Here is a 288358-nt window from a genome sequence, read left to right on the forward strand (position 1 = left end):
ATATCGCAGACTGCCAGTCTTCATCGTATAGTTCAATACCCTCCGGCATCCACTTATTCCGTAAATCTGTCAAGGGGTCAATTCTATGATTTATAATTTTTTTATAAATGAGTGAGATGGTCCTATCTGGTAAGTACCAATCTAATATTCGATCTTCTAATGGGGATGACTCAGGTATAACCTCCCCCTCAGGGGATATTGACTTCAGTGCATGGCGCACCTGCGCATAGCGGAAATATTCAGTACCATTCAAAGCATACTCGGCTTGTAGCTCCACAAATGACTTCATTTTACCCTTCGCCCAAACATCGCTCACAGTCGAGATCCCTATCAAGTCCCATTTGTCAAACCCTTTCGTGTTCCACAACCGACCTAGCATTTCCGAACCAAATAACGGAGTAGCCAACGTCAAACGATTCCTCCATCCCCAAGAGCAGGTAACATCATGCCATATACGTACTGCTACTCTAGTTGGGCCCGTTAATCTTTTCTCCACAGATCTAGTATAAAGCACTCTGTTGTAATCATCACCAGGGAGTAGCCATTTATCCATTGCGTAGCCTGGATCCGTAGTGGACCCATAAGTGCCATGATTTATAGCTCCCAATTGCGACACCCAATAGTATGTTTTGATGTCAGGGAGAGCAATTCCCCCATCGTACCATGGGAGAGTCAACTTAGCCAGCGCTATACGTGATCGACTGTCCCAAAGCAGACTATGTTGCAATCCCTCCACCTCCCGAAAGTAGCTAGCCGGTACCACATCCATAGTATTTTGAAGGGCATAAAGGAACCATGGCAAAGACATCATTTTAAATAGGGCTGCACGTCCTAATAGCGAAAGTGGGAGTTTCTTCCAGCTCGTAACATCACTTTTCAAGCGAGTCAGTGGAGGAATAAGGTTCTTAGCATGTCGAACCTTGGGATCAAGAGTAATATAGATTCCAAGATATTTAAATCTGTCTCTAGCTCTCTGTATAGGACAATTATGCGGCAGGTCGAGAACTTCGCCGTATAACAAGTAGAGATAGGATTTAGTCCAATTTATTATCAATCCAGAGTTTCTACCATAGGAGGCTAAAACATCACAGACAACGTTAAGGGATTTCCTAGGGGAAGTCAAATGAAGTAGTATGTCGTCGGCATATAAAGTAATTCGATCCTCAAATTGCGGGGACCAACGGATACCCTTTATCGAGGAATCCCAGCGGATCCAAGCCGCCAGGGGCTCTAATGCCAACAAGAACAGAAGGGGAGATAGCGGACATCCCTGTCTAGTGCCCCGCCCAAGACAAAATGGCGCAGAGACCCGATTGTTTACGACAACATGGGCAAGAGGATCTGTATGCAGGAGTTTCACCCAGCCAACAAACTCAGGACCAAAGCCAAACTTCACCAAAACAGCCCACAAATATGGCCACTCCACCGTGTCAAAAGCCATTGTAGCGTCAAGTGACGCTAGTACTGCTGGCTCTCGTAAGATGTGTGCCCTAGCAAGAACTCCGTGCAATCTATGCAGATTTAATGCCGTATTTCTATGAGGAATAAAGCCAGACTGATCGGGATGTACCAGTTCACTAATAACCTTGATCAACCTATTGGACAACACTTTAGCCAATATCTTAGGCTCTGCATTTAGTAACGAAATCGGCCTGTATTACGCACAACAAGATCTAGGCTTCCCGTCCTTGGGCATAACCACTATCGAGACCACTCTCTGGTCTAGGGGCAGGACCCCGCGTTCTCGAGCTTCCAAAAACATATCTTTCAGAAACGGGGCAATCCTGTCTGGTCGCAGCCTATATAACTCGATCGGAAGACCATTGGGACCCAGAGTTCAAAGAGCGGACCGCCAAAGCTATCTCATCCACTGTAAGCTTGCTATCCATAAAATCACGATCCTCTTCAGCCAGACAGGGAAGTTGAATATCCCTAAGCAACTGGCTCAAATCTGCTTCTGACCTATCTGAGACGGAAATATACACATCACGGAAATAATCCGCAAAGCCATCCACTATCCCTTTTGGATCAACTATACGATCACCCCCTGCATTTTTAATCTCAGGAACCACCCGATCTGCGCCGTCTCCCTTATCTAGCCAAGCAATCAGCTTACCCGCTTTATCACCTACATCATATAGACGTCCCTGTTGTTCTCGGCTTAGGGTCTTAGCACTATCAGTAACCAACGCTCTGTACTCTAGCTGTTTAAGTTGCAGAGCATGTAGTGTAGCGCGAGTGACCTCCTGTTCCAGTTCCAATTCGATATTTGCTATGTCTGATTCAATCCCCACTACTTCTTCCTCCTTCTGCTTTTTAACTCCCGAAATCAGGGACAAGGCTTGTCCTCGGATCACTGTTTTAAAGGCCTCCCACAACGAGACCGACGAAGAGACAGAAGCCACATTTTCTTGGAAGTAGTGTTCCATCGCCTTCAAGAACTCCCTGTGGACCTTCGGATTACGTAATTACCAGGGATTTATAGGGGTGATCCTCCCACTAGTGCCCGTGGTCATTTTAAATCTGATCCAAAGCGGCGAGTGATCTGAAATTCCTCTAGCAAGATGTCTCACCTCAGCAACATACGATGCCTGAGCAGCCGGTATCAAACCATAGTCAATACGTGAGAGACTACCATGAGCGCCGGAGTGAAAAGTAAACTGTCGCTGATTTGGGTGGAACAATCTCCAGCTATCAATCAAGCCGAAAGCCTCTAGAAAATCAGGGAGCCATCTGTGTGTCCGTCCCGTATCACAGGGTGGGGATCTATCCATGATGCCAGAGACAAAAGCATTAAAGTCCCCACCCAAAATTAGTAAGCCTCTAGGGAGATCTAAAACAAGTTTCCCCAGCTCAGCATAGGTAATGTTTTGTAAACCCGGGGGGACATAAATAGAAACGAGGGAGAGAGTGTATCCCTACCAACTTCCTGATACTGCTACATATCGACCCCGATCATCTGTTATAACGGAGTCAACCACAAACGGAAATGATTTCCTGAGAAGGATCCCAACACCCCTAGATCCCGAGGTAAATCTGGCATGCGCCACCAAACGGTAGCCTTTTCTATGCATAGCATCACAAGTATTCCCCACCAAATGAGTTTCCTGAAGTAGAACTACATCCGGCGAGTGTCTCTTAAGGAACTGTAGAACAACACTGCGCTTGATTTTATCCCCCAGTCCATTGACGTTCCAACTCAATGCTCTCAGCCCTCTACCCCCCATCATAAAGCTCGAAAGAGACCCAAACCCCCTCCAGTTCCAGCACCATCATGCAACAATTCTGGTTTAAAATGCCTTGGAAGAACACAAAAAACACAAATACTGAACCAAAAAACAACATTGCCCCCATCCCCTAAACAAACTAACAGTTACTCCACCCCCCACCCTGCACCTCTGTTCATGACTTTCCAGCCACCCCAACTCGCATTGTGCCTTTCGCCCCAACATCTAAACTACACTACACAAAAGCTAAATATGAGGAGGAATATGACCCACGGACAGCCCGGTAAGCCCCCCAATTACTGTGGCAAAGCATAGTATTGTAAAAAGTAGAACCATAGTCCGTTCCCCAAATTTCGGAGTACTAATGACAAAAGTACTTATTCTTGATCCTGTGCGCCCTCTTCTTCATCTCCACTCTGTCTGTGAGGATCTTCATGAGTAACTAGCGTGTCCAGCCAGTCTGCCGCAACTTTGGGCTTATCAAAAAAATAGACCTTCTCGCCATGTTCGACTCTCAGCTTGGCAGGGTACATCATCGCGTATTTGAGTCCCTTTTCACGAAGCTTTCGTTTGACCCCCATGAAACTCATTCTCTGCTTTTGGACTGCTTGTGTGAAGTCCGGAAAGAAACTAATGGATGAGTTTTCATATTGCAAAGGGCCTTTCGATCTAGAGACCTGGAGGATCGCATCTCTGTCCCTAAAATTGAAGATTCTAGCTATCAAGGGTCGAGGCCGTACACCAACACGAGGCCTACCGCCGGGAATCCTATGTGCTCTTTCAACTGTAAAAAAGTTCCCAAGACCCTTGGGTAGGAGATGCTTTAGTACCAAATCTTCAACAAAAAGGTCTGCGGACTGCCCTTCTGCTTTTTCTGGTAACCCAATAATACGCACGTTGTTCCTCCGAGCTCGCCCTTCAAACTCCTCCAGTCTACGGAGCGCCAGGTCATTTGAAGCCGACAGGTTCCAGACTTCTGTTTGCAAGTCTGTGACATCCGTTGTAAGACTGGCAGTTTTTATGTCCAAAGACTTCACCCTTTCACTAGTTTTCGTAAGGTCAGTCCGAATCAAATTCACTTCAATGGAAACAGTGTCCAATTTATGCGCAAGAGTCTCCATCTTTGATCCGAGAGTGGACTTGATCCCATCAATGGCGGCCATAATATCCTGCAGTGTCAGCTCCGGTTCCAGGACAGAAGTGTCCTTAAGTCCCTCCTGAGATTTACCCTGTCCACTCGGCGACCCCTTCGATTGGGCATACCGGTCCATATTGTTAGGTTGGGTATACCTTCCTCCTCTGACGGTTTTCGATTGTCGTTTCTCTCCCTCCGGTTTGGTTTCCATTGTAAGACAACTCAGTGCTCACCGTCTAGCTCAAGGGGAATAGTGACCAAAACTCTCAATCTCCAGAGCTGCAATGCATCCTTGCTATGTCAGGGCGCTGTACAGTTGTCACCAGGAAGGGTTTGGAGCAATTGGAAGCGGACTCAGAAGCGTCTCAGGAGAAATCGAAAGTGAAACTCAGACGTGACATGGAGCCGGGCCAGTCATTTCCAGTGCCAGTGGCCGATGTTGTTGCATTACCCTTGGGTACAGTGCCAACGAAATCACCGATCTTCCGAGGGGAGCAGGCCTCAAACTTCGTGGTCTTGTAACTCCAGTTTCCGGGAAATGTTTGAGACGCGGTTTGCAGCTTCCGAGTCTTCTTCGGTTCCTCTGCAGAATACAATCCACAGTAGTCAGAATAAAGGACAGGATATACTCAAAGGGCTATGGGGCTCTCGGAAGCCCCAAGCTCACGCGGCCATATTGGATGCGCGCGAAGCTCCTCCTCCGAGATCAGCTTTTGATTGGTAATGAAGTTAGACATGGGTGCTGCCCTGCTGGAACTCAGGGGCGGGGATTTGATTGTATCCAGATCCTTCCAGTTGAAATCCCCCGCTAGAATTAACTGGTGAGATTTGTATTTGCACAAGAGGTCTTTTAGTTTCCCCAGAAGTCCCTCCAGCTTCTCTTTCACGGTGAGCTGCACCGGATTGATATAGCAGTTAATTATTAAAAGAGGCGTTTGATGTGACTTAAGTTTCATGCCTCTGATATGTATGGCTTGCAGTCCGGATGAGTTTAAGTTGATAGCTGGTTGGCCAAATAGATTCTTTTTTATAGCTGGGATAAAGTATTCATTGAATCCTGCCAATGGGGTGCTGGACAAGGCCCAAGTCTGTTGGAGGCAGAGGATATCGCCAGTCTCCAGAAACTGCTTCAGATTTTCATTGCCACTGATTTTACTTGTCCCTGCTATACTCCAGGAGATTATGGTTAGTTGCTGTTTGTGGGGTGCTCTTTGCCTTATTGCTCCCCTAGCTAACTGGAATTCTCTATGGTTAGGGATACTGGTGCCCCCTCATTTGTGATTCCTGGTGGCGTTGAGGAAGAGAGGCCTTCAAAAATTACCCAATGATTATTTTGGCATGAGATCCTGATGTCCATTGGGACCCTGGAGGCTGTCCGAGTTTTGCCCGGAGTGACCAAACAATTTTTTCCATGCAGGATTGACCAAGAGGTCTTTCCCCTGTTGTCTGGTGCCAGGAAATGAGGGTATTTTGAATGCGGCACCGTCTGAACATTGATGCCCCACTCGGCAAGTTGTCTGGATTCGTTCGCGATGGCTTGTTGAATTTGTGTGGTTTAAACCCACCACTGTGGAGTCACCATGTGAGTCCCCCTTCGTGCTCAGAAATTTCACACATACTATATCACCTGTTTGTATTTGTCCTAGGGTGGGCAGGTGTTTGAAGAGGCGGAGTATATTGCTCCTGTTCAAGATGTCGTGCTGACCTGTGCTGTGATACCTTGGGGTGAGAATTACCTCTTGAACCACTATTGATGAGTCCGGGGTTGGGGCTGCTTTGCCCCTGTGTGGGGAAGGCTCCACTGGCATTAGTCTTGAGTTTTGGTTTCCTTGTTTTATCATTCAGTGTCCTGCTTGGGACCGCTTATTGTGGCCGGATCGCCCCCTGTGCCATACTCTTGCCCAAATTCTACTTGAGATGGGGACAGAGCCGGCAGTTGTGGTGCAGTTATGGCAGTCGCTGTTTGGGTACTTGCCTCCCTTGGTGCCAAGCCCAATCTGACTGTTGAGACATGACCAATGGGCTGGTCTGGCCTTGCTGAAGGTTTTTGGTCCATCTTGATTGGGGTCCTCGAGGAACTTGATCATGTTTGCTCTTCTGCCTGGGACTGGACAGCCTGGGAAAAGTTTTTGCCCCAGTGTTTGGCAATAAACCTTGGGTAGGGCTGGGGTGGGTTGGTGTTCCCTTGTTGGGGGGGGAGGGGATGCTCAGCGTCAACTGTTGTTGCCTCCCTCTTGTCTTTGTTTTTTACTGTTGTTTCCCCAACTTTTTGTTTTTGCTCACCTAAATAGAGTAGAGTCTTGTGCTTCCTTTATGATGAGTGTGTGCTCCTGTGGGTCTGAAGCCAGGGCGTCACGCCCCCACAGTGCCCCAGGATTACGCTAGGTGTGCCCTTTGCCCTTTTAGAGCTTCCCTGGTCATCTGGAGTCTTTAGATCCAGACCCGCTTGAGTTCCTACTTGTTCCCTTGGCTCCTGGTGGTTGCAGCTTGTCAACGCCATGTCATCTGTGGCGGTTGTATTTGATGTCTCCTGGCATCTTTTAGCTATTTCCACTATGTCTGTTAGGATCTCAGGGAGGGAAGCCCATTTCTCCATGAGGGTTGAACAGCAACAGGTGCAGTCCCCTGGGTTGGAGGTCAAGTACTGATAGGGCCTGTTGTCTAATTCATCCACCCTGGAGCTTATGTTGACTAGACGGGCTGCGGTGGCTCGTAAGAGGTCTTTTTGCACTTCTATTTTGGATGGCTGCCACAGAAGAGCTTTGTTGATGATACAGTTGAACTCTGTCGGGGGAGATTTCTCCAAGTCTGCGTCTGTGCTAACGTTGTGAGGTTTATGATAATCTTTTGACTTGATGCCTCATGGGGGTGTTCTTGGAAGCAAAAGATTTGTGGTTAGTTCGAGGGTTCTTTTGATTTTCTGGCCCAGATTGTGGAGGAATGAAGCTGTTAGGTCCCCTCCCTCAGGGGAATCTAGTCCCTCAGTAACTGAGTGAGACCATGGGCTTGTGCAGTTTACATCAGACTCTGTGTTCTAGGAGTCTAGCCCGTGGTTTTTAGCTTGATGAATTTGCGCTTTTGTCACTCTTGTTGGTGCATCCTTGGTTGAACTGATTCGTGTGGCTTGGAGAGTGTGGCGCCTCACCCCATGTCTGAGGTTTGAAAAGGAGTTAGACACGTGATCGGACCTTTAAGCTGTGTTGGGTCGAGTTGCCCACTGGCTACACCCTCCTTTTCCTTCTGTCCCTTGGGTTCCTTACCCGGGAGTAGACCCTCCCCGCATATTTGGGTATGCTCCACGGTTGATCTGCCCAGCCCGTTGGGATTGTTGTCTTGGGCCGGCCTTGAGCCATGAGATAGAGCGCCGAGGATTGTCCCATGGTCAGTGTTGGGGAGTCCGTTTTCCTAAGGAAGTACCTTATTGAACCCTTTTTTGCAGAGCATTGCAGTGTTTTCTTTCTGTTATCTGTTAGAGATTTACTCCTTGTAATCCTTGAGATCCTCTTTTTTGGGGAGTGAGTTTTGAGAGTTTCCTCTGGTATCGCGTGCACTCGCCCTTTTATTTTGGGGGACATTGTTAGGTGGAGCACTAAAGGAGCTCCTCCTACTAGTTGCTCCAAGTGGATAGGTAAGTCATTCGCTTGCAGCTCTTTGCCAACCTAAGCACCTTTGGGCACTATGGGGCGGGTGGGTGCTCCTTTTGCTTGTGCTGAAGAATTATGAAAGTGCTGTACCATGTGTGGGGGGAGAGTCTTTGAAGGCCCTTGACATGTCTATGATTCTCCACTGTGGTCCCCCAAGTGATGTTGTCTGCTCCTATGTGGTATTTGCGAGGGCTAAGCAGCGTTGCAAGTGGGCGAGGCAGATAGGGAGCAGGTGCAGCGGAGCAATGGAGCTGGGGTTTATGGTGGGAGGCTGTACTTGCAGGTTTAATTGAGGTTAAGTCTAGTTGCACCGTGGCCCTACCCAGGGAGGCCCCCTCAGCAAAGCCTTATGTTGCCCTCACTGGTTTATATTGCCCTCGCTCACCTGTCCCTTTATGCTCTGAATATGCTCCGAATACTGGAGAAGTAGAAAATCTTGGCAGGACCGCTATCCAGGTAACCGCTGCACCTCTGCTGCGCTCAATTTGCTGCTTCAGGCAATGGTGCAAGCCCCTCTTAGCCGGGGCTCTGTGCTGGGCCTGGGCTGGTCGTCCCACTTCCTAGTGTGCCTTAGAGTCCCTTGGCTACACCTGGCCTTGGGAAGCATGCAGGGGCTGCGGAAGAGATGCAAGATGCAGCGGTCGGCAGACTGGGAGTCTGTGCACGGCATCCTCCTCGGGTTGTAAAGTTTGCAAGATCCATGGTGCCTTAGGGTGTGTAGGATGCCTTGGGCGCCTTGGGTGCAGGAGGCATAGAGACATAGAGGTTCGGCCGGCCACGGGCCGGAAAATCGGCATGAAAATCAGCGTGTCAGCAAACAGCCTCCTCACGCTGGGTCTGGCGTTTGGCACTTGCGGTTTGACGGACTGATGTGAAAACCCGGACTGGAATCAGAGCACCACACTAGAATCAGAGCACCTCAATACGCCGGAGGATGTGATCAAGCCCCTCTCCCATCGGATAGCATCAGGACGAAATGCAAAAGACACTAATGCAGGAAACTTTTTTTTTTTTTTTAAATGCTTGTCTACCCTAATATTTTTATTTTTTCACTCATATCAGGTAATTTACCCTTGATATTACAAGGAGCGGTAGGTCCTTGCCTTTACATTGTGACATAAACTAGTATAGGGATCCTATGATAAGCCCTGATGAAAGCCCGAGACCTAGTTAAGCTAACTAGGGGAAGAAAGAGTTTGGCACTACAGAGCTATGTAAGGGACATGGTACCCAAAAACGTCCTTTCAGTATACTTCTTTACTATTTTTACATATATCTTGTGTGCCTCCTAATAAAATACTCTTTGTGTATTTACCCTAAGGTACTTTTAGCACCCACTTGAAGTTGAGACTGCCCTGGCAGTACCATCTTACCAGGGTCCGAAAAGGTGGCCTCTGATGAAGCATGTCACATTATGTGAGTAAGCCAACCTCATTCAATTCATGGAATTGCCAAGATCAGGAGTTGAAAAGTAGGAAATGTAGAGAGAAGCATGGAAAGGCACAAAGAAGCACAGGAGTGCCTAACCAACAGCCCACTGTGTCAATGCGTGATGTGGTGAACTTCGAGTGGCAGACACTGAGTCTATTTCATTCAGCCTCTTTTAATTCTTGGTGATTAGGACCATTTGTTACCAGCCATGTTACTTGTTGAAAAACATGCTTCTGGTCTTGTCAACATTTTAGTGGACAAATTATAGTGTAAATATGGTAATACCTGCAAGACCAGGTTGACTGGTCAGTGTACGGAGTCTATTACTGAGCGATCTCATAATGCTAACTTAGCAGTTGGTTGTGGCCTAGGTAAGTGATATGCAGTTTGTTTAGTGCAATTTCAGAGAGAGCATGGACAATTATTATGTAATCCTGTTACATAAGTGTTGAACATAAATAGGATGATGTCGCAGTAGGCGAATGACTGTTGCATTTGAGAAGACATATGTAATTATTAGGAGACTAGTGTTTGCAGCTCACTCTAATTTGACTAAAAGACATTATCCTAAATATGTCTCATACAATTTCAGCAAACGTTGGTCTTTTACTATGTGTTAATACATTAGTTTCTGCATTGCTTCCAGTGATTTTATCTACATGGTACACCCTTAGGAATACTATTCCAAAATAGCAACTCCCATACCTGTGATCAGGCAACTCAAAATAGGCCTTGTTCCTGCAAATATAATAAATTCCAGGAAATACAGTTTCAGTTCCATTTTGAAACCCCAACCCCCGATTACTTTGAAATTATGTTCAATATATTATTATAATATTCTGTTTTCTACCTATGGAGACAGTGTTTCCCTTTCTTTTCAAAATCCAACAACATAGCAGCTTGAGTCTTGCCATTAGAGGTAAATTCTTTATTTTCATCCCATTTAGGAATTTTTCGTTTCTGATCAGAGGCTTTTCTATGGAAATCCTGTCTCCTTTTCTCTTTTAAATCTAAAAACATATTTTCTTTCTCATGTAATGTGCATGTTAGATTATCTTAGTGAGCCATAGCTATATCGATTGATCCTACTGTTAGAAAATAATCACCCATGAAGTGTGTAGAATCTCTAGTACTAGAAATACGATTTAAATTTCTACGTAAAGGGACTTCAGAAAAGGTTACATTAAAGTTAGAATAATAATATTGCAATTTTCCAGTTCGATAAAACAGACTAGCTAAAATGCTACATGAAATACCATAGGTAAGGGGTAAGTGATGGTATGTGACCCCCTTCAGCTCCTGATGTGGGCAACTTCATGCACACATAACAATCACTGATTTACATAGCTTCTATATAATGTACTAACAAATTAGCAAATACATTCAAATTAGTTCTATTTCTAGCTCTTTTATAATGTAAATCTACCTCAACTGGTGCTTCTAAATCTATTCCAGGTTGCTTGAGACTAACTGCTTTCTCATGTATATGTGTGTTTAACTTCTCAGATGCATCTACTTGTTCAGGTAAATTAGTGTTATTCTGCATATCTTTTCTCCTCAAATAAGGTATAGCTAATGTCAATCTGAACCATACTATAAATACTATTAATATGCTACATGTGGAGCTCTACAACATGTCCTTAGACAATTTCTTTTTGATTTTCCATTAACATTATATTCAGCCATTTCTGACTAAGGAGACTTTATTCCCTCTTTGTAACTTTTCCACAGACTTTAACCTGTGAATCTTTTCTCAAGTTGGTCTTACTTCTTTGTCATTCTGATTAATAATCAGTTCGTCATCACTTAGTTTTAGATTTTTGAAATCTTCAAGTATGACGTAGGTCCACTCAGGTCCTTTGAACTTGTTATTGAGTCTTTTCTAACGTGGACTTCTTCTTCTTGGTTGCTTTGTGGACGGTCCTGCTTGACTTGATACTTCAAGGCGTAATTTCAGTCTTTTGACAAAACCAGGCTACTTATCTCCCTTTCTGAGTCTCTTAGCTGGCACTGTGCTTTGACTTTCTGCAGGTGCTCTTTTTTTATTTTCATTCAGTTGTGGCACATCTGGTTCAATGTCGTCCGCTGTATCCCTCTCTATCTGACTTGGTCCAGGTCTTATTTTTGTTTCTTATGCCTGGATACTAATCTGGACTTGGTCAGGAGTTTGCTGTATTTGACTTTGACTTTAAGTTTGACTTTTACTTTGTCCGCCTTCTTTTTCATGAACACGTTTTTCTACACCTATCTGGTCCTGCTCAGGTCTTTGGATTTCGTGATTGTCTTCCATCTGAGCTTTCACCCTAATACCTATCTGTCCCTCCTCAGACTCAGGAGTTCTGGCTGGAGTTTCAAATGTCTGAGTACATCGATCTTTTCTTATCTGGTCCTACTCAGAAATACTATTGGCTTGGATTTCTGTAATTTGAGCGCATTCTTTTATTCCTGACTCATCCTCGCTATCATTCTATCTTGATAGGTTTGACTTCTGGTTCTCACAAATTTTGCAGGTATGTCGACTACTGGAATTCATTCATCCTGACTGGTGCTCGGTTGCTCTTCATCAACTACTTTGGGATCAACTTCTCGAGACTCCTCAGCTGCACAACCTTCAGCTTCTACTTCATCAGGTTCTGTCACCCTCTTGGTGTGACTGGCATGGATCCAATTCGGAATATCCCTGCACTTCACTGCTCTGGTGGTAACCAATATCACTTGATGTGGCTCTCCCCTCCTTGGTGCTAGGCAAGATTCTCGAGTATGTTCTTTTATCACTACCCAGTCACCTGGATTCAGATCATGTGCTGGAGTTGATTGTCTGGCGACAGCGTCTTCCCCAACCTGGTGAGAGATAGAACGCACGTGGTCAGCCAGTTCTTTGCAGTACTCGAGTACTAAATCATCAGATATATTTATCAGTTTCTGTCCTGGTGCCCATGCTTGACTCATTGCTCTTCCCATGAGTATCTCATGGGGACTCAAGCCTATTTTTTGTCTGGGATGCTTCCTAGTCCCATCAGAACAAAAGGTAAAGCATCAGGCCATTCCAATCAGGTAGATTCATACATCTTTCCCAATCATGACTTGATTGTGCCATTCAGTTGTTCTACCACTCCAGAAGCCTCTGGGCGGTATGCACAGTGCAACCTTTGCTCAATTTGGAATGCCTCACAGATCAGACAAATTATTTCATTACTAAAATGAGACCCTCGGTCTGATTCAATTGTTACTGGAAAAAGTTCAAGTTCAAGTTCAAGTTTGGTCATTTGTATAGCGCACTACTCACCCAGAGGGTCTCAAGGCGCTTGGGGAATGGGGTACATTATTTGTCGAACAGCCATGTTTTAAGTTCTTTTCTGAAGGAGGTGTGGTTTTGAGTAAGGCGGAGGAAAGTGGGGAGTGAGTTCCAGGTCTTGGCAGCCAGGAAGGAGAAGGATCTGCCACCCATGGTGGATTTTCGGATGCGCGGTACTGCGGAGAGGGCTTGATTGGACGATCTTAGTTGGCGGGTGGGTGTGTAGAAGGACAGTCGAGTGTTGAGGCATTCGGGTCCTATATTGTAGAGGGCTTTGTGTGCGTGGGTGAGAAGACGGAACGTAATTCGGGAATCCAGTGGAGGTCTTTTAGGTGTCCGGTGATGTGGTCTTGGCGAGGGATGTCCAATATGAGTCTCGCTGATGCGTTTTGGATACGTTGGAGTTTTTTTTGTAATTTTGCTGTGATTCCGGCATATAGTGTGTTACCATAATCCAGTTGACTCGTGACCAGTGCGTGGGTGACAGTCTTTCTTGTCTCGAGGGGGATCCTGCGGAAGATCTTTTTGAGAATGCGAAGTACGTTGAAGCAGGAGGATGAGACAGCGTTGACTTGTCTGGACATCGAGAGAGAGGAGTCTAGGATGAAGCCAAGGTTGCGTGCGTGGTCTGTGGGTGTGGGTGCTGTGCCCAGAGCGGAAGGCCATCAAGTGTCGTACCAGGCAGAGGGGGAAGATCCTAGGATGAACACCTCCGTTTTGTCTGAGTTGAGTTTTAGGCGGCTCTGTTTCATCCATTCTGCTATTTCTTTCATGCCTTCGTGAAGATTGGTTTTGGCGGTGTTAGGGTCTTTGGTGAGGGAAAGGATTAACTGGGTGTCGTCGGCGTAAGAGATGATGTTGAGGTTGTGTTGGCGCGCGATGGATGCAAGTGGGATCATGTAAACGTTGAAGAGTGTGGGACTGAGTGACGATCCTTGTGGTACGCCACAGATGACTTCAGTGGCTTCTGAGGTGAATGGGGGAAGTCAGACTCTTTGAGTTCTCCCGGCGAGGAATGAGATGATCCAGTCCAAGGCTTTTCCTTGTATGCCGATGTTGCTGAGGTGTTGTATAAGGGTGCTGTGACAGACTGTGTCGAAAGCGGCGGAGAGGTCGAGTAGAATGAGGGCCGCTGTTTCTCCGTTGTCCAGTAGTGTTCGGATATCGTCTGTTGCTGCAATGAGGGCGGTTTTGGTGCTGTGTTTGGCTCGAAATCCTGATTGAGAGGGATCTAGGGAGTTGTTGGATTCAAGGAAGGCGGCGAGCTGGCTGTTGACGGTTTTCTCAATGACTTTGGCGGGGAAAGGGAGGAGGGATATGGGGCGGTAGTTTTTAAGTTCGGAGGGGTCTGCTGTGGGTTTCTTCAAAAGGCGCTGAGTTCGGCGTGTTTCCAGCTTTCTGGGAAGGTGGCCGAGTTGAACGAGCAGTTGATGACATCACGGAGATGGGGTGCGATGATGGAGTCAGCTTTGTTGAAGATGTGGTGGGAGCAGGGGTCGGTTGGCGAGCCAGAGTGGATTGAGTTCATTAGGCGGATGGTGTCTTCAGTGGTGATTGGGTTCCAGGAGCTAAGGTTGTTAGTCGGCGGTGTAGGATCTGAGGGGGGTGGGGAGGGTTGATCGCTGGGAGTGTTCTTGAAGCTGTTGTGAATGTCGGCAATTTTGTTGTAGAAGAAGGAGGATAACGCATCACAGAGGTCTTGGGAGGGAGTGATGTTGTTAGATGCTGCGGTGGGGTTGGTGAATTCTTTGACAATGTTGAAAAGTTCCTTGCTGTTGTGGGAGTTGTTGTCGAGACGATCCTTGAATGCTGATTTCTTGGTGAATCGAATCAGTTGGTGGTGTTTGCGGGTGGCTGCCTTGAGGGTGGTCATGTTGTCGGTGGTTGGGTTTTTTCTCCATGTTTTCTCCAGGGTGCGGCATAGCTTCTTGGATTTTTTAAGGTCATCATTGAACCAGGGAGCCTTTTTGCTGCCTGGTTTGGTCTGGTGTTTTTTCAGGGGTGCTAATTCGTCAGCGCTGTGGGTGATCCATTGCTTGAGATTGGTGGCTGCTTGGTTTGGGTCCAATGACAGGGTGGGAGGGTTTTGGTTGAGTGATGTGAGGAGTTGGTCGGAGGTGATTTTGTTCCAGTTTCTCCGAGGGATAGGTTGTGGGCGATTGTGGGTCCGAGTGGTATTGTAGCTGAAGTGAACACAACTATGGTCCGTCCAATGGAGAGTTGTGGTGCGATCGAAGGAGATGTGCTTGCTGGGGGTGAAGATAGGGTCGAGCGTGTGTCCGGCTACGTGGGTGGGGGTGTCAACAAGTTGTTTGAGTCCGAGATTGGCCAGGTTGTCCAGGAGGGTGGAGGTGTTGCTGTCGTGTTTGTTTTCGAGGTGGTAGTTGAGGTCTCCTAAAAGAATGTAGTTCTTGGAGGCGAGGGCATGTGGGCTGACGAAGTCAGTGATGTCATCGCTGAATTGAGTGCGGGTTCCTGGAGGTCTGTAGATGAGGGTGCCTCTAAGTGTGGTCCTAGGATCATTCCTGCAGGTAGGGTAGGCTGCCACCCATTTTGAAAACAGGCAGATAATGACAAGGACGTACTTCAGTCCTCGGCAAGGGGGTAACTGGATGAAATCAATCTGGAGTCGTATGAAGGGACCTTCTGCCTTTCCAATCTTTCCTGGCAACACTACAGTTCTCTTACCAGAATTTATTCTTTAGCAGGTTATGTACCTCTGGCAAAGACTCTCTGCTACTTTCCTGAATCTCACATTGAACCAACTCTGTCTAAACAATCAAATCATCGCATCCCTACCGATGTGTGAATCTCCATGATACATCCTAGCCATAGGAGCAAGCATACAATCTGGTAACACAGATCTCCCATCAAGGTAAATAATGACACCATCCTCAACCCTTCTTCAACACCCTATTTTCTCCCACTCTTCCTTTTCCTTCATTTCTGCTCTCATTTTGTAAATCTCTCACTTCCTCCCATGTTTTTACTCTTTCAAGCAACATAAGTTGGCAGCTGTTTCCACATGCATCGATTTTATTATAATTGCCACAATGCTGGGGTAGCTGGTCAGCATATTGGTTACCTGCTGTGACACTTTGTCATTCCCCGATTTGTGAGCAGCACACTTGAGCACAGCCACTTCTTTTGACAATTGAATTGCTTCCAGCAAGTCTTTTACATAATGTCCATTCTTAATAGGAGTACCCGAAGAAGTCAGAAACTCACTTTGCATCCAGAGTTGGCCAAAGTCATGCACAACCCCGTAACCATACTGACTGTCAGTGTATATGGTTACTCTCCAATTTTTCCCAAATGTGCAGGCTCTTGTCAATGCAACTAATTTGGCTCTTTGTGCAGACTTGACTTCAGGTAAATAGGATGCTTCAAGTGGACCCCACAACGTACACATAGCATAAGCAGCACTCAATCCTCCTTCCTCGTGTCTCATGCATGAGCCATCTACAAATATCTCATATTCTGATTTTAACAATGGCTCTTATCTTATGTCTTGACGTGGCTTAATACTTTATTCTGTGAGGTCGATGCAATCATGCTCGACTTCCTCTTTCACTTCTTCAAAGTGTGAATTAGGTAATAACGTAGGTGGATTCAGAACAGTGCATCTGTCACATTCCCTGCGCCGAGAAGGATTCGCTCATACTTAGTCAGCTGACTAGGAGTTAAGTACTGAGTTTGGATTCTTGTTAATAAAATCACCACTGCATGTGGGACATACACAGTCACAGGGTGTCCCATAATGATGGATTCACTTTGCTCAAGACTCCTGCAGGTTGCAGCTACTGCTTTCAGACATCCCGGCAATGCAGATGCCACAGGATCCAGTGTAGTAGAAAAATATGCCCCAGGACGTTTCATTAAACCATGAGTTTGGGTCAAAACGGATAATGCACAATTGTCACGTGCATCACAGAACAGTGCAAATCCCTTTGAATAATCAGGCATCCCTAAGGCTGGAGCTGAGCACAGACAGTCTTGCAACTTCAGGAAGGCAGTCATGCTTTCGTCATCTCATTCTACTGGGTCTTTCGCTCTCTTCGTTGTCATCTGTATCAAAGGTTTAGCTAGGACTGCAAATCCCACAATCCACTGCCTGCAGTAACCTACAACTCCAAGAAACATTCTGATTTCTTTCTGTGTTTGAGGTAGATTCCTGTTTCTGATTATTTTGATCCTTTTAGAGGTAACTCTTCTGATGCCTCTCTCTGTCTGGTGCCCCAGATATTTTACTGATGTGGTACAGAATTGTAACTTTTCAGGTGACACTTTATGCCCTCCTTCAGCCAAATGATTCAGCATTTTGAGTTTTAGACGCCACCAACAGGTCGTCTATATACTGCACCAGGACAGACTGTCCAGGCAGAACCAGTGATTTTTTCAATATCTGATTGAAAATCAATGGACTCTCTGTGTACCCCTGAGGGACACAACTCCAGACAAAAACATGGTCATTGAATTTGAACAAGAAAATATATTTGCTATCTGGATGTAATGGTATGGAGAAAAATGCATGGAACAAATCAATTACCGTGAACCATCCGGCTCCCCACGGTATCTGATACAAAATCGCTGCAGGATTTGGCACAACTGGACAAAATGGAATGACAATTTTATTAACCTTGCGAAGGTCTTGTATGACCCTATATTTCCTGCTCGGTTTCTTTATGCCACCCTATAGGTGAATTACATGGACGGTTCATAATGTCTTGTAAAATGCCTTGCTCAACCAAACGCTTTATTTGTGCTGCAACACCTGCTTTTATTTCTGGGCTCATTTTGTATTGTCGAATGTTGGGGTAAATTGCACCTTCTTTCACTGACACTTTTAGCGGGTCAACATTTGCCATTAGTCCTACATCTTTCCCAGTGAAATCCCACACTTCAGGATTCACCATATGCTGCAATTCTTTTGGGAGATCTTTCACTAGCATCTTTTTATTTTCAATCTCTTGTTTGGGTAACATTAGTTTATAAACTTCATCTTCAGCTGGGGTTTGAATTTCAACACCACTTGGGGCGCAAAAGATTGTGCAATTCATCTTACACAGTAAGTCCCTACCTAATAAGTTCACTGGACTGGAGTCGCACACTTCAAATTTGTGCAATTCTTTAAAATTCCCTATTCTGATTTCCATAGGTTCTGTAACAGGGTTACTAATCTGTTTATTAGAAACGCCCACTACTTGGATCGCTTCTGCCGGAAGGGGTATGTTTGGAACGCCTGCTGTTCTCACAGTAGAATGGGTAGTGCCAGTATCCAACAAAAAGGTAAGATCATTTCCCTCAACCTTTCCCTCAATGTATGGACCTGACTGATCTACCGGCAAGGATGCACCAAGTATGCACTCCTCATCCTCCCCTCTCAGGCACCGTCAGTAACTTTCCTCCTCGAAAAATGCGTCACTCAAAAGAAATTGTGATGTCACTGCTTCTCTCCTTCCAATTCCCTCTCAATTTGTGGTATCTACACTGTATTTAGCTTGGCTTCCAGAATCTTGCATAGGTGCAAGTGGAAACTGGTTCTGTATTACCTGTTGCTTCCTTGACACCCCATTCTGCGTCTGTGGATTCAGTTTGGACATTATTATTAAACACAGCCTCACACTTGTTCCTCCAATGCCCCATTTTTCTGCACCCATGACAAGCAAACTTTTTCTTTGCCTCCTCTCTGTTCATTCTTCCCTGTAAATAATGCTCATAATATGCATATACAGATTCATCTTTATTTTGGGTAGTCCTGTCTATCCTTGTCCAATCTGTTTTTTTTGGGGGTGTACTTTACCTTTTAAGAAGGTTATGACTTGATGGTATTTTTACATTACATCATTTGATGGTGCTCCTGTTTTTGGGTCTCCAGGGTACTCGTCACTGGGCCAAGCAATTGTAATTTTACATTCTGTCCATAAATCTGCGGGTATTGCAATATCAAACAACCTATCTAAATCTTTCAAAAATACTTTTGAGACCTTAATAAATCTTTCGACTTGTCTGTACCATTCTACAGGTTTTTCTCTGAGTTTCAGGAAATCATTTGTAAATGATAAAATATCCTGTCGGGACCATGGGACATGTACATAACCTCCTCCTGACACTTCTCTCATTGGGCACCACTTTTCTACTTTTTCTGGTTCTTTTAATAAATATTAATTTGCAGTATTTTTCGCTTGGGCTTCCTCCTTTTTCTTTGTCCATCTAGCTTTCCACTTATCTAAATCACCCCACTTTTGCAATAATGACAGTAACTCCTTTATTTGCAATTTTCGTCCTGACACATTCATGTTTTCTAAATCTTTGTCAGGAAATTTATCTCGATAAGGTTCCTGCAACACTTTAGATTTTCCAATATCAAGTCCCATTTCCAAAGTCAAATTAATTAATTTTTCATGGAATTGTTTTGTATTTCGAGTAATACTTTGACATGTAAACAACAATAAATCTTCACTGAATGTATTTAATCAATGTAACCCCACATTTCCAGCAAGTAATTCTTCAAATTTTACCCTTAATTTGAAAATGTCTAATGCTTTTGTCTGTGATTTTGGCTTTTCTATTCCTCGAGACCACCTTTATATGTCTTCTGGGGTTACTACAGTAGCACTTCTCGTACCTGAGGATGTTTCCATTCTTACTTCTCTATTGCTTCCGGGAGTATTTTTCCTGTTTGAACTACTTCCAGGTTCTCTTATAGGTAAATCCATTAGGGATACTACTGACTCACACTCACTTGCTTGGTCATAAATAAACAAAGTTTATTTTCAAGTTGTACTACAGGTGTGGTCAGAACAGGAGTTTTAGGACAGATTTGTTTATCTCCATACAAGGGAACAACAGAACCTATAGTTACCGGTATAGTCAAGGCTTCAGGACTTGTATTTAGCTGGGAAGTTTTCTGAATTAATTAATTTCTCTGTTTATTTATTGCTTCTCTTTCCCTTTCCTGTAGGACTTTTTCAAGTGATGGTTCATGTACAACTTGTGGAACCAAAGGTGGCGTTAAGAACGGGGCACTAGGGTTAGCTCTATTTGCTTCCTCATGGCAAGGTGGCGTATTTTTCATTAACAAATCCTCCAGATAATCATCATCAGAGTCACAACTAGTAATTAAATTCTTCCTTTTCTCTGTGCACTTGCTTCCTGAAGATTCTTGTAGAGTGAGTACAGGATATAATCCTTCCACTAACATAGACTGTCTCCACTTCTTCATTTGCTTATCTCTTGTCTCTTTTGGAAATCTGGGATAAAATGTACTCCAATTTCTGTCACTTCTGGTTTCATCTCGCTCAAAGCCTCGGTTTCCCATTCTTCTAGTGCTTCATACTGGGTCAATCTAGGTCTAGAATCTAATTCATTCATGCGTGTTCTTAAATTATACAAAATTCTACCATTAAAGGTACCATGCTCTGGAAATGCCAAAACACCATCATCTTTAGTGTACTCCATACTATTTTCTAACCACACACAAGTGTGATAGCCCCTTTCTACCATCATGTATGATGCGGGTGTATTTGGTGGTGGAATAAGAATCCCTTCTCTTGTTGTAATCATTTTATCTTTCTTAAAAAAATTCTTAATTTTCTTAAATAGCGACATTTTTCACTCCCCTCCGTACATGATATAAGGTCTCCCTCTTATGTATTACTCTTGCGCAAAACCTAAGTACCTCCTATCGGGTCGATTTCCTATAATTTGTGGATCTAAATACCACATATAATTTTCACTGACATATTTAATAAGCAGCTACACTCAATTGTTTGCTAAATGCTTCACCAATACCAGTGCGCTTCTTATTTTCAATAACCAATCAGTGTTTTAGAATTCAAATACATTTTGACCAATAATTGCGCTGCTTTTCTCGTGAGACAAGTTCTCACGCTCCTGCACTCACCCCTCCTTTACAATTATTACCTCAGCTACGCACCCGCTGTCTCAACCAATTCCAGCGTTGCTCTACGTGACGTCAGCGCAGCACCGCACCTGACTCCCTCCTTTGCAAGGTAATATGAAAACTTATCTCTCTTCACTTTTAAATGCAGTATTCATTAATTGACAACTAAGTGACTAATTCAAAGGAAAGATAATTTATTTTACTGCGAGTAAAGCCCTTCTGCTTACACTTCATACACAGCGAGTAAATCCCTTCAGTTTACTCTTCACAAAAGCATAAGAGAACCTGTTACTTCCTCAGGCTTACCCTTTCTAGGTGATATAAGGCCAAAGTTTCACAAGCGAACTCTTTTGCTATCATTCATTCACACATTTATACAGAAAATCCCTAACCAGTGCTTCAAGTTCTACGTAACTTTATTCACACTTAATTCCTTAGGCAAGTGACTTCACTGCAGTGTGGCTTCCATTTACCACCCGCTATCCACCCCCGGGGATTCCAAACAAACATAGAACAATAGAAACGAGTTTTGGTTAATACATAAAATTAATGCAAATCAAATAATCAATAAGCGATTAACTACCTATCTTAACTAAACCGTAACCACTACTCTACTACCAAAGGAATACTGATAGAGCGCGGGCTCACCTGCTCATTTACCATATTCACATGGGTCCATAAAACATACACATTTTGAACAGGTAAACCTACCCTTAATCAGGATTTAATTAACCATTTAGGACATATACCTTTGAATTACCAATCCTAGTCACCAGTACCTAGAGTCCTAAGGGATCAAGGGTGTTAGAATAATAGGCAGTAATAAACATTTACATTTATAAAATAAGCACAGAGTCTGGAAAGGTTTAAACACTTTATCTATGTAAATTCTTAAATGTCAGAGTCCTTAACAATTCAATTAAAGCTTGTTCAATTAGGAAGAAAATATTCAAAGCAAGATGATGTGAAAATATTACGAGACCTTCTTTAAGCATTGAAACATAGCAAGGGTAAGAAAGGGAAACAATACAATGTCATACCCAAGCAACTTTATATTTACCTAGAACGGTGTAAAGACCAACCCTGGCCACGAGCTGTGTCAATAGGACAGGACCCCAATAGTTCAGGTGCCAACCGGACAGGACAGGTGCAGACCAGAATCAGGACAAGTATGGACCAAATTGGATCAGGAGAGGACCACCGCAGGTCAGGACCGGCACCCACAGCTAAAGTGCAATGCCAGCGTTACACCCTCTCTGCAACTAACAGTCGGACCCCGATTGGGTTATCAAACTCTTTCCCAGAACCCCGATTGGGTTATTAAATCTTCTGACAGAGTGCTCCACCAACACCTCTGCTCTCGATCGCCTATTGGGTACGTTGGGTCAGTGACAGGTCAGCTATTCGGACAAGTCGGACAATCTAACTAGCTAAGCCTACCTTAGTTATACTATTTACTAGGGCAGTGTACCACCCCCCAATGTAGAAAGTTTGTATATTCCCTCAATTTGATTGGTCAAAGACAAGGAGACGTCATCACACCATACCAGTTATAAGGTTACTTCATAACTATATTCAAATTAATGTTCCCTCCCATGATTGTATTTTCTCATGCACTTTTACTCCACCCAACAATGGATGTTTCAATAACAAATACAATGTATACGAAGATTGGTAAGTTGTCTTCCCTTCCGTGGGTCAATAGCTCATTTTCCCAGGTGCATTGCCTGCAAGACTGTCACTGGCACAGATTCAATGCCATGGCTTGTGGACTTAAGGGAATTCAGGACATGCACGTTGAGAGTCTCAAAATGGAGTTCAGCAATGACACATCAGGCCTAAATATGAGCTAATAACAAAGTCAAAGAGAATCAGGTTTAGAACAAAGAATAAATGAATGCACTGTATACAACTTATCTCTACTCTGTTCCCCTTACTTTATTTTAACTATAGTGGTAAGGATTTAGGCAAAACAAACAGGGTTTAATACGAGCAGCAGTGCAAGCGTCAGCATGTGAAACATAGAGCAGCCATCTTTAGTTCTAGTGCGAAAAAGCAAAGATTTCCCACCAAGCAGAGAATACGTCATGTCAAGTGAGTGTGACATACGCATGCGCAGTAAAGAACCCACAATGCGACAGCCATTTTAGATCACTCGAGTTACTGTTAGTAAAAAGCACATAGGAAAGCTTCCACTAGATCCTAGAAATATCGTGTGGTGCATTTATTAGTAAAATGAAACATGTTTATTAGTGCAATATGAGTTATTTTGAGAAGGTTGAATCCGTGCGAAACCTTGCTCCATCAAGTGACATGGGCTGGGGATGTGCATTCACTGTAGAGAGCCACTGGGGGGATAGGGGGTTGAGATGTGCCTAGCCCTTCCTGAATGACTCAGAGCTGAGCCACATTTAGAGTACTCGGAGGAGATTTCCTTGTACCTGAATAGGGCCTGTCTCCCTTGCACAATGCTATCCCCACCCCCTGTGGTCATATTGCACTAGTTTGAACACAACTGAGTTATACTGGGCTCAGAGACACTTGCACAAAGACAACAAAGAGAAAATGTGTAAGTAGTAGACTTTAAACCCCAGAATTTTAGATAACTTCTTGACTCAAGAGGAACCTTTGCCAAAAAGAAGACCCGGAGGAGTACTGCCACTTTGCTGTGTGCAATATCAGGTTGGCCTACAGTTCCTGTTTCTTCCAAGGAAAGGACAAAGACTTGTGAACTTGCTTGAAGAAGACTCTCCAAGGGCCTGTGTGTGCTGGCCTCTTGTTCTGAAGTCTCAGGGATACAAATACTTCACCCCCAGCTCCCTGAACTCTGTTGCTGAGACTTCTGACCTTTCAGGAGATGCCTATTCCAGTTTCAGGCCTTTGGAGGTTCTTCCTGCTGTCAGGAGCTAGAAGAAACCTGAAGAACTAAGAAAATCAAATCATTGCTTTTCTTGCAGCTGCTTTTACCGAGGCAGCACCTCTGTGTGAGAAAAATATCCATGCACCGCTGCTGCTGAGATGATGGGGAGGCTGTTGAGGCTGCAAGAACGAATGCATCATGGGAATGCGGCAGTAGAAACTGACGTAGCGCAGCTCGCTGATGCCGCATCGATCACCTACGCATCCCGGATCTGCATGCATCGCACCTGTGCAGCAAGTATTCCGGACGCTTCATCCACAGAGCAGAACCGTCTTGGAGTCGAAGCATAATTTCCCACACAGTCAGGATTCAACACATCACTTCCCCTGCATGCAGCAGAACTGTAGTATCACCTCCCCAATGACTCAGGTACTGATGCATCTCTTTGTTTCTCGACGCTTCCCATCTCTGTGTATAGTCACGCATCAACAGTTTTTTATGAACCCAGTTGCTTGAAGCCTTTGAAAAGTCATATTCTTATTTCATGTATTTAGGATTTTTGTCATTTTGGTCTTGTTGAGTTTAGATAAAGATACTTTCTTTTCTAAACAGGTGTGGTGTCCATTTATGGTGTTATCACTGTATTACTGTGTGTTTGTGTACAAATACTTTACACATTGCCTTTGGGATAAGCCTGTCAGCTCATGCCAAGCTACTCAGGGGGCAAGCAGGGGTTATCTAAAGTGTATATCCCTCTTACACTGACTAGAAGCAAGGGTCCCTATTTGGACAAATGTACCTTCCTCTGCCAACTAGAGACCTCCATTTCCAACACTCCCCTTTTATTACATATAAGTCACCCGTAAAATAGTCCGTAGGTAGCCCATAGGGCAGTGTGCTGTATAATTAAATGGGTGGACATATACTTTTAAGATTTACATGTCCTGGTAGTAAAAAACTCCTTAATTCATTTAGAGTATTTACAGCTTCAGAGGTGTACCAAATAGTTGGTGTCTGGGGTCTTCTTTTTATGCCCTGGTGCACCCTCTTGCAACACTCTTCCTGTTCTCTGTGGCCCTCTCCAACTGCAACAGGACATTTGGCACGAACTTTAGGAAAGTAATCTTCAGCGGGCCTAACCTGGTGACTGTAGCTGACCTGCACTCTACCTTGGTCAGCTTGAAAGTGTGATTTTGACCTAGTTCACCACAATCAGATATCCCCGGTTGGTGCATTATGCGTTGTCAAGCTATTTCACACTTTAATCTTGAAAAATTCATAACTCCCGTTCTACTAATTGGATTTTTTGTTATTTTGGTCCTGTTTAATTTATTAAATCTTGCTCTATTTTTCTAACTTGGTATGGGATTCTATTTATGAGGTGTTTTCACGTTATTACTGTTTGTAGTGTTGCACAAATACTTTAAACAAAACCCCTAAGTTAAGCCTAACTGCTCTGTGAGGGTTGAGCACAGGTTAATTTATGGTGGGCTTGTGCCTCACCCTGACAAGGATTGTGATTGTTGCTTGACCAGGGGTCTGACCCCAGTTAACCAGTAACCCAATTTCTCACACCTACCCTTCTTGGTATGTGTGCAAAGAGCACCTGATTTGATTGTGCTTAGCCTGCTGAATGAAGGACTCGTGTGTGAAAGTAGTGTGCAAAGAGAAGTAACGCTGAATAAAATCCAATCTAATTTACATCAATGGCTCTGATTCTGTGTTCGCAGAACAAAAGGTCTGCACTGAATTTTGCTGAACCTGTGGCTAGGTTTTTCTACTCCTGGGGGCATATTATCAAGGGGGTTTATCTCCGCTTTTTGGGCTTTAAAAGCCAAGAAAGCGGAGATAAAATTATCTCCCTATTACCTAGCTGTCGCTAACACCAGTTAGCGACAGCTAGTAGGAGATGGCGACCATCTTGGGCCCCACTTTGCATGTCAGTGATATTTATCACTAATGACATGCAAAGTGGGCGTGACAAGATGTTAGCGACTGGAAACAGTCGCTAACATCGCTATCTCCTATTACCAACTTTTGTAGATATTCGCTCTAAGCGCGAATATCTCCAAAAGCTAACACCTGCCCTGAGCAGTTCTTAGCCATGTTATACAATGGGAGGTGGATAACATGGCTAAGAGCATTAGCTCGGTAATGCATGAATATCGCTGACTTTTCAGCGATATTCATGCATTTCGGCCGATTTTTATCACTTAGGAGATAAACCTTGATAATAGCAAGGCTCCTAAGCGATAAAAATCGCCGCAGCACAGCGATAAAAATATTGCCGCTAAGCCAACATAGCGATAATTATCGCTAGTTGTTGGTAATATGCCCCCTGGTTTTTACAGGTGTGGAAGAACCATGCATACATTTTCTAGGCAGCAATTCCGGACCAAAAAATCGTAAAAGGATTTGGATTCAGAAGTTGTCAAGCCTAATTTATTTTGTTTTTGAGGGTGACATATAATGCTCTTTTTCTTATATGCATGCATGTGGTATAAAACCTGCAAGAAAAAACCTACCCTATCCCTCCTCTACTCCCTTAGCCCACCACCCTCACCTTCCACTTCACCCATAGGACCCCCACATAAATGTACTACCTGGTCAAAGCAAGTGGGAAATATATGCATTAAAACACCATGAAAATTGTATTTCTGTATGGTCATAAAAGCAGAAAAATCGGTCCCAGTGATCTTTCTTGATTCTTTTAAGTTTTACTTATAATTGCACTGGTGGTGCAGATTCACAGCAAAGTAGCAGTAACATTGTATGCAATTTTACCTTTACCCAGAAAGTGCAGCTTAAAATCAGGCTCTATGCAGAGTTTTACAAAGTTTTCTATTTCGTTTTGAAGAAGGGAACGTGCCTGTGTATATTATTCTGGCGCGTCTGAATAAGAGGAGATTAAGTTAGTAAAGACTGGTTTGGAAATGCATAGTATAGTATAATACATCAAAGTCCTTGCAAATGATGATAATCAATCAGTGTTTAATCTCTGATCAGCAAAATGAGCAAATGTTGTTACAGAAAAAGCAAATGAATAGCAGTAGTCACTGAGTAAGATAAATTCAGAGGATGCAAGGATATAGATGTTTGGCAGGTACATTTGATAAAAGGACAGGGGAAAACTAAAATAAAAGCATAAAGCTTTTAAGAACAACATTTTACTTTTATTTTGCAGTGTAGCATTTTAGACCACATCATAAACCTGAAAAGACTCCAGAGTGCTTTTGAGCGGATTATTAAGAGATATCTCCATTCGTTGTGTGTTGTTGGTTGAGTGTTGGTTTATAAAATACTGATGTCAGAGGGTTTGGGTGTCACCACATTTGGACGGCTTTTCCAAATATGCTGCAACACACATATAACTGTGCTTAAGCGTGAACAGAAGTATATAAGAATAAAAGAGATATTGTTTCAGTTTGCATAGACTTACCCACCTTAGAGTAAGGGCTACTCCCTTTGATGTGAGAGGATCTGAATCTTAGTGTGAGCTGTTTGGGAAAACATCTGGCCATGTGTGAGGTATCCTCTGAAGCCCACACCACTAACAACTTCCTATTTAGCAGCATCCAGTAAGCCTAAGGTATCTCACATTATGTTTTCCCACTATGGCCCTGATACTGTGGCATAATGAAACGTGATAGGGCTCCCCTGTAAGGTACATGGAGGGCCCCCCCTCCGGTCTTAATCAGGAACTCTCCAGTCTGGGTACTGTGCTGCTGAGTACCCCTAAAGCTTAGGGCCCCCCCTACCCCGGAGGGGCTGCAGGTGCCTTCATTACGCCACTGCCCTGATAAAGAAAACAGGTGCTATTTAGCGCTCCTGATAATTAATGATACCTAGGGGTACGGTTTTTATCAGGTACGACAAATAGCACCTAATACGAGTTTATGGGGATTAACATGCGGATTTTGATGTTTAAAGCACCAGAATCCTCAAGATACCATCAATACAGTGTACTTTTAACCAGTTAATGTTTCGCAGGTTTGACCTGCCAAAATTAAATAACCCTTGAGGTATTTCAACGTATCAGAAAATTATCGGATGTGTTAAATATCCTTTAATTTATAAATCCAACCAGTGGATAAACAGGAGTGTACACACAGGTGGAATACACAGACCACATCGTAATCAGGCCATTAGTCTCCCTGATGTCTACCGTGGTTGTTTCTCTTGCATGCCAGCTGGCCCTGTGCCGCTGGTGCACCGGTCTCCCAGTTCCTTCCGGGTTTCTAGGCGCGTCTTCCTGTGGCTTGGCCGAGTGGAAGAAGTGCCATGATTGCAGGCTCCCCTGCCTTCCTGCACAGCGCTGATCGTGTCTGGCGGGAGCCTTGGGCTGGCTGGGGGTAGAGGGGGGGGCTTGTTTATGTCTCCCGGACCACCCCGGTGAGTACAGCATTGCAGCGTCTTTGTGTTTCTGGGCGTTTGGGGATCCTACTCTGGCATTGCAGGATGTCGGGCTCCTTGGGTTTGCTGGTGGTGGGATGGCCTTGTTCCTGTCTCCCGCCCCCCCAGGTGGATGTCACGCAGCAGTCTCTTTGTTCTTCCTTCCTATTTGGGGCTCATTGCAGTGCTTTTACCTCATGCCGGTGGAGCTGCTTCCTCCTGCCTGGGCGTGGTTCCTGATGGTAGGCCTTTGACTGGGTGGGAGGCCTTGTTTTGGCTCCTGCCCCCCCCCCAGCAAGGTGGTGTCTGCTTCCTCCGGTCCTGTGCACCTCCCAACTTTTTGGTCGCTTGGGCGGGCGGTGGTGCTTTCTGGGGATCCTTTTCATCTCGCTCTGTTTTTCCCTCTGTTTGCTGCTTGTTGGACTCCCTCTGCCACTGGTTGTCTCTTCATGGATGTTTGGGTGCTTTGGCCGCTGTGCTGTCCTCCCTTCCCTGCCATGGGTCCTGGTAGAGCACCTTGGGATGCCCGGGTGATCCTTGTTCCTGTTTCCAACCCCCAGGGTGTGTTCCACCCGACGGGGGCTGTTTCACCTTTGCCTGGCTTCCTCTGTGCGCTGTTGCTGGCTGCTACACTGCTCTGTTATGCCTCTCATGGTGCCTCTGTGCTCCTTCTGAATGCTGTTCATCTCTTCGTGGCACTGGGGGGGGGGGGGGGGGGGGCTTTGTTCTGTGTCTGCCTGTCCGCCTCCCCCAGGTGCATGCTGTGTGGTGGTTTTGGCTATTTTTCTCTGGTGCTGGTTGGGATTGTCCTCCTGTGCTTCGATGGTGGGAGTTCCTTTTCCTCGCTGTGTCTGTTCTGGTTGGGAGACCTCCTGTGCTAGCCAGTTGCTGAAGCGGTTGGCATCTTCTGTCTTGCCTTTGGGGCTGGAGATATGGGTTCCTGGCTTCTCCTGTTGTGTGTCTGGGTTCCTCACCAGTTTGTATCCCTTGCCGCTCCTGTGCTACGCTTCCTCTTGTGGTGGTGCTTGGTTATCCCTCCCTTGTTGCTTTTGTGGTTTTTGCTGGCACCCTGGGACCTGGCTCCAGTCTTTTTTCCTTGGGTGCTTCTGCCCTCCACTTGTTCTGGCCGATAGCTGCCTAGCCTGGGTGACTACCTGTGGTTCTGGGAACTGTCGGGTTGTGCCCCTGTGCCATGTTGCAGGCTCGGGTCTGCAGGGCTGCTGGTCTGTTCTGGGGGTCTCTAGCCCCTCTTTTTGCCTGGTTTTGGGCTGCGTCTTTTATTCCTTGTCCGCTCCCAGTTCTTGCCTGGTTTTGGGTGTTGTGCTGGCTAGGGGCTGGTCCTTCCCCGTTTCCATGTCTGCCTCGGTTGCCGCTGGCTGCGGTGTTTGTTCCTCCTGCGCTCATGCCGTTGGGTGAGTTTTTCTTCGTTGCACCCTCCGTGCCTTTGGCTCGTTTTCCCTGTTGGGCCCTGGTCTGCTCTGGTCTCTGCCCTTTTTGGTGGGTCAGAGCTGATTGGTGGCCTGCTTGTGCTGGCCTGGGCGGTCCGGGAGCTCTGGGCCTCCACTGCCGGCGGTGCTCCTCTGCTTTATGGTGTTCGGCAGGGTCGGGCCTGGTGGTTTCCGGGTTTCCGGGATGGGAGTATCCCGAGCCTCCGTCCATGCCGTCTTGTCTCCTTACTCTCCTCTACTCTTTTTGGTATTCTGGCCCGACTGTGGTCTCTGGCTGATGTGGGCTCCCCCTGTGGGTGGCTGTTCCCTCAGCAGTTGTGTCCTGGTCCTTGCGGGGGTGGTTTGGTCCTGCCCCCTTTGGCCTCAGCTAGTGTGTCCAGCTGTGACTGTCTTTGCCTGGGCAGCTGCTCCTGCCTTCCCTGCGTGCCCCCCCCTTTTGGGTCTGCCATAGTTGGCTATGTCTGTCATTCTGGGCCCCCTTCCTCTGACAGGGGTGCGGTCACAGGGTGTTTGTTGTGGTTTGGGAGAGGCGGGGGTCTTGTGCCTCTGGCTGCTATAGCCTTCCCTGGCTTTGCTTAGCCTGTGTCCTGCTGGGGCCTTCCCCGTTTTTAATCTTCTCCAGGTGTGGGTTGGGCTACAGAGTCCTTCTCTTCAGCGGGTTGCTCGGCTTTGGCCCTGCAATCCAGTCTGCTTGGCACTCGGTTGCCTTGGTTCTGCATTGGGGGTTTTCCCCTGCTCCGGCCTTCCCTTGGTGTGTTTTGGGCCATGGAGTTTGTGGGCCTGGGCGGTCTGCTTGACTTCCACCCTGGCTTCTGTTGCCTCTCTGGCTTGGCTGGTTTTGGGGGTTTGTTGCCTCCTTCAGGGTATGGGGGTTTCAGAGTTGGGGCAGTTGGCCCTGTCCCCCCCCCTTCCAAGCCTGTGCGTGTTTCGGATTGTTAGTCCCCAGTCTTTTGCTGGCCTGTCTGTTTGAATGGCTGTCTGCCTGGTCTCTTTGGGGACGTCTCTGGCTGACTTGTTATTCTGCTGTTTCTGTTTGATCTGGTCTTGTGGCTTTGGGGGTTGCCCTCACCTGCCCTTGCTGCTCTGGCATTTCTTGTCTGACTCTGGGGGGTCCTTTTTCCATCCTGGGTTTCTGGTCTCTGGCTCTTGCCCTGCCCTTTTCGGTTTGGTTGGGGTTGGGGTCTGGCTGTCGGGTCCTCCTAGTTGGTCTTTCGATCTTTCGGTGGCTGGTTTTCTGTAGGGTGCTCTAGCCTGCTCCCTTCTGGCTCTGTAGGCCTTGTGGGGAGGTATTTCGGATGCTTGGTTGTTGTCGGTTGGTGGCTCTGGTGGTTGGTGCTGGCCTTTCTTTCCTGGGGCCTCATCCTCCTCTATGGGGTTTCAGGGGCTTTGTCCTCTGGGGTCTCTGGTGGCTGGTTTGTTCAGTTTGGGTGGAGACTGGTGCCAGGCCAATGCTTCCCTCCTTCCTGGTTTGGTCTTGGTGGTCCTGCCCTTGGGTGGTCCTGGGGGTTGGACCTTTGCCCTGTTGCATGGCCGTGACCTTGCTCATTTTTGTCTTCTCCGGTGACTGTCCAGTGGTGCTGGGGTTTGTCCTCTGGTTGGCTTTGTCGCCCTTCATGCCCGGTTGCGTTGGAGCTGTGGGGCCTTCTTCTATTCTCCTCGTCTTTTTGGGGTTGCTTGTGTGTCCATTAGGCTGTCTGCACTTCCCTTCTGTTCTTGTTGGGGTCACTCTTTGTCTATGCTGTTGCTGGGTCCTGTGTGCCTGCCGGGTGGTGCTGGGATTGTCAGCTCATTTTGTCTGAGGGGTGTCCCTGGTCGTGTCCTGTTGAGGCTTCGTCTTCTCTGGTCCACTGGGTTCCTGTGTGATGGTTGCTTTGCAGCCTGTTTAAGTTCAGGAGCTTTGCCTTTGGGGTCACTTTGGGGTGCCTCCTTATCTATTCCTTTTTTGCCTGGTCGCCTTTTGCATGCTCCCCTCCACTTGGTGGGTTGGAGTTTCCCTTGGTTTGGCCTGGGTGCTCTTTTCAGTTTTTCTGGTTGGCTGCCTCTTTGCTGTCTATGTCACCTTCTGCTTTTCCTTGGTTCCGGTTTCCGGTCCTTGGTTTTGTCCCTGCTGGCCTGTTCTGGCTTGGTGGCTGTTTCAGCCACTGGGGGTCTTCTTCTTTGTGTGGCCTCCTAGCTGTCCTTTTGTTATGGACAGCCTCAGTTGGATTTTTTTGGTTGGCGTGGCTGGTTCTCCCTCTTCCTTGTTCACTCGGGGGGCTCCTGGTGTGTGCTTGTTGTCCTGTTTGGGTGTCCTCTCCCTCGGCTTGGTCGTCTCCCGTTGGTTGTGGGGGGAGCGTCCCAACTTTGATAGGGTGCTTTCCTGTCTGGGTGCTCTGTCTGTTGTTTCCCGTGGTTCTCACTTTGCTCCCTTGGGTTGCTGCCCTTGGTGTGGTTTCCGAAGTATGCTTTGGATTTTGGAAGGCCAGGTTTTATGCTTTGATATTCTCCACTTTGTAATGAATGGGACGAGGTCAGGAGGGAGCTGGGGATAATGCTCTATTACTTACCAGTAATCTTCATTACTTCGGTCCCATTGTTCTTGTCCCATTCATTACTCCCGCCCGGATGGCGGGCCTTCCTGTTGGGGGCTTGGTATTTCAGGCAGAAAGCTAGGTAGGTCCTGCTTAAGTACTTCCAGTGGGAGGGGCTGGGGTTAGGGTCCCATCATTCCTCTGTTCTTTTTTTCTGTCAATAGATGATTATCTCCACTTTGTAATGAATGGGACGAGGACAACGGTACCTGGAGTAATGAAGATTACCGGTAAGAAACAGAGAATTGATGAACAGATCAATAATGAGGCTTGGGTGATCACATCAATTTTGGGGGCGAGTAGCAAATAGATAAAGAGACTTTGAGTTAAAGAAATAGAACACAGTGTCATTGTGAAATTGTGAGGCAGGTATCTGGTGTGTTACTTTGTCAGGAGAACTTATTGTTAGTCAAATTGGAAGGGGTTTGGATTTCTGGCCTACCATGAAAGCTTACAGGTAGGTATCGGCCTGGAGATCAGTTGGGGGGCCAGTTTTTGCAGAGGGATGAGTAGAAGCAAATATTCAAATGGCAAAGAGTAATTGTTCACGTACGTACATAATGGGGTTCAGGTTAGCACAGCACAGTTTTTAAGACAGAGAATAGTGAGATTTGGGGGGCCGAGTCACCAAGCATTTTGTGATCAGAGTTAGTACATATGCTTGGTAGGAACTAAGGCAGTGCTTGGAGAAAACACATTTTACTACCACATTATTAAATTACCTTTCTGCATATGGCATTGTGCAACAGGAATGTTTGCGCTTTTTAGGTCTCGCCTGGCGTTGGAGCGCGCATGGGCTCCTCGTCTGCGAGAGATATTGTCAACAAGTCAGTTTTGAGAAGGGGACTTGAGCTCCGCCCCTCATTTTCATTGGGTAGCGTCAACTTTTATGTCAAACACTGGCTTCCCATTGAAAAGGAGGGTTTTCGGTTGCCTCCCTTTGGCATTTTTGGACGGCCCCAAGGACTCGGTCGCCTGCATTACAGCTGTTGTGATGAAGTTTCTTATCAGAAGCTTCGTCACACTGCCTTGCACGTGCCGGTCTGGCTCTCTGATTGGGCTAGACAAAAAAGACATGGTGCTGCGTGTTTATTTTTGCATCGCGCTTTCACTTTAGAGTGAAAGCGCGATGCAAAAACAACCAGTGGGAATGGCGAGCGCTTGTTTATGTACTGTTTGTTTCTCCTAAATGGTCTTATCACCAATATTGAAGTATGACTTATTTAGATACAGGAAACAGAATCTTCTGGTTTATCTTATATTTCATCTACTTCTGGAATATTTTCTACGTCAGATGGAGCGCTGTGGGTAGAATCTAATGAGTAACTACTGACTTGCTGAGGTAGGACCCGCAGCTTAATAAACCATTTAATGTACAGCACAGTGTTTTGTCTGACTTTGTGTCCCAATGACGAAGTACACTGTAACGAGGGTTGATTGTCAAATATGGAATTTACTTTCACACTGCCTAGAGATCAGCTGAGAGATATAAAAGTAATATTTTTTAAGGCACAAGAGCAATATTAAGAAACCTAAAAGGACCCTATCTATTAAGGTGGCCACCCGTTCTCTTTGGTTGCCCAAAAAGACTATCACGGCAGCTGCAGCGATGCTACAGTAAACAAACATTCGAAATGCAATAGGTCTGAGTTGGAGTTATTGGATTTGTAAATAGCGATGTATTTTTTTTACCCTTGTGTTATGGAGTGACAGCTTCCCGATATGGGCCATCAGAATTCCGGAGAGGTACGTTTTTAGGGCAGGAGTTTCTTGTTTAAAGCACCATAGAAGGGCATAGGAGGAGTGGCAAGCAGTTTGCATGCGTACATTCATATTAGTAGTTTCATCAATAAAAGAACGTAAAACTGGCTTTTGCATGAAATAGGTGCTCTCAGACACAGGCTCTTTGGATGATGATCCCTTAAAAAACCTTTGAGACTTGTGTTTGTGCTGCGCTGCCCCCTTTATGTTTTGGTAATTTTTTGCGACTGCAGCACCCTCTGGAGCTGCAATGAAAATTAAAGAAGTGCCCTATAGATACCTAAGTGCCACAATGTATAATGAACACCGAGGGGAGAGTCTGCGCTGTACGACTAGAGTACAAAAGAACCTCGAAGGTGAACATCAGAGAAAGGGGGTGCAAGTCACCGAGGGAAGTGTTTAGACTGCACGAGGGTGCCACCCCCCCCCCCCCCCCCATTACACATGAAAATAATGACTGCAGAAAGTTTTCTGGAGACGGAGCGTTCAAGACGAGGTGGTTGGAGTAAATGATCATTATAGCCAGCCACAAATGGAGAGTTAAAAATCCAGATGTCATCGCTTTCCCTGTGCCGCCTGGCCCAGCATTCTTTGCAGTTACCTGGAGTGAGGCGCCGCTCCCCTCCAATAGGCAGAAGTGATGGAGTTCCCTGGGGCTGCTCCTCTCAGTAGCAGGAGAGATGTGAACGACGCAGCCATGCCCCTCCCCCGCAGTGCTGGTGAGGAAAGACTACAGTGATCAGAAGCGCAGCCTCCCTGAAGCCGGAGCCATGCTATTAAAATAAAAGCTGCAAGGCGCCCAAAAATATATAAATTAACACATTTTTTGCAATTTAAACAGCTGCACACACATCCTTTTTTTTAAGACATTTTAAAAACGGGTTGGAAACATACGATCACATTAAAACTGCCTTTACTGTAGTTGAGGTCAAGTGGTGTTGGTGTGATGTCTGGGAGTCAACCAAGAAATGTGATTTGTGGGGATAGCTTTAAAAGAAAAAAAAAGATTGAAAATGCAATAGGTTTCGCCTTTGATTAAGTTAAAGCCATTTGCTTTGCTAATGGTATTGTATAGCAAATCAAATGGCTTTAACTTAATGAAAGGCGAGACCTATTGCATTTTTTATGCTTTTTTGTGTTGCAGTTTGTTGTGGTGAAGATGTGTTACTTTGTTTTGATGGTTGGGGTTTTAATACACTGGGTATTTCTGAAGCTCATTTTATGTGATATGGTCCAGTGACTGCGAGGGTGGGCCATGGATCACATTGAAAACAAAAGTTATGAGCTTGTTTTGTGTGCTGTCAGAAACCAATCTTGCCTATCACTGGTAACTAATTAATCTTAACTCCTGGCACAAAAGGCCATAACGTATGGTGAAGCACACGTTCATTTTGTCAAGTGGAGAAAAATGGCACTAGGAGACCAATGAGCAGGGTATTTTAATAGTGCAAGTTACGGATGACAAGTAAGTTACTTCGCATTTGCAGACATAGGTTTAAGGTCAGAAGAATTTGAAAAATAGGGGATCGTGAGGCCCACAGTTCATGATTCTGTGAATTGTAATGAATAGCACTTTTTTATTCATGTAAGTGGCATATAGAAATGGAAAAAAAATATTTTAAACAGGCTGGTAAATGATGTGTTTTAGCAGGTGATGTTGAACGCATTCCATCAGAAGAGTAACAGTGAAGATATTACGTTAATACCAATATATGTCCATGACAACGAACGACAAACTGTCTTTACATTGCACTAGTTTATGGACAAGGAAGTTTGTATTAGGTAAACATGGTAGATTTGTCTGACAGATATTGATAAGATAAAAAATGTTTTTTTAGGGAAATCTTTACTCCTCCAATTTCCACCAAGATCAGTTAGGTTAGGGCTTTAATTCGTGATATGCAACAGATAACATGCCACTAACTACAACAAGAACCAGCCAGACCCAGGCCTGTCACATTGATGGACGGGAGGGTCCCTGGGAAAGGAAGTAAAGGGGCTTTATGCCCCGGGCACAGTCTTTCCAAAATGAGGCACCTTACTGTGGCTATTCCTCAAGACAGAGCCTTATGAATACTAAGAAAAAGGTATTTGCTACACCACCAAAAAAAGGAAAAGAAAGATTCCATCATTTCTTTAGTCCCACGCTTTGCTGTAACCTCTGACAGGCCTGGTAACATCTTCTCTGAAGCTGAAGCCTGCCAGACGTCTTCTGGAAGTCTGGAATCTGAAAGCATCTGCAAAGGCAAATTAATTGGATGCAACCACTTCTTACTATTTCCTGACATCAGACCTCAGTTGTACTCCCAGCAAAGGTGATTGTTGAACATCGTGTGCGCATGAGTCCATTAACATGGAGGTGGTCCTGATCTTCACTGTTTCAGCTAAAAAACAGCTGCAATAACCTGCCCACTCTGCCCCACTCCCGCAGTGATCCTAAGTAACTTTCCTTATCTCCCCGTCCCTCCAATAATGCCAATACACCTTCTCACTGTGGTGGTCATTTATTGGCCGCAGTTTATTAGGGTTTAAAAGGAAAAACAGGTATCTTATCACTTGCATCAGGTATCACTTGCATTTGCATATTATGTCATTATACATTCCTTGCCATTGTCTCTTGCCCCTTCTGGGGCGGTTTTTCTGTTGGTTGGATTTCTTTGCGCTTCCTCTGCGCGGGAAGGGGATATTCATTGTCCCAGAGTTAGGCTGCCTCGCTACCTTTCCGACCTGTTGTGCCCTGCCATCCGGCGGGGGCTGGGCTGCGAGCGCCGTCTCTGCATATTCCCCCTTCCCTTCGTCGCCATGTTGCCCAGCCGTGAGGCATCCCAGAGCCGTTGTCCTTAGGCCATCTCACCCAGCCGTGCGGCATCAGAAGGTGAGTGGACCTATTCTGGCGCACCGCCCTCCGGTGTGCCTCTGTACCAACCGTTCTCAGCGTAGCCCTTCGCCACGCCACAGGGAGGCTGCCGTCTTCCTGCGGCTCCCCCCAACGCCCCTTCTGTCATTGGCAACCGGCTAGCACCATGGCGCCCCACAGGTTGTTCCAAAAGATCTCCATCCCCTCATCGGATAGGTGCACCCCATCGGCCGCGTAATATTCCGGCCGCCCTGTGTGTATTAGCCCATGTCTAATTGAGCCCAGGCCGTTCGCCCTGCAGAACTTGCTTACTGTGAGGTTCAGCTTCTTCCTTGAGTTCTCTACCCCCTTGTAAGACTTCGCGCCTCTCCATTCTTGTCTGCTAACGACTTCGGACCAAATTATCGTCGCCTGCCCGCATGTCCTGGCTGTCTCCACCAGATCATTTTGTATTCCGATTAGTAGGGCCCTCCGCCCCAAGCTGGCCAGGTCGTTCCCCCCGAGATGGATGATCAGAACGTCCGGGAGGCGCCCCGCCTCCTCCCTCAGTTCCTTGAGGGCCGCTGACAGCTGCCCCCAGCGCATGCCCGACTGGCCAAACCAGCGGATGCACGTGTGTTTCGGCCTGGCCTTGAGTTCGCGTCCCCTGTTCCTCCACCATGCCCCCATCCGCTTGACGAAGGAGTGGCCCACTACCCATACCAGGTGGGGTCTGTTCCCTGTTGGTGGAATCAGAAAGGGGGGGGACGGTCACCTTCAAGTAAATCCTGCGCTGTCTTACTTCACGTCACAATAGCTGTGGCCTCACATAAGTCTTGTATGCGCGCGAGCGCCACCTCCCTAGTGCTTGTATGCCCGCCGCCGGCATCCCGTGTTGGGCAGCGGTTGTGGCCGCCCCTATCCGGAATGAGTGTGACCCAAAGGCCCCTGGGGGCAAGCCCGCTTTGCTGAGGGCCATCCGCATGACCGCTACAAATTGAAATTTACTCAAGTGTGCCCCGTCCCCGTGTATGAACAGGGGGCCATCGCCTGCTGGGCGAATTGCCATGAAGGCTAGGAGGCGGCAGACTGCGCAGAGGTCATGGTTCTGGATGCAGTGTAGAGTAACTGTGGCCCCTCTGCCTGCCTGGTCCGTCTTGGATTTGCGCAGCACCAGCTCTACCCTGCCTGCTCCCGGGGATACGTCGCTGGCCTGCAGGCACCGCTCGGCTAGGCCCCCTCTTGCTGGGGCTACGAGTTCGCTGATGCGGAATGCCCCGAAGAAGGCTGTGGTGAATGCCGCCTTGAAGAGCACCTGTTCGTATTCGCCTGCCGCCACGTGAACTACTGCCCCTAGCAGCGCCCCTAGTCTGTTGAAGTCTATTGGTGGCCTTGTGTCTGCCTTCTTCCCCTCCTTCCTCCTCCAGCCCTTCATGGCGGTCTTGATGTAATGTGATGCCAATGGGTTGTGACCCGTCTCTAACTTTGCATAGTGTATCACTGCCGCCAAGTGGGCTTGTGTCCATGACCTTGACCTGCCGTTTTTGTATGCCCAGCTTATAAAAAGCTCGGCTGCCCTGTGTGTCTCGGTCGGGCAGGCCAATGATTGGATGCCTCCAATTCTTAACACTGTTGCTAAGTATTTCGTGTATCGCCTTGCTGCGCCGGGAGCCAGAGCCTGGGTGATCAGCTCTGAGAGGTCCGCCCTGCCAGATTCCATAGCTGGTGTGGGAAGGGGGTCATGTTTGTGTCTGCCCTGGGAGCCAGTTCCCTGAATCTGCTCATCTTGCCGCGGGATAGTGCGTCGGCTATCTCGTTCTCCACCCCTGGCACGTGCCTTGCTCGCAGGTCTATGTTGCCTTCCAACTGTAATGTAACCAGACGGCGCATTAGTCTCAGTGTGTCTGGGCACCTGGCCGACCCCCTGTTGATCGCTTGCACTACTCCCTTGCTCCCCCGCTCCTGGACATAGGAGTATCCCTGGGGGAGCAGCGCTTATATGCCCCCCCACGGCCTATCTTGCTCCTAAGGCACCCCCTCATTGGGGGTTTCAAACAACGCCTGCCCCCCCCATTGGCCGCGCGGTGCGTCCGGAAACCAGGTGAGGGGGGGGGGGCGGGCTGCGCGCCAAATGGGGGCTCCCTTGCGTCTCTGGGGAGACCCCGTATTCCCGCCGTCTTCTCCTTGGCTTGGCTCGCCGCTTCCGGCCCCCATTTTGTTTACTTTGGTGGGGGCTCGCTGCCGGTTATGGCGCCGGCTCCTGAGCCCCTACGGGGCCCGCCTCTGCAAGAGCCATTGTGGTCTCCCTCTGTTCGATTTCTCTAAAAGTGAAGAAATCTCGCACATATAGTAAAAGATTTAAAATACATGCACTTAAACAAATGCTTTTAGGGGGTTGAAAACGGCTATTTTCGGAGTGTGGAAGCTTCAGAGTACGACTAAAACTTGTATTGCTGGCAGGAACTTCCCACTAATTTGCCTTCCCCTGCCTTGATGCCTCTCTCATTTTCAGACTGAATTTGGTCGAGGTGGGGGGAGTGGAAGAGAAGGAAGGGGGTGCGATACAATCCATCAGAACATTTTTGCAAAGTGCATGACATGTTTGTTTCATATATAATTGTGAAAGATTTTTCTCTAACGCTTAAAAAAAAGAATTCCTTCGTGGATGTAAACTCATCTAATCCCCAAATTGGAGAAAAATCAACCCAGAAAACACAACAGAATTGTGCCGTTATGCCGTACCTTAATCTGTCGGCATGTTTGTAAACATTTTGTTTTAAAGTTTGATTTTAAATGCCAAATGTTCTAGTGGCTGTTTATCATTGAGGTTTGTCTATTCAAAAATTCACCTTGTGCCTTGATTTAGACAAGCAACATTTGATTAAGTAGTTCAAAAAATATCTCGACGTTTTCAGTTGATTTCATTTGTATTTACTGTGCCTGCAGTTTCACCAAAGCTCTGCACATAACGAAATGGAAAGCACAAAAACCATATCGTGAGAGTGTAGAGCAGGTAACACTGAAGGGAAGAGATCTAGGGTGGGAGGCACTCAGCCAAAAGTGGGTAGCACATTCCCTGTGTAAAACACCTGGTGAGTCTAGTGGTTGCTTGCTCTAAAAATGTATTTATTATTAAGAATGTAAATACCTTCATATGATCAGTTATTGCATTTCTTTGATGCATATGGTCACGTCTAAGGACCAATTTCAAAAAAATAAATCAGGAATACGTCACACCTGAAAACGTTTGTTTATCGTACCCTAACATATTACCTTTAGCTTAAAAAGTAATTAATCAGTACAAACCTGTAGTATCTGTGGAAAAATCTAAGTTTCATCTTTTTGTCTCACTGCATCTGTATGGATCCTGTCGATATATTGAGTTCACAGGTTCTTATTATTATCTGCGCATTCTCAAAGGGAAGCTCCCAGCATGCAGGAGTATCCCCACAGCACACATAACGCCATTCTGAAGAAAATGGTGAATCATCATGGCTCAATTTGCCTTCGTGTCAGCCTGCCCCTACTTGTCCATGCCACCACAGCAAATTCCAACTGTTAGTCAATCAATATTTTTGGCTTGCTCAGGGAGCATGGAGTATCCTGCAGTGCATGAAGTTATTAATCCCGCATAGTTTTTAAACTAAATGCATAAGATATCACTGGAAGCTTTCTGAGCTTGAGAAGCATTGCAACAGGAAATTAGCAAGCTAGTGCGAAGGTAATTCAAAACACATATATTGCAAACTTTTGCCGCAAAAATAAAACGGAAAATAGAAAATGTGGTCCTCTTATGCTTAGAATAAAATTATTTGCAAACTTCTTCCTAACAATGTTTAAAAAAAGAAAAAAAACACCAAGCCTTTAAGCTGTGACATTCTTTATTATTATTAGTTGTGACTGAGACTAGAATATGTAACCACTGTTAGTAATGGGTCTCTCTTGTTGGCATAGGTAGGTACCTTTTTCCAAATAGGGACCTTTGCTTCTAGTCAAGGTAAGGGGGATACACTCCTAAAATAACCCCTGCTCACCCCCTTGGTAGCTTGGCATGAGCAGACAGGCTTATCTCAGAGGCAGGGTGTAAAGCATTTGTGAACACATACAGTAATACAGTGAAAACACTACAAATGGACACCACACCAGTTTAAAAAACATAAGTAATCTTTATCTAAACCAAATAAGCCCAAAGGACAAACATCCACAATACAGTAATACAAATGTGACTTTCAAATGGTAGAAATAGTTCAGTTCAAAGCAAATTGCAGATGCAACACTTTTAACGCAAAGTACCTTGGATGTTGTCCGCACACAAACAAAAAGGGCCACAGGGAATGTGATACGTTTGTTCCTTACACTCAGGGAAGGTGATATGTCGGTTCGTTGCTCCGGGGAGATGATGCGTCGATTCCTTACTGCTGCACAGGGGAGGTGATGCGCCAGTTCCTTTCTGGAGAGGAGGTGATGCGTCTGTTTCTTACTGCGTGGGGAGGGGATGCTTTGCTTTCTTACTGCGTCCCCTAGCGATGCGACAGACCTGGCTCTTCAATGCAATGTCATGATCTGGGACAATGCAATGCGACGATTCAGGACGGTGCGTAGGTACTTGCAGCAAGACAGCAGGGCCTGCATCAAAATCGGTGTGGTGATCTCAGACTTCGGAGATCGGTGCACTCGATGCAGCATGCATTGATTTCTCGAGCCGTGGGCAGACGCTAGGCCGATTTCTTCAGTGATGCATCGGAAACAGGTGCAGATGCATCACTCTTCTTGTTGTTGCGTGGCTTTTCCAGCTCTCAACAGCCAGAACAACCTCTAGAGATTCAGACCAGCAACAGGCACCGCTTGGCAGGTCAGAACTCCCAACATGGAAGTTCAGGGGAGCTGGGGGTAAAGTCTATATGTCCCTGAGACTTCTGAACAGGAGGCAAGCTCTTCTTCAAGCCCTTGGGGATCTTCCTCAAGCAGGGGACACAGCAAACAGCAAAATCCTTTTTCCCTTTCCTTGGCAGAAAGTAGCCACTGCCGGCTAACCCCAGACAGCAAACAGCACAGCAGCTGTATCCCTCCTCAGTTTCTCCAGCTCTTCTCTTTGGCAAAGGTTCCTCTTGTTTTCCCAGACGTGATCTAAAAGTCTGGGGTCTGGGTTCCTCTTTTTATACAGCAAATCTCTATCTTCTTTCTTGGCCTAGGGCTCTGAGCCCAGTCCAAACCATTTCTGGGGGCACTTTGCTAGTGCACAACAGCCTCCATTGTTAGTGTGAGCCCTGGTTCCAGACCCACCACAGGTGGGGCGGAGCCATCATTATGGAAGGCAGGCACAGCCCAATTCAGGTGCAGGTGCTGCTCCTCCCACCACTCCAAATGCAGACAATGCCCATTCAGCCTAGCACTGACTCATCCAGTCTCCCTGGAGCCACTGCACATCCCCAAACCCTGGCACTCCAAAGCCAGACAGCCAATATACATCCTCGCAGTGGCACAGTGGATGGCTAAGCACGAAGATTCCTACTTTCTAAAAGTGGTATTTTCAAACACAGAATGTAAAAATCACCCTCACTAAAAGATGAATTTTAACATTCCGAGTTCTGGCATACTAAACATTATTTTCCTACCTTGTTCCCAGGGGTAGTTAGGCTTATAAGATGTAATGAGCAAACTCCCAATTCTATTCTATGGAAACATTTAGCCTTGTAATAATGAAAAACGAAATTGGGTGTATTTCACTATCAGGACATGCCGCACACACCAGGGTATGTCCTACCTTTCAGATACACTGCACCCTGCCTACAGGAGTACCTTGGGCCTTCCTTAGGGGAGACTAACATGTAAGAAAAGGGAAGGTTAGGGCCTGGTAAGTGGGTGCACTTGTCAAGTCGACATTACAGTATTAGACTGCACACAGGCTCTGCAATGGCAGGCCTGAATTACATTTACAGGCTGCCTATGTGGGTGGCACAACCAGTGCTGCAGTCCCACTAGTGGCATTTGATTTAGAGGCACTGGCACAAAGTGCACTGTACTAGGGAGTGACTAGTACATCAGATCAGCCAATTATGGAAACATCAAACCATACAGGGAAAGCATATGCACTTTCGCACTGATCAGCAGTGGTAAAGTGCCCAGAGTCATAACACCAACAAAAACAGGTCAAAAACAGAAGACCATAGAGCAAAACATCTGGGGATAAACCTGCTGGAAAAGCCAGTTCTAACAACCACCTAACCAATTACTCAGATCAAAGGAAATGAATAATATGAAGAAGGAGTTATGGAATTTAAAAAGAAAGAGCAGAAGAAGAAATGATAGAAATAAGGAATGTATAGAGAAAAGAAAGCTGGAAATAAGGAAAATCTGAAGGAGGTAATGAAGACATGAAAAGTAGGAAGGAAGAATGAAATAATAAGGGCAAGAAGTCAAGAATGAATAATAAATACAAGGAAAGATAGAAGATGGAAAGTAGACAAGAATGAATGAAGGAAAGAACATTGGAGACAAGTATGGATAAAGGAAGTTCTGAGAAACACATGTTTGATGGCTAAATACCATTATGATAGTTCTGCAAACATACAATTTACACCATTGTTCTATCCCACTCACTGCCAAATGGTTGAAAGGGCAGAGTATTTCCTTGACTCCTGTTGGCAAGTATCAAGAATGGTGGGTAAAATCCCTCTCTTTGAAAACAAATAAATACTGTTTTAGGATTTTGTTGAAAACATGTTTTTTTGTTTAAGTTTAGCTAGTGCCCGCCATGTTTGATGGAGCCGTCAGTCAAACTTTGCAATATTGCCAAAAACCGCCATGACAGGCATGGCTGGCACAGGTATGAACAGAGGGGCAGCTGGGGGAAAGGTTATGACATAGGTTAAATTAACTAAAAAATAAATAAACCCACTTACCTTTTGCTCCCTGCATTGCCAACTTGGCATCTGTCGACTTTTCCCCCCACCCCAACTCACCTCGTCCTTGCCCCACCCTACTACTCTTACATGTGCAGGCTGCGCCTGTGCTATGTTGATGGTTCGGTTCCTGCCAATGTTCAGAGCTGTCTCCAGGTGCAGTGGACTACTCTAAGTTTTGCAGACGGAGGACCCTTGGTGTGCCTGGGGAAAAGTTCTCCATCATACCGATGGACTTACCTTATCCCGTAAACTTTAAACCAGGCCACATGTCTTTATTCAAACCCCATTTGTAGACATTATAGTTTTCATTACCAGGTGGCACATGGCAGGTATATGGAGAAAACATTATACACCATAGCTCGATTGCTGATTTTGGATTTGATGGGCATTTAAACAAACAACAAACACGCAATGTATTTATGACTGGAGAAGTCTAACAGGTGTAATGGTATACTATTTTGCAGATCCGATATCTGAACAACGATTTATAGGAGAAATGCTTGTTAGTCACATTTTACCACATTGAGGGCCACTTGTATGACCATTCCTTTTTGCGAGTCACAAATTTCATTTTTTTGTGGCTCGCGATTTGTGACTCGCAAAATGGTATGCAAAACAGTGTCTGAGACACTGTTTGCGATTACCAAATAGGTCGTAAGGGACCTGCCTCAGTATTATTCATGGTCGCAATTTACAACCCATTGAAAGTGGCCAGACTACAGAGATGGTGGCCTTTTGGGGTCAGCAGACCACCATGACTATGAATGCTTTTTCAATAAAACTTTTTTTTTTTTTAATGCAGCCTGTTTTCTTAAAGGAAAACGGGATGTGTTTCAAAAACAAAAATGAAATGTTTCAGTTTCAGTTTTTTAAGAGCAGGCAGTTGTTGGTGGAACCACTACTTGTTCTTAAAAAAAGTATTTTCGCCCACATTGATAAAGGAGAAGAGGTCTCTTAAGGACTCCTTCCCATTTGAGACTGGTCCACCACCAACTGTCCTTGGGCGATAAAATGCAAATGTTTTGCAACCACAGTTCAGTCGCACAACATGCATACATGGCACTGCAAGTTGCTATTAGAAATGGACGTCCTTGGCATGCCACTTCATAATAGTGAGTCGCAAACCCTGTTTTGTGAGATGGTAATAGGTTACCGATTTTCAAAATAGAGCTTGTACATGCCACAGACCTATTTAGCTAATGCAAACAGCCCGATTGGCCATTTGTGACCACTAAAAATGGTCATACATTTAGCTCCAAGTCACAACTTTTAGTTTCTTTGAGAAATGCTTGAGCAAACAGCACAAATGAAACATTGCTGAATTTAGGAATATTATATACTTTTCAACAATGTGTAGTTTTCTGGGATCTCACATGGGTTTCAGACATGTTTTTCGTAGCTATAGAGCACAAGCATAGGAAATTATAGTTTTTTTGGGTTACAAAAATAATGTCTGGCTCCTTGCTGGATCACAGACTCATAATACTTTTTTCTCATTTCACATTATGCGAAGACGAAGCTGTGTACCTCTGACGAGCGAAGAATCATACACGGATTGTCTATGCTCCAGAAAGGAGCCAAGCATTGTTTAAATTGTTTTTAACTAAGAAAAACCCCAAACAATTTCTAGTTTCTTGATGGAGCAAAGGGCTGTGTAAGTACCCCAGAAAGAATCCAGTGTCCTTTGGGCTTTTTCGAAGGCGTAGGAAAAATCCAAACAGTGTCTGGATTCTTGCTGCAGCACAGACATGTATGCATTTGTTAGACTAGTCTGTTGGGTTGTTGTAGGTTTTCTTGGTGTGAAGGTTTGTGAATGGAGTGATGTAATGAGGACGCTTCAGTATTAGGTATGGAAAATGATGAGGGCTATTTCAGGTAGGCAGTGCAACCAAAAGAATCAGAGCCAATTGGTCCTTTTTAATCAGACAATTGTTACTCTGGCAGGAACATTTTCCATGTTGTCAAGTCTGTCTATCCAGGATTCTGGCAGACCACTAAACCACTATAGAGTGCATTTGTGAGGCTCAACTGGAAGTGACCACTACACCGACTACTACACTGTGGTGCTTGTGTTATGTGTTAGGGAATCAGCTTCAAGTGTCTTTATTGTTAAAAAGCTTCTCACAATGGAATTACTTGGCAAAGACAAACTTAAATTGTTATCAGGCAGAAATTCACTGATCATTGTTCTTTACTTTGACAGCAGGGACCTCATGGCGAATCAAGAAGAGGAGTGACAAAGGAGCATTTAAAAGAAAGCCTCTGAACGTCAGGCAGCATTTGCCCATTCACGTGTATGGCCTCTGACAAATCTAAAGGGCACTGACACACATGTAGGTGACCAGCAATGAGTCGGATGCTGATTGTATTTTTCTCATGCTATGAAAAAGTAATCTAAGAATCTTAGTACTTGTTGGAACAAAGACCAATGACGGTGAACAGATAAATACACCGCTCCTTCCTCTCCCAGAGTGGAGCGAAGCATTATGAGAGGAAGGATCTGTGTTTGTGCCCCAACAAGGAAAAGAGCCAAAAAACCCTTTAAAGTTTTTATTCAGGAAGAATAAATCCAAAAAAACACCAACTCCTTGCCGGGGCTGAAAATTGTGTGTCAATGCACCATAAATAAGTTATGCACAGTTTGTGTTTTTCCATGTTAAGCAAATTAAAAATCAAAAAGCATCTCTCCTTGGTGGGGCATAAACACACACTGCCAGATTTACCGAAAGTGTCTACAATGCAGCGCCGCAGACAAAAATGCTACACTGCATTCCAAGACAGGGAGGGAGCAAAAGAGCACCATATCGACAGAGATATGGCACTCTCCTCCCCTCTCCTAAGTGCCAGCGCAGAATCTTTCTGCCGAGAACCGCGCACACACCTTTGTGACATAGTGCAATGATGTGTGCATGAGTCTAGTATGTGTTTAGTATTGGAAGGGTTCCCTTCTTGTAAAAAATACTATGCCTACCCAACCTTTAAAACTTTTCCTACTTTGTATGTGTGCTGTACAGTGGAGCAAATATGCAAAGTCAGAAGAGGAGAAATAAAAATATTTCTGCTTTTAGTGCCTGCTTTTCTGTGGTGTTCATTTTGGACTTACATATCTGTCTACTATTGTTAGCAAAGGGGGGATTGTGCCAAAAAGCATGGTTGCTTGCAGGGGAATGTGTTATACCATAACGCCCATGAACCACCCACGTAACAAATCCTTTATGCTAAGTAACACAAACCAGTGCTTGGCCCTGCTTTGTAATACTTGTAGGCAACTTTCCAGCACAAAATCTTTTTTGCACTTCAAAGTAAATATCAAAAAAACATTTTGTGCTGGTTTGTTTCACTTTTGTGATGCAGACACAAAGCTAAATCTTTGTAAATCAGGTCCCCTAGTTTCATTCTCATATAATGCTTCTCATGGACAGTGGGACATCGTTTGATAAAGGACCTGTGTGAAGTGAATCAAGAAATGGAGGATGAAATGGAAGTGGTTAGGGACCATATGTTCACATTTTAAGGATTGTGATTTCCTAATTGCAATTCTTTGAGCATTCCTAATGTGTTAAAACCATTTAATTTTCCTGGGGCCAGATGTACGACCATGTCAATGACCAACTCACAAATTGCGCTCAATTGCGAGTCGCAATTTGCGAGTCGCTAAATGCTATGTACAACAGTTTCTGAGACACTGTTAGCAATTCCTCATTAATATGCATGCCTCATGCATATTAATGAGGCAGTCACAATTTGCAACCCCATTAGGAATGACTGGCCCTCCCAGGTATGATGCCATGCTGGGCTCAGCAGACATCCATGTCCGGGACAGCTTTTAAATAAAGCAGTTTTAAAAAAAATAAATGCAGCCCATTTTCCTTGAAGGAAAATGGGATGCATTTAAAAAAAGAAAAATGAAACATTTTCATTTCATTTTTTAAGGGCAGGTAGTGGTCCCTGGGACCACTGCCTGCCCTTAAAAAATATTTTCCCCTATATTGAAACATTCTTACATAGGCCTCTGACTCGCTATTAGGAAGGGATGCCCTTGGAACTTCCCTTCCTAATTGCGACTCACAATTCTTATTTAGCGAGTCACAAAAAATTGCAACTCACTAAATAGAGGTTGTACATGGCCCTGTTAGATTTTGCATGCACGAACTGGTCGCAAACTCGTTTACGCGTGCAAAATAGGGTCGTACATCTGGCCCCAAATGTGTTAAAACCAATTAAGTTTCCTTTTGCAATTCCTGATGGGATTGTAATTGACCTACTTCATGAATATTAATGAGGTAGGGCGCGTTATGTGCTCCATTAGGAAGCACAGCCAACGCATGGATGGTGGCCCGCTGCGGTCAGCAGACCATTATGTCTGTGATTTATTTTCAATAAAGCAACTTTTTTTTAAATGCAGCCTGTTTACCTTAAAGGAAACCGGGTGTTGTTTAAAAAGTAAAAAGTACCATGGCCTGCTCTGAAATAATATTAGTTTCAACATTCGCAAAGAGGTAAGGGTTCCTCTGGGAACCCCTTTCAATTTGTGATTGGTTACCACCACCCTTGAGGTGTCTGTAAAGTATGAATGTTTTGCAACTTTATTTCAGTTGCAAAACTTTCATACATACCACTGCAATTCGGTATCAGGAAGGGTCACCCTATACCGGTCTCTTCCAAATACTGGGTCACAAATCCAAATTGCGATTCAGTAAGAGATTACTATATCACTATTTGCCTGTTGTACATTTTTAAAACCTTTTTCTGCAGTCACAAACGACGCGATTCTGCGAATCAGTCCATTTGCAACCTCAAAATGGATTTTGTACATATGACCATATGATTGACCATAGTAACCCCTCTTCCAAACCCATTTCCTGCTGCATTTATTCTTTTGGTGAGGTCAGATGGGCAGTCAGAGGAAGGGTGAAAAGCTGGACTGCTCCCCCTGTCCCCTCTATCTCTGTTACCCAATTATGGGGCGACCTCTGATTATATAAAAGCACGTTCATAATTTTCCAGATGTGGAGCAAGCAAAAAATGTAGGACCAGCTACAAAGGAGAAGGGTGGCTGTTGGTGTAACACAATCCTAATCAGAGCAGAAGAATCATCAGCAAGCAAGATAGCAATCTCTAGCTCTAATAATGAATAACAACAATTACTATGCATTTTATGATACACTGAATGCAATCGTGAATGTGAAACAATTCTCATAAGATTTTATAATGGAATAGACTAACTATGGGGCATATTACCAAGCAATAGCGATAATTATCGCTATTGCTTGGTTAGAGACAAAAATTTACCGCAGCGCTGCGGCGATGTTTACCGCAAATAAACCTTGGTATTACCAAGGTTTAACGCAAATGCGGTAAAAATCGCTGCAAAGCATGAATATCGCTGAAAAGTCAGCGATATTCATGCATTAGCGAGCTAATGCTCTTAGCCATGTTATCCACCTCCCATTGTATAACATGGCTAAGAACTGCTCAGGGCAGGTGTTAGCTTTTGGAGATATTCCCGCTTAGCGCGAATATCTCCAAAAGTTGGTAATAGGAGATAGCGATGTTAGCGACTGTTTTCAGTCGCTAACATCTTGGCACGCCCACTTTGGATGTCATTAGTGATAAATATCACTGACATGCAAAGTGGGGCCCAAGATGGTCGCTATCTCCTACTAGCTGTCGCTAACTGGTGTTAGCGGCAGCTAGGTAATAGGGAGATCATTTTATCTCCGCTTTCTTGGCTTTTAAAGCCAAAAAAGCGGAGATAAACCCCCTTGATAATATGCCCCTATATCCTCAAAAATTAGTTTAACGTCAGCTGAGGATGGCAAATAGATTCTGCAATGAAATGCCAGGAATTACGAGCAGCACGTGGGAAAAAGTAAAAGTAACAGCACATCGGCCTCTGAAACCCAGTTGGTTGCTCCTATATGCTATCATTGTCCAATTTGTCAGACATTTTGCTGCAGTCCATCTCAATGCCAGCTGCTTACAAGGTCACCACAGTCTAATAAATGTTCAGTGTGAAGTATGCATGTTTTGGGACGTAGAACAGCAAATGTGCATATGCGGGATCTGGTGGAAAACCCTGTCCTGAAATCCTTCCACACAGCTTTTTTGGTGCTTGTGGATGGCAGCACAGTGTGACATGCTACACAATAAGGATTCATGGAGGGAGGACCATGTGTAAAATGGGCTCTTCAACTGCTGTGGATTGAACCTTATGACGCAATCTACAGACTAATGCATATATTTAACAACATTAGTATAAAATGCTTTTACAATATCATATTCCAAGAACCCTTTGTATGCAGTAGCAATGAGAAGTACAACACAAGATTAACTGGTGGCAAAAAAAAACTGTAATGTGCGAGCACCATCTTAACAACATCGATTGACCCTATGCAACAAAACATTTGGCCTGATTCATAAATTTAAACTTACAGTTTTATCTAAGTTTACTATTTGTTGGGTATTCACAAACTGCAGGCCTGATTCATAAAGGTAAACGTACGCGTTTTGTGTAAGTTTGCTATATTTCTGATACTTAAACACACATCCTATTTTCTAAACACTATTAGCCTGATTCATCAACCTGAATTGCGCTTGCAAAGGGCCAGATTCTGAGAATCTGGCCCTTTGTGAGTGCGATTATCCCTAATGCAAAAATCGGTAATAGCGATTTCGCAAATTTGCGAGGAATTACATTTAAGGAATCTCTATTTGAGATTCCTTAAATGCAATTCATCATCCATTTTTAAATAGCGAATTCGCAATTTCGGCACGCTATTTACCGCAAGGTCAAACCTCGTGGTAAATAGCGAAAACTTAGAAAAATGCTTTTAAAAGCATTTTTCTAAGTTGCATATTGCACACACACATGTCCTTTGGACATGTGTGTGCGCAAAACCTGTCTAAATTTGCATTGAAGGGGTGCTACTGGGTGTCCTTTGGACACCCCTGGCACCCTTTAAATCGCTGTCTTATTTGCGATTAGCAAATTGCTAATCGCGAATAAGGAATACTCCCCATTCATTCCTATGGGCCTTTTGGCCCATAGGAATGAATGGGAAGTTATTCCTTATTTGCGATTAGCAATTTGCTTATCGCAAATAAGGAATATGTAGGAATCACATTTTTTTTGCGATTCCTACATGAATCCCGTTTTGCGAGCCTGTAATAGCGATTCCATATGAATCGCTATTATAGACTCGCAAAACGGGTCGTTCATGAATCAGGCTGTATGCACCTTGTCCTATGGTATTTTAGGGCCTACCTTACGAGTGACTTACAAGTATCAGGCCAAAAGGGTTGTTTTTCCATATTGAAATGGTAGTTTAGAACTGCAGTACAGGCTGAAGTGGCAGACTTGAGACAGGTTAAAGGGCTACTTAAGTGGATGGCACAATACCTTCTGCAACCCACTAGTAGCATTTATTTTACAGGCCCTGGGTATAGGTAGTACCATTTGCTATGGGCTTAAAAGTACATTAAATGTGTCACTTAGGTGCAGCCCAATTTTACCCTGTTTTAAGATAAGACCACAACCACTTTATCACTGGTTCAAAGGGATAAAGTATGCAGTGTCTTAATGCCAACAAAACAGGTTCAGCAAAAATCTGCAGAAAGGTCCAGGTCCCATATGTATGATACAACTTTACAAACAGCCATTTGGCAGTGTCCAAACTGGGAGAGTTTTCAATCGGGATGTGCAATTCAGAGGTGTACTCTGCATGAGCTCTGCTTTCTACATTGGGTTTTTTGTCTAGCTCTTGAGCCAGTAGCCCGGAAGTTGCAGATCACTGACAGAATATCAAGGGCAAAAGTATTGTGTGGACAGAATATCATGTCAAATGTATTGAGGATCAAAATATTAAGAAGGTAAGTACAATTGCGTAAGGATAGATTTAGTATTCTTTTTTTTAACTTTATTTTTCATTTTACAGAAAAGAAAAACAAAACAAAATTATGAGCATACAAATAGAAACAGATGGAGCGTTATGTCCTTGGTCCGTCATTGCCTACAGAATCATATGGTACATGAGCGTATTTATGCAGTTAAAATATCACAACAAGTATTACACACAATCTGCCTCTGGTGCAGGGCTCAAGATAATTCAGGTCATCATAGAGCAGTAATATCTCAGTACTACAGCAGGTTCTTTAATTAGGTCAGTGTTCCCTTTCTTATCTGTTCATCATCATCACTGTCCAGAGTAAGTAGATAGGAATACAGGGGCTGACATACATCTCAGAGTCTGGACGTAGGTGGTTGTAAGGTTGTATATAGCTTGCTGTTTGTGTCGCAATGCACCAGGCTCTTAATCCAGGTTTATCTATAGGGCATACGTTTTCTTACCCAGTGTATAGCTACTCCCTTTACGCCAGTAGAAATGTGATAGCCATATATCTGGGTGAGGATTTGGGGATTTCTTGGACATAACCTAGGAGTGCTAGTAGAGGGGAGGGATCAATGTGGAATTGCATCATATGAGATATAGTCATAAATATGTTGCATCAATAAGGCCACTTTATAACATGTCCAAGTCATATGGACAACGTCTGCCATAGGTGCCAGGTATGTTTTCACTGGGACCCCTTATTCTTAAAGGTATGTGGAACAGTTACCTGGGTGATTGGGGTCTAGTCAAGGAAGTTTGACCAGTGCCGCATACGCCCACCCAAAAAATTAAATTGTACTATTTTGTGTCGGTGATTCAAGGATATTCGTTTTGTTTGAGTCTATTAGTGGGAGCATGTTGCATAGCTCCTGTAGGGCTCTCCTCATGTGTAACTTTGTGGACAGGGCTTGAGTAGTAAGTAGTTCCCCCTGCAAATATATATCAGCTTCAAGTTTTTCTATTTGAGTCTGGGTATTGTATTCCGGGCTATCTGTAATGGGAAGTACACATTTACCAGTGTGACACGGTGCGCTATAAGATGCCCCATTACTATTAAAGACCGCACTTTGGCTTCTGAATGGAGGTCTTGCAGGTGAAAGGGTATGTGATTGAGTATTAAAATGGAGACCCCTTAGGCATATGAGCTCTAATGGGAGAGAAAAAACTGTGTTGGCCCCATTCAGTGGCAAAAGTGTGGAATGTCTTAGGCAGTAAGTGAGTTTATTGTAGGAGGGCTATATCTACCTAGTGCTGTTGTAGGTAGGGCAGAACCTGTTTTCTTTCACGTTGGTTACAAACACCCTGTATGTTCCAAGTTGCTAGTGTGATATCTGTGAATGAGTTCATGTCAGCGTCTCTCATCATGTTGTAATGAATGTAGTAATGGATACAGTTGTGGCCTAGGATATTGCTCCAGTAACTGTAGTAGGATTGCAAATAGAACAAACGTAGGACAATTTCCCATTCCCTCCTCCCCTACCATCCCCAGATTTATTTCTACAAGGACATACCCCCCAAAAAATAAACAATAGAAGCATGTTAGGCATATATTCCAACAAGTGTAATTACTTTAACTTTGTGTGTAATCGCACAGGGGGGGGAATCAACACGTCACCAGGCTCCACAAAGTGTGCAGGATTGATAATCTAAGGAGAGGTAACATAGTTCACCACTTCCTGATTCCATGTTTACGTTGTATAGTGTTGCCGCATATTCTGTGCTGTACTCCAAGTAACTGGTTATTGTATTGGATGTGTACTCACGTCAGCATGCCTTGTTTTTATGATGCCGATCCGAGGTTCAGGTTGGCATTGCCTTTCGGGTCTGGTAGCGAACTCCCGGCTGGGTCCTGATTTCACAAGGGGCGTTCCACAGAGTATCGCCAGCAAAATCTCCGCACGGCAGTGGGGTTTTTGAAGATCTGTGGCTAGCCATTCACATTGACCAAGAGTTGTGCTGGGTAAATCATACCATATCTTAGGCCTAGGTTCCAAAGTGTAGCCTTTACCCCCGTATATTTGTGTCGGGCCTTCTGAACAATTGCTGTGAAGTCAGGGGAGCCCTGCCAGTTTGGCGGTCCTTTATCACGTGCCAGGTGGAGTTCTGGGTCCCAGTCTCAAAATGTTCAATAGGCGTGCAATAAACGGTCTCGGCATGCAGCCAGGGTTGGGCCATGCCCCCAGAAAGTGATGGGCTCTCTCCACTATGAAGATAGGTGTGAAGGGGTCATTGCCAAATAGGACAGACAGCAGGCCCTCCACAAACTGGTCCAACCAGCCAGTGTTCTTGGTATCTGCAAGGCAAAGCATACACATATTATTCCTTCTGCCCCGCGCTTCTAGATCTTCATTTTTTAGTTGCTCCCTTTTTTTGGTGGCTTGTGACACTCTATCCTCCAGGTCCGATATCCTGCCCTCCACAACATCCAGCTTATGCTCATGGCAGTCTATTCGCTCGCTTAGTGCATCCGTCCTCCTGTCTAGGATATCAAAGCAACTCTCCCTCACCCAAAATCTGGTTTGCAGTTCAACCATGGGTGCATCCAGTCCAGCCGGTTGTGATGTGGAGGCTTCTGACTATTTCCCCCTTCCACCCTTGTGGGCGTCTGCATAGTGCTAGAGGCTTTAGTTTTGTCAAAGGCGAGGTCCCATTGTTTGTGGTCTCCACTCACCACAGTCCAGGTCCTGTGGCTGTGGGGGGTGGTGCGCCAGCAGGAGTGTAGAGGGGGAGCACCCCGCAATATAGATTCCACAATACAGGTGGGAAGGCAGTTTTGTTCACTGCATCCTTTGTTTCCTAGTTGCTTACTTGGGGTTGGCCACAGTGGCATATTTCTGCACTGCAAAAGGTTAGGATTTGCGTTGTCCCTTGGCCAGTGTGGCGGGGCATAGTTCCACAATCCTGGACTCGCTCCCACCGCTCAGTCAGGCCTCACAACAAGCCTGGTATGGTTCTGTATCTCAATGTTCTGGTGGCTAAGCCCTGATGAATTGGCTAGTGTACGTTTTCTTATGGAAAATGCGAGGAGGAAAGGAGGAGAGGAAGGCCAGTTCACTTCACACGGCTGGGAAGCTGGGGCGGTCGATATGTTTTTATCTGGGTCAGGGGTTTTTCAATTGGCCACTTTGTCTCCCCAGCGTGTCAGGCTTAAATATTGTACAGGGGTGCCATGGCAGCCCCATCCAAGCAGGTGTGCGTGGCAGGGTGCAGCAGCCCTGTACAGCTTTGGTATGAGGCAGCCGGCCCGCCACTGCATTCCTAGATGGCTCCCCAAGCTCACCAGCAGCTCCTGTCACTGCGGGGCCTCGGGGGAGAAGGCAAGTCACGCTTACCTCTTCCTCAGCAAGGCAATGTAGTCTATTGGTCCCCTGGCATTGTCGGCGAGTCCTTGCTTCTCTCCCAGCAGCTGCAGGCCACCAGTCGTAATGGCTCCAGCTCCACTCCCTCTCATGTTACAGATATTCCAGGCCGCTTTGGTCATCACACACAACTCTTCCCCCTACATAGGGTGTTGGTGGGGGCCTGTCCCAGCAATCTTCAACTCTGCCCCTTGCAGATTGGTGCCTCTTTACACCTCTGTAGCAGCAGGGCTATGACAGCCACTCTATTGCAGAGAACCATGGGCTAGATTACCAGGCACAGAGGGGTCTCTGCATGGTATAGGAAGCCTGGAGCTGCTTCCCCTTCAGCCTACGATTGTGGTGGTGTAATCAGAAATATTTACACAACACACTGACATTAGGATAGTCATTCAGGAACTCAGGAGTAGCCAGGATTGCTGGGGATGTCGGTGGAGCTTCAAACCTACACGTCCTTCTTGGTCGGCAGCTTGACCATGCCCCCTAGATTTACTATTCCTAACTCCCGTATACATACTATGAAGATATATATATTGTTAAGTTACATATTTGTGGAGTTAGGCATGGTAAACATTAGCATACCCATAGAAACTTACTTTCACAATATTCTTGTCCTCAAAATCTTTGCGACAATATTTTCTCCACGGGATATTTTGGATTCCATATTTTGTTAAAACACTGAAGTTGTAGCCTAGGTCCAAAGAAGAGGGTGTTATGTATGCAGGTGAAGCTATATTATTCCTAAATAACCCCAATAGATATTTGCCTTCTGTCATTTAAATGTTACAGAACTTTTCTGATATTTTTGACCGTTAAGTAAATTAGGAGAAGTCCAATTTGTTCCCCAAAGAGCTAGAAACAGATTTGCTCAACTTGATATCACAAAATATACCCCTTACTTGGAAACAGGTTTTTTTTTAGATAGCTAGGCGTTCAATTCCACCACAAAGATGAACAACTCATGGAGAAAGTAAGCCGTTTACAGTCACCCGGGTCACTAATGACCACCTCTCAGCCTGCCATACCAACTAAAGAGTTGGCTAGACAGTAGACTATACAAACCAGTAACTGTTTATTTATGTGCACTCAGAGTGGAGCACCATCTGTACAGTTGCTCACATTAAGGGGAGAGGGCCGCTATCTAGTGAGGAAGCTATGTGCTAACATTAACAGTGTACTCATTACTGAAACAAAACCCAAGTGGAGAAATGAATCCCAGATGGGAGCCTTTCTCAGAATTAAACTAGATCACTTTCAAACAGCCTAAAATGGCTCCCACAAAGAAAATGGTGCAGCAAATGCTAACTTACACAGGGAAGTGCATAAGCATAAACATTTTTATTCTAACACTCATGGCTGGCATTCGAATAAACTCTCTCTTTCTCAAGTTTCAAGTTTAAATACTTTATTCGACAACATTGTCATAAAAGCTTGCATCCCTAAACTAAACAGAATAAATACTAATCTAGTAATAAAAACGTATTAAATACCATACATTTGTACTTTGTTGGCAAATAAGAATTTTTAAAATTTACACGTTTTTTTAAAAAGAATATCATCACAGCCCAAAGGAAGCTCAGGTAGTTCATAGGAGTTTTAAAGTGCGCATGCGTATTATCCAGGCCCATCCCAGGAATTTAGCCACAGCAATTGCAAGTTGAGGGGCACAGCTTGATTTCAGGACCCTAAAAGCCTCAATACATCTCCTTGTGCCCAAGTTTCTGCATGCCGGTTTCAACCATCTATTCCTTGGGGCAACGTATAGCGGACATACAAATAAGAAATGCAAAATATCTTCTACCTGGGATTTACAATGGAAGCATGTGTTTACATTATCTGGGGACCATTTAACAGTAAAAGCATTTAGGGGCAAGGTGCCAACTCTGAACTGATAAAACAATTTCCTATCTAGAGGCTTGGAGATCAAATCCCAATACTGTTCAAACATTGGGGAGGTTTTTATCTCTAGGAACTGGGATGTCAAGGCAGGAGATTGGCTAGAGGTCAGTGCAGCATTGTTTATCATGTCCCAGTATAACTTTTTTAATGTAGTCTTTGAAGGAAAGTCATCTGGGTCAGTTACGAACCACAAGTGTTCAAGGTGCAACTTTTGAAGTAATTTCCTCACTTCTTTTAGCCAAACTACTTTATGGAAGATATCAGAGTTATCAACGTCCAGTAAGGCAGCAGCGTAATGTCTCAACTCCGGAGTGGATTTTATACGCCTCCAATATAGGAGGGGACGCAGCCTGATCATGTCCTCAATCCTTTTCCTCCCCAGGTCGTAAAGGAGAGGAGTTGAGGGGGTGCTCTGTGGAACACCGATTAGGCCCCGCAGGAATTTATTTTCTGCCACTGTTAAAGCATTCAGATTGGTGAAACCCCAAAGTTCTAATCCATAAAGGCATGCACCCAGCACTTTCATGCCATAGATCTCCATTGTTGGCTGTAATGGTTTTGTAAATGAAGATTTATACTTTTTGGCTATTGCCCCTGCCAACTGATTAAATTTTAACAGTACAAAGTCCATATGGGATCTCCAATTCATACTGGCATTCAGGGAGATGCCTAGATAGGTGAAGGCATCCACTTCTTCCAAGAAAGCCCCATTGTAAACCATTTTCCCCTTGAATTTCTTAGAGGGATTCAGATTCATAAATTTTGTCTTTGATGTATTTATTTCTAAGCCCCGGATCCGGCAGAAATCGCCAAAAGCATTTATTGTCTTTTGTAGAACACTAGGGGTCCGCGAGACCAGCAAGGTATCATCTGCGAACATTAGTACTGGAACTCGCTTCCCGTCTAGTAATTGGGCATCCGTCGGAACTTGCTTCAGAAAATCCACAATGCCATTTATGTAGAGAGAGAATAACGTGGGGGCCAAGACACAACCCTGTCTTACGCCTCTCTCAACGGGGAAGGTTTCCGTGACCTCACCCTGGGCTCCCCACCTAATCCGGGCATCCGGGCAAAGAAAATGGTGCAGCAAATGCTAACTTACACAGGGAAGTACATAAGCATAAACATTTTTATTCTAACACTCATGGCTGGCATTCGAATAAACTCTCTCTTTCTCCTTTGGGATGGGCTGCCATAATTAAATACTTATGCCCCCAATGCTGTTTTATCATTTTATGCCCATCTCCTTTATCATTAAAAAAAACATCTTCGTGAGGTAAATAGCATTTTTGTCTGAACTGATGTGGGTAAACAAGGAGGAAAGGATAGCACTGAACAAATTAATGGGACCATTACTTATAGATAGTTTGGAGTGAGAAACAAAAAATCATATTACATAGCTGCACAACTGGCCTGGTTGATGGGGCGTATACAGGATGTGGGAGAACAGAAATGATGGGGGATTCTTTTCGAGGCAGAAACTGCAAGCATAGCGGATATTCTTATGTCACAAGAAAAACTGTGAACCAAACATAAAAACATCAATACATACCGCCAAGTACTGTTTGGACATGTACGGTCCACTGGCTGTTCGACTCTTTATGCCACTGAGTTACCATTGTGGTGTTTGCTCAGATGTTTGTGAAGTGGATAGGATATACGAGAGGAATCTCTGGATGGAGGCAGGTATATTGATGAAGAGTGATTTTTTGATGGATGTAATGTTGGAAATCTTTGGCATATTAAGGGAAAAGCATGAGTTCACACCTAGTATTTATATGGCCTATAATGTTGTCACAGTGATTCTGATGTAAGGCCATATACATACCGCAATTCATTCCTTTTTCCCTACTTAGATCGAGCCACAGATTGTATCAGGACATTACATGGAGAAGAAATTTTCTCTCAAAACATTGGCAGCTACAAGAATAACACAGACTCTGTAGAGCGGCTGACAGGACGTACTAAGCCTAACAAATACTATCTAATGTAGAGGTACGTGTTTTTTATATTTCCTATCATCATGTTGGCAACATCGAAACTAGTGCTCTTCACAACAGATAGACCCCTATAACTTATGCTATGTACTGTGTGTTTTATTCAAATACCTAGACTATATAAGAATCTCGTCGGACACAAAATGGGACAACTACATGTACAGTGGTGTAGCTTTTGTATGTAGACATCTCCACGAATTGCAGGACACCATGAAATAAGGTGACAATATGGGAATTCATTTTTAGTCCTTAATAAAATAAAATTAGAATAAGAGTCCTTACATTATAAAACAACTGACAGTAAGGCTTTCTGTATATTTACTTTTCACAGATACTAGAAGTTTTTATTTTGTGAATAAAGACTTCGTAAAGGCATCTTTACAAACAACGGTCCACTAAGCATACCAGTAACCCCAGGAAATCAAATACGATAGTGGTTCCAGGTAATTGCCATTCCTCTTTCTCTCCAATTTGTTTTTAAGATCTTTATCAGTTTGAAGTTGGTAAGTAGACCCTAGATCAGGGGTCTCCAAACCGGTCCTGGAGGGCCGGATCCATGCCAGATTTTTTGGATATCCCCATTGAGATACATGTAGTAATTTTAAAAATCTGGCATGGATCCGGCCCTCCAGGACCGGTTTGGAGACCCCTGCCCTAGATTCTCAAATTAAAGCTTGGCAGAATAACAGGTACCCATGTTATCTCTGCTTCACATTTACTACTATGTGCATGTTTCTAACCCCTTCATTTCACGTCTTGAGAAATCATTATGACAAAGATAAATCCTGCACAGGTATTCTATTATGGCATGAGGGTATAAGTGAGTGTCTTGGACTCTGCTTCCCCATTTCATTTGTGTCATACTGAATACACAGCGTTTAACGAGAAGCCTTCTGTGAAAATTGACCAGCATGAGCCATCTTACATAAAAGAGAAATAACGTCTTTCTTTTTTCTTCCTAAATCTTTCTAAATCTAATCTTTATCTATGGTACTCACATTATTTGGTTGCAATTTGATAATGAACATCAACAGTTGCCGCTAATGAAAAATCAAGAACTGCTTTGATAAATAATGTTTTTAAGAGGCACATTTGCTTCTTTTGAATATTTGGTTGGAGAAATGTATAGATATCTCCACTTTTTCAAAAGAAACTAAAGAATAAAAAAACAAATTCTCCTTTATTTATTGCAGTACATACCCCTTTCCCCCCTTCTTCCACCCGTTATAAAGAAACAAATAACAAGTCCTGAAGAATACCATACCATTGAAACATATGTCGACCAGTTACAGTGTGACACCCCAGCTACCAGCACAGCAACCAATGGTTGATTGTGTCACCTAGTGTTTCCATCTGTGCATGCAGTGTCGCTCTGGGGTGTAGAGTGTGAATGTATGGAGTGCAGGCGACATGTGTGTAGAGCTGAGAGAGGTGTAAGTATGTGTGGGATGTGTTGAATTACGTTTGACATTATTTCATTGTATGTGATCTTAATAGTGTCGAAATTAACTGTATTTTTGGTACAGCACTATTTAAAAGATGATGCCAGTCACAATTTTGTAATTGAAAAGACATCTATATATATAAAATAATGTTATATATGATGTGGAACACTGAAAGATATAAAAGATAAAAAATAAAAAAAATTAATAAAATATGTAAAGAAGAAATAATTATTCTGTGTGGAGAAAATTTCTATGCCCCCTGTTTTGAGCTTTGAGAAGCAACTATTTAAAGAAATGTAGGTCTTGAGGGAACGCTACTCTTGTAGTTTTGATTGTTCCCCCCACCCCCCCTGCTCCCTGACCTTTCTAGTTCTTCCTTAGTGGGGAGCCTTGCTATTCCTGGGAAGCAGAACTGTGCCTACGGATGATGGGACTTTAGAATGTAGGGACTGTGTCTCTCTACCACTTCAGTACCTGTACCACATTCGGGCAAGCGCACAGTGCCTCACCTGAACTTCAAACCTTCCCAGAGTAGCAGATGATGTTGACTAACATAGAACATGACCCTCTAGTTCCCAAGGGAACTGTGGAAACAGATCATCACACTTCATCTCTCACTCATGTATGCCCTTAGTAAACAAAGGAAAGAAAAGATGAAAGTTTACAATACTTTTAATGAAACTATCGTAGTCTACTGTGAAGCAGATATGCTGCGATAAGTAGGCAAACCTAAATAAGCAAAGTAATTACTGTCACTGTCAGACTGTATACAATAAATAACCCAACCATGGTAAACCATCTATCTGTCTAGGCCTATTCTAACTGTGCAAGAAAATAGGTATATTAGTGATCTCTGGGAATCAGCAAGGGATCCAATACCTGGTCTTTGTTCATTCCAGGACAGGTCTGTAGACCAGAATTCTTCTCTCTGTCACCAAAAGGACAAAACACAGTTCATATGATAAAACTATTGTGTTGGAAAGCCACAGCTGTGTTGCTCTGTTTGGTCTAGAACATTAGGAGCTGCTGTGGCCGACCGAGCAGGAAACTGTACAACAGGGTATTATGTGTTCTAGGAGAACCCTGTACGAAATGTGCAGTTGGAATCCCAAGTAGAAGCACTGAATAACAACACAATATGTAAAGCGTATTTCTAAAATAATGTCACAAGAAAAATGGTATGTGTGACTGTGCTAGCATAAGCAGCCTAAAACATGTAATACGCTAAACTAAGGGAGAACCAAAGCGGGTTCAAAATGGATATCATTACAATGTGTTCAAAAGGGCAGTCAGGAACGCTTGACATGACAAAGAGTCCGAAAAGTCAGAGATCCTGTCTGGGTTGTTGACCTAGGGTAAATGCATATATGCAGTATCTAATCTGCATTCAGCAGTGGCATCCTTATTCTACACACCTATTGCACAAGTCAAGTGTAATTGAGAAACAAAAACTTGAAAAGGAAATTATGGAACAAGAATGAAAAAAAGTTCGGGAAAATATATTTAAAAAAATAACCCCTTTTTTAGGTTCAATCAACTAAGATATGTACATGAACCCATTTATTCCCTAGATTCTTCCCTGGTACGTGATACATGTTGTGCACAGCGTTTCTTAAACTGAATATGTTATTGCAAAACACACAAAAGTTATAGGTGACATTTATATCCTGTATTTAAAAATGCCTAATACAGGCAGGGTTGAAGCGCTTACTGTTAGAGTGCAGAAATGTGTGGGGTATAAAGATCATGTGTTTTGAAGGTATAAGTTTGGTGATCATTTGGTTTCCGAGGTACAATTTACAGGACATTCATGATAAGATCTCTGGACAAATGAAGACTAAGGGAACGCGTGACTGGGAGATCCCCTATCCTGTTGTTAGATTACATTGCCAAGTTGAATTCGGACAAAAAAAGGATGGGTAGAGTCCTATATTGGAGAGCCAGTGTAGGTGTTGTATATCATTTAATGTCCAAGTAGGCATGTTACACTGAGGAAGAGAATGCACACACCATTGCAGAAAATGTATAAATATTACCTATCACTAAAACATAGTTTCTCCACTGTTGCCATGCAACTTTGTAAACCATTCTATGCTCCTATCATGCATGCATACAGTTGTAGAAATTAAATTGGAAAATTAGAGAAAAAAGATGACAGAGCAACAATTATGTACTCCAGCCTTCTGAAATGTACTGAGATTGCAATCACAGGTACACCTCTGTTAGAAGCTTAATTGCTAAACACCTCCCAAATGACCAATTCTCAGCCATTATTGCTGTCGTAAAGGTCCTCCCAATTATGATGACTACTTTTGTCTCAGTTTCAGCATTACTGCAATTATACTAATTAAGGATGAACATAATGGGATACTCGACTACAAGGTTATATGAGGCTCACACTTGAATAATGGAATATGTTCTGTTGCTTTTAAAGATGCATGGTATTAATATTAGAGCAGAGTATTCAATCCAGACATGAGGCTGTATAGTAGATGAAAAATGTCATTGTTATGCATGGCTTCCGAAGGAAGCCTCTAGCGCCACTACTAAGACGTAGCAACAATTCATAACATAACAAGGGGGCATATTACCAAGGGGGTTTATCTCCGCTTTATTGGCTTTAAAAGCCAAGAAAGCGGAGATAAAATGATCTCCCTATTACCTAGCTGTCTCTAACATCAGTTAGTGACAGCTAGTAGGAGAAGGCGACCATTCTGGGCCCCGCTTTGCATGTCAGTGATATTTATCACTAATGACATGCAAAGTGGGCGTGCCAAGATGTTAGCGACTGGAAACAGTCGCTAACATCGCTATCTCCTATTACCAACTTTTGGAGATATTCGCGCTAAGCACGAATATCTCCAAAAGCTAACACCTGCCCTGAGCAGTTCTTAGCCATGTTATCCAATGGTAGGTGGATAACATGGCTAAGAGCATTAGCTCGGTAATTCATGAATATCGCTGACTTTACAGCGATATTCGTGCATTTCGGCCGATTTTGATCGCTTAGGAGACAAACCTTGATAATAGCAAGGCTCCTAAGCGATAAAAATCCCCGCAGCTCGGCGATAAAAATATCGCCGCCAAACCAACATAGCGATAATTATCGCTTGTTGTTGGTAATATGCCCCAAGGTACCCACTGTTGCTACATCAAAAAGGCCTTCTGTGTGAAAGCAAAAAGCACTGTAGCAGGAGGAGGAAGGAAGGCAGGGAAGATGGGGCGTTTGGTTAAGGTTGGCAGGGAAGGTACTTATTCACAATTGGGTCAGGGAGGATAGGCCATGTTACACATGCCCCCTTCCCCCCGTAATTCACTGTTACCCATCTATATTTCTGTATATAATCCTGTTCAACATTTGTATAATACCTATATGTTGGTATGATCATGGTGTGAAAGTCATTTGAAGAAAGGCCCTAATCCTGAAATATATGTGTTTGTCAGAAATAACACCTACAGGTATTTTGACCTGTGGTCTAAACAGCAGCAAGAGGTCACAGTGTTGATGTAAGTTGTGACCCAGCTGTTACAGAATCTGGAAGAAATCAACATGGTAGACCAGAGCTCCCTTAAAGTACCATTAGCTGACCTTTCATATCACACAGATCGGGAACACAAACAGATAAATCTGCATGATGTTTGAAAGAATAGAACAATCATGAAAATAACTCTCATTTAGGTCTTGGTAGATATCTCAATAAGCCACTGGGTTAGGAGAGTCTCTCACCCCCTCCTTTCTACTGGAGTGTCACTGCTGTATTTAGAAAATCACGGCTTACCTGTTGGAGATCGTTTTAAGGAAAGTGCACCTGCTGCAGCAGAGGATGTAGTTTAATCAAGAATAAATACTGGGGAGGCTGCCATATTTACTATTTACTTATTTTATTGCCAGTGTTCAATAGAGATATTATAACTCAAAGGTGTTTTTGCACTATACATGTACAACCCATTACATAAATGTGACATACTGCAGGCAGAAAGCAAGGGAATGCAAATTGAAGCAATATTAGTTCGAAAAATTCAGAAGTGAAGCATTTTCACTACTTCCCCAATAGTCAGAAGTATTTGTGTTGTCCTGCATCCGGGGGAAACAGTGTCCCAAAACATGTTTAGGGCACTGGAAAAGGATTGTTTTAGTGCTATGTTGTTGCAGCTCTCTTGAAAATATTTTTTAGGCTGAAAAGAAACACTCAAAATAAGTATTTTACTCTGGTCAGCAAAATAAAAAACTTACCCGACATGCACAATGCTTTCCCTTTGCTCCTCAGGCAGTGCTTAATTTGTAAAATATGAAGTCCAGGTGCTCCGATTTTTGTAGGAGGCCACACCCACTTTACCAGCTCAATCCACCAGCATGCCTTTTTTTTTGTCCTCATAGATGCCACCAGATGTTGAGACTCTAGATGGTATCTCTCAAAGCCGCTAGCACAAATCATTACTATGCACCCTGGGATTTTATGCATAGCGGTATAAGATCACCCAGAGGTAGGCTGTCTACTAGTCCAACTCCCGTTCTCAATGTGGGTGAACCTTGCCCCTTGGGAGGACCAGACCACAAACCCCTTGGCACAATCATTGGACTTTTCATCGTTTATCTGTCCGACCATTTTACCAACGGAGCCCATATCTTAGCAGCGCCCTCTCCACTGCACAACAGATCTGATTTACTTATAGCCATGATGTTCCTAAGACAGTCAGCAAACCTGGGGGGGGCCAATGATTTCCATTCTTTACACACCTCCCTCCTTGCGATGACAATAACATAAAATATGAACTGAAAAATACTGTCTCTAATATCATATCCATGTGGCAGACCGAAAAGAATCAATCTTGGACTGCAGATTACTGATGTCAACAGTACGTCCTCTAAAAAACTGCAAACCTGCTGCGAATAGCTTTTGATTTCTGGGCAGTCCACAAAAATATGTAGGCGGTCTGCTGCTAAAAGCTTGCATCTTGGACAGTAATAAGATTCTCCAGAGATTTTTGTCAGCTTTGAGGGAGTCTAATAAACCCTGTATGCTGTGTAAAGGTGGTTCCTTCTAAGATTGGCAGGCTTTATTGTCTTTTGAGATATTATAAATGAATCTTTCCAAACCTCTAACTTCCCTGCTGAGCTATCTGCAAGGAGGTCACCCCAAAGTTTAGAAATTTCTGCCTCCTGCTGATCATTTGCCCCCACTAGTAAAATGTACCATGCGGAGACCTCCCCCTTCCAGCCTTCCTGTCTACTGGCTAGTTCCAGAAAGCCATTTCCCTCATCCTCCAGCTGCCAATGTTGGCTCCGCCACAAAGATGATAGTTGATAGTATTTAAATCTTGTAAGGGACCCTCCTGTTATATTACATAGGATGTCCAATCGAGAAGTCCTAGATTGTTGCTCAGGTCTCCCCATCTTACAAAACCCGCATCCCTAAGAGGGAGCGACAGACGGTCTGATAAGCATGCAGGTGTTCCCGGGGAGTCCCAGATTGGGGCTAAAGGATTATAATAGTGAATTCCCCTTGTTTTACAGGCTACTTGCCACAACTTAAGTGCTGTTAATAAGATTTTTAAACGAACTTTCTTGTAAAACTTCTGGGCACCGAATTTGAACAAGAAAGATTCAAGGCCGTGAGGTAGGTCAGATAGCAACGCCTGAAACAAACGGCCGTGTGAGGATGAGTCCATCTTATTAGCCAGGAGTCTAAAGTTCTTCAACTGAAACGCCTAACAATATAGGAGCAAATCTGGGTGGGCCAGGCCGCCTATTTTTAAACCCCTTCTTAACTTCCTCCAAGCTATTCTTGGTGATTTAGTGGCCCAAATAAAGGAACCTATCTTGCCCTGGAGGCTAGAGATAGCTTTATTGTAAAAAGTCAATGGGATACTGTTAAATAAAAAGGTTACTTTAGGCACTACCACCATTTTAATTAGGTTAACTCTGCCATATATACTAAGAGGTAGACCAGCCCATCTGAGTAAAAGTTTGCTTAATTCTTTAACTACTATTTGCCAGCTTATTCTAGGTACATCAATTAGCTTTTGCATGAGGTGAATACCCAAGTACCTGATCTTGCTTTTGGCTCCGGGTATAGGGATAAGACTGTTCCAGCTCATGATGTCCGTTTTGCTCTTATTAATACTATATCCTGAAGCAGCACCAAATTCCTCTGCTAATTGAAATAGCTTTGGAATGGCTTCTAGTGGATTGTGGTACATAGCAATAAGTCATCTGCATATAATGCAGTCTTAAGCTCCAGGCCTCCCATTTTGAAAGGAATGATCATTGGATCCAATCTCAGCAAAGAAACAAAGAGCTCGATGTAGAGATCAAAAAGGAGAGGAGACAGGGGACGGCCCTGCCTCGTCCCCCTTGAAATCATAAACCAATCAGTCAGGGTACCATTAATCAAGACTTTCGCCCGTGGGTTCCCATACAATGCTTTAACACCTTGAATAAAGGGGGGTGGGAAGCCAAACCTAGTCAAAGTGTCCCAAAGAAACAGCCAATTAACCAGAACAAAGGCCTTCGCGCCATCTATCGCCACAATGGCCAACGGTAATCCCCTTTCTTCTGCGTAATCTATCACTCCAATAGCCTGGAATGTCAGTTCGTTTAACTGCCGCCCTGGCACAAAGCCCCTCTGGTCAGGGTGAATGATGGATTAAATACATTTCGCTAATCTCCCAGCCAAAATTCCAGAAAATATTTTTAGGTCGGAGTTAGGAAGGGAAATGGGTCTATAGGATCCTTATTGGGTTTAGCTATTAAGATGATTGTATCCTCTGACCATGAGGGTGGAATACCTCCCCCTTGCTGATATATGTTGTTAAAAAGAGGCAGCAAGTGGGGAAGAATCTCCTATAGGTTATCCTTATATACCTCTGTTGGTAGACCGTCAGGGCCTGGAGCCTTGCTTCTACTCATCTTCTTTAGCTGCGCCCTAATCTCCCCTTCAGTAATCCCACCCGATAGAGTGTTTTTATCAGTTTCGCTCAATTGGGGCAGGACCCTATTACTCCACCACTTCTCCAATTCCTCTGCTCCCCCATTTCTATTCTCTTGGTATAACTCTTCCATAAAACCCCTAGCTTCGGCCTTGATCTCTTCTTCGTTAGTTAACAGTATTCTCGAACTCCGTTGGGACAGGGTGTTGATGTTATTCCTGGTCCTGTCGGATCTCGCTTTCCACGTCAAGAGTACACCACATTTCTCCCCATACTCAAAGTTCTTAAGTTTGCTGGCTTCCCACCTGTCATGGACCAACTTATCTGCCTTAGCTTTAATATTCGCTTGTAGCTCCATGAGCTCCTTTTCAAGTACTAAGATCTTATCTCTGTCTCCTAAGGCTGCAAGCTGTAACTCCTGCTCCTTCCTCTTAATAGAGTCCAGGTCTTTAGCTTCTCTTTCTTTTAGATCTTTTCTTTTTTGTCTCATCTGGTACCCCAAAAAGCCTCTTATAAACGCCTTAAACGACTCCCAAACAATTTGTTCTGTGGTCGATCCCACATTAAATAAAAAGAACTCCAATATGCTGTTCTTAATTTTGACTCCAATGCCTTCCTCCAGAAGAACAGTTCTATCAAGAGTCCATCTGCGTTCACATGCATGGGTCGTAAAGTTAGTAGTTAATTCTACAACCGAATGGTCTGAGAGGCCCACTGGAGTATAGGAAACTGGGATCAAAACCGACTTAAGTATGTGGTCTACCAGAAACAAGTCAATTCTTGAGAATTGCCTATACCTTTTACTGTAGAAAGAGTACTCTCTTAATTCCCCATTCTTAAATCTCCAGGCATCCAGCAAGTTGAAGTCTCTTATTATATCCTTGAGAGCTAAAAGAGACCTCTTAGGTGGGACATATTTTGCTCTGGAGGTACGATCTAGTTGACAGTCAAAAACAAGATTAAAATCACCCCCCAAAATAACAGGTGCTGTACCCAAGATTAAAATCTTCTCTAGATTTTGAAGAAAGATGTCATTGTCTTCATTCGGGCCGTAGTATACTGCAAATGTATAGGGTGAGCTAGCAATCAAAAGGACCGCCACCAACCACCTCCCTTTCTGATCGGTGTCCCAGCTTTCCACCAGCATGCCTGATCCGAACCTCGAACATTGGCATTTATGTAAAACACAGGGGGCCTCATTTATAAGGCTGTGCGTCACTTTTAGGCCACTGGTGCGTCACTTTTTGTGACGCACCAGTGGTGTAAAAAATGCACCTTGTTGCGCCATATTTACAAAGTGACGCATCTAGGTAGATGCGTCACTTTGTAACCCCCTGCACCACATTATACCTGTATGCAAGGGGGGCGTTTTGACGCAAGGAAGGGTCGTTGAAGTGACGCAGTGAAATCTATGAGATTACTCTGCGTCACTTTTAGGACGCCGTTGCGTCAAAATCTTGCGCCTGCCTCACAGCAAGCGTAAGACTGACGCAGGTCCTTTCACATGGGGCTTGCCCCATGGGAAAGGACGCATTGCTGGAGTTGCGTCACTTTTGTGACACACTCCAGTAATTGCGTCACTTTTGCGCTTACAAATACGTCAGAAATACTGACGTATCTGTAACTCCTTGCGACATGATGCGTTATACATTAAATATGACGCATCAAGAATGTCGCAAGGAGTGCGCACTGAGAAGTGACGCATCGCTGCTTTCTCGCAGCGATGCGTCATTTCTCATAAATGAGGCCCCTAGATTAGCCAACATGGACTGCATATGCTTCATTCCTTTCTCTTTAGTTTCTTGTCTATTATGCGCTTTCTAGAAAGTACAGCAAGTCTGCCTAATACAAGTCAGCCTTGCCAATTACCAAGCATCATGTGTGGGGGTGTGTGTATTGGAATTTGCGTGTGTGTTTGTCTAATGACAGAGAAACACAATTTAATCATGATGCAGTGAGGAATGTGACCTATTTGTAGCGCTACAAGAACCCAGCCTGTAACTAAAAGCATTGCGATTATGCAAGTCATTTTAAAATAAGGGCAATAGGTTAGTAAACGTCCATTTTAAGGGTTTCCATCACTTTCACAATCTATTTAGAGCTTTTCAATGCTAAAAAGGTTGTAATGTTTGATATTTAATGTTTTTCATTTACTTCATTGCTTGTTTTTAAAAAGTGTGACTCTCGGTGCCACGCATTTGCCAGTTTAAAGTCACTCATAAGTACATTGAAACCACCATTGGAATGTCACACACTGCAATCTGACAACTTGGCTGCTATGGTACAATTTAACATACTGAGGATTGCCACCTTATACCATACATGCCTTACTTTAACACAGGAGATCTTTTACCAGAAGGCCATTAACACCACTGTCCTCAGCCCTGCAGGATTTTCAACAGACTGATTTTTTTCCACCCACACAGGACTTTCAGATCATTGTGCTATTCACGTACAGGCTTATACCTTTTTCCACAAGACACACCACCTTCCTTCGAGCTTCTTCCTGAGGTCAGGTCATCTTTTTTGGGCTCCTCAACCGATTGGAAAGAAGCTTGACTGAAGGAGTCTGTCGGAATTCAGGAGCCACTAACAGAGAGAGAGAGCCCTTACCTTCACCGCCCTCCCCAGCACTGCACCCTCTTCATCTCCTGGCTTCGCCCCTTCACTTATATTTTATGCCTCTCTGGCATGTTCTCCCTTTTACCCCTTGGGCTCCTTTTTTGAATGAACTCCGTCAGCCTTTACCTCTCTGGCGGCCCTGTCGCGTGAAAGTGCGCAGTTTGGGTGGGTCTGTGAGAGGACTGAAGTTCCCGACTGACGAGAGACTACCTGTTACAACAACCCCCTCCCTGGCGCTATACTGGTGCTACACTGTCTGCTATAGATCCGCCTGTGTGAGGTACAATGGCTGTCACTTCATAGATAAAGCCTCGCAGAGTACATAATGGCATATTACCAAGGGGGCGATAGGCAATTATCGCCGATTTCGGCCGCTAAGCGGCGATAATTCTATCGCCCTATTAGCAAGCTGCCGCTAACTGATGTTAGCGACAGCTTGTAGGCGATAGTGAGGGGTTTGGGGCTCGCTTTATTATTTATCGCTAATGACATGCATACTGGGCATACCCAACCAGTTAGCGACTGAAAGCAGTCGCTATCACCTATCAGCAAGGCAGGAGTAGCGTTGGAAATATTTGCGCTAAGCGCGAATATCTCCAAATACTAACACTTGCCCTGACCAGTTCTTAGCCATGTTATCAAATGGGAGGTGGATAACATGGCTAAGAACATTTCGTCGTTAATGCTTGAATATCTCTGTATTCTCAGCGATATTCACGCATTTCGCCGCTATCGCTGGATATTTTAGCACAATGGAGAAGAACGTTGCTAATAGCCTGTTTTCTCCGCTAACATATCCAGCAATAGGCAGCGATCAAAAAATCGTCGCTAAGCCTACTTAGCGATAAATATCGCTACTTGTTGGTAATATGCCTCATAGTGCTTTGAGGCTGGTCTTTAAAGAACAATGGGTGCACTGTCACCGTGTGTACCCGGAAGCACCTCGAGGCGCATGTAGTGCTTTGATTCCAGTGTTTCTGATGTACAGTAACACTAAGACAATAACAATTAAACACACTTTTACATAGTGGCACCCTACAGCACCATGACAGTAATACTCGTCGTCTCAATTTTGACCTGCAGCTTCGGTAGTACTGGCAGGAGCAGACCGCTGGTGCTGGCAAATTGGCTCCTCTATATTTCTACCTCACGACGCATGTGCAGTTTACACTGCGCATGACTTGACACAAACAATACAGTCTGAGATGGACCTGAATTGTCAGGACCCAGACTGCCTAAACCCAGATCACGCATGCCACCCATTAGCTCGCCCCGTCCTCAACTATATTTGACCAATGGGAGCGACATGCTCCTTGAAATGCAGGCATGCACTACTGACATCACTAACATGATGCAGTCATCATGCCTGGCCCTGGGTAGGCGATCCTTCTGGACATGCCAGGCAGACATGCATCGGAAGTTCGGGATGCAAGGAGTTCAGGACAGGTAATTACATGAATACATTTATTTTCAATAATATCTGGGCCCATCTCACAGGGAAGAAAATCGGTAGCCCCGGTCCTGTCAGACAAGTTCCGGTGCTAAGCATCGTAAAGCACCAGCAAAAATTAAGCATTGTCCTCAGGCTATGTTGATGAGTAAGGCTATTTGTTGGCTATATGTTGACAGAAAAAGGCTGGGACTTATATTGACCAGTTATTTTAGAACTTGACATTCTGTCAAACCAGAACATTGTGGGCTTGATTCCCAAATATACTTTACCAGTAGTATCTTTACTACTGAAGAGTCTCCAGACATAAAAAGATAAGACAGTCCACATTCGTAAAGATACTACTAGTAAAACACCTTTCTGAATAGTGAACAGTCTTTGTGAATCAGACCACATGTTTAGTCAGACAGCTTCAAAGTGGAATTCCTACAGTTTAAATGTATATGTATTTAATTTATTTGCACTTTCTCTATTTGCGAAGCTTCCATTTGAGTCCCTGATAGAAATCATTTAATTTCCCTGCTCCATTGTTACTGTTAACCAGGGTAACTCTAAGGTAGGGAAAAATAGGAATTAAAGTAATTTGGAGAATAACATGAAGGAACCGTTTTGTCCGTATGAATCTCACATGTTGTTCCTTGGAATTTCACACAGAGATCTTGGCAGCTTTAAGAAGTCAAAATCTATGAGTGATATCCAAATAATCTGCAATTCCAATGGGTTTGGTATCTTTTGTTACCGTCACCTCGGAATTTATGGGTTACTTGTAATCAGAGATTTAAATGGAAACTTGTCACAACAATACTTCTATCTTTAGAATGCTGAAAACTTGCCTGTAAAAAATCAAGCTTTGCCTGAAAAACCTATGACATCCTTGAAAATGGTGAAAAGGTAGATTCAAGCAGTTTTACCATCTCCTTTTACTTTTTGTTCCCCAGGACTGGTCCAATCAAAAGAATTCACACCTTGAGATCTATGGGGGGGTCTCCACATGTTAGTCAAAGTCCAAAGATTCCTAGTGCTATTGTAGTTAACCAACACTTCTTAAGTTGACAACAGGCTTCTCATGTTCTAACTTCTGGCACTTCACTTGAGATCTCAAGACAGACTCCACACCCAGTTGTGTGCTTCCACAGCAGATCAAGACTCTAATGTCCCCTGGAGTCATTATTAGACAATGTTGTCAACAGTCCTTGGCCAAACTATTGCAGACAAGGACTTAAGTAGATGTTAAACTCACTGGGCCCGATTCACAGAATGAACTTAAGACATTTGGTATTCACAGAATGCACTTACTACTATCTGGTATTCACAGAATGCACTTACTACTTTCGGGATTCACAGAATGCACTTACTACTTTCGGCATTCACAGAATGAACTTACTACTTTTTGGGATTCACAGAATAGAATTACGACTACTAACTTTACGTCCGCCGCCGGGCCGTAATTTCCGCCACTGGACCGGATTTTACGGCACTTTGGCGGACTTTACCGCACCCCAGCGCAAATTACGATCACGGGCCGTAAATTACGATTACGGGCCGTAAATTATGATCACGAGCCGTAAATTACGATTACGGGCCGTAAATTACGATTACGGGCCGTTTGTCATGTTAGCCAAGAGGAAACGCCTGGCCAAGGTCCACCCATCCCCCAACATGGATCAGCTGACACACAGCAGCCAATCCCAGCCAACAGCTCCATTTTACCATGGTGTATGCTGCCACTGCCTACCATCCCCCACCACGCTCCAGCTGAAGCTAATTAACACTAATTGACCAGTACCACAAAACACATAAAAGCAGCACACAGTGAAGGAACAGGTTTGGACACAGAGAGACTGTTAGTACAACGCTTCCAGTGCCAGAGAACATGGAGATGAGAAGGAAAAAAAAATTCACTCCAGAGGAGACCTCCATGCTAGTGGAATACATAGTAAGGCACCACAATCGCCTACATGGGCTACCACCATATTGCACCAGTGGGGCACAGAAGCAAGAACTATGGCAGCAGATAGCCACTACTGTCTCAGCCCTGGGGGTGGAGAGGCGAACTATACAGGACATTAAAAAAAATGGCAGGATGAAAAGCAGAGGGTCAAGGAAAAATTCTCAAGGATAGAACTGCGCAGAATCCTCCCTGCTGCATGCCCTGGACCCCGCATCCAGCTCACCCGACTGGAGGAGGATATCCTGACAACAATACAGCCCCACTTGGTCCATGGGCTGCCTGTCAGTGACGTCCGCCATGTGGTACCAGGTAAGTGGAATGAAAAGAAAATGTGCATGAAGAGATTGTCTGTGTTACACCGTTATAGTGATCATGGAAATTGTCCTAATTGCATATAAATATATGGTTAGTCAGAGACTCATGTGTCACCCACTACGTAGCACCACAAGTCCCAGAATGCTTTGCATCAGAAAAGGCTAATACCCCCCCACCCAATTTAAAACATGTGCAAAGTACTGATGCCATACATACACAACCCCGCTAATTCAATAACTGTACATATTGACAGAAAATGTGCAATGACAAATGGAAATTTAAAATTAAGTTAAATAAATCAATAAGCTAAAGACAAACATTAGCAGGGAAGCGCCAGTACCAATGTGACATCTGACCAATTCAACCCTTGCGCAAACACTGATGTGTCGTGTACATATGGTGGTGCACTGTGGTGCAGGGATAGACAGATGTGTGTTGAATCTGATGGTGTCTAGGGGGGGCTTTGCTGAAGTTGTGTCGCAAGAGCGTTGCAACTCCGACAATATCCATGCACTGCCCATACCTAACGTGCGGTGCCACTCCTGACAAGCAGGCGTATGGTTGCGTCGCAGCAGCCTCTGATAAGTGATACTGTGAAATCATGTAGATCAGTGTTTCCCAAACTGTGCTTCGCGGACCCCCAGGGGTCCGTAACACATTTCCATGGGGTCCGTAGGCAATATTTTTAAAAGCACAGAAACTTTCTTGTATAATTAGCAGCTTTCCAGCAACAATTAAAGTGTCAAGAGAATGCCAGTGATCAATGTACCTGCTGGAGCATGAGGAGAATGTTGTTCAGTGGCAGCTGTAATTTAACTAATGTAGCACAGAGTATAAATGTGCATACTGCAAAGAATGTATAAAATGTATCTTAAAAAGCAGTATTGTATGTACCTAGGTTTGTAGTTACTGCTTTTGTCACAGAGATTCTTTTGTTACTGTGCACTTCATGAGTGACAATCGTAATCTAGCAGAGCGACCTATAAACTGCCATCAAAGAGCTGCTTGCAAACTGCATGGTACCAGTTTGTAACTTAAATATCTCCCAGTTATTAATTATCCTGATGCTGCAAAAAAGACATTTTTGGGTGGAAAAACATTTTGTATGCTAAAGTCAATGCTAGCCACTGTGTCATGTTCTTAATCCTGAGTTTGTGCTTTTCCAGACCAAGCACTCTTTAAACATTTCATATACTCACTGATTTACATGTACGATTCTATGTCTCAATATGTGTGTGATGTAAAGTGCTCTGACATTCTACATTGGTATGAAAGATGCTATAAAACAAATGAAATACATTTGACAGAGGGCCTATTACTTCAATATAAAACACTAAGGGCCAGATGTACGATTGGTTTTAATATGCGCGAACGGGTTCGCTAACCCTTTTGCGCATGCAAAAACCTATTGGGCCATGTACATAGCCGATTTCGCGAGTTGCAATTTGTTTGCAACTCTCTAAATAGGTTTTGCAACTTGCTATTTGGAAGCGGCATTTCCTTCCAAATAGGGAGTCTCAAAACCATGTACAAATGTTTGTGGTCACAAAACAGTCACAATTACCACCTAGTTCAAGTAGATGGTAATGCATTTGCAAATGGGAAGGGGTCTCCAGGGGACCCCTTCCCCTTAGCAAATGCATGCAAAATTATATTTTAAGGGCAGGCAGTGGTCCCAGGGACCTCTTCCTGCCCTTAGAAAATGTAAAGAAAACTTTTCATTTACTTGATTGATTTTATTAAATGCATTGTAAACAGGCAGCATTTTCTTTTCAAAACTGCTTTATTGAAAAGCTGTCCCCGACATGGTGGCCTGCAGAGCCCAGCAGGCCACCATACCTGGGAGGGCTGGCATTCACAATGGGCTTGCAAATTGCGAGAGGCTCAATAATATTAATGAACCTCACAATTTGCAATTCCATCGGGAATCCCTGACAGTGTCAAACACACTGTTGTACATTTCATTTAGCGACTCGCAATTTGCCACTTGAAATGTGTAGCAAATTGCGAGGCGCTAAATTAAATGGTCGCACATCTTGCTCCAAAATCCTTACTCCTCTGAGTATTTGTTTAGTGTGCACACGTGTGTATTATGCTCAAATTACTGTTAAAATGATTGCTATTTAACTCTTACAAATTGCATGGGGGTGCCCGGCTTACAGTGGTAACTCAATGGGGTCCTCAGGAGTCAAAAGTTTGGGAACCACTGATGTAGATTACACTGACTCACTTGGACGCGGCATATTCCAAAGGAGTGCACACCCTGCCTACCTCCAAGCTGACATTGCGCAGGGCCTCACAACATGACGATTCACCATAGTAGCGTCACGGTGCGAATAATCCTAAATGTGTTGTCTGTTGTACACCACTGTTGTGTCACAGAAGTGATGCAACAACAGTGTAAATCTATTTTTCCCAGGGGCTTGTAAACCTGCCACAAAAGTCTCCGAAAAGTACATCACCCTGTGCCGGCCTCAATCACAAAGCATATGGTGAGAGTGTCCTCTGATGTGAACATGTCCAACACCTATCCTGTTGTCCAATTTCCAATCTGCCACACCATTACATCCCCAACACACCACTGCTCCTACCTGCCCCGTCTGCGGCAGTTCCACGCAATACTGTTATCACACAGAAGATATGGGAAAATCCCCCAAAACGTTACGCAAGCACATTTCCCATTTGTCTGCTTTTCTCTCTTCTCACCCATTGACTCATCCAGCCAGAGCACCGACAACTTCAGTAGCAGAGGTCACCGCATCGCATAGGAGGAATCGGTAACGTACCGATGAAGGCATGTCAACCACACTAACTGGTAAGTCAAAGTGGACAGGAGATGGTCAAATTGCATACATCGTCAGAAGACAACAGAGGGACAAATAGTGCCCAGCTATGTAAGACAACCATTTATGCTACATTTGCTGCATGACAATAGGAGATGTCAATGGACATTCACCTTTAACATATGACATTTGTGAACAGCAAAAGACAAATTATAAAATGTCTTGCCTCATCATACCTTTGTAAATGTGGTACACAACATGTATTACACCAACAGACCCAGAACGGGGAAAGCAATCCTGTAATCGAGGGCCACAACAAGTCAAAAGGGGGTGTACACACCATATTGTAATAGTGTTTGTAGACATAATCAAGAAGTAGCATTTGCACCGATACGGAAATGAAGTCCAAACGGGGAGATACCAGTCTCTGTAGTATTGACAATAAATACACTGTCCAACTTCTAATCTGTCATACATACTTTGTTCAGCACAGTCCACACAGCTGATCATGTACTGCGTACATTGGATGGATACTTTTTGGACATCAACAAAACACGATAGTGCACTTTACCTCTGGATTCGTAGGCATGTCATTGTGATATAGGTAGCATCAAGGTAGTGGGCCCAATGTAAGTTATATGTGGGATCACTCATTACATAATGTATGACACACTACTGCAACGGTGGTGACCATGACTGCTTGTGCCCGTCCTGTGCCAGGAATCCAATGCATCACATGTGGCAGCAGGAATATAAAGTTGCCAAACAAACTTATCATTGTAGGTACAATGCCGTCCTCCCATAACCCCAGACGCCCACTGACTTCTGCTACTAGGTTGGACTATACATCTGTCCAGGGACCACAGATTGCTCCGGTGCTAGGCCACGGTAAGTCAAGCTTGCTGAATGCTAATTAATTGTGCCTTTCACCTCCACCATATGTGTTGTACAACACTGTTATCCTGCATCACAATATGCTCACATGGGGCATTTGAACACATGGCCGATCAGACCCTGGTGGCAAATGAGATGCTGACACAAAATGTATGCCAAGTGTGTACACAATGGACATACAATAGAACAATGTGTCATAAGAAACGTCCACAACACAACAGGCTTGCAAGTCAATGATATGCTAAATCCCTAGCAAAATTAACATGGTCAAATCAATATGAAATTGGCATGGCTGAGGCACACCTTGGTGCCAGTTGTGTACCTGTGAGATGGGCGTAGGGGCTGCTAAGGTGATTCTTCATGCAGTTACACCTGCAAAATTATTTTGCTGAAGAGCAACAGGATAATCCAGTGCAGGTGCGAAGATTCAAAGCTCCTCACCTCACCTGCAATGTGTGATCTAATCCAAATGTTGTCTTCTGCTTGCCTCCCATATTCACATGTATAGGTGAGTGTATGAAATATGGGGTTTGGATGTCTGCTGCACACACAAGACACTATCTGTTGTCATGTAAGTAGTACCATGATGTTGGAAATGGAGCATGGGAACAGAGAACACTCAAAGGATGGACATTAGTAATCTGTGTTCTCTCATTCAATAATGAGCTGTGTGACCTCATGGGTAGGGAAGCACATATGGGCAACATCAGGCCCCTGACAATTGCACATCTCACACATGAACTCCTTTCTGACTTGTCAACAGACAACATTACACCCATGAAAATAGTCAGTCACAATGGTAAGGGTGAAATCAGTATCCTTCTCATACAAGTCTGTCAGTTGATGTGTCATCTTATTGATGTCAGTGCCGCATGGCTGTAAGCTTGCAAATGCTGCTTGTTAGCAGGTGCCCACATGTTAAGTCAATGAACTACGCATGCTGCACAGCGTCCTTGATTATCCACAAATGGCTAATGAGAATGTCATTTGTTCTCATAGCTACAATCTGTTGTACGAAAATATTAACATGTATTTCTCATCACAGGTGCTGACAGGATGAGACCATTGCAGCGGACACCATCCCGGGGAATGCATAACATCCTGGCTGCTGCTGTGAAACTGTCATGCACCTGTCCCTCAGGTAAATCGGGCATGTGGAGTGTCAACAGCTTAGATTACAAAGCCATTACATAGATCGAGATCCCCTTCTACATGGAATCAACAGTTGTTGATTACAAAGTGAAATACAGACCAGGAGTGACACATATGCATGTCTGTCATTTGGTGAGGCAGATTATTGAGAATGTTGTTTCTACCCTCTACAGCTATGTCTACAACAACTATGGTGAGACAGGTGCAGCAGGATAGACTAGGAGGGAACGCAAAGGGACAGAGAGTTGTGGCTGGAACTGGTGAGTTTGCTAGTATCATGTAGATCTCCGTGTAACACCTCAGGGCTATGGTGTGAGCGGCCATTTGTGGTGGTACCCAAACCAGATCACATGATCCTCATCTGCTGATGCAAGGTGCAGTAAATACAACCCTGGTGTTGCTGCACATGTAATACCTGGTCAATCACCAATACAGTTGCAACCTCTGTGTTTAAGATGATGCTGTGGGAGAGGCTGACAGACCGACAACGAGTACTGGCCGACCGGAAATCCGAGGGGAGAATCCCCTGATCCTCCAGGCAGCAATGTCGGCTGCAACTCATGCCCGAGAGGAGGAGGATCAAGAGCAAGAGGACGTTGCCTTTGAGGAGGATGATGAGTACAATTTGTTTGACTCCGGGGATGACAATACTGACGTCCCCGCCTCACATCTTCTGACAAGCAACGCCCGTCTGCCTCCTCTCAAACCCTCAATACCACGGCAAATATCAACACAGCCACTGCTACCACACATCCACTTACAGACATCACTCACTCACAGCCCTAACGTCCGGGACCGACATGGTGGTTCCCCTACCCACTCTTCCCTACGCAGTGAATCCCTGCCATTCTCTCCACCATCTGTGGGAAGTACCAGCCCTGTTGTGGACCAGGTATCCCCTGGGAACCCTTCTCCTGCCCACAGACTTCTACCTGCCAGCCCCCCTTTTTGTGGACCTGCTCATCTCATCCCTGGCAGACACCAGCAGAGGGGCTCTGCACATGACTATGGTGGCCAGTGGGAGCAGGACTTCTTCCGACAGCAGGCAGATGTGAGGCAGGACATTCGGGCCATAGGGGCTACCCTGTCTGACATTTCTGGGTCCCTGCAGGACATGGCCCAATTCCCTCAGGTGGTGGACAGGGTGGGCCAAGCTTTGGACAGGATGGATAGCACTTGCAGGAAATGTCTCGAAATATGAGACACCTGATATCCATCCAAAGGGAAGAGAGTGCAAGACACCATGCCTTGGCCATGAAGATGATGGAGGGCATGGTGAGAGTGGTCCAAAGTCTACCTTCACTGCCAACGCAGGGAGGGGAACAATCATGTCGGCCTGTAGGACAGCACATCCCCACACCTGTAACACAAACTGCACAGCACCACAGCCAAGGTACACAAACACACCCACACCCTGAACAGTCACTCCCACCACCCCCACTACCTGCCTAACCACCAACAACCTCTGCACAGTCACTCCCACCACCCCACTACCTGCCCAACCACCACCAACCTCTGTACAGTCACTCCCACCACCCCCACTACCTGCCCAACCACCAACAACCTCTGCACAGTCACCCCCACTACCTGCCCAACCACCACCAACCTCTGCACAGTCACTCCCACCACCCCCACTACCTGCCCAACCACCAACAACCTCTGCACAGTCACTCCCACCACCCCCACCACCTGCCCAACCACCACCAACCTCTGCACAGTCACTCCCACCACCCCCACTACCTGCCCAAACACCACCAACCTCTGCACAGTCACTTCAACCACCTGATCAACCAGCCCTTTTACAGCCACAGACACCTAATGTGCAGACACCATCGGCACCTGCACCTCTTGATCAGCCTGGACAACACCCACAGACACGAAGGCGACGACCTCACCCCTCACCGCGTTCCTCCCCCCCACAATTGCGGAGACGCATACCTGACCGCCATTGAAATGGCTTATTTGTCTTGGGCTCCTTAGGAGTATTTTGACAATAAATATCTACTACAGTAACATTCTGTTGTGTACTATGTCTCTTCTGACGATGTAGGCATGTGCGTGTGTGTGAGACAAGTACAAGTGTAACACATCATGGCAACACGTTGTAGTGTGCATAGCGTATGACTTACTAAATATGTGTCTATATTTGGCAATAGACATTCAAAATGAAGTCAAACTAGTCGGACAAAGTATAATTCTGCAAAGTCATTTATGTAGGAACACAAACAAACCGTCCGTTTGGAAGGGAGAAAGGAAAACAAATGATGATCTTAATGCAGAAGGAGAAGGGAACTTGGATTTGGGTGGGGCAAAACAAATATAATACGTCAGGTAGCGTCATGGGAACCAGTCTATTCACAAGGGGAGAAATAAATCTTCGTCCAAAACAATGTCTCAGTTCAACAGTCAAGTGTCTTTCTGGTCATCATCCAGGAGCACAATGTCTATCTCCTCAGGGTCGGGCACATCCACACGTCAGGCTGATGCAGGAACAGGCACCACACGGGAATGTGACACACGAGGAGTATGGGGGGAACCAGTGTGGGCCAACGGACAGGGGGACACATTGACGGTGGTATGGGAAGGCATTTGGGAGATGAAAGTCGTAATGGCTGTGTTCAGGGACTGGAGTTGGGTGCCGATGTTGTCCATAGATCGGACTAGGTGCGCTTGCATCAAGCGTATCTCCAGACACACCTGTAGCAAGATGCGAGCGGACATGTCAGGTTGACCCTCGACCATCCCACTCAAGTCCCCTGGCACAGCCACAGGAGGAACAGCACCAGCACTGGGGGGGGGGGGACACAGAAGGGACATGGTGCCTCAGGTCCGGAGCGGATGGGTTTGGCTTGGCGGCTAAGAGGAGGGAGACAGGTATCAGGGGATTGAGCAGGAGTTCCCGATGGCATGGGGGACTCTAGAGGTACAGTGGGGCAGATGGCAGGCCCAGATGGAACGTTGGCCTTCCCCGGGGACACCTCTTTGTGACCCACTGGTGATGTACGTGTGGGTGAGGGGCTATCCCCCACATCATGGTCCGAGGTGTCCGGTCCTTCACCACCCCCTTCAATGTCCACAGCCTCCACCTGGGACATAGTACCAGTGTCGTGTTTGTCTACATCCCGGGTGGGTGAAACCCTCTGGCCTGCAGAAGTTGATGACCCCCCATTTGCCTCCTCCTTCTCCTCCTCCTCCTCCTCGTCCTCCTCCTCCTCTCCTTCATCGCTGGTGGAAAGAGGGTTTAGCCATCGCCGAACTGATGTTCTACTTCTCCGGACTTGTTCCTGCGGATCTCCTGTCTCATCAACCGTGCCTGCAGAAGTGTAAGCAAAATCTTGATGTGGTGGTTGTTCCATGCATGACGCTACACATACATAGAATAGCCTAGGTCCAAATTTGTTTATCTCTGATCACACTGTAGTTATCAGGGGGCGATTTACTACTTCTGGCCCATCTCCGCTAATCAGCAGAGGTGTGTCTGATGAGTTGCAACGCATCAGCCCACCCATGCGTCACCCCTGATGGACCACATGTACAAAACGGCACACCGTGGCGCTTGGGTGGGCAGATGTGTGATGCATCCCCGGTGGAAGAGCCGGGCTTTGCTGGAGTGGCGTGGCAAGTGCGAACCCGCCTCCAGCAAGGTTTGGGGGTGCACGATCGCTAACATGCTGCAGCAATCCTGACACCTGCTTCAAGCAGGTGCGTAGATTTGACTTCGCTTGGCCCTAATAGTGACTGAGTGGAATCTTTTAGTTTCACTCAGCCACTTTTAGGATGCGATCCTGCACCGTATGCGTCACGTTGTAATAATCCAGCAGCATGGCGCTTTGTGTGCTCCGCCGCTGCGTCACTAAAGTGACCCAATGGCGGTGCAAAGAGGCGCAAGTGCCTTGTTGATCTGCCAATCAGTCCTTATGGACTAAATGGTGGTTGGGAGCACGGTGCCTCTCACTCCCAGCACAGTTTGCCCCTTTGCATCCGGGTATATGCTGTGTACAGAACTAACTAACTCCTGAATCATCTGTGTTTGCTGGGAATGGTGCCAAGTTATTCTCAGGTCACAGTAACACTCACAGGCACACAGCAAACCAAGATGATTTACTTTGCTCTCTCTGAAACTGCAGCTCTCTACTGATGTAGCGCTCATTCCAGGAACACGTGTCTAGGGATATACTGAAAAGTCAGCAGCAAATTTGGTGTATGACTCCAGATTATTCCAAAGTAAGTTTGGAATGTGTACTGCATTCACCAGGATGCAAAGGGACAAACCGTGCTTGGACTGTGAGGCAGTGTGCTCCCAACCCCCATTCTGTCCATGCACTTACATTACATGTATGCACACTGTCATATACTGATTTGAGTTTGACATGGACATCTCATGTGTATTATTGTGGCTTGCGCAACTGCTTTATCCAAACCTCAACCTTGGCATTGTTGTGATCTGTGTGTCGTGTCACTGCTGCATGTACCAGTTCAACTACAAGTCCACCAGAGGAGAACATGAAGAGTCCAGATATAATAGATATTGGCTATTGATATTGATTTGCAGCTATTTATCGTCTGGACAAGTGTCATCTGCTTTGTAGCATTGTATGGGACAAGACAAATGTGGGTCACACATCCACGTGGGGTCTGGAGTACTCCTCTAGCTACATTGTGTGTCTAGCCTTTTGATGTCCCCACACATCTTCGGACAATCCAGTGCCACATAGTGGCTTACTTGACTAACAAGGTAGTGCAGTACACCGCTGAACAGTGGTGGGCGGTTGTGTCAGCTACCTGTGCATGTAAAATGTCATACAGGCCACTGAGGGTGAGACGTGTGTCAGTGGACACACCTTGCAGACCTATGGAAACTTGTGAGTGATGCAAGGATCTCAATATCTGTCTTGACTCCAAGGCACATGATGATCTGTCTCAATGTGAACACAACTCTACAGGTGCAATGCTAATCACAACATACAATCCCCTATGGCCTGCCATGTGCAGACTGGACAGTCTCTGTACCATCGCTCATCCAATGCACACATCCGTTATGATAGACTTGGTACAATTGTAGTGGTGCTGGCAGAGCAGAATTCAATATGGATGCATGAGTGTGGCTCATTTACCCAGTTGTCATGAGAAAATTACAACTCTCAAAGTGAACTCTGGCCTGTATAGTCCATATGCCACAGTGTTATGTTATGTTATGTTAAGTGACTCTTATAACGCGCACTGACACCAAAGGTTTCCTGGCGCTCTTTATAACAGGATGGAAAATGAAGAGTTGACACTGACCAGGTTAGCCTAGGGAGGGGAAGAGAAATGTCTTAAGCAGTTTTCTGAAGATAGAAAGGGAAGTGCTTGACTTGATGAAAAGAGGGAGGGAATTCCAAAGGCTAGGAGCCAGATGAGAGAAGCGGCGGCCGCCGTACTTCTTGGTTTTAACTTTGGGAGCAACAAGCATATGAAGGTGAGCAGAACGGAGGTTGCGTGACGGGCGATGTGAAGTAATTAAAGATTGCAAGAATGCAGGACTGGTGCAGTACTGGGCTTTGTAAGTGAGGCAGGCTACCTTAAAGGCTGACCTTAGTCCCATCGGCAACCAATGAAGTCGATGCAGCAGGGGTTTTGCCGATTGCCATTTAGGGATTTTATAGATGAGACGGGCCGCCTGGTTCTGAACCACCTGGAGACGATACAACAGGGACTGAGGGAGGCCATGGTAGATGGAATTGGAAAAGTCCAGGCGGGAGAGAACCAAAGAGATGACAACCTGAGTTAGAGCAGAAGGTGGTAAGAGATGGCTAACTTTGCGGATCTTTCTCAACTGATACATACAGGACGAGATGACAGCGCCCACTTGGGCTTTCAAGGAAAGCTCTGCATCAATGATCACGCCCAGACTTTTCACTGATTTGACCGAAGGTGGAAGGGGGCCAAATTCAGTGGGCCAGAACTGTGGACCCCAGTGAGCAGAACTGGAGCCGGGAAGGAGCAGCTCGGTTTTTCCTGGATTCAACTTTAATTGATTCTCATTCATCCAATGTAGGATGTGAATCATAGCGGTGCGAAAGGTGTTAACAGCATTGGAAGAGTTGAGGGGAAAAATTATCTGCAGATCATCAGCATAATTATATACCGTGATGTCCCAGTTCTTAAGTGAGTGGATAAGTGGGCGAAGGTAAAGGTTGAACAATAATGGCGAGATGGAGGAACCTTGAGGTACTCCGCAAGACGTGGGGTTTTTTGCTGCGGTGTACGGGCCCAGGCGCATGGCCTGAGTACGTCCAGTTAGAAATGACCCAATCCATTTGAGGGCAGTACCCTGTATGCCTGCCTGGCCGACACGGTGGAGAAGGATGTTGTGGTCCACTGTGTCGAATGCGGCAGACAAATCCAGGAGTACAAGGACTTGAGGGATGCCCGCATCCGCATTTCTCCTCAGTGTATCCAAGACCGCGAGGATAACCGCCTCAGTTGAATGGGCGGGTCTAAAAACGTGGTGACTGCTGCTTGGACATGGAATTGGCTAATGGAGGCATGGGACACACAATGGTACAGCACTGTCTCACTCACATCATACTCCCAGACTCATATTGCATAAGATGCACTTACTAGGTCTATGCTGCTCGTGCTCCTCCAGCTGAGCATGGAGGGTTGGCCACGCTGCTTGCAGGACCCTCCTGTACAGTGGTGAGAGGCGAGGATGATGTACATGGTGCTGGGAGGACTGGCCAGCCAGCTCCGTAGCCTTGTGACGGGCCCACCGCTTCAGGTCCTCCCAGCGCTTGCGGCACGCCCTAGCCCTCCCGGTGGACACTCCCACTGCACTGCAGCGCTCGGCAATGTTGGCCCACAGCCTGCCCCAGGCTGCAGTGCTCAGCAGGTGCTCAGGGTCCCCATATAGCTGAGGAAATTTCTCCAGCACCCCCTACACCAAGATGTCCAATTCCCTGTCTGAGAAAGGAGGGCTATCTCCTCATATTCCTCAGCCATTATGCGGAAATTGGTCAGATGAGAGCAGCAGGATGCCTGAGGATCTGATCAGTGAAAGAGGATGACTCTGAATGACCACAAAATGGCTGCCAAGTACTTCCTGTAAAGTATTTCCTGTCTCCCACTCGATGTATTACCTTGCCTGTATGCAATGATGTGTTCTGGTTTATTTTCGTAATTTATGGCCCGAATTCGTAGTTTCCGGATCCGGGGGGTCGTTTACGCGCAAGCGCATTACGATACGCCGCCGGAAACAGACGATTTTGTGCCGTAACTTGCGAAAATGACCCGGAACACATTATTTCATACAGGAAATGTTATACAGGTAGTGGGAGACAGGAAATACATCACAGGAAGTATTTTGCTGCCATTTTTTATTCATCCTGGGCCATCCACAACCAGTAAACAAATCCACTGCCATCCTGTTGTTCTGATGTAGGGGAAAGTGAAAGGACAATGCAGGTGTGAATCATGATTATGTATCAAAAGGGGGAACAGTTCATTTCATGTCATTTATGCACTGACAGGGGGTAGGGGGCTGACAACATCCATCCTACTTTCCTATTCCCATACTTTGCATTATGGGACATGTAGTCCATGCTGTGGTTCAGAAAAGGGGGTGGTGATGGACAGAGTATCTGAATTTAGCTGAACACTCCTACCCAGTCAACTGATCAGGGCTTGATCCATCACCGTTTTTTAGCTCACTGCACCATCCCAGCTCAGAACCTGGCTAAATGCAAATGAGTCTGTCCCTGGCCCAGTGCATCATGGGAACAGGGCAGACCAAACTACCAAGCCAATTCTTTTACTGGAAAGGAAACAAGCTTCCGGGGACCGGTTTCTGGCATTACAGCCATCTTCGGCCCGGCTTGCTTGAATCCTGATGGTGCAGTGAGCAAGGGACTCATGTCTGAGCATACCCTTCCACGCTTATGGTGGACAAAACGATTCAGAAAAGGGGGTGGTGATGGACAGAGTATCTGAATTAAGCAGAACACTCCTACCCAGTCAAGAGATCAGGGCTTGATCCATCACCGTTTTTTTAGCTCACTGCACCATCCCAGCTCAGAACCTGGCTACATGCAAATTAGTCTGTCCCTGGCCCAGTGCATCATGGGAACAGGGCAGACCAAACTACAAAGCCAATTCTTTTACTGGAAAGGAAACAAGCTTCCGGGGACCGGTTTCTGGCATTACAGCCGTCTTCGGCCCGGCTTGCTTGAATCCTGATGGTGCAGTGAGCAAGGGACTCATGTCTGAGCATACCCTTCCACGCTTATGGTGGACAAAACGATTCAGAAAAGGGGGTTTTGATGGACAGATTATGTATCAAAGGGGGGAACAGTTCATTTCATGTCATTTATGCACTGACAGGGGGAAGGGGGCTGACAACATCCATCCCACTTTCCTATTCTCATACTTTGCATTATGGGACATGTAGTTCATATTGAGTACTCAGTATCAGAGTTGAATGAAGTGTTATGTAACATTGGTGTGGAGAAGTGTGGATATGTCAGATACATATGGGGGCAGCTATACGACCGCTGTGTGCCCCAAGTGCGCCACAGTAGCGTACGTTTAGTGGGGCAGCAGCGCTAGGCCAACTCCATGCTGTGGGGTATCTTCAACGTGACGCATCTGTGAAATGTGTCATATTGTAAGGCCCTGCACCGCAGTTGTGCGTTCCTGCACAGGGGGGGGCTTCCAGCACACATAGGCCTCCGAACAGTGGCAGCGTGAAATGTACAAAATTACACTCAGTCATTTTCATAGCCATGCTGCGTCCCAACCCTGCACCTGCTTGTAGGAGGCCTGAGAATTGATGCTGCATGTTGGGCATCGGCTCGCCGATTGCCTTGCTGGAGCTGCGTTGCGCTTGCGACCCAACTCCAGTGGTGCTTCACCTTTATTACAGCATATGCTTCACGCTTCTGTCTATAGTTGGCCCACAGCGCACAGCTTTGTAAATGCGGCACAGCCATGATGGCGCAAGGGATGTCTGCTGTGAGGCACAATTACTGGGGCATCCCTGCTGATATGCAGAGATGCAACTCTTATTGTAAATCTGACCAATGGTGCATGATTCTACCATGACATCATCACTCACATTCTGGGCCCATCATTTGTGGGGTAGTCAATTCTCTAGTGGTCATAGGCTGAGTATGCAACCTTTTGTGATTTGGTGACCCATCCTTATGAGGTCCAGGTATGTCTCTCAGGACATGTATTGTTTGTCATCAGCGTGAATAGTTTGTTTAAGGGATGTCCACTACGCTGATCGCTGACATGGGCACGTAACTTGAGGCACAATCCACCTTTTGACTTCTGTCAGCAGCTGTGATTTGCATGCAGTTAGTGTGGTTTGCAAAGTCGTCTCAGGGTGGGATTTATGGACACTGTTGTGTCTGTCCACATTACATCATTGACAACAGACAGCAAACCACATGTTGTCCGTGGTACTACAGGTTGCTCATGAGAAATACGTGGCAACAAGCAGATCACGGACTTGCATGCCCTGATGTCGGTCATGTGCAATAGCCCGGTCTCCCACATTCAGAGCTAGTCGAGGGTCGAGAGGCATGTGTAAGCCATGCATTAGAGCAATGTTGTGCAAAACACAACAGGCTAGTATGATCTTTCACACAACTACTGGGGAGTACAGAAGCACACCCCCTGTACAGTCGAGACATCTGAATCGCGTCTTCAACAGACCAAAAGTGCGCTTGATGATGGCTCGAGTACGTATGTGTGCCCTATTGTACCTACGCTGAGGTACAGTGTTAGCACGCCTGTAAGGGGTGAGGAGATGTGGAGAGAGTGCATACCCAGCGTCGCCTGAGGAGGGAAGAATGGGCAGTTGTTAACATTTCACTCGTTGACTTTCACAGAACATGATCTATACGTTCATACATGCAGTGTCTGTTGGGCCTTTTTTCATATTGTACAATCGTTACTATTGGGGGGCATTCAGACATTTCATTGACGCATATCACCCATTTTCAGTGCTTGGTACTTACCCAGTAGCCACATGTTACCAAATTCTCCAGCAGCCATACGCCGAGCAAGAGGTGACATGCAGAATATGAAGCTGTCATGTGTACTGCCTGGGAACACTGCATGCACATTGATGAACCTTCCACTGGCATCACAGACTGCTTGAACATTGATGGAATACCATCTGTGTCTGTTGCAGAAGATGTGTGCAATGTGGCAGGGTGGCTGAAGGGCCACATGGGTGCAATCTATTGCACCCAGCACACGTGGGAATTGTGCAAGGAGATAAAAATCTCTTGCTGCCCTTTGTCTCATGTCCAGTGTATATGGCATTTTGATGTAGTTGGGGGCTCTCTCAGTGATGCATCTCAGTACCTGATGCAGGCACCGCGACTGGCTCGCCTGGGAAATGCCCACATGGTCACTGGTGACCCTTTGGAAGGACCCAGTAGCAAAGAAGTGGAGGGTAGAAAGGATCTTGAGGTATGCTGGTATTGCATGTGAGCAGCAGGTCACAGAGTCAAGTTCCTGCTCCCACTCACATACCATTTCCAGGAGTACTTCAAGTGGGAAACGGTACCTGGCCCTTACATCCTGGCTGGACATTCCAAATAGGTTGATCCTCTGCCTGTAGATCCTCTCTGCTCTCCTCCTCCTCCTCAAATAGTTTTGCCGCATGGCAAGGGGTAGTGCAACAAACACGTTCAGTGACATCCTGAAAAGGGATTGTTTGTGTCTGCTCTGCATTCATACATGCTGCAGGGCTTGGATTGGCTGCTGTGTGTCAGCTGATCCATGGTGGGGGATGGGTGGACCTTGGCCAGGTGTTTCCTCTTCGCTAACATGACAAACGGCCCACAATCGCAATGTACGGGCCGTAATCCTAATTTACGGCCCGTAATCGTAACATACGGCCCGCAATCGCAATTTACGGCCCGTAATCGTAATTTACGGCCCGTAATCGTAACATACGGCCCGCAATCATAATTTACGGCCCGCAATCGTAATTTGCGCTGGGGTGCGGTAAAGTCCGCCAAAGTGCCGTAAAATCTGGCCCGTGGCGGAAATTACGGCCCGGCGGCGGACGTAAAGTTAGTAGTCGTAAGTCTATTCTGTGAATCCCAAAAAGTAGTACGTTCATTCTGTGAATGCCGAAAGTAGTAAGTGCATTCTGTGAATCCCGAAAGTAGTAAGTGCATCCTGTGAATACCAGATAGTAGTAAGTGCATTCTGTGAATTCCAAATTTCTTAAGTTCATTCTGTGAATCGGGCCCACTATTTTGGAATTTCCTCCAGCATGTCAGAAGGACTTTTTTCTCGTCATCTCTCCTTTCCAGGATTGAACTCAGCATCATGGATTCAGAGTGGTTCGGAGTGAAATATTGAAAAATATCATGACTCACAAGATCTCAGCATTTCAAAAAATGTTTTATAAAAGGTGAAGCTACAAAGTCTTTAAAAAAAACTTAACTTTGCAGTATGGACATCAGTTACCATTGTCATGTGTGAAATGGTGCCCCATGGTTTACATGGTAGAAAATGGTGCAATTATCCGCACCATCAACAGATTTTACAACGGCAGAGGCAGATGCAATGTAAACAATTGCAAACCTATTCAGGAGGACAAAAATACAAACGCATCAGCACCATGCCCAGCAAAAAACCCAGCCATCACTTAATTGGTGACCAAAGGAAGGGTGCAGGCTCTGGCAGCAATCTCATGATATAGGACAACCCTGAGCAATAAATCATCAGATATATTATAGGGAGTCAGTGTAGGCTGGTTAAAGATAACGTGCGCTTACACACTGAGGACCTCATTCTGAGAGTCCTTGTACTCTTTCTAGTGCTCTTTTGGGAAAGTGCACTTTAATTACTGATATCCATGGTAAAAACTCTTTAACACCACTAGTATGGGTAACTCTTGGCAGTATAGGTATAAAGGATGTCAAAGTATACTCAAGTGTTCCATCAAAAATTATGAATTACCAGGGGAATCAGCAATTTTGAGTTTTATTTCCATGGTAATTTCTTTTTTTCACATCAGAGTTTCTTCTAGAGAATTTGGCAATCAAAATCTCTGGATGAAACAAAATGGTTCTGCAGTACTCTGCAGATCACAAAAGTCTGATGAAGTTGGTAACTCTTGCTACAGGGTAATCAGAAATATAGTGGGAGTTATAATTGACCACTAAGGGCCGGATATAGATATTGGAGGAATGGTTTCTCCATCACAACAGTGACGGATATCTCGTCCGCTGAAATATGTATCCCATTATATCCTATGGGATTTATATTTCGGGGGACTCCTGAGTGATTCCGTTTACCTTAGTACCTATTGACGGAAATCTGGAGCCCGCATTTTAGTGATGTCCTTTAGGATGATTGCTGCTGCATTTAGTATACCCGTAGAGGATTGAAATTACAATTGTAACCTTTGAATGTTTCCTTAAACCGCTCCATAATTAAAAAGTACAATCATAGTATTAGCTTTAGTAGGTGTACATAAGTACTGTAAGTATATGAAAATATTCCTCCCAACACGACTAGAGTACACCTTCCAACCTTATGCACAACTCAAAAAATACTGCTCGTGGGCCATGTTACAAACAAACACATTATGTAAAAGAAATTGAGTAGCTACATAGTTATCTTCCCAGATAAAAACAAAAGTTGAAATGAATGTGATTACATTAACAATAATAATCCCTTTTACCCAACACAATCCCCCTGACAACAGCACACAATCATCCCACACCATTAAGCCCTAAAACAATCCTAACCACATCACACATCTATGCACCGTCATAAACCCTAGACAAACCCTCTCCCATCTTTTATTTCTGCTAAGCTGGCAAATATCTCTTGCTAGATGTTTGTTGAGAATTGTGTCAGACCAGACGTTTTCTGTGGGTTCCCCCTCCAAAGGGATTTTTTTGCTTTTTGGTCTCCTGTTTATGATGCTGTTTTTGTTGGCTTTAGGACTCTGAGCACTTTCCCACTGCTGATCAATGCTAAAGTTCATATGCACTCTGTGTAAAATTGTTATCATGAATGGTTCTCTATGATTGCCATTTTTGATTTACTGGTAAGTCCCTAGTAAAGTGCACTGAGTGTCCCAGGGCCTGTAAATCAAATGCTACTAGTGGGCCTGCAGCACTGATAGTGCCACCGATATGAGCAGCACTGAAAAGGTATCTCAGCCCTACCACTGCAGTGTCTGGGTGCAGTTTTAAACTGACATGTCGACCTGGCAAGTGCACCTAAATTGCCAGGCCCTTACCGTCCCTTTTATTATATGTAAGGCACCCCTATGGTAGGCCCAAGGTACCCCATGGGCAGTGTGCAGGGTATGGGAAAGGTAGGACATGTACTGGTGTGTGTGCCACGTCCTGATAGCGAAATACTGCCAATTTTGTTTTTCTCTACTGAAAGGCTATCTGCCAAATAGAATGGAATGGGAGATGCATTGTAACATCTTACAAGTATAACTTCCCATTGGGACAAGATAGAGAAATAAAGTTTAGGCTCTCTGAACTCAGAATTTAACAACATACTTCGGTGAAGATAGTTTTTAAATTGTGTGTTTGAAAATGCCACCATTAGAAAGTAGGCCTTTTCTTGTTTAACCATTCTGTGTGCCTCCGCCTGTTTAGGGATTAACCGTCTGGTTTTAGAGTGACAGGGGCTGGGGATATTCATTCACTATAGACAGTCACTGGGGGAGTTGAGGTGTAGCTGGACCTTCCTGGATGACTCAGAGCTGACCTGAATGGGGATTGGATGAATTTTGAGTAGTAGGAGGAGTTTTCCCTGCACCTGAAAGGCCTTTTTCCCTTGTACAATACTGTCTCCACCCCCTGTGGTCATACGGCACCAACGAAGATAGAACTGGTTTGGACTGGGCTCAGAGACCATTGCACAAAGAGAACAAAATGGAGTATAAATAGTAGACCTTAAACCCCAGAACTTTAGATCACTTCTGGACTCAAGAGGAACCTTTGCCAAGGAGAAGACCTGAAGAGCTGTGAGGAGGAGTACTGCCCCTTTGCTATGTGCTATGTAAGGTTGGCCTGCTGTTGCTCTTTCTGCCAAGGAAAGGGAAAAGACTTGAACTTTGATGTGAACCTGCTTGAAGAAGAATCTCCAAGGGCCTGAGTGTGCTGGATTCCTGTTCTGAAGTCTCAGGGACACAAATCCTTCACCCCAGCTCCACTGAGCTATGCTGCTGAAAGTTCTGACCTGACAGGTAGTCAGTAGCGGCCGGTGGTGGGAGTGCTGTGGTGTGGTGGGGCGGGGGAGGAGCAGGGTGTGGGGTAGTAAACTATGGCATACGGCCGAACATAAGTAAGTAAACGAATAAATAAATAAAACAAATTTCATTGCGCATGCTGCATTGCCAAATGCAATGCAGCTTGCGCAACAAAATTCATTTTACTTATTTATTTGTTTACATACCTCTGTTTGGCCCTATTCCATAGTTTATTTCCCTCACCCTGCTCCACCCAAACCCTGCCGCAGCACTCCTCCCACCGACCGCAATTGCAGGAAATGTTTATTCCAGTTTGGGGCCTCTGGAGGTTGTTGCTGCTGTTGGGAGCTGGAAGACACCTGAAAAACTAAAAAAGTCAATGCATCACTCTTCTTGTGGCTGTTTTTCCTGAGGCAGCAACGCCGTATGAGAAAAAACTCCAGCACCGCCACTGCAGAGATGACGCAGAGCCTGTCTCAGCTGCAAGAACCAATGCATTGTGGGATCGTGGCAGAAGACACCTACGCTGTGAAGCTCGCTGCCACCGCATCGATTGCTAATGCATTCCGGATCTCCGCACATTGCACCCATGTGACAAGTTTTCCCGACGCTTCACCCACAGAGCAGAACCGTCTTGGAGTCAATGCATTACCTCCCCTTTCAGTCCAGATTCGATGCATCACTTCTCCTGCGTGCAACAGAAGTGACACATCACCTCCCCAAGGACTCAGGAACCAACACATCTCTTTGTTTCTTGATGCTTCCATTCTCTGTAGTTTTTTGGCTTTGTGAATTTTGATGCATCTACAGGTACTTCGTGTAGAATCACTCATGCTTAGTTTTCTATGGACCCAGCTGCTTGGAACTTTTGAAAAGTCACATTCTTATTACATGTATGTTGGATTTTTGTCATTTTGATCTTGTTGAGTTTAGATGAAAATACTTTATTTTTTCTAAACTGGTGTGGTGTCCATTTGCGGTCTTATCACTGTATTACTGTGTGTTTGAGTACAAATATTTTACACATTGCTTTTGTGATAAGTATGTCTGCTCATGCCAAGCTACCCATGGGGTGAGCAGGAGTGATCTAAAGTGTGTATCCCCCTTACTCTGACTGGAAGCAAGTGTCCATATTTGGACAAAGGTACATACCTTTGCCAACTAGATATCCACATTTCTAACAGAATGTATATGTACTACCACCAAATGTTGTAGAGCAACCATGAGCTTTCTTAGGGTCATGCTGTGGGATGACTGGTGGCTACTAGTATGGGTGCTGCTGCTCGAATTGGAAGTATGAAGTTTGTCTCAAACAGCATGCCTTGACTGGCAGTGAGAAAACTGACACAGATGTATATTCAACTTTTTTGTTGCCTGTTTTCACTTACTTAAGATTTGGCAGGTATGCTAAGGAATGAATCTTGCATAAGTTGAGAAAAAAAGTAGTAATATTTCATAGTGTAGTCCAGGTTTACTTAGATTTTGTGCCCCGGTTAGGTCACTTTTTTCGGCAGAGCCTTGATCTATTTTAGGATTTGCAAAGCCCACTCTGACTGGCTTAGTGTGGCTTTGTTAAAAATGAAAAAATTAATATAATGCAGCACATTGTGCTACAATGTGTTACCTTGCGTCATGTAGCTGATACATGGGTGGGGCATGGGTCTTTTCGTGCATCTACCCATGGATTTTGAAGCAAGCACATATTTACAAAGATTTGTAAACATGGGATTGCGCCAAAATGGTGTGCTTTCCTAAGGCTGGAATAACTGGAGGAATATCTTTATTTCTTCTTATTACTTCCTCTTTGCATACATGCTGCCCTCAGCAGCACACACAAAAAGAGAACAAAGTCTCAAAGGATAGTTTGAATATAGGAAAGTATCCCTTTGGGCATGACGCTAATCTTGACCATAATGCAGGCACCCTTGCATTATAATAGAAGGGTACCTGCTTAGGCCTTGGCCAAACCGCAATTCGGGGGCAGTCCAACCAGGTGTGTGTAAGAGCTCTTACACACACCTGTCGGGACTGTCCCCAAATTGCGGTTTGCGCAGACAGCACAGAAAGGACATATCACAGCCCCTTCCATGTCACTCAAAGACTACTACTTGTAGGAATCGACTAGTCTTGCAACCGGTTACCGTGGAACCCCCACCGTACAGATCATCTAATGGAATGATCTCCAAACCAGAATTGAAACAATAGCGATTAGAAAACTGAATATTCATTCATTCAAAATTGTGGACATGACTGGTTGCTCTGCTTTGGTCAGGAAACAACAGTTTTATGAAGCAAGGTCTAAAAACTCCCTTAGCGTGGAAATCTCTACAATAACAGATTGATGTTCCTTAGTAACATGACAAATAAGTTTTGATAAAGTTATGCTCAGTAACGAAACACGTGTCCGCTGCCTGCTTCAGCTCTCCTAGATCAGAGTGAAGAATCTTGAGAAAATATACTGTTGTCCAATAATTCCTTTATGTTGCATCATGTTTTGTTAATAAGAATTGTATTGGGACGAGTTCTATCTAACAACAAGATATTAAACCATAACTCCAATGTAATGTTCTGATGTTCACTTTTTGCGTAAGTGATACAAACATTGTTCATATTTGGATATTTGTACTTAGAACTATTAGAAATTGTAAGTCAGGACACCTGAATCGGGTCAGGACTGGAAATCTCCCCCAAAAAGTATATGTTTGGTACAAAATATTTGAGTGCCGAGGTACAACTAGTCTTAGAAACATTTGACAATGAGTCCCTTTGGAACTCTCGTTGAGCCAACATCCGTGGTAGAGGGATGTTAGTATTACCTTTAGGAGCACCGTAACTGTAAAAACTCAAGTCTGTGCAGAAATAATCACGATAATTGAAAAACCTTTTGTGGAATTGGAGGTGCGATTGTCAAAACCACCACTACCTTTGCTGTGTTGTTGTGAAACAAGAGGAACAATACTTATTCTGAAAAAAAGAACGAGACAAAGCATTTTAACAAAAAATGTAATGCTAATTAAAAATGGATTTCCCCCCTCAGGGAGGCCACTGTTTCCAATACCTCTAAAGGTTCTGGATATGATTGCTGAAGCAAATGGAATTATAGGAGATGCCTCTCCAGTTTTAATCAGGGATGAAATCTGGGTAAAATATATAACAGTGTTATATGCACCTAACTCTGTCCACTCCCTCGAACAATCATTTGTGGTGGAATCCTGCTCTGTTATTCTTAGCGAATATGGCCTACCCACCGTTGCACTGATCAAGAGTTTCATACAAAAATCAAAAGCCTCATGCACAATGGAATGAGGTGAAATTATAATATCGGTCATAAATAGATGCAACACTTTGGAACTTTTTTTTGAGCTCCCAACTTTAAGTATTTGCTATCAATATGCTGTATTACCAACATCCTGGAGGTTAAGCATTGTAGTCCCCTCACATAAAAAAGGGGGATAGGCCTCAACCTCACAATTATAGACTGATAGCTCTTTTATGCACAGTACCAGAAATCTTTAATACAAGTATTCTAGAACACTTCAAGGGTAGTTGACAGTCAGAGGGTTTTTAGCTATTACACAAGCAGGCTTTAGGGCTAATAGCTTCACTTTAGATAATATTTGGTTATTTTATGCAATTATCAAAAAATATGTACTGATGATAGGACTGTGTTTCCACACAGCATTTATAGAAGTGTCCATAGATTTTGACAACGTTGACAGATCTACACCATATGGAAGAAGCTTCTAGCCCTTGGTGTTCCCCCACCAATGTTATGTCTTAAAGTGGCTCTTCAGGACACTACTTGTCATGTTCTGTCGAGTGTAAACAAAGGTCTTGCGTCAAAAATATTTTTTAAAACAGGGATGCTTACAGGCCCCTCTATTATTTTCCCTCTATATTACGATATGCCACGCGCCCTTTCGATTGTAAATGGAGAAGCTCCGATGGTAGGAGATCAAAAATTGTCCTGCTTGTTGAATATGGATGATATAGTGAGAACACTTTTAAGGAGGAGTCAATAGAGATATAGTGTACTTCCAAATCATAAGAGTGTCACACTGTAAAGTATAGAACTAGTTGTTTCAACATAGAAGTGTCTGTTCACGACTATCTCCGAGTGGTCTGTCCAGATGTGAATGGAAGCCACTATCACAATTGTATTATTATTTAGGGTTACTTTGTGTTTTTCCTGTAGAGTTTATGTCCTTGTATAGAAAGTATTTACTTGTGAATTTTTGTAATCCATTGATTAGGTGTCATTGGCTAGGATGAGACAATTTATGTATGATATATTCATTGTGTACTGGAAAACATAGGGAAGGTAAATTAAAAATACCTTCACCAAAATTAGTGTATCATTCGTTCCTTCATACTTATTGTTGGTTATTCCTACTTTATCTGATACCCAGGTTGAGAAGAGTTATTTGGGTATACCCCTGTTGTTTTTGAACGGAGCTACACCTCCCATCTATCAATGTGAGGAATTCCATTTCTCACTGTTCCCCAAAACAGCAGCACTAATGGCTTGTGGTCTGGGATCCCTTTAAACTTGTGCCCGCAGAGGTAGATGTTGAAATGCTGGCATGTCCACCTAATGGCCAGCGCCTCCCTTTCAATTTGAGCATAACTTGTCTCTACGGCTATTAGTGTTTTGCTGGCATATGCTATTGCCACCCATTCCTCATGTGCATCCTGCTGAAGGAGTACTGCCCTAGGCCAACAGGGCTGGCGTCCACCAAAAGCTCAGTGGGGTTTCCTGGTTTGAAGTAGGATACTGTCGCCCCTTGCAGCAGCACTCCCCTCACTCCCTGAAATGCACTCGCTGCTTCACTAGTCCACTGCCATTTGGTATCCTTCTTCGTGAGGGCCCACAGTGGCTCCGAGATCGTTTCTTGGTGGGGTATGAACGGCCGCAATAGTTCACCATGCCCAGATAACTTCTCATCTCTGTCGGATTTTGTGGCACAGTTGGGGCACAGATGGCATACCCTTTTGCCGGGTCAACCTGTAGACCATTCTTGGAAAACATGTATCGAAAGAATTCAACTTCTTTGGTATAAAATGCACACTTGTCCCGGTGCAGCATTAGACCCTGGTCCACCAGCGTTTGCAGAGTCGCCCGTAGGCTTTTGTGATGTTCCTCCAGCGTGTGAGAGAAGATTAGCACGTTGTCACTGACATTGATGAAACTCATCAACCCTAAAAGGGCCTCACGGATTGCATCTTGGAAAACTTTTGCTGCATACGATACTCCAAAGCTGAGCCGTTTGAATCTCCACAGACCCCATGTGTGTTGAGAATGTTGTAATATAACGACTAGCCTCATCCAGCAGCAGTTGATGGTATACAGAATTAAGGTCTACCTCTGAAAGCCACCTCACCCAATTAATGTCAGTGACTATCTCATCTATGGGTGGAGTGATGTGCCTCTTTCTCCCTATCGCCTTGTTAGGCAGCCACATGTCCACACATAGATGTATCGCCCTAAGCTGTTTTGGTTTGGGAGCGATCACTAATGGAGATACGCACTGGATGGAACCCGACACCTTCTCAATTACTCAAGCCTTTTCAAGTTTCTCCAATTCTGCCTCCACTAGCAGTCGAAAGTGGAATGACACCCTTCTGTGGTGCAGCACCTCCGGCCCGACTGACTTGTAGTTTGACCTTTGCGCCCTTCAGACAGCCAAGCCCTTCAAAGAGTTCAAGAAACTCAGCAATGATCTCTTCAGCATGTGACTGATGGATTTTCCATGTGAACATCACCAGGCCTAAGTCCTCGGCTGAATCACACCCCAGCAATGTTCCCGCCCTTTCTTGCATCATGTGGAATTCTGTTTGTGATGAAATGCTTCCATGGGTCATTACCACCTCAATGGCACCCTGCAGCAGGATGGGGGTGTCACCCCATACGTGAAGATTTTCACTTTTGTGGCCATCAGCTTTGGTTGAGGGCTTAATCTTCGATAGTACTCCAGTGTCTATGAGGGCCGTAATATGGTAATTACCGATGTGTATCTGGCACTTTGGTGGGGGTCATCTCTTTTGATTCACACAGCAATGTGTACGAGATGACAAAAACATCATCCTCCGCGTCATCATCCAATAACCGCATCTGCTGATATAGATTGTCCACGTCCTCTGCGGCCTCAGACGCCCTTACCATCTGTCTTGGAGGCCCAACTCTTCTTGTCTTTCTGCTTTGATATGGCCACTTTCGCTGAACTCATACATACCTTCACGAGGTGTCCCAACTTTCTGCACTTTAAACATTGCTTCCTATAGGCAGGGCACCCCTTTGGTGGTGATTGTCCAGTCCGTAGTTGGCACACCCTCACCGTCCAGGCAGAGTCACCTCTTGCCCTCTTCTGCGCTCATACACCCTGCTGTGGCCTGCACAAACCTGCTGCTGCAACCGCTGGGCCTGGGGGCACGCATCTCATCCTCCGATGCAAGCGCTCACATTCTGATTCACATGTGCTCTTGTTGAGCTCACCTTCTGCTGGGTAAGTGTTTAGGCACCCACATTTCCACGGCAGCCTGCCTCTTTGCTTGTGACACTTCTCCCCTTTACCTTCACCATGCAGGTGGCCACAAGTTCGCAGTCGGCGAAGCCTTCAACCTGCAGGTACACACTCCTCCAGCAGCCGCTATGTCCTGGCAATGCATGTGGTGCGCTCGCTCCCCCTCGTCGCCAGTGTAGAGGGGTGATGTAGGGTTCTCGGTTAGCTCACAGGTGGCGGGCCTATAGTGTTTGGGGCACTCACCATAAAGTACACGACACAGGATAGTCAGTGAGTGCAGTTAGCCACGAGCGCCTGCTGCACATTTATTTCTCCCTTCTGATCCGAGCCCAGCCCAGAATGTTGCCAGTGGATGCATTGTCCAGTAGAGGCCGGGTGGCTCACTACATATCCCATTTGGTATGAAAAATGTTGTGCTTTCAGTCACTTTTTTTTTTGTTTTATCAGTTGAAAATCACCCATAGTATTCTCTAGATGACGCATATTATTAGTGTAAAGAAGTGGTCCTTCAGGAATATTACTGAAGGAAAAATACTACCCAATTTGTGTAGCTTAAACACGTTAGTGGAACAAATGGGCTTTCTTTACTGCTTGGTCTAACTAGTGTTTATGTGCTGGGTTTGGCGCCATTTCTTCCTTTGTGGTGGCAGCTAATCCATTCTGTAGAGAACTCCCTGGGAAAATTACTGTTTTCCGGTATTTCTATCCAGGAGACAAATGACAATCCATTTCGCTCGGACTTTTTTGTTACTTTACATTTGTTTATGTTACAATAAAAAACATTTGTTTCTATATCACTTTTACATTTGAAATATTTTCTGAAATGTACTTCTCCAAAATTCAGCATATAACCTAATGCCTCAATAACACTAAATATGTCATCATTGCTTTTTCCTGCAGGGAGAAAAGTCCCCGACCGTATACTTGGAATGGAATCTGGATCATGGGATTCGGAGATTGTTTCTACTTCTTGGAATGAGCATGTTACCTTTAAGATTGTCACTGGGGCCTGGAAAAAACTAACATCAAAAGCAGATTTTGTGAGTTTTCTAACAAGGGTTTTGAAGGCTTTTATTTTATTGCCTTTGTTTGTCCCGCATCACACTTTGTACGATGTTTTATTTGAAACCACTTTGTAAGTATGTAAGACATCTTCTCTGTAAGTGATGCGCCGTTATTTCTAATGTTTATATATTTTTTTAGATCCAGAGTAAAACAATAAATGGTTCGAATATCCTATAATTTCTTATTATATTTAAAACAACAAATAATTTCATAAAAAATTGCTCAACTCAATTCAATAATGTGAAACATAAACATACAAAAACGACCTTCTCAGCTTCGTCTTAACCAGACTAGCAGATCCTCTGGTAAACTATTCCAGTGGGTGGGGGCTGGATGAGAGAATGCACGCCCTCCCGTCTTGGTTTTTCTAATTCTGCAGGTGCGAAGCAGCCTTTGACTGCTGGATCTCAAGAGGCGCCCTTGTGAGTATCATTGCAGCTTTTTGATTAAATATGCCAGTTCGTGTCCTTGCAGAGCTTTGAATACCAGACATAGGAGTTTAAAAATTGATATTTTCCTAATGGGAAGCCAGTGTAGTTGACGCAGTAGAGGAGATGATGGGGTTCATGCTGGCTTAACCAATAATTGACCTCATAATTTGTTGACTCACAGCAATCATTCTATAGAAAGCAAGAATTTTTTTCAATACACACAGTCGCTTTAATCCTGGGGTCTCAATCAAGTTCAAAACCAAATTTCGGCTACTGAGTATTCCACTAACTGCAATGGTCTTCAAATTTAGAGGTTACAGTTTTATAAGAACCTGCCAGACAAAAATTATCCCCTTTCTAGTCTATGTTTTTAGCCAGTTTCACCACTTGTTCTCTATTATAAAATCGGCTACCTTGGTAAAGCCATATCCCCCCATTTCAAAACTGTACTTTGGTCCATCCACTCCCAATTCAAATCCATCAAGGGCATAACAGCATTAATGTAAGGGATTGAGTAACCCCTACAGAGATACAAAGGTTTTTTTTAAAAAGCACTTCTAGATCTTTTAGCGCACTTTTTTGGGAGATTTAGTCAACTTTTAACCATCCTTACATTATATTCATTTAAAAGCAAGCACATTAGGTTGTTGTAAAAATTCCAATTTAACTCATGTCTTAGGTTTTACTGAGACCAAAAGTCCTTGGTCTCAGTTAAACTTAAAACCAAAACTTAAGTTTATTTGAGACAAAAATCTAACTTTAATATTCGAAAATTCCCTTTATTCATATCGAAATTCGTAAAATTAGACTTTCGTTTCAGTTTACCTTTGTGAATCGGGCCCATGGTGTTGGGGTACTTGGTTTGGTCAACACCAGAGGCAGGACTCTGTGATACGAATAAGTCATTGTTTCTCATTTGAATGTATGATTATTTTTGTATACTCTGTTTATTTATTTATATTTTTATATTTATCCTATTTAAAAAGGAGTATATCATTTATATTATTATTTTCTTAATTTTCAAGATATATTTGTTCCTAATAATCTGTATATCAACATTTTATCCTATACCGTGTATATTTAAATAATAGACAATATATTGTTTCAATATTTGTATGTTCAATATTTCTAAAGTTAGATTTTTTTGACAGCAATATTTTTGTCATCAGTGCATGTGTGTTTTTTGGTTAGGGTTGACAGTCGATATTGTTGCAATAAATATTATTTTGATGATATTTTAGTGGATTAATGTTCTTTTTCACAATATTCACTCATGAAACAATCCAATATTATTTGCCCAATCCATTTTAGTATATTTTTTGTTGATTTTCATGTTTTACGTCTGTTAATGTGTGGCCTTTATCCTGGTTGTGTGTTCTCTCCTGTGGCAGGTGTGTTGTGATGTGTTTCAGCCTACTTGTCTATGCTATCCTTGTTGATTTTACATGCCCTTTGAAGCTGCGGCTGATGCAGGTAAGAGCAGTGGGGGGTGGGGCCAGGTGGGAGGATTTCGAGAGACGACCAGGAGATAAAATTAATTATGTATTTAATTTTCCCTCATGGTCATCACTCAAAATATATTAATATTTAATATTTGTAAGGTGCAGCGAATCATCCCCAAGGGGACCTCTCGGCGCCTGGAATGCAGATTACCGGATGGACAGTGCTCTAACATAATAGTCACATTTTGAGAAGTTTATTTAGTTGTGCCAGGTTAGGACATGCTCGCAGATCCTCTGATAAACTATTCCAGTGGGTGGGGGCTAGATGAGAGAATGCACGCCCTCCCGTCTTGGTTTTTCTAATTCTGCAGGTGCGAAGCAGCCTTTGACTGCTAGGTCTCAAGAAGCGCCCTGTTGAGTACCATTGCAGCTTTTTGATTAAATATGCAGGTCCGTGTCCTTGCAGAGCTTTGAATACCAGACATAGGAATTTAAAAATTGATCTTTACCTAATAGGAAGCTAGTGTAGTTGGCGCAGTAGAGGAGATGATAAGGTTTGTGCGGGCTTGTTAACAGATCTTCTCTAATCCCTACCACTAGGGAGTTCTCATAGTCTGGTCAACTGACTATAAGCGTCTGAATGAGAACTTTCCTTGTATAAAGGGGGATCCAAGGGAAGACCTTTCTCAGCATGCGCATCCTGCCGAAGCACTTGCCCGAGGTGATTTTTACATGCTCCTCCATCTAGAGTTTGTCGTCAATCACCACACCCAGGTCCTTAGCACATTTTTATGGAATGGGAGCTTCCCCCAGTTCCTCCGGCCACCACTCTGTGGACCATACCTCCTCAGCTTTTCCAAATAGCAAGATCTCAGTTTTACTAGGGTTCAATTGTAAGAATTTCTTCCTCATCCAGGTTGCAGTATTTAGCAGGCACCTCTTAAGTTTTTCTCTGGTCAGATCAGTTTTTTTCCTATGGGGACTATCACCTAGGTGTCGTCGGCATAAGAGATCGTATGGAACCCACTCGATCTAATGATTGGGGCCAGCGAGGAGACATAAATATTGAACAGGGTGGGACTTAGGATGAAACCCTGTGGTAGCCCCTTGTCCACCCATACAGTTTGAGATACAAATGTGTCAAATTATACACATTGTGTTCTCACTGTCAGGAAGCTATGAATCCAGAATAAGGCTGAGCCTCTGACAACAATCTCTCGCAGCTTATCCAAAAGGAAACTGTGAGAGATGGTGTCAAAGGCTGCTGACATATCCAAAAGAGCTAGAATAGCGGGGTTCCCTCATCCAGCAGCATCCTTATTGAGTCTGTTACCTCTGTTAATTCAGATTCCATGCTGTGACCAGCACAGAAACCCAACTGCGAAGTATCGAGCATATTATATTGTTCTAAATAAGTCTATAGTTGTCGATTAATCAGGTATTCCATGATTTTAGAACAGCATGGAAGAAGAGAAATTGGCCTATAGCTTTGTAGGTCTGCAGGATCTACTAGTGCTTTCTTGAGCAGTTTATTTATATAGGCCTTTTTCCATTTTGCAGGAAACACAGCTGTGTCCAGAGGTAAGTTACAGACTTCCATAATTGAGGTTGATAAGGCCGGTGCCAAGTCTGCGGTGATGTGGGGGGGGGGGCACATCTGACGGCGAGCCTGATTTAGTGTGTAGCAATAAGGCACGCACTTCCTCGGTGGTGATGGCTGCAATGGTCGCCTGGGGGAGGACGGGTCTTCCGAGGGAGGAGTTGATACCAGGACAGCTTCTTCCACCTCAAACGTGTATTAGATGTTATCAATTTTCTGTTTAAAATAAGTGGCAAGATCATTGCATAGCCCTTGCATGGGTGGTAGGGTGGAGTTATTGACTCTGGGTTTGGTGAACTCCTTAAGATTCTTGAAGAGCTCTTTAGTGGAATTACTGGCTTCAGCAATTCTTATCCCTATATGCGCTTTCCTGGCTCTATTGCAATTCCCAAAATACATTCTATGTATTGATTTATTATGCCAATTTGTACTCCTCCCTCTTTGATTTCCTCCATTTCAGTTCATTGACTCTACAGTTAGCTTTTTCTACCTTCAAGCTTTCTGAGTACCAAGGTGCTGGGGCAGCCCTGTCCCTCACTATACCTGTCTTGGCTGGTGCTATTGTATCAAGGACCGTCGTTATAGAGATCACAAGCATATGAAGTGCTGAATTGCTATCTGTCCTGTTGCTGAAAGACAGGGGAGAAAATGCTGAGTTAAATGCTGGTAAAGTCACTTTCCTCCATGATTTACTCGAGCTCTTCCACACTTGGACCAGACTTCAAGGAGTCGGAACAACCAAAGAGAATCCTAGAGCCATATGGCCCATCCAGCTTAAAGCTAGCGGAGGATCTACTAAGAGGTCCGTCATATTCGTAAAGATGCTGGCGCAAAGGTGCCTGCATTGGCCAACGGTAGGTAGCCTATTGTTTGCTGGTGCAGGGGAAAAGGACAGGAATGTGCCGTATCTCAAAGATGGGGCGCATTCTTGCCCTTTTCTTTTGCCGAAGGGCAGCGCCGCAGGAAGCCCTGCTGTGCTTCCCTATGGCAAAGAAACATAAATGAGGCCCTTTGCTGGAAAGACTCTCCGACAATTTTAGGGAGTAACAGTATCAGATAGTGGTTTGGGAATTCGCACATATGCAAGAGTTTGTTGGCATCTACAAAGGTACATGGATAACCACTCCATGTACAGCCCTTTTTCCAACCCTTGTCATGGTCTTTACAATGGCACATTTCATTAAACCCATTTACACCTGCCAGGATTCCAATTTTAATTTTTGGTAAATTTAATCGTTAGTTTTTCACGTATTTGTATAGGGATTTTTTGCTGATTCTGTACCAAATATAGTCATATTTTTAAAGCAATGCCGACATTTTTATTTTGAAGGGCGTGCAGATTAGTTATGTGAGCGATGTCTTCGACTGAACTTGGTATATATCTTGCCATAATAATCACACCCCGTTAAGTGAAATTTTTAAACTTGCGTCTAAGGTCGTGAAGATCCATTTGCAAATTGTTGCAAATTGTTGCATGTAATTTGATTTTTCAATGTCCTTAATTGGGACCTTGATGAAGTAGGACGCTACTTAAAAAATGACCATCTGGAAAGCCAAGTTCAAACAATCATTTCTTTTAAGCAAACAGATACTGTGATGAATCTACCGGCGGTATTTCGAGTTAATCAGCTACTTCAGCGATGTTTTCTGTGTTTGCTACATATGCCTTGGGGTCCTATTTAGGGTAATTGTATTTTTTCCAGGTCCAATACATGTGAGTGAGAACCCATGCTACAAGAGACAGACACAAATGATAGGAAAAAGTATCTTTTGCACACGACCATGTTTATTTTAAGCACAACTTGGTCACCTTTCTTTCTTGTGTTACTTTCGATAAAATACATTAACCACATCAGCAAAAAAATATATATATTTATACAGATAAAACTATTGCGGATATATCGCTCCAAAAACTTCAAGGGAATTGGGTTGAGGAGGAACAGCGTCATTGACGGGTATTGTATAAAGCGCCATGCTGATATTTTCAAAGGCTTCGGATGTCGAGGGCTCTGACAGACATGCTGGTCTTTTGGTTTCAGCTTCAAAGTTTCTGACCACCAGGCCAAATCGTTATGGGCACAGAAGACTCACTATGAGCTTCCAGAGATCGCTTTTGAAAATAGATGCGAATGGGAGAATTAAATAGGAGTATTTGAAAGAGAGACTTTCTTTTTTTCATTCTGTACGTCATTGGAGAAAATTCTGGCACGTTACTTCAGCAATATGTAATGCCATTTTTTGAGTGGGACCCATTCACATCGAAAAGTCTTTTTGCTAGTGGTACAGCCCTCCCTAATCCCAGGTGTTGTTTGAAATCCTGCAAGGATACATTTCCAGGTTTTTAACGTTTGGAAGCAATGGAATACGGGGGCATATTATCAAGGGGGTTTATCTCCGCTTTTTTGGCTTTAAAAGCCAAGAAAGCAGAGATAAAATTATCTCCCTATTACCTAGCTGTCGCTAACACCAGTTAGCGACAGCTAGTAGGAGATAGCGACCATCTTGGGCCCCACTTTGCATGTCAGTGATATTTATCACTAATGACATACAAAGTGGGCGTGCCAAGATATTAGCGACTGGAAACAGTCGCTAACATCGCTATCTCCTATTACCAACTTTTGGAGATATTTGCGCTAAGCTCGAATATCTCCAAAAGCTAACACCTGCCCTGAGCAGTTCTTAGCCATGTTATCCAATGGGAGGTGGATAACATGGCTAAGAGCATTAGCTCGGTAATGCATGAATATCGCTGACTTTTCAGCGATATTCATGCATTGCGGCCGATTTTTATCGCATTTGCGATAAACCTTGGTAATACCAAGGTTTATCTGCGATAAAAATCGCCGCAGCTCAGCGGTAAATTTTTGTCTCTAACCAAGCAATGGCGATAATTATCGCTATTGCTTGGTAATATGCCCCACGGTACCTATGCTTTCAAAGGGGCACTTTTTAATTTGTGCCGGTAGTTGCAGGTTTTGGGCAGCAGGTTTTGAGGTCTTGTTGATCGACAAAGTTTGACGCAGAATAATGCTGTAAAGGAGGAAGGAAGGAGGAACAGGAATCTAACGAAACAGTAACAGTATTAGAAAATTATTTGGGACTCCACACTTATTTATTTTACACAATAGGATCCCTAAAAGGGATACTCCAAACAGGCACATTTGTATGATTCACCTTATGGACTTTGAGAATGACTCGGCTTCAGAAAAAATAAGGGCTGTGAATGTATTTATATGTAGGACGCTTAAGTCACCATGTGACTGAACCACCAGTTTTGAACCTCTTGTCTTTTTGTTTTGTCTTGTTTTGTTTCATGGACCCTGTGAGAATATCATCAGACTTGCTCATTACCAGCTTGACATTTTGGAATGCACGCACCCTGCCCTATGAGCCTTTGGGGCCTATGTTAGAAGTAATTTATCAATATAAATAAAAATGTAAATGTTTGTTTGTTCAAAATCGCAAATCTCCTAAAGTTCTTCACCGATTGCTTTGAAATTTTGGCTCAACGTTAGATTCGAATAGGGGGTGTTTTTATATACACAACGTTGGATTCCAACACGCGTGTGTCGAATACACGCGTGTTTTTAATCAAAAGCCCGAACAAACACATAAAAATGTCAATGTTCAATTGTTCAAAATCTTAAATCTCCGAAAGTTCTTCACCGATTGATTTGACACAACATTGGATTCGATTAAGCGCATGTTTATATATACACAACGTGGGATTAGAATACGCGCCAGTCCAATACGCGCGTGTTTTTAATCGAATGGCCGAACAGACCCTATCGATTTGGTTGCTGCGCAAAAACTACAAGGGACGCATAGAGACAATAGTCTACATATAACAGGATGGACAGTTGGTGTCAGGATGGCAGACCGGGAAGTAGGTGGAGGGAGGGGGGAGGAGTTGGTTCACTTTGTAACATTAAGAAAGGACGCATAGAGACAATAGTTTACATATATTAGGATGAACAGTTGGTGTCAGGATGGCAGACCGGGAAGTGGGTGGAGGGAGCGGGGAGGAGTTGGTTCACTTTGCAACATTACCACTTGTTTATATATACACAACGTGACAATAGTCACAAAAACATATTGTGTGCCCACAAGCATTGGGAAATTATTAACATATTTGAAACGTGCACTTACTCTTTTCTTTCTCTTCCATTTAACAAGACTGAGCCACAGCAAAGCGTGGGAGGGTACAGCTAGTAAGTAATAAAAGGGAAGGTTTATGCCAGGCGGAAATGATGATTTAAAACTGCACTACACTTGCTGCTGCTTTTTTTTTCAATAAAAGTTCTTTAAATAAAACTGCACTACAGGCTGCAGTGGTAGGTCTGCGAAATTCTTTAAAAGGCTACTTTAGTCAGTGGCAAAATCAGTGCCCCAGCACATTAGTAGCATTTCATTTACAGGTCCTGAATACAGGTAATGCCATTTACTAGGAACTTACAAATAACTTAAATGTGGCAGTTAGGTGTAAGCCAATTGTACCAAGTTTTAGGGACTGAGCATAGGCACTTTACTACTAGTTATCAGGGAAAAAGTGCACAAAGTCATAATGCCAGCAAAAAAAGGGGTCAACAACAAAAGGCAACATTCTGTGGGTGACCCAGCAAAAGATTACCAGGTACAATAGTAGAAATATACAGTTTATACCCAAACAAATACACATTTAACGTCACCTATAATGGTAAAGTCAGATTGTAAGTCACATTTCTGAAAATGCCACTTCTGGAAAGTTGATTATTTCTTGTCCTTACCAATTGTGCCTTCTGTCAGTGTCTTGGGGCACATGACTGTGAATGGGTCTGCTGTTGGAGTTTGCATAGACAGACAGACAGACAGTGACACAAAGGAGCCTTAGTTGTAGAAATGATGGGCTATTCAGGCAGGTTTGCTGAAAGTAGCGGCACCCAGCATGACTTACATTTCAAATGGCTGTACGTCACACACGTATACACACAAAGGAATGTGACAAAAGGACTGCCCTGTCTTTTTGTCACCCCAGACTTCTTTGAACTTTCATTGGAATAGTGATAAAACCTGATTTTCTTCCATCCAGTCACTAAGTCTATTTAAAACATGTCACGCATATACTTTTTGCAAGATGTCCAACAAAGTAATCAGTCTATAGTTGGCCAGGTCTTGCCTGTTCCTATTTTAGAAATGGGTACTATTTCTGCATATTCCCAAGCCGGAGCTCCAGAAGCAATTGAATTACATAGTAAATTAACATGTGGAACCCAAACAAATTGATCGTGCCTCAAGAAATCTCATGGGATCCTATCTGTGCACGGATTTTTGCCTAGTTCCAGGACCTTAATGGCTATTGCTGTATCCTAAAGTGAAAAGTGTGCCTAGTATTGTGATACTATTTGAGTAACTATTCAATAGGCCTTGTGGTGCTCATGATGGGTGTTGATCATCGGCAGAACCCAAACAGTAGAGATGAGTGAAATGACGCACCCAATTTTCAGGATCTAGGAAACAGTCAGGTTGAGGAAACAAATCCTTGTTGTCTTGGGCAATAATGCTCCAGAAAGTTGTTTTGTCTCTACTTTTAGATGCCATAATCAAATCATTCCAATTACTGTAATCCCAATCCATTTTCACTAGTGCCAGTGTGTTTATACACTTAGCCCTTAGCTCTCGAACATCTACAATGTTCTTAGATTTTATGTCAGCAATCAGTGGCTTTTTAAATAGTCTACACTCTTTTGTACACCAATGATCACAGGGGGGACCTTAGGTTTTTCTCTTTTAACATCTTGACTTGGCTCATTGGTTAAATAGAGTCTTATGTTCTCACCCGGGGTGCCTTGGATATTCACTATAGGTATATCTGAAGGTATCCTCTTAGCAAAAAAATTAGAGTATCAGAATAGATGTTATATATCATAGTTAAGGTGTCATGGTTTGACACACTTGAAGGCCACTTGATTGACCTATGGTTGTTCCCTATAACCAATGCAGTAGAAAGACAATTTACAGGCAAGGTCCGAATCTCAGAAAGTAATCCTAACATCGTACAATTGTCGCTGTCTTCTCTGGAGTCGATCCATAAGTTCTCAAGTCTATTCCATAAAGTTACGCTAATCATAACATAATCAATTTTTGATTGTGAGGTGCCTATCCTAGATGTAAATGAGTTGGGATTGTCAGATCTAGACTTGCCATTACAGGCATGCTTGCCATATTCTAGGGTGAGGTGCATTAGTAGCATAGCAGCCACTGAGCATGGGGCAGTGCTTTTGCTGCCAATGGGGCAGTGCGTTCACTTCCAAGGTGGGGGACACACCATGCCATGTCCCACTCATCAGCAATTGAATCTTGACCATTGATTGGCTCAAACCTGCAATTAAAATCACCACCCAGGATAACCATGTTGTTTGGGTCTACCTTATTAAAAAGCCCATCAAGCATGCCTTTAGTTGAGGATTCTAGGTTACTCCTCCTTGGCCTCACATATATGTTAAAAAGATACAGGCAAGGTCCTTTTGATGTTTTTATTCTTAGACCCAGAATATTAGGTGAGTCAGTGCTCATAACTTCTACTAAGATAGAGAATTTTTTGTCCATATAACCAGTCCCCGTGAGGGCCTGCCAAGCAAAGAAGCAACTGCATTGGCATGAAATTTTCTATACCCAGGCTTATGGGGAGGTTCTAACAACCAAGTTTCCTGTAAAATGCAGAGCTGGAATGCTCGATTTCCACCTGCCAGTCTGGGTTAGTCAGTTTGTGCTTTAGACCCGCAATGTTCCATGAAACCAAATGTAACAGCCCAGTAGATTCTTGGACATCTATCCTAGATAAGGTATGATCCACAGCCCTTCCTATGTTGCAACATGTAGTACAAGGTCTATTGTTTGAAGCCCTTAGAGCTAAAGAGTCATTTAGATCTGATCTCAATATCAGTTGCTGATCAATAGTATCCGTTCTTGGGGAATCTTCACATGTGTTGGAAGAATCTATAGTTCAGTCAGTCTGCTCCATTCATGTTTGACCGAGCTCTGTGTAAACTAGGAATAGTAAAATTCTATGTAAGCCTTATCAGTGTGCTAGGAGGTTTGAAGATAACATAGTTTCATAGAAATCAGCCCACCCACAATCTCTTTGGATATGTCGACAAGCATGACATTGTCAAATGAATCATTATCGCTAGGGAGGCGTTCTACTTTAAATTGATCTTTGTGCACAACTGATAGACAGTGGTGCACCTTTATGATCCCATGAATGGCCTTATTGATTAGATAATCTCCATTCTCCCTAGAGCTATGCCCCAATTTAGCCACATTCATAATAAATATTTTATGTTCCACATTTTTTGGTGTACTTTTAATATTTACATCATGGTGGCGAGGAAAAATACTTAAATTGCAATTTTGCTTATTGTAGAAGAAGCTTTTGTTTAGGCCGCACTACTTGATCTGCCTGCCAACAAAAGGAGGATGAATGTGTTGCAATGTCCTATTAGCTCTAGGCCTGTTTATAAGGTCAGCTATTATTATCTGGTGTGTGGGTTCTATTCTGTTTTGACTTCCTGGATTGTGTATATGTGGATGGTAAGTATGGTGAGGGTTAATAAACATCAGACATTTATCCCATTGAACACTATTCAGTCCACCCCAAAGGATTCCAACCACTTCATCAGGGTAGCTACAATCTCGCTGAGTTCCAAAACCTCTTTTGAAAGAGAGTGATCTTGTGGTATATATCTCTCAGTATGGGTTCACCCTTAGGAGGGCATATCATTTTGGGGGAAACTACTACAACTCTCTTTAGATTCCCTAGTGGGAGCAGGGGTGGGTCTGAGCATTTTACCCCTCACAGGGCACGTTTCACAGGTCTTTGTCAGCAAGTAATGGCCAGGATCCCCTCCAATGGCCTTTCCACTTCTGTATTTATGGTTTCTTACGTCTCTTTCTGTTTCCGAGTTGTTTCTTGGTTGATGTTACCTATTATGGGGACAGTAATGTCTGTTTTTTTTTTATTTCCCTTGTCCCCCATGTTGGAATTAGGTTCAACTTTTCCACTAGTTAGGGGTTTGTGCTTGCTGTTACATTTCTTATAACATGATGTTATTTTAGGACCTTGCAAACTGGTCAATTTATATGTCCATCCAGTATCAACTCCACTTCCTCAATCAGGTCATCAATTTGGGAGATTGTAGAATTATCACCAGCATTCTTCCAAAATAGATAGATACATTAAAACAATTTCTAGCAGTAATCTGTGCTTTGGTTAGCTAAAGCCAATAGAGCAATCGTATTAGGCCCAAAATACAATAGCAATACAAAAACCTTCTTGCTCAATTAAACACATGCGATGCCAAGTATGGTCAGGTTTCAGAACAAGCGTCGGAAGGAGCCTTTAGCTGCACAAAATGTTGATTACATTTCCCAAATATGAGTTACACTTAAGTCATAAAGAAACCAAACATTATATGGCAGTGTTCTCTGTACTAATTTTATGGGTGCAAATAATGGAGCACCTGGGTAGCAAAACCAGGAGGAATGGCTCAACCCAGCTTCTCCCGGGTTATGACGGGCAAGGAAGAGCCTGCCCATGGCATGTCACAAGCACTGTATAGGATGTAGGGGTGATGGCTTCTCGCCCAACAAAGCCTGCCAGTGCATTCCAGCGCTAATGAATTATGGGTCCTGGAGTCCCCCAGTCTGCAAATGTAGCATCAGTAATAAAGTGAAAACATAACACAAGAATAACCCACACCAATTTAGAAAATAGAATACATTTAAAAAAAAATATTCACATCAAAATGACAAATATTCAATCAGAAGAACTGGAGTTATGAATTTTGAAAGCTTAAAGTGAAAAAGATCAGATAAAAGACTGAAGTGCCAAACGCTGACATCTAGTCGCACAAGACTGGGGCAAAGGGGAAAGTTATGGCTGACTGCCATGAAGCTCATTTGAGAAACATGAAGTGGATTGGTTACAAATGGGGGTGGGGTCGTACACTACTCACACACCGGCGGTGTCGCCCCTAAGGACTCTGGTCAATGTAGTAAAGTGTTTGCGATGCATCATCTTTCGATCTTCTGCTATCTTCGCTGTCTTCGCCATGCCTGGACACGTGTTTCGGGGTATCACCCCTCGTCAGCAGGGATAAGCCGTGTACTGGGGTTGCAGATGGCTGCCAATATCTGCCAGGTATAGTACCACTCAGGCGCGTAGGTGCGGGATCCCAGGCTCGTCAGCCCACTGCTCGCGGGAGCTTTAAAGTTACAAATGGGGGTGGGGTCGCACACTACTCACACACCGGCGGTGTCGCCCCTAAGGACTCTGGTCAATGTAGTAAAGTGTTTGCGATGCATCATCTTTCGATATTCTGCTATGTTCGCTGTCTTCGCCATCCCTGGACACGTGTTTCGGGGTATCACCCCTCGTCAGCAGGGATAAGCCGTGTACTGTGGTTGCCGATGGCTGCCAATATCTGCCAGGTATAGTACCACTCAGGCGCGTAGGTGCGGGATCCCAGGCTCGTCAGCCCACTGCTCGCGGGAGCTTTAAAGTTACAAATGGGGGTTGGGTCGCACACTACTCACACACCGGCGGTGTCGCCCCTAAGGACTATGGTCAATGTAGTAAAGTGTTCACGATGCATCATCTTTCGATCTTCTGCTATCTTCGCTGTCTTCGCCATCCCTGGACACGTGTTTCGGGGTATCACCCCTCGTCAGCAGGGATAGGCTGTGTACTGGGGTTGCCGATGGCTGCCAATATCTGCCAGGTATAGTACCACTCAGGCGCGTAGGTGCGGGATCCCAGGCTCGTCAGCCCACTGCTCGCGGGAGCTTTAAAGTTACAAACGGGGTGGGGTCGCACACTACTCACACACCGGCGGTGTCGCCCATAAGGACTCTGGTCAATGTAGTAAAGTGTTCGCGAGGCATCATCTTTCGATCTTCTGCTATCTTCGCTGTCTTCGCCATCCCTGGACAGAGTCCTTAGGGGCGACACCGCCGGTGTGTGAGTAGTGTGCAACCCCACCCCCATTTGTAACTTTAAAGCTCCCTTGAGCAGCGGGCTGACGAGCCTGGGACCCCGCACCCACGCGCCGGAGCGGTACTATACCTGGCAGATATTGGCAGCCATCGGCAACCCCAGAACACTGCCTATCCCTGCTGACGAGGGGTGAAACCCCGAAACACGTGTCCAGGGATGGCGAAGACAGCGAAGATAGCAGAAGATCGAGGGATGATGCATCACGAACAATTTACTACATTGATCAGAGTCCTTAGGGGCGACACCGCCGGTGTGTGAGTAGTGTGCGACCCCACCCCCATTTGTAACTTTAAAGCTCCCTTGAGCAGCGGGCTGACGAGCCTGGGATCCCGCACCTACGCGCCGGAGTGGTACTATACCTGGCAGATATTGGCAGCCATCGGCAACCCCAGAACACTGCCTATCATTGCTGACGAGGGGTGAAACTCCGAAACACGTGTCCAGGGATGGCGAAGACAGCGAAGATAGCAGAAGATCGAGGGATGATGCATCGCAAACACTTTACTACATTGACCAGAGTCCTTAGGGGCGACACCGCCAGTGTGTGAGTAGTGTGTGACCCCACCACCATTTGTAACTTTAAAGCTCCCTTGAGCAGCGGGCTGACGAGCCTGGGATCCCGCACCTACGTGCCTGAGTGGTACTATACCTGGCAGATATTGGCAGCCATTGGCAACCCCAGAACTCTGCCTATCCCTGCTGATGAGGGGTGAAACCCCGAAACACGTGTCCAGGGATGGCGAAGACAGCGAAGATAGCGGAAGATCGAGGGATGATGCATTGCGAACACTTTACTACATTGACCAGAGTCCTTAGGGGCGACACCGCCGGTGTGTGAGTAGTGTGCGACCCCACCCCCATTTGTAACTTTAAAGCTCCCTTGAGCAGCGGGCTGACGATCCTGGGATCCCGCACCTACACGCCGGAGTGGTACTATACCTGGCAGATATTGGCAGCCATCGGCAACCCCAGAACACTGCCTATCCCTGCTGACGAGGGGTGAAACCCCGAAACACGTGTCCAGGTATGGCGAAGACAGAGAAGATAGCAGAAGATCGAGGGATGATGCATCGTGAACACTTTACTACATTGACCAGAGTCCTTAGGGGCGACACCGCCGGTGTGTGAGTAGTGTGCGACCCCATCCCCATTTGTAACTTTAAAGCTCCCTTGAGCAGCGGGCTGACAAGCCTGGGAACCCGCACCTACGCGCCGGAGTGGTACTATACCTGGGAGATATTGGCAGCCATCGGCAACCCCAGAACACTGCCTATCCCTGCTGACGAGGGGTGAAACCCCAAAATACGTGTCCAGGGATGGCGAAGACAGCGAAGATAGCAGAAGATCGAGGGATGATGCATCGCGAACACTTTACTACATTGACCAGAGTCCTTAGGGGCGACACCGCCGGTGTGTGAGTAGTGTTCGACCCCACCCCCATTTGTATCTTTAAAGCTCCCTTGAGCAGCGGGCTGACGAGCCTGGGATCCCGCACCTACGCGCCGGAGTGGTACTATACCTGGCAGATATTGGCAACCATCGGCAACCCCAGAACACTGCCTATCCCTGCTGACGAGGGGTGAAACCCCGAAACACTTGTCCAGGGATGGCGATGACAGCGAAGATAGCAGAAGATCGAGGGATGATGCATCGCGAACACTTTACTACATTGACCAGAGTCCTTAGGGGCGACACCGCGGGTGTGTGAGTAGTGTGCGACCCCACCCCCATTTGTAACATGAAGTGGATTGGGCTTGGTCTCTACTTAACTTCAGACTTAGAACATTTTTTTAGAAAAAAATTATTGAGAAGGTAAAGTGCAGCAGGGCAAGAGAGCCGGTGTTGTACAAAGGGGAGGAGGCATTGTGGTCGAAGAGCTTTTGGATAAAATCGCCGTGAAGATTTCTACCTTTGGACTGAGGGCCTGATTTAGATTTTGGCGAATCTGGTTTCATCAACACTTTGTTGACAGTTTCACCGCCCGTCTACTTGGCTTTCTATCCGCTCTATTTAGATGTTAGCCAGTCCATGGAAAAAATGCAGTGAGAGTGCTGTCGACTCCACAAGGACATTTCACCTGTGTAGAAGGCATAAAAGGCAGAAGCCTTAGTCTGCTGAAGTTCATCCAAGGTTACCACCAGGCGAATCACAATGTGCCTTTCTGTTGAGCAAACTGTGACAGGAATACTTCCTAGTTTGAGTGGCCGAAATTGAAGGAAATTACGTAGAACATACTTTTTTTCAGTTTCTAACTTCTGTTTCCATCTTGAACCCCATTTTCCAGGTCCTCCCTTTGCTGCTACTACATGACCAACACGCTGAACAACACCATTGTCGCTGAGATCTAAGGTAGGCTTCTTTGACACTTGTCTTACTATGAATAGTAGGTTGGCAATTACCTTAGTCTTGTGTATTTTTACATTGCTCTTACATGCACTTTCTTATGTGTAATGCATTACCACTTATCAAGGTAAAAAGATCACACTTGTATTGACACTTAAAAGAATTAATGCTGTGTAGTGGTTGTGGGTGTTGTACTTGTGGTGCCTATCGGTGTGCATTCCGTAGTGTGTTAGTGTTATTGTGTGCTACGCAATATGTAAGAAAAGGGGCATAACACATTACCTACATATATTTTAGATACAAACACAACATATATGTGTATTAACACATAAATCAGTAGTACTTACTAGTCTCCACTCCACTAGGGACTCACTACATCAACAAACTGCCGCTAGAACAATGCCAGCACAACAACAATATCTAAATAGGCTCAGCACAAACCTGCTGACCTGACGGCAATGGAGTACAGGTAGCCAGCAGAAGAGGTCGCCGTTTGATGACGGTGCACAGCTTACACAACTGAAAAAAGTCTGTTGATATGGATGAAGGTTCAGTCAGCACAGATCTAAAGATGACAGGTCGGATACTGTCAGCTTGGCGGAGTACTTGGATACTGTTGTTTGTTTCCGATCCAGTGACGACCTGGCGTAGCAGTTCGGCCAGGCTGTTCCCATGAGGCAAAAGGTCAAGACTGATTTGCATATGGCTGGGTTCAAACTAGGGTAGCGTGGTGAGCAAAGGAATGATGGATTAAACCCAGATCTGTGTGACTGGGGTTGAATGTTTGCATTGTTCAGCATTCTTTATATCAATTGTTCCTTTTGCAACTTTCTAAAAGTGGAATTTTCTGAACTGTGACATTAAACCAACTTTACCATTAAAGTTTTAAATTTAAATTCCTTAAACACCAAACATGACTTTTCTATCTGTTTCCAAATAAGTGTTATCACTTATTAAATACAAGATAACATAATACTATCCTCGTTAAGTATAGGCCTATTTTTAAATACAATGCACCCTGTCCTGTTTAGGGCCTGTCTTAGTCTCACTTATATGTATCAAAAAAGGGACTTTTAGGCCTGCAAGGGGTTTATTTTGCCAAGCCAATTGACAGTCAAAAACCATGCACAGACTGAAATGGCAGGCCTGAGACATGTTTTAAGGGGCTACTTAAGTGGATAACACAATGTGTGCTGTATGCCCTCTAATATAATTTAATTTACATACCCTTGATACACGGTTGACCACTTTAGTAGGGACTTACAAGTAAATTAAATTTGCCAACCAGGTGTAAACCAATTTTACCATGTTTTCGAAAGTGAGCACATGCACTTTAGCACTGGTTAGCAGTGGTTAACTGCAAACTCCTAACACCAACAAAAACAAATTCAACAAAACATTAGGGAAGAAGGCAAACAGTTTTGTGAAGACCACCCTAAGGCTGACAGGTATAAAAATACCCTTTATGTGATCATTTTGCAGGAGCTAAAAGATACAGCAACAGGGGTGGGGGCACCCCTGTCATGTTCCCTTGCCTATATCGAAAGTGTGTGACAGAAATTGCCCACAGTTTACTCCAAATGTGCTGTATCAAACTATTTCACCTTGGCCAGGAAACTTGGACCGATCTCCGCTCATTCCAGTGTGCAAAAACGATACCTCAATCCGACTCGATCGAACACCTTCTCATCATCGAAGGATAGTAAAATGTTCTCATTAAAGTCCGCCCACACTTGCCACTGGATATACTGATAGTCAAAGCATGTGGTTCCTCTAGGATCCGTAAGGTATGAAGCTTACTTGTGTATGAGGCTCAGTGTGAATCTCTTGAGCCCGTTAGCTAAGACCTTGGCCAGTATTTTCAGATCTGTAATAATTAGTGATATTAGGCGATAACTTGAACACAGAGCGGTGTCTTTATCCATTAGTATAAAACTAACCATTGCCTTTTTAAATTTGATTCTCATTCCACCTGTGTTGTCAGTCTCCCTAAAGATCTTACAGGGCAAAAGTTGTCTTTGTCTGCCTGTTCAGCCTATTGATTTCAATGGGATAATCAGTGTCTTCATAATCCTTATTGCAACCAGGCCATATCTGAGATGACTGCATCCATCCCCTCTTCAGAAATATTGTCCCCAGTAGCTGTCTGCCAGCAACCTACAGCTTGGAGAGGCTTAATCCCTCCAGGAAGGACTGTGCAGCTTGGGGTTCCACACATAGCTCCAACATACATAATGTCTCCAGGAAGTGGGAAAAGGTCTCTGCAATTTCCACTGGATGGCCAATTAGGGGGGCCCCTGGGTCCTCTAAGGCTGGTATGCCCATGCATGCTTCTCTCTGCCAAAGTTGTGCCCAAGGTCTAGCCTTCTCACCCTGCTCGTAGTGTCATCACTTAAGATGCAGGGGGACATATTCAGCCTCAGAGGTAAAATGAGAGTTCAACACAACATTTGCCTGATCAAGTTGTCTTACAAGGTGTGGAGTAGGCTGTTGATTATATTATCCCATCAGTGTCAGAATAGAAGCTTTGAACTGTCGTATTTTGCCTCATGGGGCCCTGCTGAATTATCCTGAGTCCCATATAAACTCTCCTCATATTGTCGTCGTGCCTGCCACCCATAAAGTCTGACGGTAGGAGACTGTGGTCTCATTGTGCGCCATAATTTAACAAATGTAGCCTGTGCGCTTTTGTTTATCCATGGGTAATTTGTAGAGGGACATGTTCAATCAATAGCGTTTAGCTGGGAGAGCAATATGGCTGAGCTCCAAGTCCAAGATAACTGAAGCATGGTCTGAGATCCCTCCTCCACAATCTTACAATCTCATATCATGTTAAGAATTGGGTAGATCCAAAGGAAATATCCAATTCTGGATATCATAACATGCACACAGGACACACAGGTGCACTTCCCACCCCTCAGTGGAGCAAGCACCCTGGATCAGTGAGACAATTGTCTTGCAGTAGCTTTATCAGAATCACTTGGTCCTTCACATTGTGTCTATCATTTGGGCTTGATTGAACAATAATGGGGTTGAGAGTTGGGCGCTGGGGATCATTGTTTAGGTCTCAACATCTTGGGGTTCTGGGCAAATCATTTAATCTCCCCATGTCCATGGACAGCACCTGGATACGCCACAGGTGATAAGGTGTGCTATATAAATCTATAAATGTATCTATTTATTATTTACATGAAACATATGCTGTTTCTCCAGCTACCTCCTCCATTTCCACTAGTTTCCAGTGCATCTGCCACATCTCACTAACTAAGTCAGGATTAAAATCAAGAGTGGCAACCAGATCCTCAAGGGCTGTCACTTTACTTTCAGTCATATCCAGTCACACCTAAAAGGCTTGCAGGTATGATCACAGTGACTTGACATCATTGGACGCCAACTTGGTATTTATCTTCCCATAATGAGCCCATGCATGCTTCTCTCTGCCAAAGTTGTGCCCAAGGTCTAGCCTTCTCACCCTGCTCGTAGTGTCATCACTTAAGATGCAGGGGGACATATTCAGCCTCAGAGGTAAAATGAGAGTTCAACACAACATTTGCCTGATCAAGTTGTCTTACAAGGTGTGGAGTAGGCTGTTGATTATATTATCCCATCAGTGTCAGAATAGAAGCTTTGAACTGTCGTATTTTGCCTCATGGGGCCCTGCTGAATTATCCTGAGTCCCATATAAACTCTCCTCATATTGTCGTCGTGCCTGCCACCCATAAAGTCTGACGGTAGGAGACTGTGGTCTCATTGTGCGCCATAATTTAACAAATGTAGCCTGTGCGCTTTTGTTTATCCATGGGTAATTTGTAGAGGGACATGTTCAATCAATAGCGTTTAGCTGGGAGAGCAATATGGCTGAGCTCCAAGTCCAAGATAACTGAAGCATGGTCTGAGATCCCTCCTCCACAATCTTACAATCTCATATCATGTTAAGAATTGGGTAGATCCAAAGGAAATATCCAATTCTGGATATCATACCATGCACACAGGACACACAGGTGCACTTCCCACCCCTCAGTGGAGCAAGCGCCCTGGATCAGTGAGACAATTGTCTTGCAGTAGCTTTATCAGAATCACTTGGTCCTTCACATTGGTATTTATCTTCCCAAAATGAGCCCATAGTGGTCCTAATGGCAGTAAATTCCCACATCAGGTAGGAGAGGGGGCTTGTCAGCCTTTTTAATCATGGGCAGAGAAGAGGTACAACATAACAGGCATACAAAGAGAAAACCAGGATCTATGGTGAGCACCAAAAGCAATGGGATTGAGATATAGCAAAAGAAGATGTACGCTAAGCAGGCAATGAACAAGAATCCCTTTATGGTTGGGGAGCATGGTATGCATATGTGTAGAGGAGCCGTATCTATATGAGGTTCAAGTATTTCAGGTGTCCAAGGTCTTTAGGCAAGGCATAGCATTGTGGTTGCTGCATGCAGGATACAGTCTTTGATAGCTCTTGTCCTGATGGATACAGGGCGTACCTGTGGGCTGTAGTGTACAGGGCTCCCCACTAGTCTGATTTATTGGCAAAACAGGCCTTGGTGTACGATTCAACTTTTATCTTGGAGGCCACCATTGGTCTAGTGAGTGGTTGGTGGTATTTGTGCGTTGATACCTCATGCACCTCAAAGCAGAACAGAGGAGTGATCCCCTCTAAGTCCATAGCCAGCTTGCCTCCAGTCCAGATGTCATTGACGAGTGCGACTTTATCCACCATCGATTAATAGGGGCCTCTGGGGAATGCTTTTGGGTTCATGCTGCAGCTAGCACAGGCCTGAGGTGTCAGCAGGTGTCTTTCCTGGGGTCATCCTTCTGTGATGCTCCATGCAGAGGCTTCACTGCCCCCTTGCGCCACAACAGTAGTGCCTGCAGCAGTTGTTGACTGTGGAGTAGGAGACTGCTCACATTTCCCAGCAGGTAGGCAGGCCTGCGTTGAAGCAAGCACAGACTGGAGGAGTCAGCAGGATCGGGTTAATAGCCGGGCTTCTGTTCAGAAATCATACCTCCACAGCACTCCATGCAGTGGCTTCATGGCCCCACAAAGCTGGGCTTGCATTATTTAACACCAGCATTGTAGGGTTCTCACCATGTAGCATAGCAGGAAGGCAAGCCTGTGGGGTGCGATGCTTCTGCATCTCATGGCTCACCCAGCTGGGACTCCGCTGTCAAAATTGGCCACACCTGTGCAGAGCCGGCCACTGCAGCATGTGCAGCAGGAGAAGAAGTGCACCTCAGCTCAGGGTCCATGGAGTCTGTAGTTTGCCACTGTGTATGTGGAGTTGGACATTTTGAAAGTAGCCAAGCTCTGCCTCCCACTGGGTCTATTATTGGGAGTTGCAGGGCTTATCTCTACTGCATAGTTAAACGAAAGTTAGAAGTAGTGAATGCCAACTAACACAATAGCAAAGATGATACTATTATACATAGTTGACAAAACCATATTGCCAATTAGATTAAACAGTGGTTCGAACTCAAAAGTCTAACAATAAAAGATGTAGAATCTCTTGTAGACAGTGTATCCTCTGAATAGGTTGTCAGTGCAACTGAAGCAATTGTCACAGTCAGAAGACCCTGCATCATTCTTCAATGATGACCAAAATTAATAGACAACATTCCCAAAAATGATTAGGCTCCAAAAAATAAAAACAATGGATGAGGGTGGTTCCTTGGACATTTCAAGCTTGATGAGAAATCCTCAGAAATTATACTGTTTCAAGATTCAGGAGACCCTATTCAGAATGGTACATTTACACTTGTAGATGTATTCATTTGTGCATTTACTCTTATACTTTTTAGTAATTAATTTTTCTACTTTTACATATTTTCTATTATCATGTGTAAATGTACTCCAAAGTGTAGACGTACATATCTCCACCCCCTCAGTTTAGGAGGTGGAATCTGAATAAATGTAATTTGCGATCATAAAGTTAATAGTTATCATCCTATTACCATATTTGTACGTTCTGCAAACTTGGCAGAGATCACCGCTACCTAAGTGGTGACCTCCGCATGTGGGAGGTAAACATCTGTATGGAAAGGAATAGAAGAATTCCATACACATGAACCAATTCATAAACACCTGATACCCATTCCAATTGAGTAACATAAATACTGTCAACGCTATAGGCTCTGCTTTTTCCTCTTCATCTTTTAGATACTTCAGCCTCTATATTCAGCCCAAAGTATGCAGAACCCACTTCTGAAGAGGAAGAGAATTTGGACTGAGAAACAGACAGCCCATGTAATTTAATGTTTCGCAAAACATTATAAGCAACTGCATGGTCTTCCTCCATTCACCCTCAGTCGATCACAGATGCCGACCTCTTGACAGGAAGTGACAGACTCTGTTAATGGATTGGGGAGAAAGCATACACTTTTCTGATATATTAAAAAGTGTCTAGAGGTGAGGAGGAGGGTGAAGGGGAAATTCTCTAGGATTCTGCTGGCACAAACTCTTCCTGGAGGAGCACTTGGATCCTGTCTCCAACTCACCTCCCTCGAAAAGACTGTCCTCTCGCTAATGCAACTTTACATGCTGTATCTTTTGGATAGCATTAATGTGGTGCCAAAAATTATTCTAATCCTACCTTTCTCAAAATAAACATGCAATTACTCACCTACATCTGCTTTTCCCATTATACCTATATTTTCAGGCACACATTACATACATACCCTTCGAAAAAAAAACTCTTACACCAACTCTACAAATACCTAGGTGTTTTGGTCACATTTTCTTATTTGTACTTGTTCATGCAGCCACTTTTTTGAGCAGATTGATTGTTTCGGTTGGGTAGGAGACAATTCAATTCAGCAGGGGATTGCTGTACTTGCATTGTTAAACCCTAGCACTATATTTTATGTTGTGTTTTTTAATTACTTATAATTGTAGTCAAATCTGAGCTGCATATTTATATTATCAACCTATTATATACTCATACACTTATTTATTCACTTTTAAGGCACTGTGATGTTGTCCCATTCACCACCTGCCCCATCTACTCTTGCTCCTAGCACTGCATTGAAACTTAGACTAGGACGACATAACACATGGATGGCAGGGATTGGTAAGTTAAATGTCTGCTCTTGTGGGTCTAGACACTTTATTTGTTACAGGCAGGGTAGATTCATGTATATTGTGACACAACCTTATATGCACCTTGGTCAGTATGGAATGCATTTGTGATTCATTTGTATTTTGTCTGATACAATTACCCTTGGACTGAAGGGGAAGCACTGCAAGACATCTGTTAGGCTTTCTCCCCTTCGCGATCATAAAGGGCCTCAGTTTACTTGTCTCCCCTCTCTGGATGAAGACTGTTAACTCTTCACTAACTCAAGGCACAATCCCAGACTCCTTGGTGATTGGGTAAGTAACTCTGATCCTAAAAAAACACAGGTGCCAACCAGATGTATCTAAACAATGACGGTCCAGTCTCATACATTCTGTTTCTTGTGAAACTTTTCGAAAAATCTATACAGAGCAAACTCTCTCATCACATTAAATAGTTCACACAACAAGTTCCAACCTGGATTCAGACCAGGACACAGCACTGAAGCAGTCATTCTGCATGCCATAGATGATGCTCTCACAATCCTGGATCAGAATGACTCTTACCTACCCATCCTTCTAAACCTTTTTTCAACACTGTTAATCACAGCTCTCTTAGAGTTACAGCAACACAGAATGGGGCTTTTAGGAAACATACTAAAATAATACACCTCTTTTCTCAAAAATCTCTCACAATGTATCAAGGTAGGTGGCTATGTAATGAGTCCCCAATCAGGTGTTGAGTCCCTTAAAGATCCATATTCTCCCTCACATTCAGAGGTAAGTTAAGTTTACATTAAGAATATTATGTGATCCAGTTTGAGCTAGCCAGGTGCTCAGCACTACCCAATTGTACTTGTTAGTGCTCACTTTGGCTGATGATTTAATAAACCATTACAGACTCTTCTGTCCTTCTGCCACCAAATTTAATTGGTGATATCAGTGAGTTAGCATTCTCTGTGACTTTCGTTATGTAGTTCGTACAGTCTCAAGCAATCCCACAGTGATGTGTAGTATGCATTTAAACATTGGAAAAAAAGGGAGTTGGTGCATCAAGGGGGTTGAGAAATGAGAATAGAATCAAAGAACATTCATTGCAATGCATTAGCTCCAAATATTTGTGTTAATGAAATTTGGAATAGGGATTTTAGGATGTGTATGATCAACTCGATAGTCGATAATAATAAAAGGCGATATAATTTAGAAAACTACAATGTTACTGCGTGCGTTTGCCTCTCATAATAGTTTTGGGGAGATTAACTGTACCACTAATCTATTTTTCTATACTCTTTATTTCTTACATCAGCACCTAGGGGGAAGAAGAAGAGGGACAGCTCTGAGGCGGGTCTGATACCCAGCGAGGAAGTGCCGACCACCAACACTGCTGCAGAGGACTCTTCTCATCCTAGTAAGTCCTATTAGTTATTATTATTATTATTTTCTTAACTGTTACCTTGGCCCACTATTATACAACTAAGTAATTTGCCTTGTTTATTTTTTGATATTGTCTCATTTTTTCTAACTCCCCTATCCTTTTTTTTGTTTAATTCCTGTTATCTTTGCATTTGTTAGTAAGCTTTCCCTCTCCCCAATATTTCTTGTGATGCTGTAAGACTGAGAACAGACTTCTGGTACTATACTGTCTTCTGTGAAGATTTCAGGCCCAAGTAATCTATTATTATAATATTCACCACACATTTGTTGAGAAAGCTTTCTTTTTCTTGCTCATGCTCTAACAGTTAATGAGAGAGTGGCCATGGTCATGGACCCCCCCAATGTTGTGCTGTAATTCATTTATATAGTATGCCAGCAGTTTCCATGACAGTGCAGCATCACTGGAAAGATTGAGATTCCATTGCATTTGCCAACCAACACCATATGTTCTTCATTGACCATTATTCCACACCTTCATTGCGCTTCAATGACGCAGAGTCATCATCATGGGATATAGCTTTGCTCCTCCATTTCGAAAAGTGTTTGGTTGGCTTGCCTAACTGGCTTTTCTTTCTTTTTTTTTTTCATTTACAAACACTTTTATTGAAAGCAAGCACTGTTAAACATGGCATGATGCCTACAACCCTGATCGGGCCGGCATCGTAGAGGACAACAGATACAGCAGTATTATCAATGCATAAGTACACAGCAAGCTGCCTACAACCACTTCGGGCCGGCCGCATCAAGCTTAACATTGCACCAGAAACTGATCAAATTGTGAAGAGACCTACTGGTCATGGGAAGCGTCGGACAGTCTTGTGGAATTAGGTGCTCACTAGTTCGATGACCCCGGGCCCCAAAGGGATACAGATAGGGTAAGGAATCAAGGGGTGCGGTCATTTTTTTGCAGTGGCGCCGATTGCCAGACGGCTCATGTAGTCCCTGATTCCCCACTGCGACAATGACCTATGTCTACGAGTGCGTCAAGGAGAACACGGCGAGGGTGGCCTTAGTAAAAGGAAGAAAACAGTAACAATAAAGTAATAGTAACTGTACAGGTTGTGACGTGCCATGTGATGTTAGGCATCTCGCATGTTCCAAATGGGGGGGGAATTGGCGGGGGAGGTGTTGGTCGACAATCGTGGCGCCCAGGCCCACCCACTGAGCTAAGGCATAGATGCCTTTCAATCACTTGGGAAGAGTTGTACGGCCCTTAGCTTCGGGGGGCTAAAGCAAGTTTATTCAATGCACATTAAATAGGATATGAATGGCTGCCAAACACATTGGGATTTCTTTTCAGTGTTTGCTGTGTTATGCAAGAGTCCCTCCATAGCCAGTATATGCCACACTTGTCAAAACCACTGAGCTATGGAAGGGGCCGTGGTTTGTTTCCACGTGCATGCTATGAGTTGTCACACTGCTAATAGTAAATGGTTTATTAGGGCCCAAACTCTGTCAGTCATTGCTGCTAGAGTAGAGGGGCGCTCACCCAGGACTACCACATGTTGCAGCGATGGAATCGGGTATCCTATCATGCCCTTAATGTGACCCAGGACCTCCTTCGATAAAAGTAGCTATCATGTGACATGATCACCATATGTGGTAGAGAGTGCATTCCTCCATCCAATATTTCCAACAGAGGTTGAATACTCTGCGGTACATGGTGGCCAGTCGGGAGAGTGTATTATACCATTATAGCATCAATTTGTATGCGGTTTCACGGGTGGCAAGGCTGCTGTATGTTTTGGGGATATCTTGCCATAATTTCTCCCACAGCTTGGAGGAGAGTCCTCCCGGGGTTGCGGCCTGCCGCGCTGTCTGGTATCGATGTGGGCGCATCGGAGTTGAGTGTTGTTTCACCTGGTAGGTCTTATATATAAGGCCTTTTGAGCCCTCAAGGACCCGCACCAGTTTTTCGAGCAAGGTGTAAGGGCGCCTCGCCGCAGCTTGGATCTAAGAGACGGAGAGCCAGTGTCGCAGTTGCACGTATTGATAAATTTCCGTGCCAGGTAACGCAAAGTCAGACCTGCATTTTTCAAAGGATTTGAGGGCTCCCTCTGTAAATAAGGAGCCAATTGTATGACACTCCCCATCGTTCCATCCACTAAGCCCCTTCTTAGGCAAGCCCGTCCAGAATTCGGGTTTGCGCGCAATAGGAGTATGTGGGGACGGAAGTGTGGTCAGTCCCTTTTTAACTGCTATTTTGCCCCATATGTCAAGGACTCTTTTGGTTGGTGCCCCGACATACGCAGTCCGGGTTCAGGCATGTTTAGGTAACCAAGCAAGGTCCCACAGTGGTCGGCATGCCACCACCGGATCATGTGGAACCAATGCATCTCACTCTCCCGCGCAGCCAACTCAGAGATGTACCTCAGATGCGCTTCCCAATAGTATTCCTTTAGGTTCGGACATGTCAGTCCTCTTCTATCCCACGGGTGCATTAGAAGTGAATGTGCTACCCTCGGGTGCCTCCCATTCCACACAAAAGCACTCAAGTCTCCCTGGAGATGCTGAATATCCAACTGCGGGATCGGGGTCGGCAGAGTCTGAAACAGATATAGAACCCTCGGCAGAACATTCATCTTAATGATGTTGATGCATCCCTGCCATGAAATATGAAGGGGCTTCCATCCCTGAAGGTCATCTAGTACAGATTCGCATAGTATCGCCCAGTTAACACGTGAACAGGAGGCGAGTGCGGGGGTGAGCTGGAGCCCCAAGGACGTAATGGAGGTCTCCGTCCACTGGAAGGGTGTCAACCCCTGCAGTATGCTGGCCTCAGAGGCTGGACTATTGTTGTTGATTGCGAACAATTTAAAGAGGTTGATCTTGAACCCAGAGACAGCTTCAAAGGACTGCAGGGTTTCTACCATGCATGGAAGTAACACTTGGGGCTCAGTCAGTGTGAGCAGAAGGTCATTCGCAAAGAGATTAATCTAATGGATTTAGCCTCCAAAAGTTAAGCCCTTGATCCTCTCTAGCTCCCTCACCCATATGGCCAAAGGCTCTACTGCTAGTGCAAGGAAGAGGGGCAAGTGTGGACAACCCTGCCTCGTGCCCCGATGCAGTGATATTGGCCTCGTGGCCCGTCCATTGAGTCAGATGCAGGCTGTGGGGGCTACATACGATGCGATGATCTTCAAGGTGAACTCTCGTCCCAGGTCTATTTTACTCAACATGGCGCTGAGATAGGACCAGTCTACACGGTCAAAGGCCTTCTCTGCATCGAGTAAGAAAAGGCATGTAGGGATATTCAGGTGTTGAGCTTTTCAACGAGGTGCGCTATGCAACGGACATTGTCCGCGCCATGCCGGTGACGGATAAACCCCTCCTGGTCAGGATCAATGAGGCCTGGCAGATGGGTCTCAAGGCGCACCGCCAATATTTTAGTGAAGATCTTGTCATCAGTGTTGAGCAAAGCTATTGGGTGATAAGAAGAACACTGCATCGGATCCTTACCCGCAATAAGTATAAGGGTGATCTCTGCCATAGCCATGTTGGGGGTGAGGCCCGTGTTACCCATGAAGGAATTATACACTCTCAAGAGGTGGTCCTGCAACTGCTGGAGGAAGACACAGTAAAAATGTATAGGCAGCCCGTCCGGCCTTGGGGCTTTACCGAGAGGGAGATTCTTGACGGATGCACCTAGTTCCTCCATGGTAATGGGGCTATCTAGGAGGTATGCGTGATGCGTGGACAGGGAATCCCATTCACAAGCAACTAGGTAGGAGTGAGTAGAGTCTTGTGGGAGAGGGGTCTTCTCGGGAGTACAGCTGCTGTCAATAAGCACAGAATGACTCTGCTTTGTCCTTTTTCAGCCATTGCCCATGTGGCATTGCCTGTCTGATTCTTGGCAATGTGCACCTTCGCCTGACGCTGCTGCAATTTACCAGCTAGAAACCTGCCCACTTTGTCCCGCTTCGTAATATTTCTGCCGCAGAGACAGCAAGGCCCGCTCCCTGTTGCCCATGTCTTTGCAGCAGTGCAAGCTGCCTTTTAGTGCAGCGAGTGGGGGCCTCCTTGTACGCATGCTCTAACAGTTTAATCTCTGCAAGGGGGTTTAAATTCTACCAGCTTCGCTTCCTGCCCTCTGGCAATGGCAATGGACATCATTATACCCCGAATCGTTGATTTGAACCCATCCCACAAGGTGTGTACAAAGATCTCGGGGGAAGCATTAAGTTGAAAAAAGCCATTTATACCCCTCCGTATCTCATCCACGTCAACTGGGTCTTGCAACTGATGTGGGGGCATTTGCCAGCAGGGTGGGATGGCCAGGCGCATAGTTCGATTTCTCCCATGTGAGCTCCAAATGCGCATGATCAGAGATAGAGATGTCAGAAAGCTCCGCTTAGTGTAAGCATGTGCGGAGCGATGGCGTGACAAAGGCATAAGAAATGCATGGGTAGGAAGTGTATGCATGTGAGTAGTAGGAGTAGACCCTGATGTCATGATGTTTATACCGCCAGGTGTCAACCAGGTCCCATCTCTTAATGTCCCTCTTAAGATTTACCGACATTACCCCACATTCTGATGTGTTGCAATACTCCTATCCATGGCGGGATCCCAAACTAGATTGAAGTCACCACATACCACCACGTGTCCATCTACCCTTTTGAGTTGCTCAGAGAGTATGCGCCGGATGCAGGTGTTTTGGGAGGTGCTCGGGCGTAAACATTAAGGAGCGTCAACTTCCGCCGCCCCCACAGCAGATGTACTCCCAAGTAGCGGCCCTCCCCATCCTGGGTCACACTAGTTACAGCGGTGCAATAGCCGGTCTTGCAAAGGACTCCCAACCCCAGAGTCTTGAAGTCTGCATAATCCCAATAGCGAAGGAGATACTTCAGATGCGCCCTGCGGTGCACATCTGCCTTCATCAGGTGGGTCTCTTGTAACAGTACAACGTCAGGATCGTGGTGCAGAATGTATCACCATATTTGCTAATGCTTGTTCTGAGAGTTTAAGCCCCGGACATTTAGCAAGAGGTAGGGGGCGATCGTGGGGGTCAACCCTGTCCTTCATAGAGGAATTAACTGTGCTATGGTATCAGGAGCAGCACTTCAAGCAATAACCCACGTCCCCCCATCAAGCACCTGCACTCCCACCTCTCCAGGGTTACGTGTGCTACCTCCAGCAGAACTGTCCCCGATGTAGCCCACCCATGGGAAGGGGGTGCCAGCGAACCTGTGATTCCCCTGCCCCACTCAAGACAACATCTGCCTCACTACCAATGCTACTAGTGGTGTCACAGTCGACCTGGAGGAACATTTTAAAAAAACATAAAAATGAAAAGAGGGCCAACTGATCCCAATAAGTCCTTTTCCCGATGCAGGAAACAGCACCAAGTTATTCGGGTCCAGCTTTAGGAGTCACCCTTTGTAGGAGTAGGTTTGAGAAGGTGGGCCATCCAGGGCACAGGTAGAGTAGCAGAACACTGTCAGGGCGGGCCAGGTGCATCCCTGGGGCTCACCAGTTACCTCTCTAGGTTCCGGATCAGGGACCCTTCACCGGATGGCAGTGCCGCTGACCAGCGAGGCTCGCTCTGCACTCCATGTATAGCAGGTGTGTGTAGGAGGACTAGTAGCTTGTACTGCCCCTCGAGCCCAGAGGTTCATACGTTAGTCAGCGGAGCGGTGCCAAGGTACTGCGAACGTATGGCATATCGTGCAGTCAGTCACCTCAGAGAGTCTCCGCCTTAGAGAATGACTCACCATTATACAGAGCCAGTGGTGGAGTGCACCGGGGAGAGGCCCCCGCAAGTCATTAACATCTTTTAATGCCTCCTGGGGCAATAGGCCAGCGTGTTGTTTGTTTGAGCGTCCCAGAGCAACCGTGGCCCGCTGGAGCTTAAGATCACAGCTCGAGGAATAGAAGCTGCCATCTGCCTGGTGGTCATCTGGTATATCCAGTAAGGCCTGGACCTCCACCAGCGAGTGCAGTGATCAACACTTGCCCCCCCCCACTGAAACAGGAGCGCGAAGGCGCGGCCCCACTGGTAGCCGACACCCTGTGTTGGGAGTTTGTCCATGACAGGCTTCAAGTCATGCCGTTTATGGAGGGTGACAGCGGAGAGGTACTGATAGAGTTGGATGACATGCCCCTGGAATTTGATCTCTGTCTTTTTGCGGGCCACCTGCATGATCGCTTCCTTCTCCGTGTAGAAGTGCACCCTGGTGAGGATATCCGGGCGTCTTTCCTTATAAGGCACTCCCCCGTGGACAATGTGTGCCTGATCAAGGGCAGATGGAGAAGCATCCCCTTGCATCATCTGCAGGAGCTCAGCAGTGAACGTCATTATGCCTATGCCTTCAGCACCAATCGAGACTCCCTTATGCGTATATTGTTGTCGTGGCTCCTAGTTTCAAGGTCCACCTGCTTGGTTTGAAATTCAATGCGCTTGTCTTCTAGGGTACTAATGCGCCACAGCAGCATATCATGGTCTTCAGATCGAGCATCTAGAGTCCGCTGTAGGTCATCCACCCAGTCCCCAACCTCCCTCACCTCCTTTCGAATGTTGCGGAGACCAGACCTAAATTAGTCTTTGAGTGATATCGGTGCGTATCTTCGGCAAGAACCGGTCCATATAGCCTTGCGTGACGAGCGCCGAGGCCTCGCCACCCATCTGGGACGGTGATAGGGCCGTGGATTGCATCGTCACGCCAGGCTGGGCGATCTTGCTCCACAGAGTTGTCACTGGGGTCTCCTTACGGGCCTGAGAGAGCGGCATAGCTAGAGTACAGAGATGCCGAACTACACGGTCTCACATGGGAGGCTGCAGCTGCAATATAGCTCATCCATCCAACATGCTGCACTTAGGTGGTAGGAACAGCACTTCCCACGCCGCACACTCCCGTGCAACTCCCTGCCTAGTAGCTCCAATCCGCGGCCACACAATCCACAGCCACCGGGGGGGGGTAGTATGCTCCCAGGAGTTCGCTCCCATGATCCACCACCCAGATATCTACACTTTCTAACATTGCCAACCAACAAAATGGCTAGAATGATCATTTTGATGGAAGATACTGCTAACCAAACTGTAGTGATGTAGACGGTTGTATTTTTTTAAAAATAAAACAAATTAAAGTCTTGTGTATCTGTCTAAAAATGTGTATTGATTTTTTTCTAGCCACACAGACCACCAGTGTCGAGCCAGTTCTGCTGCAGAGGAAGTTGGTGCTGGAGATACAGCGGTGTCCCTGGACAGGCGGTGGTAAGTCACATTACTTGCTTATTGACAATTACCATTATGCTCACTAGCTACAAGAGTGTCATGACTTATGAGATTTGTGATCGGGAGAACCCTTCACTTTAGCAGCTAAAGTGTTGGCAAAATTATTATGACCTCTTCTCTCTGAAACCCAGCAAAAGCACACATAATGAACTCTAAAAATGATAGGTTGATGGAACCAGTGAAGAACATAAGTTTAAAAGAAAGGATGGGTTAAATGGTATATTAGTGAAAGGATGTGTGGGTGGATGAAAAGATGCATGGGTGTGTATAGGGTAAATGATTGGACGGGTGAAAGGATGGTTGAAAGGGTAGATATTGAATGGATGGATATGTGGATGGATAATATAGACTAGAAATTTTGATGAAAGACTGGATGAGAGAAGTTAAGCTTAAACCATGGAGAGCTATGTCTGCCGCTGCTTGACGGAGGAGATTGAGGATTGCGAAAGTTTTCCTTTTGCGATCGAGTTTTCGCCTAACACCAGCTTCACCGGTATTCTTATCTATCGTCCTCCTGGATCTACCGGACAATTTAACACCTCTCTTTTGTCGGTGGCATCCCAACTGGTTGTCTCTCCCTCTAACTTCACTCTACTTGGAATTTTAATATCCATTTTGACAACCTGTTGGACCCCACGGCACTAGAGATGATGTCAAGTCTAGCTGCCATCCAACTAGAGCAATTAGTTCCCTCCTCCACGCATGAAAAAGGTCATCTCTTAGATCCGATCTTTAGTAATAGTGACCAACTTAAAGTGGGCACTATTAGCAGCCTTCCATGGTCGGATCATTTCCTGATATCCTTCACCTGGACCACGAGCAAACCCCCTCCATCCTTTTTTTCATCTCGGAAAACCCGAAACTGGTCCAAAATCTCTACAGACAATTGGACGAAGGCCCTTAGCACCACTAGACCTATACTCTCCCATGATCCGACGGCAAATAATAATAAATACAACGAGTGGATCACCGCCTCTCTTGACCTGGTTCTCCCTTCACACCTATCTGGGTCAAAGAGGCAGAGCAAATCAGCACCGTGGTACACAGAAGACCTTAGGGACCAAAAGCGCTCCTGCAAGAGACTAGAGAGGAAATGGCGTATGACCTACAATCCGACTGATAAAACACTTACAGGGAAGCTATCAGGAACTATAAATTGGCAATAAAAACTTCACAAGCAACCTATTCTAATAATAAAATACCAATGGCTAAATCTAAGCCGAAAGAACTATATTGCATAGTAAGCTCCCTGATAAAACCCCCTCCGCCCGCCGCAGATAATAGTAGTTCCCCTTCTAAATGCAATGAGTTGGATGATTTCTTTTTTCAAAAAGTTAATAAAATCTACCTTTCCTTTCCTGATCTAGCCATCGATTCACCCTCACAATGCTCTGACTCAGCTCTGGACACGGTAACTCCCTGTCACAATAAGCTAGAGTCTTTTCCATTGTTGAATCTGGAAACATTGGAGTTTCTAGCACAGCAAATAAAATCCGGCTCACTGTGTGACCCTGCTCCCCCGGGCTCACTGGGGTTGGCCAGCAAAACCATTCTCCCTACTCTCATGGAATTGTTGAACTCCTCCATTTTGAGTGGGATGGTACCTGCGAAATGGAAGCATGCAATGGTACGGGCCTTGTTAAAAAAACCTTCCCTCGACCCAGCTAACCTTAGCAATTACCGCCCGATTTCTCTGCTCCCATGGGCATCTAAGATCCTGGAGAAGCACGTCAATACCATTCTGACGAAGTTCCTTGAGGAAAACCACCTCCTCGATGCTTCCCAGACGGGCTTTCGCCCAAAACATGGGACAGAGACTGCTCTATTGGCTGTGACTGAGGAGGCGAGACGGATCTTGGATCGGGGGGGGGGGGTCAGTGGAAGTGATCCTCCTCGATCTGAGTGCCGCATTTGACACGGTACATCATAAAAATCTGATGAACCGTCTCGCCGACCTAGGAGTATCCGGAGAAGCCCTGGTTTGGTTAGAGTCTTTTCTATCGGACAGAACCTTCCAGGTCTTCGACGGCACATCCGTGTCATCGAGCAGGCCTTTGGGGTGTGGAGTCCCGCAGGGTTTATCCTTGAGCCCTACGCTCTTCAACGCATACATGAGGCCGCTGGCTGGGATTGTTCATCCGCATGGTATTAACATCATCTCCTATGCGGACGACACCCAGCTGGTGGTCTCCCTTGCGCAGAAGAGTGGTCTCCAATCGCCGCCCAATTTAGCGGCGTGCCTGGAGGAAGTAAGGAGTTGGATAATGAGCTCATGTCTGAAGCTCAACAACGACAAGACCGAGCTCATGCTCCTGGGCCCGGCGGCCCCCTCTACTTTGGAGCTGTTATGGCCCGCGAGCATGGGGGCGGCCCCTGCCCCCAGAGATAACATCAAAAGTCTGGGGGTATGGCTAGATAAATCGCTGAGCTTCAATACACAGGCCACCAAGGTGGCGGCCACCTGCTTTGGCCTCCTTAGGGTGATCAAAAAAATTCTTCCCCTTCTTCCATTTGAGGCCAGACAAACAATCATACAGGGCCTCGTCCAATCCCGCCTGGACTTTAATAATGCCCTCTATCTTGGAGCACCAGACTATACCTTGCAAAAACTCCAGCGCACTCAAAACTGTGCTGCTCGTGCGCTACTTGGAGTCCCACGAAGAACTTCATTAAAAACTGGCCTAAGAACTCTACACTGGTTGCCTGTTAGGGACAGAGTTAAGTTCAAAGCTCTGTGTATCGCTCACCAGACCCTCTGGAAAATGGGCCCAGAAATCAATCGTTCCCTGATTTCCCCTTACCTGCCCAACAAGGTGCTTCGATCCTCGACTGCATCACTGGCCAAGACTCCTAGAATCTTCAGAGCCAGAGCAGGAGGACGCTCATTCTCGTATAATGTGTCAAGATTGTGGAACACCCTCCCTCTGCATATGAGAGGCAACTCCAATTTAACCAGTTTCCGGAAACAGCTTAAAACCTTTTTGTTTCAGTAACTAGAAACTTCCTGTTCTTCTGAGGGCATCTTTGTTTGGTTACAGCGCCTGGACGCCTCAGGGCAACTGTAGCGCTTTATAAATTTTATTTTCATTTCATTGCATTTCACTATCAAAGGGTGAATATAGAAGAACGAAAAGATGAATAAATAATTGCTTCGGTGAAGAAATAATGGAGCTCTTCTGGAGAGGGGCATTCTCACCAAATTCACTTACTTGGTTTTATTATCAACGCTACGGTTCAAAATGGTGGGTATTAACATTTTTGGTCTATAACCTTGACTTACTGTATTTGTTAAGCGAGGCCAATATATAGCCCACCCATCATCATTCATCACCCCCCTCCTTGCCCAGGGAAGTTCACCACCCATGACCTAAGCACAGTATAGTTCAATTTGTGACTGAAGTGTTGGCTGTTTGCATCTGCTTTGGTTAATGTGACATTTACAAAGTTCTCAAAGCTTTGCAAATTGAGTATAAGGAGGGTTTCCCTTCACCCACTCTGCCACCTCTTAGTACTTCAATCCTTTATTCTTTCATCCGAGTCTACCAAATAATTGAAAAATCCATTCTTGGAATGTGCCACATTTGTACGCCATTTGTACACCCATGTGAAGTGATTCATAAATAGATTTAATGGTTTCCCATAACAGATTTAATCTCCACCTCTGGTCCGGAATCTCCGGCCCGAGTGCGGACATAAAGTTAGTATGAGTAAGTGCATTCTGTGAATACAAAAATTAGTAAGTGCATTCTGGGAATACCAAAATGAGTAAGTGCCTTCTGTGAATACCAAAATAAGTAAGTACCTTCTGTGAATACCAAAATGAGTAAGTGTCTTCTGTGAATACCAGAATAGTAGTAAGTTTAGGTTTTTGTAGTAAGGTAGTTCTGTGAATCGGGCCCACTGTTTTGAATATATGCAATGTCCGTGTGACTGTGACTTTCTGTATCAGTGTGGTAGTATGTGTCTCAGTGACTGTATGGGTGTGTGTTTATGTGTGTGTGGCTATATGAGTGAATAGGTGGGTGTGTAAGTAGTTGTATGGGTGTGTTAGAAGCTGTGTGAGTAAATGTAGTGGTGAGTGAGTGGATATGTGAGTGGCTGTATGCCTGGCTGAGTGAATGTGTGAGTGGCTGTATGGGTGGGTGAGTATGTGTGTAAGTGGCTATATTGGGGACTGACTGGCTGTGTGAATGGCTCTATGGGAGAATATGTGGCTGTGTGAATGGCTCTCTAGGGGTAAGTGACTGGGTGTGTTTGAGGATGTAGGGGTATGTGAGTGGCTGTTTTAGTGGCTGTATGGGTATGTGAGTGGGTGTGTGTGTACTTATATTGATGTGTGAATGGGTAAGTGGTTTTGTGGATGAGCAAATGGATTTTTAAGTGGCTGCATGAGTGAGTAGCTTTGTTAGTAGCTGTTTGGGTGAATGAATGCTTGTGTGAGTGGCTGTGTGGATGTGTCTGTGGACATGTATGTGGTTGTATGGCTGTTTGAGTGGCTGTATGAGTGAGTGAGTATATATGTGTGTGTCAATAGTTGTACGGGTCTGTGAATAGATAGGTGAGTGGCTGTGTGCATGTGTGAGTGGGTATATAAGAGATTGAATGGGAGTGGTTCATTGGATGATGTCATCAATGAATGAAATTGAGATGTCATCAGTGATGTCATGACCATGTAATAAGTGATGTAATATATGAGGTCATAAGCAGTACATTGTGGGGGCATGCAGTGTATTTAGCTCATGTAACTTTAACTGCTGAAATTCACAGATTTTGTGTGAGTGACATCTGAACCTAACTATAACATCCCTTTAACCTTTGTTTTTTTCACTGAATTTTTATGTTTTAAAAAAAATCTGATTCCTAACTATAATGTCCCTGTAACCTTTAGTTTTTCCAGTGCATTTATTTGTTTTCTTTTAATTCTATTTCCAAACTATAACATCCCTGCAACCATTGTTTTTGGTGAATTTCAATAGTTTCCTAAATGTTATTTCCTAACTGTAACCTGTAAATTTGAGAGTTGGTGTGTGAGTGGCAGTATATGTAGGTAAGTGGGCATATGAGTCTCTGAATGGGTGAGTGACTGGGTGTGTGAGTGTCTGATTGGGTGAGCGAGCGGTTGTGTGAGTGTCAGAGTAGGTGTGTGAGTTAGTCTGTAAGTAGCTGAGTGGATCTGTGAGTGGGTGCATAAGTTTCTGAGTGGGTTTGTGAATGGGAACATAAGTGTCTGAGTGGATCTATAAGTGGTTGGGTGAGTGTCTGAATGGGTCTGTGAGGGCATGCAAGAGTCTCTGGATATGTGAGTGGGTACATGAGTCTCTGAGTAGTTGTGTGAGTGGATGTGTGAGGGAATCTGTGAGTAAGTGTGTGAATATATGAGTGGGTCTGCCAGTGGGTGCATGGTAAAAAAGGAAGAGGGCACACAGGTGCAGGTCCTTGTGCCAACTCCCCCTATGATAGTCCATCTGTCATGCTCGCCTGCAGTCAGTCATACACTTTATTTCGATCAAAGCTCTTAAAAGCAGTATAAAAAATAAATAAGATCATAAATAAAATACAAATTTCAATCATCAGTAAAACATTTCAAAACATACAAATTTACGATAAGATACCCCAAGTAAAGTTTTCAGATACCACATCAGGACTCCTGCATGCAGAAATAATTTTCTTTTCTTAATCTCTTGTCTAGGTGTCCTGTAGGACCTAGCAATCAAAGTGTTATAACCTAGAAGCAATTTTAGGCCTGGAGAGAGGTCTATGCCTGATAATCAGTAGTAGTATGAGTTAGACCCTAAAGATGACTGTTCAATGGCTCACCTGCAACCATCTCAAACTAAAAGTACAAAAAACATAGTTCCTTCTAATCTCCCTCCCCTAAAAGTACCACTGACATTCAGAAATGGACCAAGTTGATACCAGCACTAAACTACACACCGTCCATAGTGGAATTTGCCAAATCTCTCGAAATAACCCTAGACAGCAACCTGAAATAATGAGAAGACATCAACTCAATGGCTAAAATGACCAGGTTTCACCTGAGCTACCTGGTGAAATTTAAACCTTTTTTTGATGTTTCAGACCTAAAAATTGCAGGCTAGGCTTTAGTTATCTCCAGAATCGAATACAGATGCTCAACCCTTTCTGGCTTACCCAAGATCTCCATGGCCCTCTGTTAGAACTGGGGGTCTCTAGTTGACAGAGATAGGTACCTTTGTCCAAATAAGGACCCTTCTAGTCAGGGTAAGGGAAATACACACTTTAGATAACCCCTGCTCCCCCCCTTGGTACCTTGGCATGAGCAGACAGGTTTATCCCAAAGGCGATGTATAAAGTATTTATACCAACACTCACTGTAACACAGTGAAAAGACCACAAATGGACACCACACCCTCGGTGACGGTGACACGCTTCTCCGGGGTCGTGGCAACGATCAGCAGCAGTGCGCTTCCTCAGCGATGCGACAGCCCTTTGATAATCTTCTCCGGTGATGGGGCGGCACCCTCTGTGCAGCGGCATGCTTCTCCGGTGATGCGACAGGGAATAGCGGTAGCGCCAACACGCTTCCCCGATGATGCGACAGCAGCTGCTGCAGAGGCATCAAGTTCTCTCTCCTAGCATCGCGCTTCCAGCTCCCCACAGCAAAAAGGCCTCACACACAGTTATAGGCCCTCGTGGCAGACTGGAACTCTCAGCAAGGAAGTTCAGGGAAGCTGAGGGTGAAGTCCTTTTGCGCCTGGGACTTCAGAAACAGGAGGCCAGCACTTCTCAGGCCCTTGGAGACTTTTCTTCATATGGGCACCGCACACAGCAAAGTCCTTCTTCAAGCAGGGGACACAGCACACAGAAAAGTCCCTTGGTCCTCTCTTCAGTAGAAACAACAAACTGCAGGCTAATCCCAGACACACAGCAAAGGCAGTACTTCTCTTCTATCTCTTCAGCTGATCTTCTTTGGCAGGGATTCCTCTTGATCACAAAGTAGTCTAACTTTCAGGGGTGTCAGCTACCATATTTTTACCCCAAAGGTCTTTGGGGCATATTATCAAGGGGGTTTATCTCCGCTTTTTTGGCTTTAAAAGCCAAGAAAGCAGAGATAAAATTATCTCCCTATTACCTAGCTGTCGCTAACACCAGTTAGCGACAGCTAGTAGGAGATAGCGACCATCTTGGGTCCCGCTTTGCATGTCAGTGATATTTATCACTAATGACATGCAAAGTGGGCGTGCCAAGTTCCAGTCGCTAACATCGCTATCTCCTATTACCATCTTTTGGAGATATTCACGCTAAGCGTGAATATCTCCAAAAGCTAACACCTGCCCAGAGCAGTTTTTAGCCATGCTATCCAATGGGAGGTGGATAACATGGCTAAGAGCATTTGCTCAGTAATGCATGAATATCGCTGACTTTTCAGCGATATTCATGCATTTCGGCCGATTTTTATCGCTTAGGAGATAAACCTTGATAATATCAAGGCTCCTAAGCGTTAAAAATCGACGCTACAAGGCGATAAAATTATTGCCGCTAAGCTAACCTAGCGATAATTATCGCTAGTTGTTGGTAATATGCCCCTTTGTTCTCTATGTGGAGCCATCCTGGAACAAGTCCAAGCCAGTTCCGGGTGCACTCTGCCAGTGCACAACTTCTTCCTTTGTTAGTGTGGGCCAGGATCATCAAATGCATCACAGGAGGTGGTGCCAGCATTGTGGAAGACAGGTACAGCCCTATTCAGGTCCAGGTGCTACTCCTCCCACCACTCCAAACACAGATAGGTCTATTTATCCTAGTGCTGACTCACCTGGACTCCTGGAGCCACCCCAGCCCCTGTCACTCTCGACCAGACAGTTAATCCACAAACAGGCAGCGGTACACAGAAAGGTTGAACAAGAAAATAACCACTTTCTAAAAGTGCTATTTTTAAATACAGAATTTAAAAAACATCCCTCCTAAAAGATGTGTCATTAAATTCTGAGTTCAGGGATAACAGACTACAATTTTCTATCTCACTCCTATGGGAAGATATGCAGGTAAACATGTTACACAGCATTCCCCATTCTGTCCTATGGACAACATAGACTTTCAATAGTGAAAAACAAAATTTGCAGTATTTCACTATCAGGACATGTTACCCACACTAGCACATGTCCTACCTTTCACATACACTGCACCCTGCCCGTGGGGGGGGGGTAACTTGGGCCTACCATAGGGATGTCCAATGAGTAAGAAAAGGGAAGGGTAAAGCCTGGCAAGTGGGTGCACTGGCCAGGTCGACATGGCAGTTAACAAACTGCGCACAGGATCTGCAGTGGCAGGCCTGTGATCTCTTTTCAGTTCTACTGATGTGGGTGGCACAATCAGTGCTGCAAGCCCACTAGTTGCATTTGAATCACCAGCTCTGGCACACTCAGTGCACTTTACTAGGGACCTACTGGTAAAACAAATAAGACAATCATGGCTAAACAATCACAATAACAATTTACACAGGGAGCCTTTGCCCTTTGGCTCTGATCAGCAGTGGCAAAGTGGCCAAAGCATCTAAACCAGCAAAAATGAAACCCAGCACAGTGTCAAAAATACAGGAGGTAGAGGAAAAACAAGTCAGGGGAAACCACACCAAGGATGCCATGTCTAAAACCCCCTAAAAGCAGGCCTCAACGCTGCCGCCAAACTCTTAACAGGCTCAAATAAATTTGACCTCATCTCTCCGCACATTAAGGCGCTGAACTGGCTTCCTCTTGAAGCCAGATTATAACTCAAACTGTTGTGTATCACGCACAAAACACTACACATGAAATGCCCAGCATATCTCACCCAGAAATCATGGTTTCTGTAGGAGCCAGAAACTCCTGTCCTTTAGAGACTTTGTGCTCCATCCACCCGGCTTGTCAAAGGAAAATTTGCCAAATCTCTGGGGCCGCACTAAGAATCTGGAACTCGCAGCAATCTTTCATCAGAAGAATTTCCTCTCTGTCAATACTTAAAAAGGAAGCCAAAATCTTCTTAATGTGCAAGTTCCTCCCATAAATCATGCATTTCACACACCGCTTAGCGGCATTGCTTTATTTTCTTTGTTTCTGCTAGATTCTTGACTGACTTGTTGCTATCTATTTTGTACTGACCTGGTACTCCCACAAATGTAATTGCTGGATATTTCTGCATAATGATCTGAATATTGTATACACCCTGTTTTCCCCAAGTGTATTCACTTCCCTCCATCCCTACTTATGTTTTTGTATTCCATACTTGTAAACAATGTGCTATCCCTGTAAAGGGCTCTGATACCCTAATGGATCACGTTTGCACTCTATAAAACACGAAATAAATAAATATAAAAATAAATAGTACCTTGGATAATAAATACAAAAGTCCAATGTGATTTTTAAGCATAGTATGCCATTTTAATTATTACTCCTAAAGTACAATCAGGTAGAGAACAGCCAAAAGATAAGAAAGGTACATCGGGAGAAAGTATGTTTATACTTAGCTTGCTTCAAAGTTGTCTTGGAGTTCATGACAGAAAAAAGTGAAGATTTTATATTAGGAAGGCAATGGAATAGGAGGTAATCATTGCCCATTGTTTTTGTGCCTGGAGGTTCAAATATACCACTACTACTGATTATCAGGCACAGACCTCTCTCCAGGCCAAAATCAATTCCTTATAACCAGTGGCTCATGGGTGTAGCCACTTGAGAGGCACGTGCCAACTGCAACATTGGGCCCTGACTTCTTTTTTTTGTCTTCATTTGCCTCATAAACACCATTCCACTTGCACCTTGAATGATGTGCCTTGCCCTTTTTGCTGGAGGAAAAGGAAGAAAGGGGGTTTTCACATGGTACCACCCTCGGGTTGTGATGACCCCTTCTTCAAATGCACATTTTCTGTGAGCAGGCATGCTCTTTTAGAAAAGTGCTAGCTGAGATGGAGTAGGCTTAATCATTGGACCCCTGATCCGATTCTTTATCATGTTGCTTACACCAACTCAGCAGGGGTGACCAGAACTCATGCCTTCTATGTCCCTTGTCCGACATATCCCAACTGGCTATACAGTTTACAGCACACAGCCAATCCTGGTATCGAGGAGGGGCATGGGCCACCCATTGCTTGCAGATCTCTCTGTGTGCGGGTAGTATGAGATAGTTTTTGCCAATTTATAGTTGTGGGTCCAAACATCCAAAGATAATCAGCAAAACGCTTACCTTGATTTGGATCTTCAGCATGCTATACAATGCTCTAATCACGTCATTTCAGAAAACCTGGATCTCGGGGCAGTGCAAAAACATATGCACATCGTCTTCTTTCATGCTGCTGCATTTCGGACAAGCCACCTCACCTCCTTATTCAAACTTCGAAAGTCTCTGCGGGGTCCAATAGGTCTGGGGATGGTGAAAAGATGATTTCTCCTCAGATATGTGTGTTTTACTATTTTGTACATCATAGACATAGATACTTGCCATTGATACTCCAGCGAAATCTCTGGCAAGCATCTTTCCCACAACTCCACTGTCAAGGTGAAAACTCTGTCCTCCAGCTTGATCATCAGCCAATACCACATAGCAATTTCTTTCTTCACCATGGTCCCTTTCGTAAGTCTGTCTACAAGTTCATTTGGATCCCCTATTATTGTGCCTGGAGCATGATACCAGCTCTGTATTTGGAGGAACTTGAATCTTGAGACCTAATCTGTCTTTTGTTTGCACGTTTTCCATGTGATCAAGTGGCCTTCGTGGATGAGATGCTCCCTTCTTGTTATACCAGCTTCTCGTAATGGAATTGCCAGCACATCCTTTGTCCATTCTGGAGCACCCGTAGAATCCCAAATGGGGTCAAGTAGGCTCAAGTACCGAAATTTTAAGACCTTTTAGATTTTGTACCATCTCTCAGCCAAATCCCCTAAAACTTCTAGCCAAACCTTTTTAAAGGGCTTAGGATTTGCATATTTATACATAAAGCCACATTCCCCCCTTCCTCCCGCCTCAGCACCACCACCAGCAGCCTCCCAATCTCTGAGTTTGTGTGTACATTCAAACGCATTTTCCCAATCTTTAATAAGAATGCCCAGGAGTAAAATAGCAAGTCTGGTAATGCTAACCCTCCTTTCTCCGCCCTCCTTCTCAGCTTCTTCCACACTATCTGTGGCCCTTTGGTTGGCCATATAAAACTGCTGATATGGGTTTGCATCTTTTCAAACCATTCCTTATTAAAGGGTAGGGGAATTGAAACAAAGAGAAAGGTAAACTTGGGAAGGACTATCATCTTCACCAAGTTAACTGATCCGAATAAGGTAAGTGGGAGACAAGAACAGTTCTTCATTAAGACTCCCACTTTTTTCCTTACTTTTTCGAAGTTTACCTTGGTTAGCTTGGTGATATTGGGAGGGGTCTTAACACCCAAGTATCTCATTTCCCCTACCTCTGTGTTCCAGGTGATTATCTCTGTCTTCTCTTTATAAATGTCATAGCCTGAGATCTTCCAGAAGCCTGATGTTAATGTAATGATGCAACTCAGGGTTTTCTGTAGGTTGGTTGTATAGATTAGAAGGTCATCTGTATATAAGCGTAAGTTCTTTCCCCAACCATTGTATTGAAATGGTAAGATATCTGGGTCCCTCCTGATTCTTCTGACTAGCAGTTCGAAATATAGATTAAACAGTAATAGTGACAAGGGGCAGCATTGCCTGGTGCCCCTGATGATCTGAACAGAGTTTGTCATTAACGAGCACCCTAGCTTCTGGTGCGGCTTAAATTCCTGCCAGGGCTCCACAAAAGTTTGTCCCGAGATTTAGAGGCTTTGCTGCAGCTGACCCAGTTAACCTGGTCAAAAGCCTGAGTGAAATCTAATACCACTACTGCAAGTGGGAGCTCATAGGCAGTGGCGAAATCTATAGAGCCAATCAGTGTGTAAGTCAACCCTTTCAGCGATCTTCCTTGAATTAACCCCTTTTGATCTTCAGGTACAAGCTCAGACATCACCCTATTGAGTCTACCTGCCATTATTTTTGTGAAGATCTTATAATAGCAATTTAAAAGTGATATTGGCCTGTGCGAATCAAAATTTTTGGGGCACTTGCCTGGTTTCAGAATTAATGTGATGATGGCATCTTTTCATGATTCAGGCATTTCAGCTCCTGTCAAAAATAGAACATTGAACATTTTGACTAAGATAGGTGTTAGTGTGATTGCCAGGGCTTTGTAGACTTCATGAGGCAGGCAATCCAGTCCAGGTGCTTTCCCTTTCTTGCCTTTCCCATTAGCCTGTTCTACTTCCCTCATACTAATCTTTTCATTCAGCTGTCTCCTCTCATTGGCCCTTAGGGGGTCAACCCAGTCCTACCTCAGCCAAGCCATCATCTCTTCTTCTGTGATTTCCAGCTCTTCCTGGTACACTTTACTAAAGTATCTGTAAAATGCTTGCTCGATCCCCTTGTTATCTTCAAATAGGGTCCCTGTATGCTCACCCTTGACCTGTTTTATCCTGTTCCTCACCTGCTAGTTTTTAGTTTTCCATGCCAGCAGCTTGCTGCATCCTTCGCCATATTCAAAGTGGGCCAACTGACTGACTTCCCATTTCATTTTTTAACCCTGTCTTGTATGACTACAGTCAATTTAGATTTTATTTCTGTTATTTCCCGTAGCAAACCTTCTCGGACCCCCTCACTTACTCTTGGGTTAATCAGTTCCTTTTCTATTGATTGCACTTGGTCCTCTAATGTTGAGACTTCTTTATGAAACAGCTGCCTTTTTGCCGCTGCTAGTGCACCTAGTCTGCCTCTCAAATAGGCTTTATATGCATCCCAAATCATACCGGTTGATGTGGAACCCTGTTTATTTTAAAAGAAATCTTTTGTCTCCCTATTTAATACCTCTATAACGTCATCCTCTAGTAAGATCATATGATCCATAGTCCATCTGGTTTGGCCAGGCCCCTCACCTAGATTTAAGCGGAGCTTCACTGCTGAGTGGTCTGAAAAATGTACTCCCACATGATTGATTTCTTGTACCCAATACTCCAGGCTGCTGTCTATTAGAGAGTAGTCAAACATTGACTGGTGTCTGTAGTTTTTGTTATAAAATGTGTACCCATTCTGAGGCCCGCCCTCTGACGCCAGATGTTGTACAGGCTTAACGGCCCCCTCACTTGTCTAATAAGCCATAACATTTTGGGATTTACCAAGGCCATTCTATTCGTAGATCTATCTAGATTATAATTCAAAACTGGATTAAAATCCTCTGCCATGATAATCGGTCCGGGAAATTTAGTAGTTCAGTGAACAGTTCCTCTAAGGGGCTAATGTCATCCTGATTTGGACCGTAATATCCCACCAACGTGAAGCTACGACCTGAGATCTTCTGCTTTGCCACAATCCATCTTCCCGCTTCATCCAAGACACTGTCTTCTATACAGATTTTGGCCTCGTTTTTCACCAGGACCGCCACCCCCTTTGTTACATACTACTTGGCTAATCCATATTTTGGCCTTAAAAAACTCCTGACCCTCCTTCTCTGTCAGGTGCATTTCTTGCACAATAATGACCTGAGCGGGGCAATCTTTCAAATATTGCAAGAACCTCTCTCATCTTCCCCTCACCCTAAGGATGTTCACGTTCCACAATAAAATTTTTATAGTATTTTCTCGTTTCTCACCCATCCCCCTTAAGGTCTAAAACTATGCGCAAGTTCAGATTTAATGAGGCATCTGAGGATTTTTGTTTTCTTTTTCTCCCACATGCTCCCAACCCAGTGCTTCCCATACCGCCCCCCCCCCCCACCATGGAAAACCCTACCCTGACTCTTCATGGCTTGAGCCGTATGAGTACCCCCCTAAGTGTGCGTCGATTCTAGTGATTATTCGTAAGTAGGCAAGCAAGAACTAAAGAAACAAAGAGAAATTGAAACAGCCCTCCAGAGAATTAAGAAAAAGCACAAGTCATAAAGGAGTGTTCTGAATCCTTTACTAAAGTTACTAGCCACCTGGCTGCAAACCTTTGACAAACCTATCTACCTCCTCAACAAAGCAAAAAGTGTGCATCCTATTATTGACCATCACCTGCAAAAATGCAGGAAACTTCACCTGCACAGAGGCACCCAACCTCCTTAGTGGTATCATCCTTTTCCCTATTTGCCATTGCCTGTTAGAGGTAACACTTAATAGGTCTGATCTGAATTCATATTTAACCCCATCTACCTCAATCGACTTCTTGATCAAGGCCTTAGACAGAACCTTCACTTTTAATGTGAAAGTTATAAAGTTAACCAGTTTAAGTTCAAGTTCAAAAATACTTTATTCGGATACAGCCATATCCATAAAAGCACAGTAAATATAACAATTTAAAATACACAAGTACATAATCACATTAAGATTTCATTGGCAATAGTCATAAATACACTATTTTTAAAACATATATGTAAGGGGGAAACTCATGTGAGAAAAATTGACTCGGGTTGGATATCATATTGCAGGCTCATATAGAAATTCTCAAGAAAGTGCTGACGCGGAAGGTCAGCTCTTCATCTGTCAAGGTAAGTAACCTCCTGTAAGCATCTACCAGGCTAATTAGTATAGTTTTTTTTTTAAACAGAATTAAAAGCCACTCAGCGTATTTTAAGTAGTAACTGCAAAAAAACAAAAAGTGTAGAATAGTTTGGCCACTCTGTCCATTGCACGGGCATGGTTGGCAATCTAGCTTTGCGTGGTAACCGAGGGGAAAGCACAGCAAAGATTTTACAGTACCTGCCCTTAGACAGAAGAGGATTCTCCTCTCCCAATGATTCATGGGCAGGGTAAGGTAGCTGGCCAGGGGATATACAGTATGTTCAGTAATCATAATATTAATGACAGAAGGTTTCTTAAATTCCTTCTCCTTCCTTTCTGTGCTCTAAAGTGTATAGAGTGCATCCCTGAGAACATTTTATGTAAGGTCTCAGCAATGCTCAGGTTTAAAAAGAGGTTTCCTAAATTAACGCTGCATAGGCTCCTGTGCACTCCGGACAACCACAAAATATTCTGTCATTTCTCGCATGCAATGCAGTCACCTATGATCTCTCTCATGAGTGTTGCTACTGGGATTTTCCTTATGGGATTTAATACCACCTCAGCCCTGATTGAAAGCCAAACCCTAACTTGCCTGCATGTATCGCAGGTGCTGCTCCCAGGGAGCCTAGCGGATGGTGGAATAGCTGGAACAGGAGCGATAGCAATGGTGATTGTGTTTGAATTAGGGCTTTTGCTGACAGTGGATCCATTTCCCAGGATAGCCATGGTTTGAGCTATCACCAACTGTGGGCTAAGCTTTCCCACAGCTATATCAAGACAATCTAAGCACTAAAAAAGGGGACTAAGTTTGGAATCTAACAGATCATTAAAACGTTTGAACACGGTATCAACATCAATAACAGAGTTAGTAAATGTATGACCACCACTCTCATTCTCCGGCAGTGCCTAGGTCTGTGTGCTAATGGAGCGAACTTCCCCAGGAATACCGTTCCTTGCAGGTGATTGCATCCATGCAGTCAAACAGTTGCTAGGTGTACCCATCCTGAGTCATTGTTTCCTTTTGGCACAAACAGGTTTCCTGCAATTTCTCATACGTTTTGCGGCCAGATTTTCCACAGTTATGGGAAGATCATCAATAGATTGTGGTTCGGATGGGATGCAAGATTGACTCACGCTGGCATGCGTTATGTTAGTTGTGCCTGGGAGGTGGGGCTGTGGGAAGTCCTGTGCAATTACTGAGACCAGTTCGGAATCAGGGTCAGGGTCAAGAGGGGACCATCTAGTGTGTAAGTTAATTGGTGTGCCCTCATTTCCCAGAGACAGGCGATGCTCAGTGAGTTCAATTTCCCCTGACACAATGATTACCACCCTTTCGAACATACTGTTGATGCTACTAGTAATAAGACTTGCGTTTGTTTGCCCGAAGCGCCTCCCCATGGTATGTTTTAAAGCAAATAAAACAATTTGCAGCCATCAGGGTAACGTAAACTTGGGGGAACTCACCACATTGCAGTTGAATGCCTCGAAGGAGGGTGGCTCTGCCTTGCCTCTTCCTGTCGCTGACAGGCACAGACGAGCCCGCCCTTAGCCTGTGCTTTGCCTGGGTGCAGCCCAGTCATGCCTGCTCGCGTCCCGCGCTACTGGAGCTGTAATGTGCTTTTACGCGCATTTGGGCTCGGTCACAGTGACGTCAGCACCTCCTGGCACTTGACTTTGTGTGGGTTTTGAGTCCCAATGGCTGCGGCTGTGGCTCTGGTGCTGCTGGCCTCTCTGCTGGTGGCTCCCATGCTGCGGGAGCCACAATGGGTTTTACACATCTCCGGGCGCAGTCACGGTGATGTCAGGGCCTCCTGGTGCTTGACTTTGTGGGGCTTGGAGTCGCCCTGGCTGCAGCTGTGGCTCCGGTGCTGCTGGACTTTCCGGTGGCGGCTCCCAGTTAACCAGTATTCTCTTAGACTTGGTCCTGTTTGTGTTTAGTCTAAAGGGGTCCCTATGAATCCTCTGAATATCTTTAGCAATCTCCTGCTCTGATTCCTCCAACTGTTGCTCCCTCTTAATTAGTTGGACTATGTAGGATTTAATATCATCCCCCTCCTTGCCTTCCGACACTCTTAAGATATTCAAGTTGTTCTGTCTCTGGGAGTTTTCCAACCTTTCTACCCTGTCTTGCTGCTCCCTCGCTTTAGTTTTTAGCCCCACTATTTCAGCACTATTAGCCTGTACAAACTCTCTGAGCTCCCTTACCTCCCCTTCTAGAGTTGTTGTTCTGTTGCTGAAATCATCCATCTTCCTGTCCAGGGTTTCACAGGCCAACCGTAACTCCTTCTGGTTTGCCTCCCTGACTCCAAATCTGCTTTTGATCTCAGTGGTCAGGGCTACTAAAAGAGTTCTAATAGAGGGGTCCTCCTTGTCCAATTTTTTTAATTGTGCTCACCACCCTCGCTTTCTTCTCTCTCTTTCTGGCTCCCCCCAGCAGACTGTTTCCCGTCAGTACTGTGGTTAGACCCTTTTGACACTTCTGGGACTAGTTCCGCCTCCTCTAGAATTTGATAACCCTCCCCAGAGGCAACTGGCATACCCGAGGCGGGAACTTGATATCGATTCGGGCTCATGTCCCTGGTCCAATCTTCCATACTCCCACCCTCAGAGGTTTTTTCTTTCAACCCTTGCTCCTTGCTTGCCCTCTCCTGGTGCCCTTTTATCCCGCCATACTGCTTTCACCCAGAATAAGTGTTTTAGGCAGACCCTTAAAATAGGTCCTAAGTGATGGGGTGACCTTAATCCTCTGCTCGGGGTTAAAAAAAAAATATCTTTTTGGGGAGCTTGAAACAGCACGAGGGACTAGTATCTCCCTTACTTGAGGTCTTGGCCTTTCAAAACCTTTTACCTCCCTCCCTCAACCTCTAATGCAATGCCTACTGAGTCAGAGTTTACCAGACCTCCACCTCTCCCTGCATTCCTTAATTTATATCTGCAGATCCCACTGATCCCCTCCACACACATACTCCTACCCTGTGCCCTCCTCCTGCCCTTACCCGCCTTCATTCTTGTGAACTCTGTGTGTTCCGTGGCTGCGCGCCCTTCTTGATGCTGAAGCTGGCGTGATAGTCAGGTTAACTGGCTTGAAGCATCCTTGGTGCCAGACTCGATCTCCTCCTTGGTTCTGAGAGCTTCCCCTCTGCCGCAGCCTCTGCCTCCTTTCCCCCAGAAGAAGATCCTTGTGGCCGTGCCCCACCCCCTTCATAGCTCCAGGAACGCCCTTCCCCACGACCGCTCCATCGCTGTGTTTGCTGCCGGTTGCGTCCAATCCGCCCGATCTGCTCCCAGAACGCCCCAGAGGCCGCCAGGTATTATTTTTTGCCTTTAGCAGGTGGAAGTTGCTTTACCTCCAGTACAAACAAGGCATTTAGCTGAAATTCAGGCTGGTATTGCTGTTTTCTGCTCATAACTTTTATCACACACTCCGGACTCTCCCGCAACCTGCGTCTAGCCGGCCGCCATGTTTTTTAGGTTTCGCCTATTATCATTCGCTTGCGAATGTAATAGGCTGAAATTCAAGTGCTCAATCGACTCGTGAAACCACTGCGGTTTTCTCACAGTGCATGTGAGTCACGTGACCACAAAAGCGGGTCACGTGACCACACAAGCACGCGCATCTCCCTATTCCTCCTGCCACACTTCTCCTCCCCTCGCTCGCATTCCCCCCCCCCCCCAACAGGCTCTCCCGCCCCCATCCGGCTTCCCTCCGGCCTCTCTCCAGGCCATGTTCCCTCCCCTGTCAGAGTCCACCCCGCCCCTAATTTATCTCTCACATCATAGCCCCCAGGACCCCCTCCCCCGCTCCTGATCATCTCAGACCCCCACCAACCCTCCGTCATCCACATCCTCGCGTTGCAGCTCTCTCGTCCCAGGCTGCTCGCCCTCTCCTTCGGTCCTTGCAGACCCCCTTACTGTCCGCCACATCCCCTCACCCCGACCACCACGGAACTCCGCCGTTTCTTCATGGACCCTTCAAAATACCAGATGCCATCGCCCTATAACCTTAGGAAACTACCCAGATCCCCCTCTAACTACCCAGACTCAGTCATAACCCTTCCCCTCAGTCCTCGCTCACCCCCGCCAGACCTCCAGCTCACGGCGCCCCCCTGCAGACTCCTGCAGTATCTTAAAACCCCCCTCCGCGCATGAACCGAGACCCGATGAGGCTCCGCTCCCGCCTGCCCTCTTACATCCGCCTCCTCTCCCCCTCAGCGCTTGGCGCGCTTCAGGCGCTACACAAATGGTTAACCTAGATATCTTCTCAGAACCCATCAGATCGTTTCAGATCCACTCAGCTCCTCCATACTCCCCCTGTCCGCTCTCTTACAGACTCCTCAGGATAAGTCTATCTACAAACCCTCTCAGGCTCCTTCAAACCAGCTCCAGTCTCACACAGACGCCACGCACCGCAGAGCGCTCAGGTCTCTGAATCCACAGACCAGTCACGCAAACCTCCTCACCTAAGACGCTTTGGACATTAACGTTGACGCCAGACCCCCTCAAACCATATCGGCTCTCATAAACTCCATACAACTCAGACCCCCTCAAACCATATCCACTATACAAACCCCGCCCCAGACCCCCTCAAACCATATCCGCTCTCATAAACTCCTTACAACTCAGACCCCCTCAAACCATATCCACTATACAAACCCGGCCCCAGACCCCCTCAAACCATATCCACTATACAAACCCCGCCCAGACCCCCTCAAACCATATCCACTATACAAACCTCGCCCCAGACACCCTCAAACCATATCCACTATACAAACCCCGCCCCAGACCCCCTCAATCCATATCCGCTCTCATAAACTCCATACATCTCAGACCCCCCCACTCTTCAGCCCCCTCCAGACTCTCATGCGTCACAGCTCTCTCTCAGACCCCCTCACCCCACAGAGTCCTAGGCCCTTCCGACTACAAATCCATCTTCGAACCCTCAGAAGTACTTAAACCCATGCCCTCGGGGACTCTTGATCTGCACCCCACCCCGTGTACACTTCCACAGACACCCCGAGCTCTCCTTCCCTCCACTCTGCCGGCCGCCACGGGGCTGGGATCGGGTCATGGGCTCTGCTCCCTCGGAGCCCCCCCTTCACAATCCTGTAACCCCTGTTATTTAGAATGACGCTAATTACACATTGGATTACATATGTGGCAGCAACAGCACAACACCTTCTTTCCCTTGTAGCGCAGCGTAAACTTTTTCGAGCACTTGAGGGGGCTCTGTACCATCGGATGGTTCTCTAGGTTTGGAATTCAACACATTATAAATGGCACCTATCACAGGTTTTCCACTTCCACTTTCCACTTCCAAATGGGGGATAGCAGGCACATTTGGTGCTTTGGACACCAGAATCTGTATGTCCTGGGGGTAAACGACTTTTTCATTTACAATGACATTACTAATTAATGCTTCACGAAGGGAAAAAAAACCCAATAACATTTAAGTATTTAAGTATTAATTATTTAAAAAAATTAAAAGCCATTGTTTATTGTAATATCAATACATCTAAGTCATGTCAATACAAAACATGTGACATTACAAATACTAAAAGTGTCACATATGCTAAAGTTAAAAGTATTGGCATTGTCAATAACAATATATAAATATAAAATGTCATTTACAAAACCAATAGCTCCAACTTTCCAAATGCGAAACCTATTGGCAACGCCAGTGCTTGTCTCACTAGCCTCCACTTTTCTTCGTCCTGTCTTTTTTTGGTGTGAACCATAGCATCATCCACCCATTGCTCTGCAAATAGAAATAATTTGAGACTGAATGGGCCAGATAGATTCTAAATTATTTTGCAACAGCAAAAAAACAATCAATACAGTATCTCCTGCATATTATAAGTGCTACTTCGTATTGATGAACACCCAAGTTACGACAAAGAGGGGCTATCCATCACTAGCGTTATTTGGGGTAGGTAGGGCAGAAGAATAAGAGATGGAAATCAGCTTCGTCTGCATTCTTACAAGCTTCACAGACTTTACTACCTAGTTTGGGACACGTCTAATTGCAAGTTATCATAGCAAGAGGTAGGTTCCCCAACCTAATCTCATTATAGGGAACTTGTAAAGGGAGGGCTTGCAGTCCGCTACCTTCTACTGCCTTTGGTTTTGTTCCTCCTCTGCTCATTTTCTGCCTGTTTCCTGCCTCTTCTCTCCTTGCTTCTGACCTTTATTTTGCATCTTGCTGCTCATTTATGACCTTTATTTTGACTCTTGCTGCTAGTTTCAGACCATTATTCTGCCTCTTTCTGCTCTCTCCTGACCGTTATCCTGCCTTTTGCTGCTTGTTCCTGACCTCTATTTTGCTTCTTGTTGTTTCTGACTTTAATTATGCCTCTTTCTGCTACTTTCTCACCTTTATTTTGTTTCTTGCTGCTAGTTTCTGTCCTTTATTTTGCCTCTTTCTGCACATTTCTGACAATTATTCTGCCCCTTTCTGTTACTTTTCGATCTTTAGCCTACCTCTTTCTGCTAGTTTCTGATCCTTATTTTGCCTCTTTCTGCTCAGTTCTGACCTTTATTCTGCCACTTGCTGCTCATTTCTGAACTTTTTTCTGCCTCTTGCTGCTCCTTTCTGACCTCTATTTCATCTCTTTCTGCTCCTTTCTGACCTTTATTCTAGCTCTTTCTGCTCGTTCAGACCTTTATTCTGGCTCTTTCTGCTCGTTCAGACCTTTATTCTGCGTCTTGCAGCTCCTTTCTGACCACTAATCTAGTTCCTAACTCTAATTTCCCTGTAACCTTTGGCATTTTTAGTGTATATAATTTTTCCCCCTCTATTTAGCCATGGTAAAAACTCCACCCCGTTGGGAGGGATCTTCACCAAAGATAAAAATTTCCCTGTAATAACTTCACACTTATAGGTATAAATCTGAAATCAAAACTAATGAACAGCAAAAAAGTTGATTGTTGCAACTATAGATCTCCACATCAGTGAATAATGTAGATTGCCACATGAATAATACACATGTAGAATTACCTCTGTGACTGGGACTCCCAATCTGCTGTAAAGTGAAAAATAATGACTATTTTTTTATTTTTAGATTGAGTGTGAAAGAAATTAAAGAGGGTATAATCATATTCGTCTGGTGACTAAGTAGTGGCGAAGAACAACTAATTCAAACATAGAGCCAATCACATTATCTGTAATGAACAATTTCTTCAAAGTTTCCATTCAACAAATCCTTGCCCAGACTTTCAATCTCATGCTCGGATGTCAGTGAAGATTAAAAGGCAGAACTGCATATTTGTGTGGCTTCCATGGAAAAGGAGATGTATATTTAGATAACTCCTGCATTTGGAAATGGGTGTCTTGGATTATTTGATGAATGCCAAAAAATAAATGTGACTGTTGAGAGAGGGCTGGGTAAATGATATATTTTTATTATTTGGGTGGTTATTCTGGGTGCACTCTTGTATTTGTCTCTTTGAGTGGTGCTAGAATGGCCCTTAGGTAACTCCACAACAGCATTCTTCTGGTAATCTCAGCCCTCTTAGTTTGTATTTTCTATTTATACTCTAGTTCAACAGGTGTGTCTCTTATAGGTAAAAATAAAATCTTCACATATTACAGCAACATCCAGAAGGATCCATACATGGCTTTCATTGGAAAAGACTCAAATAGGCACACATCAATTGACTGCAAATTATGAACTATTAGGAATCATTCTAGCTAATTGCTAAAGTGGAAAATGCAAAGTGATGATTATTCTTTCCAGATCCATGGAGACAGTTCTCTGGGAGCAGTATGAATTCTCCCCTTAGTTAATGAAACTTACAGCAACTTAAGATTTTTACTCAGACTTCCCACAACACATTACTTGGACTCATATATTGTTCTTTTCTCCTTCAATCGGTCTACACTCTGCCAAGAAACACTGTGGTGCTCAAGTTCTGCAGTTCAGTCTTCGTCCCAAAACTTACAATGACACATTGCAGTTACTTTATTTTTGTGTTGCATAATTTTTCTTTATAAACCTTTTTCAACTGTGTGTGATTCTCCTATTTTGCATTGTAGCAAAGGTGCATTTGGCAATTAGTAGTCTGCTAAGGAATATTTGAACTGTGTTACCTTGTATGAAAGTGGGTTGTTTTCAGGGCCACTTGAATTATTGGAATCCATGGTAGTAGTATTATATTGGCCATTTGACTCATAATCCATCATCTGCAGCATAATTTGCAGGTTTGTCAATTTTTTTTAAGCTCAAATATTTCAAAATTTCAAAAGTTAAAATATGATGACATGTGTTGCTGCATAGTGGAAAGCCCCTCAAAATGTGACTGGTAACCTCGCAATTGCTTATTGCTGTGAAAGATACACTGTTATTAGTGAGTTGGAACCTTTACCCAAACTTTGTTAAGTGCAAAAAAGAAACAAAGCATGCAGTAATACTGTCACCAAATGGGCCGCATCATACTGTATAAATTGACTTTTCTTGCCATATAATGTAGTCAACGCATAGATTAACCACATAGATTGACCTTCACCTGTTTCATAATTCCTGTGGCCCTGGTTATTACGTGGGAAGGATGAGGGTCCTTCACAGCTAAAAGGTCTGCAATCTACTGGGAACACACTACTCCACTGTAGCACATGGCTCTTTCAAGGTAGTGAGGAAGACCAGTCCAAAACTCTTTCCAAGGAGGTGGTGTAGGCTACTACCCCAATCCTTAGGCACAAAACAAACAACACTGATAATCATTGTCCAGTCACAGCTTTTGCTTATTTAAACAAAACTTGCATCATAACACACAGACTACTCAATACTACTCAAGTATTCACAAATATATATTTGATAGCTGGAGGCGATACATATGGCGACCCCCTTTCAATAGTTCACACTCCTAGATTTCTTGGTGATTTCAATCTCCATTGGAACGACCCTAATGACCCAGCAGTAAATAGCCACAAAACATATCTTTCGGACTTTGACCTCACCCAAAACTGCAATAGCCTCACTCATGTCGAAGGCTCAACCCTTGACTTGGTTATTGCCAACCAAGAGGACATTCAGCTTAACACAATCCTCCCATGCAACTGGTCTGATAATCATTCCATCACCTCCTTCATCAAGGAATCAGTTAAACTATGCTCAGCACAACCTATGAGACCATAAATGTGGAAAAGGAATTTAAAAAACTCCCTCACAGGCCTATCCACATCCGCCAGAGTCAGCCTCCTGCTCCCCCCAGAAGACCTAACAAATGTTCAAGTTTTGACACAGTACTACTTTAACTCTATGACCACGATATTAGATTCAACCGCGCCTCCACAACTGAAGAGGCTCTCCACAAAAGACTCTCAATCTTGGTATGAAGGTAGACTCAACAAGGACAGACGAGCCCTTAGACTAGCCTTTAGACTAGTTGAACGGCATTGGAGGTCATCACCATCCACGGACCATCTCATACTGCTCAGATCCATCAGAAACTCGTACTATAAAAAGAGCCGACATTCTAAAGCAAATATTTTCAAAAATCAGCTAGATCAAGCCAAGAACCGACCCAAAAAACTATTTCAACTAGTCAAAACTCAATCTATTGGCGTAGCCCACCCTCCACATGCTGGATAAAAGCACTCCACCCAGCTTCGAAGAATTTTCCACCTTCTTCACGAAAAAGACAGAACACCAAAAACGGACCTACTTAAGGCCCTAATAGCTCAGACAGACACTCAGATGGACACGCCATCTCACTCTGGCAACCCCAATATCTAACGACCAATTTCCAACATCCCAAATCTGGCTAAACCCCTAGAAAAATGTGTTCTCAGCCAGTTAGACAACCACATCACCAATTTCCACCTGCTCAATAATTTCCAAACTGTATTCCGTGCAGGGCATAATACCGAATCGGCCATGACCCACACAGTAGATGACGCACTAAAAATCCTAGACCAGAACGAAACCTGCCTACTTATCCTGCTTGATTTATCTTCGGCCTTTTACACTGTCAAACATGATAATCTACTAGACCTCTTGAAATACAGAATGAGTTTATTAGGGTCAGTATTAAATTGGTTTACCTCTTTCCTCATAAATAGATCTCAAAGTTTCAAGGTCAACCAATCCCTGTCCATGGCTATCCCAGTCACAGTAGGAGTCCCGCAGGGATCCTCCCTCTCACCCACACTATTCAACCGATTCATGGAGCCACTCACTGAGATCCTCAACTTATCAAATGTCCAATTTCACATGTATGCAGACAACACACAACTATATTTGAAGATAAACTCTCCAGACGAAATCAATTCTCTCAATCTAACTCTACAAAAAACTCAGTCCTGGTTGCCTGAAAATAACCTCAAACTAAACACCCTCAAAATTGAATTCCTACTAATCGCCCCCCCTAACCAAACAGCCATCATGCAAGTTTGGCTTAAACAAAACAACTTACAGCACTCAACAGCCATCCTCTTATAATCAATTCAGAAAAATCATTGGGAGTAACTCTGGACAGTAACCTAAACATGCAAAAACATATCAGTGCCGCAGCAAAAGGAGCAAACTTCTAGAAGAAAACCCTGAGAAAATTAAAACCCTTCCTCCCAGTAAATGACTTCAAAATGGCAGTCCAAGCACTAGTAATTCCTAGACTAGACTATGGTAGTGCAACTCTCTGTGGACTCCCTAGAGCTTCAACTGCTCCTTTAAGAGCATCACTCAACTCAGCGGCCAGGCTCATCACAGGCTCCAAGAGAAATTGCCACATTTCATCTTATTTCAGAGCGCTAAATTGGCTACCCTTCGAAGCATGAATTCAACTAAAAATTGCCTACATGACGCACAAAGCCTCACATCACATCACCCCGAGGTATCTGGCCCAGAAACTGGAGCTCTCGTGTAGAAACAGATCCTCCGGGAGCACCAGAAACCTTCTTCTGAAACCTTAAAGATTTGCCAAGAATAAAACATATAACTGCACCTTCTCTGGAATTGCTCCTAGGATTTTGGTAATGCACTACCCCCAGAAACCAGACTTAATCCCTCAACAGCCTCCTTCAAAAAATAAGTTTAATCTCTTCTCATGACGAAATTCACTTGAACATTGTATCAGACTCTTAGATCAATTAGCTGTACCATAAGACATTACTTTTGTTATACAATGTTTACATTGTAGATTATTACATTTGTTTAACTACCTTACTTGTAAAGTGCTCTGATACCCACAAGGGTCATGTTTGCGCTATATAAAACCTTCAAAATAAAATAAAATAAATAGCAACCCATGAATCCTTAAACAACAGTCACACATATGCCAGGCATAATATAAAGGAGTATAGTAATCAAAAGCCAGGCCCACTGGCTTTGACAGGGTGTCACAACCATAATATAAGTAGAAGTATGGTTATGATAAACCAATGAAATTCCATTAAAACCACTGAGGGTTTTATCATCCTACAATTGGATTCATTACAATGTTTAAGTAATTACAGTTAACTTTGTAATTATGAATAAAGCATTTCAATGACACATTTTTACTTGCAAAGATTCACTGTCAACTTTGTCATGTTTAATAAAGCATTTAAATTCTCAATGATCAATGTACATTAGTTTTTTCTCTACATTCACACCTGCTGCAATTCAACCTAAGAACTTAACATTAAATGTCCTGCCAATCTAAAGCCCTTAGGCTAAAAGTCCCAGCACCAGGATTCATTGTAAACATGAAAAAACAAACTCTCATCGGACCATCAGTTTAATACAGTGGCTTTTAATTGGCTTTTAATATTGGCAAAATGGACCCCTACAGGTTATACTACTGGCCTAGTATCTCTCAGAGCACAATCCAGCTCATCTGGTGCTGCCACTGCGCTTTGTGGGCACCACCAGACCAATATGTATATTTATAAGGCCCTTCGCAAGGCCCTATGGGTGGGATCAGTGATGGCCTCACAAGCTTATTGTGTAAATCTTTGCCTCTAGGCTATGTTATTTTCCCAATGTATGGCCTCTTGCAGCAAGCATTACTTTTTCTGTTTCGTTTTGGTGCACCACCCTCTACCTCCCAAACACAGGCCACGGGACTGGGTGGCAGTGCAGGGAGATGCAAACAGGCTCTGTCCCACCTTGGAAGCCTTCAGAGTCTCTTTTTCAGTCGCCAGGGAGATAAGGGTTCCAGGGGACACTTTAGAGAGTGTACTGGTACTACGTTTTAGTTTTTATTGTTGCTGCATTATTCAATGGTGGTCCCTGAAGAGATGGAGGCATCAGGGATATTAAACAGAAAATACCGGAGGATGCAACATGTACCCATTGCCTTCCTATTCTCTGAGAGGACCAAATGTACATTTTGCTGGCCCTATTGCTCCTGTTTTATTGATCTTTGACTCATTGTGCTCTTTTTAGTGGTATCTTCTCACCAGATGAGCTCTCTTCAGGCTTCCAAGCCTATACAATTTCAGAATAGTTTGAGTTGTTTTTCTTGACTGTGGACTGTTTTGCCTCTGATGAAGGAGAGATCTGGGCCTGTCACCTGATTTTAGTTCTGAACTCAGGACCTGCCCTCTGTCTAGCAACTAGTGTCTGCCTAAGACTGAGGTCACCTCCAGGAGCAACTCATGCAGATTGCCACCCCCCTCCTTGTCATCTCTCTTCAGTTTTGATTACCTCCTTTTGTCAATTTCAGAACACCTTTGTGGTGGCAGAAGTCAGGATCTGGACTGCTCCTCACAAGTTTCAGGGGAACCCCTCTCTTCCGTATTCCCCAACAAGTCCAACCCTCTACTGTCCCACAGATTGTGCCACTGACCATGGAGAGGTGATCCAAGGAGTCTCAATCAGTTCAAGACAAAGTGTGCTTTAGCACCTCATCTATCATCTTTCTTCCTCTGTGTAGAAGTTTTTCAGTGGTGGCGGAAAGTTCTAGATGGAAGGCAGCTCTGCTCAATCACTGGAATACATCTCTTCACTCCATTCCAGTCCACACATTCCCACATAGTATGTTGGGACATTCCAATATGGCAACTTCAGGTTGGCTGTTGAAATGCACTCTCTGAGACTAAGCCACACCTTTAACTACCACAGCTACCTGGTCTCTTCCCTTTAAAACTTAAAAGTATAGCCCCTCCTGTTGTCTGGACATCTCCTGATTGTTTTCCTTTAGATGAGCGTCCCCAGGTCTGATGCAGTGTAAAATGTAATTGGCACAAGCACCATTTCCTTCCCCATGAACAGGTCTAACCACCGACAAAAACCCTAGGGTATGGAAAGACCTTTGGTGCTCCAACTGGCCAGCAGAGTAATTAGCTTGGCTGAGCAGAGATGAATATGTAGGTGCCAGAAGGAGAGCAGAAGTGACCAAAAATAATGTCACAATTGCACTTAATTTACATGTTTATTATAGTAGTGATAATAATATAATACTTTATTTGATTTGTTAAAATCATAAAAGAGTGGATCTTACCACCATGTGAATAAACATCAACATCTTTAAGTCAGCATAAAAACTACATAAAATGACACAAGTACAGATATTCATGGTAAAAAAAAATAAAAAAACATATATAAAAATAAAAAAGAAACAGGGGTAACACTTTGTAAGGGAGTGGCTGTCTCATTAAAATATGGGGGCCGACAAATGACTGTTATGACAAGGGATGCGACGTACATAGGGCTTATGTTTGATTAGATGTAACTGTCCCCTCTTGTCTCAAATAGAGTGCATTGCAGTGTATTAACATATCAGAGAGGGGAAGTGCGGTGGAAGGTAACTATTGAGAAAATGAGTGTTGCATCTCCCAAATCTTTAGGCCTAACTAATCTTGCATTTTGGTGCTAATTTCGCACATAATGTATAAAAGAGTGAAGCACGCTCCTTTCCATTGAGGCCCAAAACACTTACAATATGAATGCCCACCTACATTATGAGGCTTGTACAACCCTGCATCAATCAATGAAGGGTTTATTCTGCAACAGGTAACTATGTGCAGATACCAGACGAACTGGTAAGAAGTCCCACTTATTTAGCCCACATATGTGTGCACAAATGTGTGCAAGTGTTCATGTGCAGCCAACCAAGAGCCTCTTATCCCATATGTGCAGCAGCAGACCTTGCTTAACCCCTTCCGCGCTCAGCTCGTCATGAGGCTTACCTGCCGTGCGCTCCAAGCTGAGCTCGTCATGTAACGCGGTATTTACAAAACCGCAGCGCACAGCGGGAAAAGCCGCTGCAGTGATGCGGTTAAAGGTTGGACACTGGGAGCTATCTCTACCAATTCCTTATAACAGAGTTTACAGTGAGTGAGACTCAATGAGATTCACTAACTGGAAAAGTTAAAAAATTAGGTTGTCTAAAAGGCAAAATTATTTAAATGTGTTGGCATCCTTTTTTCTGAATAATCTCTCATTTTTAATACATGGCACGTGCTGCCTTTCTGGGGTGTCTACATGCTGTGTCTATCTCTCCCAACCTTTCCCAACCCCCCCCCCCCCCACACACATTCTCTGCAACAGGCCCCCACCATAACCCCTAAAAAGAGGAAAACTACAACTGACCTACCCCCAATTCAACTCCCCACACTGCCCAAATCAAACCAAGCCCTTACCAGATGAAAACCCCCCTCCAAAAGATCAAGTATTTGCTTTAGTTTGTCTGGGACATACGTTAGGGCTCTCAGTTCCTCAGCAACCTATTGGAGAACATTCCTGGTTACGCTGGGGACGTTAATTTTAATCTGACCTTGCCTACGTGGAGTCCTTGCTTGTTTGCTTGTTTTCCTGGGACCAGCATCACACATTCTCTGCAACAGGCCCCCACCATAACCCGTAAAAAGAGGAAAACTAAAACTGACCCACCCCAAATTCAACTCCCCACACTGCCCAAATCAAACCAAGCCCTTACCAGATGAAAACCCCCCTCCAAAAGATCAAGTATTTGCTTTAGTTTGTCTGGGACATACGTTAGGGCTCTCAGTTCCTCAGCAACCTATTGGAGAACATCCCTGGTTACGCTGGGGACGTTCATTTTAATCTGACCTTGCCTACGTGGAGTCCTTGCTTGTTTGCTTGTTTTCCTGGGACCAGCATCTCTACATCACTGCTCGCCGGACCCGCTGCGCGGGTCCCGCTTCGCAGGTTGGAGGAACTCTCATTGGAACCGGGACAGAGACCTTGTAGTTGGTGAAGCCGGGGGCAGAACGGACAGCAGGGCTGCGAGCGGCGCCGCAGGGACTCAGTTTATCAGGAGTCCCTGCAGGTTTGAATTACCAGCACCTGGCCCGCTCTCCCTGACCGCCACGCCCCCCGACCGAAGAGCAACAAAAAGCCCAGCCCTCCTGGTAACTGCGGGATGCTAATTTTAATCTGACCTTGCCTACGTTGAGTTCTTGCTTGTTTGCTTGTTTTCCTGGGACCATCATCTCTACATCACCGCTCGCCGGACCCGCTGCGCGGGTCCCACTTCGCGGGTTGGAGGAACTCTCATTGGAACCGGGGCAGAGACCGTTTAGTTGGTGAAGCCGGGGGCAGAACGGACAGCAGGGCTGCGAGTGGTGCCGCAGAGACTCCGTTTACCAGGAGTCCCTGCAGGTTTGAATTACCAGCACCTGGCCCGCTCTCCCTGATCGCCACGCCCCGACCTTCCTCAATCCTTTAAAGTAGGCGCTGCAGGCCGCTGCGCGGGAGCGCCCCGGGAGAAGCCCGGGCAAAGGGCGGGCCCTCTGAGGCCCTCCGAGGCCTGTAGAGCCTGGACTGGGCCCGGACCCCTGTCCTTTTTCATCTGACTCCTCATCCCGCGGTTGTGCTAATTTCTTGCTTCGATCTCTACTGGTACTATTTCTTCTACCATTACCCCTTTGCGCATTAAGTCCAGACTTTCTAGTGGTATCCATTAATGCTAGGTACTGTTAATTGTAACTGTATCTGATACTAATTCGATCCTACTTTTCGGCGCCATCAGCCATACTTGTTAATAATCATGTCTGCCCGTGAAACTCGCAGTCAGACTGCGGCAAGTGCAAAAACCAAAAAATTAACAGGCACTTTGGATAATTTCATTCTTCGCACCAATTCATTAATTGATCAGGGAATAATCCTTATGGAAAGGAGGGTTTCGTTGGACCTCGCTCAAGCCAAAAGGTCCTCTTTAGGCAATATAGCCTTAGCGTGCTCCCCGACCAAAGCTCTAAGCAGCTTTGACCCCCATCCTATACAGTCAGATGCCAGGCCCCATACCCCAACTAGCACCCAGTTATCCCCCCTTGACCTCCCACCCGCGACTGCACCAATCTCGACTCCTCTTTTGGTTAACAATCTATTATCAATACCAGTTGTAGTTCATCATGAGACTAATCGATCCCAAAAGGGCAGTTTGGAAGGTGTAACTCCCAAAACAAATCAAACAACTCACAAGGTTAATACTGCCAACCTAGTCTCTCAAGAGATGCTGGGACATAACGATGGTAAGGCCGGTACAAGTGACACCATTGAAGAAGGGAGGGACCAATTGGGTACCAAGGATAACACAGGGAGTGATAAGGCTGAAAGTGTATCCCACCCCCTACCAATGGGTATTCCAGATGACACAATCTCCAACATTAGTTTGGTTAGCATCCCTGATGACAGTAGTTGTGACGAATCCTCAGTGGATTTAGAGGATAGGAATGCCTCATTCTTGAATTCCTTATCTGACCTTATCAAGTCCCTATTTTTGCCCCTGGAAACTAGACTGCAGGGCATTGAACACCAGCTTGAGGCCCTTCTTCTGGTACAACAACCCAAGGAAACTAATCATGTCAATGGGGCCTCCACTGCACCACCTCCTGCTTGTAGCCTTCCGACTAATTCCAAGAAACATTCTGCAGGGGACATTCCTACCCCTAAGACCTGCCCTCCCAAAATACCTATCCCTAGGGGCAATAAAGTTTGTACTAATCAGCCAACCACTGTTGCTCCCATTAACTCTCAGAGTGCAGCTGATCATATCACCGCAGCCCCCAAATCCTCCTTACCTCACCCTGAGAAGCCAAATCCACGCCAGAACATCAGCTTACCACCAGACGCCTGTCCATATGTGATAGTCTTGACAAGCGTCCCTGAACTTGCCCCTGCTACCTCTGAACCATTCTGGGCACTCAAAAACAAAATTTGTCATTGGTTAGACAGGAACTATCCTCCACCTCCCGGAATAAACAATAAAATGCTCATGGTGGAGAGAGCCCCTTGGGTAGGAGAGAAAAAGAAAAACCTAAAGGGAGATTATGTTGCTGTCACATTTGAGGACCCGCGATTGGTGGAGTACATTTGTTCTGGTCCCCCATGTGACAACAACACCACAATAATGGTTAAACCCCTGTCACACTTTTATATGTCTACGGAACACCATGACAACATGTGGAGCTGGTTTAGGTCCTCCATTACTGGGAGAGGGAGGAATAGGCGGGAGCATCCAAACTATCAGATCTCCACCAAGTGGGGTGGGAATGACGAGGAAGGTTGGAACCTAGTGCGAAGAAGAGTAGGGAGACCCATTTTGGGTGGCCAACAGTTCAATGGGGATTGGTTGGGCCCTCAGCTCAACTATCCTTTATTCCCCTGTTATAATCGTTACAGTGGACTGGAAGGGGTGGACTGACTCCCAATCCAGTCCCCCGGACAATCTGGTAAGAGAGTGGCGCCTGTTTCCCCGGGGGTACGAATTAATATTAGTAGGGATGGCTTAACCAGTATGGGTACCACCAGCCCAGGCAGAGTAGAACAGGAACCTAGTACACCAAACACATCGAAGGAACTATCCGCATCCCCTACCTCCATTAACATCCTGTCTTGGAACATAGCAGGTTTTAAAAAAAACCTTGATAATCCCGATTGGAATGACTTTATAAACACTTTCTATATATGCATGTTCCAAGAAACCTGGTGTCCCCTGCCACAATATAAAAATGGGTACTCAACCTACTTTATTCCCGCAGTTACGACTGGGAAAGGTCGTCCCTCCGGTGGCCTGCATATTTGGGTAAAGATAAATTTGAACTGTATTGCCACTTTTCATAATATAAATTCTAATCACATTCTGCATCTCTCCATAAAAAGCCCATCCGGGAGTACCATACTAGAACTCTTTTGTGTATACGCAAGAGGTTTACCGGGTGGCCACATTTTGTCCACACTAGAGTTGCTAGATAGGAAGTTATCAGCCCTCCCTCCAAGATCCAAAATATTAGTGGGGGGGGGGTTTAACTGTACCTTTGAACCCCTGGATGATGAAGAGACATTGGGTTTTAATTCCGAGGATTGGAGACAGATTATACCACCCCTAGCCCTTGCCCCCATTAAGAAATGGACTGCTAGAGCAATTCAGTTAAATGCTCTGGTTTTAGAACATAACCTACGGGCCTTGAACGGGCGAACGGTCTACGATCGCGATGGAGCAATGACCTTTAATAGGCTAGGCTGCCCATCTAGGATTGACTATATCCTTTTGGATATTCAGTCATGCGCCAATCTAGTCGATATGAAGGTTAGGCAATCAACAGATAGTGACCACAACCCACTATGTATGGAAATCTATTGGGTAAACGGGACCAGCAAAAGTGGCAAGCCAGAGATGATCACTAAAGAGGTCTTCCCCTCAAACTGCAATCGTAAGCTTAAGTGGAATGCAGTCAGGTGCGAAGAGAGGAAACTTAGTATTAAAGAGCTAGTTTTGGCAGAAACTCGTGGCTTGGCATCTGTTGCTCTAGCAGCCCCTCATCCTTCAGGATCAAATTTACCATCTGTGTATAAGAACCTAACAGATAAAATACGAAAGTTCTTCACAAAAAAACCTCAGGGGACGTCCTCGACACATCAAAAACCTAATAAGGGTAACCCCTGGTACACGGCAAACTGCAGGAACAAGAGGAAAGCTATCACGCTGGCCATAAAAAGTAAAGACCTCATAGCAGTGAGAATAGCTAGACAAGACTATTATAAAAGCATAACAGCAGCCAAGAAGGATTGGGAGGAGGAGCACTGGCAGGAGCTTAAGGCTGCAGCCTGTGGAAAAAATTCCATTCTTCTTTGGAAATTGATTAACGCTCTTGATAGAAGAGGTATTTACAACAAGGGGTGGTGAGGGACAGAGTCTCTGAATTAAACAGAATACTCTCACCCAGTCAAGAGATCAGGGCTAGATCCAACACCGTTTTTTAGCTCACTGCACCATCCCAGTTTCAGAACCTGGCTGTATGCAAATTAGTCTGTTCCTGTCCCAGTGCATGATGGGAACAGGGCAAACCAAACTACAAAAGCCAATTCTTACACTGGGATGGTGCAGTGAGATAAATAACGGTGATGGATCAAGCCCTGATCTTTGGACTGGGTAAGAGTGGTCTGCTTAATTCAGACACTCTGAATCGTTTTTGGCCACTATAAGTGTGGCAGGGTATACTCAGACATGAGTCCCTTTCTCACTGCACCATCACATTCAAGCAAGCCGGGCCGAAGACGGCTGAAATGCCAGAAACCGGTCCCCGGTAGCTTGTCTCCTTTCTGGTGAAGAATTGGCTTGGTAGTTTAGTCTGCCCTGTTCCCATGATGCACTGGGCCAGGGACAGACTGATTTGCATATAGCCAGGTTCTGAGCTGGGATGGTGCAGTGAGATAAATAACGGTGATGGATCAAGCCCTGATCTTTGGACTGGGTAAGAGTGGTCTGCTTAATTCAGACACTCTGTTCATCACCACCCCCTTTCTGAACCTTGATGGAAGAGGGGCAGAGCAGATTTTAAATCACATAACTGAGCACCAATGGTACTCCCACTTTTTAAATTTGTATTGTGAGGTCAGTTTTGAGGGCCAGCCAAAATCCCCAGCCACGGCTATTGTGAGTGAGTCCAGCATAGAGCTCGGTACTAATGAAGAGTCTTCTTCACCTCGAGAAGTTCAGGACACCATCCTTAAAATATTCCCGGGAAAGGCGGCTGGCCCAGATGGCCTGCCGGGGGACCTACTATTGCATGACCCCAAATTATGGGCTGTCCTCATAGCCAGTTTAATGAATCTAATTCAGTCCGGTCACCCTGTACCTGAATCCTGGAAAGGTGCAGAGGTCATTACAATATTTAAGAACGGTGATAGAGAGGACCCTGCCAACTACAGACCAATAAGTCTAATTGATACCATCCAAAAAGTAGTTGGCAGGGTCATCATAAACCGGACAGAGATATGGTTAATGGAAGAGGACATCTTGACCCACTTCCAGGCGGGGTTTAGGCGTAATGTAGGCGCCATGGATCAGGTTGTTAGATTCTGTGCAGTCTATTGGAAGTCAGTGTCTATTGCCAGGGGTAGTTTATACCTGGCTTTCATAGACTTGAAAACAGCTTTCGATGTCATCTCACGTGTTAAACTCTGGGAGGTCCTCATGGATATGGGGTTCCCTAGTTATCTGTTGCAGTTTAATATTAAACTTCACGAAGAAAACTATGCAAGGATTCGATGGGGGAATCAGGGCCAATTGACCAGGAGGGTCCCAGTCAGTAGAGGGGTGTGGCAGGGATGTGTGATCGCCCGACCTTGTTCTCCCTCTTTATAAATGGGGTGGTGGACCATTTGAGGGAAGACCCAGCGGATGCCCCTGTCCTTGCCGGGGAGAAAACACCCACACTCCTCTTTGCTGACGACACCCTCCTGATGTCCAAAACCCCCAAGGGCCTGCAAAAACTGCTTGATCGTTTTAATGTCTTTTGCAAAGACCGTGGGTTAACTGTGAACACTGCGAAAACAAAACTGATGGTTATGTCTGCCAAAAGAAATCATAGGAAGGCTTGTCTCTCTCTGAATGGGTCCCCTCTAGAGGTAGTGGATGAATTTGACTATCTTGGGGTTAGGCTCAGTAACAACATGAGCTGGGAATCCCATTTGTGTAAAATTGTTTTAAATCTTAAAAGGGTCTCTGGTGCAATACTAAAGAATCAGCGACTTTCAATCAGTAGACCAATAGCCCCCACCCTAGCAGTCTTTTAGGGGAAAGTGTTAGCTTCTGCAGTTTACGAATCCGAATTATGGGGCGCTGAGAACTCCAAAGCACTGGTAGTGGCAGAGAATAAGTTTATGAGAGACGCAGTCTCGCTCCCTCTCTCGACCCCTCTGAAACCACTATTTCTTGACATGGGCAAAAGATCGATCTCTGAAATAATTCAACTCCGACCATTGCTATTCTGTGTGCGCCTTAGAAGGACCCCGGAATTAGCAAAATATGCTTTAGTGCTGGACGAGTTAATTAGTCTGAATGTTTCAAACAAAATAAAGTGGCTAAACAATTTAAAGAAGCTTGTGGTATCTATAGGCCTGAGTTGCTCCTGGGCCTCCCAATCCCCCCCACCCAAACAAACAGTAAAATAATGATATTGGGAGTGGGTAGAGGCCAAGGTTTTGCATAACTCAAACTGGGGTCCCTTAACGAATAATTTTTTTTAACACAAGCTCCTTGTAAAGTTAGAGCCATTTCTGGATTGTATACAGACTCCCCGAGACAGAACCTTGTTTATGAAATTAAGATATGGCATCCTTCCTCTCAAAAATTTTATGGTGGGGTGGAAGGATAGGAGGGAAGAGGATTTAAAATGCCCAGGTTGCCCATGTCCGGAAGAATCTCTTGGCCACTTTCTTTTTGCATGTAAAGCATACAAGCAGGCTAGAGTTAAATGGTTGAAGCCAGTCTGTAGAACGCTAGGAGTTAGGGACCATAGATCAGCTCTCCGCATTATTTTAACTAACACTACCTGTATGTTTACTGTCTGCGGGGTTGCCAAGTTTTTGGCTAGCGCCTGGATTATTCGGTCAAGGTTGTTGTCCCATCCCTGCACAGTTCACCGCCTAGTATGAATTTTAATTATGATATTTTCCCCTCAGCTCTTAATTGTTTGTAATGATGTCATTCTTTTAGGAGGAATTGTAACACTCGATAAATTTTGTATGTATTTCTATGTTTGTACTTTTATGATATGTGTATCGAATAAAGTATTACAACAACAACTGAACATCCCTGGTTGTAAGGAGGTGACTGCTGTGTCGGAGGTAGCAGTGCCGGTTGACTGCATCCTTCACACCCAGCTGTCCTTTGCCACTGCTGACTTTTGTCCTGGAACCAACTGGTATCTCCTCCTCATCTAGCACACTCCTGCAAAAGGCTGCATCAACAATTTCAATTTCCTGAAGGTGCAGCTGAATGCTGGTGCTGTGCAGAATCATTGCCTGTGACATGGACTGCGACGGGCCATCTACGGAAAGAAACAAAATACGCCTAATTGTAGTATAAAATCCAATTGCAAAGTCACACAACATTGTGAATTCTTCTCCCTATGACCACGGGCAGCATATCAGTCTGAGTCTGCATTTGTTTTTCTCACAGTTACTATTTAAAGTCGTTGTCATCAATGTGCCTACATAGGTATAATAAAACAAAAGTGATTAGCACAAAACTATGAAAACGTGGTTTAAAAAATGCCATATGTGAATGGTGCACATTTTGCGACCCTTCGTAAGGTTTGAGCAAGTGATCTCATTTCAGAAGCTCTGTGTTCAGGTGTTGTTAAACTGATACCAAATGGATTTGATAATGTTAAATCATTGGCGAAACAGCATTAAAGTGTGTTGAAATTAACAAAACTGAAAAGTCGTGCTGCCACAGAAAAGTGTGACACACATTTATGCCCCATGATTTATTTGACTTTTCATGCAAGTTATTTATTGAACCTGCTTGCATGCTTGATAGACAAATATTGGCTTATAACCATAATGTTACCAGTGGCTTAACTATTCCCCTTCTTGACTCCCAACCCAGAATACACTTTGCCCCAAATTTATCTTCAGTACAAAAAATATTGGGGCATATTACCAAGCAATAGCGATAATTATCGCTATTGCTTGGTTAGAGACAAAAATTTACCGCTGACCTGCGGCGATTTTTACTGCAAATAAACCTTGGTATTACCAAGGTTTACCGCAAATGCGATAAAAATCGCCACAATGCATGAATATCGCTGAAAAGTCAGCGATATTCATGCATTACCGAGCTAATGCTCTTAGCCATGTTATCCACCTCCCATTTGATAACATGGCTAAGAACTGCTCAGGGCAGGTGTTAGCTTTTGGAGATATTCGCGCTTAGCGGGAATATCTCCAAAAGTTGGTAATAGGAGATAGCGATGTTAGCGACTGTTTTCAGTCGCTAACATCTTGGCACGCCCACTTTGCATGTCATTAGTGATAAATATCACTGACATGCAAAGTTGGGCCCAAGATGGTCGCTATCTCCAGCTAGCTGCCGCTAACTGGTGTTAGCGACAGCTAGGTAATAGGGAGATAATTTTATCTCCGCTTTCTTGGCTTTTAAAGCCAAAAAAGCGGAGATAAACCCCCTTGATAATATGCCCCATTCTTCCTGGGCTAGGGAGACAGCGAATGCTAGGTAACGTTATCTTTAGGCCTAGTCTTATTATTATTAGTTATTGAAGGTAGAAGACGGACCAGCATAAACGATCAGTCTGAGAAGAGTAACCATGTTACATGAAATGTATTTCCCAAAAGTATTCCATGGTGCCATGCCATATAATTACGTGCCATTTGTGGCGAAAACGACAGGGACCATGGCACTAGAAGTAAAAAATCTCCGCAAACGCATGAGAACAATAGAAGAACAGAGGCTGCTGATTGGAGTGCCTTTGATTTTTTTGTTATTTTTTGTGCCAAATGCATCCTTGAATTAAAAATTGACACAAGACACATTTCTAAAATCTGATGGATAACTTTGATGAAATGACACATGGTCTTGCGAAAGCAAGTTTTCTTTTCTTTTGTGTCGTTTTAGCGCGTGCAATAAAATTTGTTTCATTTATTTATTTATTTACATCACTCCAGTGGGTCATGAGCTGGAGTTTACTAACCCCCACCCTGTCCCTCTCCTGCCCCACCCCACCTCACCGCCCCGTGGCAATCCCTTTCACGAGCCGCTACTGAAGAAGGTACATCCAAGTTGAATTCTTCCTAGAAAGATGTGCTTAGATCTGTCAATATATTTTCCATTTTGATTCCCATAGGCAAATTTGCTCCCTTATACAGGCAAAATGGCAGAAATTAATTACACCATACTTGTCACAAATTTAGAGCTTAACTCAAGGATTGTGCTTTTGTTGGTTTGGTGTAAATCTTTTCAGTAGTTTTTGCGAAAATAGGGGCATATTAGCAAAAACCTCACAAAAATCATCAATGTTTTAGCCGCAGGAAATTGCCGCTAAAACGGCGTTATAGAAATCCAATAGAAGCCCAGGTTAGGTGTGCAGGACATCTAACCTGGGCTTCTATTGGAATTCTATAACGCATATTAGCAAGTCCATTATCGCCGTTTAGCAGCAGTTTCCTGCTGCTAAAAACAGCGATAATGTTAATGACGTTCTTGCTAATATGCCCCGTAGTGTTTAAAAAATGTGCTTGGGTGGATATGAAGCATTTAACCCTTAGAAAAATGTAGAGATATTTGGACAATTTACAATGGAACGTCTGTAATACGAAAATTAAAAAAAAAACTTGATCCTGAAGGGTGAGGGAGCTAGGCCTCTCTTTGGCCATTTTGGCACTGCGGATCCACAGTACAGAAAGAAGTTAATTGGCTGGCTACAATATCAAGGGCAACTGCTTTTACAGGCATTACAGTATCAGGGACTCGGTCCCCAAATGCTGAAATAAAAAATTCAAAGGGCATCATGAAGTGGGGTCCTGCAAGGCCCGCCATGTTTAAAAAAGTAGAACTGTGTTGCAGAATCTGCAATACCAGTGCCTGGTACTTTAGAATCCACTGAGACCCACCTGTGTGGGTCTGCAGTACTTCTACGGGCCCTCTGGAGCACGCTCCCCTACCATGGCGGCTAGCATGGGCATGTGGTGCTTTGGTAGTGACGTAGGACACAGGAATCGCTGCACTATGGTTGGGAACTTTCCTGTGGACTGTCAATCCAAACTAGGATCCGCAGGTTGGACTATTTGTGACCCACTCCCACTGTGTACATCCAAAAGTCTACATTTACTTAACAAAAATGCACTAAAACATGAGAGGGCTAGTCACTGAGGTAATTGTATATGTGAAAATCTCCTTTTGGGTAGATCTAAACCTATAAATAGATGTAACTCTCTCATAGGTGAAATTTACTATACCCGTGTTGAAATCTCCAACTAGATGTAGACTTACAAGCCACCAGCCACTCAAATGAAGGGGTGGATGTAATTACAAACTGTATTTATGATGTAAAATTTGAAATTAGTAGCTTTCTTTCTGTTAGTGAAGATCTTCAGCACAAGGGCTTAATTTGCAATAAGGAAAGTAGAGATGGGCTTTAATTGAGTGAGCAAGGGCTCCATTTATAATAAAGAGATTCTTTTCTAGGGAGGAAACAAATGCATTGCATGAGCTGAAAATGCCGCTGACAATTAATTAACACATGCCTGCAGGCATTGAAAAGAATGTCATATCTTCATAACAAACCACAATATATGAAATTACTATTCAAAGCAAAAGTCACCTTTTGCTTGTACAATCAGAATAACACTGTAAAGAGACACTTGCTTGCCCTTGGCCCATTTCTGATAACCTGTCACCATCTAATTAATTCTTTATTGATTTGAGAATATGACACCAGAAGGGGAATCAGCATACCTGAAACACAGCAGAAGACGCAATAATGTGATGGATCTTACCAGGACACTGGCAAAGAAAAAGCAAATGTTTGATACACATTTACTAACAACCAGTTACTCGCATTTCAGGTAGGGGTTGTAAAACTGCAACTTTTTTCCTTTGCATAATATGATGAAATTTCATGAAACAAACTGAATAAAATGTTCCATTTCGCCTTGCCACCCTTAATATTTTAGATGGATGATGTTATTTGTTTGAATCCGTGTACTGGGATACTGCCAATATATCCCCAGTGCATGTGCTGTGTCCTTACAATATGGTAAATTGGCTAAGTCCTAATTAACATAGTTAACATTCCTATAAGGCCACAGTATGTGGTGCAAGGCAAATGCCATTGTGGACTTTAGCAATTTCTGTGCAATCAACTCGTTCGACAAGGAAAACATGACTTTAAGACTACTGTAGTGGCTTGCCTCTTGCAGTTTAAGCCTACTGCCCTGTCAATCAAAATAACCCTTTGTATTGGATAAAAGTCTTCCTTTTAAACATTTGTATGTCACCCTCTGAAGGCCTTGTAGCTCACAAGGTAGAATTATTGGTATTTAAAATTGGGACACATGGAAATATAAGGTTAACATGTACATAACGTGATTAGCACCGAAAGCTATTTTCATTGTGGAAAACTGTGGCTGCCCCACATAGAAAACAAACAAGTAATATCACATATTAATTTTGATATCTAAAAACTGGGACAATATATAGGATTCTTTCTATTTTTAATATTTATTAAATATCTTGTTCAATAGTTAAGGTTGATCTTTATTAAATATTTGCAGAAAGTGGCGTTTATAAAGTTACCTTTTCCCTGCCTGATGCTTTTGGAGACTAATTTGCGTTAGTCTTCTAGCAGCTGTCCTATCAGTGCTTGACCTTGATGAACCCCAAAAATTGTTCCCGGAGCAGAGACAATGACTTTGGCCTGATGACAGAATGAGCTGGACATGGAGCCCATGATCCATAGAAGCTCAGAAATGATGTCTGAGGAGGTTCCTTGAACTTCCTTCACTTGAAAGGCACTCAAACAAGACACACAGACAAGGTCTGTCCAGCCATAGTTTCATGAAAGTAGGGACCTGGAGAAGCTCTTTGATCCCAGGACACACTATAGTCAGGCTATTACCAGGAGGGGGAGCTGGTTTCAGAACTATTTTGATGTAGCCTCGGACGAGGGGACTGCTTATTTTTCTAGTCACGCTCTTGGTCGGGCTCCCGATCTACTACTTTTGCAGAGGGGTCTGACATCCTAGACTACCCCTGGAATAGTGCATTCTTGGTCAGTTTGCAGTAAGGTCAAAAGGGTGTGCTGCAAAGGTGGGTAGGGTTGCCCATAGAAACTTTATCCTTACTGTTAAGGGATTATCCAAGATTCTCCCATACCCACTGGTTACCATAACTGTACAAAAGTAGATTACACCACCAGCATCTCAGACCTCTTTCCTCACCTGTAGAAGAACAGAAGAAGAACTGCACCTTCTGTTTGAGACCTGTAAGAGACATTAAGGGCCGGTCCTGCATCTCTCCTATTTGTAGGAAACAGAAATAGACTCCAAGGGCCAGTGAATGCCATATTTTATTGCATCAGAAACTGCAACACCTTTTTTCTATAAAGACAAGGGGCCTCATATGAGGTTTTGCCATAGGGAAGCCAAGCAGGCCTTCCTGCTGCACTTCCCTATGGCACAAAAAAAGGGCAGGAATGCGCCATATCTATAAAATACGGCGTATTCCTATCCCTTTCCCTGCCAGTGCAGGCACCTTTGCACAATGGTGCAAGGATGCCTGCCTTACGGGTAGGATTATTTTTGTACAGGAAGGGAAACCTCTCAGTCCAAAAATAAAGATATTTCTCCCCGTTGCGCCTCCCTTACGCCTCCCCTGAGCAGGCGTAAGCTTTTGGCTCTGCCTCAGATTTACGATTTGTCGAAAATATGGGGCAGTATCAAAAGGCCATTGATGTTCAATCAATCAATCAATCAATCAATCAATCAATCAATCAATCAATCAATCAATCAGATAATTTGTAAAGCGCACTACTTACCCGCAAGGGTTTCAAGGTGCTGAGGGTGGGGAGTGGGGGGGTGCTGTTGCTACTGGTCGAACAGCCCGGTCTTGAGTCGTCTCCTGAAGGTTAGAAGGTCTTCGGTTTGTCGTAGGATGAGGGGGAGGGTGTTCCCGGTCTTGGTGGCGCGGTGGGAGAAGTATCTGCCTACGGCTGTGGTTCTACGGATGCGAGGGACGGTGGCCAGGGAGAGGTCTCCGGATTGGAGATTCCTGTTGGGTACCTAGAAGGAGAGTTGACTGTTGAGATAGGCTGGGGCTGTCTCGTGGAGTGCCTTGTGTGCGTGGGTCAGGAGCTTGAAGGAGATTCTTTTGTCGACGGGGAGCCAGTGCAGGTTCCTCAGGTGGGGGGTGATGTGGTCGCGGCCCGGGACGTCAAGAATCAGGCGTGCAGAGGCATTTTGGATTCATTGCAGTCTGTTGATGAGCTTGGTCGAGGCTCCGGCGTAGAGGGCGTTTCCGAAGTCGAGTCTGCTGCTGACTAGGGCCTGGGTGACTGTTTTCCTTGTGTCTGTCGGGATCCATCTGTAGATCTTGCAGAGCATACAGATGGTGTTGAAGCAGGTTTAGGAGACAGCGTGGACTTGTTTGGTCATGGTGACTCCGAGGTTGCGTGCATGGTTGGTAGGTGCGGGGAGTGTCCCCAGCGATGCGGGCCACCAGGAGTCGTCCCATGCTAAGGAGTTGGGCCCGAGGATGAGGATCTCTGTTTTGTCTGTGTTCAGCTTAAGGCGGCTATCCTCCATCCAGTCGGCAACAGCCTTCATTCCCTGGTGGAGGTTGGATTTGGCGGTGAGGGGGTCCTTGATGAGGGAGAGGATCAGTTGCGTGTCGTTGGCATTGGAGACTATGTTGAGGTTGTGATGTCAGGCGATGCGTGCAAGAGGCGCCATGTGGATGTTGAACAGTGTCGGGTTGAGGGTAGATCCTTGCGGGATGCCGCAGATGATCTCAGAGGCTTCGGATTGGAACGGGGAGAAGGACTCTTTAGGTTCTGCCGGAGAGGAAGGAGGAGGTCCAGTCCAGGGCCTTGTGTCGGATCCCTGCGTTGTGGAGTCGTGTGCATAGTGTGCAGTGGCAGACGGTGTCGACGGAGAGGTCCAAAAGAATGAGGACCCCCGTCTTGCCGTTGTCTAGTAGGATCCTGATGTCGACTGTTGCAGCAATGAGGGCGGTCTCAGTGCTGTGGTTGCTGCAGAATCCTGACTGGGAGGGGCCCAGGATGCTGTTGTCTTTGAGGTAACAGATGAGCTGGATATTGACTATCTTCTTGATGACCTTAGCTGAGAACGGAAGCAGGGAGATGGGCCGGAGTTTTTGAGTTTGCTCGGGTCCGCCTTAGGTTTTTTCAGTAGGGCGTTGATCTCGGTATGTTTCCAGCTCTCAGGGAAGGTTGCGGTCTTGAAGGAGAGGTTGATGATGTTGCGCAGGTGGGGTGCGATGGAGCTGCCGGCTTTGTTGAAGATGTGGTGTGGTAAAGGGTCAGACGGCGAGCCGGAGTGGATTGTGCCCATGGTTTTGATTGTGTCTTCGATACTCACGTTGGCCCAGGTTGTCAGGGGGTTGTGATCATTGGGGTGTGGTGGGTCCGGAGTGTTGGGGCCTGTTAGAGTCGTTCGAGGGTTGACGCTGTTGTGGATGATGGCGATCTTACAGTGGAAAAAGGTGGTGAGAGAGTCGCACAGGACTTGCGTCGGCAGGATGTTGTGTGAGCTGGGGTTGGAGAGTTCCTTCACGACGTTGAAGAGCTCCTTGTTGTTCTGTGCATTGTCGTTGAGGCGGTATTTGAAGGAGGTCCTCTTGGCGGTCCTGATGAGTTGGTGGTGGTTGCGGATTGTGTCTTTGTGGGCTGCGCGGCTGCTCGGCGACTTCTCGCTGTGCCATATGTTCTCCAACTTCCGGCTTTTATGCTAGGAGTTCCTGGGTGAACCAGTTGGCTCTCTTGCTGGTGTCTTTCACGGTTTGCTTTTTCAGCGGGGCTAAGTTGTTGGCGCAGTCGTCGATCCATCGTCTGAGGTTTCGCGCACCATTGTCGGGGTAGGAGGGGTTGGCCGGTGGGTTGAGTGCGAGGTTTGTCTGTAGTTGTACTTCAGTGATTTTGCCCCAGCAGCGACGGAGATCTGTAGGGTGAGGTGATGTGCAACGGGTTTCCGGAAGGTGAAGTGGATGCAGTGGTGGTCGGTCCAGGTGGGTTCAGAGACGTGGGTGAAGGAGACGTGGAGGCTTGAGAATAAGATGGTGTTGAGCGTGTGTCCGGCGATGTGGGTCGGCGTTGAGACGAGCTGTTCCAGTCCGAGGTTGGCGAGGTTGTCTATCAGGGCGGAGGAGTTGCTGTCATTGTTGTTCTCCAGATGGAAGTTCAGGTCTCCGAGGAGGATGTAGTCGGTGGAGATCAGTGCGTGCGCGCTGATGATGTCTGCGATGGCATCGCAGAATTGTGGTTGGGTTCCGGGTGGTCTGTAGACATGGGTGTCTCTTAGGGTGGTCTTGGGCTCCGTGTGGATCTGGAAGTGTATGTGTTTGGCGGTGCTGAGAGTGTCAACGGTGTTTGTTGGGACCCTGATGGTCTTCTTTTGGACGATGGCGATTCCTCCTCCGACTCAGTTGTTGCGGTCTCTGTGGGTGATCTTGTATCAGTCGGGGCTGGCTATGGCGATGTCTTGAGAGGAGGCTTTGTTCATCCTGGTCTCGGTCAGGAAGGCAACGTCTGGTGATTCGGTGTCGAGTAGGTCCCAGAGCTCGATGGAATGTTTGTGTGCAGAGCGGGTGTTGATCAAGATGCATCGGAGCTGGTTGTGTTCTGTCGTGGCGGGTGTCTCAAGGTCTTTGATGCAGGAGAAGCTGCAGTTCTGGCAGGCGAAGGGACCATGGGTGCGCTTCGGGGCGGCCCTGCAGCAGGTGAGGGTCCATCCGGAGTTGAGAGCATTGAGGGTGCTGGCGTCGTATCGGAAGCGGTCTTCATGGCTGATGTGGGGGCCAGAGGTTCTGGTGCTGGGCACGGTCCAGGCGCGGATGGGCGCAGAGAGGCTTGCCTTAGACGTGCCTTCAGTGTGGGCAGAGCGGCTGCCATTTAAGGGGAGGGGGAGGGGGAGGGAGGAGCAGCTGGGAGGCGGGTGTCAGGGGGCAGCGAATGGGCATGGAGGAGGCAGGGCCGCAGGGGATGCAGTGGCGGGAATGGGAGCGGGGAGGGGGGCGAGCAGGCACAATGGAGGCACATGGTACAGAAGGCAAAAACGGGCAGCGGGAACAGAAGGAGCAAAATGGCACATAAGAGCACAGGGAACAGAATGCAAAAATGGACAGCGGGCCCTGAAGGAACAAAAGGGCACACAGAGCAGACGAAAATGGCAATGGGGCAACAAGGCCACTCAGAGATACATACAAAACTAAGGCGACTTTGGCGGTAACAGCAGGAATGCAGGTGGAGCTGCAGCAGGGGGGCGACCTACCTGGCAAGGTCAAGGGTTGCCCACAGCAACACCCATTGCATGCCTCTTTAATGCAGAATACTGCATTAAAGGGACTGATATTTATCAGGCAGCATTAAGCCAAAAAAAGGGGCTTAGTGCTGCCTGTTTATAGCAAGCAGGCTTCTGCACCACGGAACGTCACAAAAAGTGACTTTCCGATGGCACACGGGCCATTATAAATGAGGCCAAAGTTGTCTAGTCACAAATGGCCCTGGACAGAGCCCCTGCAGGTGAGCTCTGCTGGAGTAAGTCTTGACCCCTAGGTGCTGTCTCAGAGGTCTTAGGACCCTTGGATGTGTGCAGGCAGCCTTCTCTAACAATTCCTGAAAAGGTGGGATGAAGAGAAAGTTTGGGTGTCCAGACCTTCTGAAGACTGAGGCCAACCACCAACGACAATCCCATCAAGGAGTACCAGTGCCAAACAAACATTTCAAGTCGGTCCCACTTTGAGAGTTTTGCTGCCTAAAAAGCCTGATCAGAAGACGCTTGCTGTAAGCCTATCTGACACTGGTGTGTCCTTTCCAGATACAGCCTGCAGCCTTCCTCTGATGGAGGATTCTGAGCTTAAAAAAAGAATTAGGAGCTCATTGATAAGCCCCGTGCAATTTCGGAACATCACTTTTTGTGGAGCACAGGGCTTAGCCGTAGCTGTAAGGCCACATAAAGCCACCCTGCATGGCTTTTCATGACCTTGTAGATATGGAGTAAGGCAACGCAATGCAGGTCACTCTGTTGCCTCACTCTATGATTGGAGTCATGCCATGGGCGTTACTGTAGGTGTTCCTATATAATACCCATGGTATTTGACACATACTCAGATTTATAATGTTCTACAAACCTGCGACTGCGTCAAAAGCCTGCCCCTCCCCAGAGGTGTAGGGGAGGCGCAATACGGAAAAATTACATTATTTCTTCTAGTTTTTTCTCTGCATTCAGCAGCACATATAGAAGGAGGACGTCACCCCCATTGATTGTTTTTTTGCAGGAAGGTATCCCTTCCTGCACAAAAACATTCATCCCTACAATGCAGACGCCCTTGCACCAAGGTGCAGGGGAGCCACTGTTGGCGCAAGGCAGCCCTTTGGGGCAGTGGAGCAGGAAGGCTTGCAGCACTGCATTACGCCAACAAATTGTAGATGATGCCCTAAGTATGGATACAGAAATCCTGACTGGGCAGAGACATGATCATGGTCTGGCCATCGAGAGGACTTCGCTGTGTGAGAAATTGGATCTTTTCGTGCCAAAATAAATGTCTTCAGGCGGACTTCATCCACCTGCTATTCTGCTGCACAAGGATGTTGCCAGATAAAGCCTGCAATATTACAATGCAAGAGGATATTGACTTTCTTTTCAGAGCATGAGGAAATCTACGATTGGGACGAACATGGTGGTGTATTATACCCGCACTCCATCGCAGTCAGTCTAAAACCCTGACTAGGTCCAAGTCACTCACCTTCGTGGATATCTGGGTGTTGCTTTACGTTTTTTAAGGTGCTTTTTCTCCTAATCTTTTAAACATTTCTGTTTCTTGTTCCCTTTATTGGACTTTTAGTTTTCACTGTCATTTGTATAAACCTTTACTCTGTTTTTAGAAATCGCTGTGAAATTCTCATTACACCATGTTTTTCACTTTTTCCCACTTTCTTTACTTTTAAATGATTGGCAAATTTTATTTATGCTTGTCCGCTAGGTGTCACAGGTACAAATCGTTGAGCTCTGGTTTAACCTTTAAAAGCATTGTCTAACAAGTTGGTGACTGTATTACTCATAGTGGACTAATATTCAACCTAATTAATAATTCACTTCCTAACAAATACATTTTGCTGGTCAGCAGTTTGCAAATTGTATGCAAAGGCACACATCACTTACAAACATCATTAGAGATGCCAATTGAATATTGGTATATGTGTCTGTGAACAATTGCAGGCATCAGTTTTTCAGGGTCAGTGAGAAATTTTCTGCTCAGGCAGATTCCTGCAGGCATATTGCCTTCAAATAACTGTAACCAAGATATGGGAACTTAAGGGCTCATTATGATGGCGGGTGGACATCAGTCCACTCACCATCATAACAGTAATGGGACAGACTGCCAGACGTGTGGCAGTCCCATTGTCAAAATTAGGATGCGTCCACCATACTGACGGCGAATCCTGGCCTTTTACCATTGTGGACAGTGCTCCTGGCTGCAGCACTAGTAAAAGGGCATGCACAGCATTTCCCTGCACCATGTAGCAGGCACCAAGCGGTGCCTGCCACTTGGTGCAGGTAACTGCAGGGGGTACCCAAGTGCACTACCCACCCACCCAGGGGACCCACAACGGTCCCACAAAGCCAATCCCCGCCAGCCCTTCCATGGTGGCACCGCCACCATGTAAAGGCCTGTAAACCAACCACGTCATAATATGGCTGACGGTAACTGCTAGGCACCGCCACCATATTACTCACCCAGCTCCGCCCGGCGATCATAACGATGGCTGACTGGCGGAAAAGCGGTGGACGGACTTTGCGTCCTGTGCGATACCCACTGCCATCATAATATGGTGGGGTATTTCTCGTTCCGATGGCATAACGATCGCTACTGCTGGGTCAGCGATAGCAATCGTTACATCATCATAATGAGCCCCTAAGTACCTTAATATTTCTATGGCATGAAAAAGAGAATTGTTTAAGATTTCACTCATATAATAAAACATTCACTCAGGCCTAATTTTAGAACTAGAGGCATTAATAGTTAATTGCCAGGTGTTTTTGTGCAACATACTTTAATGTATTGTTTAAACCTTTATCTAAATCCTAGTAGAGTCCCTGTAGTACAAAGTAACTACTATTAATCTTACCAGGGTCCAATTATAAAACGGCTGCAAAATCAAGGCCTGGAATTGTACATTCTGACCAGGATCTCCACCCTAAATACTAGTAGGAAGCCATGAGGTATTGGAAAACAATGTATTACTGATTCAAATTACACATACATTTCTCCCTTCCATGCCACAGGGAAGGAAACAAAAAACAGAGGCAGACACATCTGAAAAAGCGTAACAAATAAAAGAAAGAGCCAGTAAAAATATGGATGGGCGGAGGCTAGTTTGGTTAATTTGTAAGCATATTATGAACTAGCCATTTCAATTGTTATTTCTGTTCACTTCTCAAAATATTGGAATTTATGTTGAATTATTATTTTTTGTGGTGCAGAAATACATGAGCATACTTAAGAATGGGTTTTATAAATGTATGTTGTGTACTTTGTAATCTGATTGATTGCATGGATACATAAGTACATTTACTATGCCATAATGATAGATAGATATATAGATAGATAGATATAGAGATAGATAGACAGATAGACAGATAGATAGATAGATAGATAGATAGATAGATAGATAGACAGACAGACAGACAGACAGACAGACAGACAGACAGACAGACAGACAGACAGACAGACAGACAGACAGACAGACAGACAGATAGATAGATAGATAGATAGATAGATAGATAGATAGATAGATAGATAGATAGATAGATAGATAGATAGATAGATAGATAGATAGATAGATAGATAGATAGATAGATAGATAGATAGATAGATAGATAGATAGATAGATAGATAGATAGATAGACGGACGGACGGACGGACGGACGGACGGACGGACGGACGGACGGACGGCCTGTGTGACCTGTGTGGCACCAGACTTCATGGCTGACTGGCCATGCCACCTGAAACCTCGCAGAGGACTGTTGGCTTGGGGGCAGCAGCCCCACTGCTGCAGCATCCAATGGAGTGCCAACTGAGCACCTTGTGACGGTCATTGGACTTGGCCGTGGGCACCAGAGGACCCGCGGTTGCTCACTGGTATCCTGGGACATGCCTGAACTGTTGTGCAGTTTGCTGGGTGAGGACTGCCCATGCCCACTGCATGGGGCGAGTAGACTGCGAAGCCCCGCCTTGGCTAGCAGTAATTCTGACTATTATATGCCGCATTGGCTGAGAGACTTGCTTCGCGCTGCCGGCAATCATGGCTGGGGGCTCCCCTTCCCCCCCTGAACATGCAGGTAAGGCCCTGAGAAGATACTTCCTGTAAGAGGCCTGATATGACTAGTGGGCCCGTGGACTCCAGACTCTCAATCAGTGGCTCCCTTGATAACACATCAAGCTAGCATCCATGACAGCTGGGTACACTACCTAAAGGACTGCATTTACAAACTGTTTGGGCCTGCTCATGCACCCCGGTGCCTGCTATCCCCCAGGGCATGGTGATGCCAGGGATCTTGCTACCTGGGCGACACTGTGTGCCTGGATTCATCCATGAGGCTGGCAAGGGAATACCTTGGCAACTGAGACCACCTTGCAGCAGCCTACTTGTGCCTACACGTATCTCTCACCAGACCCTGCTGCATGAGTTCCCATGCTGAAGGGGAGCGACAGAAGCTTGGCAGATAAAAGCAACCCTGTAACACCTCTGGTTACCCCGCGGGTGAGTTCCGGCCCCCTGGAACATTTATTAAAGACCATACTTTTGTGTTAGTTCATTGTTCTCAATTCTGCCACTTACAAAACTTCTATGGAGTCCTAGATGGGGAGATGGGCAAACACAATACGCAACAATCCAGACTCCCCTTTGAAAGCAAGTGTTGGTGTTCAAAATGGAACACCAACGAGAGTTCCACTCTGCCCCTTCCACGGTGGATATCAGCCGGGATGACAATGTCAAAGAAATTCTTGTTGATGTAAAGTTTAGTTTGATGGCAATCGATGCTAAGCAAAACCTCTTAGTATGTTTCCCGGACAAGATGAAAGAATGAGGTGATAAGCATGATGATCGTTTCGATCACCTTGAGGCCAGACGCTATGGCATGGATTACACCCAGGATGCACCCAGTGAACACCTACTCAGAATGGACAAAGTCCTTGAACTCACTAAGGGCCAGAACAATGATTTAGAGGCATGCTCAAGGCGCAATAGTTTCCAAATTACTGGTGTCACGAGGTCCTCCGCCATTGACAATATGGAGGACTGTGTCACAACAATTCACGAGAGCTGTTTGGGGAGGCACTGTCCCCGGTCTTTATTGTTTAGCGCGCTCATCATTCTCTCGCACCACAGCTGCCTCCAGACAAGCCAGTTTGCCCCATATTTATGTGCCTCTTAAACTACAAAGTCAGAGATGCGTTTCTACGCCTGTCCAGAGAACATGACAAAACACAATATCAAGGCAATATGATCTCTTTCTACCCTCACTTCACTATCGCTGTCCAGGCTGCCGACAGGGAATTCTTGACCACAAAAAAATCTTTCAAAAGCAGAGATCAAATATGCTCTCCTCTATCCCGCCAAACTTTGTGTCATGTACGAAGGAAGAGCACATCACTTCACAGATGCGAAGGCTGCCCTCAAGCTTGCTTGAAGCATATCAGAAAGATCGCCCGAGGGTCCCCGCTGCACCAAAAGGAGACGCACCTGGATGATAATGATTGATCACATTGATAATTGGAGCAACCATCATAATGTTTTCTACTCCTTCTTGGAGACACAGATGTGACCAGATGAACGGTGACACTAGAGTCTTATATGTCACACCTAATGCCGATGCAACCATGATTTTAGACAATGTGGGTGTTATTCATTGTTTCAATCACCCAGACTATGCATGGCTGGGTAGTTCGCTTGGCTCTCCCCTCACCCTTTGTGTTGATTCCCATATTTGAAGTATCTGTTTGTGTTTTTGACAGTGGAGGTGGGAGGGATTGTAATACTCAATAGTCGATACAAGAGACCTTGGACCCGCACCTCATTCTGCACTGCCTCTTTATTGAACAGGGCATACCTCACACCAAGGATATACTTAAAATCCTGTTACACAGTCTCTGACATCTTACACCACAAATTTGCTGACCGGAAGCTATTACGTCAGGTATTAGGTATCTGGCTTGGAATATCTGAGAGCTCGATGATCCAAAAAAAGCTTGCCTCATACCCGCCTACCTCACCAAGCACAATATTGATATCAGCTTCCTGCAAGAACTCCACCTTACCCGCTCTACCTTCTCCTATCTCCGAGCACACTGGTGTGCAGAAAAACACTCTTCTTATTACTCTAACTATGCCTGTGGAACTGCCATATTAATTGGTAGGTGCGTCCCACGGAATCTCACTCAAGTCAAGAGCGAGACAGAGGGACTACATGTCCTGGTGGCCAGTTCCCTCCACAAACAACAAATTATATTAGCCTGTATATGTGGACTTAACGCTACCTGCCCCGAATATTTTGCAGAGGTTTAGCGGCAAATAACAAACCTATGATGTGGTGCTGTTGTATAGGGGAGGAGACTTTAATGTCATCCTAGACACGAATATGGAAAGATCAGGTGCTTCTCGCTGACCCCACCCTAACGCAGAAGTGCAACTCCATGCTATACTTTATAATCATGGCTTAGTTGATGTTTGGAGGCTCCTAAATGGGAACTGAAGCGAGGGAACGTGCATCAAAGCGGCCCATGGGGCTTGGCCACATATTGACTATTGTTTGACAACTTGTGACATTCTTACCTGGACTGTCAATGCAGCTCAAGCCCCCCACACATTATCAGACCACATCCCCATACTCCTAGAAATCACCCTACTATTAGCTACCTGGCGTGTGTATACTTGGCGCCTGCCTCCCGGCGCACGCCCTGATCCGATATTTTGAGCCGACATTCGCACTGCCATTATTGACTATTTTGCAACTATTGAGGTCTCGTCAATTCCCAACAGATTCTTTGGTAGGCATTTAAGGTTGTCATCACTGGGGCTTGTCCCGCGAAACAAGCAAGTGTCCTCAAAACAATAAGAACAGGGCTAGTTTAACTCGAACATGAACTCCGGATAATCAAACTTAAATACTATAACTACCCAGCCTGTACCACTATGGCACTAATACAAGACAAACTCCCAGAGATAAACGAGGCGACAAAATGCAAACTATACTATCTGTCCTGTAAAGCCACGGTACGTTGACAGGGTGAGGGGAGTCAGGCCTGTAAGACACTGGCTGTAATGCTCCATACATCCAGGGCACATGATTACATAGTGGAGCTCGTAGATGAACGTTCGGAAAGTCACACAACTCCAACTTCTATACTCACCACAATGACTTCCTTTTATTCCTGATTATACCAGACTAACTCCACACTGCTTCCTGAGGAACTCAATACTAACCTAGATACTGTCCAACTTCTATTGCCTGACTATGCACATCGCTTATACTTAGACTCCCCCTTCACTGAAGAGGAGGCGTTACATGTAATGCAAAGCCTCCCAAATAAAAAAGCCCCTGGTTTAGATGGGCTCATGACCACCTTTTACAAACAATATGCAGCTCTACTGATTCCCCATCTTTTGTCTATGTTTCAAGCTTCCCTGGAAGCACATGAATTGTCCCTGTCCTTTTGTGAAGCGGTAATTGTCACAATACTTAAACCTGGTAAACCCTCAAACCAATTTGACTCTTACAGGTAACTTTCCATGATAAACGAGGACAACAAAATATTGGCAAAACTCATCACCAACTGACTCTTGCCAGACATAGCCCACCCTGGCCGGTCAGGCTTTGTGCATGATCGTTCCACGGCGAACAATCTCTGTACACTGTTGCCGATCATGCACAGCGTGGAACCTGGCCTGGAGGCATTAGATTCTTTGAAATGGCCCTTTTTATTTGGCCTTTTTTGGCAACTGGGGTTGAGCCCTCGATTTGTGAACTTTATCCATCTGTTATATACCAGGCTGATATCAGATTTGTTCCCAATTACATGAAGCACCCATCTCGGGTATCTATCCTCTATTCTCAATCTTATTTGCTATTACCATGGAGCCCTTCACAGCTCGACTGTGACTACACCATGGTAACAGGGGACTTTATTTCAGATTGATCAGGATATTGCTCTCCATGTATGCAGACGATATTGTATTGTACATTCATGAACCCCAAGAAAATATGGATCCTATTATTCAGGAGGTTATTTGCTTTCGTGGTCTGCTGGGCATCAACATCAACTGGACCAAATCTATTATATTTCCCCTCATGCAAAATACGCCATGGTTCAATTTGGAGTTCTCGATGGAATGGGCAGTGGAGCAAGTGTGATATTTGAGCATATGTTTCAGCCGTGATGCGGGTGAACTGTGATACGCCAACTATGGCACAATAATGTCTTGGCTTGAAGTCAGAGTCCCAACGTGGAATTGTTTTCCCTTAGCTTTATCAGATGACTTGAATTAGCCAAAATGTTGGTGTTATTCAAATTTCTATAGCTATTCCTGATATTCCCCTACCACTCAATACACAATTTATACAAAGATTGTGATGTACTCTTATCTCCCTGGCATGGGCTGGTAAAAGCACAGAATTGTGTGGTCAATTCTTACACTCCCCCTGAGCCAGGTTGGTCCAAATGCACCCGATAAGGCATTATATGAATTGTACGGCCAGGCCCAATACTTGCATTTTTGGCTATACTGCACCAAATTCCAGCCACATATGGTGGTAGATGCTGACCTGACTTCCTGGTCCTGATGTCCACCACCTTATATCAAGCATAGAAGCCTGCCAGCACAGGGACCGACACCAGGGACTGTATTAGATGAGCATCGGCTGGACTGCGACGTCATGCTAACCTGCAGTGTCTTTACACCCCTTCCATCCCTATAGCACGCAACCCAATGCTACTGGCTTTACCAGACGAGGGTGCACACAAGCGAAGCCTGGTCACATTTGCTGACCTGTGCCCAGATGGTCAATTCCTTCCCCCTCTTGTACTGACAGATATCCCCACCCCACCATGAAGGATTCATATTTATATCAGATTCATGTCACTTGCAGCCCGCAACATGCCGCTTTCCCTGAGCCTCTACTCTTGTTGCATGCTCTGGTCTGGAGCACATGTTGATACATGCATTGCACAGTAAGCTTGTCACACACCTCTTCACTATTATGTAAGACAAGTCACCAATATGGCACCTCTAAAGCCCATGTACACTGGGCATTGGACACGGATCCACCTCTTTTTTTCAGTTTGAGTTTATTGAAACTAAGCAGAATATAAAGCAACGATGTATCAAAACAATGTAATATAAGACTAATAAAGAGAAGTACAAATAGAAAATATAGAGCAAAAAATGGTTACAATGAACATAATATATATGAATTTGAGGAGAAAAGAAGGGTAAAGGGTGGGGGGAAATGATACAGTTGTTATTGCAGGGGAAATTGAATATAAGTAAACTTTGAAAACAACATTTTATGCAGGTAAGCATCAATAAAGATAAGATTCATAATGTAACTAAGTATAAGCATAACAACAACATTAAAAATTAAAAAAAAATAAAAGACAACAAGTACAATCATGGTGGTTTACGAATGTCATCCTATATATTTACATTAGGAACGATGGATGTATTTGTAGAAGCAAGTCTAGATAAATATGTATTGAGAGGAATCCATAATAAATCTCTTTTAATTGCTAGGGAAATAGGAGTGATAAAATTAGTATCAAGTCTGTGATGAAAGCATATTGCATTCCACCAAGCAGTATAAGTAACTTTGGTCGCATCTTTCCAATTGGAGGGTATCAGGTGTAAGGCTATAGCTAGTAACAAATCTACAACTTAAAATGTGAAGTGGTTTGAGGTCAAGATGGGGAATGGAACCCAAGAAATTATTAGATAAGGAAAAGGAAACATTAGTCTTAAAATTATATTTATACGGGACCATATTGATTGTCAAAATGTATAGATATTAGGACATCCAAATAATATATCTTTTAGATCAGCAGGTGGGCAGGGACAGGACCAACATTTAGGAGAGATCTCTAGGGAAATAGATGCTAATCTCGCTGGAGAAAATAATAGACGTTGGTAAATAAAATAAAGTTTGGGTAGTGTTAGCAGTCTGTGAGGTTTTATGAATATTTAGCCATAACTTATTCCATGTAGCTACTGACCATGATTGCGACAGATCCTGTTCCCATGCTAATTCAGTCTTTGTCTTAAGCCTTACTGAGGGAGATAATAAACATTTGTAAATTCCAGACGCAGAAGGAGAAGTGTCCAATAGGTGGAAAACTGTAGAACAAGGTATAGGAAGAGTAGGGAAAGATGGAAGGGATTTTAGAAATTCTTGAAGGGCGGGGATCAAGAGATCATATTGTTTTTTAAAAGAGTTAGGAAGAATGAATTTAGACTGACGGTCCAGAAAGGATAAAGGTTTATTGTCAAACAAAAGTTGAGAGATCCAGAATAAGCATTTGGATCTCCATGATTTCCAATAAAAAGTACGGTTTTTGATGCGTAGTAATTTGTTGTACCATATAGGTTGTTGAGATAGTAAGGTAAGGGAAGGATATGAAGAAAGTAAAAGAGGAATCAAGATTTTACGAGTGTGAGCAATAACAGAGGAGTGTAGAAAAGAAGTGTTAGAAGTGAATGCAAGAGTTTCTGGAAAATCAAAGAGAGAAATAAGTGATTTTTCAATGAATAGCAAAAGTGGAGGAAGTGTGGTTAGGTCTGTAGAAAGCCACCTAGAAGCTTGTTTCAGCGAAAAGGCGTAGTGATAAGACTTAAAGTCAGGGAACTTAAGTCCCCCATTGATTGTATCCTTAAGACAAGATAAGGCTATTCAAGAAGGTTTGTTTTTCAAGAGAAATTTTAATAAAAGTGAGTCTAATCTTTTAAAATAATAAGCTGCAATATGCACTGGTATCATAGAGAGAGAATATAAGATTAGAGGAGCTAACATCATCTTAATGAAGTCTAGTCTTCCCCACCAAGAGAGAAAGAGGATATGCCATCTGGTAATTTAATCATTTAGTTTTTTGATGATATAGTCAAAATTTAATTTTAAGGTTTCTGAGATAGTCCAGGAGAACCATAACCCTAAGTATTTCAATTTAGTCAGTTTCCAGGAATATCCTTACTGAGTAAAGTAGTGTTTAAGACATAAAACGTTAAGGGGTAGAACATCACATTTATCTCTATTCAGGCGGTAGCCTGGGATTTGCAAAAAGATGTCAACTTGATGAAGAAAGGAAGGAAGAGAAGTAACCGGATTAGAGCAATATAAAAGAATATCGTTAGCATAAACTGACATTTTAACTTGATTTGGGCCAAGATGAAAACTCATAATTTGAGTATCCTGCCTAATCTTCGTTAAGGAAGGTTGTAATGCTACTATAAACAGTAAAGGGGACAAGGGACAGCCTTGGCAAACTCCTCTAGATAGAGAGAAGTAATCTGAGACTTTGCAATTGGCAAAGATAGAAGCTTTGGGACCAGAATATAATAAAGAAATCAAGAAACTTAGTTTAGGAGGAAATCCTATCCATTTGAGAGCATGGAACATAAAGTCACAACCAGTCCTATCAAATGCTTTTTCAGCATCCAAAGTTATAGCGGCAAGTGAGTAGTCTAAGGAAGAGGCTTTACTAAGGACATTAAAGAAAACTCTGGAATTATCAGAGGATAAGCAAACTTTTACAAAGCCAGACTGTTCTGGCTCAATGAGGTCAGGTAGGATGGGGTCAATACTTAGGGCACGTAGTTTTGCAAAAATTATATAATCCGTATTAATCAGAGAAATGGGACGGTCATTTTTACAAAAAAAGGGATCCTTATTTTCTTTAGGGACTAAACAAATCATGGCTTCTTGAAAGGTTCCTTGGGAAGACCCGTTTGCGATAAAAGAGTTAAATAAGAGAAGGAGTTTCGGAAAAAGAAGTTTCGAAAAATGTTCATAAAATTCAATGGTGAAACCATCGGACCCAGGAGTTTTACCATGTCGTAATACTGAAACAGCGTGGGAAATCTCTTTCAAAGTGATTTCTGCATCAAGCGAGTCAAAGTCAATGTGATGAGAAGAGGGAGAATTAATTGATTGGAAGTAAGAAGATATATTAGAATGGAGCGGTAGCATTTCAGGAGTATAGAGGATCTTGTACAAGAAGACACATTCTTGTAAAATATCCTCATCTTTGAATAAAGTAGCACCAGTAGAGTATGTAAGGGAGGCAATTCTAGTTCTATCTTGACATGTTTTAAAATAATTAGCCAAGAGTTTTCCCATTTTATTCAGGCCTCCATAATATCGGCCACTACTTTTCAGAAGATAAGAGGCTGCAGCTTCTGTAGATAGTTTATTAAAGGTGATTTTAGCAGAAATGAGATCGTTTAAAGTGATTTCTGTGAAGGAATGATAATAGTTATATTCTAATTTTTTAATTTTAGAGAGTAATTGAGTGGATTGCTTTTCAAAACTCTTTTTCTTCTAAAAAACATAATTGATTATGAAGCCTCTTGCGGTTGCTTAAAAGAGTCCCAAATCTTAGTTGGAGAATAGTCAGAAGGGTTATTAGTGGTGAAAAATTCTAAATCAAAAGACCTGAATTGGCTAGAGAATTTAGAATCAGTAACTAGGGAGTTATTAAATCGCCATCTACCAGTGGAAGGGGAAAAGGGAATTAAATCAAAATCAACAAAAACCGGGGCATGATCTGAAATTAAGATAGAACCTATTTCTGAATAGAGAACATGTTGAGTAAGAGATTTACTCAAAAAGAGATAATCAATGCGAGATTGTGTTTTATATGGGGGAGAGAAATAACTATATTCTTGAAGGTCTGGATGACAAAGTCTCCAAATATCAATTAAGGATTTCCGATGAATGGTGGAGGTGAATTGTGTGTGCATTTTAGTGTTTACAAATTTAACAGGGGATCGTCTATCTAGAATGGGATTATAAATTTGATTACATTCTCCACCAAATTCGTAACCAAAAAGTATTATCAACAGAGACTGAAGCATAAACATTAAAAATAACTAATGGCACTTTATCTATTAACAATTTAACAATCACCCAAGGACAGAAACATTGAACTTTTATTGGCATAGAATTAGAACACCATTTTTTTTTGCCTAATGCTGGGGAAGAGAGTACATTGCCTACCCAGAATTTCTGCAATTTAAAAGCTTCTGCATCAGACAAATGAGTTTCTTGCAACATGGCAATATCAGTTTTTAATCTAGCTAAATGGGACAAGATGCGTTGTCTTTTAATAGGATTATTTAACCATTTAATATTCCTTGTAGTAACCCTGAATTGATCTGAAATGAGGTAACATTATTAAAAACAATGCATACAATGTAATACACTATTTTAAAAGTCAATTTTTTTAGTATAAAAGAAACAGTGCATTTTAAAACTAAAAAACTATAGGAAATATTCAAAAAAAGATTGGTAATAATAAGAGCAAAGGGAAAAAGAAAAAAGTGGTGAAAGAGAGAAAGATTGCAGATGAGTAAGTGAAAAGAAGAAAGAAGAGGAAGAAAGAAAAAAGAAAAGTTGGGAGAAGTCGAAGAGAAAAAGAGAAAAGGAGAAGGGAAAGGATACAAAGGGAACAGTGAAAAAAGACCACATAATAAGAAACAAAGGGGGATATAAAAATATAACATACCTACAAAAGGAAGATTCAGGGAGACAAGGGGGAGGGAGGAGCCACTCAGAACAGATGGTACAACCGGGATCAACCAAACGGAAGACTGGGAGCAGCATGTCGACTGGATGAAAGAGCTGTGGAGATAAAAAATAATGAAAAATTACAGAAACATATTAAAAAAAAGAGGGGATGTAACAACTGAATAGAGTGACAAGAGAGGTATTACAACATCAGAACAATCCATAAAGTCAACCAATATTCAAAGACGAAGAACCTGAAGAATCCATAGTGTCAATTTGATGAGCGTTTATGAAGCATTGTTAACATAGCGGATATTCATATGCCGTTGTTTTGTTATTGTATGTGACTTTAACCCATTAACCGCAGTGTAAATTCTGCCGCGGTGCGGGCGTTTCCTTGTGTGGGCGGGGCCACGTCGGCCTTTGGACTTGCGCAGCACTACGAATGTAGTGCTCGCGACGGCCTACGGCAGACGGCAGCACGCAACGGGTTAAAGAGGCAGGGATGAAAGAGACCACAACGAGCAGCAATAGATCGAAGATCAGGTCTCTTGTTAAGAAAATCTTTTCTTCTGTTTGCAGTAGCCTTGGCATAATCCTGCATGAAAAATAAAGTTGATCCAGACCAGGTGATACTTTGAGAAGATTTAACCGCTGATAAAACTTTTGAAAGATCTGTATACTCCAATAAGTACAAGATAACACCTCTCGGTCTCTGTGAGGATGAGGCAGGTGAGGAAAGGCGTCCCAATCGATGCACTCTTTAAATGTTAAGTACGGTGCTTTCCGGGATGTGAAGTATCTTCGGGAGAAAGGATTTAAAAAAAACTAAGAGGCTAGGGGCCAGATGTAGGTAATCTGATTTTACTGATTCTAAAATACCGAATTTTACCGAATTGGTATTTTAGAATCGGTAAATGGGATGTAGATAAAAATTCGGTAAAAAATACTGAATCGGTAAAATTCGGAATCGGACATTCGTAAATTACCGATTTGGTATATACTGAATCAGTATTTACTGAATCGGTATTTCCCATTCATTCCTATGGGCCAACAGGCCCATAGGAATGAATGGGAAATACTGATTCGGTAAATACCGATTCGGTAAACACCAAATCGGTAATTTTCGAATCAGAAAGCAAACAAAAGTGAAACTTAAGCAGGCAGCCAATCAGGTGCTACCACCCTCCCCCTCACTACCAGGAAGTGGCTACACAGGTAGCTGCAACTAATTAGAATCTTCTGGAAAGGCAGTTGGATCTGAGCCGAGTCACTGAGCAGCAGAAAAAGTTTTGAGCACTTTTACAACTGCAAAATGGCAAGTAGCAAAGAAAAAGAGCAGACAGAGAGGAGGAGGAAACTCAAATTCAGCAGCATGGAGCTGTGGGTCCTTTTTGAGGAGGTGGTGAAGGTGCACCAAAAGCTGTTTGGCAGGCAGTCCCTCACTGTGGCAGAATCTGCCAAAAGGAAACTCTGGCTGCACATACTGGACAAAGTCAATGCAGTTGGGGTGACTACCAGAGACGCAGAGGACCTTAAAAAGCGATTTTACGACCTCAGGAGCCAAACTAAGAAAAGATTGGCTAAACACCACAAGAAGGCAACACAAATTGGCGGAGGCAAGAACCCAGCACCCCCCCTTACTCACCTGGAGGAGATGGTGGCCTCAACCATTGAACAAGACAGCGTCTGCGGATTGGGAGAAGTAGACAGCTCTGCCAGAGCTGCAAGCAGAAAAGGTAAGACACATGCACAGCATTCCCCCCCTACCAACATCCTTACCTGTACCCTTTGTGGCCAAGTGAACCCCAGTCCAGTACTGCTAGCACTATACAGGAGCAATGCATCATGGTACATATAGTCAGGAAATGTAAGAACATGTCATACAGCACAGCAAGCACAAAGTTAGGGAAATTACTGCTCAGAGAATAAAGCTAAAGTGTGAAATATTTAATTGTAGTGACTGTGAGACAGTAGCGCTTAGCTAATGTACGCTCATTTGTCCACCGGTGAAATGTTTTGCAGGCGTTCACAGGAGACTGAAGGCACACCACCAGAGAGGGAGGAGAGTCAGGAGCCAGGTCCAACTACCCAGAACGTACCACAGGACACAGGTGCACCAAGTAGCCATCCTTCTGCACAAGACTCAGAAATGGCTCCAGAATTGCAGGCGTCCCCTGTAAGATCTCAATCCCCTCTACTGCTGTCATCCCCAGAAATGCCAGAATCACACCATGACACAACACCTGCATCACAACCAAGCAGGAGGCATGTTGTGGCCCCACTTGTAGAAATGGAATCAGCAGCAGCTGACATGGCGGGGGAAGAAACCCACAACATGCCTGCGGATGATAGCCCTGGCACACTGCACTCTAGTGCAGAGGTGGGCCATAGTGGTGGAAGGCGCCGCAGAGTCCTTGAAAGGCATGCAGATACACCTGTGGAGGGTCAAAGTGTGTTCCGTGGCCTGGAGGGGTCCATGGTGAGAATCCAGAGGATGCAGGGAAGAGCCATCCAGTCATGCCAATGCCAAATGAGGTCCCTGAACAATAACATTGGAGACATAGGAAAGGGCATCAGGGAGCTTGTAGAAGTGAACAAAGAGATGGCAGCAGGGATGCGTGAAATGAGCCAATTGGTGCAGTTGCTATGCACAAAATTAGACACAGATTTTCAGTCAAGGCACAAGGAAAGGCTGAGTGCTCATGGCCAAAATAAAGCTATCAACCGCCTGGCCACTGCCACATCCCTGCTATGCAGGAGAAGCAGTAACATGCAGGAGGCAATGACCCAAAATAGCAATGAGGTCACTAGGGGCCTGGGCAGGATGACCAGTGCTCTTGAGGCGCTGTTAAATGCCCAAACAGCACAAACAGCTGCTCTGGATGTGCCTGTGAGTGAGGAGAGCACAATCCTGAGCATCATGGCAAGCTCCCTTGCCACAGAGACAAGGAGGAGCAGCAGGCGCCACACTGAGGCCACAGGCCAGCAAGAAAGTGAGCACACTGAGCACTATACAAGTGGCCCTGGGAAGCGAGGGCGAACATGACTATGACAGTTCATGGTGAAGTTAACCAGGAATGACATTATTTAAGTTAAAACATGTTTGTTGCACATTTGTGCGCTAGTAACCTACGTCATGACACAATTAACCCCTTCCCTGCTCATGACGAGCTCAGCTGATCATGAGGCACAGTGGAGCTGTGCTCATGACGAGCTGAGCTCGTCATGAACAATGGTATATCTTACTTTGCAGCACAGGAGGGGAAAACCTCTAGCAGCCAAGGTGTTAAACTACATTAGGTGCATACTCCACCTGTCTGTGTCTCTTTACTTACTTAAAAGAAGTTGCGTGTGACCTCTTCCCGTCTGTGTCTGCCATCAGTTGGTGTTGCAACTCCATATGTGTGTGGTTCAGGCAGTGCTTGGTCATCATCATGGTCCTCATAATCTGAGATATCCAGTTCGGTGCCCTTCTTCACTGCAAGGTTGTGCAGCATTGCACAGGCTGTAATCATCTTGCAGCAGGTGATTGGTGAGTACTGGCGGGCCCCTCCACTCTTATGCAGGCAGCGAAATCTGCTCTTCCACATACCAAAGGTGCGCTCCACAATGTTTCGGGTTGTTTTGTGTGCCCTGTTGTATCTCCTTTGGCTTGGTGTTGTAGGGTTGAGGTACGGTGTGAGGGTGAAGGACCGGAGGGCATATGCGCTGTCCCCTAATTGCAAGAAGAAAAAACATTACTCACATGCACACACACACACACATACATCTTCTATACGTATCAGGGGAGTTTCACACAGTGTGTTACCTAGCAAGTATCCTTCGCCAAATTCCCCCGCTGTCAGGCGTGCGTAGATCCCACTGTTTTGGAAGATGTAAGAGTCATGGGTACTCCCGGGAAATTTGGCTACTATGTCAGTGATCAGGTACTTGGAATCACAGATCACCTGATCATTTATGGTGTGGGTGGACTTCCTGTTCCGATAAATGTACTCTGTGGCAGCAGGTGGGCATATTGGTATGTGGGTACCATCAATGCAGCCAATGACGTTTGGGAAATGCGCCATCTGATAAAAGTCTGTCTTTGTCCTGAGCAGTTCTGCATGCATTGCAGGGAAGCTGATGTAGTAATGCATTCTCTGCAAAATGGCGTCAAGGAATTTTATTAGGAAACGGGACAGACAGCTCTGGGACACCCCACCTAACGCAGCAACCACACTCTGGTAACTCCTAGATGCAAGCAGGTGTAGGCTGCACAGCACCTGCACATGGGGTGGGATGGCGTGCGCCCTTGGGATTGGATGGTCCAACAGGCGGTGGAGATCCCTGATAAGGTCCAGGATAGTTTGGGGGGCCAGCCTGTACCTCTGTAGGATCTCAGGCTCAGTTAGCTAGAATAGAGTGATCCTCTGACTGTACACCTGCTCCTCCCTCCTCCAGACCCTCTCTCCTTCTGCCTAGAGCTGTAGCCGCCTCGCAATGACAGAGACTGCCGCCATTCTGGTGAAAGTGGTGCATTTTGGGGCCTTTTTTATAGCCGGCACCTGGTTACCACCTGATTTCAATCCATGGTAAATACCGACTCTTAAATCCCGAATTTCATGCAAATTCGGTATTTAAAAGGGTACCTGCATCTCGGAATTCATTTTCTCCATTTCTTAATTACCGATTCGGTATATTTACAGAATCAGTAACTTTACAGATTCGGTAAATTTACCGATTCGGTAAAGTTTTCGATTTGGAAACTTTACAGAATCAGTAAATTTACCGATTCGGTAAATTTTCCGATTCGGTACAGTTACTGATTCAGAAACTTTACCGAATCGGTACATTTACCGAATCGGTTGCTTTTGGGCCCCCTACATCCCAAATGCCCAATACCGGCCGGTAACGGCCGAAATTCGGTAATTTCAGCCACTACCGACCGGTATTGGGCCACCTACATCTGGCCCCTAGACCCTTCCACTCCTTCTGCCAGACCGTAAACGCATAGATTGTTATGCCTGTTGCTATTTTCGAGATCCTCTGCTTGGTGTTGGAATATTGAAACTTGAGATTGAAGTGAGGAAACTTTGGCACAGGACTCTGTGACGGAAGACATATTGTGCTCAACTACGGTGATTCTTGTATCCAGTTGTGACCAGTTGTCAGTGAGAATTTGTAATTTTGTGTTGGTCTCCTCCATAAAGGGACGCAAGGCCCTAATTTCTTCCAACAGTATTTCCAGAGACACAGGTGAGGTTGATTTAGGCGGAGAAGGAGGATTCTGTTTTAGGCGCTTGGAGATGGATTTCCCTGATGCTGCCATTGAAGGATCCATAGATGCCATGGTGTCTGAAGATGTAGATAACAAGGAATCCTATAACTTGGAGAATTCAGTAAAAAAAAATGAATTTTTAACGTACATATGTTTCAGAGTTGCCTTAGCAGTGAGAGCACATCTTATTCTGCCCGTAATCACTAAAAGAGATACAGCATCTGAATAAAAGGTGTGTAATGAAAGGTAAAATTAAGGAGAATGACACTGAGGCATCAACAAAGAAGAAAGAGCAGTTGATATAGCCATAAAAAATACGGAGAAGACAAAGCCATTTATTGATCGGAATTGACTGTAGAATAGAAAGAGTCACTTCAAAGAATGGTATGTGAGGCAGTTGACTAGTGAAGAGTAACACTCATTTATGGCAGTCTTAGGTGAAGAAAAAGAAAAAATGTCAATAGATTTCAGTATTATAATGAGCTGCATAGATAAAGAGGAATCCAAAAATGGCTGCCAAAATAATTCCTATCAGTAATTTCTCCTGGTAAAATTCCTTCAATATCGCTTTTCATATAAGGGAGGCGTTAAGGTTATAACCGTGAGAAAGGCTCCGAGGCGTGAGCAAAAACAAAATGGCGGTCGCGATGTAGCGACGCTGCGGAGAAAACTTACAGCACCAGAAAGTGCATTATTCCTTCGTGAATGAAGACCGTAAGGATCCCGTGTTGATCAGCGAGTCTTCCGACGCCTCAACCTGATGCTCGCGGCTTCGAAGCACAGCGTGGAAGTTGCTGCCGCCCGGGCACCCCGGAGAGGTTCACATGGGCGCTGCCATGTCAGTCGTGCCCCAAGCCACGCCCCGTCCACAGATCCACCTCTAACTACCGAACAATGGGCATATTGCTGTGAACAAACTGCTGCTCTGTCACGAAATTATACTCTATGCCTTATACATTTAATTTTTCATAATTGGTTATATCATACGCCCCTACAACTGCACCACATGGGTTTGAGGGAGAAGGCATGCTGCAAGAGGTGCTCCACACCCCAGGCCTCGTTTTAACATTTAGCTTGGGAATGCCCTGGAATAGCAGACTATTGGCATAAAGTACATGTTACTTTCCAATGGATTACTGGCCACCCCATACCGCAAAGACCAGCAATTAGCATACTTTTAGCCTACTACGTTATGTTAAATACTTGCCAATGGAGCACCAGTGACGAACTACTATGCTTCTACTCTAGGCCAAGTGCCAACTCGCTAAGCACTAGCGGAGGAAATCTGTACCTAGAGTCACATTCAGGCTACATGATGCAATATAATGCCAGGAACAACTAGCTACCTCTTGCTAATTGATGCCCCCAACAGCTCTAACCAAAGATATCTGAGAGTCGTATTTGAGACTGCGAGATTCTCCTACTCCTCAATAGCATGTAGACAAACACTCACAACTGACAGTCTATACCATGGATATTTTGGGAGAAGGAGTGATATGAGTGACACAGAACGGTGCAAAAATGCCTATTCCTTAACACACGTTAAAATGCACTGCGAGCTGTGTACTCCTTTGTCAACTTTTGAAATGTAGTCCTTTTCATGTAACAAATCTGAACTCTGGAGTGCCACAGATAAGTGTGAAATATGTACTCCATTACCATGCTATTCTAAAGTCTTGACATGTCTTCTACCCCCTTTCTTTCTTTCTCTGCCTGCTTCCCTTCTTACCCACTCAGTTATTTGCCTGTTGTAAACTGGTTGAGGCCATTGCCTTTTATCGTACGGATGCACTAAATGGCAAAAAAACTACAACGTCCTTGTATTCTTTGTTTTTTTCAGTGAATTTCTAAGCATTTTAAAAATATTTTTCCTAACGATATTGTCCCTGTATCCTTTTTTTTCAGTGAATTTCTATGGGTTTTTAAATTATATTTCCTAACTAGAATATCCTTGTAACCTTTGTTTTTTGCAGTGCATGTCAATGTTTTTTATAAATTATATTTCCTAACTGTAACCTGTAATCTGTAACCTGTATCCTTTGAAAGTGAGTGTGTAAGTGAGTGCATGAGTGTCTTAATGGGTGTGTGAGTGAGTGTGTGAGTATCTGAATGGGCCTGAGAGTAGCTGCATATGTGTCTCACTGGGTGAGTAAGTGTCTGAGTGTGTCTGTGAGTGGGTGTATGATTGTCTGAGTGGGTGAATGAGTGCCTGAGTTATTCCTACTAATATTAATTAGTATTTATTGAGCGCCTAGCTACCCTAAGGCATCCCAGCGCTAGCAGCAGATCAGAAGAGGGAATGAAGCTTATAGGTTGGTGTTCTGGAATAACCATGTTTTCAGATGCTTTCGGTCGGTGAGATGATGGGTCTCTGAATGTAACTGCAGGGGAAGGGTATTCCAGAGCCTGGCTATGCAATACGAGAAGGAGCTACCCCCACTTTGCATCCTTTGAATTTTAGGGATGACAGCCAGGCTCAGGCTGGCAGAACGGAGCAGAGAAGTTTACTAGGATGATAGAAGGTGATGAGGGATTTGTATATAGAAGGATCTTTGCCCATAATGGTCTAGTAGGCTATACAGAGGGATTTGAATGTAATCATTTCCAGAATGTGTAGCCAATGTAGGTTCTTCAGGCACAGCTTGGCTGATTGAGTTCTGGGACTCCCAAGCAGCAGCCTAGTGGTGCAATTCCGGACAACTTGGAGTTTCCTTATGGTAGATTTGGGTGCACCCAGCTTCAATGAATTTCCATATTCCAGGCGCAAGAGGACCAGGGCCTGGACCATAGTTCTCCTGGCCCCAATGGGGAGGAGGGGGAAACTTTTCTCAGCATTCTGAGGATACCATAGCAAATACCAGCCACTTCCACTGCTTGTTCGTGAAATTTTAATGATTTATCTAGCCACACACCCAGGCTTTTGATCTTAGCCTTTGGGGTGGGTGCGTGTCCCAGACATATTGGCCTCTGCAGTTTAAGGTCTGTATTGGGCACTTTGCCTAGATACATTATTTAAGATTTGTCTCCATTAAGCCTGAGACAGGAGTGTTGCATCCAGGTTGCCACCTTCTCCAGACAAGATTCTAGGTCAGAAGGAGCATTGTGCTGGTGATTTAGTGAAACCACCAGCTGAGTATCATCCGCATAGGTAACAATCTTAATCTCATATGGTAGGAAGATATTAGCCAGCAGCCTCATGTACACATTAAATAAAGTGGGTTTCAGTGAAGATCCCTGAGGTACTCATACCTAAGGAGTAGACACCTAGAGGTGGATTCTCCTGCAAAAACTTGGAAAGTTCTGCCATTGGGGTATGATTGGATCCAGGATATTGTTCCCCCTGACACTCTAACTCTCCTAAGCCTATTAAGGAGTATATCAAAATTTACCGTGTCATAGGCGGAACTCAGGTCAAGGAGAATAATGGCTTCTGCTCCTCCCTGGTAAATTATCTTTTTCAATTCTTCAACTACGGTGATAAGTGCTGGTTCCGTTCCAAGAAGGGGACGGAAACCAGTCTGAGAATGGTGTAGGAGGTTGTGGGTTGCTAAAAAATCAGAGAGGATGGAATTAGCATATTTTTCCAGAACTTTACTAACCATTGTCAGCAGAGATATTGGACAATAGTTACTCAGAATGTTTGGATTTAAGCTCGGTTTCTTTAGTAGAGCTCTCGCCATGGCGTATTTCCAAGAAGGTGGAACCTGACCATTGGTGATGGAGAGATTTATAACTTCCAGTATTACTGGAAGCACCAACTCTTTAACCTTGCACAACTGGTGAGGATGGGCATGGGTCACACAGGGAGCCCAACTTTATCTGAGCAAAGATTCTTGAAAGTGGGTCAGGGTCTAGCAGTGGGAATTTCTCCAGGGTGTACCGAATGTAATCTGGAGGCATGTAAATGTTGGAGAGGTCACAGGTCATTTGGGCTGGGACGAGAGGGTCACTGGGACATGTGGTGAGAGGTAATGTGTTATATATGTTCTGAATTTTTCCATGAAAGTAATCTGCAAATTCATTGCAACAATCAGTGGATATTGTGGTCAGAGTTTTGGCCGTAAGGAGCTCCAAAAGGGTCTTCGCAATGTAGAAGATTTTTCTGGAAATATTAGCTGCTGAATTGATTTTTGCTTCATAGCAAACCTCCATTTCCACCATTCTTTTAAATCCTGGAAGCAGCTGAGGGTCATTCAACGTGAGCATAAAATGCCAGTCAAAGTACTCATCCAGGAGGTGCCAACATGTTGTAACTCAACTTAGTACATGCTTGTCTGTTTGAGCAGTACATACCACTCAATCCTTATGTCATGCAAAAATTAGAGGATCCTTCTGTGAGAGGCATGGCCATTGAGATGGGCCAATGGGACCTTGTTAAATGCCTGACAGAGATTCTACTTCCTTTTGAGGTCTTCACACGTGAAGTCAGCAGGGAGGACTGTACTATGGGCCAAGCTATCCCATTGGGTGCGAAAGCGCCCTGTTTAAGGTCGCTATTACATCCAACTTCACCCTGTCGGGACTTGTAATCTATCGGCCCCCGGGGAGTGAAGTGGCCTTTAGAGCAGCGTTACCTGAGACTATTAGCAATCTGGCTACGGGGTGCTCCAATTTCACCATCATTGGAGATTTAAATCTGCACTTCAACAACTCCAGTAGTCCCTCAGTATCCAGTTTCCTGGCAGACCTTGAGGCGTTACAGCTGAATCAGTTGGTGACGCAGCCCACACACTCAGGGGGTCACACCCTTGACCCATTCTTCACCAATCTGACGGAAGTCTGTGTCACCAGCTACACACCTCTGGCATGGACTGATCACTATTTGATACAGTTCCACTGCCCTATCGTGGCTAGTCCATCTAAGCCAGTGGTGTGTTCTGTTCCAAGAAGACGCTGGAACAAACTTAAGCTGGATGAGTTCTTTCATCTCTTATCAGCTGACCCGCTCGACGTCTCAGGCCCGCCTGATCAGATGTACGACAGGTTTAGCGACTGGGTCTCCAGGGCCTTGGACACCCTCATTCCCTTGGTGACCTGCAAAACTGGATCTGGCAAGGCCAGCCCCTGGTACGACGATTCTCTGCGGGCTTTGAAGGTTTCTTGCAGGCGCGCAGAGCGGGCATGGCGCAAAGCCTATTCCAGCTCTAAGAAAGCCCTTTATCAGTCAACAGTGAAGGTGTACCATCGGGCGGTGTGTAGAACTCGGGCCGCTTTTTATGCGACACAATTCAGGAACAGTTCGAACCCGGCAAAGGCTATCTTTAAGGTATTGAAAGACCTCACTGCCAAAAAAGTGACAACTTCACACCAGAGCTCTGTGGAGCACTGTGAAAAGTTGGCAGAGTTTTTCCTGGAAAAGGTGAATGCCATCTATCGAGCCTTTCCGGTGGTCGTTCCCTCGGCGATTACATCTTCTAAGCCACCACCATCTGAGGGACTATGTTCTCTACCTTTGTTAAACTCTGATAGCCTAGGCACTTTGGCCCGCAGAGTGAAGTCTGGGTCCCCTGAGGATCCACTTTGCCCTGAAGTGTTCAAGGACCTGGCGGCACATGACATCTCTCCGCTTTGTTCCTTGGTCAATGCGTCACTTACATCTGGCGTAGTTCCACTGAAGTGGAAGCGAGCCATGGTTCGTCCGATCCTGAAGAAACCTAGCCTGGATGGGAGCAAGCCGGAGAGCTATCGGCCTATTTCACTCTTGCCGTGGCCGGCTAAGGTGATGGAGGCACACGTAAATGCCGCTCTCTCGGAACATCTCCGTCGAGCTGATATACTCGACGCCACGCAGAACGGATTTAGGGCAGGTCATAGCACGGAGACGGCTCTGCTTTATATGGTGGAGCACCTTCGCTCCGTGCTTGACGCGGGACAAACGGCAGCGCTGGTGCTATTAGATCTAAACGCTGCCTTTCACACCGTCTCGCACCCTATCCTTCTGCAGCGTTTAGAGGAGGCTGGTGTTACCGGCACTGCCCTCGACTGGTTCCGGTCGTTCTTAACCAACCGGGCCTTTAGCGTGACCGTCCCACCTTATCAGTCAAAATTCCATCCGTTGAACCTGGGCGTCCCCCAAGGCTCCTCGCTGAGTCCTACGTTGTTCAATCTGTACGTAAGGCCGCTAGCTGAGGTTGTCAAACAATGGGGTATGACCATGGTGTCATATGCCGATGACACCCAGCTAGCGGTCACGATCAGCGGGGATGCTGAAGTCGACGCTCCCAGGTTTCAACAAGGACTGAGGGCGGTCGCTAGCTGGATGACGCTCAATTGTCTCCAGCTAAACGCTAGTAAGACCGAGGTGATGGTATTTGGTAGACAACCGGAACTGTGGGGAGAGAGTTGGTGGCCGGAGGAGTTGGGTTCTGCTCCCATCCCAGTCGCCGAGCTTAAGAACCTCGGGGTCTGGTTGGACCCTTCCCTTACGTTTGCATGCCACACTAAACGCACGGCTGCGTGTTGCTTCGGCATCTTGCGTGGGCTCCGTCCTGTGCTAAAGTTCTTCGATGCCTCTACCCGGCAACTCATGATCCAAGCTACCGTCATCTCCAGGCTGGATTATGCGAGTTCTTTGCTGGCCGGGTTGAACGTTGCTGAGATCGGGCGCCTGCAACGGATCCAGAATGCCGCAGCGAGAGCGGTGGTAGGCCTTCCAAGATTCTGTCCTACCTCCAGCACCATACGAGCGCTGCATTGGCTTCCGGTGGCGCAGCGGATTCAGTTTAAGGTCCTCTGCGTCGCCTATAAGATCTTGAAGGGGTCCCCGGCAACGATCCTTACGACCCTCATGGCCAACTACATCCCAGCACGACCCTTAAGATCGGCAGACCTCGAATTGGCCGTGGTACCGCGCTTTAAACGAAGCAGGGCCGGTGGACGCTCATTTCGAGTGCGGGCCGCTGCTTTGTGGAACTCCTTACCCCCGGCAATTCGCGCCATGAGCGATTTGCTTTCTTTTCGTCGCGCCGTTAAAACATTTTTATTCCCTTAGTCATTTGCTTGTGCTGTTTTTATTTTAGTTGTGTTGTGTAGCTGCCTTGTCGGGCGCCAGGACGCTCCTTAGCTGGAGCATCTGTGCGCCAAATAAAAACCACATAACATAACATAACATAACATAACATTGTTGAACATGCTAGAGCAACAGCTGAAGGAGGTGTCTGAAATGTACGCAGGTGTGGATGACAAACTAGACTCATATTATTTGGCGGACACCTTAGCCGTTCGCTTATCTGAAAAAACAAGGATTCAAAATAACATGTCGTCACATCCACATTACATTACTACCTCAATTTTGGATCCACAGTACAATGTCTTTCTGAAAACTAATGCAGTAATTCCTTTTTCAGAAGTGGATGTTACCAAGTAAAAATCTTTGATAGCTGAGGAAGCCACTGACTTCGAAAACGAATGACTCATAATTAGAGGGCTGCCAACCCAGGCCATAACAAGTACTACAGGGCATCCAGAGTCAAGTTCTACTTCAGAGCCTGAGGGCAGTGCATTTGGCTCCCAACAGTCACCAACACTACCAATAACATCAAGAACAGGATCCTCAGCAAAATCACAATCGGCAACTGATTGGTTTATCCAGAAAGGGTATGGTAAGTCCATTGCTGATGCAAGGGCAAAAGAGGCCAAGCAAATCGGAGCACCCCTGAACATTGAGCGGATAGTCCCGGCCTATCTGGATGACACAACAGAGGTCTTCATGGATCAAAGCCCATTGGTGTATTGGTATGAGAAAAGAAGCCAATGGCCAGTGCTCAGCAGGCTGGCAGAAAAGTATCTGGCTTCCTCTGTCGCAAGTGTCTCTTCTGAGCATGTTTTCCGTGCTGCTGGTGCCATTGTAATGGTGAAAAGGACCAGTCTCTCTCCCAAAAGCGTGGAGAGTTTACCCGTGATCAAAATGAATCAGCACGTTATACTACGGGAGTATCAAATAACTGAATCGCAGCAGGCAGAGGAGAGCGACTTAGGTGACGGACGTAGTGTGTTAGATGACCTGCGCCTTCTGGTCAAACCAACAGCGTTTGAGAATGAGCTCCTCTTTCCTGACAACTAGGCTTTCAAATTGTTACTTTCTTCCTTACTTTATTTGTGTGTGATTCTGTCTTTTTGGTTCAAACCACAACAAACCCATAACCACTGTCTTCTCTTGTTATTTCCATATTGGAGTTGCACCCCTGTGTATTTCACTGTCCACTCCTCAGAGTCCTGCTCCATCTTCTTGACTCACCCTAAATTAAATTTTTCCCTCAAGCCAGAATTTGGATGGAGAATAGTACAAGAGTTGTTGCCTCTAACAGTCCCTCCAGAAGAAGTGGAGCGTGACTATAGCTATCCTCCTTTTGTTTCTGAGCCAAAACACATCACTGTCAGAGCAGAAGGTACTTGGCAGAGAAAGTCAAGACTCTTTGAAGAAACTTGCTGACACCTGACATGTCACATTTCTGCAAGCTCAACTGACCAATGATCGCTAGCCAGGCCGCGACCCATCCCACAGCACTGACCATGTGAACCAACTTCAACTACGACAAAGTGCCACAGATGAATAAGAAAACCAAAACAGCGACTAACACTCAAAATGAATGTGGAGTAATGAGGCCATTGCCTTGTTAAAAAAACACACACCTGTCAGAAGAACTAGGCATCTGATAGCCAAGGAGAAGAGCGAGACAGGTAATGATGGCATGGTTGTATGCAGACTGAGAGTGATTGCTCTTTTTTGTGTTGATGACGTTGTGCTTTAAGTCGAACTGTACTAGTAATTAATATACCATCTAAAAGTGACTTAAGTGACAGTCAATGTTTCTCTTCTAGTTGTTTAATAAACAAATTGTACTCCTACTACTGCAGGCCAATATCTGTTGCATTTTTTAGTATGGAATATGAACTTGGTCGGAGTCATACTCCGTACACTACAGACTGAGTTGGAGTTGGACAACATGTACAACACCATGATGATGGCTATACCATCTTCGCAGTCAGTCAGTTGGAAGCCGAGATGTTTGATGGAATAACTCAGGGCATTTAAAAATTTTAAATCAAGTGGCTTAAAAGGTAAATAAGTCAACAACCACTGCAGACCTACATGTCTGTGTAGTGGTGGAGTCGAGTAGTCACAAGTGTAGTAGTGGAGGTATGACTGACAGCCATGTATTTATTTAGTTTCTTACTTTGGAAAATGCTATGCTGCTGTATATGTGTCCTCCTGTAGCTGTTTCTGGTTAATGGCTCTGTAAATAGACTTGTTGTTTAATAACAAAATTGTACTACTGCAGGGCGATCCATTGGATATTTGAAAATGGACTCTGGACTCACTCGGTACACTACAGACTGAGTTGGACACCATGATCATGATGACCACACACTATACTCTTCGCAGTCAGTCAGTAGAATCGGAGATGATTGATAAAATAACTGTGTTTCATGAAGTGGCATAAAAGTTAAACACAAATCAACAAGAACTACAGCAGACCTACATGTCCGTGTAGTGGTGGAGTCGAGTGCAGTGGTATAATTGCAAGTGGTGCATTGATTTAGTCACTTAACTTAACTTTTAGAATGCTATGTTGCTGTATATGTGCTTTGTCTGGCTCTGTCAAAATGTGAGCTAAATAGAGGTTTGGTCACTCATGGCCCGGGGCCATGGGCCTGCTCTGTCCTGTTATTGTACTTAAAATACTGTAAATAAAGTAGACATGATGTATCCATGCCACCTCAGTCTTGAAAATGTTCTTTTCTCTTATTGCACTCCACTGTAATTGATTCATTTTTTTATTCATTGATTTTTCAATATCCCATTCGTTTTTCCATTTACACTTACAGGCCGGCTTTAACCCTGTGCTATACTTGGAAAAACAACGCACACTTACCTTACCAGTGAATCTACTTCTGCCAGGCAGGCAGTGGCGTCACCCAAGATTGATGGATGGAGAATCCATGGAAGGGACTGAGAACCAAGAAGAATGCTGAGATGCAATTCCCCATTTTGACCAGGATAACAGAGTAACAGTATCAACTTTCATCATCTTTTGAATAATTTGATTCACTTTTTGTCTTCAATCATTACTACCGTGTGTTGTTGTTATTATTAATTAAGTTTGCTCTTTGCTTAGTTATAATTCAACCCTACAGCTATTTTAAAATTTTCTTTGCTATCTTTAAATGTAAGCCCGTTACAACAGAATAGAACATAAACTGTATGTAATCTGTGTCTCTATGAGGGCAGACAGGCAAGGCAAATTGCATAGTATTGATATACTGATGCCCTGTACAGTCTTATTGTCTAATAGTAGTTAATAAGTGTTACTTATCATTAACCATCAATTTATCATCATACATGCATTTCCTTTTTCACCCTTAACAGATTTATGGATATGGTAGTCTACAAAGAGTGTGTTTTCTTTTGCTGTTTGTCGATGCGTACTGTTTTTTATTGTCAAACCTTTCCCCAAACCCCAATTATTGATATGTTAGTTAAAATGGGCAAAGAGAAAGACTCTAAAGATGATGCTGCGGCTGTGGAAAAGGGGCAGGAAAAGGTAACAGTAGAGTCCATAACAGGAGCGAGTGCGGAGGGGAGGGGGGGAGCAGTCATACCCCCCCAATCTGCCAGAATTAAGTATGGAACCTAGCATTACCGCAGTAGAGACGAGTGGCCCTGTCTCAAGAAAGAAAGCATTAGAGGTCCAGGAAGAGGATGGTGAACATACGGAGGCTGGAACTCTGAGGTCAAATGAGGCAATGGTAATGAAATCTGTAGTTAATCAAGAGGGCTTTGTGTATAATATCGATAACCTGGCGAATCATCCTGGCCACGAAAAGCTAACTGATAAGGACAAGGATAAGGAAAAGCCCCCTAGTGAAGTTTCTTTTCTGTCTCGGAGGGTGGTGAGTGGTCAGAGGAGGATAGCTCGGTACAGGAAGGAAGCTTTTCGGATTCAGAAAGTGAGCCCGAACATGATCCTGACCCTCATATATCCACAGCTAGACCACCTGCGGGGATTAAAATCCAGGAGCTTAGTTGGGACCACTCTTCAGATTCTCCTTTACTCAGGAGCCCACACGGGGAAGCCGCACAGATGTCCCTTTTAGAGGTGATACACAAGGAGATCCTTGCTCATAGAGAAGAAACCCGCCAGGACAGCCGCAAGGCGCAGGCAGCTGTTAGGAAAATGCAAGGCGCTGTAAGGAAATTGTCTAAAGTGTGTGTCAACCTAGGCGATCGAATCTCAAACCTAGAAGAAAGAGTGGTCACAACAGAGGTGGAGTCAACAGCAGCCACTACCAAGGTGGATACCCAAAGTGCCCAGCTAACGGATATACAATGGAAGCTGGAGGATTTGGAGAATCGGCAAAGACGGAATAACCTTCGAGTTCTAGGAGTACAGGAGGGGGCACGGGTCTGATGTGAGAGCTTTTGTTATCAGGCTTTTTGAGCAAGCTTTTGTCGATCTACCAGGTTGGAACTGGGCAGAGGAAATACAGCGAGTACATCGCACTCCGTTTAAACCAAAAAAACATGCAAAAGAAGCGGACAAGCCTAGAGCTATATTGATATTCTTGGGCAATTTTTTATTGAGACAAGCAATATCGGAAAAAGCGAGCCCAGTTGCAAGAAAAACAGTTGGGGAGATATTGTTTTTTTGTCGGACCAGACTTCTGCCATATAACAGTTGAGAGACGTTGGAGATTGAGACAGTTGATTGTACTTTTTCAAGCTAAAATTATGCAGGCTTATCTGATCAATCCGGCGCAATTAAAAATAATTAATTCTGGCAGAACCTTGTATTTCACGTCGGAGGTGAAAGCTAAAGAGTATCTGGACTCTCAAGGGTCATGAGAATGATGAGTTAATGTGGTCGGATATATCGATAAGTCTCGTTAAGTCGGTCAACAGGTTAATCTATTATTTCCCTTGTATGGTACTATTGTTATTTGAAGTGTGCTGTGTGGTTATATAAGGTATTCGTCTATTAAGCTACAAAGCATTGGTAGTATATTGTCCAGGGTATGGATCTTTTGAATGACTATGAGAAAATTTAATCTCCACCACTTCAATCGACTCTCCATCACATGCACAGACCGGGTCTGAGCGCCTCCTTTGAGTGGGTGTGTGGGTGGTGGGTGGTGTTGGGGGTGGGCGGGGATCTGGGTGGGAAATTGCAGGGAAGGGAGGGGGAGGGCAGGGAGGGAGCAAAAATAAAAAAATTAGATGTTTTGGTATGTAAAGGTTTTTTGCTTCAGTCAGAGAGTAATATTAATCTCAGTCAGTAATCTGTGTCTCTATGAGGGCAGACAGGCAAGGCAAATTGCATAGTATTGATGTACTGATGCCCTGTACAGTCTTATTGTCTAATAGTAGTTAGTAAGTTTTACTTATCATTAACCATCAATTTATCATCATACATGCATTTCCTTTTTCACCCTTAACAGATTTATGGATATGGTAGTCTACAAAGAGTGTGTTTTCTTTTGCTGTTTGTCCATGCATACTGTTTTTCATTGTCAAACCTTTCCCCAAACCCCCCTTCCCAACCATTCATCAAACTCTAACCCTCTTCCCCCGGGCTGTGTGATTTATTGAGGTGTGACTAAATAATGTACACCAATAATTGATCACACACTTGCTGGGGCAAATATGGCAAAAGCAACACTAATTCAATATCAAGGCAGAGGGAGGATCTTCTTCTGCTTGCCCACTCATGATCAGTACATTTGTGAGGAAACTTTTTTAACAAAGGAACATAATCCATCATCATTAATTGCCGCATCAATTGTTATCCTATTACACACAGCACTAAAGGTTGCACTTGTGTTGAATGTAGGCCTAGTTGAGTGACTCAACACAACTACAGTTTGTAACTTGTTGTACTAGGTTATCCCCTCCACTATTATGTTTTATTTACTTCACTCTACTACTCCTCCCATAGTCTCTCTCAGGCGACTGACTGTCTCATTTTCTTTTTTTGTAAATGCTACTGCCAGTGTCTACTACTAACACTACAACCATGGCATCTCCATTCTCTTCGGAAACCCAACCTACATCATCCTGCAGCCATTGCTGTGCCTAAGTTAAAAAACAATCACAGGTAAGAAAAGATGTTTGGGGTAGGTAATGGGCTAGGATGAGAGACTGACAGTACTAGTAGGATAAATCACTCAGTGACGGGTACCAGATCTAACTGTATGTGTCAGAAAATTATTTAAATCAAACATTGGCTGAGGCCCTGCAGCAGCAAGGAACCAGTGTGATGTAAAACAGTAACCCCACCCACAAAACATTAAACACATTGTATGTAAAGTATAAATATATATAATTTAATCCCCTAACAAATATAAACTATGTAAAAAATCCTACAACACCTGACCCACCGCTCTTCCTAACCCCAACCAATGTCCAAAACGAAAAAGTCCCAAAAATCAAAAGTCCAATTGTCCATAAAAAGTAAACACCAAAGCCCTATTCCCCCCAACTCAAAGAACCTATAAAATTAAAAAATGGGCAATTAAACAGGGTCTTTCTTTAGCGGCGGGCTCTTCCGATGTCGATCTCCAGGACCTTGACCCTTTTCTTGAGCTCCTGTATCTCTTCCTCCAGTTGTGCACTCTGGAGGAGCATGCGGTGCGCATATGCCGTGCAGTTGCATCCACAGGGGGGAGGGCAGCAGTAGTGCTGGATGTTATTGCTGTGTGGTGGTGGGCAGCTGCCTAACCGTGGCACCGTACCACTGGAGTGGCCTGGCTGGGGCCAAGGGCATTGGAGGAGGCTGCAGCTGCTGCTGCCTCCTCCTCCTCCTCCTCCGCCAGAACCACCAGCAACCGGTACTCTGTTCTGATGGCCTCCAGCTTCTGGCGATGGGCCATAACTGCCAAATCCTTCCTGGTTAGTTTTGGAGGAGCTATATCAAGAAAGAAAAAAATACTATTACCAATAATCTTAGCAAAACAGTGACACAAAATGAATTCAACACACAGTAGCACTAGCAAGCACAGTACATAGCATTTGTGGTATGTATCTGTCCTCCCACTTCCTCAGCCTCTAACATTTGTCAGAGTTTCAGGTATTATACTAGAACTATTGACTACAGTACATCAGTCTTCTTTTTCTCTCTAGTTTAGTGAAATTACATACCATTGTTGTAGCCGGCATGCCAGTTCAGTCAGCTTGCGCCCAAGTCAAACATACTCGAGTCATGACTCATGGCGCAGATTCACGTTAGTTTTTTTTTTTACTACTGTCTGCAGGTGGGGAAGCTCGTATTTTTCTATTACGGGTGGCACTGGCAATACTCTCTCTGTTACATCAAGGGCAATTTTATGATTTCACTTTCACCCTGCCCTGACTACTACAAAAAGGCAGATTATATATCTGATCCAATGAGCATTGCTTATATATGGGACCACATGAGTTACTTTGTTTTGATTGATTGTGTAACCAACAGATAGGCCACCCCTCATGGCAGGCTGGCTGACACACTTGAAAATAAATTAAAATAGGTAGGGAGTGGTCCTCAGAGTCGGAGGAAGGCGCTTGATAACTACGTACATACACAATATATATGTTATGGGCTTGCAAACTACTGTGAGTCAAGGGAGTATTCTGAAAATACAACTTATATTCCCCTTGACTTTGCTACTGTGGCACGGTTTCTTTTACATTCTCTTCAAACTCAGACTCTGGTCTGCAACAAGTGACAGGCTCCACCTAAGCTATCTATGATGATGATGAATACCTCCAGGCATCCATCCATTCATAGTAAACATCCATCATTCTTCAAACCTTAGTTTCTTCCACCAACAACCACCCATGCGTCCTTCCTTGCTTACCTTGGCTTTGAGTTTGACCCAAACACCGCTGACGATTCTTGCTATCCTATCCACCCATACGGTATCACCCACCCAGGCAGGCATCTTTTCTTTCACCTTCCACCCATACTTCAACAACCCATGCATCTGATTCCTATCAGCCACCTATGCATGCTTCCAACGAATCCTTCTCTGCCAGTCACATTACATCTCGCCTGTCCTTCCACCTTCCACCCTTCTTTCCCTTTTTGTTTAACACATCCATCGAGGTCATCTGATCTGACTTTTAGTCTTCTTGATACAACTTTCACAGCTGAGTTGGAGTCAGATAGAAGAATCCATTGGTTACTAAACTCATGCTGTTAATGCTATTGCTAATGCCATTGCTAAGGAAAGGGTGTCTTCTTCAACCGTTGTCTAATTTTCACTACAACAACTTCATACTTACTGAGTCTCAAGAGTACAGTGAGCGTACAGTATACCCTTCCCGCTGGTGTAATGTCAATAAGTAAGGAATATTACTTACCACCGCCCGTCGCTGCTGCTTGCTCACCCCCTGTAGTAGCTCCAGCAGGTGCCGCTGCTGTATCTCCTGCTCCCTCCAGAATGGCAACATCGTCGCTGGCCTCGGCACTGGTGGTCAGTAGTACTCCTAGAAAAAAATTACACATTTTTAGATGCCATATATACAATTTCCTCTATTTATTCTTTTTTACTAGCAAGATTGGAAAAAGAAGTTAATACATACAATCATATACATCATACATCACTAGTCCAAATTGTGTACTAGAGTAGAGTAGACACTATTATTGTTATGGTCCCTAGGGCCATTATAGTCTACTCTACTCTTTGCAAAGTTAGCCTGAGCCATGCAATGCAACCATTTTAGCTTCATGTCTTTTGCGCATGTGACATAACCTCGCAGCTTGTTGTATAAGAGTGATGCCTTTAAGCCCACATGAGCTCATACAGGCCACTTTGTTATGAAGTTCTGGTTAGTCTGTATTGCTTAGCCATAACATGCAACACTTTTTCGCATGACTGAGAAATGCTTGCATTATACTATCTAATACGCACCATTTTCTCATAACAAGCAGAAGATTCCCTTCTACGAACCAGAGCTTTGCAGAGCTTATGATGTAACTAGTACTTCTACGTTCTAAGGTGAGGGGTCCCCCAGATTTCGCACAGAGATCGTTTGTCTTTGATGGACTTGTAACAATTTTTATTATTTTAATCTTATGCATTTTGCTATTGGAGCTGGCTTATATAGTATACTTACTGAATTGAATTGTAAAACAGCGTACAAGGTTGTTAGTTGAAAAAAAACCTTTGAACTTACACATAGACTCTGTGGTATTTGGTGTGGTGGACTTACTCGAGTGAGTGAGTGAAAGGGTGTTATTATGTTCTGGGTATTCTAATCATTGGGTATCTTCGGGGGTTCGGGAACCTAATGAGAGAGTAGAGCTAGGGGATTGTGGGTTCTGACTGAGGTGTGAGGAAGGTCTAACCTCCCATCACCAACATTCTATTTTCTAGTGCATAGTATGTATGTGGCTGTGCAGAATCCCCACAACAGTAATAGTATATCCTATCAAAAATAGTGAAATATCTAGTTGGGCATTTTGTTGGTGGGAATTGTCAAAAAGCCTCAAGAAAGATCAAGAATACCAGAAGAGGACAACCCAAAAGACTTGACTGTGTGGCTAGAGCTATTGGTAAATCTGAGTTTTATTTAAAACCTTTTAAATAAAGAATAGCCAACTAGGCAAGGCTTGCTACAGACAGAAAAATAATAGTAGTACAGAGAGTCATAGCAGAGGCAGGGATAACAAGAATTTAGAAAGTCTAGATCGAAGAAGACTTGGAAAAAATAGAATTAGGAAACAGAAATAATAGTTTAGAAAAAATAAGGTGCAGTAAAAGTTAGGGAAATATAATTAATAATATTAACCACTGGAGGACTTACTGGGGCCAGCAGCAGAGTCCTCGATAGAGGAGGTCCTGGCCCTGGGAGGCACCTTGATCTCTTTCTTGTCCCGCCACCTGTGGCTGTGACCCCGTTTTATTGCCCCTGGGTGCTGGTCATGTAAGATATGATAAAGAAAGAGACAAAAATTAATGATTGGTGTACTGTGAAATAAATAAAATATTTTAAAAAATGCTCAAAAAACATTTTAGGAAACAACAATTGCTATAAAATTGACCTATCTCATCAGATCGACAAGTAGTATAATTGTGGAATTCACGGACCGTCTACTTAATATTTATGAATACTAATCCAGTGTTCTATTGTGATTCCAGAAAACGAACTAGGCCTATGTACCACCAGACCTAGCCCACATAATTGAGACGGGCCATTCGTTCAATAAGTCTGCATTTACATTTTAGCCCTCAAAAATGCATAGGTGGAGGGCACATGCATAAATTTGTGCATACACCAAATTGTTGGTTGGATTTATCTGATGTGCTGCTAGTGACCCTCTGAGCCTTAACACTCACTAAACAAACTACAAAAGGTTCTACTGAGGACTGGGGTAAGCAGCACTCAGTGACAGAGAGGATGCGTCATGTAGACCTCTAAAAAATTACCAAGTAAACCTATCAATCTATCCACCACTATCTCTTCTTAGTGACAGGAGGACAAAGGAAGGACTGGAGTCTCTCTAGCAATAGCATTTCCTAACAAGTTCTCTAAGGAAACTCTTACATAATCAGCCCAAGCAAGCGCAAAGTGGCAAACAAGTAAGAGTAGCGCCGACGAGCACCTGTGTCCTACAATCACAGAAGATTTTGAAACGTAATTTACCTGCAAAGTAAGCAGCTGTATTCTTGCTATGGGAGCACTGCTGGCACAGTCTAATGTTGATTGCATTTGTTTTCCAGGACATCCATGGTGGAAAAGTGGAGTTATGACCTAGCTGCACAGCGCGTTTGGACAGAAGGCCGAAAAATATTGTAAGTATGAGATTTTCCATTTTTGCTTTTTGCCTGTTTGGGGGTGTTGTGCTTTTTTGCGGGTGGGTTGGCGGGTCTTGGGGCATTGCTGGGAAGGTCTAATACCGGATAAAAGTGGTTTGGACAAAATCAGACTTGAAAACGTTTTTGCCTTTTTGCTCACTATCATGTTTTCGGGGGCCTGTTTGGGGGGCTTCCTGGTGTTTGTGGGTGGGTTTCGGGGTCTGGGAGCACTGCTGGGTATGGATACCTTTGATTGCAAGAGGTTTGAAGAAAATCCATGGTGGCAAAGGGGAGTTATGGCCTAGCTGCAGAGCGCGCGCGGAGTGATTTTGGAAATTGGCCTGAAAATGACTAAGTCCCCATTTTTGTACTTTTGCTTTTTGGCTGTTTGGGGGTCTTCTACTACTTTCCGCCTGGGTTGACGGCTCTGGGGCCATTGCTGGGAAGGTCTAATACCGGATAAAAGTGGTTTGGAGAAAATCGGAGCAGAAAAAGATTTTGCGGTTATGATCACTTGGCTGACTTTGGGGTGCTGTTTGGCAGGCTTTTAGGTTTTGTGGGTGGGTTTTGGGGTCTGGGAGCACTGCTGGCACAGTTTAATGTTGATTGCATTTGTTTTCCAGGACATCCATGGTGGAAAAGTCGAGTTATGACCTAGCTGCACAGAGCGTTGGGACAGAAGGCCAAAAAATATTGTAAGTATGAGATTTTCCTTTTTTGCTTTTTGCCTGTTTGGGGGTGTTGTGTTTTTTTGCGGTGGGTTGGCGGGTCTTGGGGAATTGCTGGGAAGGTCTAATACCAGATAAAAGTGGTTTGGAGAAAATCCATGCTGAAAAGCCTTTTGGCACTTTTTGTAACTTAGGGTTCATTAGGGTTAGCACTAGCAGCAGTATTCCATGTGTTTGGGGGTGTTCTAGATTTTTGCAACTGGGTTCTGGGGTCTTAGAGCACTCGTGGGAATGTGTATTTTTGGTTGCAAGTGATTTGAAGAAAATCCATGGTGGGAAAGGGGGGATTTGGCCTAGTTACAGAAAGCGTTTGCCACTATTCATAAATTAGGGCTTGTTAGGGTCAGCAGTATTGTATTGCATGTGTTTGGGCGGGGGGGTGTTTGTGGGGGGGTTTGCCAGTCTTGGAGCGATGCTGGGTATGGATACTTTTGCTTGCTTGCAAGTGGTTTGAATACAATCCACGGTGGGTAATGGGGGATTTGGGCCTACTTTACTTTCAAAGTACGTTTTGTCACCATTTTTCTACTAGGCCTCGTTTTTTGAGATCTGATTGTGGGTCTTCTACATTTTTGCGACTGGGTTTAGTAAGGGTCTGGGAGCACTGCTGGGAAGGTCTAATTTTGTTCTAAAACACAGTTTACAGTACACCTAGCTTGAGGGGAAAGATTCGCTAAATTAATTCGCCCATACTTATTTATCCTTCAAAAGGAGACTCAGACAGTGTACGCACTTTCAAAAATATTGTACTGTCTATTAGGAAACTCAAAGTGTGATTTTTTGCACTACACAGCGTACATACCTTATATTTATTTGTCAGTGATGTTCTAATATCACTTCCTGTTTTTCCATCAATAATTACAGGCCGGGTTTCAGTCTGGGCAATGGGAAAAAAAGGATGAAGTCAGGCTTCACATAAGCGAGCCACAATTCAGCATCCGCCAGGCAGGCAGTGGACAGGGTGTCTTCTGGTCACCAACATTGATGGACGGAGCGTCAGCTGGAATGGAGGAGTCCCGCTAATAAGAGGAATGGTTTGATGCATGCAACTTACCAAATTCAACAGGACAACTACAACAACATACAGATACAGTATCCGTTCTTTTCTAATTATCTTTTAAGTAATGTTATTGCTGTGAACCTCTATGAGTGTGACTCTGCATTTCTTTCATCTCTGCTTCTAAATTCATCCCTACAGCCATTCTATAGGTTTTACTTGTGCTATTTTTTAAACCAAATTTAATGTAAGAAGTATTTCTCTGAGTGCAGAGATAGGCAAGTGAAAACGCATAATTAGTACTGCAGCCCTATACTGTCTCATTCTTTCATTCACGGTTGTCGAAAGTACTACTTACTTTTCAGTAACCATGCATGCAGTAGTCACTTAAAAGATTTATGGTTAGCTTTGTACCCAAAGATTTATTTATCTTCAATTATTGTTTGTCCATGCTGTGCTCTTTTTTTCTTCTCTCAACAAAACTTTCCCAAAATTCCCCATTCCCATCCATTTTCCAAACCCTAACCCTCTTCCCCCGGGCTGTGTGGTTTTGATTGATGTGTGACTAAATGTCTGCAATAATTCCACACACTTGCTGGGGAGGATAAGGTCATAGCAACAGGCTGGTGAAGGAATCCAAGGATATATTCTGTTCTTACTCAGCTTGACACTCAGTCACTATTGCCAAATGAAAGCAGATTTTCATGTGCGCCATCAACTTGATTGGTCATCAAGAACATCCTCCTCCTAGACTTGGAAAATTATTACGCTGCTGTGTCCTTCACCTTCGGTCCTATTTCTTGTAGTAGTAGACAATGTCAAAGAAATTCAACGCAAGTACTAGTTATACTTTCAATACTTTACCATTTGTTCAGCTACATTGTGGCACTGTTCTAGTGTACTACCACCTGCTATATTCTCTATTGTACCGTTCTAACGCTACGGTAAGGACAAACAAGGTTTCATTTTCTTTTTTTTCAGATGCTGCAACTGCCACTGTGTAACACCACTAGTACCACCGCAATGATGACATTTCATCCGCCCAGGATTGCCAACCTTAATCGCCTTTTGCGGTGCAGCCAGCCCTGTGCCTAGCCCTATTTCCAAACACAAATTACAGGTAAGATAAGCGTTTGGGGGGAGGAAGTATAATGGAGTATTAGGAGAGACGAGAGACTGACGCTAGTACTAGTAAAGTCCTAGGACTATTGAATTCACTTACTCTGTGAGAGGCACTTAGTTTTGAAAACATTTGGGCAACTAATTACACAACTTGAATCAAGATGCCACTTAAGATTCAGGAAAACAAACTTACTGTTAAACCCCCACCCACCAGCCTCAAAAGCAGTAAAAAAACCATGTATGCTAGGATAAAGTTTAAAGTATATTTATATCCCTAACAAAAATAATCTCCTGCAAGACCCAACCCACCCCCACTCCCTAACCCCAATGAATGTCCGTGAAAAGTCCAAAAAACCCAACTCCCAATTCCCACCCCCCCAGAAGTCTTTAAAAAAGGGGCAAGGGACAGTCTCCTCCTACTGCTGGCTGCTGCTGTTGACTTTCCGGGCCAGGTCGGCATGCTCCTTGCGGAGGGTCTCGAGCAGGGTTTAGGTATTGAGAAGCTCCTGCTCGAGGTAGGACACCCTCAGGGAAAGGCGGTGCATCCGTTTTTTGCATCTGCTGTGGGGGGCAGCTGATTTCTTTGCTGCTCGGCGGTGGCGGGCGGATGCGGTACCCCGGCACCGTACCGCTGGAGACCTGCTGCGCTGACTGGGTGACCCAGGGAGCGTGGAGGAGGATGCAGCTGTGCCGCTAGATGTTGTGGTAGACTGCGTGTCCCCCTCCTCCTGGGCCACCAGCCACCGAAATTCAGCGACAGTGGCCTCCAGCCTCCGTTGGCAGGCCTGTCTAACCAGCTCCTTCCGGGTTGGTTTGGAAGGAGCATAGATATGAAGAAAGAAAGACATAGTCTGTAACCAATGCTCTTTAAGATTAACACAAAATGATTCAGCAGAAAGTTGTGTCACAGTAGAACTAGCAACTTGCAAGCGCAGTACATAACTATTGTGGCCAGTATCTATCTAACCTCCCACTTCTTCATCCTTGTTCTAACATTAGTGGGAGTTTAGGGAATCAATTCTACGAGCACTATGGACTCATTCCATTAGAGTCGACTCTGACACCAGTCTTATTCTTCTTCTTCTCTCTTGTTTAGCAAAATTGGTATGTTAACTTCTGCAAGACGGCATAATGCCAGCGCAGTCAACTTGCACCCGAGAAAAACAGACGCCCGCCATGATGAGTGAGACAGACTTGCGTTACTGTACCAGCCCAGTACATGCAGGTGGTGATGCTCTTACTTTTCTATTACGGGTGGCACTGAGAATACTCTGTTACAAGGGCTACTGCTTAATTAATTAATTTAACTTTCACCCTACAGTGCCAATGAATACTTGAAAAGGAAAATAAATAAGATAAATAATCTGATTATCTATCACTGCACATGGTATGTGTTTGCTTACATATGGGATGACTTTAGGTGCTTTGCTTTTTATTGAGTGAACAGTGATACATCCACACATGAATGACCGAGTTCTACTAAACTTATTAACAGAGGTAGTGAGTGGCCATCGTAATAGCCGGATATATGCTGTGCTTGCAATACAAACTACTGCTACTATTCATGGTAGTATTCGGACAAAATTAAAATTTCTTTTCCTTGCATTTCCTACACTGGGACGGACGTGCGGGTGCGGTGTTACATGTTCTTCAAAGTAACACTTAGTTCATCCAGTGACCGTCTACTCTCTCTAGATACACATATGCTATCTAAGAGTCAGATAGTACCATGATCCAGGCATCCATCCATTCAAATTATATGTCAATCATTCTTCTTCATGTCTCTCATCAACCTTACGTTTTCTCACGGGGAGCACACTATGCAGTATGCAATCTCAATAAGTAAGGAATATAAAAGCTTACCACTGCCCGCCACTACCGTGGCAACCCGCACAGCAGTTTCGACCGGTACTTGCACCGCCTCCTCCCCTGAAGTCTCCTCCTCCACCTCCGCACTGTGCACAGCAACAGATGTTCCACCTACAAAGTACGTTTAAGAATGTTAGATGTCATAGACATACACCACTTACTAGTATTTTGTCTAGGAATGAAGAAATGTTAATACAGAAACCAATCTAATAATTTGTGACTGTCTACTCTAAAGTAGAAATGTCCCTTTTTCCAGGGAAGTGTGTTGTCTTGCTGCACTTTTTGGCACAACTGATGAATGCTTGCTTTTTAACACACACCATTTTTCTCATAACAGACAGAAGCTTCACTTCTAAGAACAAATCATCATAACTAGGACGAAGGGACCAATGATTCAGCACCAAAAAGAAAAATTAAAGTTCAAACCAGGTGAGGGCTCGGCTCGCCCACAAAAAATGTGTGACAGAAATCACTATAAGCACTTTTCCATTTTTAATCAACTGTTTATGTTTTCTGACAAGCTTGATTTTAATAAATATTTTTACTTTTAATAAAGCTTTTAAACTTAAATAGACTCTGTGGTTTTTGCTCATGAGTAAATGAGCAAAAGGTTTTGCAATTTGCAAGCATGAGTCCGGGCCTCTGACACTTCTTGACTCTGACTCTGTACTCTTGTCCTGCATTGGATAATCATCATTGGGGATCAATTATCGATGAATTTGAGAGCTAAATGACTCTGCCACACTATCTAGTCAGTAAGGAGATTGGGGGTCTGATATCACTGAGGTATGTGGAAAGTCTACCTGCGCCTATTATAATTGATAAACAATGCACTATTTAGTGTCCATAGTTCTGTTTGTGCAGATTTGTCCCTGCAACAGTAGTAGTATGGATTGTCCTCCTATCCAAACCAAAAGTAAAGTAGTATCTTATTCTTTCTTGGTGGTCATTCACCTTTTTATTTTTGGTAATTATCAAAGCATAAACATTTAAAAGACTTGAAAATACATTATGGACAATCCCAGAGGACTGCACTCAGTGCACAGAGCTATTGCTGACTAGAATGGGAGTTTCGTTTTACACCTTTTGCCAAATGTGCAATCTTAGTTAGCTACAAAGACAGACTAATAAGAATAATCTAGTAATACCACAGGGAGTCATAGTCAAGGCAGGATAAGAATCTAGATACAGTCTACAAGAAGATCAAAGACGATTTAGAAAAAATTGAATGAAGAACGCTAGGAAAAAATAGGTACTCTATATTAAAATTAAAACTTACCGGGGCCAGCAAAGGAGCCCTCGCCTGACCGATCCTGGCCTTGTTCAGCAGCAGCAGCAGCCTCCTCCAATGCCTTCTTGCCCCTGGGGGGAGCTGATGTACAACATGAAAGAAAGAAAGACCAGAAAAAATGGATGATATTTGTCAACCAACTCAAACATTTCAAAAGAACAATAACAAAATATTTTGGCGAAATAGCAAATAGACAACTATTCCACGGGATATATTGACCTATCTCATGTGGTCTACTACGATATTAGTATTGCTTGATTTGCGGACCGTCGACTTGGAAAGTTATGTAACTCACTAAACAAAATACTAAAAAGGTTCACCTAGGACTGGCAGGCAGCAGTCCTGTAGTGTAGTTCCTAGTTTCCCACTAGGCCCTGCGCATTGGAATAACATAAACAGTAGTATCGACGTGGAACTGCGGATATTCCAGGCCTCCACTGACTATGCTAAACTTAATTGGGTGTGTTACCAACTAGCTCAGAGGTCACTGGAAACTTTCTTCTCTGCATAGGAAGTGATCAGCTTCCCTGGCAGAGACAAGAAGGGATTCAGCTTTCCAACAACCGTGCAACATGACAACTTTGCTCCTCAGATTAAGAGTCAATCTCTAGGGTCGTGTGAAACAATAGACATGTATTTCACTCAGTCAGGTTAGTGCAGTTTACTTTCACGAGATGTAGAGAATAGAGAGACGGGCGTTTGTCAATAAAGGGTTAACATTTATTGAACAGTCTTTCTTCTCGTACAAGAGAAATGTATTGCCACAATTGCAAGACTTGTTATTATAAAAAGTACGTACAGTAAGATAAGGATTGCGAAATAATACTGTAAAAGCATTGATATGGTTTCTTAGCCATACAATGGTTTAAAAGTAATAAAACATATATACAGTCATATATACATTAGGCTAAAATACTCAACTGGTGCTTCTAACTAAGCCTACCCCGGTGTGCCTGACCTAAGCCTAACACGTGGAAGGGGAGTAAGTAAGTAGCTTTAAGTTAAGTTGGTTTTGCCAAGGTTTGCTTCAAGAATTCTCACTAAGGGTTTAGTCAACACCATACCTCAGAATAGAATGATGGAAGTCTGGTATTTCCTTCAGGGGGCACTCAATATCCCAGTCACCCGCGAGGGCAGACCAGAAACGCTGGAGCTCTGTTCAGCGCGTCGAGAGGAGGAGGGGGGACAGCGTCCGCGGGCAGCTGGCTTCTGCTGGATGTCTTCACAGAGGGACGGCTGTTCAGCTCCTAAGCTCACCGCACCATCGTTCGCGCTTTAGCAGCGATAATGGTATCAGTAGCTTCACCAACAGCAGCGGGGCAGCAGCATCAGCTGGCAACAGGGTAGCAGGCTGCAGCACAGGCTACGGGCCACAGGCTCAGCAACACAGCATTTGCTTAAGGCAACGTTGGTAATATTTATACCTGACAGGTGCCGGGTTTGACGCAAGTTTGCTGGACATAAGACGTCAATTAAAGATGTCACTAGGAAGTGATAGCTATCAGTTGCTCATTAGAGTTCCATTACTAATCAAAACACAGCAAGCGGGGATTTCCAGGTTTGCTGAGTTTTTATCTTGTTGAAGAACTCGGAGTGTTAATCTAGGAATATCAGATAGTGACTTCTGCTCTGTCATTGCACTAATTGATTGCAAAGGAAGTGGCAGAGAACTATTCTGGAATGTGGCTCTGTTCGTGTGAGGCCAGAGATGACTTTCTGAATATCGCACTTGAACGGTTATGCCAATATAGGGAATAAATGGATTTATAGCCGAATAGGGGCATAAGGTCGCAGTATCGATCAGGAACCTAGATAAACACGCAACACCCACTCCACGTTTTCATGTCCATCAAATTACTAAAACTAGAGCAATTAGATGCATGTGTAACATTGCCCACCCCAAAATACATAAATGCATTCGAAATAGGCGTATATTGTAATACGTGAAATATAGGTACTGTACGTTTTTGAAGCATAGAATCATTCAAAAATTATTGCATATGAAATCAATGAACGATTATGCAAAAAGAATTACACATGAAGTATTTCTGACAGAAGAAGGGCGAGATAAATCATCACATATAAATGCATTGCAATAACATGTGCTAGAGGCTGATGTAAGTTTGTTATGTCTCTAGATGTGTGTATGAATAGAAGTTTGAAGCTTCTGTTCTCTAAGAATAGTTTTTACGTTAAGCAAAGAATTGTTCGTGCCAAAAAAAGGTCAATATTAAAAATTGTCCAATTCAAAAGAATTAATGCTTGACCGGGGAAATAGAGTTTCAACACTTTTTGCAGTTTTTGTTGATCAAAACTGAAGGCCGAATTCAGAGTTCATGGGAACGCTGTGTGTCGGAAAGCTTCTCAAAAGTTATTGTTTCTCTTCGGGTGAGAACATCGTATCAGACAGGCTCTCAAAGAATTGGTCTACAAAATCAGGTGACAGTTCAACCAAATTCGATAGCGCTGTAACTTGGCAGGTGTGAGAATGATTGCTGTCATCATAGGCAGGATCAGCAATGCTCACAGAAGGTCGCACCTGGGTGATGTTGCTTTTGTCACTCGCTCCACTGTTACCACCTAGTCGTAGTACAGGAGTCTCAACGAATGCCGTCATCAGGATTGGTAGCCGCTGGGGACAACACAATGCGTGAGCCGTTATTTGACTGAGCAAAGTATCGACGTCCATTGGTACTGCTGATGGAAGTGAAAGACAGATGTCCAACACGCACTCATCACCGCATAGCATACATCGAAGTACCGGTAAGATACAGTTCTGCCATATAGGTCTGAATGAAAGGAACCAGGTCATGTTTAGATCTCTCAGCCTGGCCAATCCAAGGACGTTAGTTATCCTGTCCCGGTAGCGCATTGCTAGGATTGTCTCTTCCATTCCTATGGGAGCTATGTCTGAGTTTCGGCTTGCCATAACGAAGCAGGAGGGTCAAAAATAAAATCCCTGCTACAAGTCCCAAAAATAATGGTATGCCGCTAAAAACAGAGTGTACAAAATTAGGAACGATTCCCAAAATTGCCTGAAAAGGTGTTAGCAGTCCCGTAAAGACTGTCTTAAATATGCCTGGGATGCTTGTGACACTAGACATGTTAAGGAGTTGGCTGAGCATTTCTACGAAATGCACGGGGCAATTTGTTGATAAAAGTTCATGAACTTCAGTAGCTGTCCTTGCAACTAGAAGATCATACGTCTCTTTTGATGACGTTATAGGCACTGTTGTCTGTAAAAGTACAGATTTCATTTTGCTTAAAGTATCAATTCGTATAGAATAGAGATTCAGACGAGGCCAGATGGGAGTCACTGTGTCTGCAGGCCCACTCGGAAACAATGCTTGCATACAGCATTTGACCATGGATGTTACGCTTACTAGATAACTTTTCCCTGGCACAAGGCCACAACATCTGTGATCCGTTCTAAGAATGTAACTCCCGTTTGCAAGTTGCATAAAGAAGGGCTCTATCTGAGTTGCAGGTGTGACTAGCTGGTGGCATGAAAGGTTGTTAGAATTTCCATCACATGCTCCGTGTAAATTAATACCCTGACACAAAAGTATACCGCTTAGTGAATGTTTACAATTTTCACCACTAAGAAATACATTTTTGTCGCTGTCACTACAGCAAGAATGTGTGTATGGTAATTTCCATTCTGATTTTACATATCCTTTACCCAATTGTTCATACTGGCCAGCAGGTATGTACTCAAGGCACTTTTTAAATCGGAAAGTTGTTATCGGAATTGTGATAATTCCGTGTATTATCCATTCAATGACAGGACTCTCTGACATTGTCAATGGTAATCTCTCAAGTTTTTCGATGCTCAGGATTGTATAGTCTGCTCCTTTCTGTGCCAAACTGATCTGTTTATCACTAAGGTTAAAAATGGAAAATAATGACGTTGTGTTGATTAAACGCCAAGGCACATAGCCTGAACGAAGATTTTGCAGCGTCCAGCCTAATTCTATAATAGAACGTAATTGAGATTGGCCATGTTGTAACATTAGCAAGTCTCTATCTATCACATCAAAGGCAGAGGATACAATATTGTCCAACGAATATATTCTGGAAGACAGAGTCATTAACCCATTGTCTACTACAGAAAGTGATTTCTCCAAATTAATACGATCAATTTCTCGTATTTTTTCAGCTGTTTCAATTTGTTTGACTTTCCAAGCCTCGTTGTATGCAGCATAGATACTGGTCGCTATGAAACGCTTTTTACGCTGTTTGCGTGGTCCAAGAATGAAATCGCGCAAATCAGCACCATCTTTTAGTAAAGACAAGTGTTGCTTAATTTCAGCCAGTGTGGATGATGTTAGCCATTCAAGGCAGAGTTTCCCTACACTGTATGTTGTTATTATCCCTGGATGTTGTCTCTGGTAGTATCTCGGGTCTAGTCTGGTCATTTTTAACCCCTGTGTTTTGTTCAGGAATCTATCTTGACAGTTGTTTGTGTCAGTAGGCCAGATTAACCACTTTTTCCAATCAGGATGTGTTCTGTTAAAATGTAAAATATGTGAAACATCTAACTCAATATCTGTAGTTGTATTTTCAGGTATTGGCTTTGGAATAGATGGTTTGTTAAGGTCTTTGATCTTAGCTAGGCCAAGACAGGATGTTTGGTGTATTGTGTCATTTAAAAACAACATTTGTTCTGGTATCATGCAGGTTCTAAATAGTGCTTCAATGCCCTGTACCTGCCAATCTTTTGTACCCCAAATTGTTTTCCTTTCAATATTATTTTTCCAATAATCAAAACCAAATGTCATCATTTTGTCATAAAATGCTTCTGAATATATCAATTTAGAATTTGTCAGCATTGTTTTCATTCCTGTTTTATCTAACAGTTTGTAATAAAACGTTTCCGCATTACTGGTGTTTAACCCTGAGAAGTATTTGAATTTCTCAAAAAATGCTTTAGAACTGATTTTAGGTGGTGTAGCACAATGTTCCCATTGATTATACATAAAAACATTTCTAGGCTGTGCAGATTTATGCAAGTAATGATCACCATAGTGTGTGTAACAGAATAACTGCTCATAACTAGATGAACCTTGTAAATAATCATGATCTGTGAATCTAGCTGACATTACTAAATCAGACATCATGTCATTAATACTGTTAAAGTCCCAATCATCAGAGAATGTACTAGGTTTTACAAAGTCACTTAGGGAAACCTTCAGTTGATGAGGATACTTCAGGATTTCGACCGGACCATATATCTCATAGTCTGTTTTCTCCCATACTACCCCACCAGGTATTGGAATTGCTGTGACATTTACTGTTGACAGTTCTCTTTTCTTCACGTGTGATGATCTGTGTGGTTTCAGGACTAGGTTGATGTTCTGACTTGCTGTGTCCATTCAATTGTAATGAACTTTCCTAAAATTAAAACTAAAATTAGGCATAGTAGGAGTATGAATACCCCTGAGATAATCCAATGCTCAATCAACGGTGAATCCAGATATAATTCTTTGATTTGTTGAAGGAGTCCTGTTGTATTTTCTTTAGAATACTTTTTTGTTTCTGGCATCACTTCGGGGTCCTTTTGATCTTCAGAGAAGTTGTTGAAGTTGATGAAATAACCAGAGGCAGTTCTGTCAATTGATGGGATTGTTCTTTCAATCTGTCTCTCGGTAGCATTTTCTGAAGCCACATCATTGTAGACTGGTGTTGTTTCTTGACGAACTGTTTCAATCTGTGTCTCAAGAGGCACGAGTTCCATAGGCATTATTGCATAGTCCTTCATTGTGCACTGCAGGCTGATCGAATGTGATTAGTCTTTCAGTTTGAACCTCTTGGATCGTTGCAAGTTTGGGTATTCTGTTGTTTCTTGGGAGTCCACTGGGCCTACTGTTGATTATAGGCCACATGCTTGTGGTTTTACCAGATCGATAGACACGATTCTGTTCTCCTTTTTACCAGCAAGGGGCGGTAGTACTACTGATCTTGTTCCGGTGACTGCCAAGACAGGTACTGCTTTTCTGTAAGAAGGCCCAAATTCCTTCTTCACCGCGATCTTTTCTCTGACTAGATCCCCAATCTTTGGAATCCAGACAGGCCTTGCTGGGGCTGTTGCTTGTGGTGCCTCGTCAGTGGTATCTGGCTGTTGCTTTAACTTTATGTTGCTTAAGGATTTTCTTGTTTCATTCAGTTCCTGTAAAACAGCCAAACGATCCTTTACATCAAAGTGCGTTGTTTCTTCTTGTACCACTGACATCTGACTATCGAGGTCCTGAATACGCATTCTAATTCCGAACAATAGTTCGTATGGGCTGAAACCTTTTAGAGAATTTCTTGGCATGTTATTAAGACTAGTCTGGACACTTATTAAATGTTTGACCCACCCAGCGCCTGAACCTAATACCTTCGCTGTTATAGATTGCTTTATGTCACGGTTTTTTCTTTCTACCACACTATTCCCTTCGGGGTGCGACGGACAAGAATACCGCAACCCAATTCCCATGCTAGCCATGGCCTCCTTATAGGCTCGAGAGCTGAAAGCAGGACCCTGGTCGGAATGGAACGTGGTAATTGCGTATATGCCGATATTGACTCGCAAATCTTTTATAACAGTTCTAGGCGTCAGCCGAGCGCTGGAGGCCACATTTTTAAGTGTGTTTAGCCTTAACTGTGTACAATGGGACGCGCTTCTCTTCTTTGATTGCGCAGATAGACCGCCTTATGCTGTCTAGAAGGGATCCTGAAACTACATTGGCCTGTTCATTACTGGGATCTCTGTTGCAGTCTTCACAATTTTGAGCAAAACATTGGATATCTATGCTCATTCCTGGCCACCAGTACTCTGATTGTAATTCTTTCAGAGAAACCTTAATTGTTTGGTGTCTCAGACCCAATCCCATGTGTGCTTCCAGTAAGAGGAAGCCCCTCCTGCTCCTGTTTGGAATTACTCTGTCCCCCACTCCAGGGATTCGAGCAAAAGGAACGGAGTTTGCATCGATTACGTATGCATAATTGAGTGGATAGTTCACGGGCAGTGCTGCACAGTCGCCTTTTACGGTTGTTTTTACTGCCAGCATGGTTTCCCCGTCTATGTATTTATCTGTACGCTTTTTGTGGCTACGGAAGCCGGTTTAGTTGCTTCCGCTGTGGCTGTATTAGCCAATGAATTCCCTGCAACGTGAACGCCATCACGTTGAAGACTCTGTGCGTGAATCACGTGAGTCTTTTGTAGTTCTTTTTGTAAAAGAGCTACCTGTTTCCAGAGCAATTTATGCTTTATTGTGGCACCTGTGTCATCTTTGTAGTCGTTTTCAATCCACCTCTGCAGCTTATTGTTGTAAGAGTTGACGCATAAATGAGAATCGCACACGATAAGTGTTGGGAATTCACGTTCTGCATTTTCGAGCGCCATCTTTAAACATCTGATTTCAGTTCTCTGAAACGAACAGTTTCTTACAGATTCAGTTTTTGTTACTTTCGGTCTGAATTTACCGCACAGCCAACGACCTTTAATGATCGCACATGCTGCATTGTAGGATTTGCTCTCTACATTGAAATGCTGTACAAAGCTATCTGTATAAATTATACAGGCGTATTGTGGGAGAGGCAGAATTTCGATTGGCAGAGGATATTCTTCTTCATATTCTAAATCATTCAGTTCTTCAATTTGTGGGGCGAAATAGTATTTCACATCTTCCGCTCCTAGAGAATCTATACACTGTATCCATTTCGGATCCAGTGACACTGTAGGCAGGTTTACTGGGCTGAATAGCGCCTCGAAGGCGGATTCCGCTGTAAGGATATTAATCCGTTTGCCGTGTGCTAGTTCTCGTTCATTTCCTAATGCGATTTGCACTGCTTTCACAGTTCTTTCTGTGCGACTGAATGCTTTTTCTGCTTGTGTGTACAAGTGAGATTTAACTGAAATTGGTACCTTTTCTCCCTCATTAGAGGTTAGGTACGTGAATCCGCATCTTCCTGGGATGGCTCGGATTACAAGATTGATCGTGTTGTCACGTGTATCTAATTTTGTTTTTGCTAACATGTCTGTTTGCAGTGATCTCAAAATTTCTGTGTGTTTTTGAGTCCAATTGATTTGTTTAAAATCAGGTTTAATTAGTTTGTAGAGAGGTTTAACCCTCTCTGCGTAATTTAGAATGTAAGTTCTTCAGAAATTCAGAAAACCTAGAATGGATTGTAAATTCTTCAGCGTTTTTGGAGCTTGGAGTACAGCGCACTTCTCTAAGAAGTTGTCCGCTAGGCTGTTTCCTTCACTTGATAGTTCGTACCCTAAGAACAGTACTGTCAGATGGGCAATTCGGGACTTTTTAAAGTTGAATTTGTAACCCTCTGCTGCGAACCCAAGTATAATGGTGTTCACTCTTTTCAAGTGAGTATCCATGTCGTCGTCTGTGAGATAAATATCATCTACGTAAGATAATGCCTCATCATCATATATTTGTAGTAACTCTGTTACCCTAGCTGAGAACAGTCCTGGGCTGTTCTTGAACCCCTGTGGGAGTCGACAGAATTTTTTCTGCGACCCAAATGCTGAGAAAGCGGTCAAATATCTGCTTTCTGGTGCAATGTTTTGACAAAAGAAACCATTAGATATGTCTAATGTCGTTTTATATTTTTTCCTAACTATGTTATTCATTAGGGCTGCACTATGCGAGTTTTGTACTGCAAAAGTTTTACAACATGTATTAAGGTGTCTGTAGTCCAAAACTAGACGATATGAATTGTCTGGCTTGGAGACAGGAAACATAGGATTGTTCATTTGAGAGGTGCATGTTTCAATCACCCCCTGGTATTCAAGTTGATCTAAGATCTCCCTGACCTGTTTTTTAGCTTCTTGCTTAATGTGATACTGCCGTTGGGCAGTTGGTTCACTTTTTAATTGGATTTTGTGAGGAGGAGAGTCCTCATCCCATCCTACATGATTTTTATACAATGCAGGTGCCTGGGCTACTGCCCATTTCCTTGCATATGTATATTTTTTATGAATCGGAATGTGATTCGAGAAGGCAGGCATAATCACTTCTTCGCCACGAGGGCACTCCCTGACAAACTCTGGGGGCCAATCTTTTTCAGCTAATAGAATATCATAGCCTGTTGAGAGCTTATCTCAAAATAGACCCCTAATTTTCCTAGTCTTATCACCCTCTATACGCAATGTTATTTCGTATATTTGATGGGGCTCGCTAAGTCTGGTGTCGGCAGTTTCAACCTGAATGTATTCATTCATGTCCACTGTCTCCAGATGACTCATCAAGATCTTGCGCGCTATACTGATTTCTGCTGCACTGTCCAACATTGTCAATGCCCACTCCCTGTTTTTCAACTGTGTCCTCAGTATTCTCGGCATGGTTGATTACTCTAATACTGGCTACCTTCTTTTTCTGAAATTGAGATTTTTTACTCTGAGCAGGTTCCTTGTCTTTGGACTTGGTGTGCTCTCCTGGGTCTGACCGTCTTCTTTCCGAATTCTGTGGAAAAGATCGAGAGGGACGTGTATCAATACTTTGATATCTATCAGGTTTTTTCAGATTATCCCTATTTCTAAGGTTATATCTTTTCTCAGAGGTCTCCCTCTGGGGAGACTGGTGTTCTCGAGTCGGAGTTCTTTCCCTCCGTCGAGGAGACCTTCCTCTGGACTGGAAAACTTTTTCCTTGGGAGTGGATTGTTTATTTCCATCCCAGCTCTTTTTAGGAGTGTTTAAATGATTTTTAATAAATAATTTTTCAGGATTGTCGAGCAGTTGGGGCTTAACTGGTTTTCCACCCAAGCTGTCTCTACCTAATTCTTCATAGCATTTTTCTATGATTTTGGCAAGCTCAACAGGATCTTTTATATCTGTTTCCTTCAACTTCTGGCGGATCACCACAGATGCTGCTTCTCCTTTTATGTTGGCTAATAATATAGCCGAGACCTGCTTGAAGTCTTTCAGTAATTTCATACCTAGATTTAAAGCGGGCTCTGGACCGTATTCATTTTGAATCTGTTTTAGCACCTCTGGTATTACCGCCATAGATGGAACACCGTGTGTTTTTGTGTAGATGGAAGCAAAGACTGTACCCCAAGTGTCGCAGTCCTCCACGTGTGGTGCGATTCCCATAGGAAGGCAGATTGTCAAGATTCTGTGTTTCTCTATAGGGGTAGTATCAGGAAATACAGCCTCTATTTGAGTGATTTTCTGTGCTAACCAGAAAGGAATTTGTTCCCGTTTTACGGGTGTTTTACCAAGACATGACTGTATGTTCTGTGGTGTAATTTTATTAGTGTTCCCCTGATGAGGGGTCAGCTGTGGTACATTAACAGCTGGCTGGACTGTTGCAGTCCGCATTACATATTGGACTAATTGCCTATGTATTTTTATTAGTGTTTTTAGCTGTACTAACAGCTCTTCTTTAGACATTTTTACAATGTCCGGATGTGGTGTGTAGCTGGCTAGAACCGGCCACGTTGCTCCTGGTCTACCTAGTGGACCGAGCCTGGTAATGTGATCATTATGTTTTAGGGCGCCATTAAACCAGAGCAGGTGCTCTTGAAATTTAAGTGGAATTTCAATCTCCTCGAAAGGAGCGTACTCTTCCGGAGGTTCCTCTATTTTGTAATAGTGAAACTCTTTTGTTGTAGCGTTTGCCGCTGGAAAGTTTATCCATGAATAGAATACCTCTGTCTGCCGATACTGTACCACCTTGTGGTGTCAGTCCATTCTCTATAAGTTTTAACGTTATAGATTTTCTTAAGTGGACCGGGATGATAATAGCATCCGGGTCAGTCTGTTAGGGACCCTGCTGAGTCGCATCTGCTGCACCCCCAGTGGTTCCGTTTTCTCCTGGCATTGTTAAAATGCAAGGTTTGCAGAGTAGGTCTCCAAGGAGACAAAGATTAGGTGCACAATATTTTGGAACACTGTATCCTTCAACGTTGAATAAACCAGAGCTTTACATAGGAATCTCTTCCTACTGAGTTCGGGCGGATTTTAACCTTTCACCCACTCCAGACGTCTATTGGAGTATTTACGGGAGAAAGGGGTCTGTGTGAAATATGCACGACTGAGTTACTCTAACGTCTTGCGTTAGTTTATCGCCTTACCAAACGTTGGGCGCCATGTAGTGTAGTTCCTAGTTTCCCACTAGGCCCTGCGCATTGGAATAACATAACCAGTAGTATCGACGTGGAACTGCGGATATTCCAGGCCTCCACTGACTATGCTAAACTTAATTGGGTGTGTTACCAACTAGCTCAGAGGTCACTGGAAACTTTCTTCTCTGCATAGGAAGTGATCAGCTTCCCTGGCACAGACAAGAAGGGATTCAGCTTTCCAACAACCGTGCAACATGACAACTTTGCTCCTCAGATTAAGAGTCAATCTCTAGGGTCGTGTGAAACAATAGACATGTATTTCACTCAGTCAGGTTAGTGCAGTTTACTTTCATGAGATGTAGAGAATAGAGAGACGGGCGTTTGTCAATAAAGGGTTAACATTTATTGAACAGTCTTTCTTCTCGTACAAGAGAAATGTATTGCCACAATTGCAAGACTTGTTATTATAAAAAGTGCGTACAGTAAGATAAGGATTGCGAAATAATACTGTAAAAGCATTGATATGGTTTCTTAGCCATACAATGGTTTAAAAGTAATAAAACATATATACAGTCATATATACATTAGGCTAAAATACTCAACTGGTGCTTCTAACTAAGCCTACCCCGGTGTACCATGTCATGAGTGATGTAATATGTGACGTCATCAGCAGTGCATTGCACGCGCAAGTTATAGTGAGTCCATCTAACTATAACGTGGGAATTTCAATGGTTTTATGCGAGTAAAACTTCCAGCTAACTATAACTGGTGTGAAACCTATGGTTTTTTCAGTGAATTTAATAGGTTTTTTAAATGCTAATTCCTAACTATATCTGGTGTGAAACCTATGGTTTTTCAGTGAATATATATATATATATATATATATATATATATATATATATATATATATATATTCACTGAAAACCCATAGGTTATAGACCATATATAGTTAGGGATTAGCATTTACAAAACCTTATTTTACTCGCACAAAACCATTGAAATTCGCATATATAGTTAGATTGCACTAACTATATATCGCGCACCCGCAATCCACTGCTGATGATGTCACATATTACATCATTCATGACATGGTCAGTGACATCACTGATGACATCACTGATGACATCTCAAATGACATCACTGATGGAATCTCAAATGACATCACTGATGACAACATCCAGTGACTGTATGTTTCTGTAAAGTTAAAATATGTCTTACATATTGAAGAATGAGTGGATGTATAAGTGTCTGGATGAAGGATTTAGTAGGTGCATGACTGACTGTATGAGTGAGTGATTAAATGTGTCTCACTGAGTGCATGGGTTAGTGACTAAACTGTCTTAATTTGTGCATTATTATGTCTGTTGTTCTGTAAACTGCTGCATGTGTTAATCAGTAGCTATATGAGTAACTGTATGGGTTATTGATTGGTTGCCCAAGTATTTGTATGGGAGACTGAGTATGTGTGTGAGTGGCTGGGAGGTGTATGACCCTGTGCATAGATGTGTGAGCAGTTGATTCACTAGATGTATGGGTTCAAAAGTGCATGTGGAAACAGCTGCATGGGCAGTTGACTGTGTGCATGAGTGTATTGGTGAGTGAAAGGATATCTCAGTGCTTCATGTCAAAGTAAGTACATATGTAAAACACAGTACATGTGAGAGTTGACATATATAAATAACTGTGCATAAGAGCCAGTGAATGTGTGAGTGGCTGTATGGATCATTGTGAACTTGTATCAGGGATTGTATAAGAGAGTAAATATGTGTTAGAATATGTTTGAGTTTTAAAAAATGGCATAAGATACCCTTGAGTTTGCTAGGGAGATTAAATCTGATTAAGATGAAAATCTTACCCAAGCTACTTTACTTGTGTAGAGCTATACCGTTGCAACCAAATAAGCTTTTTTTTAGGAAGTTGGATGGCATCTATAGTAGCTTTATCTGGGGGTACAAAAAGGCACGAAGGGCGGTAAAATTTCTGACATTACCAATCTCTAAAGGGGGACTTACCTTTCCGGATTTTAATTTTTACTTTTTAGCTACTTTTCTTTTACGCATCAGGAGCTTATTAAAAAATACTCCATCTTTATTTTTTCATCAATACATGCTGGGGGCTGATGCCAATCAATTTCTACTACGGGTCCACGATCCAAACTACTTCAAAAGAGTAAAATTTAAGACTGCTAAACATGCTATAAGAATTTGGGACAAAATTCTGCACATTAGTAATAGTTCATTTTACAATGCTGAACTTAGATTATGGAACAATCCTGGCCTTCCTGGTATATTTTCGGACGGCTTGGGTAATCGGTGGATAAGACAAGATATAAACACACTAGGAGACCTTTATGGTACTAATGGTTTGATGGATTTTGAGAATTTAAAAATTACAAATGGGCTCACGGATGATATGCACTTTAAATATCGACAACTGAGAGATTTTTTCTGTAATAAATTGAAAATAACGGAAGTCAAACAATCTGATATTCTTGAGGGTATTTATTCAGAAAAAACTAAATCATTAATTAAATGGGGATATCAATGGCTCATTAAGGAGAAGGGAGAAAATACAACTCAAATCGCAGCTAAATGGTCTCGCAGATTAAATCAAAACATCAATTCAGTACAGATCGGAAGTGCCCTAACCCATTTAAGTGATATAGTTCACTCTTCTAATCTTAAAATGCAACTATATAGGACAATCACGGAACTGTATTATACGCCACAAAGAATATCCAGCTGGGCACAAGGTAACTCTTTGACAGATAAATCTAGGTGTCCTAAATGTAATACTGTTGCGGCAGGAATCGAACATATGTTATTCTCCTGTCCTGCACTTTCCAATTTCTGGAATCGCATATCTTACCATCTTCAATTTAATCAAATAAATTCATCGGATCTCACAGTACAAATGGTTTTATTAGATATCCAAGATAGGAACTGTCCCAATAAGGATCTTTTAACGATTTTGCTAGCATGTGCTAGATTAATAGTAGCTAGGGTCTGGATATCTAAAGAACCCCCTAAGGTTGCGGATTGGTTATCATTGGTTTATGAAATTAGAACTATGGAGTTTTCTTTAGCTAAGCTTAGAGGTCCAAAAGCTCTTCTGAGAAAAGAAAAGATATGGAAGAACTTCTTTGAAGGCCAAGAAAAGTGATTAGGCCTAGTCTGGTCTTTTTGCTTTAGTAGTTTATTACTTTAATTGGAGAACTAATGTGAAGTTTGGTTTACAGTTTATTTTATATTGTTTCCATTCCTCAATTTTATTTGCTGTTTATATCAATTGTACTTGTACGTTAAGTATGGAATTGAATTGTAATGAACCTTGTCACTTCTTGCAAACAATAAAAATGTTAAAAAAAAAAAAAAGAATATGTTTGAATTAGTAAGGTGTGTATAACTGTATAGTTGAGGAAATGGAGGAGTGATTGATTCTTTGCATGACTGACTAGATGTATGAGTAACTCCATGGATGAGTGACAATCTGTGAGTGTCTGTTTACACTGATTGTATCTAACATTATATTAGAGTCTGAAGAGGTTCATCGTATTATCACATGAATGATATTATCAGTGATGTGATCAGTAATGTCAAATGAGATGTCATCAGTGATGTCATCAGTGATGTCACTGACCATGTCATGAATGATGTAATATGTGACATCATCAGCAGTGGATTGCGGGTGCGCGATATATAGTTAGTGCAACTAACTATATATGCGAATTTCAATGGTTTTGTGCGAGTAAAATAAGGTTTTGTAAATGCTAATCCCTAACTATATATGATCTATAACCTATGGTTTTTTCAGTGAATTTTTAAGGTTTTGTAAATGCTAATTCCTAACTATATATGTTCTATAACCTATGGTTTTTTCAGTGAATTTCAATGGTTTTTTAATAGCAAATATCAAAAGCTGCAAAATGTATTCTTATTTTAATGCAAAAATATATTGTATATGTTTGTAATATAATTTTTTTATTTATATATATTTTTTTATTGTTATTTTTTTGTTTCGCTACCGGTCCGCGCACCGGGTAGCTTCCCGTTAGCTCAATTTGGTGCCGCGACCCGGTCCACGAACCGGGAAACGTTCCGTTAGCGGTACTGCCGCGCAAGAAAACAACATCGTGATGCGTCGCGTAAACGCGACGTATCGCATTGCCTCGTAATGCGTTTTATGGCGCGCCGCGTTAGCGCACCCGGAAGTGCTCCGGAGCGCCAACCGAGGCGCGAAGCGCAGCACCCCGGAAGCGCTCCGGGTGCGTAGCGGGACGTGTAACGTAAGCATAACAGGTCATGTGACTTGTTCATAAAACTTTTCATTGGTTCATTTTACTTTTGGTTTCCTAATGATGTAAGGCTAGGTCATATGACCTAAAAATAACACTTTTCATTGGTTTAGAACATTTTTTTTTCCCAAATGATGAAAGGCCCCACCTTTTTTCTCACTCTGACTTTCAACTTTGTGAGAGGAAGACCTATTTTGATTCTTAAGAAATGGCTTCATTAGTAGCTGCAGCTAGTGCACCCCAACCACCACCACCTTCTAGGAAGAGAGGACCACCTCCTCAGATTATCCTTCAGCAAGAGGAGGAAGAAGAGGAAGAAGAGGAAGAGGAGCAAGGGACAAGGGAGTTTTTGCCTGAGGAGCCGAGGAGGTCCCATGTGAAAGAAAATTACATATGGCAATTTTTCACATTTCCCCGCGGCCAAAAAAAGGTAAATGCCTGCTATGTTACCTGTCTTATCTGCAAAAAAGATCTGTCCAGAGGGACTGATAAGAAATACAGCTATGGCAATAAACACCATGCATCGGCACATGGACAGGTGGCACCCTATAAATTATAGTGCTGCGCAAGTACGTGACCTGGAGGATAACCCCCCACCTGTGGCCAGTACATCAAATGAAGAGGCAGTGACGGGACCAGAGGCAAGGGAGACGGTCCCAAATATCCAGCAGAAGTTTGGGAAAGTGAAGCAAGTGTGCATTTTTTGCGGCCAATTGATTTGCTACAGGGAGAGTAGCATACATTTAATCAACACAGCTATTGACAATCACAAATGTCCAAAATGCCCCAGAAAATAAATTATCTTTTTTTTGTTGCTCCTGTTGAGCCCTTTATAATGAATCATTTTCGTTCCCCCCAAAAAAACAAAAAAAATATAAAACCGTTCAAAAAATACAAAAAAAGTAAAAAAATGTTCAGAAAAATTATTAAAAAAATATAAAACAACAAAAATAATTAAAAAAAGCTCTTTTCAGAACTACCTCCCCTTTATAAGAAATTGCTAGAATGTTTACCACTCTGGAAACCTCTATTTCTTTTGATTCGCTTCCCGGTTCGCGCGCCGGTACGCGAACCGGAAGCGAAATAGAATTTTTTTTTTTTTTAAAAAGAAGAGTAAGTATAAGGGAAATAAACAGAGAGTAATGTTAAAAGAAAGACAGCTAGAGGGAGTAACACAGAGATACTGTTTAATAGATCTATTTACCGAAGAAAAGATGTAAGAGGGTATAATTGTGAAAAACAAAATAGATAAGGAAGTGAAAGAAAAAAAGGAGAGTAGAAGAATAATAAACAAGAGTTTCTTAGAGAATGTGAGTGAATGTTCAAATTAATAAGAAATACAGTAAAGGATGTGGAATGAGAGGTAGGGATAGAACCGGACTAAAAGAACAATCCTGAGGAAAAGTGTTGAGAAAACAGTGAGCGAAAGTAAATAGGAATAAAACAAGATAAATGACAGTGACTAAGGTTAAAACATGTGGAATAACAAAGAGAAAAAACAGAAAGCAGAAAAGAAGAAGTGACAGAAAAGGAATGATTGAAACAGCAAAGAAATGTAAATAACATAGTGTGCTTGAACTACAGGGAGAAAGCATAATAAACAAGTAGTGAAAGAGTGATGAGTCAGAGACAGTGAGAGTAATAGAGACGGAGTGAGTGAACAAGAGTGAGGAACTATGAGAACAGAGGGACTGAGAAAAGGAGTGGAAGGAGTAGAGTAAGTAAGTAATAGAAAAAGGAATGAGGAAAGTAGCAAAGGCAGGAAACTGAGGATTAAAGAAATGAATCAGTGGAACTAATAAAAGTTAAATGTGAAAGAGATGTAACGGAATGAGTACTAAACACTTACCTTATAATTATCGTAACTTAGTCACTTGTTATTTTTATAGTTTCAATCTGTGAATCAAAGCACAAAAATGTTAAAATTGATAGAAGGTAGTAAAAGATGAGTGAGCATGAGACAAGATGAGTACATATTAAAAATCACAATTCAAAGTACAGAATTAATTATACATATTAAATGGTTTATTTTTGCTGTTCTCAGAATATATCAAATTTCACTAAAAACAGTGAGTTGAAGGTATTCATCATATAACAGCGGGGAAAAAACACAATCAAAATGATTGTGTTTAAAAAACCCATATAATATAACCAATCAGAAATCAGAACTCCTCAAAAGTAACTTACTTTCCATGACGTCAAAGGATGTCCTATGAACAGCTTATACTCTGTTGTGCTGTTATTATTTTCTGCCCGCCACTTTCTGAAAGATAAGCTCCATCGTTTCAAGAAAAATGAGACATACAAAGCAATTTAAAACAGCACACTAAATTACAGCAATACCTAGAATCATTATAATCCAGTTACCTACCCTAAATTCTCACTTCTGAAAACAAGTCAAAAAGCAACATTGCTTCATAGTCAAATAGTAATCATTGCCGAAAGACCAGCCTTTTTTACATTTCAAATAAGCTGTGTAATATCCTGATGTTCTCAAAGGACCATTGTGTCATATAATAGCTGCAGTTACAAATGTTCTTCCTGAAATCGACGACTGTGTAGCCAAAACATTTTAATTAGACTTGACAACTTATTTACATCCGGTTTATCTAGTTGGAATTGTAAAATGACATTTCACCCATAAGTTTCTATAAATAATGTGGACAGCATTGCAGACTTACATTACCTCTACAAACAATTTTCGCTCTGTGCTACACTTATCCACAAGGCTATATAGTGTAGGAGCCATTAGAACCTCTTGAAATTCCTCAGAACAAATCCAGAGATTCCTTCCCTAAAATTTTGGTTGTAAGAACACCAGGTAAGAATTTTTAAGGTGAAAAGGCAATCTTTTTTTGAAAGTTAAAACAGAATCATTGCAGAATGACCAGCCGTTTCCAGACTTCAAATAAGTTGTGTAATGTCCTGATGTTGTTGAAGGACCCTCATGATATATAATTGCTGCAGTTAGAAAAGTCCTTCCTGATATTGACAACTGAGAAGCCATAACATTTTTAATTAAAGTTGTCAATTTTGTTCCATCAGGCCTACATCGTTGGAACATTAAAATGACATACTGGCCATATCTTCGTATAAATAATGTGGACAGCATTGCAGACTTACATTGGCTACACTCCATGTTTTGATCGGTTGCTTTTACTAGCTTATTAAAGGATACTGATTTAGTGTCTGGCAAAGTTAAATATATAAATCTTTCGGCGTCTACACTAGTAGTACTTGATAACGTACAATTCTCGCAGTCATGCTGCCATTAATAAGAAAGGCCAAACAGATGATCTACATCTACACCTTCATCTTGCAATACATTAAGCATATACATTAAAAACTCCTGACAATCTTGCTGAATATTTTGAGAGAATTGTGTTTGACCTGAACATTTGTCTAACAGATTTCGAATTTCAGACACACTTTCTACTCTTGTTCTATCAGCGCTACATTTCTCTAACACAGAATTCAACAAACAGCAAAAACTTTGATCCGAATTGATCACAATCTGTTCTTTTAAAGTTTCTAGTGAAAAGACAACATTAACCACTACATTAGCATAGCTGTTCACACCAGAACTATTTTCAAATTGAAAACCAACAACATCTTAAACAGAATTCATTTTCTTTCTGCTTACAATTTTGGGTTCATCGACTTTTGGTCTTTTTGCTACAACCTCCCTACTATTAGTGATATTTCTTCGTTTCCGGCCTACCACACGTTTCTCAAACAAAGGATATTGAGGCAAATGTGGCGCATACTCTCTTCTTAACCTATTGTATTCCATAACACAATCTAGATCCGCACAAATGTTTGTGACATCACACTCAATCAAGTACAAACCCGATAAAGTTCTGACTCGTGGCAATGCTACATAAGCCATACTCTCCTTGAACACAGAACTGCCAATATTCACCAAAGCACTGTCTACACTTAAACCTTGTGATTTATTGATTGTCACCGCATATGCCAAGCAAACAGGAAATTGCTTACGGCGAACATTTAAGTCTTTTACAAGCAAAAACCTAGCTGTGCAACGACCAATTAGCTGTACTTCCTCAATGCCATCAAATTTAATTTTTAAAAATTCAATTCCATCTCTATTTCTGTATTTCTCAAAATCAACAACATTTTCCATTGATCCATTTACCAGACCTCTTTTAACATGTAAATTCCTTCTCAAAATGATACGGCAATTTAAGCACACATTCAGAGTCTTTTCAAAACCAGCAGTTTTAGATATAGTCTTCTCTAGTGAATCCAATTTAGATTTCAAATTCTCAAACAAAACAATTGTTGCACCCATATGCTCTATTCTGTCAATAGCTTCCAGTTTCACAATCTCTTGGTTTTCTAAATTCAACATTTAGTTGTTGAAGATGGAACATTCTGCAAGAGTTGGCATCAAACATATTCCCGATTTCTTCTCAGTAATTTTATGAAAAATATTCTCTGGCAGAAGGTCTTCTTCTGGAAACAAATTTGACAGTAAACGTTCATGTAAAGCTTCTTTCCCACGCTCAGTCACTTTCCCGATTCTAACATCTTGTAGAATATTCTTGTAATCTTCATCCTTCGCCTGCGCTTATTTTCACGCAGCTCAGCATAATTGAAGTTTAACCATATGTTAACGTTGCCAATGCTCCCTAGGCACTTCCTGGTATCTTCATGGGTAAGCAGTTTAAACACTGGTTGTCCTTTCACTGGTGTCAGCTGCAGAAGATCACCGAAAACAATGATGTGTTTGCCACCAAATAACACATCATACTCTGTTTTAAGAACTTCCTGCATTCTCAAATGCACAAAGGCAAGCATGACATTGGAAACCATGCTTACTTCGTCAATGATAAGAAGTTTCATCTTCTTCAGGACTCTAGATACTTCACAACAAGCATCTCCCGATAACTTGTGGTATTGTAATTTGTTATCATGCTCCACTGGCAGCATCAGTAGCCGATGCAAAGTAATACCTTTAATATTATGTGCTGCCAGTCCAGTTGGAGCGGTGACAACACAAGACAGTGATGACTCAGTTCTTTTCCGCAGATAACATGAAATTGCTTTAATGAGGAAAATTTTTCCAGTTCCTGCTTCTCCACTCACGTACAGTCGGACAGGCTTCAACGACGTACATGAGCACTCTTTCTTCTCATGACTTAATCCATGATCAATTTGGCTGGTAACTTCGTCATATATTTTCCTCTGCTCAACGTTGAGTTGTCTTTCCAAATCTTCTAAGTTAACCACATCCTCCTGAGCATGTGCCATGGCTCTTTCCACTTCAATCATGGCAGTGGCAGCTTCATTTTCGATAACTGGTCCTCCTAGTGGATCCTGACTCAATGAAACAGAACTCTGACTGTCCTGAGAACTGTCTCTAGCAATCTCTGCTGCTATTGTTGCTTCCTGCACGATTTCTGCATTCAACATTTCTAGATATTTTGGAAAAACAGGACATTCTATGGACTCCTTTGCTGCATTGAGAGAGGCTTCGTAACAGAGGAAATCTCCAAGCAGTTCCTCTTCTGCACGCCAAGGCTTGAAAAGTTGCGAAAGAGCTAAATAGAAAAACTCTTTTCTTTCTGGAGATTCGCAATCCAATTTTCGATGATTTACCAATAGACATTTTTTTTGCTTGACCAGACATCCCTCACTTCCAATTACAGCATACACTCCTTTATCAATATCTTCTGTGATGTTCCTCTTGAAAATGTAATTTTGTAGAACGTCATACAGACAAACATTCTCCAGGTGACTGCTTCTATTTGGATAATATGTATCCAACATGTTGGTCTTCAAAATATCTGTACTGCTTGGCTCCTTCTCCGCCAAATACTCAATTTCCCGTACAGGTTTGAGAACTCAATTACGCGTTGCAGCAAGACCAAGACTTGCCCAAATGATACTCCTAGATTTGGCATAGAGACTTGCTGAAGATAACCGGTCAGAACATTCGTAAGCTCCGATTTCTCGATGGGACAACATCTTTAGACTGAAACTGTACAACTTCTTACTGAGGCTCTTTTCATGGGAAATGTCCTCCCACATATCCTTGAGTTCTGTCTTTTCTTTTTTTGTGATGTAAGACGTCACATACCGAGCCACAGCCATACAGTTGTCAGCCACAAACTGTATATCCATGTTAGCAGTCCACATGGACAAAATCACTGGGTTGTAGTCATTGATGTTCTTGGACTCTTCGTTTCTCTTCAAATTGCACGTATTTTTGGGTGATTTCCTTGTCACATTATGTCGAAGCGAAGACATCAAATTGTTCACTCTTCCTTTAGATATCACCAATCGTGGAAATCCAAAATGACATTTTGTATAGTACTTGTGCTTGTTTCTGAATTTACGACGACAGTACTTTCCACAACGATGGCTTTGAAACCGTAAAACTTGTTCTCTTAGACTTTTGTCTTCCTTTGTCTTTGGAACAGCACATGTAGAATACTGTTCTATAAAATTCATCACTAAGTCATCCGGATCTGTTCCAAATTTGGGTGCATCTTTGATCCATAGCAGCATATGTTTATGAGGAGCACCTCGTGCTTGATACTCCTTTCTCCAGAAGAAATCCAACACCTCTCCAAGAGGTGGATTTTTCTTGTTCGTGATGAAAGACATCATAGCTTCAAATCTATGATTGAAGTACCTGCATACATTCACTGGATCCAAAGAGCACAGTTCTCCGGGTGTCTTGAATTCAATATTTTCAATGTTTCCATTTGCCTCTCGTAGAAATTCAAGTAAGTCTTCCCAGCCATACTCAGCACAGCTGAGAGTGAGGAACCATGTGGGAGTTCCTAAGTTCCTCAGCATACATTTTAAGTCACCATGACGACGGTACCAATACTCATTAGTACCACGCTGACATGCCATCAGATTAATCAGGTGAGAATCCAAAATACTGTCTTGCACATTGACTTTATCCATAAAGTCCCTTGCTGAGATATTTCGCAGTTGTAGACCACTTTTCAGGATGTGGTTCACTGCATAAGACAGTCCAGACAGATCACTTTCAAACAATAGATGAAACAAATAGGGAATGCATTGACGAAACCTAGGATCTTCTGCACACAATCGTAAAGTCCGGTATTCAGAAGCAGGAATTTGATCAGGTCACTCATCATATCGTCCTCCTCGACCTGTGGGAAATAACTGTGGAAAACACAGAGCTCCAAACTTTCCTCCCAAACACTAATGGGACTCCCTTTGGCTTGTTTCATTTGAAACAACTCAATAGCATTCCCCATGACTTCCTTGGAATGTAAAGGATGAACACTATAATGTTCATATATTTCTTCATTTTTAGAGGCTTCTACTTTCTCAATTTGTCCAGCACACAATTCGCTGTCTTCTTCTTCACTTACTTCCTCTTCTGCAACACATACATTCTTGTAGTACTCATTGTTTTTTATCAAATACAATGTTGCCTTTTTGACTTTCCTAACATCCACTAAATCTTGCCAGATGTTCTTACTCTTTGTCGGAACACCATTAACTAGGATAACCAGAGGTTCCTCTTCCACTTTCTCTACTCCCATTGTATTAATGTTTTTCTTCAAATCTAAAGGCAAATAAACAACTCTTCCCTTTAATCCTCTCTGTAAATCTGATGGAGGCAATTTCCCTGTCTTTGGCTCCATTCGTACAATAGCCTGAAAGGGATGCACACTTTGAATCAAAATAGGTTCATAAGTATTTAAATCCTTCAATTCAGAAGGAATGTCAACCAATTCCACATTATTATGAACCGCTCTAGCAGGCATCCGGTTTTGGTTTAATTTGTTAAAACAGTAAGTACACATACGTTGGTCCGATCCCAAATCAAAACAATTTTCTACCATCAAGTATGTAGCAAAATCCTTCCATTCACTATTGTTTTCCATTTCACTTTTTGCATATAAATCCACTAACTTAGTCTGATTCTTATAATAAGTCCGTCGACAACACACACAAGTGAAATTAGGCCTCTCACTTGATTTCACCTGAAAGATGGAAATTTCCTTGTGAAACTTATCTATATTAGAAATATGTACACTCTCTTCCACATTACCTTCTTCTACTGGGTCAATTTCAACATTGTTCTCTTTACTAGCAAAGTAACAGAACTCAATTTCTTCACAAATATTCTTCACATGTAGTTCTGAACCATGCAAAAGAGCACTGCTCAATTGTTTAAGCATAATTGCTGGACTCTTAGCATAATACAACATTCTCACTAATTTCCTCACTTTATTATGCTGCACTGCAAGCATCCTGAAATGATAAAAAACACTCTGGCATACTCTTCTGGAAAGACAAGCCAGTGAATGCCCATGCAAACCTGTTACTTCTCTCACTCTGCAAGGATCTAATTCTTGCAACAACTTCATTTTCTCTTTTAAACTTTTCTTATTAAATGTACGAACAAAATCAAAAAGCAAATTGATGGAATCCTATCGCACACTACAAATACTACTACATTTCCAGGTGTAGACTGGTCCCTTAAGACGTCTTCCTAAAACCTCATCACCTAACACTTCTTCCGCATCTGCAGACACAAGTTTTTCTTTTTCAACCGGACAACCATCTTGTACCTCATATGCTCGACCACTGGTGTCAACTGCATGCACCAAATAATTGACCTGAAAGTAACTCTCCTCATTGAAAAATGCCTCACAACTTGAACTATGCATCCATTCTCCTGAGAAAACTTCACAAAAATTACTACGATTAACTACTCTCTTCCATCTACTATTTGAGTTGAAATCAGAAATTACCTTGTTTAGTTTTCTAATTCTATTGATTACCAAAATAAATAACTTTCGCTTAATTTCGAAAGCCTGATCAATATTTTTCTCTACATTTTTCTTTTTCTTATAAAATGTCACTTTCTGTTGGCCTTTCTTAACATTTTTTAACAAATTGACAATTATCCTGTTGCGGAACATTCGCCTACGAATGTCCCTCAATTGATTTTCCCTTCTACTGCCATGCACAGACTTATCTCCTGCTCTAGCAGAAACTTTTTTGACGGGCCTTTCCTTTTCCTTTAAATTATCTCTCTTCTTATGCACTAAAACATGTTCAATACTGGTATTTTTTTGTCTGCAAATTCTTTTTAAAAATGATTTTATTTCTTACCCGTAGCTTTTTTGGCGACTTGATACGATTTAATAGTAGAGGACTGCTGCAAATCTTTACCAAGGTGGAGTGTAAGTCGCTTTGCTTCTTTTTGTTTTCTCTGCCTTGAGGGCATTTTTAAAGTTTTCTAAAGATCTTCAGTTAAATCTGTGGAAAAGTTTTTAAGAAATTGATATTAACCACTATTACCAAACAGTAAACCAATAACAGTAGGCAAACAATTAACACACTAGTTGTCAATTCTATCTACAGTAATTTAACAACATAGACAAAGGGGGAGTTTTTACAAGGCACTTGCACCATGGGGGAAGTGAGTTAAAATTCCAAGAACACATAGGGTCGTATTTACAAGGCCCTTGCACCAGGGGAAAGTGACTTAAAATTGCCAAGCAGACATGAGGGCGTATTTACCACACCCATGCACCAGAGGGAAGTGGGTTAAAATTGCCAAGCACACATGAGAGCGTATTTACAAGGCCATTGCACCAGGAGGAAGTGACTTGAAATGGCCAAGCACACATGAGGGTGTATTTACAAGACCCTTGCACCAGGGGGAAGTGACTTAAAATTACCAAGCAGACATGAGGGCATATTTTCCACACCCATGCACCAGGGGGAAGTGAGTTAAAGTTGCCAATCACACATGAGGGCGTATTTACAAGACCCTTGCACCAGCAGGAAGTGACTTAAAATCGCCAAGCAGACATGAGGGCGTATTTACCACACCCATGCACCAGGGGGAAGTGACTTAAAATTGCCAAGCAGACATGAGGGCGTATTTACCACACCCATGCACCAGGGGGAAGTAAGTTAAAATTGCCAAGCACACATGAGGGCGTATTTACAAGGCCCTTGCACCAGGAGGAAGTGGCTTGAAATGGCCAAGCACACATGAGGGTGTATTTACAAGAACCTTGCACCAGGGGGAAGTGACTTAAAATGACCAAGCACACATTAAGGCGTATTTACAAGGCCCTTGCACCACCATAAGGTGTGGCCTATCCGGAGGTATGCTGGATTGTCTGTCTGCCATGGTAAAACCAAGAAATATCTAGGTGCAAAAAGGCAGGTCTTGCAGTCACAAAAGTTTGTTTGAGGTGAGGCCTACTCAGGGTTGCAGATGGAATTTTGGCTTGTTGAAGAGTACAGAGGACATAATACATGTGCAGGCCAACAGATGAAGTGAGTCATATCCACTGCACACTTCAACAAAGGCCAGACCTCCTCTGTCTCCCTGGACAGGCCTAAACCTCATCTGCACAATGTGATTAGTAATGTTAGGAAACACAGGTGATGTAATTGAAAAACGTGCAAATTCTTTTGCTCATTTCACAATCACATCACCTGTGTTTCCTCAGCTTAGGTATCTCATTGAGCAGATATAGTCTAGCATATCCAAGAGTACGCAGAAGGTGAGGACTGTATGCAGCAGTGCAATATAAATAATTCTCCTCCAATGACAATTACAGAAGCCTCAGCATATCCATGCCCCCTAAACAGTCCTAAATGTATATCATAATGATCATAGTGACTATGAAACTCTAGCAGTACATATTGTGAAACCTAAATAACTTCAAGAAACGAGTTTTTAAACCATAAAACAAGCAAATTATTCTCCCATATTCATGTTGGGAAATGAAATATTTATTTAAAAAAGCAGACCCCATGTTGTCCTTCTCATAAATGTGAATAGTATTTCTTTTTTTTAAAAAACGATTTTCTGGTCATAATTTGAAAACACAGCACAGCTCCTATGTACAAGCACACCCTAGCTGGCTTCCTTATTTTCTCCAAAAAGCATACTAATCTCTTTCTAAATTAAATAAATCTTTTCTCACCTTAGCACGATTTTTAAACACATCATGTAAGCAAATTAGTCTCCCAGATTCATAGGAGAAGTACCTTAAAATTGTCTAGCACACATAGGGGCGTATTTACAAGGCACATACACCAGGGGAAAATGATTTAAATTTGCAAAGCACTCATGAGGGTGTATTTACAAGGACCCTGCACCACCTTTAAGTCACTTTTAAAATGGGGAAAATTACGTGAATGTGTCTCATAAGCCTTGTAAATGTGCCCCCATGTTGACTATGTAACTCTTGCAGAACATATTGTGAAACCTAAATGACTTCAAGAAACGAGTTTTTAAACCAACAAACAAGCAAATAATTCTCCCATATTCATGTTGGGAAGTGAAATATTTATTTAAAAAAGCACACCCCATGTTATCCTTCTCATAAATGTAAAAAGCATGTCTTTTTGTTAAAAAACGATTTCTGGTATTAATTTGAAAACACAGCACACCTCCTATGTACAAGCCCACCCTGTCAGTACTAATACTTCACATTATCTATAATTATAATTTGTCAAAGAAGCAAAATCTTTTTGGAAAAAATAATGAAAACACTTGACACAAAACAACATTTTAAATGCACAGCTGGCTTCCTTATTTTCTCCATAAACTATACTAGTCTCTATCTAAATTAAATGAATTTTTTCTCACCTTAGCAAATGCTTTTTGAATTTCAAAACAGTCTCAGACACACACCAATTTTTCTTTAGCAGAGCAAAGGGTATGCACTCCAGAGGCTGCAACCAACAAAGGCACAGACATGCTGTATTTCATCACACATATCTCTCATGTCATCAAAACTCTTCCCTCACTTTTTTCAAATCAACAGCCTTCCAACCTCTGCCCTTTCTGCTATTTTTCCATAGCAACTACCTCCTGAAAGACCTCTCATGTTTACAAGTTCACACAACAATGTTTCAAATGAACTCTGAACTCTCAGTACACCTGCAAATCCACTGCAATGTTTCTTAAAATCATGTTTTCTTAACCATTCAAATTACATCTTTCAAAGAACACATCCATGCACCCTAACTTTCTGTTTTCAGAAATGGAAATACACCAATCACTGCTAGTGAATCATTAGCACTGAAACTCCACAGTTTTTTTTCTTTACAAACTCCTACTGTTTCAACTGCCATTTCATTCCCACACTTCATCTGACTGCAGCAGAACCTCCTCTCACCATGTTTTCTGTCTGGGTTCTTGGACATAGCTACATCCACTGGGCTTACAGGTATGCTGATAACAGAAATTTACACAACCTCAATTTACAAAATGTGGAAATCAAATGGATTGGCCAAAGACGATTGAGATGTCACCAATTGATACCATTGGTTAAAACCTTTTTACATTTGCCAAACCCTGACCTCATAATAGTGCACTGTGGAGGAAATGATTTGGGCAATTTGACTGGGGTAGGTTTTGAAATGCTTTTAAAGGACACCTTTGAGCAATTGATAGCACTTTTTCCTCAAACTGCCTTGGTATATTCCAATATATGGCAAAGACAGAAATGGAGGTGGTCCAATCAAATTTGTCCACAAATTGAGAAAGCGAGGAAACATGTAAATAAGTCTGTTTCAGCTTATATGAGAGACCATGGAATGGGCGCCATCTACAACAATAACTTGCGTTACTACATGCAAGATATCTACAGAGGAGAAGGTGTGCACTTCTCAGATGAGGGAAACAGAGTTTTCATACAAAATTTAAGACTGTGTATTGGTACCTACTTATAAGTACCTAGAACTTACACAGAACCCAAAATCTCTTTTCAGAGCTACCTTAACTATAATTACTCTTTTTAAATTTTGAATGTACCTTTTTTCACAAATTTTCACTTATGTTCGCTTCCCGGTTCACTACCCGGTTCGCGTATCGGCAGCTAACCGCGCAAAAAATTCAATTTGTTTTTTTTTTCCCGACATATATGAGCCTCCTCAGCCACCCTCAGAAAACCTAGGGGGTCAGGATATTTCTCCCATGCCCCCTTATACCCATTTCCCGCAATTTTTTCCCTCCATCTTGTGATTTATTTCATCCGAAACACAAAATGGCGAACTCCCGTTACGCTACCGGTGAGCTACCCAGTTCGCGTACCGGGAAGCGCTTCTACCGCGAAAAATCGATTTTTTTTTTATTTGCCCCACGGGACCCTTTAATAACCCCCACATCATTCCTAGGGGGTCAGGAGGGGTCTACCTTGCCCCCTTTCATTAAATTCCCCCTTCGTTTTTCTCCACCTCTTGTCTCTCGATCCTACCGAGAGACAAGATGGCGGCCGGTCCGGACTGTTTAGAACGTTGACAGACACTGGAGAGCCAATCAGCTTCGCTTCGCGAAGTTCCGTTACGCCTAAGGTACGCGAACCGGAGCGCTAACCGGAGCGCTGTCACAGATATGTCTGTTTTTTAAAACGTTAATTTCTCAAAATCCACTGGAGCACATATATTGAGACATAGCAAAGACACGTCGGGCAAACCATATCTACAATTTTGCCAAGTTTCGTGTAAATCCATTCAGCCGTTCGAGCTAAAAGTGATTCCAACCGCCCTATGGAAAAATGAATGGGAAAAATGCGTTTTGGGCTCCCCCTTTTTTCTCGTCCCCCCCTTGATGAAACACCCCCACATTTTCAGGGGCTGCTCAGAAACAGAATGTGCCATTTTCCTGACAATTTCAGCCAATTCCGTCCACAAACGCCAAAGTTATTTGACATAGAATTTTCAGAAATCCCATAGGAAAAAAATCCTAACTATATATACCTACTGGCGACCGCCAGTAGGTAATATATATATACAGTAAGGATTCCTGATGATCATACAGGAAAAAACTTGCCACACCAGGTTGTAGATGCAAAGAATGTTGCGGGTTTATAAGGCAAACAGACGCGTTTCGATCTCGGCTGAGATCTTGGTCACATGACCTTCGGTGAATTCCCCACACATTTAAAGGTACAGTGCAGAGCACGACGCAGCGTGCATGATAATAAAATAGATGTTTTCTAAAGCCAGTAATCCTGTTATCAGTTGGCATGTTTTGATAAAGTTTTCAAAAAATTGAATTGTAAATTTTTAAATAAAGCATGTGAATTCATGCTGTATGATACATTTGGAAAAAGAACACTGTATGTGAAGACAGACATCAATGTACAGTACATTTGGTTACATGATTGACACATTAGGGGGCTGAAACAGTGGGGTGATAAGGAGCCACTGTCAGTCGCAGGTGAGACATACAATTACACCAGTGATAAATATTAATAGGTGAGAGTAGATGGTGAAGTGAAGGTATAGTACCTTACTCAATTCTCTGGGGAAGTGATGTCCTCAATGGTGATGACCAGGGAGGGACTATGGTTTTTCATAGGTGAAATGCTTCCAAGGCTGGATTTGTAAATGAGGCTGTAGTAGAGACGACAGTTCATAGGAAGATTCTGGTTCTCATGTGCTCTTAATCTTAAAACAGTGGCTAGTCTTCATTCAAGGTTAGTGTGACGCTCTGTCAAAATACAAACAAGCAGATCAGTAACAGGCATGGTTCGGTTATTCACAAGTGCCCAAGTAACCACCACCCTCTCCCTACAATGGTCTATACTGCGATGAGACTCCTAATGATCAAAGTTATAGTTCTAGATATCATCAAATAATTAGCATTATCCGTTGAATACAACCCAAATGTCAACTGTCACAATGTCACACAAAAAAACAATTGAATGGTACAAAGTATAACACAAAAGGATTAAGCAAAGTCAGTTAAAATAAAGGATAATAATAATTAGGATAATTACGCACTTGTATAGCGCACGACTACCCGTAGGCATCTCGGCGCTTGTACGAATACCGCCGAGGAACCCTTCCTGGCCTTTCCCTGTGAGGAGCCCACTCCTGGGCACCCACAAGGTGAAGTCAGGCATGCTCAGCGTTGTTGGGGCCGTTGTAGAGATTAAGCAAGCTATTGCCCAGAGGTGCAGAGTGGGGCTCATGATCAGAATAGGCACCGAGGCGAGAATTATCTGGTCCAAGGATTTTGATCCCGAGACCTGCCGAGGCGGGAATCGAACTCTGGTCCCGGCCAGACTCCTGAATCAGGGTCTGCCGCTCTAACTATTGAGCCACACTTCTCTACAATAACAGTAAGGCACTGTTAATAATAAAATAGGGATTCATAAACTGATTGTCGGGAAGCAAACTGGTTGATTTACAAATGTACATATAACTTCTCGTTATTATTCATGCCCTTAGGGAACATACTGCCAGCAAGTAATATCAATCTGGATTCCAGTCGGCGTAAGGCCTGAACTCTGTTACCACCTCTCGGATTCCTCTGGACGGTAGCAAGACCAAAGTATTTACCCTTGGTCCATTCACCCTCGTGTGTCTCACTGAAGTGTCGGGAGTTGCTGTAACTGAAATCATGGTTAGTCACCGCCCTCCAGTGTTCTAAAATTCTTTTTTTCACCGGGAGAGTGGTTGATACCACATACCACTTACCGCACGGACAAGTGATTGCATAAACCACAAATTCAGTGCCGCAAGTGATTGGTTTGGTGATACTCCATTTCTTTTTGGATCTTTTCAGTGTGACTTCACTTACATTGTCACTATGGCTGCAGGTTTTGCTTTTTTGCATTTGTAGAAGCCCCCCTCTGATCTAACCAAGTATTTTTGTGGATTGTGTGCAAGTGACTGCTCACTAAGATATCTTTAAGTGAAGTGTTTTTTCTGTATGTCACTGCGGGTGAATGTCCTAGCTTCACCTTCAGAGGAGGGTCTTATGTGAGAATGTGCCGTCTTTTCTTGATCATCTTTCTGAGTTTGTCTGCCTGTTTGCTATAGGTGGTGATAAATCTGACTGGTGTCCCTGGGTTGCCCTCTGTGTTAGTGGTTTTGGGGGGTGAATAGAGGGCATCATTTTGGCTGATGTGATCAGATTTCATGGCGCCTCTGTGTAGCATTTTAACTGGATAGCCCATATTTCTGAATCTCTTTATCACATCCTGTTTATTCTTCTGATATGCGATGTCTGTTCTGCAGTTCTTTTTAGCGCATAAGAACTCACTGTAAGGATCACTCCACCAGAAATTTGGTGGATGGCAGCTGGGTGAGTGAAATATAGAATTGCCTACTGTCTTTGTTCTGTATAGATCAGAGGTCAGTTTACCCTCATCTATAGTAGCCTGATGCCTAGGAAATCTATATTTTGTTGACTGTACTGCATAGTAAATTTCAGGTTCATGCTATTACTATTCCGTCGTGTCACAAATTCAAGAAGGTCTTGTTCATTTCCCTCCCAAGCACGGAGTTATGCCAAGATAAAAGTTTATTCATTTTGAAATTGTTACACTTGTGTTTCAACAACAGCTACTTTCAGTGGCAAGACCAGTTTTATGGGCAAATGACCGGTACTAGCATGGGATTTTCTGGGGCTCCAGCCTATGCAAATATATTTATGTCTCTTTTCGAGCATGAACATATTTTAACGAACCATCAATGGAATCAAAGCCTAGTAGTGTATGGTCGGTACTTTGACAATATTTTTTTTATATGGTCTAAAACGCAATGAGAACTTGAAGGGTTGATTGCTGATTCGAACAATAAGAATCCAATGATCCAGTTCACTCATAACATAAGTTGCAGTTCAGTTCATTTTTTGGACGTGCTTGTCACCAAGGATTTGGTAAACAAAAAGTTGATGACAGATATTTTTACTAAACCGCCAGATAGAAACAATACATTGATGTATACCAGTTTCTATCCCAAAAGTCTAATCACAAATCTACCATACTCTCACTTCCTGAGAATAAAAAGAATTTGTGCTACTCAAGAAATAATTGACAAACAAATAAAAGTTCACCGCAGTAGATTTGAACAGCGAGGCTACCCTGCTGAAATACTTGATCAGTGTATTGACAGATTAGCTATTAATGATCGTCAATCATTGTTGACTCCGGTCATTAAAGAACGTACACACAAATTCACATTTGTTTCCAAATTCTCTACATCATCCAACAAAATCAAACGAATTATACTCAAAAGATGGGAATTACTCCAAAATGAAAGTGAGTTCAAAGGTATTTTTCTTGAGAAACTTATATTTGCCTACACGAGAGGCCACAATCTGATGGATATAGTACGGTCACCTAGGTACCCACAAATCCAAGCTTACTACAAGGGCACGATGAAATGTCAAAATTGCATACATTGCAATAACATCATCACTGGTAACACTCTGACCCATCCAATGACAGGCAAAAAAATCAAGTTAAAGCACACATCAGACTGCAATAGCGCCAATTTAGTTTATTGTCTCAAATGCCCGTGTGGCAAATTTTACGTGGGTAAAACTGAACGTAAACTAAAAATTAGGCTCACAGAGCACAAGAGTAACATCGGGGCCAAAAATAAAAGCACCCCCATAGCTACTCATTGGGATGAAAGTCACCACAATATAGCGCAATTACGTGCTCAAATTATTGAGGTAGTACAGAGAAAGGAGGGACAAGACAACTCTTCTAGACTATTACAGCTTGAAATTTACTGGATTTACTTTTTATGTATAGTTATTCCTAATGGCCTTAATGATCGAGTAGATTTGGGTTGTTTTTTATGATCTATTGGGGTATTCTAACTGGCCCATATCCACCTACTGAAACCTAGAATACACCTAACATGTCCATTACCTCCACATTAGCCCTGTACTTGGTACTCATGATTAATTAGATACTCTTACACTTTCTTTTCTGGCAGGTTTCATGTATAATGAGTCTCATGATCATTATTTGACACAATTTGCACCTTTGTTTACCATAATGTTAGTATGCAGTATTTTATCAGGATGCCACAGTTTACGCTGGCACACTTTGTACCATCGCTTACTATCATGTTAACATGTAGTACGATAACCTTATCAGGATGCCACATTTCATGTAATGTCTTGATGTATTTTAAATATTATGTACCAATGCTTATAATTAGGTTAGCATGTAGCATGACTCTTTTCATTAGACAGCCATATTCCACACAATGACTTGATGTATGATGACTGTTAATGTTATTGACAAGGTTTTCGGGCAATTGTCCTATGCAGTAACGAGCCCAGATTTTCATGCTATATATGTTATAATATGTTTTATTCGCAATGAAGGCATATCCCAAGACATTATGTCCAATGAATGGCTAGTTAACTTTGGTTATGTATTGTATTTATTGATATAAGCATATAGTTGAATGACAGCAGGATTTTCTTGTACTATGATATTTTTGTAAGACACGTTAGTCTCAAATGTTATCTGCGGCATATCCCCTAGGCAGACTTATTTGGTCTACATCATTTTTACTGTCCTTTGAATCACACTTTGTCGTTGAGTGCAGTAAATTAGTCGCAATCATCCCTTTTATTTCAAACACATAATACACTTTTTTTGATAAACCATTACCCGATTTTTAGCCGCACAACAGAGGGTTATACTGCATAGCAGGAAATACATGATAATTCTACTCGTATAGTTACCAGGGGACTGTTTTGATTTGTTCAGTTTTGATCTGGAACAACAAAGTTTTTCAGTAGGTAGTTCTCATGTTGGGCCTACATTTCCCATCAGCACCCGCAACTTTAGAGATATTTGGGAACTCTTTATAAAGCGGTGTAGTATCCTTCCGCGGTTATCTGTGAGTTTGAAGCAGGAGTACCCGACATTGGATCATCTAATCACCGAGTCACTGAGGTAAATTAGTCCGATCAAGCCAGATTCCATTGTCTCCTTATTTTTTAGCAAGATCACGTAATTAATGACAATCATCTTTTACGTTTTTTCGTAGTGGCTCGTTCTCCACCATTATCCCGAAGTCTCTCTAAACCGGTGAAGTTTTATCTTCAGTACGCTGCAACTATGATCCCCTCACAGGCCCAGACTGAGAGAGCGCATGGTATGAGCCCTACTAGCAACATTTCTTGTTCGCCCGTGTCTTTTTGTATCAGTTAATAATATTGCGTTTTTTTATATTATTTCCAGCTCCCTCAGTTGTGTAGTATTTTATTGGCGCATCTGTACGGTCCTGAGATTTAAGTAGCAACGTGCTATTGACCTCTGTTGTCACAAAGTAATAATTCATTCATGTGCAGCAGCCTGTTCATGAGGTACATGTTTTGATAATCGTCAAAGTTTATTTTTGCACTTTTTATCATTAGGGTCTTGCTAATAGTTGGTGTCTTTATATCCAATCCCTCTAGCGGCCTCACTTCCGGGATATCATGTAAACCATTTCGTTTCACATTAGTCTGACATCAGGATTCCACTCACGGCAGCACATATTTTTTCGCAGGTATGTGCTTAGTGTATTTTTACTATGTGTGCTGGAGTACTTTAATAACAAAACGGAAACATGACATGTCCCTCATTCTTTGGCACCTGTAGTCCTGAGGTGTGCTTAGTGGTTTATATCTTTGATTTTGCAATTCCAGATTTCCTTGATACTTTAGGTAGGTGGTACAACACTGAGTTATTTATATTCTACATTTACCTGGCTACACGTTACGTCAATATTTTTTCCCATATTTATGTTTGAGCAGCGTTCAGTTTTTTAGTAAGTAGGATTCTGTGGATGTAGCCCTATCCCATGCAGGTTCTTTTAATATTAGGGAAACCATTTATGTGTATTTTTCTCTGTTTTTTTTAGGTTAGAAGTACCTTGTAGTCATATTATACATATCTTGTAGGAAAGTGATCCTTTGTTCATGAGATCTATGGAGGGTATGTTCAATAGCTATTTAGGAGGTTTCAGTTAGGTCAACACATGACGTAATCTGCATTATGTGAATATACATATGCCTTGATATGTAGGAAGGACACAATAAGGTAGTGTATTTTAACATTGCATAAATCTAATATGCTCGGCATTGTTCCCCCCCCTTTTGTGTCTCCATCTACAGATAGGTGATATCATGTTAAAATATTTAATTTCTTTGATTGTACTGAAAAGCTTTTTGTATATTTTAGGATTTCGCCCCTCAAGAAGGGTACCTTCTGGTCCCGAAATGCATTGGGCATCGTTTCTTCAGAAAATCAACTAACTTTGATACATGAACAGCCATGAAAATGGTTTCTTATTTATTTGTTTAGAAATATGTAAACAGTGTATTTGCTATGCACTCATTTACAACCTCATGTATTACATGTTGATCTACATATACAATGGGTGTACAATAGGATACACAAATGTAATGTATTAATGTATACATGTTGGATATAAGTTCTATGATTGAAAATTAAAAAAATTGAATGAAAGATATCACAATGTTTATTGTCTGTATAATTTGATTAGTAGTTTCTTTCATATTGTTGGAAAATTGACATTTTCCAGTAGGAACAGTGCTCACTACAAGTAGGTTTCCTCTACAAGTAGGTGTCCTCTACTTAATCTCTATCAAGCTCCCAAGCAAAGAACACATCATCAATATACCTGAGCCACAGTCCGATGTTGCTGGATCATGGCTCAGGATCATCGCTCCAGAGTACCTGCTCCTCCCACCAGCCCACCACAAGATTGGCGTATCTGAAGCCGAAGCAGGTACCCATGGAAGTGCCCTGTCGTTCTTGTACCACCTCCCATTAAACATGAAAACATTTTCAGTCAAGCAAATTTCGATCATTTGGAGGAGCATACGTGTATGTACAAGCAGTTTGATGTTCCTAGCTCTTAAAAATTGTTGACATGCTTTAATGCCATCTGAGTGTCAAATGCTTGTAAAGAGACTCTCTACGTCTAAGCATACCATCCAGTACTCATTCTCCCAGTGTAAGTTGTGAATTTTCTGTAGGAAGTCCTTCGTATCCCTAAGGTAGGAGTTCAGATCTCTTACGTAAGGGAAAGGAAATGGTCAACATATTCAGATGATTTTTCTAGCAGGCTATTTTTGGAGGATACAATGGGGCATCCTGGGGGGTTGGTGGTGTCTTTATGTACTTTTGGGAGTAGGTCAAATGTTGGTGTAGTCGGGGTCTTATGCAGCAAGAATTTCCTTTCATCCCAGTTAAGTAGTTTTTGGTCAAACCAGTCGTTAAGATAACCATGGTATCTGGTTTGTAGGGTGCTAAGGTAGGTTTACTCTCTCATAGCACATTGGGTTGTTAAGTTGCCTGAGAGCCTCCTGTATGTATTTCTCCCTGTCCATCACCACAATGTTTCCCCCCTTGTTTGATGATTTGATGACAATCCTATCATCCTTTTGCAGTTTGGAAACCACCTCCCAATGTTCTTTCTTCATGTTTTTCTGTCTAGGGCTTGTGTCAATAAGTTTGAGTAGATCATTACTGACTGTTTCGTTTCTATGTTGTCTTTGGGTTTCTGGGGTACATATCAGGAGGGGGCTCTGAAATGGGTCATTCCCGGTGTTCCTGTGGTTAAACCCAAGGATTCTAGTGTGATGTTATCACCTTCAGAGTTCAATGGATTGGGTGTGTAGTGGGTTGTTGGAATTTGATCTAAGAGATCCTGCATGTTTACAAGTACAGGTACGTAAAGTGTGTAATTTGTTCAATTTAACTTTATGAACAAATTGGTAGAGGTCAATGCGTGAACTAGCATAGTCTAAGGATGTATCAGGGATGTATCAGGGCAAAAAGAAAGACCTAATTTCAAGACCTCTTCTTCCGTGGGTGTTATTAGTCTACGAAAGAAAGGTTCTATACCGTGAGTTGCTTGGTGGTGTCATCCATTATTTCTTCATGTTGTCCTGGCTTCCTGTTCCCATGCTAGTATTTCTGTTCCTTTCTTCTCCTGCACCGTCTTTTCTTGCTCTTGTGTTGGCGACCCTTCCTCTTCCCCCAGGTTTTCTCCTGTATGACTGTTGTTGATTCCTCTGCATGAGGCGTACCTCCTCAGAAAAAAAAGAGAGTTCCCCCTGATTGGAGGCAGCGCTGTCGACAGATTCCAGGTCAGAACTGACATCTATGATGGAGCCAACAATGCCTTTATCCACAATTCCTAAGGCTTTATCTTTGGCCATGTCTGCCCTTGTTTTGCCGAATTTCTGTGCAAAGGTTAGTATTCGGCCGGTTTTGTAGTCTCTCTCATCACGTAAAAATATCTTTTCCTTTCTTTCAATTACCCCTTTTTCAAAAGCTTTGGTCTTGTCGTCAATTAGTTTCAGGGTGCTTTTAACTTCGTTCTGGTCTGGACACTTAGCAAGCTCCTCCATCAGTGCCTGGATTTGTTCAGTTAGTTCCTTCTGCTCATCCCACGCATTTTTGATAAGCATGTGCAGCATATTTTTTTAGCAGGTATTGGTGTTTTCGGTCCAGTCTTTAAGTAATTGTGGTTTGGGGCAACTAAGTGTGGGGATAATGAAAATCCTCAACCTTCATGGGATTCTATTTACCTCGAGGTAATTTTGTAGGAGTGTGGCCTCCCACCAGCGACTGGTTTCTTTTTTCTCAGCTTTTCTAACTGATTCCCCAATTGTTTCCCTGTGGATGCTTCAGGTGATCCAGCCTGCTGGCTGCGGCCGTTTCCTTTGCTTTCAGCATTTTTCTTTTTAAAGATTAGATTTGCAGATGCTTCCCTTCCTTTTAACCACTCTGCTGCCATATCAAACTCTGCTAGTCAAGTAGTCATGCTGATTTAGAAGACACAACCTGTGCTATGAAGGAGTTCACGTGCGGTCTCAGGTTTCACTCTGACCCGCTCGTGTGCAATGCTGAGCACGAGCGGGAAGTTCAATTACCAGGGAGATCAGCTGAGAGACGAGCGTGTCTCGTGGGAAGAAGATTTTAAATGTCCTCTCACCACATTTTCCGTTCTCTCTCCTCGGCTCCCGGTGATATGCCGATATCCTGTGGAGCTCCGGCTCTTTCGGGTCGGATGTTTTCGGAGTTACTACCGGCGGGCATGCTCTTTAGAGTTGTTTTTTTTTACCTACTGGCGTGTAAGTATTTATAGTTAGGACCAAAGTTTCCATAGGAAACTCGTTTTTTGTTTTGCCAATAATTTTAGCGCAGCTTGACGAATCTTCATGAAATTTTCAAGACACGTCCACTTTTTGGTTCAGCTGCTGCTTTGAAAGTTTCAAGGTGAGCCGTCAAGCTTGGCCAAGAAAAAAGGGGAGTCCCAAAACGCAGTTTCCCCATTTCATGTCTAAGGCGATTTTTCAATTTTTGAACATGACTACAGCCCGAACGGCTGAACGGAATAATGCCAAATTTGGCAGGAAGCTAGAAGTTTGGCCAGAAAGCGTGCTTTTTGTGATTTTATGTAAATCCATTCAGTAGCTTCAGAGATATTTATGTTTAAAAAATATAGATATCTGAAAGCCCAAAATCCTTTGATTGGCTGCCAACACTTAAACCAGGAAGTGTTGGCAGCCATCTTGGGACTTAACTTGAAGATGAGCCCCATAAAAAAATTATTTTATAAAAAAGAAAATGGGGCACGGGAGAAATACCCTGTCCACTAGGCCTCTTGAGAGGTCCCACAAGGACCCTGCAGCGCCCAAAAAAGCATATTTTTTCAAATTTCAGCAGGATCCGCGGATCTCACCAACATTTTTTGCCGAAAGTTATGCGTGGGATCAAGCCCTTCATTTCCAGTTAGCCCCTGGGTGGCGCCCTCCTTTGAAATAAAGGAGGGGGCGCAAGTTGAACTAGGTTATTACAAATTAAATGAAAAAAGCTGGTATTATTTGTTTAAAACTATTCACATTTTTGTTTTACATTAGATTCATTTTAGTTATTTATTTGTTTTATATTATTACATTCTTTCAATATCCCTATATGTTACTAGACTCCTAACTCTAGAGCCAGGTGTAAATCTCCACTGGACATGGTGAACGGCAAAGAAGTGGAGACTCTCACATACCTGCAGGTGTAGATTTACGCGTTAGTAGATCCACAAATGGAATCTTACCTTCGTGAATCATGCCCAGAGTCACTATCACTGACGATGTAATACCAGCCTTTAATTCGATTACACTTTCTGTCTTGAATTTTGATGGTCGTTCTTAAACTGCGCTGTCTATTGCAATTAGTGTGTCTTGGGGTTGCGTGCATTTGCAATTTAGGTCCCTATGACGTCATAGTTCCCAGGAACAGCCTAATAATCCGAAGTCTAGAGCATGGTAGCTTCAAAGACATTGTTTACACTTGAATCCAATGAAAATGGTACATGTCAAACTTGTGTTCTCTCTGTGTACTATGGGAAATGCATGGACATAAACATGATCATTATGTCTTTGCTACAGTTGGGTCTTTTTTCGGGACGGGGTCAGCAGCGTCACAGATTTCCTTTAATTTCCCCAGACACAAGAAACATAATTTAAGGAACAGTAAGGAAGAGAGCATGATGAATTTTTCATCTAAGCGTTAACCATCCCTGTACTGGACAAAATATATCACCCCTTTCCTTAAGGTATAAGACGCCGACGTTGAAGCATAGGAAATGGGGCTGTAAAGTACACCATGGGAACAATAAGACAAATAAAATGGGACATTAGAAATATTGCAGGAATAAAGAGAAAATTACACCATTCTTGTTGTGTTAGGTTTCGAAGCAGCTTTTCCAGAAGTCATCTTGAATTATAGTCCAATTTAAAGAAGACATTAGCTTTCTGCGATGTCTGCAAAAACATCTTTCTCCCATAAAACATTAAAACATCCAACACTTTTCCTCAGAGAAATATTATTTCTCAGTGTGTTATTGAAATAACAGAGGCCTTGACTGTGAGCGATAATCACTGGACGGGGAAAAGTACTGCTGATACTTTTTTTGTGGTGATGAACTATTTTTTAACTGCTACCGGAAGCTACCATTTGACTCCTCATAAAAAAGCGCATTGTTCATTTTGCTTTGCAGAGTAGAGTAAATGGGTAGTGCGCGAATTCGTTAAAGCAACATTAAATAATGTCGGCAAGGTTAGTGGCGTTTTGGTCGCCAGTACCCCGAGCGTGCTTATCGATTGTAACGTTTATTACTTTTTCCACTCCTCAATCGCTTATGAAGAGTCTCAGAGTTACCGTGAAATACAAACACGATAACTCAAAGCTCTGCAAAACAAGGGCGATGTAAACAAGAAAGAATTTAAAGTCATGCACTATCTTACCTTAAAAAAAACTACAATGTAATGCATTAATGAAAGTTTAAAAACATAAAAACGACAAAATTCGATTGATATGATATCTTCAAGCCTATTCACACCGCCCGGCTTCTGGAATATTAAGATAAAAATCCAGGAAGTGACCTCGACCTTGAATATCGAAATACAAATGTTTGAGCATTTTAAATGAGTCCCATTATTCACAATATGCTGATATTTTGTGTGAAACTACCATGAGTTCATTGCCATAATTTAGTTCTGAGGCCGGTTTCTTTGATATATCCCCTATATCCCCAAGTCATAAGAATACACCCTAAAAAAAAAAGGGTAATCACGCACGAAAGGTAATCTAGGACAGGCCTATCTTTTTATGTGAGTAGTCTTCGCCACGAGCGAGTAGTCTTTGCGGTCGAAAAGATACTACTCGTTAAATTCATTTGTGAATAATAAAAACATCGTAAACTTACACTAAAGTAATTCAGGCCCCTTTGTTCAGTGTTGTTAGAGAGCTGCTCTTCCTCCACCAGCCCACAACATAGTAAAAAAGCTTAGTGGTGCCCCTGCCCCTTCTAGAAACATTACCAAGCTTAAAATAAAGTGTAAAAAGCCTTCAGAAGGCATTATAGCGGCGCTACACCAAGGAGCAGTGAATAATAAATGATCTGCTCCTGCTACTCATTTTTTTTCAATGTTATATTTCAAAATAAATTATATATTTTGTTTTTATATTCTTTTTTTGAAATTCTAATTTTGGTTGTCTCCGTGCCCATTCAGAAATCCATATTCTTTTTTTTCTGTTGTGGGTTTTGGGAGGAGCCCGAGGGCAATTCTTTATTCTTTTTCCTTTAAAATATGTTGGTGATGGCCCTAGGGACCCAATCCCTTGGGCTGTATTCTTTTCTAAGGGAAGGGCAGTGTGCACCCCTCACTGAATCTTTACAGGCCCCAGTGACCCCATCCCCTGGGACCATATTCATATTTTAACGGGAAGGGTAGCATCAGAACTGGCCTTGGGGACCCCAATTGTCAATGCCTTAGGTGGGAGCCCCAGTGCCCACCTAGGGCTCCCATAACACAGAATATTGAGGGCCAATGGGAGGAGCCCCTGCAGTCCTCCAAGCTTCCCACATTCCCTCATCCTGGGTGCAGCAGGAGTCAGCTTTGCTCCCACACAGAAGGAGCAAGTTTTCGTCTCTGCTTCTGCCAAGGCAGGAACAATCTCTGCTTTCTTCCCTTCAACAGCATGGCCTGGGGAAAATATGTGTCTTGGTGGCAGCATTTCTACAGCTCTGGCGAGGTGGGAGTGCACATTTTTTCCCTGCCAGTATTCTTGCAGACAGGGAAACAGAAACAGTATCCTGGGGGTGGGCTCCCTGGGACATAATAATGGATCCGGCACCATAGGATGGAGGCCCTGGGGCCATTCAAGGCTTTTAAAATAGTGAACCTGAGTGATGGGGTCCCTTGGGCCTTATTAGGATTGAGAAGGCGATCAAAGCACCACTTCCCTTTTAAAATAATTTGGGAGGGGAAGTGACCCAGTAGGACGTGTCCTCGGATCTCTCCGCTCCCGCCTGGCAGAGCCCCGTAAATCCAGTGGTGGAGCGGGGCCCCTGAGGTTGACGACCGCCCTTGGGGAACACTCTGCTGATGGCGTCTATTGGAGTGTGAGTTTTTGGTCCAGTGCCGTGGCAATGCGGCCACCCGGAGCGGCTGTTGCAAGCAGAGAACAGCCGGCCTACAGACATAATGAAGGAGCTGGTGCAGAGAAGATAGAGGCGCTGCAGCTGGACCCCTCCACAGTTCTGGGGTGCGGGTACACCTGAGTAGACTGAGTGAAAGGCGATGGCATCTCAGAGCGGGGCTTCGCTCGCTGAGGCTCCGAAGTGGGAGGAGCCTGCCCCAAGGAACTATGTGTTGTCCCGGCTGCAGGAAGACACGCAGGCCCCACGAGCAATAAATCTCCATCGCCCGGCGCTGTGCTGAGGATACACTACTCTAAGGAGATCTGGGGACACGTTTGAGGAGGGTGAAGAGAGAGGCCGGGCCGAGGCAGTGGGAGGATCGGTGGCTGGCGGTACCCTGATCTGCCACACTGGTGAGTGCGGGGGCACCCAAGCAGCACGCAAGTGGGCCAGGGCTGAAGAGGCATGGCGGGGACCAGAGGAGTTTGTTCCCCACACCTGGTCTGCTGGCTGAGACTGCACCCTCGCCCATCTGCACAAACAGCGCAGAATAGAGGGGCCATGTGGAGGGAGCTGGCCTTGGCGGCCTGCGCATGGCCTGAGACTCAGGTGAACATGAAGGCCTGGCAAGTCTGTGCCTCCCGTTGGCTGCTGCCAAACCAAAAGGAGGCTGTCATGAGGGGGCCTGAAGCCAGCACTGAGGAGGGAAGCATAATTGGCGAAGCCCACAGCAACCAGGAGGTTGAAAGCCGGGGTGTAGCTCATAGCCCAACTGGTGGGTGCGGAGGCATCCCTGGTGGCCTACACGAGCACCATGTCAAGAGAGGAGCAACAGAGGTGTGCAAACCGCAGCCCTCCTCCTGCATGGTTGGCTGGCTGGACTTGAGCCCTAACTTATTGGCTAAATCCACGCAAGGCAGGGAACTGAGAGCAGACTGGGAAGGTCTAACTACACATCCTGTGCCAACACAATGGGAGACTTGTCCCCTATTGGATTAGTGACGCGGCAGAGGCTGGGGGCAAGAAGACCCCCTAGTGACATCTCCACCCGGTAAGAGGGGCCCAAACACCATTACCCCCTAGCTATACCTCTTAATCCAGGGGTTGCCTCGACGTACTGCAGCAGCAGAGTAGGTCTGGGCACACGGACTGTGGCTGGGGGTCCAGGGTCAACTGCTTGCCCCTGCACCCACTCTAGGGGGCACAAAGCAACCCTTCTAGCAGAAGGCCCGACCAGACTTGTACGCTCAGCAGGGCCCAGCGGATGCGTTGGAGGGGGCCACTGATCACAGCGAAGGGGGAGAGGGACGATCTGCTGGCCAACCAAGTAGTACTCACCTGTCCCCGGAATATCAAAACAAAAGCCTGTAGTGTCCTCTCCGACAAGGGGGCATCAACGACTCACAATGGTGGCCACTAAGGGTCAAAGGGACAGACCGGTGAAGGAGACGTTGCTTAAACCAACCAATTCGCCGACTGAGAGACAGATCACACCGAAGACCACAGAAGAGACGGAGGGAGCGGAGGAAACTGAAGCTCCAGTTAACCGATTCTTCCTGGAATCTCTCTTCTCCTCTCTACATGAGGACCTGTCAGCTATGAAACAAGAGCTCTCAGCTGCCCTACGCTCCGAGATGGGGACTCTCTGGGGGAAAGGGCTAACACTCTGGTGGAACACGAGATTGGACGCAATGAGGAACTAGAGAATCTTCAGCAAGAATTCCTTTGGCTAAAAGAACAGAACCTCAACCTCCAAGCTCACACAGAGGACTTGGAAAACAGGTGCCGGCAAAACAACATTCGCATCCGAGGCCTGGTATACGGTGCAGAGGACCCTAACATCAAAGTGCTAGTGGTGGACCTTTTCTGTTCGCTCCTGGGCTTAACTCAGGATTTTCCAATTAAGCTGGACTGCATGCACAGAGTGGGCCCTTAGAGGGCTGCCTCGGCTACCCTTGCAGATATTTTGACATGCGTGCATGATTACCAGCTCAAGGAGCGCATACTTTGAGCATCCGGTGCAAATCCGCTTTCCAGTAAAAAGGCCAGAAACCCATACTGTACCAAGACGTAGCAGAATCTACCTTAATTAGGCACAAGGCATTCCAACCTATAACTGAACACCTCAGGGCAGCTGGCATTGCATACTCCTGGGAGCACCCCTTCTGGCTGATTTTCACCTTCAAAAGGGAGCTCAGGCAAATACGCTCTCTCTCAGTGGCCTACAAGCTCCTGAACATTGAGGAACCTAGAGCTGAGTAGTTGCAACAGAGCAATTCAAGCAGTAGATGCCTAAGCGGCCACAGATGGTCCACCATCAAGCCACCGAGCCGATCATCACGACCTGACTTAAACACCATGGCCAAGGAACGGCAGGCAGTACTGGTGTCCTTGAACAGAGGTTACTCAGAGTAGTCCTTGACAGTCATGGAAAACAATCAGCGAACATTTGATTGTCCCTCATGTCCGTCTCCAGAGACACTCTAACATAAGCATGGGGCTGTGTTCAGGAGGAGGCAGTGGAGATACTGGCCACTGGTACCCCACAACTAATCTCCAGGAGTCGAAAGCTCTGGACACTTGTTGCTAAATGACATTTTTCTACATTTGTATAGTTGTTTTGTTGGGGTTTTTCTTTTTCACTTGGTGGATCTCCTCCTCCATCACCCTGCACTCCTGGCTCTGCGCAAATGTTCCCAACTCCATGCCAGCCCTGCTTCTCAACCCCACAAGATTATCTACAGGAAGAGATCCTTGGCACATACTGATGCCTTTTTTTAGTTGTATATCCCGATCTTGTCCCACATTTTAGCAAACATTACAATTCTAGCCCTGAACGTAAAGGGGCTTAACAACCCAATTAAGAGAAGGGATATCTTGTCAAATCTCGAGAATTTGGTAGACAAATTTGCTTAGTTCAGCAGAGTCATCACCTATCCAGTGACACTCACAGACTCCGTTCTAAGGCTTTTTCACAGCAATATTTTTCCTCACTCCCTACCAAAATAGCTGGAGTTGCCATCCTCATCTCCTGTAATTTCAAGGGGGTGGTGGCAACAAGGGTATCTGAAAATAGGGGGCGGCTCTTGGCCTTCTCTATATCTATAGGTGCCCACACGTTCACTCTTGCCTCTGTTTACTCACCCAATGAGGGCCAGGAGGCATTTCTTCAAAGAGCGGTCACAGATCTAGTGGCCTCCCCAGACTAGCAGTTACTTATAGGGGGTGACTTAAATACAGTGTTTGTAAACCAACTTGACTGCTCGGACCAAAGGCAGAGGCAAACAAGGGGTCTGTCCGAAAGCAGGAAAGAATGGCTGCAGGACCTAGATTTAGTTGTCATTTGGCGCACCCTTCATCCCCACACAATGGACCACACATTCTATTCCCATGCCCATCAGACCTATGCCAGGATTTATAGGCTCCCAATCCCCGCTTCCGCTGGCATGTGATTCAGACATCAAATCCCACACACTCTCGTACCATGCATCACTGACCCCGACATTAGCAGTACCCCGTGCAGACAGACCACCATACTCCTGGCGGTTGTGTGATACTCTTCTGTACCGCTCGAGGTTGTACAGCGCTTGACCAAGGCATTGGAGGAATTCTAATCTTTCAATGACACCCCTGATATCTCAGTAGTGTCCCTATGGGAAATGCTCAAGCTAGTGGCAAGAGGCAACCTCATCACCTTGTCCTCTGTGGACAACAACATCCATAGAGATAAAAGATAAGAGCTTTCGAAACAAATGCAAGAATTAGAAGGAATACATAGGCGGACCGGGGCACCTCGGGCGTGGTGGCAGCTGTAGACAGCGCATTTCCACCTGGCTACTCTTGACCTTGACAGGGAATACACTGCTCTACGATTGAAGCCCTCGTTCTACACAGGAGGGGATGGTTGCGGGCACCTGGTGGCCCACAAACTGTGTGCCCAGCACCAGGCAGCTACGGTCCAGAAGGTTTGTAACGCAAATGGCTCTGAGCATACCCGAGATGCAGACATCTCTTTTAGGATTTTTATGCCAAATTGTATACAGCACAGCAATTGTCTGAGCAGGACACCCTAAATTATCTCCAGGGGATAAGCCATTCCTGGCTGGCCCTGGACCAGGCTTCCACTCTAGGCAGCCCAATTTACATTGAGGAGATAGCCCGACTCAATCACATCTCTGGGTCCCGATGGGTTTACTGCTGTATTTTACAAAACATTTTGCACCATTCTAGCTCTGATATTACCTTGACTCTTTAACATTATTGGGGACACTTCAGATAGCCCGCCCACGATGCTCCTCGCTTCAGTTGATGTCCTCCCTAAGCCCGGTAAGAATAGCCGGTACTGTGCTTCCTACCAGCGACTATCCCTGCTGAATATTGATTTTAAAGCTCTTCACAGGAATTCTGGCTGCTAGGTTGGGACCACTGATGCCGGGTCTGGTGGACCCAGATAAAGCAGGGTTCATGGAAACTAGACAGTGTGGTGACAACACATGGAGACTACTCCACCTCCTGGATAAGGCTCACCACCAATCAGAGAAATGGCAGGTCCTATCTGTCGACCCTGAAAAAGCATTTAACAGGGTGCATTGACCATTTTTGGAGGCCACTTTGTAGCAGCTTGCGGTGGGGAATTGCTTCCGCAAATGGGTGTTCAGTAGCTACAGCCACCCCTAGGCCACAGTCCGGGTAAATGGATATATATCAGAGCCCTGTCCGATAGCACGGGTAATGAGACAGGGTTGGCCGTTTACCGGAACAATGACTGGAGCAAGACATATAGACGGTTTATCATCTAAATTTGGTTGCTGAGCTCCAGACTGCTCTAACTGAATATTATGCCCTGGCCGACATTGAAAGCAAACATTTGCACCAGTTTGATACAGCGTGTCCATAAGGTAAAAGTGTTAGGCTAGCAAATGTTAGCTCAATTGTTGCAGCTTGGGCCCCAGATCATCACTCAACTGACTCCCAACAACAACACTATGATATTTGATGCTGATGGATTAATGACCAAAGTAGCAGAAGATTATGCCCGCTTATATACCTCCCGGTAATCAGAGAACACTGCCTTTTTTAGTTGTCTGACCTTGGTATGGTTCTAGGCACCTCATAGTACATTCCTGGTGGAGCCCTTAACCTTAGATGAGATTATCGCAGCAATAAGTGGGCTGCCTACCTGTTAAACTCCAGGGAGTGACAACCTTACCTCCAAGTTCGGCTGTCTGTGCTCCTTGTCTCTTACAGGTATATGATGAAGTGTTTTACGAACTGGTGTTTTGCCTCCTTCCTTACTAGAAAGGATTCCAATAATGCTTCTAAAACCAGACAAACCTCTGGATCACCTGAATACCTACCCCCTTCTCTCATTAATCAATACTGATGCCAAAATGCTTGGTAAAGTATTGGCTAACAGGCTGATCTTGTTGCTCCCTTACCTCATACTTCCTGACCAGACTGGGCTCTTCACTAACTACACCACTTTTCATAACCGCAGGATGCTGTTCACCTTCCTACACCAGCTGAGGCCAGATGAAGAAGCGGTGGCTGTCTTCCTTGATGCCACTAAAACTTTCCACTCTCTCAAGTGGCCCTTTTTATTCACTGTCCTACGCAGAACTGGGATCCCTGATCCCTTTTTGTGCCTGATCCAGCTGCTATACACGCCCCGTCATGGATCCATGTCAATGGCTTTCTGCCTGACACCATCCTAATTGGCGGAGGCACTCATCAGGGTTGCCCTCAGTCATCCTTGCTTTATGCTCCGGTAACTGAGCCGCTGGCTGTGGTCATTCATCAACTTAATGGCCATAGGGGCCTGGCTTTCTCGCAACTCAATATTGTAACATTGCTTTATGCAGATGACATTACCCTCTACTTGAATAGACCAGGAGTGAATCTGGACCCGGTTATACACTAATTCTCACTGTTTCAGGTGGTGTCTGGTATAGTGATTAATTTGACCATGTCTTCTATCTTCCTCTTTATTATTTATTACTTGCCCATTCTTGCTGCAATTGCACTGGGTGACTCACTCCCTTAAACACCTGGGAATTTGAATTTGTGCTAGCAACCCAGAAGTTTTGTTTGAGAATTATAGAATAGTGCTTTCGGCTTTGGAAGTTCAGATCGGAGGGTTTTTTCATTGATGGGGCACATAGCCATAATGAAAATGGCCCGCAGCTACTCTATCTTTTTATGAACATATAGCTATTCCTCGACCTCGTCCTTTTTTTTTTTTAATCCTGCGCACTTTTATGGTGCGCCTTGGACAGGAGGCTACCTAGACTCTGCTCGAAAACCCTGAGCTCTAATATCTTTGTGCACAAGCTTCATTTACCCAATATTGACTTAGACCTCACCCCATCTGATGCACTTTGCACCTGAGCATGACCATGTATACCCTACTCCTCGTCCAGTCTTTAATGGAAAGCCGGCTCGACAATCATGCAGTGAAATAGACATGGTAAAGTGTATGCAGCTGGCCTTGATCTGACTGCAAACTAAGGGCCTGATTTAGATCTTGGTGGATGGGTTACTCCTCACAATGGTGGCGCATATCCTGTGCGTCAAAATATAAATCCTATAGGATATAATGGGATTAATATTTTGGCGGATGGGATATTTGTCACCGTTGTAACGGAGTAACTCATTGACCCAGATCTAAATCGGGCCTAAGTTTGCCCACTAGACTTTATACTACCCTAAGCAACTGGTTATTCAGTCCTCATTGCACTGTATACTAAGGGAGAGAATAGCAGCTCAGAGAGTGTCGTGCTGGGTATTACGGAGGTGGGTATTTTTTCCCTGCTGGTGAGTTGATATTTAATACTTATCTGGCCCCGCTGTTCTCACTCATAACCAACTGGGGTGTTCAGGCGATATTATACGCCAACGAAACCGAGCTTGTTTTTTCATTTAAAGAAAAATCGGTCAATGCTGTTAGGAGCTTTAAGGGATGTCTGTTAGATATCTCCCTATGGATGAATAATATCAAATTGAAGCTAAATGCCGAGAAAACTGAGGTACTATTTTTTGGAAATACTCTCCCGCCGCCCACAGACCTATGGTGGCCACAGGAAATGGGTCCTCCTCCCACCCCAGCAGACTCTGCTAAATATTTGAGGGTAAAGTGGTAGACAGATATCTAGTTTCAGCTGAGAAAAAGCAGGTGTCTTCTACCAGTTTTGGCAAACTGAAAATTAATTCATCTACTACCAGAGGACTGTCGCAGAGTCGTAACAGATGCCACGGTGATGGCTAGATTAGAATACGCGAACTGTCTCTATGCAGGTTTACCTGGATATTTGATTAAAAAATAGCAAATGGTGTAAAATGTGGCGGCGAGAATGATTAGGCACCATGTCTCTACGCACATTAAGAAGCTCCATTGGCTGCCCGTGGTCAGGAGAATTGAATTTAAGGCTCTGACATTTGCTTTCTGCTCCCTACATGGTAAACGGCGAGCTATCTGAAACACCGCTTATGCAGCTATAAAGAGAAAAGACTACTGAGATCTAATACCCAAAACCTACTGTGTGTTCCGCGGTTCAGAAAAGTACGGATTGGGGGCAGATCTTTCATGGTTAAGGCTGCTAAGCTATGGAATACCTTGCCAAACTTCCTGAGACAGATAGAATCAGAGCTACATTTCAGGAAGGCACTGAAAACTTGGCTTTTTAGCCTAGAACAGAAGGACTAGGCATCGTAAGGAGTCCCTTTCTGCCCACACATCTGCTTTGCTTCAGCACCAGGACACCTCTGTTTGAGGTAGCTGTTTGCGCACTACAAATGTCAATATTATCATTATTATTATTGCGTGAGAGACAAACCACTGGAACTGGTGAACCACTAGACTCACTCGACCTGTTGACTTTCTTTCTCATCAAGGCGAAACTCTGGGATAATTATCCAGAATTCCCAGTTGCAACATCTGAATGTAGACACTAATCCTCCTTCTCATGGCATCTTCCTCACAGTAACTAATATCTTGTCTTTATGCTTCTGAGCAATCTGAGATGCCTCCGAGTTTGCAGCATGCTAGGGCTTGGTAGGAGGTGGAGTTGGGTAAATCTATGTCCGTCAAGGAGTGAGCAGGCACTTGTGGTCTGACACAATCCCTTTTCCCCAACGGCAAGCTTTACTTCATGCATTTTCAATTTTACTATCAGACATATAACACTCCGTCTAAACTGTGTAAATATAAGCTGCGTGCTCATGATGAATGTGATAGTGAGGTGGGGGGGGGGCCTCATTTCATGCACTTAGCCTGGCTTCCACCATCTATTTTTGCATACTGGATCACTGTCTTCTCCAGTTATCTGATATTTAACACTTGCAACTACACCCATCACCAGAGCTGGCACTTCTTCGTCTTCTGACAGAGATGCCAAATATCTTGCCTAGAGTAGCTTCTTGCTAAAATCCGGGAGGTCTGTGTGTGGGGCTGGGGACAAGGGCCCTTCATCCGGGATTAGTTGTTAGGTGTGGAACATTGTCAGGAGCAATTGGAAATGATCTCTCATGCTACCTCTATCTAGCAGGCCTAGGAACATATGGGGTCCACTTTAGGATTATCTGTTAACGCAAGCCTGGACTCATCACCCTGACTTCCTGAACTCAATTTTGTTAGCCTATTGCTGTGCCACTGCTGAAATGTGCTATTGCTAGTCTTTGCATTTCCAACATAATATTTTTTCTGTGTAGTGTCATTGTTTAATATGCCCCGTATGAATTGCAGTATGATTGACTTTTATTCTTATGCAGCATCTAAATCATTTCATAATATTGATTAGATTATGTATGGAGACGCAGCTATTTCTTATTGTTGTCATGGTTTTATTTTGAAAATTATTTAAATAATTAAAAAAAAATGCTGCATCACTTAACAAGCGCGCCTTGCAACTTAATTGGACTGTTAAAAACGGGCCCCTAAATTACAAGGATTACTGAAATGTGCAAACAATTATGCACTAGGTGGAAAATGTGCATTAGAAAATTGTCATAATCACAAGGTTTCCTCTAACCTCTTTTAAATTTAGGAATGTTTCTTTATATTTCTCACCCTAAAATGGTAGTTACTCTTACCGTTCGGAGGCAGCTTTATGAGTGCGTTCCTTTGTGAGAAACTATTCATAAGAGGTGTATGAAATTCCAAAAACATACATGCTTATAAATGTTGTGCAAACTGCACCACTGTAACATACCCTTAAACTCACTTCTAACTCATAATTTGTGACTGTTACAAATATGGCATTATTTATGATTTGTATTCAATATACGCAGGGGTGTAACATGGGACCCTGCAGCTCCTGCCACACAGGAGGGGCCCAACCCTCCAGTAAAACCCCCAATGTTTACGGAGGCCTCAAACCAGGCAAAGGCCGATCAATATCTGTGATATATGGGAGACACAAGGGCCCCTCATCACAGTCTGTAGGGGCCCCCATTATTTGGCATTACCTAGAGTGCCTTTGCTGGGCCTCATGGATATGGAGTAAGGCAAGGCAGCACCAAGCACAGTGCTAACTTACACTGCATCAAGGAGGAGTTCCATGGGTGGTGCAATGGGTGTTCCCACGCAACACCTATGGATTTCGATGGTGACCCAGATTTACAATATCTCATAAACCTGTGGCAGCGCCAAAACCTTATGCCTCCTCAGAGCAGGCGAAGTGAGGAGAAATGTTTTCATTTCTCCTCGTTTTTCCCTCTTCCCATGTGCGCAGCATTCTGCAGCACTCAAAGAACGAGGAAAATGCCTCCATGGATTTTTTTTGGTCCAGGAAGGTGCCTCTTCCTGCACAAAAGCAATCCAGCCTACAATGCAGACACCCTTCCACCATGGTGCAATGGTGCCTGCATTGCCGCCAGACACCAAATTGTGCACCGGCGCTGGCTAAAAGGACAGGCATGCACCGTAAATCATAAATATGGTGCATTCCTGCCCTTTGCGTTTCATGCAGGGCAGCTCAGCAAAGTGACATGCTGGGCTGTCCTGCGCCAAAAACTCGTATGTGTGGGCCTGCGTTTTTATGGATGTGTGCAAACTTTTGCGTTTCAGGTCCAGGGTCATTAAGGTCTTACTCAAATAACAATTTACCATACGATTAGGCTGGAAATAATGATGGGCAGAGTTGAATGAAAACCGGACCTCATGGTCTCATGTTTGTGACAACTTTGCAAAATTGAGCATGTCTTCCCAAGGCTCTTTTCATTATTGCATCCTTCCACACTGCACTGCCCACTTCGGAATGCGTACTTCCACCAAAGGATGAACAAATATTTTGAAAGACAATGAAATCATTCAGGCCAATTTTTCCATTCGCCTCTTTTACAACCGCTACTGTAGCACTAAAAAGAAACAGCCAATTCCAGCGCTTGTACACATGACCTTCATGTTTTGATCACCCAAGCATGAAGCAGCAGGAGCGTGCTGTCCACTGGGCTCGGTGCTGATTGATAGAGCGTTCCGCCTGAAAGCACTCATTATCTGGTTTATTAGTTTATTGTCTTGGAGCCAAAGTTCAAGGCTGCTCCCTCCCTGGAGTGAAATGCCCAATAACAACAGTAATCAACAATGACTTAAGTAGATAAGCACGGACAATTGCGGAAAAATCATATTTTAAAAAGACTATTATTTTTTAAGCAAATGCTATATCCGAAGTATCAGTATAACCATTGTTCACATGCAGATTTAATTATTAGACAGCTGTTTTAGAAAATTGCCCATTTACTTTTAGTTAATATCCGGCTTTCTACCAGTATCAAGGAACATCACGCTTCATTAGTTTTATATTTACGAGTTAGGAAACACAACTGCAATGACTAAATAAAATGGTCCGCCATGTGAAAGCTTTTTCTCAAGCGAAGTGTTCATTAGAATTACCAGAAAAGGTGTCGATATTGAATTTACCCCTCTCCCTCACTTAATTGTGTAAAGTAATGGAATAGAGCAGTGTTAAAATAGAGTTTTTATTCTCAAGAATCATTTGTGTAATGTCAGTTTTTAGAATTATTTTGTGGATGTTCTTATCTAAATTCTTAAAGCCCATGGCCAGTATATAAATGCATGTATATAATTATTTCTATGCTATGCAAAGACGCTGAATAATTGCAGATCGAATTTCTTTTGCCAGTCAACATTTAGCCAGACCAACGTAATGTTAAAAGCCATGATGTTTTCCTTGTGCTGTGTTCAGGTAAACGAGCACACATGCACTGAATCCATAGCATGGCCTGAAACCATGTTCTGACCCCACATGCTTACTATAGACTACTAGAGGCCCACTGACTTAGCAAGGTTACAACGGGATCTACTGCAAACAAGAAATCGGGACCCTCTCTGATTGACATACTAAATTCCTCACCCTCACCAATGGATCTTCAGAGATATATATACTATTTTTCATGCAAAGTGGCGCAGCAAGAGGGGAACGTGCTATGCTGCATTAAGGGGAGAAGGGCAAACGATACATACTTAGAAGGATATGAAGCATTTCTGATCTCCCCTTGAAATGGCACATTGTGATCTGCCTAACACCAATGCAGACACCCTTGTACAAAAGTGCAAGGGTGTCCGCCTTACATGTGAATTTGTTTTGTGCAGGAAGAATATCTTCATGCACAAAAACAACCCAAAGAGGCATTTTAATCTTTCTATATGTGATGCAGAAAGATATTTCTACATGGTACCCATCCTCTGGATGCATAACAATTTGAAGCAATCCCTGGTTTACAAACCTTTGTACATCTGGATTTTAATCAAATCCATGGTTTGATGCATGCATTGGAACGGACATACTCCACCCACGGAATGCCTCGCAGCTCGAAATGTACTTGCCACTACGTTTCGTTACATTTCTTTACAAAGCCACATAAGGTGGCACAGACCACCCCTTGCTTGCCTTTGTAAATCTTACTGAAGCATTTGCATAGAGGCAAGCACTATACAAAGGCTTACTAAGTCTGGGCCTCAGTTTATATGAACTGTGTTTAGGGTGAATTTTAAAGTGCATGTCTGAAAGCTAGAATATATTCATAGCTAGTTCAACATGTAGTAGACCCCTTTTCCCACAGAAATCATTTTGTTCGGAAATGTTGCAGTACATGGTGTTTTTTAAGCACACTGGATCAGTAACATTTGTGAAAAATCACAGTTTTTATGATTTTGAATTACCTTTTGGAGAAGTGAGGGTTTATCAGGATTCTTAGATTGTTCCTACTACATCTCATGTGTTCATATTTAAGCTGAGAGGGTGGGACTGTTATTGACTTGGCTGGGTGCTCACGACTCAAAACAGACCCTAATCACTGTGCTTGAAAGGCAGCCTGTTACCCTAGTACATACACAGCTTGAGGTCTTACAGGCTTATTTACAATCCCCTTGCACCGCCGATGCCTCACATTTAATATGGGAAATAGGGACAAACCGGTGGCTTGTAAATACGCCCCTAAGGCTTTAAGGACTACTACAGCCAGCTCCTTTTTTGTTGAATTACCTCACATCTATGACTGTCTTTAAGACTTACCCCTGACACAGGTGGCACCCTGGACAGGGAGGAAATAGATAACCCGATCACACCCCAATTAAAGAGGCCATTTGCAACCTTACAGCGGGTAAGATGCTGGAAACAGATGCTTTCCCAATTAAGTCATATCACACATTCATAGATCTTCTTGCCTCTTAACTGCCCCAAAACTGGCAATGCTCTACGTTAGTGCCCTAAATAATGAATACTTACTGCAGTTCCTTTGGGAGGCACTCCTGGGTCCTCTGATTAAGCCTGGGTTCTGCCTCCTGGTCGCGATCTGCAGTCCTCAGCTTAGACCATGAGAATACTTTTGATTCCTGAAGATGGGATTACCTTTGCAAAGTTCTTCTGTACTTTTTCTCTGGTCCTGACACTGGTGCTATGATTGATTCCCTCTGTGAGTGTTCAAGAGGGCAAGCTTACATTCCCATTTTTGAGTTTAGCAGGGGGACTTCACTAGGTTGCCCTTTCCCCCCCCCTGTTCTTCACCTTAACCATGGAGACATTGACAATCAGAGTAGGGTCTAGTGGAGCAACTTCTAGCATTTCTCTAGCATATGGGTGCCATTCAGCCTCCTTATACGCCAATGATCTTTTCATATACTTCAGAGATTTTAAGCGTTGCACCTCTAAAATAACCCACATTTTTGCGGACTTCACTGCCACTTCCTCTGAAGAAACATTGCAGATTAGCATAGGCCCACTATAATGAGAGGCTATCACCTTCTGATATCTGGGAATAAAATTTACCATACCAAAAAGACCTTCTTGATGGCAACTTACCCGAACAGTCACAGCTCTTACCTCCCATGTACCTTGTTGGAGGACCACCCTCTAGAAAATGATATCAGTATCCAGCTTGTTATAATAATTCTCTAATCTTCCAGTTGTTCTTTCCATGGGGTTCTTCCTGAATGTGGAAAACTGCTAGAGGACCTGATATGGGACAATGTTAGACAATGTGGGCCTCATTTATGAAAAGTGATGCATTGCTGAGTAAAAACAGCGATGCGTCCCTTTTCATTGCGCCCTCCTTGCGACATGCTGGATGCGTTATATTTACAGTATGACCCATCATGTCGCAAGGATCTACAGATATCAGTATTTCTGACGTATCTGTAGGCACAGAAATGATGCTTTGCTGGAGTGTGTCACAAAATTCCCATTTCAAATGTGCCTGTGTTAGTCTTACGCCTGCTGTGAGGCAGGCATATTATATTGATGCATTTATGTCCTAGAAGTGACGCAGTGAAATCTCATAGATTTCACTACTTCAATTCTACGAGGCTTACTTGTGTCAGAATGCCCACCCTGCATAAATTATACCTGACGCAGGTATAATGTGATGCAGGGGTTTACAAAGTGACGCAACTACCTAGATGGGTCACTTTGTAAATATGACACAACATGGCGCATTTATTACGCTGCTGGGGCGTCACAAAAAGTGATGCACAGGCAGCGCAAAAATGACGCAAGGGGCTCATAAATAAGCCCCTGTGTGTCCTTAGCTAATCTCCACTTCCCGGTTGGAGGGATGGAGGGAGGGGGGCTTGGGGCGCTCCACTTCGAACTGCATTATCTTGCCACACAGTTACCATGGTTGAGAAGATGGATTCCAATGCTCACTCCGGACAAAGCGTGCACTGCAACTCCCCCATACCGGATGGAGGAACTCAATGGTGTCCTGCTCCTTTGCTCCGGTGATCAAACTCTCACTCTGATTTTTTTGTTTGGCACTATAGTGGTGTCTGCCTTTAGATTTAGAAGTGGATAAAACCATATGCCCTGGTGATTACTCCATGGGGTGTTTCCTGGTCGACAGGGACCCTTGTACAACTGATTCTCACCCAGTGGGATTTTTTTGAAGTAGGTGGCATTGGTAACCTGTTTAATGAGTGTCACTTACTACCAGTTAAAGAATTGACATACAATATAATCTCCATAAAGGCCAGTTTCTGTGCTTTGTAATATGTGGCATATTCTTCGTACAAAGAGCTCCATCATTGATGATGAAGGAGAATGACTCTCTTTCGTCCAGGCCCTACACACAATGTGCCATAGTCACAGATTTATCACTTGGTTCTATAAGGCCCAACTTCCCCACATAGGGATCTCCCCCGCCCCTTTCCTTCTCCACAACAAATGGGAAATGGAGACAGGTAGAGTGCTCAATAAGTGGGAAGGGTCAAAAGTCCTTTAATTTCCAGATTACATATTTCATAATGCTAAATTAAAATAGATTCTCTTCTTCATTCTTAACAGGTTCTATCTCTCAACTACTGCTATTAAAAATACTTTCCCCAAGCAAAATGCAGCCTGGCCACGCTGCTTGGCAGATTTTGCAGACTTTCTGCAGAGCTTTCACATTTTGGCACAATTCTGGTCCCACATAATTGGGACCATTACTACAGTCACTGGCAATCCTCTCCCATCTGACTGGAAAAGGAGAGCTCTAGGCATCAACAAGTGAACCCAAAAAAAATAAAGTGAATAGACAACAAGTTAACCTTGCTTTCTTCCTTGCAAAACAGACAATCTCCATGAACTGGAGGGACTAGACACCCTACTCCTTCCCGGCAGGGAAACATACTGTACTACACTGGGCTGAGGGTAAATCAGGATGTAACACAAGGGGGCGGGGGAAGCCAGGGGCCCAATAGCTGGATCATGGGACATACTTGTAAAATCCTTAAAGGAAAAACTAACTAAAGCCACTTTGTCCCACTACTGTCCTCACAATGTTTAATTTGCCTTGTATCACCTGCAGGTATTGTGAGACTTCTCCCTCTTTTTGCATTCATTGTAGGAATCTTCACTCAACACCATCAACTCCCCGAGCTGCTCAGTTATACAGCAGATCTAAATACTTGGCTACAATTTATAGCCCTATATAAGAAGTCATAGACCAGGGCCCATCTGGCTTTCCCATACCACCCTGCCACCCCTTTTTTCTTATCCTTTCTGTAGGAGAGTCAGATTTGCTTCCAATGGTTACCTCCACTTTTTGCTGGTTTATTGACTTTAGTCTCCTTGTAGCCCTGCTAATCAGGACCCCAGCCCAGCTGATCTCTCTCTAAATTGATTGCATGTTGTTAGACCTGTCATTATTGGCGTGAGTCTCCCTACCATTTTGACGGATTGCCTATTCTGTTTTGATATGGTTTTGCTGGTTGTATGCTTTGGTTACTGTGCCACTGCTATTCAGTGCCACAGTGCAAGTGCTCCCTATGGTAAATTGATGTACTAATTGTATTAATTGATTGGGTTATTTGATTTACCTGTCAGCCCCTAGTACAGTGCACCATGTGTGCCCATGGCTTGCAAATCACATGCTGCTGGTGGGCTTCAAGCACTGGTTGTGCCACCCACAGAAGCAGCTTGTAAAGTGTGTCTCAGGCCTGCCATTGCAAGGCCTGTGTGCAGTCTAGTACTGCCATGTCGACTTGGCAAGTGCACCCACTTGCCAGTACCTAACCTTTCGTTTGCTGCATATTAGACACCCCGATGGTAGGCCCAAGGGCAGGGTGCATTGTAAGTATAAGGTAGGACATGCTCTGGTGTGTGTAGCATGTCCTAATAGTGAACTAAAGCCATTTTTGTTTTTCAGGATTGCAAGGCTACCTGTTCTCCATAGGCTAGAATGGGCAGTTAGATTAATACATTCTTATAATCCTAACTGACTAAGGGAACATGGTGGAAATTCGAATTTAGTATGTCTAAACCCAGAATAATAAAATAAATGTTTTAGTAAAGTTGGTTTTAATATTCTGTGTTTGAAAATACCACTTTTAGAAAGTAGGTATTTTCTTGCCTAACTGTCCTTGCCTGCCTCTGCTAGATTGTGTATTTCTTGCCTGGGTTTGTGAGTGACAGGGCTGGGGGATTCCAGGAGACAGGCTGGGTCAGTCCAGTGGTGAATAGAGAAATCTGCAGGGAACCGTGTTGTATGCTACACACACTAACACTACTTTAAACTGACAAACAAGAATATCACAAGGGATTCACAGGTATTGTCATTTATTTTTCAACACCAGAAATCTACCACTACAGAATTACTTCACATTCAATAAATAGCCCCAAACGGGGAAAGGAAAGGAAGGGAGGGGAGGGGTGGTGCTCAAAGGAGTGTAAAGTCAAAGAGAATAAGCACAGTCAAAAACAATCATGTGATAAATACAATACTCCAAATAGAATCATAACAAATCAGATACACAAGCCAAAAATCAAGGCATCCATTGTTAAACTGTTAGCTAATGACATTCAGCGGTCACATACTAGAATCAGACCTATCAGGGGCATGTGCCGGAAGTCCAAGAAAAGAGCCGTCGACGTTTCGACCCCTATCTGTAGGCTACGTTAAGTCCTTTGGCGGGGTCTTCATCAGGACATATACAGGAAAAAGTGGAATGGGGCAATCCTATCTGAAAAGTTAAAACAAGGAGTCAAATTTCTACGTGGTAAAATTAAATTACAACCGTCCTATTAGACAGTGAATAAAATCATAATAATTAATTACCATGGAGTTTAGGCCCAGCTGGGCTCTAATCGTGGGAATTGAGTAAGCCACGCAAAAAGTTGTGGTCGATCTCAGCAATATTGTTTCGCAACTACAGAGGAGAAAAAATGATAAAACGTACAACCAGTTTAGAGGTTACTTGTCATTGAACACTGTCTACTTGGATAAAAACTGGGAGCAAACTTACAAAAACTTCACCCATTCGGCCGAATGGTGAGTTTAGTGTTGCCCCCCAGTCGTCATTTGCCGTGTAAAGGTGTATGGAAAGACGAGGGTGCAAAAACGGGTGCACGGACTGTCAATACAAAAGTCAAAAGTCAAAAGGACTTAGGGTCTGTGCACTGATGGTTAATCTGCACTGAGTTATAGCCCTTAACAAGGAACCACACTGTAGCCTATAATTGCATAAAAAAGCTTACATGACAAATTTTACAAGGGCCACGAGCCACTGGCTGTCTTAAAACAAGGGACCCAATTACTTACATAACTCGGTAACCAATAAGGTCTATGGCCACGGGTCTTTTAATGCTGAAGATCGCTGTGAGAGATAAAACAGAGACTCCATTGTGGGCTTACTGAAGCTTAATGGATGTACACAACTTGTGTAGAGGAGTAAAGAATATGTTACATACCTCCAGGTTAAAAGCGGGAGAGAGACCTATTTGGGCAGCCGACCTTCATTACAGCACATCAGTGCTCTGTGGTGAAATCGACGGCAAACGTCCGTTATACCGTAGCCACAAGGATCAGAAAAGACAAAGGACGGGCAGCCACTCCGTCAACCTCGGTGACAAACAATCCTACGGAGACAACATGGGGATGCCCGTCAGAAATAGGACCAGTCTTAAAATGCAGTTAGCCATAGATTACTTCAAAGGGAACGATCAAACTTACAGATACCCGAGAGGGAGCCGCTGTAATCAACGCCGGTCGGCACAAACTCCGCAAAACCCGCTACGCGGAGTTAGAGGGCGGAGTCAGTTGATGTCTCCCACAAAAGAAAGAGAAGAGTTACTTGACGGCTATGATGGTGCCTGCTAGTGTCGAAATACCAAAAGGACATTGTATCATAATTTCCAATGCGGTGTAAGGAAACCTTGTATAATGTATATTCAGTTAAAAGGATATTTGAAATTATACACGCTGGAAGGACTGGTTGAGGTTATTGGAAATACCAAAATTACCGGGAAAATCGCCAGTGGCACATCCTGGAGCACATCATAAAGAGGGATACAATATGTGACAAATTCACCCTTTACAACACTTGAAAAAACCCAAATGAACTTATAATCGTGCAACTCTCTCACAGGAGGCTGTAAACAAGTTTGCAGAACTCAACATAATATGTATTAGCGCTCGATGTCAAGAAAGGGCTGAGGAATAAATTGTCAATTACGAACAAACAGTTAATGCATAAGTCAATAAGTGTAAATACCCGCGCAACTCTCTAGCAAGAGGTTGTAAAGCGAGTTACATTACGTCTAGCATGCTAAGCAACTGACAAGTTTTTCTAAATTACACAAAGGGCACTGGGGATTCCCTGTATGAAGTACACCCATAAATCAATACCCTAACACAGGAAGCACCGTCTCGTGCACTTCTCCAACATGAGAGTGTAAACGAGTAACATTGTTTAAATCTAGCATTACTGAGAGATATGGGGATCAACATAATCGGTCTAAAGGATATCACTCTTTGACAAACCAATTGACCAAGTGCTGCCAGTTGTGCCAAGCTACTGTCCTGTTCATTGAGACCATTTCTAATCGAGTCTAAAAGGGACATCCATTTGGATTCACGTGTATTTAATACTGTCAACACGTTCCCCCCTCTTCTACCCAGGGATACCTTTTCAATTACGAACCATCTCAAATCTGACACTGCATGCCCTGCTTTTTGCCAATGCTCTACTAAAGGAGCACCCACCACTTTACAGCGCAGTCTACTACTGTGGGATGAAATCCGAGATTTCATTTTCTGTTGGGTTTGTCCCACATATACGTGTGACTTTTGACTTTTGACTTTTGTATTGACAGTCCGTGCACCCCTTTTTGCACCCTCGTCTTTCCAGACACTTTTACACGGCAAATGACGACTGTGGGGCAACACTAAACTCTGATTCTAGTATGTGACCGCTGAATGTCGTTAGCTAACAGTTTATCAATGGATGCCTTGATTTTTTGGCTTCTGTATCTGATTTGTTATGATTCTATTTGGAGTATTGTATTTATCACATGATTGTTTTTGACTGTGCTTATTCTCTTTGACTTTACATTCCCTTGAGCACCACCCCTCCCCTCCCTTCCTTTCCTTTCCCCGTTTGGGGCTATTTATTGAATGTGAAGTAATTCTGTAGTGGCAGATTTCTGGTGTTGAAAAATAAATGACAATACCTGTGAATCCCTTGTGATATTCTTGTTTGTCAGTTTAAAGTAGTGTTAGTGTGTGTAGCATACAACACGCTTCCCTTGCGGGGACCCTCTTCTCATATGTACCACTAGAATAGTGGACATTATATGCCAGGCCAACTTCTCACACTTTCCCCGAAGTGGAAAGTTCAAGTTAGTTAGAAGCAGGACATCAACATATACTCTATTAGAGCATGAGTTTTGTCAAACCTAATGTCATTGTTTGCTTGGCTCCTGCACAGTGTAAACAAAATAGCATAATACTAACACATGTAAAGGGAGAAATCGTAAGAAGGACACACAACTAGGTAATTAAAAAACTAGATTTCATTTAATATATTCATAATTTTGACGTTAAAAACAATTAATTAAAACACATAATGTAAATCAGTTATACAGACAACAAATTGCTAAATCATCATATAAAGAGTGCATATAAAAGAACTTATACTGGTGGCAAACAATATTATTCTATTCGACGCGCGTTTCGGCATTATTGGGAACGCCTTCTTCAGGAGCCACAGTAATATCTGAAAAACATATTTAATACATAAGTAAATGAGCAAGGGAAAGACATATGTAAAACTAATTAAAAAAAAAAAGGAAGCACAATCTCAAAATACACACAAAATTAATAATCTAGAAAGATATGTAGTGCCTAAATCACAATAACTCCCTACTTCTATAGCTACTAGAATATAGCTATATAAGGTACAAACTAACATAATTATATTTTGAGCAGTGGTAATTATAAGAAAAATAAATTTCTAAGGTCATGGAATAACGACCAGTATATATGAAAATCGTATTATCATAACTAATCAGATTAGAGGGACAACACTTATTCCAAAGTAATGTGACATTAATGTGTTCAAGACTTGATGATGTTCACACAGTCCACAGGAAGCGGAAAGTCTATAATGAAGAAAACTGATATCTAGAGGGGGGTCTAATTGATTAACACTTCTACTGGTCATTGATGGTCCTCATATTAATTGTTCTAACTCATTGCGTCAAGTGCAAACATTCAAAAAAGATGTCAAGGTTAAATGGTTGAAGAGGCCCAAGTTAAGGGTATTAGAGCTCACTTACCAAAATCACAAAACGATGATTGTGAAAAAGTAGGCTTGTCTTCCTTTCTAAGTTAATGTCCTTGTTTTATGATCTAAAAATAAGATTTTTAAATGGACAAAGATAACAGAGGAAGCTATCAGTAAGGAACTTCAAAAATTAATGATACACAACCTCAAAAAGGGAATTACAAAAACTGCCACCCTGATCAGAATAGATTCACTAACTATTAGACATATTTATCCTATTTACCACTATGGGGTCATGGTGATCGTGTTCCAAAAGGGGAAAGGCTGAGCGGACATGTATGCATCCACTAAAGTCTTAAATGAAGATATTCCCTGGTATTAGGAAGTGAAAAACCACTCTATGTACAATATAGCGTAAGTAGTAGCTGGTGCTTACCAAGATAAGTCATCACTGGCTATTCATATTGGAAGAACCCCTTTGAATGCAGACGTGATTATGTGTTTTTATCCGACCGGCTGGTCTTCAAGCATGCACGGCTGTAAATTTTAAAACGATAAATGATATAATCTATTGTTGACCCAAAAGGGTAAAATCCGAAACTTTTATCGGTACGAACTTTTAATTCACCGCAAATAACTGAATATATGTAGGATATTGCAAGGTCAGTCTATTACTAATACCATTTGAAAAAATGGGCTAATGTAACAGGCTTGCTTAAAGGTCGTTTTGGCGCCCGTGTAGTGATTGTATATATATTTTTAGAAATATGATACAGATTCAGCAAGCTTGAAAAATACCATTCTGCAAAAAACTGATCCTTGATGGAACCATGGATCATGATACAGGTAATGTTAAAGTTTGCAGGGCTCGTCATGCAGGTAAAAATCCTTACCAAAGGAACCCAGCAAAGGAAGATGCCTAGTGTTCTAGTAACAGCAAAGCAGGACGTGGATATCGTCCAGTCTTAAATTAGTCCACTTCCAAATGATGGTAAAAAAGATATCTCTTGCAATACTGAAATGTAAAGATACAAAGTATACTTCTTTAAAATCACCGCATTGACGGCTTACGATTGTCATGCAACACTATTTCGGGTTAATCAAACGCATTATTTCTGAGCGCATTGCCTTACCGGGAACGTAGAATGCGTATTAGTGCCGTTTGCACGTGGATTAGTGAAACAAACCGGCTCGTGCTATCTGCCGTCGTAAGTCAGCCGAAGGGAAATATATCGCCGTGCGGGGGAGAAAAAATTGTTAAATTAAAGCCATCTAAGTTAGATGGCTTTAATTTAACAATTTTTTCTCCCCCGCCCTTGTTTCCCTAGATATCGTAAGGCGGCACGGCGATATATTTCCCTTCGGCCGACTTACGAGATATCTTTTTTACCATCGTTTGGAAGATGCTGAAGGAGTGAGATACACTCCTCTGCCCCAGGGAGTTAAGCACCTAGCTTTTGCTGCATTGGCAGCCAGAGGGCCACTTGGAAGCCCTAGGATTGCAAGCCCTGACATTTTGAACAAAGGATGTTTGAGCCTGACAGCAAGGCTAGTTGGCATGGGGTCAGCACTATGGTGTTGATAGGGCGCAAGGCCCTTAGGTGATGTATGCACCTGGGGAGTGTCACTAAGGCCCCCTCCTAATTGTGAGTTATTGCATAAGGGGTTTATGCTTCCCGAGGCACCATGGTGCTGGTGCCACTTTCTTCACAGCTGACCCACCCGTTGGCGGGCAGCTGCACCGTGGGGGCAATCTTTGGGGGCTCAGGAGGCACAGTGGTGCCAGGTCTAATTCCTACAGCTGCACCGCAAGAGAGAGCGGGCAGCTGCAACGTGGGGCATTTTTCAGTTCTGATGATGAAGGAGTGAGATACACTCCTCTGCCCCAGGGTGTTGCACACCTTGCTTTTGCTGCATTGGCAGCCAGAGGGCCACCTGGAAGCCCTAGGATTGCAAGCCCTGACATTTTGGACAAAGCACGTTTGAGCCTGACAGCAAGGCTAGTTGGCATGGGGGTCAGATTTATGGTGTAGATAGGGCGCAAGGCCCTTAGGTGATGTATGCACCTGGGGAGTATCACTAAGGCCCCCTCCTAATTGTGAGTTATTGCATAAGGTGTTTATGCTTGTGATGTGTATGACATAATGTGTTTATGCTTAGGATGTTTATGCATAATGTGTTTATGCCTACAAAGATTGCATAATGTGTTTATGCTGATGAGTATGCCTAATGCTAATGTGATAATGCTGAGTACAGTATTTTGCAAGTAGTTACTGGTTGTGATTAGGTATGGGCGGAAAATCCGTTCCGCTCGCGGATTTTGCGGATTTTCGGTAAATTCGCAATCCGCGAGATTCGCGAATTTCCCGCAAAATCCGCAAATCCGCGAGCAGCGGATTTTATGGCTTGCTCGCACTGTTCGCGTGAGTTCGCGGCTTCCCAGTTCAACTTCGCGCCCCGCGAATAAGCGCTAAATTGCAGAAATACAATCTTAGCAAAACTGAAACTACTTACCAGGTTCAAAAGTTCAAGCTCATCATTAGTAGCCATTTCCTGTAGTGCTTCCTGAGGGGCCCCTCCAGAGTTCAGTTGCCTACTTGCAACTATTATGTGACCCTGCTCTGACCCTCAGAATAGTTACACATATGCCACAAAGGTCCTGAATTACAGCTAAGGGAGACAAGCAGGAGCCAGGCTGGAAGTTCAAATCCAGTGACACATTAATCAGCCCCTAATTCATTATTGTCAGTTGGGGCAGGGCAGGTGTTGTAACTAATTTTGCAACAATGAGCGCACTTAGCAAGTGCAAAAGATCACTAATCAGGAAGCACTAAGGAAGCAGGTGCCAGCTAAAAAAATATTCTGTGACACATTAATCAGCCCCAAATTAATTCAGGTCACTTGAGGCAGTGAAGGTGTGCTTTGCTTTGCCACAATAATGTACACTGGACAACCAGAGGGTGCTGTGATGAAACAGAGGGTGGCATGGGTGAGCCAGAGGGTGGCATGTGGTGACAGAGGGTGGCAGTGATGAAGAAGAGTGTCCCAAACAGGCTGGACACATAGAAACAACAAGTTCGCAAAACTTGCGACCCGACAGGTAAGTTCGCGTTTGCGAAATTGTACAAAAACCCTCGCGACCTGGCAGAAACCCGCGCGAACACAAAAAAAAAAATTCGCGAGAATTCGTGGATTTTGCGGATTGCGAGTTCGCAAATCCGCAAAATTCGCGAACGCGAGATTCGCAAAATTCGCCCATGCCTAGTTGTGATATCTCTACTACTTGTGCATGTGATGGTTCTGACAGTGGCCCTGTCATGTATATATTGCCCTGTGAATATTGCCTAGTGCCAGTTGGCACAGTGTATATGTGTGATTATGATTTTAATGTGTTTTGGATAATACAAAGGCTATTTTTATATAGCCTTGTGTGGAGTTTCTTTTGTGGTGTGCCTAGTGAGTTGCTGCTGTGAGTGTGCAGCGCAAATTAGGCCTGGGCGGTAAATTCCGTTCCGCTTGCGGAATTTGCGGAATTTGGGTAATTTTGCGTCCCGCGGAGAACACAAAATTGGCCAAAATTCTGCGTTCCGCAAATTCGCAAGATGTTTTGCTTGTTCGCGTTCTCAAATGGGTGTTCGTGAGATATTTCTCCCGAGCACGCAAACAGCGATTGCAAACAGTAAAAGAGCACCGCGAACAAGCAATTCCGCGTGTTCGTAGGATTTCTGCGTGCTCGCTGAGATTTTTTACCGTTTCGCAGAGATTTGCGTAATGCGATTACGCAAATTCCGCCCACCCCTAGCCCAAACGCTTTACACATTGCCTCTGGGATAAGCCTGACTGCTCGTGCCAAGCTACCAAATGCGTGAGCAGGGGTTATCTTCAGTGTAACTCCCTTGCCCTGACTAGAGTGGTGGTTTCTGCCTGACTTAAGCCCTAACCCTAGCCAACCAGAAATCCCAATTCTAACACAATATTTGTTGACCAGACCTGCAGCACAACTTTTGTGATCTATGTTTTTGAATGCCCATGCAATCTAAGATATATAGGAAGCACCATACTGGCAGCCAAGAAAAAAGTACTTGAGCACATGTGAGCTATCAACAACAGGGACATACACTTCCCTGTGGCCGGGCACTTTGAAGAATACCATCTGTCCAATAGCTCCTTCTTGAGATATTTTGCAATAAAGCTTACACAACAGAACCCTAGGGTTGGCAATAGGGTCCTTCAACTGTGGAAGTGTGAATCATGACATATTCTGGACTAACAAACTGAGAGCCCATTAGGGTACAATCAGGAGGAAGAATTAGGGATCCATCTACATGAGAAGTAACATCCAAATGATTATCTAGTTATCTGTATATTTCTGGGCTTTTTAGCTATAAAGGTATTATTTTTTTTTCCTTGCATTCAATAAACAAAAGAAAAGAATGTAATAATGGATAAAAACATTGGATCACTGCCAGAATATCGAGGAGCAAAATATCGACCAGGCAAAATATCGATGACAAAATATAGAATGCCAGAATATCGAATTTCTATCTCTAAACAGGTAAGTATATAAATATTGAATCCAAAACATTGTTGTAAATATTATAGTTTGTAAATATATCTTTTAAATGTCTAAAAAGTAATGTAAAATAATAAAATAATTAATATAAATAGGTGAAACATACTTAAAAATACCCAAATAACCTTAAAATTAATAAATATTTAATGTAAGTAAAAAATAAATAAACATGCATTATTATTTTTTAATACATATATATATATTAACTTAATAATATTAAAGAATATTAAAGAATTTTAGCGTAGGATAGCGGTAGGGTAAAATTGACAATACCCACTCCAATGAGTGCAACAGTAGGGAAAGCTTTGGATAGCAGTAAGGTAAAAATACTATTCCCTTTCCAATGAGTGCAACTGTAGGGAAAGTGTTGGATAGCGTAGGGGTTAAAATTACTATTCCCACTCCAGTTAATGCATCAGTAGGGAAAGTGTTGGATAGCGGAGGGAAAACATTTCTATTCCCACTCCAGTCAGTGCATTAGTAGGGAAAACGTTGAATAGCGGGAGGGTAAACATTACTATTCCCACTCCAGTGAGTGCAACAGTGGGAGAGCGTTAGATAGCGTAGGGGTTAAAATTACTATTCTCACTCCAGTGAGTGCAACAGTTGGAAAAGTGTTGGATAGGGTAGGGGTAAAAATTACTATTCACGCTCCAGAGAGTGCAACAGTAGGGAAAGCGTTGGATAGAGTAGAGGTAAAAATTAATATTCCCACTCCAGAGAGTGCAACAGTAGGGAAAGTGTTGGATAACATAGGGGTAACAATTATTATTCCCACTCCAGTGAGTGCAACAGTAGGGAAAGTAATGATTTAATATTTAGATAAAAATACATTAATTACCAATTCCAATAAAGCATTAATTCAAATAATTACCAATTGCAACATATTCAATATTTAAATAATTATAAATACAAATAAGTGATATTTATAAAAAAGTAATTACCTAATATTAATGAATTGAAAACAAATAATTTTCAATACCAAAAATGCATAAGCAATACAATTAATTGGCAGATAATAAATAATTTACAGTAAATTAATTATCAATACACAAAAATAATTGCAATAATGAATAAATTACAATTAAATTACTTCCCACCCTATTCCCCTACAAACCCACAACCAGCTCTGAAAAAATATTACAATTAATATAATTATCAATTAATAAAAATTAATCACCAATTAATACAAATTAATTACCAATTAATACAAAATAATGACCTATTAATACGAATTATTTACCAAATAATAACTAAATAACAATAAATTCATTATCAATACCAATAAATAAAAATAAATATTTACTTAATAACAAATTACTTCCCACCCTATTCCCCTATAAACCCACAACCTGCTATAGAACTAAAATGCAAAATTAAATTTAAAATAATGAATAATTCTTAAAAATGAATAT

This window comes from Lissotriton vulgaris, chromosome 3_1 (assembly GCF_964263255.1).
Source record: "Lissotriton vulgaris chromosome 3_1, aLisVul1.2, whole genome shotgun sequence".
Taxonomy (NCBI): Eukaryota; Metazoa; Chordata; class Amphibia; order Caudata; family Salamandridae; genus Lissotriton; species Lissotriton vulgaris.